The sequence below is a fragment of the Martes martes genome (genome assembly GCF_963455335.1).
Source record: "Martes martes genome assembly, chromosome: 13".
Classification (NCBI taxonomy): domain Eukaryota; kingdom Metazoa; phylum Chordata; class Mammalia; order Carnivora; family Mustelidae; genus Martes; species Martes martes.
Window position 1 is genome coordinate 75,065,707 of NC_137901.1, and position 262,706 is coordinate 75,328,412.

At 47.9% G+C, this 262,706-nt stretch overlaps 5 protein-coding genes across 7 annotated transcripts; 2 read left to right on the plus strand and 3 right to left on the minus strand.

Moving 5' to 3' along the window:
• Nucleotides 1-59,601: 59,601 nt before the first annotated feature.
• Nucleotides 59,602-82,517, plus strand: FOXN4 (forkhead box N4; the record flags this gene model as incomplete). Of its 2 annotated transcripts, XM_080822227.1 has the most annotated exons (9): nucleotides 59,614-59,699; nucleotides 73,541-73,686; nucleotides 75,661-75,785; nucleotides 75,891-76,001; nucleotides 76,327-76,454; nucleotides 77,067-77,163; nucleotides 78,176-78,383; nucleotides 80,802-81,185; nucleotides 82,258-82,517. In XM_080822227.1, the coding sequence occupies 9 exons, from the start codon at nucleotides 59,614-59,616 to the stop codon at nucleotides 82,515-82,517; spliced, it is 1,545 nt and encodes a 514-aa protein (XP_080678353.1). The 2 variants fall into 2 exon arrangements, with proteins under 2 accessions (XP_080678354.1, XP_080678353.1); XM_080822228.1 differs by having other exon boundaries at nucleotides 59,602-59,699; nucleotides 75,661-76,001.
• A 5,574-nt stretch (nucleotides 82,518-88,091) lies between these two features.
• Nucleotides 88,092-187,897, minus strand: ACACB (acetyl-CoA carboxylase beta; the record flags this gene model as incomplete). 2 transcript variants are annotated; one of them, XM_080821058.1, is made up of 52 exons in its annotated part: nucleotides 88,092-90,718; nucleotides 91,602-91,738; nucleotides 91,839-92,009; nucleotides 92,744-92,898; nucleotides 94,247-94,359; nucleotides 95,481-95,658; nucleotides 96,452-96,587; nucleotides 97,126-97,222; nucleotides 99,020-99,116; nucleotides 100,584-100,704; nucleotides 101,479-101,622; nucleotides 102,728-102,838; nucleotides 105,714-105,834; nucleotides 106,877-106,974; nucleotides 107,927-108,196; nucleotides 108,311-108,433; nucleotides 112,738-112,893; nucleotides 113,770-113,973; nucleotides 114,812-114,967; nucleotides 116,617-116,832; nucleotides 117,836-117,877; nucleotides 118,126-118,182; nucleotides 121,736-121,843; nucleotides 121,935-122,034; nucleotides 122,914-123,051; nucleotides 126,840-126,958; nucleotides 130,058-130,147; nucleotides 130,702-130,815; nucleotides 130,958-131,071; nucleotides 134,446-134,570; nucleotides 134,649-134,737; nucleotides 136,490-136,590; nucleotides 138,634-138,822; nucleotides 139,248-139,394; nucleotides 142,191-142,325; nucleotides 143,657-143,807; nucleotides 145,060-145,205; nucleotides 147,517-147,598; nucleotides 148,558-148,661; nucleotides 148,797-148,947; nucleotides 151,523-151,686; nucleotides 153,496-153,657; nucleotides 156,059-156,229; nucleotides 156,507-156,716; nucleotides 159,629-159,739; nucleotides 159,845-159,954; nucleotides 161,509-161,607; nucleotides 162,845-162,926; nucleotides 163,151-163,260; nucleotides 165,349-165,487; nucleotides 168,260-168,392; nucleotides 187,251-187,897. In XM_080821058.1, 52 exons carry the CDS (start codon nucleotides 187,895-187,897, stop codon nucleotides 90,592-90,594), a joined length of 7,371 nt encoding a protein of 2,456 aa, XP_080677184.1. In that variant the 3' UTR covers nucleotides 88,092-90,591. The 2 variants fall into 2 exon arrangements, with proteins under 2 accessions (XP_080677184.1, XP_080677183.1); XM_080821057.1 differs by lacking the exon at nucleotides 187,251-187,897 and adding an exon at nucleotides 176,865-177,109.
• Nucleotides 187,898-214,127: 26,230 nt separating this feature from the next.
• Nucleotides 214,128-224,788, minus strand: UNG (uracil DNA glycosylase). Its single transcript, XM_080821951.1, has 7 exons — nucleotides 224,568-224,788; nucleotides 223,727-223,933; nucleotides 223,086-223,181; nucleotides 220,558-220,655; nucleotides 219,801-219,889; nucleotides 218,231-218,409; nucleotides 214,128-215,160 (listed from the first exon to the last, which is right to left on the minus strand). The coding sequence occupies exons 1-7, from the start codon at nucleotides 224,697-224,699 to the stop codon at nucleotides 215,020-215,022; spliced, it is 942 nt and encodes a 313-aa protein (XP_080678077.1). The 5' UTR covers nucleotides 224,700-224,788; the 3' UTR covers nucleotides 214,128-215,019.
• Nucleotides 224,789-229,241: 4,453 nt separating this feature from the next.
• ALKBH2 (alkB homolog 2, alpha-ketoglutarate dependent dioxygenase) lies at nucleotides 229,242-234,370 on the plus strand. The gene is made up of 3 exons (XM_080821478.1): nucleotides 229,242-230,172; nucleotides 231,624-231,822; nucleotides 233,078-234,370. Exons 1-3 carry the CDS (start codon nucleotides 229,896-229,898, stop codon nucleotides 233,382-233,384), a joined length of 783 nt encoding a protein of 260 aa, XP_080677604.1. The 5' UTR covers nucleotides 229,242-229,895; the 3' UTR covers nucleotides 233,385-234,370.
• USP30 (ubiquitin specific peptidase 30) lies at nucleotides 233,586-259,958 on the minus strand. Its single transcript, XM_080821477.1, has 13 exons — nucleotides 259,776-259,958; nucleotides 256,176-256,285; nucleotides 254,902-255,084; nucleotides 249,938-250,041; nucleotides 246,015-246,113; nucleotides 245,154-245,199; nucleotides 243,891-243,985; nucleotides 240,155-240,214; nucleotides 239,568-239,654; nucleotides 238,939-239,019; nucleotides 238,622-238,841; nucleotides 236,446-236,566; nucleotides 233,586-235,893 (listed from the first exon to the last, which is right to left on the minus strand). The coding sequence occupies exons 1-13, from the start codon at nucleotides 259,856-259,858 to the stop codon at nucleotides 235,629-235,631; spliced, it is 1,554 nt and encodes a 517-aa protein (XP_080677603.1). The 5' UTR covers nucleotides 259,859-259,958; the 3' UTR covers nucleotides 233,586-235,628.
• Between the last annotated feature and the right edge of the window lie 2,748 nt (nucleotides 259,959-262,706).

Sequence of the window (262,706 nt, forward strand, 5' to 3'; positions counted from 1 at the left end):
TTATATTTTTATTACACAATAGGTTATAAAATAATGTACTTTAATAACATAGCTTAAAAAGGTCTGTTCATGATTTAATAAATTTATATATTATGTAAACTTATATGCATAAAACTAAATAATTTTTAAATATAGCTGTATACTGTATAAACTTAAATATGTAAAACTATATGTAGTACTCTATATATCTATATAATGTATAAATTTATATATGTAAAACTACATAGAACTTTTATATATCTATATACTGTATAAACTGACACATGAAACTATATAAAGAAAACTTACTGTATATAAATTTTATATATAAGAAATTCCTATTTCATAATAAATGAAGATATAAATTGATAAAAACATGTATATGTTATACATATTATTTTATAACATTTTGCTTGTATATATACAAAACTTGAGATGAATCTTAGACCTGAATGTAAATGCATCATCTATGAAGCTCCAGGGAGAAAACAGAGGGTAATATATCAGCAACCAGAGGAAGGTAAAGTTTTCTTATAACATGGGAAGAAATAACTATAAGAGAAAAAGAAATTTGACTTCATCAAAAATAAAACTTCTCCCAGAAGACACCATTAAGAGAACAAATAGGCAAGCCATGGACTGGCAGAAAACATTCACAAGATATATCCCTGCGAAGTATTTGTATCCAGAATAAAAGACTCCTACAGCTTAATAACAAAAAATCAAACCCAGTAAAGACTGGGCAGAGGACTTGAATGGACACTTCACGATGGAAGATAGACAAATGGTAACTAAGTGGGAAAACGCTCAATGTCATTAGTCATCAGGCAAATGAGAGTTAGAACTGAAGTGAGAGAACCCCAGAGCAGTTCGAATGAAAAAGACCATCAACAGCAACCATGAGCGAGAATGTGGAACAGATGGAGGGCTCCTACGTTGCTGGTGAGAATACGAAATGATAGAATCACTTCGGGGAAAGGTCTGGCAGTTTCTAATAAAGTTAACCGTGCCTTCGTCCTTTGATTCAGTAGTTCCCTTCCTGACTGTTTACATAAGAGAAATGTAAACATATAGTCACAAAGAGACTCAAACATAAAGGTTTACAGCCACTTGATTCATAATGGCCCCCAAACTGGAAACAATCCAGATTTCCATCAGCTGGAGGAGAATGGATGCGGAATCTGTACAATAGAATGGGTACAGTGCTAAAAGAGAAATGACTGGGACGCACGACACAGATGACTCTCACAGACGTTATGCTGAGTGAAAGAACTCGGGCACAAAAGAGGGCATGCCCTGCAGTTCCATTTATATGAAATTCTAGAAGCAAAACTAATCTGCGATGAAAAATGCAAACAATTGTTGCCTGGTTGGCGAGACTGTCTGACAAAGGACATTTGTGGAGTGATGGAAACATTCTTTGTCTTGATAGGACTGTGAGCTACATGGGTGTGTCTCTTGGTCCAGATATCTTGTTAAGATTTTGTATATTTCCACATATGTAAATGTTATCTTACAAAGGACCACAAAAAATGAGCAAGTGGGAAGGGGATGGAGAGTAGGTGGACATCTAAATGGATACAGAATGGCAGAATGGTGGTAATTGTTGAGGCTGGGTGATGGGTGTCAGGGGGATTTATTGTACTATCCTGTTTACTTTGTATGTATTTCAAGTTTTGCATAATAAGAAGTTTAAAAAACCAGAATGGCCACCAGGTGTCTCTCTACACTAGTCAAATGGAGTTAGAACAAGCACCTGCTCTCTAAAGATGAAAACAATGCATGTAGATCAAAGAATATTTTTAGTGATTCTGAATATCCCCATCTTAAAGTGTGCACGTGTGTGTGTGTGTGTGTGTGTGTGTGTGTGTGTGTGTGTGTATAAGAGGCGGTCTAGCATCGTGATTACCCATAAGGACTCCGGAACTTGAGCCTACCCGGGGCTTAAATCCCGCCTCTGTTGCTTCCTGGTGGTACAACCTTGGGAAAGTCTACCTCTCCAAGGCCCCATCTCTGTTTCATGTCTATAAAATGGAAACATAATTGTACCTACTTCACAGGGTTGTTGGTCTGAACAGACCATGGAAAGCACTTGGAACAGCGCCAGACACAATGTCAGCTCTGTGAGCCCTTGCTTCTAGCCTCATTAGTATTGCTAATACGATTATTAGAAACAAGAAAATAAAGTGAAAAAATGTGCTGGCTAGTAGTCGGCGACCCCCTATTGAATGGGGAGTGGGCTGGAGTCTGAAATCACGTCTGGAGCTGTGCACACAAACATCACCGCAGTCTGATCTCCACAGGTGGTGGGTGCGGAAATTAAAAAGCTTTCTTAATCCCACTCCTAGAGGTAGGTGTGTGCTTGCCAGAGTGGGCCCTGTCATCGGTCCCTAGGGCTTTATGTGACTTGCAGCCCAAAAAGATCTGACGAAACCTCAAAGATGAAGGGATGGGATAGTGATATTAACGTGAACGGACCAAAGCACCCTCTATCCACTTCGGACTGGACTTTTGGTTCCTTTTATCTAGTTCATTTCTAGATATCTTAAAAGGGTAGTGGGGACCCACTTAGACGAGGGAATGAATAGGCATCTGGGCTATGAAGCCACTCCTCGGCTCCGCTGGGTGACACCAGATATGAATGTATGGCTAGGTTGCCAGGCCTTCCAATTATTCAAGAAAAGTCAGAAGTTGAGACTTTTACGTGAAATCCTATTGCACGTACTCAGTCCGGCGGGACACTAGCCAAAAAGCCAGCCAACCACCCTTTGTTCTGGATGGTTTAGGTATTTCACTTACCCAGAGGTCAGAGGGTCAAGGAGATGATCCCACCAGGACCGTTATTTTGGAAGCCTCATATACTCAAGGGTGACCTGACCCTATCACCTTCTACATGACCTAGCACTTGACCTAGTGTGTGTACGGGTGGGTGGGAGGGGCAGCTGCGCATATCAAGATGGCTAAATGCTGTGACAGAGACCAAAATGGCCGCCACACATTCCATGCATTTCCTGACATTTCCCCCTGTACTTAGGGGGACTCACATGACTATTTTTGGCCAACAGCTTGTGAACAGAAGTGACACCTGGGCCAGCTCCTCTGTTGGGTTATCCGGACTCCTTTGAGGCTGCAGTGACAGAAGATTTAGCTTGTTGAATGGACGAGCTCCAAAATCAATGAAGCCTGGATTCCTGGGTCGTCACAGGGAAGAAAGATCTTCTAAAGAATCGTCAAGACTCAGGAGCATCTGGGTGACGCAGTCGGTTGAGCATCTGACTCTTGATTTCAGCTCAGGTCATGATCTCAGGGTCATGAGATCGAGCCCCACATTGGGTTCCATGCTGAGTGTGGAGCCTGCTTGGGATTCTCTCTCTCCCTCTCCCTCCCTACCCCCCACCATGCTTGCTCGATCTCTTTCAAACAAATAAAATCATCAAGACCCACAGTAGGCTTTGTGTAAGCAAGGAATAAATTCCTGTTATGGCAAACTTCTGAGAATTGGGGGCTGTTTGTTACTTCAGTAGACAGCTGCTGATCCTGACTCATACACATGCAGGAAAGGGTTTTTCCACTGGGAGAACAGCACTTTGACTGTAGTCATGGCTCTTGCACGTTCAACTCTGCCACCTGTTCTGGCCACTACTCTAAGGTTTGGAATGTGAGAAGGGGGTGGCATTTTTTTAAGGGGGAGGAGTGAAGCCCTAGAGTTGTAGCTTTTGACATTTTATGTTTTGGAATGCTTTTTTTAAAACAAGGTCATAAGAAACCTCGATATGTAAAATGAAGGAAAGCAAAGCTTTTTCAATTAAAGGAGAAAGTCTTACCAGGTTACCCATGGTCATGTGCGAGAGTGTGTGGGGAACCCCCCCCCCAAACCCGGGGCAGAGGAGAGCTAGCAAACCCCTCTGTATCTTCCAAATCATGTGCCCTAGACTTCGCTGAGTACTTCCTTCACATTTATAGTCATACCTGTGTACCACCAGTATTATTCTTTTACCTCATAATTTTAGTTTTTTCCTGTAAATATAGTTATAGTTTTTATTATAAAAGATGTTTACATGTTCACACATGCAAGTAATGTAAAGCAAACCCAATGTACCCATTATCCAGCTTCAGTAAATACCAACCTATGGTTCTGCACCACCTCTCCTCCCAACAACAATGGATTGGTTTTAAGAAAGTCACAACCCTCACATCACTTCATAATATTTCAGTAGGTATCTCTAAAAGATAAAAATTCTGGGGTGCCTGGGTGGCTCAGTGGGTTAAGCCACTGCCTCCGGCTCAGGTTGTGATCTCAGGGTCCTGGGATCGAGTCCCACCTCTGCTTAGCAGGGAGCCTGCTTCCCCCTCTCCCTCTGCCTGCCTCTCTGCCTACTGTGATCTCTCGTACTCTGTCAAATAAATAAAATATTTTTTTTCAGATTTATTTATTTATTTATTTACTTGACAAGCAGAGATCACAAGTGGGCAGGGAAGCAGGCAGAGAGAGAGAGGAGGAAGCAGGCTCCCCGTTGAGCAGAGAGCCCAATGTGGAGCTCGATCCCAAGACTCTGGGATCATGACCTAAGCCGAAGGCAGAGGCTTTAACCCACTGAGCCACCCAGGTGCCCCGATAAAATCTTTTTTTTAAAGAGATTTATTATTATTATTTTCAAAGATTTTATTTATTTATTTGTCAGAGAGAGTATACACAAACAGGCAGAGTGGCAGGCAGAGGCAGCAAGAGAAGCAGACTCCCTGCCAAGCAAGGAGCCTGATGTGGGACTCGATCCTAGGACCCTGGGATCATGACCTGAGCCAAAGGCAGCAGCTTAACCCACTGAGCCACCCAGGCATCCCAAATAAAATCTTAAAAAAAAAATTCTTTCAAAACATATGTACATAATACTGCTGTCATACATAAAGGACTTCAAACGAAATTTTTTCAAGATTTATTTAGTTTAGAGAGAACACGTGTGCATACAGGTGGGAAGAGCAGAAGGAGAGAGAGACTGTCAAGCGGACTTCCCACTGAGCATGGAGCCTAGCATGGGGCTTGATCCCACAACCCTGAAATCATGACCGGGCCAAAATCAAGAGCTGGTTGTCAACTGACTGAGCCATGCAGGTGCCCCAATAATTTCCTAATTATCATACCCCATGTTCAAGTTTCGTTTCGTTTCTTTTTTCTTTCTTTCTTTCTTTCTTTCTTTCTTTCTTTCTTTCTTTCTTTCTTTCTTTCAATTGTTGGCTTGTTCAAGTCAGTATCCTAACAAGGTCCACATACTGTATTTAGTTTATGTATCTCCCAAGTTTCTTATTCTATAGGGTCTCCTGCCCCTCCTTTATTTTCTTTTTTTAAAATATTTTGTTTATTTATTTGATGGAGAGAGAGAGATCACAAGTAGGCAGAGAGTCAGGCAGAGAGAGAGGGGAAGCAGGCTCCCTGCCGAGCAGAGAGCCCGGTATGGGGCTTGATCCCAGGACCCTGAGACCATGACCTGAGCCAAAGGCAGACGCTTAACCCACTGAGCCACCCAGGTGCACCGTCACCCCGCCCTTGGCCCCTGCTCCTTTATTTTCTTGCAATTAGAAGAAATCGGACAATTTGTCCGCATTCTGGATTTTGTTGATTGCATTCTTCTGAGTTCTTTAAGAGGTTCCTCTTTCTCCTGCATTTCCTGAAAACTGGCAATTTAATCTAGGGGTTTGATTAGAGGCAGAATGGATTTTTTTCAGCCGAAAGACTTTCTAGGCAGTGAACTGTACTTCCAGCAGAAGACACATAAGGTCTGTCTGTCTTTTAAGAAATCAATGTTCCCACACAGGTTATTTTCTTAGGAGTTTGTAAAAAATGGTAATATTCTAGTTCTACTGCTCCTTCTTCATTTATTAGCTGACTGTTCCATAAACCATTTGGATGTCCTGAGGTACAGTTTAAATAGGCAAGGCAGGATAAATGCTTGATTTTTCAGATTTCAGAATAAGGAGTTGGTTCCATTATATGTTCCAAAGGTGATGAGCAGTTCTTAATATCATGTTGAGCTCATGGACTTAAGTATTTTGATGGGTTTCATCCCATGGCAATTATTACCCTTGTTGACGCTCAGTATCTCATTTTTGGCTAGTGGGAACCTATTAAATGTGGACACAAGGATGCTCTTGTGTCCTTTTGGCATGGCCTTAATAGCCTTTGAGAGCTTCCTTGCTTATCTGGATGCCAAGTTCTCTCAAGCTTATCTTGTATATTTTCATGAGCTCTGGTTTCTTTGTGGGAAAGTGGTACGTACCATAATCTGACCTTAGGGGCTCTCATTGCTACTGGGTTGGTCACTGTTTCTGTCTTCTTAGTAGAGAACATGAGAAAGTATTCTTTATGGGATTGTCTTATTTCTTTTCCAGATAATTTATGGATAGTGTTGAGAAATGACAAAATGTCAGTTTTGTATTCTGCTAGTTTATGGGTTGTTTGATTAGATCTAACAACTTTCTGATGGAGTCTTTAGGATTTTCTATATGTAAAATCATGCCACCTGCAAATAGAGCCCATTTTACTTCCTCTTTTCCAATTCTGATGCCTTTTATTTCTTTTTCTTGCCTGATTGCTCTGGCTGGGACTTCCAGTACTGTGCTGAATATGAATGGTGAGAGTGGGCATTTTTTTCTTGCTCCCTGTCTTAAGGGAAGCAAGAAAGTGTCTCTCAATATGCACGATGGGTTCATTCTATCCATTCAAATACATAGCTAAGAAGTTTGTACTTAACCTTATCTTTCTTATATTACTTCCCCTTTCTCCTTTTCAAAATCCCATTTCAACAACACAATAAATTATGAATTGGTCTTTTTCCACAATGAACACATCATAGCTTCAAAGTAATAATACTAACACTATCTGCAATATGATTACTGAAAATAGTTTGAAATTTTTTGAATTATTTGCCTTTGGGGTGTAATTTGCTGGGGTTTTATAGGCAAATCATTGTTTTTTAAGCTCCCTTGAAATAGTTGATCTCTATGTGGCTATATGAGCAACCAGAAACACAGCTGGGTTTATTTTCTTTGTTTTATTTATTTAGGTTTATTTCCTTTGCTTCCTTACTTGAGATTAATTTTTAAATTTTCTTTTATTCTATAATTATGTAAACTTTAAAAAAATTATTTATTTATTTGACAGAGAGAGATCACAAGTAGGCAGAGAGGCAGACAGAGAGAAGGGAAAGCAGACTCCCTGCTGAGCAGAGAGCCTGATGCAGGGCTCAATCCCAGGACCCTGAGACCATGACCTGAGCCAAAGGCAGAGGCTTAACCCACTGAGCCACCCACACGCCCCTATGTAAATTTTTAGACGATTCCCTAGAACAAAATAAAGCATATTCAAAGAACTATCTCCTATCACTGTCCCTTCAGCCCTATTCCCTTCTATCTTCTGAAAATAATCATTTAGAAATTATTAAAATGCCCAAACTCTTTCTTAAATATTAGCAACACATGTAGATTTGTTTCCCTCCATTCTTTTGCATATAGTTGCAAATTCTACTGTCCATTTTTCCAATTTGTCTTTCAGTAGGAAATCTCCTGGTGATCACTTCAAAGTTGTTTATAATGACACTCCTCTTTCCTTTTTAGATTTGCAAAGTACTCCATTGCATGTATGTACTATTCAAATAGTCCCACCGAGGAAGAGCTTAACTAACTTTTCTCAGAAACTAACAGAAAACTATGGCCAAACAAAACAAAACAACAACTCTATAGGACACAGAAAATCTGAACAACACAATTAACTACCATGAGTATAGCACTGCACCAGAACGTTACAGAGTATTATATTTTGTTTCAAAAGCACATAGAATATTTACAAAAGATGACCACGGCCTGGCCCATAAGGCAAATCTCAAAGGATTTGTGTCCTACAAAGCTGAGTCTGACCAAGCATATCTGGGTCAACACTCCAACAGAATGCTCTGAGATGACAGAAATGTTCTATACACAGCTTCATTGTCCAATACAGCAGCCACACGTGGCCCCTCAGCATTTGAGATATGATGAGTGAGGGGCAACGAAGTGGCTCAGTTGGTTCAGGAACTGACTTTGGCTCAGGTTGTGATACCAGGGACTGGGATGGAGCCCCATGGCATTGGGCTCCCTGCTTAGCAGGGAGTCTGCTTCTCCCTCTCCCTCTGCCCCTCTCCTTGTCCAAGCTCTCAATCTCTCTCTCTCTCTCAAATAAAGAAATAAAAATCTTTTAAAAAAGAAAAATGATGATGGGGCCCCTGGGTGGCTCAGTGGGTTAAAGCCTCTGCCTTTGGCTCAGGTCATGATCCCAGGGTCCTGGGATCGAGCCCCACATTGGGCTCTCTGCTCCGCGGGGAGCCTGCTTTCTCCTCTCTCTGCCTGCCTCTCTGCCTACTTGTGATCTCTGTCTGTCAAATAAATAAATAAAATCTTAAAAAGAAAAAAGAAAAATGATGAGTGAGACTGAGGTATTGAAGTTAAATTTCTATTAATTTCAATAGCACATGCCTACAACTACCTTCCCATTTGAAGGATTACAAGGAATGAGAAACACTTCGAGCCATGCTGCAGGATACAATCACCTAAACCCAGGCTGGGAAACTCTACAGGACAAACCATCCAGTTTCAACATGTTTTTCAAGAAAAGCACAAGGGAACTTGTGTATTAAGAGAAATGAAAGAAAGGGGATGAGGGGCTGGGCAAAATGGGGGAGGGGGAGTGGGAGGTTCAGTCAGGCAAATCTGGGGGTCTGGGCAATGGTATCGTAACAGTGCCGTATGGTGACAGCTGCGAGCTACCCTTGGGGTGAGCAGAGAACAATTGTCCCATCACCCTGTTGCACATCCGGAACTGATATAACATTACATATTGATGACATGTCAATAAAAAAAAAATCAAAGAGATGAAAGAGGAAACCCAAAATCACAATAAGATACCACTTCACGCCCACCGGGATGGCTACAATCAAAACGTCAGAAAAGAACAAGGGTCGGTGAGCAAGTGGGGAAACTGGAACCCTCTCCCACTGTTGGCGGGAAGGTAAACGGCACAGGCACTGTGCAAAAACAGTCTGGCAGTTCCTCCAAAGGATATGGGGCAACAGAAACACTCACGCTCCACAGGTAGGAGTGCAAATTGGCATAACTACTTTGGAAAACCATTTAACGTAGCCGGGTAAGTTTGAAGACGTATCTCCTGTCATCAAGCAACTTCATTCCCCTTGTTTATGTGTAGTGTGGGACAAGCCCAAGAGGTGCCCAGCAGCATTTGTAACATTCCCATTTAATAGAATGCATTATTACTGCTGTTGTCCAGTGGCGTCGTCAGATCTGACAGTCAAGAGTTATAATGCACTAGCCGCTGTCTCAAGTGCTTTTCATATATGAATTCCTGTGAAACCTTTCAACAAATTTAGGAGGTAATAGGTACTTGCACTCTCACTTTATAGGTGGGGAAACTGAGGCACACGGTGATCAAATAACTTGCCATGTAACTAACTAGTAGATGTCCACCCAGGTTCATACCTCAACAGCCAGACTCCAGAATCCATGCTGTTTTTAACACACTGCAGAAGGACCCCAGAGAAGACATTAAGAACTAGAAAGAAATACATGCCAAACCTTGGGTAGGGAGATTCAACAAAGATGTTTCACTCAACCATTACGCTGTACACAGCTGTGAAAGCGAATGAATCACCATGATGCTCGTCTGCGTGGGTTAATCTCAAAACAAGCCTTGCTCAAAGAAAACAAGTCCTAGAAGAATACAGAGACAGTTTGATTCTCTTGTAACCCATGTCCCAAACAAGCAAAATCAAGCAATATACTGTTCGAGGATACGGACCTAGGTGGTAAAACTACCAAGAAAACCAAGGACTGTGCTTCATGTATCACACTGGGTAGAGACATCCAGGTGTTTAGTATTGTTTAAGTTATGCATATATTGTATTTACTCTCCTCCATGAATATTTTCTAATGGAAATATAAAACTAGACCAATCTCACTTAGGTATATCCATACGAAGTCCTCAATAAGTGATTAGCAAACCAAGCCTAATAAAATAATAAAGGAAAAGGGATAGGAATAACCGAATGAATGACTCAGTGGGTTAAGCATCCACTTCTTGGGTTTGGTTCAGGTCATGATCTCAGGGTCATGAGACTGAGCCCCTGAGTCAGGCTCTGCATGCGATACAGAGTCTGCTTGGAATTCTCACCCTCTTCCTTCCTGTCTGCCCATCTCTCTCAAATAAATAAAATCTTTTTTAAAAAGGTGACATTCTTCAAAAAATAATAAAGAAATAGTAAAATGTGACCAAGTCAGATTTATTCTGGAAATTCAGTATTAGATAATTTATTAATAAAATCAGTTGTCATAAGAATTCAACATTGGAAAATCTATCAGTGAAAAATAAATACTAGATTAATAAATAATAGATTATAGAGAAATTAGATCTAAAAATAGACACATAATAGAATTGCTATATCAATAGGTCAAGAGTGAAAGATTACACCTATCCATTGATTTTGAAAAGGCACTGGATAAAATTCAGCTTTCATTCTCGATAATTGCATTTATCAAAAGCAATACTTACTACACATTTTTTTTTAAGCTAGCAGCATACTTGATGGTAAATATAGAAGCATACCTATTAAAATAAGGAATAAGACACAGCTGTCCTCTATCATCCTTTTTAACATTGTTCTGGAAGTACTAGCCAGTGCAATTAGACAAAAGAAGGAAAGAAATAGAAATACTGGAGAAAAAGAAATAAAAGTGTTTGCAGGTTGTCTGAGTGCTTATACGGAAAACCCAAGAATATCGACCAAAAATTATATGTAATATATAAATCCAAGCCACATACAAAGCCAATCATCAGAAATCAACAGCTTCAGCACAACCAGATACTTACTAGTTAGAAGATGTAATGGACAAAAGAATGCTACTTAAAATACCACAAGAGAGAGGAAACCTAGAAATGATCTTACCAACAAACATGTCAGGTTTATATAAAAATAATTTTGACACCTTCCAGAGGACAACAAAAGATTTAAACAAATGGAAAACCACACCACATTATGTAAGAAGATTCAACATCACAAAGATCTCAGTTCCACCAAGTTCATCTATAAAATAAATAAATCCCACTGAAATTACTGCCGGGGGGCCTGGCTGGCTCAGTTGGAAGAGCATGTGGCTCTTGATCTCGGGGTCCTCAGTTCAAGCCCCATGTTGGGCATAGAGATTACTTAAAACTGACTGCCATGATTTTTGGAGTACTAAAATTAAGTCTGAAGTTCACCTTGAAAAAGTAAGACCATCCAGAAAATTTCTGAAATATACAAAAAGATTAATGGGAAAATACCAGCCTAAACAGGTATTAAAACAAAGTCACACTAATCTAATTGTGTATGACTGCACATGAATAGATAATCAATTCAATGTAAATGAATAGAAAAGCTACAGCCCATCCCAAACTTAAAGGTGGGTTTATTAAAAGCTTAAGGTAGCATTTCAAATGTGTGGGGAGAAAATAAATTATTCAACTGGCATTATCCAATTGTGAAAACTCAGAGAGCTGCTCGTCTAAGAAGGATGAATTTTACTGTACATAAATTATACCTTTATTTTTTAAAAAGATTTTATTTATTTATTTGACACAGAGAGAGAGATCACAAGTAGGCAGAAAAGCAGGCAGAGAGGAGAGGGGGAAGCAGCTTCTCTGCCAAGCAGAGAGCCCAATGCGGAGTTTGATCCTAGGACCCCAAGATCATGACCTGAGCTGAAGGCAGACGCTTAACCCACTGAGCCACCCAGGCACCCCTAAATTGTACCTTATTAACCTAACTTTCAAAATTAGTGTTAGGACACTAGATAGTGTTATTAAAAAAAAAGTTGGATATCTACCTCATACTTTATGCCAAAATAAATTCCAGATGAATCAAAGATTCAAACATTAAAAAAGAAAACTAAAAAAGAAAAATACTGGAAAAAATATAGGTAAGGCAAGAAATGTTCTTCTGAGTATAATTTTAGAAACCTCAGGAAGCCACAGAGAGAGAGAGAAAAAAAAAGATTCATCAGTTCAACTACATAGAAAAACCTCTGCCTAGAAAAAATGTTGTAAGCCCAAAGGATGAAAAGAATCTCAGAAAAAAAATTTTGCAACTTGCATTCTAGAAAAATGACTAGATTCCTTAATATATAAAGAGCTTCTATAAATCAATAAGTCTAACACCTCCTAAAAACACAAACTTACACATCAAAAATAGACAAAGGATAAACAACTTACATCAAAGAAAAAGAAGATTTGTTTTCAAACACCAGGAAAAAAAAACCCCTGAACTTTAAAGGAAAATTCTATTAAAGTGCATTGAGATATCATGTTTCATTTTTGGCAATCTGATAGGTAGAAGTTTGAGAACATGCGCTTGGTGAGAGTGTAGCAAAGAAGTATTGGCATCAGGGTGGCTCTGTCACTTAAGCATCTGTCTTCAGCTCAGGTCATGATCCTGGGGTCCTGGAATTGAGTCCCGCATCGGGCTCCCTGCTCATAGGGGAGTCTGCTTCTCCCACTCTCTCTGCTGCTCCCCTGGCTTGTGCTCTCTCTTGTTCATGCTCTCCCTCAAATAAATAAATTAAAAAAAAAAAAAGAAGTGTTGGCATCTATTACACATGAGAGGGTCTCTATATTGTAGAGCCTCTATGAAATGTAATTAGAAAATATGTTTTAACATTTTTTCTTTGAGGCAGTAATTTCATTCTAGATGTTTATCCTATAAATAAGCTCTCTAGCCTTATTAGACGAAATCTAAATTTCCACTAATAAGGAACAAGTAAATTAAATTATGATATAGCCAATATAATGGGATACTATAGAGGTACAGAATCTCCTGAAAAGAATGCCACAATGTTTAAGAAATACATATGCACTTATAAATTCATGACATCTCCCTGAAAGATGTCCAAGAGATTAGCAACAGGGACTCCTTCTGGGGAAAGAGGCTTAAGTTACATTGTATACCTGTCTGTGCCTTTTGGATTTTATATGTTGTATCTGTATTATCTATTCAAAAACAAAAGTTATAAATAAGTAAATGTCCGTAATATTCAAGATCTCTGCATTCCATTTTTATAGGACTTTGTACAACTTGCAGTTAATTACATGATTTCTTGATCTAATGCTGACCCTTCCTAGTAGTCTCTCAAGAGTAAACCTTGTTCATTGTGGTATCCCCAGTTTCTAGTTCAGTTCTTGCCATGTAAAAGGCACTCAGGAAATTTGTTGCATGAATTAGAATTTTATGCCAATCCTGTACCTTGCACTGATTTGAAACAACCTAGAGGGTGCCTGGGTGGCTCAGTCGGTTAAGGTCTGCTTTCGGTTCAGGTCATGATCCCAGGGTCCTGGGATCGAGTCCCACGCACATCTATCTCCTTGCTCAGTGGGGAGTCTGCTTCTCCCTCTTCCTCTTCCGTTCCCCTGCTTTGCTCTTTCACTCTTTCTCTCAAAGAAATAAATAAAATCTTTAAAAAAAACCAAACCAATCTAAGAATTCAAAGAGACCACATTGCAGTGACCATTGGTCTGGGAGATATCATAGTTTAAAAAAAAAGGTAATCAACATTGGTTTACCCAAATTTATTCCTCCTGCCAATAAAACATAATATGGATGTGGGTAATAGCCCTTTCTATTTACTGACCATGTGCTATGCACAGTGCACAGTAACTGGGCTGTTTACAAATACCCATCTCATGAAATATCCACCACAACTCATCCCATAGAAGGTATTTTCCTCCCTTGGTAAAAGTCGAAACAGAAGTTAAGTGACAGGTTGTAGAAAGGACTCAGGCTTTGGACCAGTCTAGAGGCTAGCCCCACTGCTGCATGACTTTGACAATGACATTGCCCCCTTTGAAACTCAGCATGGTAGGGCTGACAAGAATTGCCTCCCCACGTGCAGTCTCTTCCAGGGGAATCTGTTCCCTTCCCACTCCAGCTGAAGAGGTGAACTGAACTGGTCACAGGTGGGCCAGGGCATGGCTCTTCCCTGGGAAGGTGAATGGACCTAAATGAGGAGACAGAATCCAGCCAGGGGCATCTAAGAGGCTCCATTCTTTTCACCACGGAGGTGTTGAAAGGTTATGAACACAGTGATGCTGGCCGTGCTAGCCCACACAGATGCAAAGACATGGATCGACAGTCCTAGAAAGGGACAGACACTAATTGTTCCGTAACACACCAGTTCCATTAGATCTGGCCATACTTTCCACCACGAGGACAGGGAAACTTTCATAAATTAATATATCTGTACAATTTTTTAAAAGATACTTATTTGAGAGAGAGAAAGTGCGTGCCCATGTGCCAGTGGAGGGAGGGGCAGAGGGACAGAGAATCTCAAGCAGACGAGCCTGATGTGGGGCTCGATCTCACGACCCTGAGGTCATGACTTGAGCCAAAATCAGGAGTCGAATGCTTAACTGATTGTACAAATACAGGGCACCTGGGTCACTCAATTTTTAAATGTCTGTCCCCCCAAATAAATAAGACATCCTCATCTTTTTAAAACCTCAGTCCCTCTCCCCAAAGGTTTACTGGTGTCCTTCTTGAACATTGGCACATCTGTAACATGTTACTGTTTATGCAGACAGAACCACATACTACACAGAATTTTGCCTCTTGCTTTTTCCTCACTTAATACATCTAGAAAGCTTTGAATATCCACGGGAGCGACCTTATTTTTTCAGTGGCTGCACACTCATTGTTTGCTATCGTCAATTATCCACCAACATTCATGGAGCTTATTTTTTTTATGTTGTCAAGTCCTGTTCTAGAGGCTTCACTTGGGATGCATCAATGAACAGGCCAGAAAAATAGCCTTGTCCTTGAGGAACTGACATTCCTACAGATGGACATTAGGTTATTTTTAGTTTTTGGTGTCACGGACCATTTGTCATGGGCATCTTGCCAGTTGCAACTTGGCCTTTTTTTTTTTTTTTTTTTTGCACAAGAGAACCAGTAGGAAGTTTTTACAGTGGAGGACCTGCTAGATTAAAAGACAATTTGCAGAGCCAGCTTAGCAAACATGCATCAGAAAGATCCCCCCAACTACCCTTTCAACAAAGTGGGTATGAAAATGCAGTTTTTCCCCTCACGTCTGGGGTAATGGGGAGGCCCATAGAGGCAGTTCATTCCTCTCCTATCATGGCTGATAGGTCACAAATGCTCCCCATGTGTTGGCCCTAGGCCCACAGCCTCAATCATTTGATGGTCTCATCTCCTTTAGTCCTCATAAAGCTCACTCTTAGGAGATAAATGCTGGTACCTCGATACCTCGATTTTTCTAAAGGGAAAACTTGTGCTAAACTATCCAGGAGCCGGGAGGTGGGGAGGGCAGTAAATGAGGGAGGAAGGATTCATACCAAGCACTTGACTCTGGGTGCCTGCATCCAGCTCCAAGCTCACCATCTCCAGGGAGGCTCCAGATGCCCCAGGGGAGGAAGAGATGGAAGAAAAGTACTCAGAAGAACATCCCCAAACCATCTTTCTAGACAGAAGCTTGGTCTACTTTGGTTTTGCCTAGATACCATCATCTGTACAAGAAACATTTTCAGTTTGGCAACAAAATTAGAATAAGAAAACATGTCCCATGTTAAGCTGTATTATTGCTCCTACCAGTTTAGTTCCTGGAACACTGGCTGAAGATTGCCTTTTGGTCCTCAACATGGTATCAAATTCATACAGAGGAAAACTACAAAAGCATCAAGTTATTACTATAAAATGGCAAAGGAAACAATAATATACAATACTGGCAAGGCTGAGATGAAATTGAACCAAATGCATGACACGCAGCATTGTAAATTTGCACTAGCCCTTAGAAGGCAACATTGTCCTATGTTAAAATAATGCTTACAAAGAGGGCAACAGAATACAAGTTTCTTGCACACTATGATTACAAAATCTGTATGCTTATGGGAGCTTATGGACCCGGACGGGACTGGGACAGGGATGAGATACAGTCATGGGGGGAAGGTGGCATGTGCAGATAATGGATTCCCATTTCTAATGTCTATCTACTTTCCCCACCGGCTGGTCACACACCGAGCTGGAGAAAAACTCTTGTTTCTTTTTCCCCCCTGTGATGCTAGATAACTGTGTTTGCCCTCCCAGCACCTGTACCTCCTCCTTTGACTTCCCCCGGGGGTACATCCTCTTCCCAACTGGAAGGTCTCAGGTGGGACAGTCCAACAAGATGCTCCCATCTCTAGCCAGGAGGAGATGGAAGACACAGCTCAGACCTCCCGACTGCACTCTCCGGGCACTTAGATCTTGATCCCAAGCACGTAAAGAAGAAAAATGGCCATTGCTGACATCTCAGTTTGGAGGTAACTTCAGTGTCTTCCACTAGGGGTTGGGCAAGCATGGGAGAGGCACCCTGCAGAAGAGTGTCACAGCATCGTGGAAAGGTATTAAAGGCTTATGAAGGGGAAAAAAAATGTACCATTTAACTCACGGGCGGCTAACTCACATGCAAAACAAAACCGCATGGGGGCGCCCTGGCTGGCTCAGTCAGTTAAGTGCGTTGACTCTTGGTTTTGGCTCAGGTCATGATCTCAGGGTCCTGGGACAGACCCATGTTGGGCTCCACACTCAGCGAGGAGTCTGCTTGTGGATTCTCTCTCTCCCTCTGCCCCCTTCCCACTGACACATTCTCCAACAAATAACTTAATCTTAAAAAACCAAAAAACAACAAAAAAAGCAAAGCTGCATACTATGAATTTAGCCATATTTAAAGATGCAAACCAAGTGCACTTGGGGCTGGGGAGGCTGTAAACAGCAGAGATGAACACAGCAGAACAAATCAGCAAAGAGGCTTTACAAAGACCACAGTGACCGTGTGATGTGTGCTGGGGACACACCACCTTCACCGCTTGCATCTCAGATCAAGAAAAAAAGTACTTCCTTTTTGGAATAAGTGAGAATGGTTTCTGTTGCTTGTAACCAACGAAACCAAACACAACATAGTGGATAGAGGTTTTTGGGTTTTTTTGCTTTTGTTTTTGTTTTTTGTTTTTTTAATAATAAAATTTAAACTCAGAAGGAAAAAAGAGGAAGTTTTGACTCAAACTAGAGCTCAAACTGTAAAACCATACATTGAATACAGGGTTCAGTGAATGTCAATGGAGCCAGGCCCTCCCTCAATGAAATAATCAAGGACCCACGGCTTACCCTGATATTCCCCAATAATTATTTGGTGACTTGCAGTATTGGGGTAAAAGTTCACATTCTCGTGGACAGAATTACAAAGTCTTTAGTAGCTGACCAATAAATGCCATTGGAAATCTGCTTTCTCTTTCCAAACTCAAACAGAAAGCAATCTACTCCCCCCCCCACCAAAGACGAAACAAAACAAAAAACAAAAAAACACAATTATTAATGAATCCTGTACACTTCCATTTGAATTTCTGTGTGCACACATGCACTGAGGCGGGATTAACAACAGGGTCTACTTTTATCTTGTCCTAAGTGATCGTATCTAAGCAGTGATGCATTAGGATTGCTAGTTTTTTTCCATAATGCACATTAAGACATATCTGCTCATTTCCGTGCCAGCAATGCCCATCTAGAGACTTCCACTTTGTGAAACTAGTCTGATTTTTCTCAAAGGCTGTAAGTGTTGTTTGCAAATGCTCAGTAAATGATTCAAAAACCGGTCATGGAAATCCCAATAGTGGTTATCTTTAAGTGGGTATGAAGGAAATGGCATGAAAGAGGCACATGAAGGGTTTCTGGAGTACTAGAATGTTCTAGGTCGGTGGGTACCTTCTAATAATTACACAGCACATTTATTTTATGCACTTTTCTGTAGGTGGGTTATATCCCACAATAAGAAGCCTTTTAAAAACATCACAGGTCCTAATTCTGTTGCATCTCCTCCCAAGGAAAAGAATTCCCTGTGAAGAATTCCGTGCTTTCATTTTTCACTTGTTCTCTATAAAATTGTAGTGGGGAAGCCAAACTGCTGAGAGGTCTTGTGTTGTGTGGAAATCCAGTTAAGCTTATAGAGATGGCAGATATACAGGATAAGTCAAAAGAGAACAAATCAGTAGACGGGAATTACGTTCGTGTGTTGGAAAGGCGACTAGATCAGTTCTCTGTGGTCCTTTCCAGAAGTGTTGCTTTTTGTTTCTATTTCTTCTCCAACACAGAACCCTGTGCTAGTCCCATGTCTGGAGCTTAAAAATCAGCAAGGATTTGGGGCAGAGTCTTGCAGTCAAGACCTCCTTCTGTTGACATCTGTAATTCACAGAAGCGAAACGCTTATTGGTTTCTTTCCTCCGAGGATATTCCATTACCGTCGTGCTCGTGGAGAGAAGCTCAATGGTGGAAGTTTTCGGCTCCACTTCACATATTCTCCACGAGGGCCAAGGAGGCTTTTTCTGGGGGACAAGCACAGTTACCCTCTCCCCTATGAAGAGAGATAACCAAAAAGTTGGACTAAAACTTTCACAGAAGCTGAGTCTGTCAGCATCAGCAAAGGGCAGCTGTTCTGTCTCTAGCTCCCTGCTAGTAAAGTTCCAGAGACAAGACCGGGAGAGGGCAGACCCTTGCCAGGGTGGATGACCAACTAGCAACAAGGTAGCCCTGAAACTGAAGTAGACATCAAACCAACTCAAGAAGCCCAGAAACCCCCATCAGTTTTGGTATAAACCAGAGTTAACGCACAAACCCAAGGGTCTCCGTACTTAGACACCGAAGAACCACTCAAATACCAATATCTTTCCCAGTGAAACCCACCGGGAACTTCTTAAGATCACAACAAGATGTCATTTGAAATTCCCTGCCATCTCATATTTGCCCGCACACATCCAGAAGAAGGAGGAAAAAAGAAAATGAAGTTCTGCCAAAGAAAAAGTGCCCGCCACCCATTCCTGGGACCTCTTGCCCGTCTCTAAGAAATATGCTCCAAAGATCTTGCAAAAGCTGACCATTTGGCCGCCAGAACAGGACAGAGGTCCAGGGCGGGGGGAGCCGCTTCACTTTCTCAAATCAAAAGGGGGGGGAAGTAAGTGAGAAAATCTCCCGAGTTCAAACATTCCTTTAAAACCCGCAACTTTAAATACTAACTGTGTTTCATGGCTGCCATCTTGAAAAACATTCGTTTGCCAAAGGCAGCCTTTGATTCCCATTTGGGATGGAAACGCTTGCAGATAATCCATTGAAACAGGTCCGTCACAAAGGCCTTTTTGCAACAATCACGGTGCTTGTGAAGGACAACATTTTTGTGCGCAAAATAAAACATTTTAATGCGCTACAATCCATTACACATATAGTCCTCCATTTCCTTTCAGGAATTATTCATTAGAAAACATTTAACGTCACTGTGGATTTCACACTGGGCAGTCTGGACACAAAGAACAAGAGATGGCCCATTTAGAAGGGGCTGGGGCCTTCTTTTCTAATCTGAGAAACGCCAAGGAGGTGGGGCCCACAGGACACAACAGGCCGACTAAATTGTGCGGTTAACGGTCAAAGGCCCCCCTGCCTACTTTGACACTCATTTAAAGATGACAGGGAACAAAAGAGACTTGTTCTGTGCAACCCTTTCTTGTTACCCCGTCTACATCAGCTCCGCACATGAAACCACCAATACTTTTTTCCACCTGCCATCCCCCTCCCGCCTTCCCCGACTCTCCACTCTGCTCCTTTCCTTGTTCCCCCTTTAACACAAAGAGACAGGTAAAGAATATCGTTAAAAGCAGTCCATTCAGCACGTCAGCTTTCATAATACAATTGCCTGTCAGGTTCCCTAGGAGCTATGAGGCGCTCTAACGTCTGGGTTCAGGCCAGAAATCCGGCCCACAGCTTGGCTGGTTGGTGGGGGAGCTCCCCAACCACCTCCCACCCTCCCATAGTGAAGGGCCATCTCCCAGGCCGACACCGAAAACCATCTTTAATAACGGCAGTTTGAAACCTTTGCTCCATCAGCAAAGGGATCGCATGTCAACTCCTGAGGGGTTGGATGTGTGTTCCTGTAATGTCTCCATTTGCAGATTTCATGAACAGAAGCCTGTTCCTGGAAAAGGCTGGGAAATACTTACCACAGAGCCATTCTCTTCGTTGTTCTCAACAGGGTAAAAGAGTGGAACACCGGGGGATCCTTTGCTAACACCGAGGGGGAGAAAACCGATCTCGCAAGTCTCATGAGAGGGACAGATGTAGCTTCTTGTACAGGGATAGGTACAGACCTCAGCCCCGCTCACATCATTTCTACTCTGCCCATACTGCAGGGTGGACAGCACCTGGTGTGCTTCCACAAAGCAGGGGGTACGTGCCACCTATTAACATGCTCCTTGTTGGTTTCTGTAAGAAACCAGCAGGCTCCAATAGGCATTGGCTTTCCCCGATCATCAAAAATGGCTCATGTCCCTGTATTACTATCCTTTTTCCTATCACAGCAATCCTGATGTTTGAACATCACGCTTGCTTCGGATGATCATGATGTGCTTTGGAAAGAAACTGGGTCCAGTCACAGTCCGACAGCAAGGATGTGATGGATGGTATCAGTGGGGACTCAGGAAGAAAGCAAAATTCATAACAAAGCCAGTTTGCAGAAGCTTCACCAGCAGTGAATGGAATTCTAAAAACAAGAAACTGGTTTTGATGTTCTGTGTCGAAGGAGAGCAAACCATGCCCTGTGGGCCAAGTCCAGACAGCTGCCTATTTTGGTCACAAGCTACGGATGGTTTTTACATTTTTAAAATATTTTAAAAGATTTTTTAATTTATGTGTTTGACAGAGAAAGACACAGCGAGAGAGGGACCACAAGCAGGGGGAGTGGGAGAGGGAGATGCAGGCTTCCTGCCAAGCAGGGGAGCCTGATGGGGGCTCAATCCCAGGACCCTGGGATCCTGACCTGAGCTGAAGGCAGATGCTTAATGACTGCGTCACCCAGATGCCCCAGTTTTTAAATTTTTAAATGGTCAGGGGATGGGGTGATGGGGAATCAAGAATATAATATTTCGTGACATGAGAAACTTACATGAAATTCCAATTTCAGCGTCATTTATTGGAACACAGCCACACTCACTGTTTCTGTATATAGGTCTGTGGCTCCCAAGAGGGATGTATCCTTGCAACAGAGACTGTGGGGCCCACAAAACCTGAAATACTTACTATCTGGACCTTTACAGAACAAGGTTGCGGATCCCTGCACTGTCTCTTGGCTGGCACACGTTTCTCTTTTCCTTAGGAGCCAGACCTCTGAATCAATGGTTAAAGAACAAAGACAAAACAAAACAGAACTGCACGCACCAAGGGAATCAAAGTGGAATTTCAAATAGATCACTTCCCAGTGTTCAATGATTTGTTGATATGTCGCTCAGATTAGGTGGTGTGATACTTCCTAGTTAAGGTTTTCTGGATTCCCAGCAGCTCCACTTTTGTGGTGCCCAACAATCTTGCCAAATGAGGTCATTTGGAACTCGAGTGGAGACGTTCCCTTCCCGAACAGAAACCAGAAATTCACTGCAAACAGCAGGTAGCAGTTTCAAGCATAGAACTTGACAAGTGTCCGCTCCCCAGACAGGCAGACGTATCTAGCTCTCAAAAGAAACCCTTCTGAAGGTGCCGTCCCCAAATTCTGAATGACCATCCTCGGTGGCAGCTAAAATTTAAATCAAATGTCCATTAAGAGAGCATGGTCTGATATTTTGATTCGAGGGGTCTTAGCTGTGGAACTGACAAGGATCGAACTTGAGCGATAAAAGCATTATAATACCGCAGGGTTTTAGGTCTCTGATTTGCTCGACAGTGACAGCTCAACAGTTGAAGTGAGGAACTGTCTTTTCATCTCAGGACAAGAGGACTGTTGGCGCTTTATTATCCAACTGCAGCCTCTTAATCACTACTGAATGAGTATAATTATGAATATCAGCAAACAGAATAATGCTCCTAAATTACCTTAGGGATTAGATGGTCTCCTAATTAAAAATGGAGCAGTTCATGGGTTCTTAATTGCCCCATGGGAGTTGCAGGTGGAGAAAACATCTGCAGTTACAGCACAGACCATATCTTTAAGGCTAACTATGCTAAGAAAATACCAAATGCGAGACCTATATGTCACTCACTAAACTCCCAACTAGAAGTTAAAATACATGTCAGAAAAAAGGATTTTGGAAAATTCATAGCAGAGTTTTTCCTTGGTATATACATTTTTCAATTGAAATGTAATGGACATGAAACATTGTATTAATCTCAGATGTGCAAAGTAGTTCAATGGTTGTATCCAATATGAAAGGATCATGAAAAGTCTAGTTAATATCCATCACCACAGTTACAAAATGTTTTTTTTGTGATGAGAAATTTTAAAGATTTACTCTTAGCAACTTTCAAATATACAATACAGTATTATTAACTATAGTCGCCATGCTATCTATTACAACCTCAGGATTTATTTATTTTACCACTGGAAGTTTGTTCCTTTTGACCCCCCATACCCATTTAGTCCAGCCCCCACCTCTAGCAACCAACAATCTGTTCTCTGTATTTATATGCTTGGTTTTGCCATTGTTTTAAGGGTCTACATATGAGTGACATCATACAATATTTGTCTTTATTTGACTTGTTTCACTTAGCGTAATGCCATCAGTGTTGTCACAAATGGGAAAATCTTCTTACGGTTGAACAACACACACACACACACACACACACACACACTTTCTTTATCCATTCATCCATTGATCAACACCTAGCTGCTTCCATGTTTTGGCTGTTGTTAATAATGCTTCAATACAGCAGTTTTAAGCAGAGGATATTTATTTGAGGATATTTATTTGATACTTTTTGCCTTTCCTGAAGTCCATGGAAGTACCTAGAAATCCTGTTTCCCTGAGTTTACAGACCAAATTGTATAAGAGGCATTTTCTTGCCTTAAGAATCTTCCTGGCATCCTCAGCTAGCTTTCCCTGGAACAAAAGATACTTCGTGGTCTGGGAGCCTTAAAAACATTTAGCAGAAATTGGATATTGACCATGGATTACACTAAAACCTATTTGGATCAAGGAATGCAAAAGTGTGGCTTGGAGTTTTCCCAGGATATCCCCCAGCACCACCACCACCCCCGCCCTGCTCCATCTCAGTCCACGTCCTTTGGGGGACAATGAGGAAATTAACAGACGTCCCACAGCAGACCATTTCTATGTGGCCTTTAAACTAGTCCCCATTCTGACATCTGTGCTTAAATAACACTCTGGTGAAAACAGCTAGGACTTCCAGCAAGTTTAGAAATCACTGCCAGTGGAGACTGTGGTTCTCCAACTTAAATATGGCAGAGGATCACCAGGCGAAGCCTGAGAAAACCCAGAGTGTGGGTGCAGGAACGTGGATGTTTAACAAGTAGCCCAAGCCATCCCAGTGAATAGGTCCAGGAAGCCCAGGACGGTACTTAGAACCCCATTCCTTCCAGCGTGCTCTGTACACCAGCACTATCAATAGCACCTGAAAAGGTTATTATTGCTTCCACAAACTGCAAGTTCAACTGGTCCTCTTTTCCTACGACTGGAATTCATTGGGGATTTTCCAACCCTTCTTCCTCCATGTCCAGTGCCAGCCAGGTCATTTCCCTTTTGTGATACTGGACTTGCCCCCTCCCCCTCTTTTTTCTTCTGGGGAGGTGGGCCAAAAAGGACCCATCTCAAATCTATAAAAGCAAAGGGTAGGTAGATACCAAAACCCGAATGATATTGCCAGTCTTTTGTTTCCACTTTCCAAAGAAATACACCTTTCCTGTCCCAAAATTTTTATAAAAAAATGAAACGTATGTACAAGCTCTTTAGCCACGGGCTGGATAAACTTACTGGAGACTTTCACTCCATAAAGGGTAGAATTCTTATGCACATACCCCAGCAAATTGTACTCTGGGTGTCTTTGGGCTGGGATTTCTAGGGCTTCTTATAGGAAAGGGGGAGAAAGACAGCATTTAACAGGTACCCCCTGGGGACAAATATACATGAAATAAAGATGCATATGTAGTTTTTAAAAAATTTACTTTTCTGGGGAGATACAGGCTTCCAGTTATAGAACGAGTAAGTCGCAGGAATAAAGGGCACAGCATAAGGAACAGAGTCCATGACATCGGGGTAGGAACGCATGGGGACAGAGGGTAGCTGTCACCTGTGGTGATAGCATAATGTGTAATATACACACTTGTCAAACCACTATATCCTACACATGAAACTAATGTAAACTATATGTCAATTACACTCAAGGAAAAAAAGCCTTTTCTGGATTTTGTTGTTGACATAAGTTCATGATGAGCTTAAGTAGGGAAAGGAGAATGAGAAATATACTTATTAAATAAACATCTATTAAATGTTCCCCATGGATATAGCTCTTTAAAATGGTATCTTTTTTCTGTCTGATTATAAAAGAAATACATACTCATTTTAGACATTCTGGAAAAAAGAGAATAAAAATCATCACCATTCAGAAATTACCACTGTTTTCATTTTGGAATATTCCTTTCTAGTCTTCCTTACCCCAGGCTTGTGTGTATGTAAAAATACTGGAATAATGTTTTATACACGGTTTTTTTCTCTTTTAAAAACGACGTGATTGGGGAACCTGGGCAGCTAAGTCGGTTAAGCATCTGACTCTTGATTTTGGCGCAGGTCATGATCTCAGGGTTATGAGATGGATCCCCACGTTGGGCTCCATGCTCGGTATGGAGCAAGCTTGAGATTCTCTCTGCCCCTCCCTGATGCCTTCATTAAAAGTTAAAACAATAAATATCATCTTTTTTCACTTGATCTTAGCCGAAAGGCTGAGAAGCGATAAAATAAATATCATCTTTTTTAAAGACTCAATTAAAAGTGGAATTAGGAACAGAGCCAGACTTCGGTAACAGACACTGACATCTGAAAAGATGAAAATGACCCTTCATTTCCTGTGTCCTACTGAGAATAACTTCTTGTTCTGTTTGGTCGTAAAATTCTGAAGCAAAGAAAGAGGGCAAAGCTCATCTGACGGAATCCTGAATATCTAGAGAACTATATGGGAGGGAAAATGGAGTTTCACCACCTCTGACAGTGATGAAAAACAGCATAATTAGAACCAGCTTCTCTGACCACCATGGGATCCTCTGTGTGAGATGCTTGATTTAAGCAGAGACAAAATGAAATAATTCTATCAAATCAGCTGAAACTCTTGGAAATGTTGGCTGTTGAGTCTGTATTGTTAATTTAAGAAGCCCATAATCAGATTACAATGTTGAGGGGCTTTTTAAAGATTTTTAAAAGATGTTATTTATTTGACAGAGAGAGACACAGTGAGAGAGGGAACACAAGCGGGGAGTGGGAGAGGGAGAAGCAGGCTTCCTGCTGAGTAGGGAGCCCGACGTAGGACTCGATCCCAGGACCTGGATTATGACCTGAGCTGAAGGCAGATGCTTAATGACTGAGCCATCCAGGGGCCCCTAAGATTTTATTTTTAAGTAATCTCTACATCCAACATGGGGCTCCAACTTACAACCCAGAGATCAAGAGTCACATGCTTTACATACAGACTGAGGAATCCAGGCATTCCAGAGTTTTTCTTTCTTTCTCTCTCTCTTTTTTAAGATTTTATTTATTTGAGAGAGAGAAAGCACAAGCAGAGGGAAGAGTCAGAGGGAGAAGGAGAAGCAGGCTCTCTGCTGAGCAGGGAGGGGAGCCCGAGGCAGGACTCTATCCCAGGACCCTGAGATCAAAGGCAGACGCTTAACCAACTGAGCCACCCAGGCACCCCAGAAGAGTTTTTATAGTAGTAATACAAACACATACACACACACACATATCCCATACCAGCCTTGTATAGATGAAGTTTTGCTTTAAAAATAAGCCATACCGAATGGGAGAAGATATTTGCAAATGACACTACAGAAAAAGGGCTGATATCCAAGATCTATAAAGAACTCCTAAAACTCAACACACACAAAACAGATACTCATGTCAAAAAATAGGCAGAAGACATGAACAGACACATCTCCAAAGAAGACATACAAATGGCCAACAGACACATGAGGAAATGTTCATCATCAGTAGCCATCAGGGAAATTCAAATCAAAACCACATTGAGATACCACCTTACACCAGTTAGAATGGCCAAAATCAACAAGACAGTAAAAAACAAGTGTTGGCGAGGATGTGGAGAAAGGGAAACCCTCTTACACTGTTGGTGGGAATGCAAGTTGGTGTAGCCGCTTTGGAAAACAGTGTGGAGATTCCTTAAGAAATTAAAAATAGAGCTACCCTATCACCCTGCAATTGCCCTACCGGGTATTTATTCCAAAGATACAGATGTAGTGAAAAGAAGGGTCATCTGGGGGTGCCTGGGTGGCTCAGTGGGTTAAGCCTCTGCCTTCGGCTCAGGTCATAATCTCAGGGTCCTGGGATCGAGCCCCACGTCAGGCTCTCTGCTCAGCATGGAGCCTGCTTCCCTCCCTCCTCTGCCTGCCTCTCTGCCTACTTGTGATCTCTGTCTGTCAAATAAATAAATAAAATCTTAAAAAAAAAAAGAAGGGTCATCTGTACCCCAATGTTTATAGCAGCAATGGCCACAGTCGCTACACTGTGGAAAGAGCCAAGACACCCTTCAACAGATAAATGGATAAAGAAGATGTGGTCCATATATACAATGGAATATTAGAAATGGAATATCAGAAAGGACGAATACCCAACTTCTGTATCAACATGGACAGGACTGGAGGAGATTATGCTGAGTGAAATAAGTCAAGCAGAGAAAGTCAATTATCATATGGTTTCACTTACTTGTGGAACATAAGGAATAACATGGAGGACATTAGGAGAAGGAAAGGAAAAATGTGAATTGGGGGAAATCGGAGGAAGAGATGAACCACGAGAGACAGTGGACTCTGAGAAACAAACTGAGTATTTTGGAGGGTAGGGAGGTGGGAGGTTGGGAGAGCCTGGTCTTGGGTATTAGGAGGGCACGTATTGCATGGAGCACTGGGTGTGGTGCATAAACAATGAATCTTGGAACACTGAAAAAAATAAAATTAAATTAAGATGTTAAAAAAAATAAGCCGTACCAAAATGAGTTGCAGAATTTTAAATGCAGGGCGCCTGGGTGGCTCATTGGGTTAAAGCCTCTGCCTTCACTCAGGTCATGATCTCGGGGTCCTGGGATCGAGTCCCGCATTGGGCTCTCTGCTCAGCAGGGAGCCTGCTTCCCTTTCTCTCTCTCTGCCTGCCTCTCTGCCTACTTGTGATCTCTGTCTGTCAAATAAATAAATTTTAAAAACTTTAAAAAATTTTAAAAGCAAACATCAGAAATAAGAGCCAACAACTTATTGAGCCCAATTATTCTCTGAATCCAACATATTACTTTAGCTGTCTTCTAGTGACACCGTCTCCTACCCAGACAGGAAAATGAGTCTATCCTAGGTATAAGGAGCTTAGTGAATTAGCACCTAAGATAACCAGGGTGAAAAAGATTACTCTTAATTGTGGCTTTTGTTTAGCAAATCCGCAGATGTGCTAAAATGGCATGTGGCTACCCACACATCTTACCAACAACATTTATCCTGGTTTAAATATTGCACGACAGTTATATAAGATGTAACCATTGAGGGACACTGGAGGAAATGTACATGGGACCTCTCTGTGCTATTTTTGCAACCTTGTGAGTGTAATTATTTTAAAATTAATAATTTTTTATTTATTTAAAAAGTTGCCCATGCATTTAATTAAAAAACTACCCATGCATTTGCCTCTGATGTGTTCTAATCATAAAAATGTATAGTCACCAAAATATATTTGAACTATGGCAAAGTACTTATTATTTGAAGCATGGTGTGTCAAAACAGACAAAGAAAGGCATTATATTATCATAAAGGGGACAATTCAATAGGAAGGTATCACAATTGTAAATATTTATACAACTAATGTGAGAGCACCCAAATATATAAACTAACAAACATAAAGGAACTGGTAATAACAGGAGACTCCAACATTCCATTTACATCAACGGACAGTTCCTTTAAACAGAAAACCAACAAGGAAACAATGGCATGCTGGACCAGATGGACTTCGCAGATATATTCAGAACATTCCATCATAAAACAGCAGAGGAGAGATCAAAAGTGGCAAAGACAAGAAAGGATCAGAGAAAACCTCCAGAAACAATGACAAAACAAGTAATAAAATGGCAAGAAATATATTTTTGAGAGAGAGAGTGAGCAAGCGAGTGCATGACATGGTGACTCAATCCCATGACCCTGAGATCATGACCTGAGCTGAAATCAATAGTCAGATGCTTAACTGACTGAGCCACCCAGACACCCCTCTATCAATAATTACTTTGAATATATATGGACTAAATGCTCCAACCAAAAGACAAAGTGTTGGAATAGATAAAAAACAACAACAAAAACAAAACAGGACTCGTCTATGTGTTGTCTACAAGAGACTCTTTCTAAACCTGGAGACACCTGCAGATTGAAAGAGAGGGAACAGTGAAACATTTATGGATGGATGCAGAAAGAAATCCAGAGTAGCAATACTTATATTGGAGAACCCAGACTTTAAAACAAAGACTTTAAAAAGAATGAAAAGAAACATGGTGGAATCCATTCTGTACAAACATGGAACATGGCTGGAAATCATGAGTTGCTTCCTCATTACCTGGCAGGGGAGCTTCCTGATTTCTGACCAAACGACAAGTTCCTACAATTCAACTAGCTTGGAGGAAAGAGGCAACTGCCCAGATGATTTGCATGAATTGAGCTTTTGAATAAATTAACCCGTGACCTGAAAATGCCAACATGTGGATGATACTCACTTGAGTGGCATGGACCAAGTGCTCAGTCAACATTAGCATTCACGTTGTTTGGTTCATCAAGCCTAACCCCTTCAGAGGTCATTTCTAATGGCTCCATCCCTAATATTTCCAAATCAGCCTCTAAAAAAACTTTTTACTTGGAAATAATTATAGACTCACAAGAAGTTACAAAACTAGTACAGAAAGTTCCCATGTACCCTTCCTCCAGCTTCCCCCCAAGTCAACAATAACTATAGTACCAGGAAACCAACACTAGGACAATCTTCAGACTTCATTCTGACTTCACTAACTTTTATGTGCAGTCATGTCATGTGCTTCTATATAATTTTATCCCATGCATGTCTTTGTGTAACCACAATGACAATCAAGACACAGAATTGCTTCATTTCCTAAAGTCCTTCCAACCAGTTTCTCCAACTCCTGGCAACCTGTGCTCTGTTTTTCAGCTCTGTAATCATGTTATTTCAAGAAGGCTATATAATGGAGTCACGGAGTATATAACCTTTTGAGACAGTCTTTCCTTCACACAGCATAATGCCTTTGAGATTCGTCCAAGATGTTGGAAGTATCAATAGCTGGCTTGTTTTTATCATGAAGTAGTGTTTCCATTCAAATGTTTACCAAAGGAATGTGGGAATTAATTCGCAAGTGAAGGAAGGATAACTCGCCTTCATTTTATATATATAATGTACAACCACATACGGCGGAATCTGTGTGTATACTTTTACATGAATTTTATACTGCCATGACAATGGGAAATGCCACATGACACCTTGCTTGAGGATAGACCTACCGGCTACATTTCTGTGAGACCCACTCCACAGTGAATACTGCTCTCCAATGAACCAAATAATTTCTCCCCGTGAATCATGTTTCCCAGAGTTACGATTCTGAGACATAATGTAGGAATGGCAGGTAAAATCTGGACCTCTGGGAGTTCAAGTACATTTCTGGTCAAGGGCAGTGCCATTTGGAGTTACCGGTTGCCAAGGTGATGGTATTAGGTGCTATAGAAATGGATCATTGGCTGAATGGATCGATGACAGGCTGTGGCTAGAGTTTCCTCACTGTGCATGAGAAGTCTGTGGCTGGCTACTAAATTATTCTAGCTACATACATAAATGCTTCTGTGACCTTTTTGGCTGTCTGGAAAAGGAGAAATTATCCTTCCAACAGATATGTTTTCCAAATGGACAATTAACTAGAGATGATCAAGCAAAAGAAAAAAAAAAGATCAGGAAAAAAACTTGTCCTTCTACATCTTTAAGCTCTTAACGAACTCCTGGAAAAAGCCAGTAGGCTTGATACTCAACTTCTGTCTTCCACCGCCCCAGAAGAATTATTGTCATTGTTTACGTACCTAGGAAAATAGCTCAGTTTAAACTTCTTAGGATGATCGTTCCCTGAGACAATTTGGGGATAGCACATCTAAAAGTAAACACAATGTGCCTGGGATAGTCTCACATGTGAAGGTCATTATTCCCCAGGATTTTATAGGTATCTACCTATTATTTAAGGTTCTACCTGTGCTGCCCAACACATATGTGGCTATTCGAAGTAATTAAAATTAAATGAAATTTAAAATTCAGTTCCCCAGCACAGTAGTCATATATGGCCAGCAGCTACTGCATTGGACGTCGAGAATACAGATCACTTCCATGATCACAGAAAGAGTGATCGAGATCTCTGCTGTTAGGGCAATCTCCAATGATTGGTAACACCCCACCCTTCTGTCCAAAAGGATCGTAACCCCCCCCCAAAAACAATAAAAGTGGGACATCTACCGATCACCTCAACACGATCACCAAATAAATTTAGAATCTTAACCGTGAGCCCAGTTCTCGCTCCATCCGTCCTGGAGACCTGGCTGCTACTGTTGTTTCAACAGCTCCAGATAGAAGAGAAGGTATGGGAGTGAGGCCACCTCCCAGTCACATTACCTTGGATGCCATCCTGCAAGGAGGGAGCCTTATTCCGCTTGAGCCATTCAAAACTTCCTCCCCGTTGGCTTATGATCCTGCAATGCATAGCAGCAGCTATGATGCAATTCTAGCTCACTGGGCGGGCAGTATTAATAATTCATCGTAGGAGGCGGGGACTGGACCCTATGGCCGCCCACCTGTGGCACACGGGGTGGCTTGCAAGCGATAAGAACTGGAAACCGGACCTCCCTAGGGATTACATTACAGCCACTGCTGATCTTGGATTAGTCACCTACATTTCAGAGCAGTCCGTGAACACGGAAGTCAGGACCCTCAGTGAGCTGTGCTGGAGAAATGTGAAGATGCTCTTGACCTCTCCACTGAGACCCAGGTAGGTCTCAATGAATAGAAGTCACCGGAGAGACAGAGACTAGCTCCCACCCCACCCCTTAGTTTCCCAGACTTCTTGACACAGAGTCATTCTTCTATGTTCTCCCAGAGTTGTTCCATGCTTAACTATGCCAGGCATATGGAAGAGCATGTCTCACTTAAAGATGTCCAACCGGGAGCATACAACGGAGATGCACTGTGCTCCTTGCTTTCGTGGCTTCCCTTACCCACTCTTGGGGGTCATCCCGTGGTACAAGTCCACTTCCAGAGGCAGACTGGTGGGGAACTGGGAATGGCACACTGGCCCAGGTGGCTATATATAGAGTATTTACAAGTCATAATAAAACCAGCTAAAAGTCAGTCTGCTTCTGTATGGTCCCGAGACTCCAGCAATTCTAGGCAGTGTCAGGGATAGAACAGTGCATCCACGAAAGCCTCTTTTTGTTCAGCTAAGTCTTAAATGATTACAGCCCCACTATTTCTGCTGTGTTTTCATAATGTATTTGTAAGCCTCAAATTAGCCCATTTTGTGGATTACCCCTTAAAAGGCATTGAATTCTACATAGAACTTGGAGATTTCCAAGTTGTATGGTCATCCTTTGATTTCTGTAGAAGGAAAACTTTAGAAGTTTTTACTAAATGTGAGGAACTCTAATGAACTGTTTTGGGGGAAATTTTCAACTATGGAGCCATCTGGAAGTTACAAGAATGGACCTGAAGATACAAAGACATGGATAACACTGCCACTTCTGGGATGTATTGTGAAAAAGAGTTTTTGTGATTCTCTACCAAATTTATCCTTTTATTTAAGACTTTTCCTGCTTGGGCTTGCCTGGCTGGTTCAGTCAGCAGAATGTGCGACCCTTGATCTTGAGATTGTGGGTTCAAGGCCCAGGCTGGTGTAGAGATTACTCAAAAATAAAATCTTGGCGTGCCTGGGTGGCTCGTGGGTGATCTCAGAATCCTGGGATCGAGCCCCGCATCGGGCTCTCCACTCAGCAGGGAGCCTGCATCCTCCTCTCTCTCTGCCTGCCACTCTGTCTCCTTGTGATCTCTCTGCCAAATAAATAAAATCTTAAAAAAAAAAAATAAACCAGACTTTCCCTGTTTGTATGCCTGTTGCTTTACATCTATTGAACATGCATATGAAAAAAAAAGAGCACTATTGAAGTCGTTGACAAATATGCAGGAGTAAAAGCTTAAAAACACAATGTAAAGTGTATATTCATTATTGTGACAAAGAGGCCAGTAGAACTTTTTCCCCCTTTGGTCCAAAGATCCATTAATTATTAAATACCTATCCATTACTTCTTTTCCTGTTTTGGACTGTAATATTTTAATTTTGAAATGTTTTGCTGGCATGATTTGTATATACAAAGTTCAATGAAACAAGTTGCATTCCATGTAGTTTTCTGACAATTCTGTAATTTGTTTCATTTCATGATTACTAGAGAATAGAATTCTGTTGTGTAGAAGAGGAAGATGCTAGAAGTGACCTCTGCTGGTGCCGGATGGCTTCCACGTATGTAACCATACGGTCGCACATTCTTTTTCATGGCCCCGTCAGTTCCTGTTGTGCTGAGTCACCATAAAATACTAACCTGGGGGCACCCGGGTGGCCAGTCGGTTAAGTGTCTCACTCTTGATTTCAGCTCAGGTCATGATCTCAGGCTCCTGGGATGGCGCCCAGCACCCAGTTCCGTGCTCAGCGGGGTGTCTGCTTGAGATTCTCTTTCTCCCTCTCCCCCAGCTTGCACACACTCTCTAAAATAAATAGATCTTTAAAAAATAAGATAAAATATTGACCTAGAATGCGGAGGTGAGTATTGAGGCTGTTTTAAGTCTTTTGGTATAGGCTGTTATATTACTTATCACACATCTGACTTTGAGACACAAATATTTTTGTGGAAATATTTTGAGGAAAACTGCAGAATACTGACTTCCGAAGTCAAACTGTGAAGTGAAGGTTTACAGGTTACTGGTATTTTGCTCAACATTGCCACACTACCCCACCTCAAGAATGCGCAAGTTTACATTCCCAACAGGGCCCAAAGGTGCAGGTTCTTTCCATCACAACGTGGCTTGCTTTGTATTACCAAAAGTCTTGCTTGTCACCTCTCTGAGGGATAAAAAGGAATGTTTCTTTAATTGTAAGGAAGGTTAAGCCTCTTTTCACGTGCCTAAAATCCATATGAATTTCTTTATCTTTAATCCACCATCTCTCTCCTCTCCCCCTCTACCCCAACTTCTTTTTGGATTATGGATTTTTCTAATTGACTTGTAAGAACTCTTTATACCTTAAGGAATTTGGACCTTTGACATGGTTTGCAAATAACCAACTCCATTTGTTCTTCGCCCTTCGACATTTAGGATTTTTCAAAATTTGTTTTCTATTTGAGTACAGTTAAGCTTGATTCGAAGTCTCTTTCTCAATGGCTTTTAGTCTAGAATTTTGCTCAGCAAGGCCTTTGCTACACTAAACACTCTAGACTTTGATGTGCCAACAATGGCTCCAGGTGAGAACATTAACTTTTTATTATTTTTATTTTTATTTATTTATTTTTTAAAAGATTTTATTTATTTATTTGACAGACAGAGATCACAAGTAGGCAGAGCAGCAGGCAGAGAGAGAGAGGAGAAAGCAGGCTCCCCGCGGAGCAGAGAGCCCGATGTGGGGCTCGATCCCAGGACCCTGGGATCATGACCTGAGCCGAAGGCAGAGGCTTTAACCCACTGAGCCACTCAGGTGCCCCGAACATTAACTTTTTAATAGGAAGCCCTTCTTTCCCCCTAAAAATTTACAGAAGCCATGAGGTGCTAGGAATAAACCACCCTTTTATGGAAAAATATATAAGCCTCCTGTAAACAAAAGCACTATGGCAGGAACACTCCTGCCCCCCAACCCAATGCATATACCTACATCTACACGCATACATGCACACAGTGTTATCCAAAGCATTGCAAGAAATCAAGGAGGAGGTGCCTGGGGATCTCGGTTGGTTCCTGTCATATCTCAGGGTCATAGGATCAAGCCCCATGTCGGGCTCTGCACTGAGTGTGGATGGAGCCTGCTTAAAATTCTCTCTCTCTCCTTCTTTCTCTGCCCCTTCCCCCACTTGCATATTCTCTCTCTCTCTCCCTCTCTCTCAAAATAAATTAATAGGATCTAGGAAGGAAGGAAGGAAAGAAGGAAAGAAAAAAAGGAAATCAGTCAATCGATCAATTAGTCGGTCAGGGAAGCCTATAGGGTAAGAGGCCCAAGAGTTTCAGAATCCAGTAAGTAGGGAGAGAGGTCTGTCTTCACTGCTTCCTTGACTAGTGACTTTGGGAAAGTGTCTTAATTTGGCTAAGACTTAGTTTTTGCATCCATGAAATGGGGAAAAAAAACGGTATTCCCTCCCTCCCCAAAGGGTTGTCTTTGGATTGAATGAAGTAATTAGCCCATGGAGCCCAAGATGGCACATGATATCACATCAGGTACTCCTATTTATAAGCACCTGCTGTACAGGGATACAAGACACAGAAATACCCACTGGAAAGCATAAAATGTAGATGTGGTCAGATGAGACAAGAATACTAGTAACCGGGCCATCTGGGTAGCTCAGTGGGTTAAGCCTCTGCCTTTGGCTCAGGTTCTGGGATCAAGCCCCGCATCGGGCTCTCTGCTCAGCAGGAAGCCTGCTTCCTCCTCTCTCTCTCTCTGCCTGCCTCTCCACCTACTTGAGATCTCTGTCTGACAAATAAATAAATAAAATCTTTAAAAAAAAAAAAAAGAATACTAGTAACCAACATACCAGGCCAAGAAAAAGACATGAGCAAGGGGCTTTCTGTAAATAAGATCCATTTGGAGCCTTTGTACAAGAGGGGATACTGGAGATGGTCTTTGAAGGATGGGGTAAGAAATGCTTTCCAGCACTCCAAAAAAAAAAAAAAAAAAAACAATGGCAGAAAGATCGGCAAATATATAGATTTGGGTGGCACACAGGATACCTAGGAACAAACAGTTGGCTAGGCATATCTGTTGTACTCAGTTTGCTGTGGTCCTCTGTAAGGTTTTTCAAATGTAGAAAGCACATCTCTCTTTTCTCTTCATGTTGCAAACAGCAGGGACTCTATGTGAGGACTAGAGAATCCTTCCCCAACTGTTAGGCAGGCACATGGCTGGCCAGCTAGAAACTGTATTTCCTAACCTCCCTTGCACTTAGGAGTAACTATGTGACTCACCAATGGAACATGAGCAGAAGCGAGGTGTACACATTCTGCATCACTTTCCTAAAGAGGAAATTGTGTGGCCTCCTGCTCCACCTTTCCCCTTCCCACGGCCTGGATTACAGACCTGGTGGTAAGCTTTGAGCATGCAAACAAGGACGGGCCCCGGGAGATGGAAGAACAAGATGGAAGAAGCCTGGGGCCCTGGATGGCCCTGTAGGACGGAAGCACCCAGCCACACTGGGCTACTCACTCACCTCTGGGCTGTTGAGAGAAACAGCTTCTATCGTCTTGAAGGCTCTGTCTGCCCTTTGGAGGTCTCCATTTCAGCAGTACCCTAATTTATAAGCTTAGTGAGTGCTGACAATTCTAGATTCCCAGATCTCAGAATGTTGTCTCTCCTGCTATCAAACCCAGTAAATGAGGTGTTAATGGAGTTTGAAAAAGCTTAAGTTCACCAGCCGAGTGAACAATGAGGGGACTGTATCGGGATCACAATCTTTAGCTCAATCGTTCATTCTTTTACTTGGCATTTCCTAAATCACCGTGTGTATGTCCCTTTGCTTCTAGAATGTATCCTCCAGAAAGAGACTAATCACAAATGTAAGATGCTTTAAGGAGAGGATTTTTTAAAATATTTATTTATTTGACACACAGAGAGAGAGAGAGGTCACAAGTAGGCAGAGAGGCAGGCAGAGAGAGAGGGGGAAGCAGGCTCCCCGCCAAGCAGAGAGCCAGATGTGGGACTAGATCCCAGGACCCTGAGATCATGACCTGAGCTGAAGGCAGAGGCTTTAACCCACTGAGCCACCCAGGCGCCCCTAAGGAGAGGATTAAAGAAGAAAAAGGTGATAGGTGGTCAAGGTTCTATTCAGACCCCCGGTAGATTACATGAAGCCCATTTTACTCAAGTCTACCAACTCAAATACTAAACGCTTCCGGAAGCGTCACACAGACACATCCAGAAATTAATGCTTCACCAGCTATCCGGGCATTCCTTAGCTTAGGCAAGGGGACACCAAAAATTAATTACCACACCTCGTTAGAGTCTTCTTGAGTCAAGTATTAATAACTTCACTTTGCAGAGGGGCAAGCTATAGATCTGAGAAACCAAGTAACTTGCCCAAAGTCACAGAGCTAGTCAGTGGTGTTAGCGGGCAGATATCCAATCCAGTATTCTTTTTTTTTTTTTTTAACTTTTTTTTTTTTTAAGATTTTATTTATTTATTTGACAAGCAGAGATCACAAGTAGGCAGAGAGGCAGGCAGAGAGAGAGAGAGGAGGAAGCAGGCTCCCTGCTGAGCAGAGAGCCCGATGCGGGGCTCGATCCCAGGACCCTGGGATCATGACCCAAGCCGAAGGCAGAGGCTTAACCCACTGAGCCACCCAGGCGCCCCCCAATCCAGTATTCTTAACTGCTGCTCTGGATGCTTGGAAAGTATGGTGGCTCTCATTTAGCAGGTCCTGATATATTCAAAACAAAAGGTTTCTTTTTCTCTCTCTTCTGTTCTATTGTCTTTGGGCTCTTAAAAAGAATTAAATTAGCATTTTACAACCATCTTAGAAAAGATGGGATCAAGTTAGAATCCTCAAAGACCATTGAATCCTGGGGAAAAATTTCAATGAGGTGCAGTGTATCTTCCCGCAGACAGCATATTAGCCGAAAGGAGGAAGACGGTAATTATACGGTGGAGAAATTAGAAAGCACCTCCGCTGGGTGTTAAAAGTGAGCATCATCAATGAGGGCAAATGGACATTAGGAGCCTCCAGGTGGGATTCCTTAAGATGGATGCGGTGTCACCTCTGCAGCATTGTGGCCAAGAATGCACAGCCAGAATTGATTGTGAGGGAACAAGCACAACATAAGGAAAGTTCTAGTAATAAAATGGACAGGGACTGCATTCTTCCAAAAGGTCAATATTTTAAGATTTTATTGATCGATTGATTCATTCATTCATTCATTTAAGAGAGAGTGAGAGAGAGAAAGGGAGTGCTAGCTGGGAGAGCAGCAAAGGGAGAGTGTCTCAAGCAGACTCAGCGCTGAGCACAGAGCCCAAAGTGAGGTTCCATTTCCCAACCCTGAGATCATGACGTGAGCCAAAACCAAGAGTCAGATGCTCAATTGACTGGGCCACCCAGGTCCCCCTAAAATGTCAATAACTTAAAGAAAGAGAAAAGGTTCTAGTTAAAAGAGGCTAAAGGGGGAAAGAAGGAAAAAGGGGGGCACGGGGGAAAAAGTTGAAAAAATAAGGAGGCTGAAGACCTGACAGCTAAATGTAAACCCTGATCCTACAGCGAATCCTGCACTGGAATGGGGGGAAAATGCCAGAAAGAAAGTGATTTAGAGTAAAGGAAGCACAAATGATTAAACAAATGGGATAAGCAGTTAACAATAGGTGAACTGGGCAAAGGGGACAGGGTCTTCTTTCTATTAATTCTTGCACTTTTCTTATTCTTGCAAATAGGACTTAACATTCAAAAAAATATGTAAAACCATTCTTTCTTCTTCTTCCAAGTTTGTTTTACAGGTTTCTGATGCTTACAAGGGTAATTATATTGTATTTCCAAAGAAATAAACTCTTACCTGTTTTAACTATTGTAATGTTCTTTGCCCTTCTCTTTGTTGTTTCAGGGAAAAAAAAAAGAATTTCTCTTTTCTCCTTTCCACCCAATCCCAACATGCAAAACTGTATCTGAGATGTGCTTTTCCAAATATTCTCACTTATATCCTGGCCTTCACAGTAACCAGGCAGCATCAGCACAGAAGTCTCAAGATACTGCATTCTAGACCCAAAGTTCTCTAAGGTCTGGTTACTATTCAGAAGTAGCATATTACCAATAATAAACTTAGTCATACTGTATGGTACACAGAAATACTATATTTAAATTTTTAGTATTTTTTATTCATCATGGATTTTTGTGTTGTGATTTTTAGAAAATAATGCATTAAAATATTATCTTGAATTTTTTTGGTGACCCCTTAAATTCTGCACATGAGGCAAGTGTTTCACTTGCCTCCCCCTAGTCCTAGCCATGTTGTGATTCAAAGCTTATTAAAAAAAAAACAAAAACAAAAACAGATGTGGACAGAAAAAAAATGTATTGCAGAATACTGGTGAGGTTATATAACTGTTTGTTATATAATAACAAATTAATTATAATTGTTATAATCAATTTGTGATTGATCCCTTTTACACTATAAAAAGAGCAATTCTGTACAATATTGTCCAAAAAAGTGAAGGAATTTATACATAAGCTGTAAGAAATGTTTTCATTTGCCACAAAGTTTCCTAATCCAGCCAACCTCCTAAAGACCATGTAGGAATCGTGGACTAAGTTACACAGCATGAAAAAAAAATGTCCATCAAGTGATACATGGATAAACAAAGAGGATCTATACATGCAATGGAATATTACTGAGCTACAAAGAAGAATAAAGCCCTGACACCTGCCAGAACATGGATAAACCTTGGAAACTTTGTGCTCAATGAAATAAACACAAAACATAAAACTTATGTGAAGTGTCTGGAATAGGCAAACCCATAGAAACAAAATAGATTAGCGGTTGCTGGGGACTGAAGGGAGACACAAAAGGGGACTGATTGCTAATGAGTACAGGATTTCTTTTTGAGGTGACAAAAATGTTCTGCAATAGTGGTGATGGCTGCATGACTTTGTATATACATTAAAACTCACTGAATGGTACACTTTAAAAATACCTATTTTGGGGATACCTGAATCATGCCGATGATAGAGTATGCAGTTCTTGATCCTGGGGTCATGAGTTTGAGCCCCAGGTTAGGGGTAGAGAGTACTTAGAAAATAAATAATAAAAGTAAAATAAATATATTTTAATGGTATGTGAATTGTATCTCAATAAAGCTGTTATTTAAAGAAACAAAAGAACAGCAACAAACACGGGAGAGATTCACCACAGAACTAACAAAGATACTAAATATTAGAAGAGAAGGAAATGTGGCTGTTTGCTGCTGAGGCAGCTGGAGGCAGCTGGAGATGGTGGGATGTACAGTAGCCTCAGCTGATGTTTTTAATGGATCTAGTTCTGGCTTTGCTAACTGCTTAACCTTTCTGAGCCATGTTTTCTCATTTGCAAAAACGTGGATAAGGTTTACTTCCCAGGATTGGTATGAGGGTTCATGAGGTCACATGCACACAGGCCTCGACACTCCATAATGCTTCGGGAGGGGGTCAGGGGCCCAGTAAGCTTATTTTTGGAACATGCTCTGCATCCATCCAGGGACAACAGTGCCCATGCTTGTAGACCTTAACAACCACCAATCTACTTTCCTCCACATTGCTAAATAGTCACTGAGTATCCACAGAACAAAGGGGGTCACATGACAGATTATTTTTGTTTTTTAAAAAGTGGGAAATAAGTCTCCAGCTGCTCAAGAGTACCTACCCCAGGAAGATCTGTGGCGAGTCTCTCTACTTCACAGGGCAATTTTGTTGCTGAAAGTCGTAGCACCTCGTTGGACTATCTAGTTGAGACGAAAAGAGATTTCAGAAGGACTCTTAGACATGAGAGGGTGGCAGAAAATCCCTAACAGGTTACGGAAAAGCATTAATAGCAAAGGCCCTTACCCCCAGCTAACCCAGGAGCTCATCATCAGCGTGGGCGGGGAAATCATTGCGTGGGAACTGGAAGAACTGCCCCGGCCATATTGATCCTTTCACATTCCATGGAAGGCCTGCCCCAGCCTTTCTTTTCTGAAAGGTCTAGAAAGTATCCCTGAGGAAGCAAAGCAGGGAGAAACTGCTCCTAAAATGATCCTTCCAGGGTGGTCTGCTTTGCTTACAGCTCTTGGCTCTAAGGAGGGCCCAGATTTTCGCCTGAATGTTTGCTAAGGCCTCTGGGGATGGGAGAGAGCCCTGCCCCAACCAGGCATGCTCTCTCAGGGGATAGGACCCATGCTGGACCTCAGAGCGTCTACCTCCAGTGGCCACAAGTCCTCTGAGAGCCTTTGGAAGGCATTCGAGCTCGTCAAAAAAAAAAAAAAAAAAAAAAAAAAAAAGAAAGAAAGAAAGAAAAAATTATCTGCCCTCTTGGATCGTTTAAATATTTTGAAAGCTGGGGCAGCCAAAAACTCCAAAAAAAAAAAAAAAATCAGTACTGGTGTCAGAAGACACTTCTGGATTTTCTAAAATGGACTTCCTACTTCAGGAAGGTAGGAAACAACTGACTGATGATCTAGCAGGATAACAATGACACACAGAAGCATGGGATACATAAAGGATTATCTGTTTGGTAGTAAATTAGAATGAGCAAATATGAGTCCCTTGAAACAAGGCAAATTTATCCATGGCATAACGCCATGCCTAAAGCAGCATTTAAATGATACTCAAATGAGCAATCTGCCAAATTATATCCAGCATTATAATATTCATTAATTTTGAAAGAAAAACTTCCATTACGGCGACGCGCGTGCTAACAACAGCAACAAAAACCCTCTGACATAAACACAGACAGTCCCCATTCAATTGTTATTTTTGGTTTAACAACCCACGACTATGACTATAAATCTAGGTGAAACAAAAGGACAGAAAGTAGTGTGATTTCCTGGAAATCCCACAATGCAATTTCACTTTGAACTTGCAAGCACATATCCCCCCATGATCTGCATGCAACTGGGTGGTGTTTTGTTCTAGAAGGATGGGCCCCAATTAAAAATAATGAGGCCCGTCTCCAGCCGCCAGACCCAATTAGAGATAATGAGGACTGATAGCTCCTGAAATAGATTCATTTTTCTCTGATAGACGAATTGGGACAGGGGCCTTGGTAGGGGTCATTGGGCCAGGCCTGGCAACAAAGGATGGGTCACTCAGGCTTCAGAAGCCCTTACGAATCCAGTTATTAAATAAGGAAGTAGGAATAACCCCATAAGACGTTCATCCATCAGCCACTTATAGTCTGCTACATTCGGAGATACATTGCTCACCAAACATTGTGTCTTTTAGTATTAAAGGTTTTTTTTTTTTAAAGATTTTATTTATTTATTTGACAGAGACACAGTGAGAGAGGGAACTCCAGCAAGGGGAGTGGGAGAGAGAGAAGCAGGCTTCCCACCAAGCAGGGAGCCCGATGCAGGGCTCGAACCCAGGACCCTGGGATCAGGACCTGAGCCGAAGGCAGATGCCTAACCACTGAGCCACCCAGGAGCCCCAGTATTAAAACTTTCTAAGAATAACTATGTTATTTAAATGATTGTTTTTAAAAGCACCAAGAACTGTGGTTGACTTCATGTATGTCTGCATGTTTGTGCTTATGTGGGACACACACACACACATGCACACACACACAGACAATTTGGAAGATTTCTAGATTTACAGAAACGTAGCAAAAACAATGAGGGTTTCCTCAGATCCTTCACCCAGTTCCCCCTAATGACAACATCTTACATAACCTGGCACACTGGTCACAACAAAGAAGTGAAATTAACATTTCACTCTTTAGCCTGGGAATGGAAGTAGTGAGACCAAGACAGCAAGATGGGATTGGATAGGGGAGGGAGGCAGCCGGAAGTAGTGCTGGGGTTACAAACTGTGGGGGACCTGGGCAACTGGTCAGTGATGGAACTGCTCACCTGGTGGAAGAGGAGAACTCTTGGATAGGTACAAGCATGCAAGCAAGTTGTACCTAAGGACTCAGCGTGACCTCTTTGCAAAGGCCACCGCAAGCTGATAGCACTTCTGTGTCATCTGAGGTCCTGTCTGGACAGGCCCGTGATGCAAGAATGAAGAATAGTTATCAAGGATGCAATGGTCTTGTGAAAGCCTTAAAGGAGGGGGCACCTGGGTGGCTCAGTGGGTTGGGTGTCCGCCTTCGGCTGGGGTCATGATCCCAGAGTCCTGGGATTGAGCTCTAAGTTGGGGTCTCTGCTTGGCAAGGAGCCCGCTTTCCCCATCCCTCTACTTGCTGCTCCCCCTGCTTGTATGCATGTACTCTGTCAAATAAATGAATAAAATCTTTAAAAGAAAAAAAAGAAGAAGAAGAAGAAAGCAAACATGCCTTAAGGGAGGAGATCCAAGGTGCTCTCAGGTTGATGTATTTGGGAAGACTTCAGTGTAAATCCATCATCCACTGCTGGGTCCCCGAGCAAGATTCTAACTGCTAATAAAATGATTTTAATATCAAAGAGATGTACTGAAAAGGTGTATTTTGTCAAAAATATCTTAATCTAGAAGAGAAAAAAAGTTTTAAAAGTGGGTTTGGCAGACTAGATTTCTTTCTAAAACTAGTCACCACAATAGGTCCCATTCCACTTGCTCTTCTAGATCTTTCCATTCCTCTATAAAAGATGGAGTTTAATTCTCTCTCTTGAATTTAGATGGGCCTGTGACTCACTTCTAACTAACAGAGTGTGGCAGAAGGGACACTGTGTGGCTTCTGGGGCTAGGTCAAAGACACAGTTGCCATCGACAGTCTGGCTGCCCCAGGGCTGCCATGTGTGAGGAAGCCTAGCTATGTGGAGAGGCCACATACAGGCCCTCTGAATGGTAGGGTCTTGTCCTTCAGTCCACGCCAGCAAGGAGCCAGACTTCAGAGTAAATGAGTCTTCAGATACTTTGAGCCCAGCTGTCAAGTCACTCCCAACCCCAACCCTCCAGTCTTCCCAGCTGAGGTCCCAGACATCTAGGAGCAAAGACAAGACCAGCTGGGATTCATTACCCATAGAATCAGTGAGAACAAGAAAGGGAGGACGTTTTATGCCACTGAGTTTGGGATGGCTTATTACTCCCCAGGATTAACTAAAACCATGAGAAATATATTCTCTTACTGACCTCTACCTAAATTAACCATTGCTTTCTCAACCCTGATGAACACACGGAGGACACCCACCTCTGATGAATTCTCAAAAACAGCAAGAGGGGTGCCTGGGTGGCTCAGTGGGTTGAGCCTCTGCCTTCAGCTCAGGTCATGATCTCAGAGTCCTGGGAATGAGCCCCGCATTGGGCTCTCTGCTCAGCAGGGAGCCTGCTTCCCCCTCTGTCTCTCTCTGCCTGTCTCTTTGCCTACTTGTGATCCCTATCTCTCTGTCAAATAATTAAAAAAAAAAAAAAAACAGCAAGAGACCTTCTAGAACATTGCTGCCTAAAGGTCTGGGAACCAGCAGTGTCAACACCAACTGGGAGCACTCAGAACTGTACAATCTCAGGCCTCACTGTAGACTTACTGAACCAGAACCTGCCTTTGAATAAGATCTCCAGGTGACCAACATTCATTGTGTGAAGTGTGAGAAACAGGCCTCCCTGTTTCTGTCCCCACAGGTTGAACTGAATGCTTAAGTGTCACCTTTATTTGTTCCCAAACCTATCTGTAACTGGTTAAACATGCTGTTGTAATTAAGTTATTCCTTTCAGCATCAAGCAAACTGATGAAATTCAAGGACACAGATAGTCCTCAAAGAGAATGTGACCCAGGTGTTAATTTCCATTAAATGAGTAAAGGGGAGAAAGTTGTGAAAGATTTAGGATAAAAATCTAGAAGGATTTGACTCTAGACTATATGCTTGTGTCCTCCCCAAGTCTCTGTGTTGGAGCCCTAATCCCCAGGGTGGTGATACCTGGAGGTTAACACTTTTGGGGAGGTAACTGGGTTTAGAGGAGTTCACCAGAGTGCAACATCCATGGTGGGATTGGTACCCTTATAAGAAGAACAAGAAAGAAAGGCTGTGTGAGCACACAGCAAGAAGATGACCTTCTACAAAAGTCTTCGCCAAGAACCAAATCTCTTGGCACCTTGATTAGACTTCCCTAGCTCCAGAACTGTGAAAAATAAGTGTGTTCTGTAAGTCACTCAGTCCACGGTGTTTTGTCATAGCAGCTCGAGCAGACTAGCCCACATCCTGTACTCAGGGTCTTAAAGAGCATTTTCCTGCCATATGATCCAGGAATTCCTCTCCTAAGAGTATACTCAAAAGAACTGAACACAGGGACTCGGGGACTCAGCTACTTATACACCCATGTTCATAATAATATTCCTTACAAGAGCCAAAACGTAGAAATAACCTGAGTGTCTATCAACAGATAAATAAAATGTGGTATGTGTATGTATGTGAACACAGACAATAGAACGAGTGAATATATATTTATATACATGTGCAATGGAACACTATTCAGCCTTAATAAGGAAGGGAAGGGGGCACCTGGGTGGCTCAGTGGGTTAAAGCCTCTGCCTTTGGCTCAGGTCATGATCTCAGGGTCTTGGGATCGAGCCCCGCATCGGGCTCTCTGCTCAGCGGGGAGCCTGCTTCCCTTCCTCTCTCTCTGCCTGCCTCTCTGCCTACTTGTGATCTCTGTCTGTCAAATAAATAAAATCTAAAAAAAAAAAAAAAAGAATATTGTTAAAATGTCCCTATAACCTAAAGGAATCTATAGATTCAATACCATCCTTATCAAAATTCCATGCCATTTTTCATAGATACGAAAAAAAAATCCTAAAATTTGTATGAACGAGGGGCACCTGGCTGTCTCAGTCAGTTAAGTGTTGAATTCCTGATTTTGGCTCAGGTCTTGATCTCAAGGTTCTGGGATCGAGCCCTGCACCAGACCACACACTCAGCAAGACAAGCAGACAAAAGTCTGTTTGTCCCTCTCCCTCTACTCCCCTCCTTGCTTGTGCTCGCTCTTGCTCTCACTCTAAAATAAAGAAAATCTTTTTAAAAAGTTGTATGAACCAAAAAAAAAAAAACCCCAAACAAACAAACAAACAAACAAAAACCCCTGAATAGCCAGGCAATATGGAGAAACAATAAAAAAAAGCCAGAGGTATTCCACTTCCAGATTTCAAACTACATGGCAAAGCTCTAGTAATCGACAGCATGGTAATGGCATAAAAACAGACACAGGTTAATGGAACAGAGAGACCAGAGAGATCAGAAATAAACTCATGTGTATATCAATTTATGAAAAAGAAGCCAATGAATGCACAATAATAGAGCCAAGAATATATAATAAATGATACTCTCTTTAATGAATGGTAGTGGAAAAACTGGACAGCCATATGCAAATGAACTGGACCACTATCTTACACCATACACAAAAATCAACTAAAAATGGATTAAAGACATGAAACCATAACACTCCTAGAAGAAAAGAGGGGATCAGCTCCCTGACATTGGTCTTAGCCTGATTTTTTGAATTTGACCCCAAAAGATGTAAGAAGAAAAACATCTGGGACTATATCAAACTAAAAAGTTTCTGCACAGCAAAGGAAACCATTAAGAGTTAAAAGTCCACCTACAGAATGGGAGAAAATACTTGCAAACTATGTCCAATAAGGGGATCTTCTCTGAAATATCCAAAGAACCCATACAATTCAATAGCAAAAAGAAAGTAAGAAAGAAAGAAAAGAAGAGAAAAAAGAAAGAAAGAAAAAGAAAAAAATGGACATAGGACTTACACAGTCATTTTTCCAAAGAAGACATACAAATGGTCAAGAGGTACATGAAAAGTTGTTCAACATGAGCAAGCATCAGGGAAATGCAAATCAAAACCCCAGTGAGACCATTTCATACCTGTAGGATGTCTATCATCAAGAAGACAAGGAATAGCAAAGGTTGATGAGAATGTGGAGAGAATGGAACCCTTGTACACTGCTGCTGAGAATATAAATTGGTGCAGCCACTGTGGGAAATAGTATGACGTTTCCTCAAGAACGTAGTAGAACTACCATAGGATCCAGCAAGCCCATTCAAGGGTATATATCCAAAGGAAACAAAATCACAATCTTGAAGCGGTTCCTACACTCCCGTGTTCATTGTGTCATTATTCACAATAGCCAAGGTACGGGAACAATCTGAGTGTCTGTCAATGGATGAATGGATAAAGAAGATGTGGGTTGTGTGTGTGTGTGGGGGGGGATGTATATACACACACACACAATGAAATATTATTCAGCCTCAGAAAAGAAGGAAATCCTGCCATCTGCTACAACATGGACGAACCTGGAGGACATCACGCTAAGTGCAGTTATCCAGAGAAGGACAAATAAGGCATGGTATCACTTCTACGTGCTATCTAGAAAAGTCAAACTCAACACAACAGTAGAAAAGTGGTTGCCAGGGTCTGAGGCGCTTGGAATATGGAGAGGTTGGTCAAAACGTACAAACTTTCACTTATAAAATGAGTAAGATCTGAGAATCTAATGTGAAACGTGGTGACTATAGTTGGTAACACTGTTGTATAATTAAAATTTGCTGAGAGGACAACTTAAATGTTCTTACACATATAAAAAAAAATAGGTGAGATGATGGACATGTCAAGATATGTGATGGGAGAAACCTGTGCACAAAATACACATGTGTCAAATCATCATGTTATACATTCAAGTATCTTACAACTTTGTCAGTTATACCTTAAACTAGAAAAAAAAAAACAATCGTTTGTATTCTTTGGCGAATTTTTTTCCTGTTAGTCTGTAACATTAAATAAAAAAGTAAAGTAAAATGTTATTTTATTTATGACAGAGATAGCGAGAGAGGGAACACAAGCAAGGGGAGCGGGGAGAGGAGGAAGCAGGCTCCCCGCTGAGCAGAGAGCCCGATATAGGGCTCGATCCCAGGACCCTGGGATCATGACCTAAGCCAAAGGCTGACACTTAATGACTGAGCCACCCAGGTGCCCCTAACATTTACTTTTCTTGCAGTAAGAACCTATAACATGAAGTCCATGCTCTTAACAGTTAATTACAGGCACTATGTTGTACTGAGATGTAGAACTTCTTTATGTAATTCAACCTTTACATCTGGTGAGTCAAGTCCCCATGTCCCCCTCCTCCCACCCCTGGCAACCACCTGTCTACTATTTCTAAAGGTTGACTGTCTTAGGGATCTCATATGTAAAACCATGCAGTATTCGTTGCTCTGTGATTGGCTTACTCCGCTTAGCATAATGTCTTCAAGGCTGACGAATTTCTATTTACTTCTTGGTTCTTGTAACTACTATGTGTTGTATGCTTAAAATATTTCTTAAAATCCTAATTTGTAACTTAAAAATAAAATCATCCAAAGGTGTACGAATACCTTACACCAAACACCCAACTCTAAACCCCCGTCTCCCACCAGGAGCCCAATCCTTTCCAGAATCTGACGGATAAATAAGGTGACAGTGACTTCACTTCTGAGTTTTAAAACACCAACAAGGAATGAGATAGAGCATTCGAGAATGACTTCACCCTATCCCGGAGAACCAAAGGAGAAATTCTTTTTGCGGGGGGTGGGTAAAGAAAAACAGTTAACGGACTCCCCTCATACTCAGACTACACAAGGATCTCGCCAAGTGTCAGATCTCACAGAACTATCTTCTCACTGAAAGACCCTGCCTAATGCTACTGTGTCTATTTTTGTGATCTCAAAGGTCTTGGGAAAGAGGAGAAGGAGGAAGTCTGCATCTCCCGATTCTGAGAACTAAAGGTGTACTTAAACAGCTAATTTTTACTTGCCTAAGAAAGGAGAGTAGACCTACAGTAGAAGATTTCAGAAACCCTTTCAATGTGCTTACATAATGTAACCTCTAACTGTGTGCACGATCCTTCTACCCTTCATCTTCAGGGCCAAAGGGAACTTGGCTTCCATCAGCTTGTCTGCTCCTTAGGTCCAGCTGCTTGGGGAAGACAACAAGATCGCCAGAATTGGGAGGGATTGCTGACCAGGATGGTCTTCAGCTGATGGGTGCCGTTTGATTTTTAAGAGGCAAAAAACAAAGGAGCTCTAAGAGGTGTTTACTGGGACCACCAACAGGTAGGTATGTTCTTCTCACAAGTTACTTAATTTTGGTCCCCCATTCACTGGCCCTAGGGCAGTAACAAGGGGCAGCTTTGGTAACAGTTACAGGCCTGACTAATGGCAGATCTGCTCTGTCATTCGCTCGAAATATCACCCACACTGATAGCCTGGAAAGGACGTTAAAAAGGAGTACACCCACCAGATGGGTGACAGGAGAAATACAGTGACTGAACTAAACACCTAGATAGAACTTTCTGTGAGGATGGTAATGGTCTTTACATGTGATGGCCAATATGGTAGCCATGAGCCACACGGGACCAACAAGCACTTGAGATGGGGCTAGTAAATGGCAACTTTCATTTAAATTGTTAAATTTTAAAGAGCCCCATATGGCTAGTGATTACCATATTGGACAGTGAAGGTCTAGAAAATTTTCTTTTTCTTTTTTTTTAAAGATTTTATTTATTTGACAGAGAGAGATCACAAGTAGGCAGAGAGGCAGGCAGGGGCAGGGCGGGGAAACAGGCTCCCCGCCGAGCAGAGAGCCCAATGCGGGGCTTGATTCCAGGACCCTGAGACCATGACCTGAGCCAAAGGCAGAGGCTTAACCCACTGAGCCACCCAGGCACCCTAGACAATTTTCTTTTTAAGCTGTTTCCTTTCTTCCCTAGTCTTTCAGTAGACCAGTGGTTCTTGGCCAAGGCAAGTTGCTTCCTGAAGCCCAGGGGACATTAACGTCTGAGGACATTTTTGGTTGTCCTAATAGGGGAAGGCGTGCTATGGGCATGTGGTAGGGAGGCCAGGGATATGGCTAAACATCCTACAATTTACAGGATGGCCCCCCACCCTAAGAATCATCACGGGGTGCCTCAATGACTCAATCAGTGAAACATCTGACTCTTGGTTTCGGCTCAGGTCCTGATCTCAGAGTTGTGGGATCTGCATTCAGTGCAGAGTCTGCTTGTCCCTCTCCCTCTACTCCTCCCCCTGCTCTCTCTCTCTTTCAGAAATAAAATCTTAAAAAAAAAACAAAAAACAAAAAAAACTTCAAGCACAAATGTCCATAGTACCAAGGCTAAGAACCCAACCACGAGCCTTTTTTTATGGAAAGGAAACGCTTTCCTAATTTGCAGCTCTCCTATGCATTTCCTTGATTAAAAAAACAAACAAACAAACTTAAATTGAGGTAAACATAGAACATAAAATTGACCATACTATGTCTGCTCCAGTTCAGTGGTGCTAAGGACATTTGCATCATTGTGCAACAGATCTTTAGAACTTTTTCATCTTTCAAAATGGAAATTCTATGCCCATGAAACAGTAACCCTCCATTCCTACCACTCCCCCCCCACCCCCGGCCCCCGACAAACACCATTCTGTTTTCTGTCACTGTGAATTGGACTATTCCAGGTTAGAAGCGGACTAGAAGAGGGATCTAGCATAGAAGAGGAATCCTACATCATTTATGTTTTTGTGACTGGGCTTATTTAGGAGAATGTCCTCAGGGTTTTTCCTGGATGTAGCCTGTGTCGGAATTTTCTTCCTTCTTTTTTTTTTTTTTAACTTAAAAAATTTTTTTTAAAATTTTTTTTAAATTGAATGGTTTTGGAAGCATTTTACATTTACAGAAAAATTGCAATGATACAGAGACCTCCCATATAACCTCTCCTAGTCCTCCCTCCACCCCCCCGCCATCCTTTCACATTACAATGGTGCATTTGTCAGAGCCATGGTGGTACATTTTTATAAATAGACTCCAGAATTGATTCAGATTTTATCCCCCCCTCCCACTATGTCCTTTTCTTCCTCTGAGATCCAACCCAGGGTACCACACAGCCTTAGTTACCATGTCCTATGCAGTCCCCTTTGGTCTGGGACAGTTTCTCATACTTCTGCTGTTTTTCAGGACCATGACAGTTTTGAAGGGTACTGATCTGGCATTTTGTAGAATGGGCCTCAGTTTGGGATTTTCGAATGTTCTAATGAATAGTCTGAAGTTAGAGGTTTTGTAGGAAGGGGCGAAGTGCCTTCTCATCCTATCACATCCTATCAGGGGGTGCATGGGATCCCCAGGGCATCGCTGCCGACATTAAACTTCATCACTTGGTCAAGGTCATCTATGTGCCAGGCTGCTCCACTGTCAAGTTACTATGTTTCCCTCTCTAAATCCTGTAAGTTGGAGGGCGGGTCACTAAGACCAGCTCAACAGTGAAGAGGAAGGGGGAAGGGGGAATCGTACCTCACCTCCAGGAGATGGAGGTCATCTGCATACAGTAATTGGGATTCTTCTGAAAGGAATATTTGTCTCTCGTACACTTACCTATGTCTTCCATCTTTTATATCGGAATATACTCAGGCATATTTAGCTTACACTGTGGGTTAAAAATCAAAGTTTCTCAGCTTTGGCCAATCCTTCCCTTTTTTCCCCTCCTCCATTTTTCTCTATTTTTTTACTATGTTCAGTTGGCTAACATATAGCACATAATTAGTTTTTGATGTGGTGTGCAGCGATTCATTAGTTGTGTGTAACACCCGGTGCTCATCACACACGTGACCTCCTTAACCCCTTCCCCCCACCCCACCCCCCTTTTTTTTAAAAGAGAAAGAGAAAAGCACTCGCTCCGTGCGCACATGGGACGGGGTGGGGTGGGTGGGTGTGAGGGGGAAGGGTGGAGCCAGGGGAGAGGGAGGGAGGGAGGGATTCTCAAGCAGCTCCACACTGGGCATGGAGGCTGACCCAGGGCTCGATCTCAAGACCCTGAGAGCATGACCTCAGCTGAAATCAAGAGTCCATTGATGAACTATTGAGTGACCCAGGCACCCCAGCCAATCCTTCCTTTTTTAAAGGAGTGTATCACCAACCAGATCCTTGATATCGGATGCCATAAGGGGTCTCAAAGCTGATAAAACAGACTTTCTCCAAGGAATGAGCCTTGCCTCCATGTTCCTACTGTGACAAAGGTCACGTTGGTCATTCTTAACAAGCCGTTCTCCAACCCAGCCCCTATGAGTCAAGACTAAAATAAGGGCCAGTTGCAAATCACCTCTGGAATTATCCTGAGACGCTTACAAGCGTCCCCTCAGATGGGGCTGTAACACCCTCCTGGGAGAGTCATTAATGGGTCCAATAGATAGCACACGGTCATTAGCCCTCAGCTAGCCCATCGGGGCCACAAATCCCTGGGTTCAGGAAAAGCAATAAAACCAATCTGGGGTCCATTTGCCTAAAAGCAAAAACGGTTTCTCTAGACAAAGACAACAACCACTTAGACTCCACTCCCGTTTGCTCCGAGCACTGTTGACAAAACAATGTCTGAATCAAGAATATTTGGAATAAAACATTCATTCGGATAAAGGGGTTTTGTTTTGGAGAAACAAGCCCTAGAAAGCCAAGACGATTGTATTAAATTCTTTGAAGCATTCCAGCTTTTTGGTTTTCTTCTGAGACAACTTGTCCCCCAACCCCACACACACCCTCAACTTGTTCTTTTTTAATAGGAATATTTCTTACTTTTGCATTTAAAAAATCAAAGCTGAGATGTGGGAGGGGATTTCTAGGAGTGCATCTAGAAGTTGCATATGAATCTAAATGGCCATTGCGATGGCCATTTTGATTTTTAAAATTTAGTGAGTTGTTTTCAAATCTGTAGAGTTTAAAAGAGATCGGCATTACTCGCCGAATCAGTTCAGAGTCCCAGGCACATGACTGGGTGGTCGTTTACTGTACCATGGTCTGTACTCACAGTACTTGTACTATGTGTACAAGTACCCTGTTTTCTTAGCATGCATATCATGGGGTTCACAGTCAGGAGCTCTGCCAAAGGCGTTTCAAACTCTGGGGCATTGTACTTAGGGGTCCTTTCCATTTTGGGGACAGATTCATTTCTGAAGTGCAGAGCCCTCCCTGGCCCCCAGTCCACATGCAGGACAACTTTCCTCCCGGAGCAGCAGGTACTGGTTCTGATAACGAGCTTTCTTGGCTGGGCACATCTGCCAAATTCCCACTGCACACCCTACTGTGAAATTGCTCTTTCAACAAATTCTAATGGAATTTAGAAGGGTTGAAGGGAAGCCCGGGGAGACAACACTTGGTAGGTTTCAAAGCACATAGGGCGCGCTGCAGAATCTCACACGGGCTAGGTGATCGAACAGGCATTCTTCGGAACGGAGAGTCCCAAACAAGTCAGGCGCTAGGACCTCCACCGTATTCTCCAAGCTGAAGCTTTGGAGGCCTTTTTGTCCGTTATACCCATGCATGTAATCAGTGATTGTTCCTATTGTAAATCCCAGATTCACCATCTGTACGCTCCAAAGGGCTGGGTGATTGTTACTACCCCATCCCTATGGGATTAATCTGCAATTTCACACTAAATGATTTTTAAGTATAATTTGTTACAATGATACAACATTACCATTTCTAAAACAAACAGCCGGGATTGTTACCTTGCAATAAAAAGCAAAAGAGTGTCTACAAAGTGCTATATTTGAACAAGTTTATGTGCCATTCTGTTTTACAATCACTTCACTTTAGACACAAGTGGGGAGAGATGGGGGTGGGGGGGAAGAAAGAAAGAAACAAACAAACAACAGTCCAGAGCCTTGGGAAGGGGCTTTTAGTAAGCGAGAATGCTGCTTTTTGTTACTGGGGAACAGGATCTAAACATGAAATAGTGGTACTTGGAGTTCCCTGAACTGTCTTTTAAATCCTTTCAGGGTTGTTTGGTGTTTGCAAGAGAGAGCCGTGCAGTGAAAAAACTGGAGCTTGGGTTCTCTGTTGAACAATGAACTATTAAAGGTCTTTTTTTGCCTACAGGAAGATCAACCTCCCCTCAAATCAGTCTGTAATATTAAAAAGAGCTGGCATGAAGCATGCAGAATATTCCTTTTAAAAAGGCATGCTCCCTGCCCATGTCTTAATTATACAAAAGATATTACTCCAAATGTTGTATCTATCCATTTCAAAATATATTACCCCCCTAATGAGTATGTATTTGAAATAAGTTTAACCAAAGTGAGGATTCCACATATTTTCAACTACTTTACTAAGGATGAAGCCTTTCCATCGGATTAAAACAAATATATCAAATTCATTTTTCCTACACTTTTGCGGGGGGGGGTCCTAAATATTCCCTTTGGGTTCAGACGGTTGAGAGGTTAGATACGGTTATTTAACAGAGTTATAAAGCGGTCTGTACATTGCACTGCCCAGTGCGCTCAATTCCATGTCTTTTAATCTAGCCTATAAACAGGGTGTGTGGCCTCTATGGGGCCAGTGTGAAGACCAGCAGTTCCCTGGCATGTAGCTATGTCCTTACCGCTGGGACCCGCCTTGTCCCAAGCCATGCATCCTAAGAAGAGATGCCTAAAATAGGCTGCCCATGAGAAGTCATTTAGTGCGGGAAAGTACAAGGGAGGGGTCTAAAAACAACTTCCCCATCCCCTGATGTGTTCAGATTGAAAAGATCAAGTAAACCAAATCAGAGTGAGTGCCGCATCTCTCCTATGGGTGCAGTAATGGTTAAGGACACAGTATCGTAAGGACTGAGCTGGATGGGCAAAGCACATTGCTGAGGAGAGGAAGCTGCAGAAAAAGGGTAGATTATTTTTATTAGCTACTGATAATCCTACTCAGGTCTTAATGGCAACGTGGGTGCATACGTGCACGCACACGAACATTTTGTTTTTGTCTTCACTCTAAGAAAAGCAAATAACAAAAAAACACATTCAAAGTCAAACGGTAAAGACCCAGACGTTAGGGTTGAGCAGTAAGGAGCGGTCAGGCCTGTGGCAAATTGAAAAGGATAGAGCCATCCCTCTAACTGGGGGCAGCTACGTTCAGTCCCAGCCGATGGCTACCTGCTACCTCATGGGCTTGTTGGCTTCATGTGGCCAACTTTTCTGATTTGTCAAGAAAAGATGAAAGAATTTTTAAATGCTGGGTTCTAATTCAAGTGCTTTTTTGTTTGTTTGTTTTTTAAAGTCCTTGAGCCAAATGAAGCCTGTCTGTGGCTTACACACCACTGGTTCAGGATCTCTGGTAGAAGCCATTAGAAACAGACAAAACATAGCATGTAGGATTGCAGGTTAACTGCACCTGTAACATAGGTCTAGCGGCGAGAGCAATGGGACGGGCACAATGAGGAACTGCCACAGGAGCCACAAAGTGGCCAGATTAAATCAATTCTGGAATTTAGGGACAACACAGCTTTCCCCAAATGGTGATTGTCCAGGGGGATTTCCTCGTGGAATGAAGGTAGGGGCTTAAATTGGGTACGATTATGGATTGGGGCAGAAGGCAAGGACCTCAAATATATCTTCATATCCAACACAGCATGGTCTGGAGGGCCCATAACAGAACTGCTCCCTGGAAGCCAGCATAAGTCTGTGTCTAGCCCTTCAGATCACTAGAGAACAGCTACGTTCAGACTTGGCTCTTCAAAATTTGAGACCTCTCGCCCAGAGCAACTCAACCGATTCCTCACTTTTTTCCAGAAGAATGCAGCTACCGAACAAGAAGTACCTTTAGAAACATAAAGCCAGGACCCCTGGGTGGTTCAGTGGGTTAAAGCCTCTGCCTTCGGCTTAGGTCATGATCTCAGGGTCCTGGGATTGAGCCCCGCATTGGGCTCTCTGCTCAGTGGTGAGCCTGCTCACCCCCCCCAACCCCCTCTGCCTGCCTCTCTGCCTACTTGTGATCTCTGTTAAATAAATAAAATCTTTTTTTTTTTTTTTTTTTAAAGGCAGGAGGAGAAACACGGAGCAAAACTCCTACAACTTGCTTGGTGCACATTTGACAGTCACACTAACAGGCATAATATGTATTGCTTAGTTACTAACAACCTTTCTGAAGAGTAGGATGGGACAGTGGTGGAACTGGGTGTGGGCAGAGGCAGGAGATCACACAGATAGGAAAATGTCATAGTATTCCCTTTCTGGAAACACTGGATGGTTTGGCGTCCTTTTATTAAATAAATGTCGGACAAAATTATAATCAGCAGTTCCTCTGCGAATGCGCTTCCAAAGAGAACCATAATACACATATCAATCAGGCTAACAGGAGCAGAGATCAATGACCAGCATACTTTCATGTTTCATAGGAAAACAACAAATTCTGTGCTCCCATCTTCGAAAATGGTGTTCAGACATGGAACAGTGACTTCACAGTGCTGAAGAACCCACCTCTTAGGAAATCATCAGAAGTGACTTTTTAAGAGTGGCCTCGAGCCTAGGACAGTAAAGACTGGGTATGTTTTCTGTGGAGAACTTTCTGATAAGAAAATGCCACTTGACTAGTTTTTAACAATGGACAGGGCGGGGGAGTGGGGGTGACAACAACACTTTCTAAAGCCTGAAAATCTCCAGATTGTCAACTACGTGCCAGACACAGCTCAGGACACCGTGGTCTCAAGGATCTATTTGTGATATAATCATTCACGAGAAGAAAACAAAACACCTTGAGATCTCTGCTTCATAGATGGTCCTGTGGTTCAGAGAGTGAACCACAGACAGAGTGGAAGAGAAATGGTGATTACTACAAACTGTGTAATCCTGACCATGTTCCCTTTCCCTCCCTACCGTCAGAAACTCAGAACAATAAGCAAAGTGAAAGTCAAAAACTTAGGGATTAAAGAAGAAATGGTCACGGCCCCATAACAGAAAAGATCAGGCTGCTTGAGCAAACAGAAGCTGCATTAAACCTGTTGAGTGAATTAATAGTTTTTAATCCTTCAATATGAACACTATACTTCATATAGTGCATACAAGGAACTGGTCCTCCCAGGTATGAGCGAGTTGGTTTTAAGCAGGTCATTAACCTCATAAACAAATATTTTGCACATAGCTATAGGCACCTTAACTCCGAGCAGATTGGGCAAATGACTGTACTGCTGAGCTATCAAAATTTATCAGAGGCCCAGATGAGAGCATTTTCCACTACATCAACCCAGAGAGTAAGCAGAAAAGCCAGATACCTGTTGCTTGTTCTCATCTGCCGATTTTCTGTAAAAATCAGGTGTCTGGTGAACGGGATGTCTGTTGAGTCTTCCGGAAATCTCCTAGCAGAGAAGCAGATATGTTTGCAAAGTCAGGAGTGATCTAAGACGCTCTGGATGCAGAAGCAAATGATGAGGAGCTAAAACACCTTGGACACTGGTGAATTTCATGTCCTTTCATTTAAAGAAGGGTGTTGGCCTATCACCTACTACAGTGCCCACACTTACGTCATCACAGAATCACGTGGGACACTTGTTGAACAGATTCCCCAGCTCTTCCCTGTTATGGTTTTAATTTCCACCCAGGTGACTCTTATAATTCAACAGGCTTGAGAAATGCCATATATTTATAAAAGGGGAAAATGCATTAATGCAACAAAAGAAGGGTTTCTGCTAAGTTACCCGGGTTTTCTGCATGCACTCAACTGTAGGTGTTGGAGAGGCAATATTTTCACCAACCATTCCTGAAGCTAAGAACTTAAAATGTCAATCTTTAGTAAAATAGCCACCGTTCCCAGCCAAAAGTCCAGGCAGAGCAGCCAAATTCTCCAAGGAAAAGGGAGGTTTTGAGGACTGCCCAGAGGATCCTGAATGTGTATATATATATTTTTTGATCTTTTAATGAAGGGTCCCTGCCTGTCTTTTCCATAGTGCATGAGTTTACAGAACTCTCAGACTGAATGCCTTTTACTTAAAAAGCTTTACTGAATCCGTCAACTTGCAGAAGACTTTCCAAACTGCTCTAAAGATATAAAATTATACCTTAGTGAAAAGGATTATCATCTCAAAAGGAGGTTGTGAGGTCACCTCCATTTACATACAACTCCATTAAGGATTAACAGAAAGAAACTCGAATATTTTGAATTCTTACAACTTAACCTTCAAATTAATTATTGGTCACGAATTATAGGTCACTAAGGGATACTCAAAGCAAAGTCAACGACCTTTAGAAGCAGGCAAAATGCAAAACGTGAATCTATATAGGTCGGAGAGAAATGAAAACTTAAGTGTTTCAGGACTGTGACCTTAACTAACATCTGTAAACTCCACTCTTTCTCCCTAGAGAATGCAAGCTGATCTATTTACTCCTGGCAGAGAAGAAAGGAGTAAGGGCGCCCAGGTGCTAAAAGAAAAACCATTCAGGAGGACGTGGACCAGCGCCAAGGTCACAGCCCACCTGAATGAGAAATGAAATCCAGGTTCATCCAGCCTAGGGAGCCCTGGCTCCTTCCTGGACGCAAGCGCCAGTTAGGAAAGCCTTCCCAACCACGGATCTGGAGACGAGGCTCCCCTGCCCGCTGCGGGATATATATTCATGAAGCACTGGATGCCAGGCCTAGGGCCTGGCTTGGCCAGGGCGGTGCAGACTTGTGCCCACGTGCAAGGGCTGGAGCCATGGCGTCTCGGCACTCTGGGTTCGAATCCCGGGTCTGCCAGGTCCTGGCCGTGCCCGCCCCTGCCCACCAGGGACCGCTCAGAGCTTCGGGTTCGCCGTAGGCACAAAGGGGACCATCCTGACTCCCAAAGGGCTGGCGTTCAGAATAAACGAGGGGACAGAAACCTGTAAGGAACTCAATCAAGGGTGACCGTGACAATGATGATTGTCGTGACTCTGGCAAATTCTAACGCGGGCGCCGGAAACGTAGACTTTCTCAGGGGATCGAGCTAACTCCAGCCCCTAGCAGGGGGTTGCGGGGACCTTTGTCCGCGAGCGTCCCGCCCGCGGTCCGCGCCACCTTTCCCGCGGCGGGCGCCGGGCGGGGCGGGGCGGCCGGCGGCGCGGGCCCGGCGGCGGGGAAGGCGGGAGCGCGGGCGCACCGGCGGGCAGCAGTCCCCAACGGCTCGGCGGGCTCGGCTCGCGGCCCCGAAGCCCGAACGCCGCCGCGCGCGCTCCGGGCCGACTCACTCTCCACGCAGGGAGGGGGGTGGGGGCGCGCGGCGCGCGGAACCCGGCGCCCTCCACCCCCGGCCCCCGCGCTCGGCCCGCCCCCCCCTCCCCCGCGGCCCCGGCAGGTGGAGGCGCCCGGCGCGAGCGCTCCCGGCCCCGCAGCCCCCGCCCGCCAACCCGCGGGCGCAACTTTCTTAAAGGGACAGGTGGCCGGAATCCGCGTCTACCTGGAGCCCGGACTCGGCCTCCTGGCCGGTCCCCGCTTAGGGGGAGAGGGGAGGTCGCGGCAGAGCTCTGCGCCCGCCCACCTCCTTTCCCCCTGGGGAGGTGACGGACTGCAAGTTTTAATGCACCCGGCCTCCTTTTGCAACTTAATTCTTTTGGCCGAAATCACCCTTCCACTGCTCCTCAAAGCTTGCTCGCGAGCACGCAGTTGCTGCCACCGCTGGCAAAGTTTGAAGAGGGGTGTCCCCACCCTTGCGCCCCGCCCCGCCCCATTCCACCCCACCCGGAGCCCCGGGGCGTGCAAGGCTCGCGGCTGCTGGGAAACACCCGCTGCAATCCCCTTGACCCTGCCCTGTAACTGACCCTTGGGGAAAAAAAGAGCCCCCTGCACGGCTACTGCGCATGCTCTGAGCTGGACAGCTCCAGAGAGGGAAATTTAAAAACGGTTCGAGCCGCGACGGCGGCCAAATTGCGGAACGCGAGGGGCGAGCGCGAGGGAGCCCCCCTCCAAAACCCCCGCCCGCCCCAGGAGCGCCTGCAGCGGCGGCCCGGCGAGGATCCGCGCCAGGTACCACCTTGCAGGGTCCGCTTTGCTCCCTCCTCCGGGGCAGTGCCCTGCATTGCATTTCCAGGGTGGAGACCCGGGTGCAGGGGCCGTGGGGACTACCTCTCTCTGCTCCCCTTTTCTCCTTCCCGGGAGTCCCTGAGTGACTTTTGGGCCGGAACTGAGAGTCTTTGGGTGGGTTTCTGCGTTGGTTTCAGGATTGAAGTTTGAGAAACTCAGAGAAGTTTTGTTTCGTTTTGTTTTGTTTTTTTTTAGACTGTGTTTCTGTGTGGCGGGGGGTGGGGTGCGGGTGGGGGTTGGACTGGTTTTCCAACCAGGGCATGTGGCATTTCTGTAGGCATTTCAAGGGCGAGAGCCCAGCGGGGATTATTCCCTTTGCAAGTGGGAATTTGGTTCCCCCAGAGATACATACATGACACATCAAGCTGTCCTTTTAAAAAAAATTTTTTTTTTTTTAATTTTCAAAGTGATTGAAACAGAGCTGCGGTTGAAAGTAGGCTGGGAAGGGAATCTGTTTTTTCTGATTCCTATTTTGCAAGTCCACATTTTCCAAGACTTGACATTTGGATTCTAGAGTCTTCCTCCCCTTCCCCCACGAATTCGAAAGAAACTGCAATTCCATTCCCTTCTCTTCCTTTGCTTCTGGAACCCTGTAGACTTGCCCTGGGAAAGTGACCTGTGATGTCCAGAAATCCTCTAGTACCACTTTTTTTTTTTTTTTTTTGAAGTGTTCTGCTAGTTGTTTGAGTTCCATCCTTCAAAACTGTGGGAAAACCGGGTTTCTACCCTGTCCACATTGTCACTGATGGGAGTTTTTTTTTTTTTCTTCTTCTTCTTCTTCTTCTTGTCTTTTCCCCAAGGAGATGATAGAAAGTGACATCTCATCCATGATGTCAGGAATTATTCGAAACTCAGGGCAAAACCACCACCCCTCTCCGCAGGAGTACAGGTGAGGGTTGCTTCAGCAATAACAGTCGCTATATTTTCAAATTGTGTAAAGTGTTTCTGTGCTAATGTTTATGGTTTCTGCCCAAGAACTATTGTTACATTAAATTCTGTGATTTTGCAAGATAGGGAGAAGATCTCAGTCTTAAAATTGGCCTCTCTGAGGGTGTCTGGGCTTGTGGCCTGGGGAAATGGGACCTCTCAAAGCCCAGTCTTTTGTCCTCCAGGGGAGGTCCCCTCCTGGGTGAGAGACTGGGCATCCTGGTGAATGTTAAGACAATAGATTGCTTCCCCTACAATGGCCCTAAAGGGGCTCCAGGAAATGCCCCCCAAAAGCTTTGGGGGGGGGTTGTGGTGGTGGGAGGAACTGGCTTACATCCTGTTTGGATGCTGGAAAAGTTGTGAGTGGGAACTCCTGAATTCTTAGCTTGGCTGTATGATTTTGAGCAAGTCCCTTGACCTCTCTAGGCCTATTTGCTTGTCAGTTAAATGATGCTCTTGAATTAAGGTCTCTCCTGGGTCTCATGCATTTGAGGAATAAATTTGGTGGAGTCTGAGACCAAAATAAATGATTTCTTGAGACAGGATGAAGCGAGGTGCAGTTGGGTGGGGGAAAGCTCCACAGAGCCTTTGCCTTTTTGTCTTCAAACCTCAGAACTTAAACGGCCCCTAGGGGGTCAACCAGTCCAGTTCCCTGCTTTTACAGCTGGGGAGACTGAGGCCAAGAAGGGAGAAGGGGTTTGTGCAAGGTCACAGAGCAAAGAGAGGGAGAAAAGGGAATGATCTGGAGTCTCCTCCCAGCCACTCTCCCTTGAGCCCAGGAGGCCTGAACTGGTTCCCAGTGCCCCACCCATCAGGGCAGGCACCCTGTTCATGGGTTGAGGGGGCACGGCCCAGATTATGGAGTAGGGACAGGACAGGGCCTGTCCTGGGAAGAGCAGGCTGTCACCTCGGATCAGCCCCGTTTACCCAAGGGCTGTCTGGCCTCCTGGGGGCCACTGCAACTCCCCAGCAGTGCCCTCTGGGGCGGACCGAGGCCCCCAATTAGAGGCAGTTTGCTTCCTCAGGGCTGTGGGCCTGGAGGCTGCCTTCTGAGATCCGAATGAAGACGCAAATGCAAACAGCTATTTGCTGAGAGCTTACCGTGTGCAGGTCCGGGACCCCAGATGGACTCCAGGCATGCAGCACTCTTTGAGCACCTACTATATGCCCAGCTTGGGAGCTGCTCTGATTAGCCTCCACTGTACAAGTGAAGAACCGAGGCTTGGAGCAATGAAATAAAATCTTTAATGGAAAGCAGGAAAGCACACAACCACGGACCTCTAGGCTTCTTTCCAGCCCTGAATGGGTTTAAATCATAGCAGGTGGACCGGGGGCAGCCTGAGGGCAGCTTGGGCTGTGAAATCAGTTATGATCCCAGCTGTTCTGGCTGTGCAGAGCAGTCTGAGTTTCCTTCATCCACAAAATGGGACTAGAAATAGTACCCACTGCATGGAGTTATTAGAAAGATTTAACACAATTTCCAGCTCAGCCACTTGCCAGTGGCATGATACTGGGCAATTTCCCTTCTGAACCTTCATTTGTCTGCACAGCCGGGCTCATAAATGTTACCTCTTACTGGTTTTAAGTGCAATATCTATGAAATTGTCTGGCCCCCAGGAGGCACTCCAGGTCTGGGGGTGGCTCTCCCTCTGTCCTCCCAGCTGGAAGCCGGTGTTGGGAGGTGGGGGAAGCCAGTGCTTCCCTAGTGGCTCCGGCTTGGAAGAGCTCAAAACCATAAAGCCTTATTGTTGCCTAAAGCACCCCGTAAAGGCCCCAGAGCCAGGGAATCGGAATGAGAACAGCGGCTGCTCTGGAGTCATATGCGGGTGCAAGTTCAAAAGCCAGCTTTGGACAAGTTGAGTTTCCTCGCCTTTCAAGTGAGCACGATGAGGGCATGTCCTTCCTGTGGCTGCTGGAAGGACTGAGTCCATTTTATAGGACAAGAGACACAGAAGCAGCAGGTGCTCTTGTTCTTATGACTTAGTTCCATCAACGAGGCTGGGTTTCTGCGAGAGAGCAGGTCTAGGGAGTTCCTTGGACTCTCACCTTCTCCCAGGTACTGCCCAACAGGGGCTCCCACCTGCTCTAAGCTTTGGGGGTCTCAGTCCCCTGTGTCTTGGCCAGCCCAGCTCACAAACTGTCTGGGGGCACTGGGCAAGCTGCTTGTGTCCAGAAAGAGCAGAGAGCAGGCAGTAAGCTTACAGGGCGCGGGGGGGCGGGTGCGGGGGAGCCCTCAGTGCCTACCCAGTTCCCTGACCAGCTGGCAGGGCTGGGGCCAGTAAAGCAAGGAGCAGTCCAGCCTCAGCCCCCCACCCAGAGTAGCCCGGGCATCCTGCCTTTCCTGTTTGCGTGGATCCAGGACTTTCTTGTGTTCCACAGCAAGCATGCCTGGAAGGCAGGGTAGTAATAAAAAGAATTGCAGCTGGTGGTCTCTTAAGCCTTCACTACCTGTTCCACAACCATCCCCATGAGTGTAGCCCGCCTGTGCCCGGTTTGCAGATGAGGAAACCAAGGCTCCGCCTGTTGAACTGGCTTTACACGATGACACAGTTATGGGTAAAGTGGCGGTCGAACCAGAGGCTGTCTCATCCAGAGGGTATCATCAACCCCATCTCCACCCCCATGTCACACTGGTGAAGAACGCAAGGGCTGGAACAGAATAAATTGCTCTGCCATTTTGCCGCTGTGTGACCCCGGACAAGTCACTATCCCTCTCTGTACCTCACTCTCTTTATCTGTGAAATGGAGCAATGAGAGAATCTGGGTCACAAGTCATTGTGAGAATTCAGCAGTGACTTTTCTGCCGAAAAGGTGTTCGGCCAGACCTGGAATAGAGTGCTTTCTCATGGAGGAGAGCTTCGATGATCACAGAGTGCCTCCCTGGCCCCTTCCAATCACTCCCATTTTTCTCCCTGAATAATAGCCAAGGAGAAGTTTATGGGCTTCTCATTGCCTCTCTCGCGTCTCCAGGGAATGGCTCCAAGGACCACTCAGGATGCTGGTCCAGCCTGTTTCCAGCCCCCCTGCAGCCCTCCACACACCCTCCATCCCCAAGGGCCGCCTTTGGCCGTTAGCTTTCAATGACTGTGTGTGGGGATGGAGGGGGTAGGGCTGGGGGACAGCAGCTGGAGGCTGCCCTGCCCCACCCTGCACCCCCTGGGAGAGCTGTCAGTGGCTGGGCTTAGACAGCAAATTGGCAGCAGGCTCCCCGCCTGTGACGCTGGGGCCTGGGGCCAGGGCAAGGGCCAGCCCTGACTCCACAGACGACAGCAACGGCTTACGTTGGATGTGAGTTAGCCTGTTTCCCTTTGGCTCGGGGCTGGGAGGGAAGTCCGCTCATCGAGGTTCTGCAGAATAACGACTTCCTAAGCACCTACTGTGTGCCAGAAACCCATGAAACTCCTTAGGAAGCTCACCATCCTGTTTGGTCTTCATATAACAACCATGAAATTAGGTGCTGGCATGATCCCAATTCACAGACAAGGAGACTGAGTCCAGAGGCATACATTCAGGAAGGGGCAGAACAGCAGGTTTCCACCCCCTGCCCCAACTTCAAGAACTTATCCTAGAGGTCAGGTCCAGCCACCTCCTTTTACAGATTGGGCAACTGAGGCCCAGAGAAAGAAGGTAGACTGCTGGCTCCGTGGACCCTCACCTTCTCCCAGAGCCATATCCCCTCTCTAAGATATGCACAAAACCCTTCCTCTCTTTAGACAGTGGTTTTCTCATCTCTGAACCACAGTGCTGGACACAGAATGGATACTCAATGAATATTCATTGGGAGATGGCTGGCTGGCTCAGTAGCACGTAAGAACACATCCACGGAAAGGCAGGGAGGTTTATGCTCAAACGATGACAGGACCCTGCCGTGTGGACCAGGGTGGGCAGATGCCACCTGCTTTTCCTTGAGCTCCCTGCTGAGCTGCGTGTGTGTGTGTGGGGGGGATGGTTTCCCCCCATCAGTGTGGCTCTGCCCATTGGTTGTGACCTCCTTGCAGGAGGGAGGGTGAGGGCTACATCTGTCAGGGGCAGTGACAGTCCCCACATCTGTACACCCCTTCTCTTTCTGGGTGACCAGAAGCTCCTCGGGCTACCTTGCAGGCAAGGAAAAGAGAGGTAGCCTTCCTGGGGGTCCAGCCTTCCTTTGGGGTCTTGGGTTCCACCCCAAGAAACATGGGCACACACATGCACAAACCCACTGGCCACCCTCCCACCAAGTCCCAGCCAAGTTCTAGAAAGGAAAGATTCTCTTTTCCAGGCTCCTAATCAAATCATTTCATACTAAGCTTACTCTTGGGCCTGCTGGGAATTCCCGAGCTTGCTAAACTGCATTTGGTTTTCTTTTTCCTGTAAACGGTTACAAAAGATATTTCAAAAGCTACGTTAGCTAAATAAACACCACCATGAAATGCTTAGTCCCTTTTGTGTAAAGGTTGGATTGGAAACAGGAACAGTTTGTGGTAATGTAACAATTTCCTACTAACCACATCTCCAGGAGGCAGGTAAAACCTCCGTGTTGTAATCAGAGCGGAAGTGATGTCCCAGGGCTGAATGTGCCTCTGTCCTCTGCTCTGCTGGGATGGTGACCTGTTTCTCCAAAGCCAGTATTTGCTGTGGGAACCCCTCCTAGGGACCATGCAAAGCCAGAGGAGAGGAAAGAAGGAACGTTGTCTGAGCACCTGCCATGTGCTGGGCTCTCTTCTACCTTCTCTGATCGTATCCTCACAGATGCCCTCCATGATGGAAATTATTAGGAGAATGATTCCATTTTATAGATGGGAAAATCAAGGTGCAGAGGGGCAAAGTGATTCGCCCAAGGTCACATAGCTTTGTTGAGATGGGATTTGGGTCGTAAAAGGTTGTTTCCTTCCATGGCACAATTACTGTATTAATAGTAAGGAACCCCAATATAGGAAACGGAGTTCACTGCGGGCTTTGCACTGGAGGTCTGTAAGCAAAAATCTCCGCAGAATCAGTAATCCTTCCCCCAGTACAGGTGGCTCACTGCAGGCACAACCAAGTCCCTTAGCAGGGGCTCCATGGAGTTTTACTTTTATAGCAACAGGAGGCAGTGGCCTCAGGGGTCCAGCTCACCTTGGGGGAGGGGGCCAAATATTTGTCAAAGAATGAAAACTGGGCTGATCACTCTGGGACTGTAATCAGGTATGAGACAAAGTCATCCCTGACCTCCAGGAGTTTAGTGTCTGGAAGGCGGAGCTTGGCAATGCCTGAGTAAAATTAATGGGTGATCTCAGGGGTCTATGCTATGTAGACATTAAAGGCTCTAATCATTCCAGGGAATGGAAAGACTGGGAGATGCTGGACAGGTCTGGGAGGCTTCCTGGGGTGGGGGTATGGCTAAGCCAGGCAGGAAATGGCTAGAGACTGGGCAATGCAAGTCACGTTCTAGTTGAGCTGGGCGGCTGGGCTGGGGTATCCTTCCACCTTCTCTTATTTTAGTGAAGAGGTAATAAATGCCCATAGGGTGCCAGGCCCTGTGCTGAACAAAACACAGGGCCTCCTAGTCCTTGCCCTCTTAGCGTGGAAAGACTGGAAACATACATAAATGAATACTTGAAAAATGCTTAATGTTCTGCAGACACATACAGGAAGGACCACCAGGGGTGTGAGTGGCCAGGGGAACCTCTCAGAGGAGGGAAGATTTGGGCTGTGCCGAGTAGCATGAGGAGGAGCTGGCTGCGAATGACTGCATGGAATAGCCTTCCAGGCAGAGGGAACAGCATATGCAAAGAGCACTTAGAATGTTTGAGGAAGTCAAGGATAGACAGGTTTGCTAGAACCGAGGAGATGAGGGCAGGAGGGGAGGGAAGGGTGGGAGGTGGCCAGGCCAGACCACGGTGAGGACCTGGACCCTTACTCTCCTAACAGGTTTTAAAGACAGGGCCACGTTCTCATGTCTCTTTCGAAAGGCCACTCTGACTGCTAGGTATTAAATCCATCCATTCCACAAATAGTTGTCTAGCCCTTGAGCCAAATGGTGTTCCATACCCTTCCTGTGATTTGCCCTGAACCAAGCGGCAGGCCCTGTTCCCCCCTCTCTTCCACACATGAGGAAGTGGAATCTCACAGGCATTGAGTTACCTGCACAAGGACCTCTGTTAGGAGTAGGGCCAGGCCTGGAATCCAGGTGTCCCCGGGCTCACCCCTGCAGTGCCCTGCCCTCTTGGCTCGGCTCCCAACCCTCCAGCGACACGGCTGATTAATTAAGGACGTTGTTAATTAACGTCATCAGGTTGGTCCCCTGGTCCATATAGAATGACAGCCATGGACTCCAGTGGTGCCTCACTTTGCCCAGGGTCGCCGCAGCGGCACCCAACAGATCCTTCTAAAAATGAGGATACTGACTCACTCTTCCTGCCCACAGCTTGATTTATTTCAGCTAAACTGGCAGAGAGACCAAGCAAAGAGGCTCCAGGGCTGGTGGTTTAAGCCCCAGCTCTTTTGTTTCCATGTTGTGTGGCTGAGGGCTAACCCTTCCTCTCTCTGAGCCTCAGCGATCCCATCTGAGAAATGGGTTTGCTAAGGAGCCATCCGGCAGACTTTTGGGAGTTGAGGGAGGTGCAGACCAAAGAGGGCTGGCAGGGAGGTAGGCACGCTAGGGGACCGACCCTCCATCCTGGGTCACTTAGAAAGTTATCTCCGTGGACAGAGGCCCTTCTGTGTCTTTGTCACCCAACACGGCGAGTCGGAGTTCAGGGAATATTTCAGGAGTTCAGGGACACTCTGCTAGTGGTCCTACCTGTGGAGCCCACTCTGCTGGATGCTCGCTTTTTAGAAGATGGTTCTAATCATGCAAACACTGCCACGCAATGCACGCAGGTGGGCTGGGAACACACCCCACCCCCCCGCAACAAATACTCTGTGAGAATGGGCACAGGTGTTAGCACTCCATGGTACAGATGAGCAAACTGAGCCCCAAAGAGGTAGACTCCTGCAGACCAGTCTCAGAGCTACTAAATAGCTGGGTGGGATTCGAATCTAGGCCTGGCTGACCCCAGAGCCAACACTTGTCATCCCTACTTTGAAATGCCCCAGAAAAGGCAACAGGGGTGGGGAGGTGGGCAAGCCGGACTCCAGGTCCCTAGCTGGGATAGGCTCGGAGTATGGCATTGCAGAAGGCTTGGGACTTCGGATGAGCAAACTCACAAGGTCACACAGATGAGACATGTAGAATGATCAGCACATAGTAGGCTCTTGGAAAATGTCGGCCAGATAAGTACGCTGCTGATAGACTATTCCCCAGGCTACCACCTGGCTCCTAACCAGGGTCTAACCACAGCCTCCCGCATCCCCCACTCCTTCTGCAGTCCACCCCGAGTGGCCCTGCAGGCTGTGCGTCCATCCCAGTGGCAGCCCCACCGAGATGGAAGGGGCTCAGACCCGTGGTGTTCCAGATGGGGAAACTGAGGCCCAGGGAAACGTGCTGGAGTGGGTACCTGAGGCCATTGGCCAGAGGCTGCAGAGGCAAATTCTCCTGGCTCGGCCTCACCTCTCCTATCTATGAACAGGGGTGACAGCACACCCCCCTCGGGGTGTGTGTGTGTGGGGGGGTTCTAATAAGGAAAGGATGGATACGTCCCTGTGTGTGGTGGGGAGCTGTTACTGAATTTGGGGGACCTTGGGGAGCCAGATAAGTCTTTTTATTTTCATTTTGCCCCAAAAGCTCTCTACTCGTAAATGAGGAGGGACCCCCTGTTGATGACAAATGTCCCAGTTGGTTTGAGAAGGGAAGCCCTGTCCGGGATCACCTTTGGGACCCCTGAACTAATAGTTAAACCTGATTTTTCAGCAGAAAACTTGATGTTTCATCTGGTCTGATGCTAATGAACTAGGGTCACATTCTTGCCCATCACTTTTGGGTAGATGTCTTTACTATTCCTGTTTTATACACTGAGGCCCAGAGCAGGTGACCATCACACAGCCAGGAATGTTCAGACCCTGGTCCAACCACCTTGGGGTTCATGCCTTCCCCTAACCATTGTCTACTCTGACGCTGTTGCATAACAGATGGGGAAACTGAGGCCGAGAGAGGAAGAGGCACTTCCCCAACATGATAGAACTTTGGAAATGTGAGCAGAGACTTTACGTGCCCGCTGCTCCCATGAGCTGTAGGATCTTGGCATCAAATGAAACTTGGAGGATGCCTGGGCTCATCTTTCATCCAGTAGGGGCCTGACCGGTCATCCCTCAACTCCTGCTTGAATACCCCCCATGAAAGAGAGCTCACTACTTTGTGAGCTGCCTTAGTACATTTTTACAGAGCTCTCCCTATAACTTCCTCCCCGGTGGGAGGTAAAGTGGGGGTGTCTTTTATAATGAAACATACTAAAACAAAAATTCCATGAAATCAGCTCCTGAAATTTCCAAACCTTAATCAAATTTCCAATTTTAAGGCAATGTGGAAACATCACAGATTTTTCCATCATGACTGAAAAGAATGTTCCAGACCACCACTGTCTTGTAAGAACTTTCTGTGGTGATGGAAATGTTCCAATTCCATGCTGTCCAATACAGCAGACACTGGCCATGTGTGGCCATTGAACCCTTGAAATGTGGCTGGTATGATGAAGAAATGAAATCTGTACTCTAATTTTAGTGAATTTAAATAGTCACGTGTGGCTTCCTATGGATAGCACAGTGCTAGAATTTTCTAGAATCCACAGAAAATATTTCTTTAACTGTTCCTTATGGGGCAGGGAGAGAGGACAATGGGGCTGTAACCAGCCCAGTCCCCAGCTGGGGGACCATAGACAGGCCTGTTTCTCCCTGGCCTCAGTGTCCCCATCTGGTAAATGGGAAGGCGGTAACAGTAACCACAGCTGCCTGATTGTGCTGGGCACACAGCAGGGACTTGCCCACCCCAAGCCATTTCCATAGGTTTTTATAAAATTAAATAAAATTAAGCTGGGCCTTTCACCCCTGCCTGGCCCTGGGGGGCAGGGGGGCAGTGGGAGTGGGGACATCTAGAAGGCTGGGTCTGTTTGTTCATTTGTCCTATCTGTGAGGACTTATCGAACACTTGCTGTGTGCCTGGCTCTGTACTGGGCTCTGGGGGCACAGCTACTCCCTCAGGGGGTATAAGGTTCCCTGCTTCAGCATCAGGTTCTTCTAGGGGCTCCTGCCCCCAGCTGTGGACTCAGCCCTGGTCCTAGCCCTGGTCCTGGCCTCCTCCCTGCCAGAACTGGGGATGCCTGAGAGCTGGGGGCGGGGTACAGCCCCTGTCCTCTTTGGAACTACCTCCTGACCCAGGGACTGAAAAGACAGACCTAGAGAGAGTGAGCAGGAGGGGTCTTGGGAGCCCCCCAGGATGGTAGGGCTGGATTTTGCCTTTTCCTTTGAATTGCAAATGTCCTGTCTTCTCCCAGCAGAGGGGAAACCCACTCAGGAGACTGGTAGAAGGTCACACATACACATCCCCCAGGGAGGAATCCCAGACCCTCGCTGATGGAGCATGTCCCACAAAAACCATGTCCCCTACACACCACCACCCCAGCTCTGGGGGCAGGTACAAGCAATCGGTGCTGTCATTACCCCTTGACCCATCTTACAGGTGGGACAGCTGAGGCTGGGGATTACACACCTTTCTGAGGGCCTATGGCTGGGAAGCCAGAGCGGTTCTCGAACCAAGAAGTCTTTCTCAGGTGACACCAGCTGATGACACTGTGGTTTATGCCATTTACAAGGAAGTGCTAGGAGAGAGCAGGAATGGGGCTCACGGGGGCATCTTTAATGAGGGAACTCTAGGCCTTGGTGAGGAACAGGTGGCAGGTGCTTCACGCAGCTCCAGCACTGTGGACAGAGGGCTAACGCGCCTCTGCAGGGAGTGGAGGAGACAGATGGGTAAGGACCTGGGCCGGGCAATGGGGACAGGACCCATTTAGGGCCTGGCGCACTGCCTCCTGGTTCCTGGGGCCCATGGGGAAGAGGCCTGAATATGGGGGATGAGGGAGTGAGCCAGACTTCAGGGCCAGCGGACCCCTACCACAGAGCTTCGGGGTGTCCACATCCATGGCAGGAGACTGGCGGGGGCGGGGGATGCCAGTGTTAGGCACGGGCAGGAGGGAGGCCCAGCAGGGGGCGTGGGGCCTGGCCACCAGTACCAAAGGGAGAATGGGGACCAGGCCTGGGTTCAAGGTGGAATACATACTGGCCCAAGGAGATAGAGACAGTTATACTCCCATTTTCCAGATGAGAAAATGGAGACTCAGGGACCAGAAGTGGCTTGTCTGAGGTCTCACAGCTAGGGGTCACCAGGACTTGAACCCAGATTTGTCTAGTCAAAGCTTACACTGTGCCCAAGGTCCTGTCACACCACCCTGGAGCTGTCCTTCGCCCGGAGCTTTGTCGGGAGGTGCCAAATGTGGCTTCCCAGCCTCACAGCTCAGGGGCAGGACCCCAGGCTCTGGGCTGGGTCTTGAACTCTGCATTCGAATCAGGTCCTGGGCAATGGTGGTATCCACAGCCCCACCTGTGAGCCCCAAGTTCATGGGGCAGGGGAGCATCACCCCCAGGGGCCCTCTGATTCTCTGCCTGTCCTACCACGGGAACAGCCTCACACTGGAGCAGACAGGCCCGGGTTCGAGTCCTGGGTGGCCTCAGTTTCCCCATCTGTACAGTGGGGCTGCCTGCTCCCCATCCCTGTTGGAGGCTGTTGCAAGGATTCAGGGAGGCAGGGCCTGGCTCTGTGGGTGTTAAAAGTTCTGGACATGATAGCCACTGTCGCACCATTCTTTGGGTTGGTGGCCTGGGGGTCAGCTTATTTCAACAAGCCAAGAAGGCATTTAAGCCCTCAGTGATCCGACAGCGGGGGTAGGGGGCAGAGAGACAGCAGTGCAAACTCACTGGCCCTGGCAAGGTGCAGGGAGCAGCCAGGATGCGGAGGGGTCCCTGAGCTCGGGGTCGGGGTGACCAAGACTTCCTGGATGACAAGTCACTCTTGGGCTGGAATGACCCCACACAGACAACCCGGAGCCCTAGCCCTGGTCTTTTTCTGGACTATGAATCAGAAGCAATATGTTTCCCTTCTAACCTCGGTTTCCCCATGGGTCAAATGTGCGGTGAGATTAGATGATGTCTGAAGGCGCTTTCGCAGTAAGAGGCCAGAAGACAGTGTGCAGTGAGCCTCCAGGGATGGGCACCGTTTTGAAGGGCGGGGGGGAAGGAAGCAAAAGAGGGGCACTCCTTGCAGGGGGAATTGCTAAGGCATGACGGTGGGACCGTGCTCGGGTGTCCCAGGGTGGGGAGGGCGGGTGGAACAGACACCGGGTGGCCGCAGTAGGCTGCTTGTGCTCCTCACGGGTTTGTGTGTGGCGGGGGGGGGGTGATGCTGAAGGATTGGGGAGCCGGGGTCGGGGCACACAAACAGCAGGACCAAAAAAACCATAAAAGCACAGTCAGAATAGCACCATTTACTCCGCGCCCCTCCTCCCCAAGAGCTCAGCGGCATCATTAACCTTCTGCGATCCTCCCTTCATGGGGAAACAGGCTCTAGGCGTTTAAGTGACTGCTTGGGGGTCTCAGTTTCTCTGTCTGCAGAACGGGGAGAGAGCATACAGGCAGTGCTCAATACACAGGAGCTGCTGGTGGCTGCAGCAATAGAGGCAGGTCCATGAGACCACAGAGCCCAAAGCTTCCACAGACTTCCAGTTCTCTGGGGACCCGGCTAATAGTAACGTTAATACTGGTATGAATGAATCTTGATGGCAGCTGAGTCAGACACCATTCCAAGGGCTTTCCGTGTGATCACTGCTGAATCCCCCTGACACCCTAGGAGAAAGGAGGTGTTATTAGCCCTATTTTACAGATGAAAAACTGAGGCTCACAGAGATCAAGTCAGTGGCCCTGGTACACAGGTAAGTGGAGACTAGGATTGGAAGCTAGAGCCCAAGCTCTTAACCACTCTGAGGACGATCTGTCAGTCACCGGCCGGCAGAGAACCTGCTTGCACCCAGAAAGCCATTTTGTTTACAAGGCCCCCCCCCACACCACCCAGGGGGCTTTGGTGGGGCTCTGGCTTCAGAAACCTGCCAGCAGCAGCTCACCTCCATTCCTTCCTGCTGCCCCAGAACCAGACAGAGCAGCAGGGGCAATGGGGAGCTATAGCAGGTAAGGGAGCAGGAGCAGGGCTCGCACCACCAGACTCTGGGAGGTCGGCCAGTCCTGGGGTGGGTGGGGACCGGCCAGACACCCCCATGCATGCGGTGGGCGGCACACCAGGCCCTGCCCCTCAGTCTCACCCCATGGTCTCCACGGGCTTAAGGGGACAGATGGCATCGCCTTAGGCCTGGGCTGTGGCTGTCCCTAGCCAGATGAGTTACGAGCAGGCTGCAGGAGTGGCAGCCGGGGGTGGGGTGGGGGGCCACAACGACAATGGCACAGAGACCCTAGGACAATGGGGGCCACGTGCCATGGGGGCAACAGTCGTTTGTCACACAATGGGCCGCCGGGGGACAGCAGCCAGGCCAACTGCTGCTGCTGACACGGCCGGCCGGGTTTTCAAATGATTTCCAGGCCCTGTTTTCCTACAAGGCAGCCAATGGCTGGGGCAGCCTGACGGTCACCTGATGCCAGCCTGGTGGGCTGAGGGCCCAGGCCCCGCACCAAGGAGCAGTTGTGGCCATGGCAACGCTAATTGTGGCCCTAAAACAGAAGGAGAGAGAGCAAGCGCGGGCGAGGTGGGAAGGAGAGGGGAGAGAAAAGGCGAGGGACAGTGGGACAGCGGGGAGAGAGCCCTCCAGCTGGAGGGTGGCCCGGGGGGCTGAGACGGATGCCCCATGGTGGGTCCCCTGCCCCACACGGGACAAGGCTGGAGGCTGTGCTGCTCTCTCTCTCCTCCCTTTCTAGGAAGCCCTGAGACTTATTCTTAAACCGTGGTTCTCAGAATGTGGACTGGGGGCCTCTGGGCCACACATCAGAAGGGCCCTGGCCTGGTGGCCTGGTGGGTCTGGCATGGGCTCTGGGCCAGTTTGCAGCCACCTTATCCCATGGACAAGACACTACCGTGGGAGCCCAGGGCCCTTGGAGCCGTGCGGCAAGCATGACTTTAGGGGTGCTGGGGAGTCCTGTTTACGCACACTGGGGGGACCTGCCCACCATTCCCAGTGGGTAGACTTTCTCTTTCTGTGGAGAGTCTGTAGAGGGGTGGTGGACGTGGGTCCACCACAGGGGGTCTCCAGGGGCTGCTGGGGGCATGGTGAAGAGCTTGGGCTTCAGGCCTGGCTGCCTGGGTCCCGGCCCCACCACTTTCTGGTACGTGTAGCTTTGGGCAAGCGACTCAGCGTTCTGAGCCTGTTTCCCCAAATGTAAGAGGGGCCTGTGGGCGTATCTGACCTCTCCGGGTTGCTGCAGGGATTGAATAGGATTGAAAAGGACTGTGCCTGTTGAACACCGAGCTCCTCACCTCAGTTTCCCCATCTGTAAAATGGGAATACTACCACTACCATTTGCCTCATGGGGTGAGGAGTATTCAATGACTTACCACCCGTGAAGGATTTGTTATGGTGTCTGGCATGTAATAAGTGTTCAACAAACATTAGTGTTTATTATTTGGGGGCTAGGTAGGGGCTAAGGTAAGATACGGTAAACACAGGCATGATTTGAGGATGTGGGATCTGGCTGCCAAAGTGGGGATCTGGGAACCACGCCTAGCCCAGGGGATGGACACATGAGGGTGGCTCAGGGAGGTGAGGGGCCAGAGATGATTCCAGAGGTCGAGGGGCTCCTATCCCGCCAGGAGCCGACCTGAGCTCCCCGCCCCGCCCGAGCTCCTGCCCCTCCCTGTAGGCTCCTGGCTACCTGCAGTGATGATGACCTTCCCGGGGACCTGCAGTCCCTGTCATGGCTCACAGCGGTGGACGTGCCTCGGCTGCAGCAGATGGCGAGTGGCCGCATGGACCTGGGTGGCCCCAGTGCTCCGTCCCCACACCCAGGTAGGCGCAAGGGTGGGGTGGGGGGTGGGGAGAGGCGTGGCACAGGGGTGGGGGGGGAGGGGCACCGCCCAGCACTGCCCCGCAGCAGCTGGGTGACTGTGGCCAGGTCTCTCACTCTCTGCGCCTCTTACTGCATTTGCAAAACATGCCTGATGACACCTTCTTCGGAGGGATGGGGGCATTCGTGTGCTCGCCAGCGTGTGCCAGGCTGTGTGTGAGCTCAGGGTTCAGTGACGAATAAAGACAGCCCCTTCTCTGCCCCTTCCCCACTTGTGAACAGCTGAAGCAGTTGGCAAACTACAGCCCGCAGGCCAAAGGCAGCCTGCAACCTGCACCCCTTTTTTTGTATTGCCCTTGTGTTCAGAATAGTTTTGCATTCTTCAAGGGTTGTAAAAAACCCAAAGACAGAAACCATACAGCTGGCAAAGCCTCAAATATTTGCTATCTGGCCCCTTACTGAAGAAGCCTACGGAACCCCGATCTTCAGAGAGAGGATACTTTGGAAGGTGCCGACGATCCTGGCACACAGTAGATGCTCAATAAATGGCAGCTAGCTGCTGTCATAGCAAGTGGACAAAATAGCGACACAGGAAGTGTTGAAAACAATCATCAAGGTACATTAAAAGTGCCAATTGTTGACAAATTAGGGTCTAGGAATATTTATTTCATTGAACAAATTGTTCTTGGCCAAAACGTCTGTAGCAGGGGTCTGCAAACTCTTTCTGTAAAGGGCCATGTAGTCAATATTTAGACTCCGGAGGCTGTAGGGTCCCTGTAGTACAAGCCCAGCCCCAGACAATGTAAATGAACGGGCATAGCTGTGTACTATTAAAACTTTATTTACAAAAACATGGCACAGGCTGGATCTGGCTTTGCTGGATCAAACCCTGATCTAGAACCTCCAGATCCGTGACCTTGGGCAAGTACTTTCCCCTCTGACCTATTTTCTTATCTGCAACAAAAGGATAGCAGAGCTGCCCTCCTGGAGTGTTGAAAAGATTCAATGCCAAAAGTGCCTTGGACACACAGTAGGTGTTGTATGGCACGCAAGAGATGGGAAGCGTGAAAGAAGGAAGCCTGTCCCTTCTCCCCTGGGTGGCTGCACCCCTCCCACGCTCCTGTCTCTATGAGTCATACAAGATGTGGTCCTAGTTCTCAGGGAGCTGAGGGTCTGGTCCAAGAGAGGCTAGGGCAGACAGACCAAAGGCACCACGGATGAGCCCAGGTGGTGGCCAGGACTCAGAAGAGAGCTGAGGAACCCCAAAGACTTCCTGGAAGAGGTGGCCCCAGGGCAGGATCATCTTGCAGGTCAGCTTGGTTTAATCTAGAAGGTAGCCCTAAAGCAGAATGGTGGTGAGGATCTGTGATAGATGAGCGATGTCTTTCCTGGGCCCGGGACTGGGTGGCTGGCATGCAGGCGTGAGGACATCCTCTAGTTCTGAGCTCATCCTCGGCTCAGGGGCAGGGCTTGGCAGAGGGTAGAGGAGGCACAAAGGCATTCAGAGCGAAGCCTAGTGGCCCTGGGAACCAAGACATGATTCTGAGGAGGAGAGCTGAACAATGAGTTGATGTTTGGGCTTCATGATGGACGAGAACCGAGATACTAATGACATCATCGTTATTATTAGTTACTGACTCCTATTTACCAAGATGTGGTTGTGTAGCCAGCAACATGATAAGCACTGTATAGACATGACCTCCCTTAAACCCCCACAACAACTTCATACGTAGGTGATCTCGGGAGCTCCCCTGTTCAGATGGGGAAACTGAGGCAGGCCCCAGGTCACACAGTTGGTAGGAACCCATGGCTCAGCACTGCACTTTGAGTGGTGATTTGCCAAGCACCTGCCATGCACCTGGTCCCAAGGGTGGGGGTGGGGGCTCCGTCCTCTGGCAGTGTCCAGGGATGGAGCCGCTCTCCCCGCAGACCCCATCCCTCTGGCCCAGCGGCCTCTCCGTGCTTACCTTTTGCAGGTGCCTTGGCCAGGGCGGCTGACCTGCACGTGGGAGCTACCGCAGGTGCCCTGCTCCACGGCCCAGCTGGCGTGGCCCCCCCAGGCATGCTCAGCCTGGGCCCCATAGCCAATCACGGAGCCACCGTAAGCATCACCATGGGGGTCAGAGAGTTTGAGCGGGGGTCCTCCAGGGCAGGGCTGACCCATCCTCACCCTAACCCCCTCTGTCTCCTCTTGTGGCCCCTGCAGGTGAACCAGATCTCTGTGGGAGGCCAGCCCTCATCCGGCCTGCAGGACGTGCCACAGCTGTACTCATCCACCCCCCAGACACAGTTACCGCTCCCCGCAGGCCCGCAGCAGGTACCAGGGGCTGGGGGGAGGGTCCTAGACTCAGAGACACACCTCCCTACATTGGGCAGGCCGGGAACCTTTCTGAGCCTCAGTTTACTCCCCTGCAACACGGGGATAGCTTTCGCCATGCCCATGGAGTCATTCACTGGATTCCCGAAAACCCCTGCAGGGAGCAGAGAGAGACAGGATTGTTTCCTGGGGCTGGCGACTTCACATCTTGCTAAATAGCATCTCCTAAAAAGCGAGCCTAGGGTGGGGTAGGGTTCCTGTGAGTGGCTTATGTCCTCTTTTACCTTCTCTCTCTGCCACGCTTCCCTGCTCTGGCTGTGGGAAGTGCCCTCCTGTGGGCCTGTATGGCTCCCCATTTGGAGCACGGTCTCCGTACCCCCAGCCCCGCATGGCTGTCCATTCATCTCAGGAACTGCACCCCAAACACTACCCCAAGCCCATCTACTCATACAGGTGAGGTCCGGGATGGGCCGGGGAGTGGGGGGACTCAGGGAGGAGAGGGGCGAGGGCTGCCTTTAGGACAGCTCAGACTTGCAAGGGGGGGAGCTTTTGGCGAGTGGGGAGCCCCCAGAAGGGACGTGCTCTAGGAAGGATCGGCGTGTGTGCACTCAGCCCCCAGGGTGGAGAACCCATTCCAGACCCGGAGCCCGATGCTCCATTCTGTCATTCCCAAACCATGTGGCCTCGGGGAAGCGGCTTGGCCTCTCTGAGACTTAATCCCCTCTGATGTAAAAAGCCATCGAAATAATATCATGTACCCTGCGAGATTGGGGGGTGGGTGGTGAGCAGCCTAGTTAAGGCCCACAGACATTCACTATGGGGAAGGAATAAAGAGAGGAAAAGAGTTTTCTCAGACTGGTACCACTGTCTGAGCTCAGGGTCAAGGAGAAGGGCAAGGGGTGGGCAAGACCTAGGGCCATGGAAAGGTACCAGAGCTAACACCATTCGAGTATGGAAGGGCTGGTACTGGTGAGATCAAGCAGGGCAGACTTCCTGGCAGAGGGGACCTTGGGCTGTCAGCCTAAGACCCCTTTACTCCTGGCCTGCCCCACCCTTCACTTCCAGCTGTCTGATCGCCATGGCCTTGAAGAACAGCAAGACAGGCAGCCTGCCCGTGAGTGAGATCTACAGCTTCATGAAGGAGCACTTCCCCTACTTCAAGGTGAGGGGCCCCAGTGGGGTGTAGGGGTGTTAAGAGGCCAGCTGCTCTGGCCTCTCCCTCACACTGCCAGAACCTAGGACTGGCCCCAGGCCAAAATGGGTCACTCTTTTAGGTCCCCAGTGACGCCCATAGACACCTGTGCATTCACACAGGCATGGCCAAAGAAGCCCAGAAGGAAGAGGGGGCATTGGAGCCGGACTCTGCCCAGAGACAGAGTTCACCGGGCATCCCAGAGTGGGGGAGGGCAGAGGATGGGGGGGTCAGCTTAGTGACTCCACACAGACTCCCTGAAACACCCTGATGCAGAACACAGATGTGGCAAGAGCTGTTGCTTCTCTGAGCCTCGGTTTGCTCATCTGTAAGATGGGGAGAATGACAGCCAACTGGCCAGGGGAGGGAGGACTCCATGGGTAAAGGGCTGTGGCAGCTCCTGGCATGTTACTGGCCATCATGAACATTATTTTTGTTGGCATCAAAGGGAAATAAGGAGCAGGAGGCTGCAGGGTCCCTGACTTGGACAGTGTCCTTCGCAGAAATATCACAGACAGTGGTGTCTGCGAGTACGGGGGGCAGGGGCTAGAATGTGAGCTGCACCGTAGTATCTGATTACCTAACAATTAAGTATGAGCATTGAAACACGATATACTTGGTCAGTTATCCACATGAATATACTTGGTCAGTTGTCCACATGATAGCATCCTCTCTCCCGCTTGCTTCCTAAGGAGGAGAGAAGGAGGGGACAATTTGGCATCCCTGGGCTTGTTCTCACATAGTAACTGTTGGCTGGAGCTGATATGTGGCTGCCCCTTTAAAAGGGTGTGGCCCTACTGGTGAGCCCCAGTCCCCACCAGTCTCTCTTGTCTTCCCAACTCAAGGCCAGGCGTCAGACTCACTTCACCCTACCACTGCCATGCCTTGCCCCTCAAGACCTGTGTCTGAGATGCCCCCGGAGAGGAAGAGCTTACGGGGAGGTCTCTGAGGGCATCTCCTGTGTGTCCATCTGTCCCCACAGACGGCTCCTGACGGCTGGAAAAACTCGGTGAGACACAACCTGTCCCTGAACAAGTGCTTCGAGAAGGTAGAGAACAAGATGAGTGGCTCCTCGCGCAAGGGCTGCCTGTGGGCCCTTAACCTGGCCCGCATCGACAAGATGGAGGAGGAGATGTACAAGTGGAAGAGGAAGGACCTTGCCGCCATCCACCGGAGCATGGCCAACCCTGGTGAGGCCTAGACACCCCCACTGCCACCTGCAACACATGTCCCTGCCCACAGGTCCTGGCCTCGCTGGTGGGGACACAGGCGCCTGGTGGACTTTCCTCCTTTCCTCCCAGGAAACATGCCTCCCCTGGGGCAAGTCCACAGAGGGGTCTGGTCAGAGGCCTGTGGAAAGCTGTTCAGTCTCCTATCACAGCCCCTAGTTTCTCACAGAGAAATGCCAAACTAAGCAACCATGGGAGGACATCGCTTTCTTACCATGCCTACTGCCTTGGCACCAAGTTTCAAAACAATAAAGTAATACAATAATAACACCCAGTGTGGGCTAAGATGTGGAGAAACAGGCACCTTCATAATAGGATGGGTGAGACTTTCAGTTAAACTTTTCCAACGCAAAATACTATATAAAAACCCTGCAAACTGTTCCCTACTTTTTTGGTCCAGTTATTTTACTTCTGGTAATGTATGCTGAGGATATAAAAAATTCCAACAAAAGGTTTACAGACAAAGTTATTTTAAAGATTTGAAAGAGAGAGAGCACATGCGAGAGAGAGGGAGAACATGAGCAGGGGGAAGGGGCAGAGGGAGAAGCAGACTCTCTGCGGAGCAAGGAACCTGACAAGGGGCTTGATCCCAGGACCCTGGGATCATGACCTGAGCCGAAGGCAAACGCTTAACCCCCTGAGCCACCCAGGAGGCCCACAAAATTATTTCTACTAGTAAAAAATTGAAAGCAATTTAGGCAATTAGTTAAATAGATATAATGTCATACCATGCAAGGATGAGATGCAAGAATACTTTGAGGGGTGCCTGGGTGGCTCAGTGGGTTAAAGCCTCTGCCTTCGGCTCAGGTTGTAATCCCAGAGTCCTGGGATTGAGCCCTCCATTGGGCTCTCTGCTCAGCAGGGAGCCTGCTTCCTCCTCTCTCCCTGCCTGCCTCTCTGCCTACTTGTGATCTCTGTCTTTCAAATAAATAAATAAAATCTTAAAAAAAAAAAAAAGAATATTTTTGGAATAGAAAAAAATGCCCCCAATACAAAAAGTGAAAAAAGACAATATAACACAGCCTAATCATATTTTAAAATATATAGTAAATACATATATATTTAAATGTGTGTGTGTGTGGCCACTCATTTATATGTGTGTGGATTTATGTGTATGGACACACACATACACATGCAGAGAGACTAGAAGAAATACGCCAGACTCTTGACTGTGAATGAAGAGACCACTGGTAATTTCTTTATTCTTCACATGTTCCTGTATTTTCTTCAACCCTGTCCATGAAGTACTTTTACATTAGCAAAAAATATTGCATCTGCTTTTTTTTGTTAATTAAGAGATGTGACGAGGAGGGACATAGAAGTGACATCCATCGGAAAATGTCCAATGGAAGGTTAATCCCACCCAGCCTCAGGAATATTTGGTCTGACTCTGTGGGGATCATCATGCTTGAGGTCTGGGTATGAAGGAGGATGGGGGTATAGCTCAGAGATGAATAATTCGAAAAAGTGAGGAAAGGGGGCCATGGTGTGATCCCATAGGCCCTCAGTGGGGTAAGGAACCTGACATGGGGGTTCGATCCCAGGACCCTGGGATCATGACCTGAGCCAAAGGCAGACACTTAACCAACTGAGCCACCCCGGCGCCCATAAGTGTCCTCTTTTCTAAAATGTGTGCCATCTTAGATAGGTCCCGGAACCCTAGTGGTCCAGTCTCAAACTGGTGTAATATTCAAGGAGACTCAAGCCACCAACCAGACATAATTTCAGAGTAATCATCTCTCTTGTTTATAACCAAGAGCATTAAGGAGGATCCGATTTTCAACACACAGTAACACCTAATGTCTCTTTAGTAGCAGGGAGCACTAGGACCCCTTGTGCGTCCATACATTTTTTTTTTTTTTAACATTTTATTTATTTATTTGACAGACAGAGATCACAAGTAGGCAGAGAGGCAGAGGGAGAGAGGGGGAAGCGGGCTCCCCGCTGAGCAGAGAGCCTGATGCGGGGCTTGATCCCAGGACCCTGAGATCACGACCTGAGCCGAAGGCAGAGGCCTTAACCCACTGAGCCACCCAGGCGCCCCCATACATTTTGTCCCGATGTCATGGGACCTGTCCTCTCTGCCTTGCCTCCTCTTGCAGAGCTGTTAGCTTCAAGGACAACCTTGAGCTAAAGCACTGTCCCAAAGAGAGGGCCTACCGTTATCATGTGAGGCTCCCTCATTCCTCAAAGACCCTATGCAATCTGTGATTTCATGACATTTCCCCAACAGCACTGTGCAGAGTGCATGGTGCCCTCTCATAGACGAAGATACCGAGGTTCAGAGAATCCAAGGGAATTGCTAGGGTTACAGGCATGCTAACACGGGGGCCTGGGAACTGCAGGCCGGCTGCTGAGGGACCTCTCCCTTGCCTGCAGAGGAGCTGGACAAACTGATCTCGGACCGACCAGAAAGCTGCAGACGGCCTGGCAACCCCGAGACCACCGTGCTAACTCACGCCGCCACGGTGGCCATGGCCCACGGCTGCCTGGCTGTCTCCCAGCTCCCACCCCAGCCCCTGGTGACCCTGTCCTTGCAGTCAGTCCCCCTGCACCACCAGGTCCAGCCCCAGGCACATCTGGCCCCAGATTCTCCCGCCCCAGCACAGACCCCGCCCCTGCACGCCCTGCCAAACCTGAGCCCCAGCCCCCTGCCCCATCCTGCCCTGGGAAGGGCCCCCGTGGACTTCATCAACATCAGCACCGACATGAGCACCGAGGTGGATGCCCTGGACCCCAGCATCATGGACTTCGCTCTGCAGGGTGAGGCTACAGGAACGGGGGTGGGGCGGGACAGAAGGGGATGGTGGGGGTGGGAGGAGCTGGAGGGCCAGAAAGATGGGGGCAGGCAAGCGAGAGGAGGTCCATCCGCATTTACCCCTCAGCTCATTCCTTGGACAAGTACTTCCCAAGCACCTCATGCTGGTGAATTACAGCAAGCATTTCATGAGTGCTTACTGCCCTAGCCATCACCCCAATCCCACCATGCAATGGTCCTGGCAAGCCACAGCCATTTCCTGTCCCCATTCTGCTGCTAAGGAGATGAGACAGAGAAGTGAGGTCTCTGGCCTGAGGGTCACCCAGCTAGTAAGGGGCAGAGCGGTACCTCCACCCAGGTCTGTCCGACCCCCAGCTTTTACTCAGTAACTGCTTCAGTGTGTGTGTGCCAGCCATAGGCCAGGTCACGCTCTGACCCACTGCCTGCCCCTCGGTCGTGCTTGTCATATAGGAGCTGATCGAATGACTGCACGGACAAGGGAAGTGTCTTATGATTTGTCTGTTCATGACACGGGCGCTCCTACTGTGCGCCAGCCAAGGGCCGAGGACTCCTCCCTGCCCCTGACCTCTGGGAGCTCTGTGTCTAGAGAGGAAATGGACTGGTTAGCAGGTTCATGAGTTAGCTAGTGAGGGTGTTACTTACAGCTGTGAAAGGGTATATTCTGCCCTCCCTGCCTGTCCCCCTGGATTATTATGTAGGGAAATTGTTGTTTTGTCCCCAGGCTGGGCCATGGTGGGAACCCTGAAGGAGAGTCCGTGTTTCTACACATCCCTGTTGAAACCTTGGGAGGATAACAGAGGGTGGGGGGGTGGGGGTGGAGTCTCTGATTGTATCCACTCATCCCCAGGAGCCTAAGGCTCAGAAGCAACACTCTCTGGGATGCCCAGTGGGAAGGGGGAGGGCTGGGGCTGGAACTTGGCTTCTCCATGCCCCCCTCCCCTGAAATCCCTGACTTTGAACCCTACACGCGCTCTTTGCCTCTTCCTTAAGACAGGACTCAAACTCGGGTCCGTCTGTCCTGAAGCCAGCTCACCCAAATGCCTTTGTCTTTGAAAGGAAACCTCTGGGAGGAGATGAAGGATGGGGGCTTCAGCCTGGACACCCTGGGGGCCTTCGGAGACTCTCCCCTTGGCTGTGAGCTGGGGGCTTCGGGCCTGACCCCCATCTCTGGCAGCAGCGACCAGTCCTTCCCAGACTTGCAGGTGACGGGTCTCTATGCCTCGTACTCGACCCCAGACAGCGTCTCCGCGTCAGCCACCACCTCCTCCTCCCAGTACCTGGGCCCCCCGGGGAACAAGCCCATAGCCCTGCTTTGAGGTGATGGCCTCACCTGCCCCTACCCCAGCCCCTGGCAGAGAGCTCCCGGAGCCCAGTGTACCAGGAAGTGAGGCCTCTTCCACCTGTTGGCGCCCTGGCCCTCTCACTCCCCCACAGGAGGCCTTCTGGGCAACCGCCCCCATCCCCCCAGGTCAGAAGGACAGAGGAGAATGGACAGGCACGCCAGCTTCCCCACCCCCCCCCACCACAATGACCCCACCCCCTCCCCCAACGCTCCTCCCAGAGAGTGACATCTGAGAACGAGATTTCTGGAGCCTTCACCCGCACCAGGCTCCTGAGAGGACCTGCATCCCCCCTTTGAGATGGGACGCATTGATGCGCCATGGGAACTCTCCAGCGGGGAGGCCCTTGAAGTCATTCCTCTGGGGCTAAACATCCACTTGAGCCTCCAGAGATCAGGAGCAGAACCGGCAGAACCGTCAGCTCCCCTCGGCCTGGCCCGGGCTGAACTCCGGGAGGGGCATGCGCCCCCCCCACCCTCCAGCCCTGCTCCTCCTGCAGGCCATTGCACATGACAGACCCTGCGCCATGCTGGGCCCTGGGCCCCCGTGTACCTTTATTTATATTTATTGGAGCTCCTCCGCAGCATCGATTGGAACCCGGCCCTGGAATGAGAGTCCCTGGTCCCTGCCTGCCTCCCGGTAACGCTTTCTCCTAAATTTCTCCAGGGGATCATGGCTCCAACGGGCTCTTAGAGCCTTGGGCTGCTTTTTTAGAACAAAAAGCTCTTGGGATACTATGGGACATTGTCTTTTTCTAAATCAGAGACTAGAGATGTTTCTGACTGCTTGGTCATGATCCAGATTTCTTCCCACATGCGCCCAAGAGGACAGGAGTGTACCTCACTCCAGGCTTGGGGGCTTCCGAAGGGAAGACCGGGATGGGAATGGGAAGGATGGCGGGGGCCATTTGTGCTGGGATTTAAGACACTGATGGAAAAAAAAAGCAAAGGGGACCATGTAAAGCTTGCCCTGCGTGGTGAGAGGGCTGACGAAGCTGCCCGGCGGTGTGTTTATTGGCACCTGCTTGCCTCTTCATTGCCCTATGGCCGTTCTTATGTGGTTTTCTTTCTTTTTTTCTCTCATTACCAATTACTGATTTCACAAGTGGTGGATTCTGCAGACGGTGGGTGGGAGGAGGGACAGGAGAGTGGGTCCGGGAAAAGAGAAGGTAAAAGAGAAGGACCCTCCCGCCCCATCGATGCCGAGAAGTGCAGTGGTGGCTCGGACCACTGTCCCCTCTTGACCAGCTGGATGTCCGGCTCCTGTGTCTGGGCATCCCCAAACCCAAGGGCCAGAATCTTCTTCAGACAGCTGCCTGGAGGGCTCAAGGCCGGGGCTTGTCTTAAAGGACCATCCTGAAGTACTTGCTACCTGGTTCTGGAACTTTCTGCCAAGCAGCCATCACCTTTAGACACAGCCTGGTGCTGGCCATCTGAGCAGAACCACTCAGTGGCTTTGTGGGATGTGACCCCTGACAAGTTAAGATGTTTGAGTTGTTGCCAATGAAGACCCTGTGTTCAGGTGACACCAAGACTCTCAGAGAGTAGTGTTGAATAACTGTCTTTTGTCAGTAAAGGCTGTCAGTAAAGTAAACGGCAGCTCTGTGGCTCAGAGGGAGGCATGGGTGGAGGTGAAGGACAAAAACGCTGTTTGTCACTCTCCGCTCACAGCTGAGGTCCCATTTACAGACGGGGAAACTGAGGCCCAGAGAGGCAACACCACAGCAACACTGAATCCAGGGATCTGATGCCAGGTTCCCCTTGGAGATTGTCATTATCGGGAAAATCAGCATGGCCATCATTCACCAGCCCTCAGTGCCAGGCTCTTAACAGGCATCCCTCAGGCAGGGACGCAAACCCCATTTATTGCTCAGAAAAAAGAGGCTCGGACCAACCAAGGAGGTAGGACTGAGGCCCAGAGTGCCAAACTCCAGAGTCAGAGCTCCATGGCGCCGCCTCTGGTGCGTTCCTGGGGTCACAGGAGGTAATAAGGTGGGAGCAAATACACGCTTTTCAGCACCACACCCTCCTGGAAATTAGCTCCTTCAACCCTCCTTATGACCCTACCAGGCACCTGGCTTCGTTACTGCATCCATTTTGCAGATGAAGAAACTGAGGCTTGGGGGAATAAAGGAATGTCTTGCCACCCAAGATAACAGCAGAAGGATGCATTCATTAGGAGTCAACTCTTAAGCCCTTCTGGGGAGTGGCTTGCACACTCCCTGGGGAGACGGGTCCATGCACGTGTGACAATGAGCAGGAAAGGAAGATTAGAAGGATGACGGGGAAGGGCAGACCAGGTCCACCTCTGGGGAAAACAGGGAGGTGACAGGGAGAGACTCCCTCCACGACTTGGCTCCAAGGTGGCCCTGTGACCCAAGCCTGGCCAATGAGCACAATACTCCTCCTACCCCCACCGCCCTCAGTGGAGGGCGAGGCCTCAGCAGCCAGGTCACCCCAAGGAGATGGCTGAGAAGCCTTTACTTGAGTCTGTCCCCTACTCCTTACTGCGGGCAAGCAGGGCCACGTATGTACAGAATCAAGGCAGAAACACCAACGTCCTAAGGTCACAAGCTCTAAGCCACAGCCCTAATCCCAACCCGAGCCCCACCTGTGCGGGGGCTGAGCTGACCCTGTGAGAAAGCACGAAGGTGAGACCCAAGGAATGAGGCTTCACGGACCAACTTCTCTGCAGATGGTCAACTCCGGAGAAAAATGCTCGGCATTCACCACCCTCTGAACCCCAGCTGTGTGCTGCACTGAGCTAAGGCCCAGGAAGCTGCTCCTGACGAGTACAGACAGCTCAGCCACCCACAGAGGCAGGAGACTCACCCATTTCCCAGATAAGAAAATGGAGACTCAACTCGTGATCATGCAGCTTTTCTTCTCCCTCGGGGAGAAATCGCCCACGTTCTAACCACAGAGAAATGCAGCTGGTGAACGCGGACGGGGGCTTACTCTGCGACATGTGCTGTGACATGGCTTAGTTCATTTATCCTGGTGGGGGGGTAGTAGGTGCCATCCCCCGTGGGAGGCGGAATAGTGGCTTCCGGATGATGGCCACATCCTAACCCTGTGACTTGGTTCTGTTACAGCAAGGGCGAGGAAGGGAGCAGGTGGCATTAAGGTTGTGTTTCAGCTGCCCTGAACTAGGGAGGGGGTCCTGGATACCCAGGTAAGCCCTGTTGTAACCTCGGGATCCTGAGAAGTCAAAGATGGGGCAGGAGGCTCAGTGTCAGCGCTGAAGAGGACACCTCGCCGGCTCTGACAACGGAAAGGGGCCCCTCCACACGGGAAAACACAAACAAACAGACTTTCCCTCTGAGCCTTCCAAAGGACCACAGGCTTTGCAACACCCTGACTCTGGCCCAGCGAGACCCATCTCAGACTTGTGATCTCTGGAACTGCGAGGGAAGAAGTGTGTGTTGTTTTTCAGCCACTAACCAGCCGTCTCAGGAAACAAACACCCCATTTTACGGAAGAGGAAACCGAGGCCTAGAGAGGCGGAGCCCGCTTACTTGGGAGGAGTCAGGGCTGGAGGTGGGACTCCCAGCAGCCCCTCTGCTTCCCCGCCGGCCCCTTATCCATCCCCTGCTTGCTGGTCTGAAGTGGAGTTGGAACTGAGGGTTTGACCGCAGGTCTGCAGACCTTCTGGCCCTTTGCACGGCATTGCCCTGCCTCGAGGAGTGTTTGCTCCTGAAAGGCAGCTGCGGGAGGTTCGGGGAAGGGGACAGAAGGAGTGGACCGAAGGCAGAGGAGAGGACGTGATGAAGCAGGTGTTCCCTCCTCTGGACGAAGCTGGTTGTCTGACAGAGTCCCTCCTCTGGGTATGAATGCGGGGCCTCCCATTCCCGGGGTCTCAGCACCTCCACCTCCAGCTGGGGGGTAGCAGGACGAAGCCCAAACTGGCAGAAGGAAGGCCCGAAGGCGCAGGAGACGCTGGGTGGGAAGCAGGACACTCAGGAATCGAAAATTTAACGGCACACTCGGGCAAGGCTGCCTGTTCCCGCCACCCTGTCGAAGGGATGCAAGCAAAAAGGTGCAATGACTTTTGAGTTCAAATTGCTTCTAGGCTTGACCTATAAGGATGGCGACTGTAAAAATGAACAAAAAAGCTGGTACGTGTTGGGGGAGGATATGTAGAAAACTGAATCCTCGTGCCCTGTTGGTGGGAAGGTAGGATGGTGTAGCCCCTATGGAAAACAGTACCACAGCTTCTCCAAGTGATGGAGAGATTTGTCATCCCGTGCACAATTCCACGTCTGGGCATCTACCCCCAGAGGAGTGAAAGGAGGGACTCGGAGATGTCTTTGCACACCCATGCTCACAGCCAGCATTATTCCCAAAAGCCAGAAGGTGGAAGAAACCCAAGTGACTATCGATGGATGGACAGATGGACGGATGGATGAACAGAATGTGGGCGCTATGGTCTGAAGTCTGTGTCCGGCCATGCCCCCCATTCATTAGTTGGAATCCTAAAGCCAGCAGTGATAGCGTCAGGAGGTGGGGCCTCTGGGAGGTCCTTAGGTCAGGAGGGTGGAACCTTCACATAGGCGACTAATGCTCTTAGAAGAGGCCCCAAGAGAGCTCCCTGCCCTTTCTGAACACGGTGAAATGTTTGTGACCCAGAAGAGGTCCCTCGCCTGGCCATGGTGTCACCTTGATCTTGGATTTATAGCCTCCAGAACTGTAAGCTATGAAATTCTGTTATTTATAAGCCCCCAAGTCTGTGGTATTTTGTTACAGAAACCTGAACGGACTAAGACAGGAGTGCATACGTTCCACGGAATGTTATCCAGCCCAAAAAAGGACGGATGTTCGGACACCCGCAGTAACAGGGAAGAACCTTGTGGAACTTGTGCTGAGCGAAAGAAGCCAGCCACAGAGAGACAAATACTGCGTGATTCCACTCACAGGAGGTACCTAGGGTTGGCAAATGCACGGACGGAGGCAGAAAGTAGCTGGCGGTGGCCGGGGTGGGGGGAAGGGGGCAATGGGAGTGTGTAAGGGGTAAGGAGTTCCTGTTTGAGATGAGAATGTTGTGGAGACGGGAGGGCCATGCTGGTTGCTCAACCGTGTAGATGTACAAAACGTCGCTCAACTGTACACTTTGGAATGGCTAAAATGGTGAATTTTGTTATGTATTCCTTACCCCAATAAAAAAAATGAAAAATGAGACATCCTAGACTCTTGGCCTGTGTTTCCTGGACACGAAGCTGCTTAGAGCTACACGTGGGTCGGAATATCACAAGATACAGATCATCACTGGGAGTGGCCTTTCCCATCATCTCTGGGGGTGACCACATCTCTGCCGATAAGACTGCTCTCCAAAATCCCTCTTCCGCTCAGTAGCCGGAGGGACTTGGGGATCCCTAGGTATACATTTCGTTTTCAAATCCACATTTCATATGTATATTCGTATTCTTTTGCATGATACATATGTATCACGTAAAAGGAGAAGCACAGAAGCTGAGGGACCAGCTCCCAACTGGAGGTGGTCAGGGAGAACTGACTGGAGGAAGCACCATAGGGTTGTTTTTTTTTTAAAGATTTTATTTATTTATTTGACAGAGCGAGAGATCGCAAGTAGGCAGAGAGGCAGGCAGAGAGAGAGGGGGAAGCAGGCTCCCCACTGAGCAGAGAGCCCGGTATGGGGCTCCATCCCAGGACCCTGAGATCACAACCTGAGCTGAAGGCAGATGTTTAACCAACGGAGCCACCCAGGCGACCCTCAGGACGTGATTTAAAGAAAAAACACATTTTGAGAGATACGCTAATGCCTGCAGTTCACTCTGAAATGGGTCCAAATAAGAAAATGGATTGACAGATTGAGAGAGGGTCGGATAGACAGAAAGATAAATAGTAAGCAAAGACAAGCACAAGAGAATGTCAAAGATAGCTGTGAGTATCAGATGATTGGGGTCTGCGGCAGAGAATTCAACTTTTTGGTGTTCAGAGATTTTTCATAGTAAAGTGGCAGGGGGAAGAATGACTCTGGGTTAAAAGGCCAGCTGAATTTTGGAGCTGGGGAATTAGGTGGGGAAGGCAAACCAAGGGGCAGAAGTTAGGGTGCCAAGTTTGGCAGCGCTGCACATTCATGATGCAGACAAGCTCTACACGCAAGGACGTGGGGCTCATTCAGGTGCTTGGTCGGGGCGTAGGGGCTCCAGAATCTGCTGACCCCGGGAGGGAGAGACTTCAGTGAAGAGAGAGGGTGGCTGGCCTCCAGCCCAGACCTGGCCGGGGAGGTGTCAGGTTCTTGATGGGGATCCGAGGGATGATGTTGGTTGGATTAACCACGGGGAGAGGAGTGGGGCAGGTCTGGATGGTGTCCTCACGTTTCAGGATACAACCTCTGCAGAGGTTCCGGATTTCTGGGAAAGCAAGAAGCCTAGCAAGTTTGGGTCTGGCTCAGCAGATAGCAGAGAGCGACGGGCGCCCCTTCTTGAAGTCAAGCTGAAAAGACCAAGTCCACCTGTGGCCTTTGGGATACAACCTCCTATCAGAGCTTTGTCTTCCTCGGATGGGGGCTTCCTTAAGATGTCAGCTGAGGCAGGACGGTGGTGAGCTGCAGTGGAATCACCCAGGGAGGTGGCCTGCCTGTTCCGGTCCCGAGAATAATCAAGGCCAAAGTGCTTCCTTTAAGAAATACTTTATTCCACACATATCCTGGTGGGTTCCCCCACCCACCCCTCCCAGGTAGCAGCTAGTCATCAACTTCTCTTTCCTTCCAAAGCCAAGAGAGCCTCTTGCACCTGGAAATGTTTCTTCAGGTCCCAAGGCAGCACAGAGATCTGCTCCCTCCCCCGGTTGGCCTCCGGATGGGGCAGCAGCTCATTCATCTTTCTCCCACTCCTCACCGCTGCCAAGACAATCTCCTTTTCCAGGGCTGTCATTGGCTGATGGCCCAACTGTATTTTTTTCAACTCAGGCATCCTCAAGCATCCTGGCTTGTGGGGGCTTCCCTGAGCAACCTCACCAGCCTCTGAACGGGTCCTCAGAGAAACTGCCCATCCTGGCAGTAGGGGAGTGGCTGACTGCTCCCATCCCTGTCACCGGGGGAACCCAGGGACGGGGCCCGGAGGACAGCAGGTCTGACGTGGGGCAGCCTGTGGAGCCCAGAACTGGAGGGCATGTCACAGAGATCTCCCTGGGCAAATCAGTGTGGCCCCAGGGGCCACAGCTCTGCCCCTTGGGGCCAGATCCTTCCACCAACATCGAGGCACCAGGTGAGAGAGTGACAGCAGAGTGCCTCTCTGGAGGGGTAGTGGTGATCATAGCAGTGACACTCATGAGCCTTCTGCCTCTGTCCTCCCCACCTGTCCACGAGGATGTGTGCAGGGGGAAGGTAGGGGCCGGCGGGGGGCTAGGAGCCACAGGGAAGCTGGATGATTCTGCCCATTTACTGTCCCTCCCTCAAAAACAAAATCTCTGAGCCTGGCCTACCAATGAGACATTCCTGGCAACTCGCTATGGGCCACTTGGGGAATAATAAACCATTTCATCTCTTAGAAAACCATTCAAACCCTTTTCCAGGTGACTCGACAGCATCTAAACAAGCATCATTACAAAAATAGGGGGTTTTTTTCTTCTTGTCTCTGCTCTTCTTTCCTTGGCCTAGTTATTCTGCTGAAATATAGAAGACGCTTCCATCAAGAATTGGTCTCAGAGTAAAAAAAATAAAAGATTCCATGATCTGATACAAGAACTCCTGGATCCCGCACGCCAGGCACCAGGAAGCAGAAGGAAACCGGGGCGTTTGGGTTCAGGCTGATTTGGTGACGCAGCAAAACGTGTTATCTCAAGAGACACAGACCAAACTTCCCCAAAGCAGAGAGGAAGCTGTTTCTGTTTGGAAGGGGACATTCCTGAGCCTTTTACTGAGACAGGAGTGAGCGGGAGGCCAGCAGCCCTGCAGAAATGGCCTGGATTTTTTTTTTTTTTTTTTTTTTTTTTAAGCAAAACCCCAAGGTCCTGATGAGGCCTGCAGTAGGCAGGTCAGCATGGTTTCTCTTGCCCGTGGTCCTGCAAGAGAGCGTGGTGGGCTGGGGTCAGGTGGAGGCCGGACTGTCCATGGTGGACAGGAGGTGAATGACTTGGGCCCGCTCGGCTGGGCTGACGTGCTGGCTCATGTACACGATACAGTCCGCGGCCACTTCTGGATTGTCCTGTACCAGGCTGCGGGGGCAGGGGAGAGAAGGGCTGGGTTCATTCCTCCCACTTAGGTCACTGGGGCCCTAGGGCAGTCCCCAGAATCCCTGTGCAGGGCCGTGTCAACCCAGAGCTCCCAAATCTCTTCGTGCTGTGGTCACCATGGGGGTGACAGTCCCGTGTAGTGGGAGGGATGAGAACACCTCGGAGGACAGTGGAGCCCATGAGTCACTAGCTGTGGGACTTCCCCAGAATCTCAGTGTTGTTCCCCAAATGGGGTCCCACGGGATCACCTGCCCACCTCACAGGGGACCCTGCTGGAATGGGGTGAGCAAATCCCTGGGGAAGACTGATACCAAATGAGAGGCAGCAGCCTAGCACCCAGCAGTTAAGAATGTGGGTTCTCACAAATGCACTCTAGTTGGGACACCTGGGGGACCTCAGTTGGCGAAGCATCTGCCCTCGGCTCCAGCCATGATCCTGGGGTCCTGGGATCAAGTCTCGTATCAGGCTCCTTGCACAGCAGGGGGTCGGCTTCTCCCTGTGCCCCTCCCCCTGCTCATGCTCTCTCTCAAATAAACAAAATCTTAAAAATAGGAAATACAGAGCACTGTGAAGTATGTAAGCCTGATGATTCACAAACCTGTGCCCCTGAGGCAAATAATACATTATAAATATTAAAAAAAAAAAAAAGGAAATGCACACACACACACACACACACACACACACATAGCACAATGGCTGTGACCTTGGACAAGTTACCCTATAGACTCCAGCAAGGAATGCAGCCCTGAGCCCAAGGCCTGGGGACCATGCAGTTATTCTGGAGTTGGGCAGCTGGAAGGAAATTGTGGCCCACACACTTGCCGATAAGTCCAAGGGATGGGGAGGGGGCAACGTGGCCACTCACCCTCTGATGGTCTTGAGGACGGAGTCACGCTTCAGGCACTTGATGTTCTCGCGGATGGTGGAGTGCAGACCATCCTCTGCCTGCCAGTGCTGTTCCAGCCACCGCACCACCATCTGGTTGTTGTCCCACATGTAGGCCTGGGGCAGGGGGAGAGGCTGGCTCAGAGACAGACCCCACCACCCAGCAGGCTAGCCTCTGCCCCTTACCTCCCATCTCCACCCCAGGCCCCAGGCCCACCTTGACGGCCCCCTCGGTCTCCACGAACCAGCGCCGCAGCATGGACTGGATGTGCACGTGGCTCAGCTCAGGGCTGGCCTGCAGGATCTCCTGCCTGATCTGGTTCTCCAGCAGGAGGCGGCGCAGGCGCCAATACAGAAAGGTGCGCGAGGTCTTCCATTCCAAGATGTCCTGTGGACAAGCCCCAGCCAGGCCTGAGCCCTCTGGGAGGGGATGCAGGGCGCCATCTGGGGCTAGGGTCCCCATGAGGCATGGGCTCTCTGATCATTCCCATTTTGCAGACCAGGCAACTGAGGCTTTCAGGGGAAGCAGAGGCCCCTGCCCTGGGGAGGTGGCAGAGGCCCCTGCCCCGGGGAGGTGGCAGAGGCGAGAAGCCACCAGCAGCTGACACTGGTTCAGAAGAGGCAAGCAGAGCTTGGGCTGGGAGGGGAGCACCCCACACAGGGTGGTAGGCTGACTAGGATATCCTCTTGGGGGCGGCGCGATGGGGTGGGGCTCGGGATCGGCAGTGCTGGGGGAGCACAGGGCAGGACCAACCCGTCCCAAATGCAGCCTGGCAGTTACACACACACACACAAACACACACACACACACACACACACACACACACACACACGTCAGACTGGTGGTTCCCAAACCTTGCTGCCTGTTAGAACTTCCTGGGGATTTGAAAGCACACTGATGCCCGGCTCCCACCCTGCTTCCCCCCACCCTTCCCCAGACACTGATTGAATTGGTCTGGAGAGCAACCAGGGCCCTGGGATTTTTTTTTTTCTTTTTCTTTTTTTATAGCTCCCCAGGAGATTCTAAAGTGTGGCGCTCCCGCCCAGATCGCCTCCTGTTTGGAAACCAGGCCACCTCGGTCTGGACCCCTCACACCCTGCCCCACAGCCACGGGCCCTTACAGCGAGGGCACCCTTCTCCAGCATGCAGATGGGCTTGTCGTGGAGGCTGGCGAACTGCACCGCCACCTGGTGATAGACGGGCAGCAGCAGTTGCTCCCGGGCCTTTAGCTGGCCCTCCAGGTCCTTGCGGTCCTTGTCCGAGAGCCCCGGCGTTCCTGTGGGCAAGGGCACAAACCAGGTTTTGTGGCACAGGCCTGCACTGGAATTCCGATCGTACCCCCAAATCGAGCAGCTCTTGCCGTCTCAGACAGGCACTCACAATGGCAATACGGCCTTGAGAACGCAACTGTGAAGATGCCCCCTTTTATCAGAAAGAACCATGCGCTTTGCATATTGCAAAAGATAAGAAGGGAAGATTATAAACAACTCTTGCCAATTTCACACCTTAGAAGAAATAGACAACTTCTTTGAGATAAATAAATTAGGGAAGCTCTGCCAAGAGGAAACCAGATAACCTGAATAGTCCTGTGTATAACAAAGAGGCATTTGTAGCTAGAAACCTTCCACCAAAGATTTAAAGAAATAATACCAATTCAAACTCGGGATATAGGAGAAAACACTTCACAACTCATTCTAAGAGATCAGCATTATCCTAACACCAAACCAAAGAAATAACACACACACACACACACACACACACACACACACACGGATAAACCTTCTACAGAGCACAGTTACAAAGATATCACCATCCAGTTATGTATGGACTTTTTTTTTTAAGAGAATGAGTGAGTGAATGAGCAGGGAAGGAAGGAAGGGCAGAGGCAGAGGGACAGAGAATCTCAAGCAGGCTCCACAGTCAGTGGAGCCCGATGTGGGAGTCGTTCTCACAACCTTGGTATCAGAACCTGAGTCAGGGGCGCCTGGGTGGCTTAGTGGGTTAAGCCTCTGCCTTGGGCTCAGGTCATGATCTCGGGGTCCTGGGATCGAGCCCTGCATCAGGCTCTCTGCTCAGCAAGAAGCCTGCTTCCTCCTCTCTCTCTCTGCCTGCCTCTCTGCCTTCTTGTGATCTCTGTCTGTGAAATAAATAAATAAAATCTTAAAAAAAAAAAAAAAAAGAACCTGAGCCGAAATCAAGAGTCAGATGATGAACTGACTGAGCCACCCAGGTGCCCCCAATATGGACTTCTAAACAAAATTACCCCTAAGGTTACAGGAGAAACAAAGCTATCACTCAAACAAAACTAGTAAAATATTTTGTCTGGTGGAAAATTCTAAAAGGACATTTGATGTGAAAATGCTCATCTTCTTCGCTGGCCCCAAATACTTCCATTTTTTATATTTTGGGTGTGTTGAGAAATAAATACACTAAGGCATTACACGTATTTTTTTAACGTTAGAGGGGCTGATTTTGCTACGCTGAACACTGAAAACATCTCACCATTTTTGTAGCTGTGTTTTGGCACGTTTCACTTTGTTTTTACCGTACTAGGAGGCCCCAGCAGCGGAGCGGGCGGGGCCCCTCTTGCCCTCTGAGAGATGAGGCACTTGTAACCCTCTCACCTAGCTGTTCCACGAGCTTCTTGTAAGCTGGGTCGATCCTTCTCATGGTCTTTATCAGATCTTTCTTTCTGTACTTAATCTCCACCGTTCCCTCCGGCTCCAGAATATTCGCCCTGAGAAAAGAAGAGGGAGGGGTGGAAGTGTAGGCGATGTTCCCCAACAAGCAACAGCCAGGAGACATGGGGTAGAGGCAGGAGAGCCAGGAGATCTGGGTGTGACCTCTTAGCTCTTTCACAGACTCACTCTGTGACTTGTGCAAGTCAGAGGGGACTCTCCGGTCATCTGCTCCTACAGCCATAAAATGAGGGGCTGAGCCTACATTTTAAAATCAAGTTTTCTGAGCTCTGGAAGGCCCTTTCAGCTCTGCGAGCATATGACTTTCTCCAGAACGGCCTAGCCCGCCTGCTCTTCAGCCTCTCCTAATGTCTGTTCTCTGCAGGCCACAGTACTGTTTCTGATCTCCTTAGAGTTCACGGAGTCACAATGCATGGTCCAGTGGGAGCTGGCCTCCCATTTCAAGCCTCTCACTCACACTTCAGACTGCCCCCTCCCCCATCCTTTGATAGCTTGGAAGCCCTGAGGAATACTCCATGGAGCTCTGAGCTTCCCGGTGGCCACAGTGAGAAGTTCACGATCACGCCACTGGAGTCTGCTTGTGTCCTGAGTCCTCCTGGAGGCCTGAGCCTCAACAGTGCCCCATGAGGGTCTGGGTGCACTGAAGGCAGGACAGGTTTGGCTCATTTGCACATCACGATGTCTGCCATAATGCCTGGCACATAGCAGGTACTCAATAAGTCTTCACAATAACGCTTCACCAACTGACCCACCCAGGCGCCCCTCTACTGAGAAAATCTACTTGTGCACCGGATGCTAGTTTCAGTTTGCTAAAGCTGGAGGCTCTCCATCCTTCAGAAAGTCAGAATGCTAGGCACCTGGGTGGCTCAGTTGGTTAAGCATCTGCCTTCGGCTCAGCTCATGATCCCAGGGTCCTGGGATGGAGCCCTACAATAGGCTCCCTGCTCAGCAGGGAGTCTGCTCTCCCTCTCCTTTTGCCACTCCCCCCTACTCATGCTCTCTCTCTCTCTCTCAAATAAATAAATAAATAAACCTAAAAAAAAAAAAAATCTCAATGCCCTGGTAATCCCTGGCCAGCGGCTCAAAGGTGACAACAGCGTCTGAGGACTGGGGCTGAGAATAAGCAAAGGCTCAGCCAGATTGAGGGAGACACACCCACCTGCTCTCCTTGTCTGCGTACAATTCTATGCACAGGGGGTTGATGGAGGAGTCCATGACCACCCAGGAGCCTCCCCGGAGCTCTGCGTAGGGTGGGATATAGGACAGGATGGGCTGTTTATACTGCCTGAGGCTGTCCACGATGTAGGCTCCGAACTTCAGCATCTGGTCGTACATGTCTGCAAAGCAAAGCAGTCACCTGGTGAGGAGGCCTCCAGCCCCAGCACCTGTCCACATGCCAAGCCCATAGCCCTCATCATCCTGGGGATCCCAAGAAAGTGTGGTCATCCAAGATGCTTGGTGGCACCACGGAAAGAGCTCTGGACTGGGAGTCAGGGGTGGGCCCAAGTACAGAGGGCACCCGGACCATACATGTGACCTTGGACACGTCACTCTCCCTGCCTGGGCCTCAGTGTCCCCATCTGTAAAAAGGAGGCATAGGGCCATCCCAAAGATTCCTTCCAGCTCTGACTCTGGGATGCCCTCACCAATGCCTGGCCCCCGGCCCAGCAATAACACAGGTCCTTGCCTCCTGCCCACACCACACACAGCGTGGCCCTTATTTTCCACCAAGTACCAGGCACCTTACGTGGTTACAGTGCAACAGTACAATCAGCCATCATCACACTGAGAGCTGACACCATATGCCAGTGATCAGCTCATCAAATAGCCCCCTGGGACCTCTCAGGTTGGTCTTAGTCTCTTCACAGGAGGAAAGTTGCCAGGGCTGCCCTCCTGGCCCTGCCCCTCATAGTGTGACCTCTGGAAAGTCACATGGGGAACCCTCATGTCCTCATCTGTAAAATGGGAAGATGTGACCTGAACCGCTCCTGTCCTCAGGACCGTGGGGACCTCAGCTAAGAGGAGGACAGAGCCATACAGAGGAGAACCATAGCACTACATTGAGGGGGCCTCCCTCTCCTGGGTTCTGACCCCGCCGGTTTGGGACACCCAGAGGAGAGACAGCTGTACCTTTCATGCCACCAGAGAACCCCCTCCAGTTGGCAAAGATTATCAGGGGCAACTTCTCTCGGTTAAAATCCTTGATGGCCTGGGCTGTCTTGTAGGCCGAGTCTGGGAGCCACACCTGGCCCACCTGCTGGATTATCTGAAACACGGAGTGGCCTGGATCAGACTCCTCTCTGTGAGAGTGGCAAGGGGACATGGGGACAGCCATCTGAGCCCCACCCTAGAAGGCAGGCAATCTGGTCTGTGTTGGCACCTGCCTCAGAACCAAGGCTCACAGGGAGGGCCCAAAGCTAGTCTGTGAGGGGCTCTGCTTGCCTCCATGGGCTACAGGTTCCTTTCGGCTCATTTCAGGCTCAAAGGGTGGCTAGTCCCGACTACACTGAGTCCTAGGACCCGCCCTCTGCCTTCTGAGCTCTTCCCAGCATGTGCCACGGCCCACCCTAGAAACAGTGACAAGGATGGAGGCAGAAGGCAGGGAGGATTCCCAGGGACCTGTCACCCTCTAAAGAAGAAGAAACACCGTGTGGGACATTTATGCATCCCCCAGAAACCGTGCGGGAGAAATGGGACCCCAGGGCCAAGGACTCACCCCAGGCTCCGGCATGTGACCACCCAGGACCCACTCTTTGTTGGCTAAGCCAGCTGGAACAGCAGTCCCAAGTTCCCAGACCCCTCACCTTGGCCTCCGAATCCAGGTTGGCAGGGTCTGCAGGTATCACCACCTCCACGGTACGCGTCTCCACGGCAATCACTCCAACAGGGATACCCCCCAGCCTGCGAGGCCCGGTGTGGGTCAGCCAGGCTGGGTCAGCCAGGCCACACCCCCCGTGCACTCAGGGTACATGGGTCCTCTCGGCCCTGGGGGACATCCTATGGGCACGTGGTGCTCATGATGGGGAGGGGGGCAGGCAGAAGACAGCATTGTTTTCACTTGAGCCGGGCATTCTCTTGGAAGCATTTGTTTGGACGTTTCCAAAGCAGTTAGAGCCTCCTCACAAGCTGGTGGGCTGGAAAGGGGCTGTCGGCGCCCCTCTTGCAGGCACCAGTCATGGTGGTGACAGGGATGGCCAGGCCACTGCAGGGACGGGAGCAGCGCTGTCCACTAGAACTTTCTGCGATGCTGGGGCGTTCTCGGTCTTGTGCCATCCAGGACAGCAGCTGAGACGAGCTACTTCCTGAGCACTTGGGGCATGGCGAGTGCAACAGAGGAACGGGGTCTCCTTCAACTCATCTAGGTTTATACGGTCACATGCGGCCAGCAGCTACCATGTGGGACAGGGTGGGTCTAGGCACAGAGGCCCATTTGGAAAGGGTTGAGGGATGCCGAGCCTGCAAGAGCTTCTGCTCAGGGGGGATTCTGTGACATCAGTAACCATCACTGCAAGCTCCCGGCCCGCCCTGTGCCAGGTGCGACCCTGGGTTACTCTGGTTTATGCTCTCAAGGACCATAGGGAGGGGAAGTCTTTCAAAAAAGGAAGGTTCTCCAGGCGGAAGGGGGAACAGATCTCATTTCCGGTTTAAAAAAAATGTTTTTAAAATAAAACACTCATGGAAAAGTGACCAGCTGTAATGCTTGGCTTCATGGTTGGTATTTTAACACGTATTTATTGCCCTGGAGAGAAACAACAGCAACAACAAAGACAGTACTGGTGGCCCCTACCACTTATGGAGCATTTGTGATTTATTTATTTTTATTAAGTAGGTTCCACGCCTGGCATGGAGCCCATCGTGGGCCTTGAACTTGCGACCTGAGATCGAGACCTGAGTGGAGATCAAGAGCTGGCTGCTTCACTGACTGAGCCTCTCAGGCACCCGCATTTATGATGCTGTTAAGTGCTTAACATTCGTGTCACAACAGTCCTCCCCTGTGGTTTAGTAGGATTATTAACCCCACCCTGCAGAGGAGGATGCGGAGGCCCAGAAAGGGTGAGTGACACAGCCGGGCTTGACCTCAGGTCAGACTCAGAGTTGGAACCGTAGCAATGACATCGTGCCAGGAATCTGAATGGTAAGTTATAAGGACACTGCTTTGGGTTCCACGTAGGAAGGATCTTGCAGGGAGTGGGATGTATCTGAAAAGAGGAGGACTACACCGCTGAGGAGTGAGCTGCTCAGCTCTGGGAGCATTCAAGCATTTAAGCCATCCACCAGCTGTGTGTAGACAAGGGGGTTTCTGACCATGGCCCTCCTGAAAGGGAATTCCTAGTTTGGAGTGTGTGCGCAGTTTTCTGGCAGGAGCACCCAGAGCTGTCTTCTAATTCCCCGAGGGGCCCATGGCCCCCGTGGTTATGAAGCCCTGCCCCAGGGGCAGACACTAGGGGTCAGGGTGCTGGCCCCCAGCAACAAGCTGGCTGAGAGGTCTGCTAAGGCCCCAGAAAAATCCAGACTTTATGAAGAAGTTCATCATCCAGAAAACAACCCCCCAGGTTGGTTTTTCTTTCAGAAAATCCCGAGGCCAAAGCAAAATGCTCTTGGGGGTCACCTGGAGGAAAGGACCCCTGGTCTAGTGCCTGGGGTTCCTGATGCCTGGGGAGGCTAGCTGAGTGCAGCCTGCCCCATCCTCAAGGTTACCTTGCTCGTCCTGTTACCACGGTCTGGGCCCAAGGCGCCATGATTTCCTTGAAACTGCCATGGTCGAAGAATCCACTCTGCCAGGATCCCTTCAGAGCTGCGGACAGGAGGACAGAAGCCCAGGCCAAGGGGTGGGGTTGATGAGGGTCCTTAGGGTCAGCCTGGTGGGCCAGATAACCTGGCCTTGACGGCCCAAACACCTGCTTCTCCAGAAAACCATACAGATCCCAACCCCGTTAAAAACAAAACAAAACAACAACAACAAAAATCCCCCCAAAAACAGGGCTGCAGAAAATACTCCAAGTCAGGAATTCAGCAGCTCCTGTCAATGCCAAACACACGGAGATCCTAATCCCAAGGATCAGTCCAAGATGCAAAGAGAGTTGACGGGACACCTTCAAAAGCTGGGATTTGGGAAAGGGACCATGTGCCCCAAAAACCTCATATTTGACATACCAGCTGCAGCCTCACAACATTTAACTGGGGGCGGGGGGGGGGGCACACGCATCATCAACTTTTAAAAGAAAGAGAAAATGAGACAAAGAGAGAGATGGAGAGAGACAGAGAAGAGAAGAGGAGGGGAGGAGGGAGGATACGATGACGTCTGCTGCCACCATCCCTGGACAGGGAGCAGCGCCGTGTCCATCACCGGGTTCAGAGCCAGGTGACAGGAGGGCCACAAGCTGCCAGGGAGGAAAGCTGGGGGCCCAAACCCCAAGCAGCCTGGCCCCAGAGTCTGCTTGGGGGCTGGCCTGACCAGACGGAGAAAACGGTCAGAAACAAGTTGGATATTTTATAATTAAGTTCAAGCCACATCCCTTGGTGCTCACAGGCGAGAAAACCCAAGAGAAACCCGAGAGGGGCACGCAAGCCAAGGGGCACCCTGCGCTTCCGTGCCCCATGCCGCTCCTCTGGGAGGTGGGGGTGCCCTCCTGCACCACACAGCTGGACAGCCATGCCGAGTTCTAAAGGTGGCAGCATCTGAAATTCTAGACTGGGGATTAGAGGGATGGGGGTAGCTCAGCTTTCCTGCTCTGTTCTGGCTGCTCAGAATGTAACCATACACCTCCCAGAGACAAACCGGCCCCTCTCAGAGGGAGGGAGGGACAGAGAAGATGTGTGTGTGCACACATCTCTATGTGTATGAGTGTGCAGAAGAGGCTGGGTAGTCCGTCCTGGGTGAACCCCTGGAGGGCTACCTTTGTAAGGTGGAGCCAAACAGAGAGACGGAAAGAAAGAGGGAGAGAGGGGGGTAGTCATCTCTGGGACACTCTGATGTCTGCATTTTCCACCTCTGTAACCATGGGGCAGTTTCGAGAGGGAGACCATGACCTGTGTCATGCTTCCCTCCATGGACCAGCCCCAGAAACCAGAGGCTGCCTCCACTCCTTCTTGGTTAACAGCTCAGGAGAAGCATAGAGGAGAAAATCCCCATCCCTCCATGCCCTCCACATTTGATCTCGGGCGTACCCCTCTGGGATCCGTGCTTCTGAGTGTTCCTTTGTCCCACTTGCAGAAAAGAAACCCAAGAGCCAGGCCCCAGGCAAAGAGCTTTAGAACTTACTCGGGTGAGGCTTTCCTGCAAGCAGCCACCGGGGGTCATATGGAGCCTTGGTCGGGTAGTACCCAACTTCTCGGTCAATGGGGTCTGTGGGTGTGATGATGGGGACTGGGCTGTGATTATCCTAGAAAAGGAAACCAACTCAGTCTCCTTGTGCTCGCCAGTAATGCCTGCGATCTGCTTCTCCCCTCTAACCATGATCACGTTTGGTTACGCAGGACAGCCCAGTCCGGAGCAGCCAGTCATCACTAGTTTGAGTAGCATTTGGTGCCGGGCTCTCCACATCCCTGTGCTGAATCATCGGGGTAATACCCCAGGGTAGGTATTCCTGTGATTCCCATTTCACAGATGAGGAAACAGGTTCGGAAAGATTAAGAGACTGGCTCAAGGTCTCACAGCTAGGGACGAGGAAGCCAGGAATCAAATCCAGCCTGGCTGCAAAGCTCCAGGATTCTTTATTGGTCAGAGTTACCCCTTTCCAAAGCCACCCTTACAAAGGTATTAAAAAAAAAAAAAAAAAAAGGAAGGGTGCCTGGGTGGCTCAGAGGATTAAGCCTCTGCCTTCAGCTCAGGTCATGGTCCCAGGGTCCTGGGATCGAGACCCACATCAGGCTCTGTGCTCAACGGGAGCCTGCTTCTTCCTCTCCCTCTGCCTGCCATTTCCTCTGTTTGTGTTCTCTCTCTCTGTCAAATAAATAAATAAAGTCTTTAAAAAAAGAAAAAAAAAAGAGCAAAGAACAGCCAGTACAGAGCTGGGTGTCAGAGAGGGAAGGAGGGAGGAGTAACGAAAAATGAACCCCAGCCACATGGCAGATCTCCCGGTTCCCCAAACTCCCACACTACCCAGCTGGGGGAGCTGATTCCAGAGTCTCCAGACACTGCAGAGGGTGTACTGCACCTTTGGCATATAGGACAGCCACTCCAGGATGGTGTACACGCCCTCGAAGTCGTCCGGCACAGTGGTGTGGGAGACGCCGTTGTAATGCATGATCTGCACGCCGCCCAGCTGGTTGTTGGAGGTGTAAACCTCTCGGCCCAGGACCTGCTTCGACAGGGCACACTTAGCAAGCCCGGCCCCTACCCCACCCCCTCCGGGCTCAGGCCTCTTCCATCTGTTTGGAAGTCATCTCCCTCCATGATCCTCAACCTGCACGTGGCAATGACCTGGGAGCTCTCAAAAATCCTGCCATCCGGGCTGCACCCAGAACCACTGCAGCAGAATCTTTGGGGTTGGGAGGCAGCATCGGTATTTTCCTTCAGCTTCTAGGTAATTCCAACATGCAACCCAATTTCAGAACAAGCGAGCCCACCGATGACTTGGGTCTTCTCAGAAAACTAAACCCTACCCCGTGTTTCTGATTCGGCAGGTCGACACCGAGGCCTGAGAACTTGCTTTCCTAACAGGCTCCTGGGGGAAGCTGCCGCTGCGGTAGGTCTGGGAACCAGACTTTGAGAACTTCAGTGGGATTCTATCAGACATTACGTTATGAAGACTTTACAGCCACTTGGGGTATGTTTTAATATAGTGAGAACAGCAGAATACCAAACTCCACATTCACCAGGAGTCAGGCAGACAGAAGACGAGAAGGAAATACACTAAAATTTTAATAGGAGCAAAATTACTTTGGGGGGGGGTGTCTCTTTCCAGTTTTCTGTAATATGTAATGCCACGTTAATAATTTTAAAATATTTAAATGGCAGTACACAAGAGAGTTCTACCACAAGAGCCTAGTATTTCTTTCTTTCTTTCTTTTTTTTTTTTTTTTTTTTTGGCTCATGGCGCCCTGGTGGCTCAGTGGGTTAAGTGTCTGCCTTTGGCTCAGATCATGATCTCAGGGTCCTAGGATCAAGTCCCACATTGGGCTCTCTGCTCAACAGGGAGTCTGCTTCTCTCTCTCTCTGTCCTTTGCACTGCTAGTGATCCCTCTATCTCAAACAAATAAAATCTTTAAAAAAATAAAGTGAAACAAATTTTTTTGGCTCAGGAGAGACCAAGACAAGTGCAAACTGGAAAAAGAGCTATACATCAATAGGAAAGACACTGGTTTCATGCTGAGAAAAGGCCTCCATCAGGAGACAGTGGGAAGGTTACAGTGAGTCCCCATCCCCCACAGCCGCCACCCCCGTCCCTGCCCCCATCCACTCACCTTGTTTAGCGCACTGGCTCCCGTCAGGATGATGTGAGAGTTTTCCACCTGGATGACTCGCTGGCCCAGCCTTACCAAGTAGGCCCCGATCCCCACAGCTCGGCAGGTCACCTGTGGAGACGGAGATGGGGCCCCTCTGAATTCCCAAGGCAGGCGTGCCCCCACTCCCCACAGCGGGGGTCGGGGTAGGACAGGCCAGGAACCCACTGGGCACACATGGACGCTACGGCCTGGCCACCGGTGACCTGACTGGTGACCAAACAGCACAGCACAAGCCAGTTCTTCAGGCTCACCTGACCCTGGCTTCCGGAAAGAATGTAGTTAACAAAGAAGAGTGTGGTGAGGCCAGACAGCAGACATGGAATGTTCTGGTTCTTGCTTCATCCAAGGCCTAGCTCTTACACGTAGCTCTTCTGAGCCAATGTAGCCTCTCACACAACCAAAGGACGCCCAGGAGCCAGGGCGAAACTGGTGAAATTGGAGTGAGGTCTATACCAAGGTAAGGGCGCTGCGCCAACGTCAATGTCTTGGTCTTGGTAATGTACTGTGGTTACGTAGGATACTGTTACGGGGGAGGCTGAGTGAGGGGGACAGGGGACCTCTCTGTACTGCACTGTAACTTCTACTGAGTTGTAAACTATTTAAAAATTTTATATATATATGTATATATATGTATCATTACATAAAATATACAATTATGATACATATATGGTATATATAATTATATATATTATATAAGATACATATAATTATATATTATATATTGTGATACATATATATCATATATAATAGTCGTAAACTATTTCAAAATTATATATACATATCATATATAATTATATGATATACAGATAAAACATCTATTTTAGAATATAGAAAAATATACATATCTTTATAGATTTGGGAATATATAATATATAATTTATTTATATATATGTCCAAAGGTATATATTTTTTATTTTGAAATACATATAATGGTATCTAGAAAACAAGCCTAAGGAAGACACCCATGGCCAGCATTTTCCACCTTGGAAATTGAAGATCCAACACAGAATGTAAAGATAAGGTCTTGAATGACAGTGTACCATGAAAGAGTAGTACTATTACTAGGAACAGCAAATATTTCTGGAAAGGCTAAGGGAGGGAAAGGGGAGATATTCATTTTGTGCCAATCAAAATCAGGATAAAAATTCTCCTAAATACTCAGTACCTTTTTTTTAAAATTTAAATTCTAGTTAGTTAACCTACAGTGAAATACTGGTTTCAGGAGTAGAATTCAGGGATTCGTCACTTACCTACAACACCCACTGCTCATCACAAGTGCCCTCCTTAATGCCCATCCCCCAGCCGGCCCATCCCCCACCCACCTCCTTCCCTAACCCTCAGTTTGTTCTCTATCATTAAGAGTCTCTTATGGTTTGTTTCCCTCTCCCCCCTTTTTCCCCTTTCCATGTGTTCATCTGTTTTCTTTCTTAAATTACACATGACTGAGATCATATGGTAATTGTCTTTCTCTGACTTATTTCACTTAGCATAATACACTCTAGCTCCACCCATGCATTTGCAAATGGCAAGATTTCCTTCTTTTGGACAGCTGAGCAATAATCCACTGTATAAATATACTACCTCTTCTTTATCCACTCATCAGTCAATGGACACTGGGGCTCTTTCCATAGTTTGGCTATTGTGGACATTGCTGCTATAAACATTGGGATGCATGTGCCCCTTCAAACCTGTATTTCTGTCTCCTTTGGGTAAATACCTAGTAGTGTGACTGCTGAGTCATAGGGTAGCTCTATTTTTAACTTTCTGAGAAGCCTCCAAACTGTTCTCCAGAGTGGCTGTGCTAGCTTGCATTCCCACAAACAGCATAAGAGGGTTCCCCTTTCTCCACATCTTCACCAACACCTGCTGTTTCTTGTGTTGTTAATTTTAGCCATTCTGAGAGGTGTGAGGTGGTATTTCATCATGGTTTTGATTTGTATTTCCCTGATGGTGAGCAATGTTGAACATCTTTTCACGTGTCTGCTGGCCATCTGGATGTCTTCTTTGGAAAGGTGTCTATTCATGCCTCTTGCCCATTTCTTAACTGGATTATTTGTTTTTTGGGTGTTGAATTTGATAAGATTGGATCATGATTCAAACACATCAACTATAAAAAGATACATTTTCCGATAATTGTTAAAACTGACTGTGAACCAGGTTTCAAGGATATTAAAGACTTGCCATGGATGTTGATGGGTGTAATAATAGCACTGTGATTCTGTAAAAAAGCGGTGTATCTGGGGATCTTTATCTAGCAAAGATCCACCCTGGGCCATCCAGAGATGGTAAGACAGGACAGGGGGCTTGCTTTAAAATACCCACAAACATGGGATGCCTGGGTGGTGCAGTCGTGAGGCATCTGCCTTCGGCTCAGGTCATGATCCCAGGATCCTGGGATTGAGCCCCTCATCAGGCTCCCCACTCAGTGGGAAGCCTGCTTCTCCTTCTCCCACTCCCCCTGCTTGTGTTCCCCCTCTCACCATGTCTCTGTCAAATAAATAATTAAAATATTTTAAAAAATAAAATATGCACAAACAGGGGCACTTGGGTAGTGCTGTCAGTTAGGCATCCAACTCTCGGTTTCCACTCAGGTTGTGATGTCAGGGTCATGAGATCGAGCCTCATGTCAGGGTTGGCATTCAGCACAGAGTCAGTTTGAGTTTCTCTCTCCTTCTCCCTCTGCCCCGTACCCCCCTGCTCTCTCTCTCTCTCTCCCCCTTCTCTAAAATAAATAAGTGAATATTAAAAAATATATATATATATATATTTTTTTATATATCTCCCCAGACAGGAGAGCTGAGGGACCAAGGATGCAGGAATGACTACGTGCTGCTAATCACCGGAGCTGTGTGATGAGCACACAAGGCTCTTTTCTTCTGAGACCGCTTTAAAGATTCCATGAGACAAAGTGGAAAAGAAAAAGGAAATAAAATAGGAGACTCACCAAGCTGATGGTGACAATCTCTTCATAAGCCAGGGAAGACTCCCCTGCAATCATGCCAGAGCCCCTGAGATTCTCTATGCCCACGCCACTGTCCTTCCCGATGATATCCGTGATGACATACCTTCATGAACAAAACATGGGTTCAAGATCGAGCTCTAGCCCAGGAAAGCTCAAGGCTGATGTATTTTCCCAGAACCCAGGGCAGGGGGGATGAGCAAGGTGAGGGAACAGAAGGTGGTAAAGCAGCCAGAGGTGAAATGAAAGCAGGGGTCTAAGACCCTCATAATTGGCCCAGAAGTTTCTAGAAGGGCAAGTGCAGCATCTATAATTATCACCCTTCCCACCAAAGATGTGTGCCTATTTGGAGGCTGTCCTAATAAAAGGTCACCCCCACCCTACATACCTCCACAAACAATCTAGAATAAAGTTTGGTCTACAGAGTGATGAGGAAAGGCGCTTAGTTCACAATCAATCAGTCAAGATTCTATGGCCGTAGAAGTGTGAAACACTGTACGGCCTAACCCCTGTTACAGATTCACAAGACACTGCTGCAGTCAAAGCTTCTGACAAGGTCTGCAGTAAAGATGCTTGCTAGATCCCATTTAAACCCAGGGTTTCTCCACATACTTGGTTTTTCACCATCCCCCACAATGTAACACCAACTAACGTTCCAGAAAACCTAGCCTGGGAAATTCTGACTTTGTCAACTTCATTGGGGAAAAAAACAAAAACAAAAAACCCACAACATTCCCTAGAAAAGACAGCTGGTAACCTTGGACCTCCTCACGGAGCAGACCCCTTCCCTGCCTCCACCTTCCCAGCTTTCCAAATCCCTGCTGCATCAGCTGTGCTAATTTGGTCATAGATGTGACCTCGCAGCTCTAGGGACATCATGGGAATCTAAGCTAATTCTTTCCTGTGTGAGGTACTGTATTTGTGAAAGCCACAACTCACTCTGGATGGCAATGATGGGCTCACCCTGAAGAAAGCCCCACATGTCTTAGTCCCCAAGTGTCCAGAAGTCCCGGGGATCCCACTGTATAAACACCACCAACCTGTTTGAGAACACCACCCACAAGCCCGGAGGCAAAGAGAGGGACTACCCGTCAGTAGCTGAAATCGATCACAGGCAAAAGGAAGGAGCTACCTGATAACTTACTGACCTGGATTCTCCGTCTTCCTCTATGTGTTTACAATGGACAGAGTTCAGGGAGCTGATTGTGGTGTAGTCTTGGGGGGTCAGGTACAAGTACTTAAATCCCTTAAAGAAATATACACCAGTGAGGCTGTGACTCTAGTTCCCTGCACTAGACAGCCACTGTTTGTTTTTTTTAAATGTTAACATTGTAGGGGCGGATGTTAATAATGAGTTAACCATGTGTTAACAGCACCGCTGGCATGTCTGATGTTAATTCCACAGCAATAACAGCTATAGACTGAAGGTCTGATCAGTGCCAAGCACTTTCCACTCACCCTTATACACGACCTCTCATTTCTCCTGCTCTGAATCAGCTCCTTTTCCTCCGAATCACCTCTTCATCCCTGCTCCCCCAAGGGGTCTGTTCTGACTTTTTCCCCCTTATTGCTAGCTCCCTCCACGAAATTTTATCATATAGTTTATGTACCACATGTATATGCATTGTGTATACACACGCATGTACACGTGTGTGTACATATGTATATATGCTTTTTACATGAAAAGAATAATTTTTGCCCCCCTTTGGCAGAGGCAATGCCACAGCCTGGAGGACATCTGCTCTGGCTGCAGAAAAGACCTGTCCCCTGCATTTCCGCATCACAAAATGTGATCTTTTCGCTCATTCGTCATGAGTTTTATTGTGGCTAGTGTCTCTCCATTTCCCGGATGATTTCTGAGAATCCCCTGTGGCCAGAAACCAAGTCTTACTCACCTTTGCCTCCTTACTGTATGCCACATTCAGAGGACACTCAGGCTACATTAGATCTGTGTTTATAAACTTCTCGTTGTTATTATTCCCCTCAGGCGCCTTTCCAGACACTTTTTTCCCAATCACCACTCCCGTCTGAGAAATTTTTAGACCGATCTACCGTATGTCTTTTCTGTGCTGTGCATGTGTATCTGTGCTTTATGTGCAAAGTGCACCAAGATTCTTCCCGCCCCGCTCCCCCACCCCCATGGGCACTATCACCCCCACTGCGGGGCATCACATCACCATGCTGGTTTGGGGACGTACTTTGTTGGGGTCTCCTGGGTCCACCCAAGCCACCTGGAATATGTGCTTGATCTCCTCTGCAAGGCCGATACCAGCCCCACTGTTGGCTGCGAGGTAGATTTTGGGGATGCCCTCTGCTCGGGCCATCTCCGATGCCCGCAGGTACAGGAAGTCTTCCCCCATGCCAAAGGACCCAATGCGGAACGTGATGTCATTGCTGATGACAATCACGTCCCGCCCTTCCGGATACTCTGGAGTCTTGAACCTCATTTTGAAGGCCACCATGCCCACCTGCCAAGGAGATGAATGCACAAGGAAACATGGTTTGTTTCTTCGGGAGTGGGGGGCGGGGTGTTTTTTGAAAGGGTGAGTCCACCCAGGGGTCACACTCCGCAGAGTTTCTACCTCATTTCCCCCAGGAAGGCGGTTCATCTCCACTAGTTGGCCCTGGGGGTCCAGCACGAGTTCAGTGTATGTCAGGATGTCCTTGGGGTACTTGTCTGGGGTACCCCACAGTTTAAAGAGAGCCTGGGGATAGGGAAAGAAAGAGAAAACCCAAAGTCCTCATTAGGGAGGCACATTTTTTAGTTCTTCCTCTCTTTAAATTATGAACTATGGATGGAGGCTCCTGGGAGTGGCTGTCGGTTAGGCCTCTGCCTTGGGCTCAGGTCATGATCTCAGTGTCCTGGGATAGAGCCCCGCATCGAGCTCCCTGCTCAATGGGGAGTCTGCTTCTCCCTCTGCCTGCTGCTCCCTCTGCTTATGCTCTCTCTCTTTTGCTCATTCTCTATCAAATAAATCTTTTTAAAAAATTATGAACTATTGAAAGCACACAGAAAAACATGCAGAATAAGCAACACCCAAGCCCCTATCTGGTGGTTTTCTCAAATCATAATTTATCCGTGGCTGCTTATGAATTTTTTTTTTAAAGGAATAAGAGAAATGCAGTTGAAGTCCCTGGTGTACCCCCTCCCCAAGCCCAGATAATCAGTGTCTTGAATTTAGTGTCCACTGGTCCTGTGTGTGTTTTTATGCCTTTTATTATACAGGCATAAATTTTAAACACACGGGGGCACCTGGGTGGCTCAGCTGGAAGGGTGTGCAACTCTTGATCTTAGGGTTGTGCGTTTGAACCCCACGTGGGATGTAGAGACATGACAAACTTAATTTTTTTTACAAGATTTTGTTTATTTATTTGACAGACAGAGAGATCACAAGTAGGCAGAGAGGCAGGCAGCGAGAGAGGAGGAAGCAGGCTCCCTGCTGAGCAGAGAGCCTGATGCGGGGCTCGATCCTAGGACCCTGAGATCATGACCTGAGCCCAAGGCAGAGGTCCAACCCACTGAGCCACGCAGGCATCCCTTAAACTTAATTTTTTTTAAGATTTTATTTTTAAGCAATCTCTACACCCCATGTGGATATCCACACACCCCAAGACCGAGAGTCGAATGTTCTTCCAACTGAGCAGGCCAGGCACCCCCCGACAGGGCTTACGCTTTAAATAAACTGTCTTGTGATGGGCACACCCTTCCGTACCTTGCCCTTTTGGCTCTCCCATGTGTTTGACAGATTTACCCACACTGAGAAATTTAGCTCTACCCATTTTCTCTGCTGTTCAGTTTCCATGGCGCGAGGAGATCACAACTTACCTATTCATAACCCTTTTTAAGGAACATTTAGGCTGCTTCCAATCCTACAGTATTAACAATAGGGCTGTAATAAGCATTCTTTTTTTTTTTTTTAAAGATTTTATTTTAGAGAGAGAGAGAGCTAGCACGAGTGGAGGGAGGGGGAGAGGGACAAGCAGATTCCCCGCTTAGTGTGGAGCCTGACGTGGGGCTCAATCCAGGACCCTGATATCATGACCTGAGCTGCAGTCAGACATTTGACAGAGCCCCCCAGGCACCCCTGTAATGAGATCCTGATGGTCTCTTCTTATAAACATGGATGAGCGTCTCATCGGGGGAGTACCTAGGAGTGGGATTGCTGGGTCACAGGGTTTGTGAAGCTTCAAGTTCACTCAATATTATCAAACTGCTCTCTCAGTTTTTCAAAATGCTTTACAGTCCCAGGAAGCAAGGATAAGAACTCCTTCTCTCCATATGCTTGCCAATGCTTAGTTTTGTCAAATATTTTCAGGTTTATCCCTCTGCTGGGTATGGGTATTGGGGAACTAAGCCGTACTTCACTGATTATTAGGAAGGTGAGAGCCTTTGAATATGTGTACTGACCATGTTAGTTTCTTTTTTGCCCATTTCCTCCCGTTTATAACTCCTGCTCATATTTTCTGTAACTTTGTTTTTCTCTAATTGACTAGTGCTCTTTAGACAATCTAGTTGTAATCCGTTGCTGGTGATAGGCATTGGGACATATTCTCCCCGTCTGGGGCTCATCTTTTGTTTTTTGCATAAAGAACTTCAAAATTTTAATATAGTCAAGTTTATGGGTCTTTTCCAGTACAGTGGAAGCTTTTAACTGACTCTAAGTGACTTTAAGCCTCTTGAAACTTACTTCTGTATACTAGATAAGGTAGAAATCAAGATTTGCTTTTTCCAATTAGGTGAGCTCTCCCTTACCTGTGGGGGAAATGCTCCAGGACACCCAGTGGAGGCCTGAAACCTCCAACAGGACTGAACCCTCTACGTACTATGGTTTGTTCTATATGTACGTACCCAGGATAAAGCTTAATTTATAAATTAGGCACAGTAAAATAATACTAATAAAAGAACAATTATAACAATACACTATAATAAAAGTTATGTGAACATGTCTTTCTCTCCCTCAAAATGTCTTACTGCACTAAACCCACCCTTCGTCTTGTGATGATGGGAGATGATCAAATGCCTACGTGATGATGGGGAGCCTGGGTGGCTCAGTGGGTTAAAGCCTCTGCCTTCGGCTTGGGTCATAATCCCAGGGTCCTGGGATCGAGCCCTACATCGCGCTCTCTGCTCAGCGGGGAGCCTGCTTCCCTTCCTCTCTCTCTGCCTGCCTCTCTGCCTACTTGTGATTAAGGTAACAATAACCTGATAAAATGAGTGAAGAAGCATTCCCTTTGTATTTTTCCTACTCTCTAAACAATCTGTACACAAAGGGAATTATCTGTTCTTTAAACACTAGATAGAAATTGTAAGGCCATCTGCACCCAATTTTAGTGGACAGGTTTTTTTGAACTATTATTCAGTTTCATTAATGCTAATAATCTATTTATATTTTCTATTTCTTCCTGAGTCAGTTTTGTTAAGATATATTTTTCTTGGAAATTTTCTTTTGTCTAAGTTTTCAAATAGTATTTTCCATAGTATTATGTTTCTTTATGTAAAAGAAAAGGGATGGATTTGCTCCTGATTTGTCTTCTCCTTATCCTACAGCCCTTGAGGTCAAAGGTAAAAGGATAAATGACATTCTTAATCATACAAATTTCTATTTAATTAAGTACCTACTTAATTATAAATAGTTTACATATATTCCTCACAATTAACTTTGCATAGGAGGTACTATTATTACCATCCCTTTACAGAGGAGGAAATTAGCCCAGAGAGGTGAAGGAGGTTGCCCAAGGATACACAGAAAGCAAAGGACAGTTCCAGAATTCAAACCCATGCCTGAGTGACCGCAAACAGCGGCTTTTCCTACCATGCTGCTTCTCCTATGCCTGAAGTGAACTGAGGTTTTCCTGCCTGCAGGGGAAGGTCCATGGTCACAGATTCATGAACATCATTTACAAGGCAATGGAAGGGATGTAAACAGATATCCATGTCACCAGTGCCAGCCTGTTCAGTGTCCCTGAAAGGCCCTACTACATAAAAAAATAAAGGCATAGTAACAATACTTCAAGGAAACACCAAAATGTTACTGTAGTCATCAAAGGTAAATAGATTATGTAAGGGTGGAATTTTATTTACTGATTCTTATTTTCCACTGAATACTTTAATATTCAGGAAAACCCAAGACACTATTTCTTTAAAAGTGGACTAAAAATTCCTCAAAGCAGTGAATGACTCCACCCTCTTCCTCACAGGCTACCTACCCTTAGAATGGAGCCAGGCATGTGGCAGGAACTTAAGTGAGTGTTAAAAAACGCAGAGGGGGGCGCCTGAGTAGCTCAGTGGGTTAAGCCTCTGCTTTCAGGTCGGGTCATGGTCCTGGGGTCCTGGGATCGAGCCCCACATCAGGTTCTCTGCTCGGCAGGGAGCCTGCTTCCCTCTATCTCTCTCTGCCTGCTGCTCTGCCTACTTGTGATCTCTCTGTCTGTCAAATAAATAAATAAAATCTTTAAAAAAAAAAAAAAACAACCCAGAGGAAAGGGCACCTGGGTGGCTTTGTTGGTTAAGTGCCTGACTCTTTCTTGATTTTGGCTCAGGTCATGATCTCAGGGTTGTGAGATTCAGCCCCACATCTGGCTCTGGGCTCAGCACAAAGTCTGCTTGAGAGTCTGTCTCTGCCCCTCTCCCTTGCTCACATGCTCTTTCTCTCTCTCTGAAATAAATAAATTAATCTTAAAAGAAAAAAAAAAAGACCAGAAAGAAATACATCAAAATATTAAGCAATGTGTCTTTAGGACATGGAAAGATGAGCCACCTTTTCCTTTTTTCCATGCTCCTTTAGTTTCCAAAGTTTCTGTGTTGTATTACTTTTAATCATTGGGAAGAAAATGGGTTCATTTTAGGAAAAATATTAGGAAGGCAATCCCAATATTGATTTCTTTTTCTCCAAGTAGACCTCATTCTTCCAACCTGGGGTCTTCAGAAGAGTAACTAAGGATAGGGGCTGGGGGGCTAGTGGACTCCCTAAGGGCACCCGGGGTGGTACAGCAAAGCTGTAGGACTTGCCTGCCTGAACATCTCTGGGAAGTCGTAGACGTAGGTGGTGCCCAGGGACTGGGCCTGGAATCGCTTGGCCTGAAGCAGATCCTTGGTGACATAGGGAGTGTTGATCAGCATCCCGTGCTGGGGTCCCTGTTTGTCACCAAAGGAGTGAAACATGATCTGGAAAGGAAGACAGAAAAACAGAGTAAAGGAGGGAACTTTCAGAGAAGCATATTCTTGTCCCTTTTAATCCTACTCTCCTCAATGAAAATGTGGTGGAAGGAAGCAAATCATGTCACATCACATGACAAAGTAAGTACCTCACAGAGCTAATCTTTTCTCTGCCACTGTGGACAACCAGAACAAGAATGGACAGCGGCAGGTGTGGGAGCATAGCTCCAAAAACGTGACTATCATAGTACTTTACACACACACACACACAACCAAACATGAGTGCACAAATACTGGTGAGATCTGAATAAAGTCCCCATTTGATTAATAGTACTGTACCAATGTCAATTTCCTATTTTAACAAGGTCCTGTGGTTATGTTGTTATCATTGGGGGAAGTTAGGTGAAGGGTACACGGGAATTCTCTGGAGCATCTTTTTTCCCTCTGTACTGTTTTTCTAACTTCCTGAGTCTTTAATAATTTAAAGAGTTATATATTAAAAAATGGAAGTCAACAGGATATTTGATTCAGTTGACAAACATGTGTTCTTAAACTTGGTTGGGGAAAAGACACCCATTTCCCTAAGTGAACCGACCTAGGAGCTGCATTATAATCAACCATGGTATTCCACATCTTTTCCCAAATATGGTCCTAAAACAGATTAAACTTGAGATCGATTCTCCTTTCCAGAGGAATGAACAACTGGGATTCAGAAGCTAACATTTATTGTAAACTCAGAGGAGCTAAACCCAATCCATCATGGCTGGCATGACAGCCACCAAGTAGCATTTTAGCCTGTGTCTTGCTCTCGGGAGCAGATTTGCTCTGCCTCTGCTCTTACTTGGATTATCTGTGGCACCCCCTGCCCCAGCCTCCCAGCCTTACATTTCCAGATCTGGAGTCAGTGACTTCTTTGTAGAGGCTGATGTCCAGGTAGTAGCCCGACTCATTGGTGATGAACAGGCGGATGGGAACAGCATTGCCAGTGGTGGTCTGGCGGATGTTGATCTTGACCTCAGCCTGCAGCACACGGAGTTTCCACAGCCGACTGCCATAGCGCATAACCATGGAACGCACGGACTCCTCGATCTGCCCCAAATGACAGCAATTCCGATCTCAGGGCCCATTCTGTGCACACTGGTAATAAATAGTTCTAGTACTGATAATAAGGGAACGATGACATACGCTGAACGCAAAATACCAGGACACAGCATGTATCCAACAACTATTAACCAATAATAACCAGAGTCGCCATGCTAAGCATGTCAGGAGCATCATCTCCTTTCATCCTCATAACTACACGGAGAGGCCAGCACTTTTATACTCTAGTCATAGATGGAGGCTGGTAAGTGAGAGAGCTACTGTGCCTATGTTACATCATGTTTACCTCCACCAAGAAGCACAAATGTTTGCATTTTCTCTTCTGGGAACTATGTGGGTTGGTGGAGTTGGGGCATCAGCACGGGCCCTGTGCACCCCACGGATGCCAAACTGATGACCCAAGACTTCTTTCACCCCAGAATCACCATCATCAACTCTGCCTGCTCATAAAGAACCAGCCATAGGAGAATGGTTCTCTTCCCCCTTCCCTCCCACATGCACTCCCCAAAAGAGCCAGGAACCAAGGATGACGTTTTGTTTTGCAAGACACTTTGGGCATACATGTCATCCTAAAAGGGAAGCATGCTGTCCATGGAGGGTGACCATCAGAACAGGGATGATCCTAAGGGTGGTGGCAAAAATATGGCCCTGGAATTAAATGACAGAAGGTTGTCCACCCACAGCAATGGAGGCTCAAACACACACATGCGTGTCCCAGAACTTAGAGGTCTTGAGAGCAAGGAGACAAGACCCCAAAGCAGCAAGGCATGCCAAGTGCCATAGGCCCCTGTAAGAGCTGAACACAGAGCTTCCCCAGAGGTGCGACCTTGGAGGGGTCCATGATGACGGTGGGCACGAAGTTCAGGAAGATATGGTTGCAGTCGGTGCGCACGCTGGTGTTGTTGAACGCCACCTCCAGCTCATCCATGGCCTCCAGGAGCAGACGCTCACCCTCATTCTGCAGGTACTCAAAGGAGGCTTCCTGCCAAAGTTGGGGGGGGGGACAGAGGGTAAAAGAAGAGGCCCACAGCTAGAAACAGAGCCTCAGAGAGAACAGAGAGAGGAAAGCATTCCCCCTCCTTCAGAAAGTGTGGCAGAAGAGAAGGGTAGAGCCCTACCTCCAAGGCTATTTATAGTCTATTATAGTTATGCCTCCAAGATATTTACCAAGTTTTGCATTTTCTGTATTGGGATGCTCTGACCACTGGGCCTTCCTGATACTGGAGGGACTGCCCCTCCCAGGCTGGCTGATTCCTAGAGATGGTAAACGACTCACCCCTGAGTGTGGTTTTCACAGGCAAACCAGCCAATCCGGAGCACACACCTCCTCTCTGGGCTTCTCAGGTCCCAGGTCACTATCCACCTGCCCTACTCACCCCAGGCTCAGGTACCAGACACCTCGAGACAGTCCCTCAGCTCCAGAACCCACTGAAATTATTCAGACTAGCCAATCCCAAGCCTGCCTATCCTGCCTCACTGGTTGTTCTTTCCTGCAGAAACCACAACAAAGACTCTTACCCCCATTTTCCTCTCCTCCCCTGCCTCCCCACCATCCCACGTGGCTCCCCTTGGGATGATATGCTCCCTCCTCTTGGAATCTGAGAGTGACAATCTTTTTGGTGGCAACTGTCTTCTGATCTGTTAGTAAGTACAGGCCTTATTGTACCTGAAAATAATAAAACCCATTAAAATATCTCATTGACTGAGGTCACCAAAAACTGACATTAGCTTCACATCCATCAGTAGAGGATTTGGGAAAAAAAATCACACACACGGTACCTCCATGCAAGGACAGAGCATGAAGTCAATCATCTCCATTACCACGAGAGATGAGAGCTACAAGGATCTGACCAGTAGGGGCACCTGGGCGTCTCACTGGGTTAAGCATCTGCCTTCAGTTCAGGTCATGATCCCAGAGTCCTAGGATCCAGCCTGGAAGTCAGGATCCCTGCTCAACAGGGTGTCTGCTTCTCCTTCTGCCCCTCCCCCTACTCATGCTTGCATTCACACATTCTTGCTCTGAAATAAATAAAATCTTAAAAAAAAAATAAACAGAATTCACTGTGGGGCACCTGGGTGGTTCGGTTGGTTAAGCATCTGCCTTCAGCTCGGGTCATGATCCTGGGGTCCTGGGATCAAGTCCCACATCGGGCTCTCTGCTCAGCAGGGAGTCTCCTTGTCCCTCTCCCTCTGCTCCTCCCCTCTGTTCATGCTCTTTCTCTCTCTCTCAAATAAATAAAGAAAATCTTTTTTTTTTTAAAAAGTAGTTCTCAATACTGCTTGAAAAGTCCACAATATAATCATAGGTAATGTGTCTGAATGCAAGAAACAATGAAAAGTGGTTATGGCACTCAATAAGCAGATACAAGAAACTCCTTTAATACACTGGTATCTCTCTTCTCAACTCCCTTCTCATGCAGATGGATCCATGGGACAAAAGAAGCACGTCTACGTGCTGCCAGTCGGGACACGCACAGAAACCACTTTGCTGTCAGCTTCCCCCGTACTGGCCAGACAAGGGTCACAAGCACACTCCACAGTCCCCAGTACAGAGCGGGGACACAGTGAAGGGCAGGCCAGCAGACAAGTGAGCAGCTCAGAGGGAGAAAGAAGTGCTCGGTGCCGTCTTACCTTTGTAATGAGGTCCGAGTGCCTGATGATTGCACGGATGAAGAACCTGTAGTCAGTCACTTCTGCCCCTTCTTTCACTTTGGCGGCGCCCAGGTACAGGTGCATCTTGTGGTTGGCGCAGGGCACCGCGGTCAGATCGAAGCTGCGCATCCGACTGAGCTCCAGCTGGTAGGCCAGGGCGGGCTCCAGGTGACGGTAAATGCGATCTTCTGCAAACTGCAGGGCGAGCCGGGGCGAGGAGACAGACAGACAGACACACAGACACACACCGAATGGGACCCTGGGCTGTGTCCCTGCTGGGTCCATGCCCTGTCTTGCAGACCGCCGGTGCTTGCGGCTTTCGCACAAGGGCGGGCCGCCTTCATCACGTCACCTGTGAGCAACCCCAGGGCTCGGAGATTTGGGGTTTGGGAAGGTCCAGAGGAGAGCCACGAGCCCTGAGGGTCCTGCACACGCTGGCCCGAGCCTCTCGGCTCCCGGGTGAGCCTACCTAGTCCCCAGCACCTGCCAGGACAACCAGCCTCTGCTCATCACAACACAGAGTACCTCTCAAGAAGTCACTAATTGCCAGTTTCTCTGTGGAGACGGGTCCCCCAAAGGAAGCGACAGACAGTGCTGGAGACTGAATTGGAGAGAAAATGAAGACCCTCACCGAAGGACGGGTCTGAATTAGAACTGAAAGGCTTTGGATAAATTCAACTACAAGCTACTGAAGAGGATGGAGTCTAGAGTCTGCGTTGGGAAGAAGCCCACCTGTTCTAAAGCAGGGACCAGCAAAGCTTTTCTTAAAGGGCCAGAGAGGGAACGTGTGAGGCTGGTGGACCACATGGTCAGTCACAGCCATGCCATCTCTGCCACCGGCGCAAGAAAGCCACAGCAGACCATAGCAGATCAAGCAGGTGTGGCTGCATCCCAAGCAAACTTTGTTTATAAAAATAGGGACCCAGCCTGTAAGAACATAAGAAAATGAGGTTGGGGGAGCCATCTGAGGACAAAAGTGATCCAGATGAGGGAGACACTGGAGTGAAGGCCAAAAGGATGGGAATCCTGGGGTCCTATTGATCTCCACAGGGAAACACAATCCCAGAGGAAGGCTGGTGGCTACACGTCAGTTACATGTTCTAGAATACAGGGGTACCTTAAGGACTGGGGACTATACTCTTCCTGAAGAGCAAAGACGCCAGGGAAGTGAAAACAGTACCATTGCTCTATGTCATACCTCGTCTCTTGCTCTAAACGTGAAAAACTTGGGAAATTCTTTCTGCAAAAGAAATCCATACAAAAAACAATGAAATCAACTCAGATTCATTTAAATACTGATATATTTGTTTTGTAATTTTTTTTTAACCATAACCCATCTGCTTCTAGAATGAATCATTTGGAAAGCCTTCTCTTTTTCAGCAATTGCTCTCTTCCACCCCCATTGACAGAGTAATCAACAAATCAACAGTACTGAGTCTTGAGGAATGTTATCATACATTATAGGGTTGTACTGAGAATCGCACTGACCTCTTGGGCAATCAGGAATGTGATTCTTCGGAGTCCATAATCCACAAGGATGTTTTTCTGCATTAAAAACCAAACACACAATGGAATAGTATCTAGCTACAAAAAGACATGAAGTATGGATACAAGTTTCGACATGGCTGAATCTTGAAAACACAATGCTGACTCAAAGACACCAGTCACAAAAGACCTCATGTCACAGGATTCCATTTACATGAAAGATCCAGAATGGGCAGATCCAACAAAGACAGAAAGTAGATTCGTGGCTGCCTAGGGCAGTGGGGAGGGAGGTGGACTGAGGGAAAATGGGGAGTGATTGCTAATGGGTTTTCTTTTTGGAGGTGGTATTGGTGAAAATGTACTAAAATATACTTATGATGATGATTACATGACTGTATGAATATGCCAAAAAGCACTGAATTGTGTACTTTTAATGGCTGACTCGGTTAGTGGAGCATGCAATTCTTGTTCGTTGTGAGTTTAAGCCCCACACTGGGTGTGGAGGTGACTTAAAAATAAAATCTTTAAAAGAAAAAGATGAGGGATGTGTGGGTGGCTTAGCTGGTTAAGCAACTGCCTTTGGCTCAGGTCATGATTCTGGAGTCTCGGATGGAGTCCCACATCATGCTCCCTGCCCAGTGGGGAGTTTGCTTCTCCCTCTGCCCCTCCCTCTCTCATTCTCTCTCTCTCTCTCTCTCTCTCTCTCTCTCATTCTCTCTCTTTCAAATAAATAAAAGCTTTAAAATTTTTTTTTAAAAAGATGAGTAAAAAAGCCCAAAAAAGTGCACACTGTATGATTGCATTTATACAAAATTCGAGAACAGTTGAGACTAATCCATGTTGTTAAAACTTAGGCTAGTGGTCAGTTGTTTCTGGCAAGGAAGAGAGGAGAACATTCACTTTTTGATCTGCATGCTGGTTACACTTGGGAATTCACTGTGAAAATTCATCAGGCTGTACATTTACAATTTGTACACATTTTCCATATGTTAAACTTTAATAGGAAAGTACTCAAGAAGGGCAAAAAATTATTTGTAGGTAATCCCTCAACAAAATAAATATTTTTAAAAGATTTTATTTATTTATTTGACAGAGAGAGACAGTGAAAGAGGGAACACAAGCAGGGGGAGTAGGAGATGGAGAAGCAGGCTTCCCACTGAGCAGAGAGCCCGATGCAGGGTTCGATCCCAGGACCCTGGGATCATGACCTGAGCAGAAGGCAGATGCTTAACAACCCTGACCAGGTATCCCCAAAATAAATATTATCATATATAGTATTATGGGGAAAGAAAAGCCCAAAAGACAAGGAAATACGGTTCTTGCTTAACTTGTCCACACAGTAAGGAAAATTATTAGGGGAAATGAGTAGTCTTAGCCCATTTCAGAAAGATGTTAAGTAAACAAACAAAAAAATACTTAATGGAATGTGGGTTGCAAAGAGAACAGGATAACCACAAAACAAAGAGGGTTTGAATGAGGGAAAACCAGCCTAGTTATGGGGAGCCTCAATCATTTGTTCTCAACTAAGGACGTGTATCAATGTGTGAGTGTGTGTGGGAACATATATGAATGTGTGTATGGGAGAATATGTATGTAGGTGTACGCTTAATGTAAAAAAATTTAAATACAAGAGCAATATAGAACATTAAAAGTCCTTCCCCTAGCAGGTGTATATCTTCCAGCTCTCCTCTCTTCAGTATATTATATGTATATTACATACTTTTGTACAGAAGCACATATGTTCAATCTTTCTAGTTCTTGGATACCTTCCTGGGCTGGAATTTAGAGGGCTACTTCTTCATCCATGCTTGGGGAATCCTCATGGCCCATACTTTCCGCAGGTGAGTCTGGCATCCCTCCCACTGCTCTCTTCAGGTAAGAAACACCAACTTTCTTGAGCATCATTTGATTTGGTTTATAGGGTAGGATGAGCCCCAACAACCCAAATGTCATCTTATCTATACTGTGGAATGCCAAGTGTCAACCCAGTAAGGACACTAGCTATGTCAAGAAGAAACCCGCGGAAGGGAAATATGCCAGTATCTTCATCCTGGGACTGGATGGTAGGGGTGTGGGTTTTGTTTTCAGATTTGCCTGTGCCTTAAACATTTCCTACAGTGAACATCATTACCTTGTGGATTAATCAAGTCATGTCTAAGTAAATCACGACAATACTGTTCCTAAGCTTTCAAGGTGTTACCTATGACTCAGCATCATTCACCATCTCCTGCCCAGGAATTACGAGGCCAGGTCCTCTGAGGGATGCCAAGTCGGAGGAGGTAAGAGATGTCCCTCCCATCTGGATAATATGGAGAGTACAACCAATGCACAGGTAAATAGACTAACAACAACTGAAAATGTCCAACTGTTCTTGAAGTTGAGACCGACTCAGGAGAACTAACATTCAGACCTGGTAGATCTGATTAATTTAAGAGTTAGAAATCTCAGCATCCCATTTTACAGATGGGAAAACTAAGGATCAGAGAGGTAGAATAACCTGCCTGAGGTCACACAGCACCTTCCCACTGTTTGCAATACCTAGGCTTGCCAAGCTGTTCCACATCTGTTTGCAGCTGAGGTCCTTGAGCATATGTAAGAGCCGACTCTCCTCTGGGGGTGAAAATATATGCTGGCAGTGGCCACATGTTTATGTAAGAACAGGTTCTTTGCACATAGGGCAGTCAGTATAAGTGACTCTTAAAGATTTTGAATTTTCTGGGTTATTTCAACAAAAACATTCCCCCCCAACTATGTATTGAATATGTCCTCGAAGTGGTATATATCCTACCTCATTTCATCATTCATTGCCCTCTTTCCTGGCTAAGTGGTATACAGCTGACCCTTGAACAACGTGGGGGTCAGGGATGCCGATCCCCTGCACAGTTAAAAATCCATGTACAACTTTGGACTCCCCAAGAACTTAACTATGAATATCTTACCGTTGACTAGAAACCTTACCAATAACATAAACAGTCAACACTTTTTGCATGTTATACGTATTATATACTATAGTCTTACAACAAAATAAGCTGATAAAAAGAAATAGTATTAAGAAAATTACAAGGAAGAGAAAATACATTTGGAGCACTGTACTGTATTTGTCGGAAAAAAATCTGGGTATGGGTACACCTGCCTAGTTCAATCCATGTTGTTCAAGGTTCAAGTATATATACTTTTTTTTTTTTTTAAGAGATAGAGTAGGGCGGGGAGGGGGCTTTGGCAGAGGGAGAGGGAGAAAGAGAATCTTAAGCAGGCTCCACACCCAGCCTCGAGCCCAATGTGGAGCTTGATCTCACAACCCTGAGATCATGACCTGAGTTGGACGCAGAACTGACTGAGCCACCCAGGCACCCCTATGCACTGTCTTTTAATCATCACAACCCTCGAGGAGAGAGAAATGCTGCCCACATGTTATTGGAGAAGAAGCTAAGGCTCTACTGAGTTCACGCACTTCCGCCCAAGGCTATAGGCTCCGAGGAGTAGTGGGGCTAGGCTGGGAAGTCAGGTCTGTGACCCTGAAGCACCCAGCAGGACTCAGGCGCATGGGACCCCTCGCCACAACAGCCCCTCCTTCCTCCTCAGTGACGCAGAAGCAGAGGCATGCCCAGCACACCTTGGACTGTACAAACGTCCGGAAAATCGGCACCAGCTCCTCATCTTCCAGGTGGTCCGCGTGCTGGATGGCCACGTTCAGGATGTGGATTGGCTCTTCTCTGAGGTTCTGGGAGAGCAAAACAAAGGCAGGTGGTAGAAGGACTTGGGGACCCCGGCCTGCCCCCTCCTCAGCATGGGCTCCCTGCTCGGACGCTGACCTTGCTGTCTTCCTCACAGTACAGGGAAGTGCAGGCCTTGCTGAAGAGGGGGGCTTCCTGGGGCACGTTGGCAAAGCAGGAGATGACTTCGTCAAAATTCCTGGAGGTGCAGGGTAGAGAGGTAGGGCTGAGGGACTGCTGCCCCATGACGTCGAAGGTCAGGATTTTGCTCCGGGCAGACGAGAGACTTGGGTCCTCGCTCCTTCCCACCCACTGCTCTCTGAGCCCATCCAGCTCTGTGCAGAGCTCATGGGGGTCCTGACCAGGTCCAAGGCACCATCGCTGGGGTCTTTCCCCAAAAGGGAAGAAGGAACCTATGTGACCTGAGATTGTGAATAAAAGGAAGTCTTGTGCTCTGGAACCTCGGTGGGTCCCCCCTGTGCTTCTGTGCCCCTGCCTCCCATCAGGTGGGCTCCCCTGTCCCCTTGTCCCCCATCAGGCCAGGACACCCTTGCTGTTCACCTCCCCGAATCAACTAAGACTGCTATGGAGTTACACAACAAGATAATCCAAACGCAATGCACAACACGGAGGAACAGGCTGGGGGAAAGGGCAGAAATAGTAGGACTGACTGCTGACATTTATTGAGCATGTCACTTAGACCTTAACCACACTTTATTATGATTATTTTTTTAAGTAGGCTCCACACCCAATGTGGGGCTTGAACTCATGACCCTGAGGTCAAGAGTCACATGCTCTTCTCACTGAGCCAGCCAGGCACCCCTCCCCTTTAACTATACTTTAAATACAATATTTAATATACACTATCTCATTTAATTTTCCTGATGATCCTGTAAAGTAGATGTTTCTCTTATCCCCATTATAAAGATGGGAAAACTAAGGCACAGAAAGGTGAAGTAATTTGCTCAGAGTCTCACAGCGTGGAAGCGCACAGCCAGGTAGGCTACACAAATGAACAGGTGGGGGCCAGGGGAAGCCCCTGCTTGGGGTGTTTGAGAGACTAGGACACTCTGGGTACCTTACGAAGTCCTCAAATCTCCTGAAGGCGACCATGGCCCCCATCCGCTGGCACAGTGGGGCGAAGCCGCTGTCCATGAAGAGCTCGGTGCTGTGCCTCAGCAGGTCGGGGTTGGTGACGCTGATGGGCACGGCCATCCTACAGGGGGACCGGAAGAGGGGAATGAAGCAGCTGCTTGAAGATCTGGCCCCGAGAGCTGCTCCTGTCCGGAAGCTTCGGAGAGCCAGACTAGCCCAAGAGCCCGCCCACAGCAGGACGGAAGATTGTGGGTGGAAGGGATGGGGTCTGGGTCTGAGGAGTCTTGTCTGGTTGCTCAGGACCTGGTACAGACTAAGAGCTCCACAAGCGAATGATGAATGGATGAACGACATGCATGCATGCACACAAGTCCAGCCCCAACGTGGTCCCAGGGCAAGCCCAGATCGTGGACTCAGCCACAGAGAAGGAACACGCTTAGTGCCCACCTCCTCCAGACAGCCCAGCACTGGGCGGCTGGCTGAAGGGGCAGGCTTGATTCTAAAGACACATGCCAGTGCCTCCACCTCTGTCAAACCTGCTCCTGGGACAGGGTCAGAAACCAAACCTGGCCCCTCAGCCAGCAGCCCATTAGAGCTTAGCTGGTCTCTGCCCCCAGGACTGGCTGCTCACCAGCAGCAAAGGGAAACGGGTCCCCTGGAACTGTGACAGTCGGGCCCTGGAATCAAGCGAAAGAGGGGCTGTTGATCAGATGGGGTTCAGAAGACAGTCAAAGAGCAAGGCCAGCACTGCTCTCCTGAAAAGGAGACCTGCTTACAAGGTTGCCCCTTGGCTGGTGTCTGGGAGCTTGCGAAGGGTCCCCGCCACTCTCTAAATGATAAGAGGCTCACCGTGCCCAAATCGTCTATGCTGAGCACCTGCTTTCCTTCTGGAGTCTGGGATTTGGGAGCATGCTGGGCTGAGGGTGCGTAGACGACCAGCTCTCCGTGAAAACCTGGGCACAGAGTCTCTAACCAGCTGCTGGACAACACTGCACACAGGTCATCACAACTCATTGCTGGGGGATGAAGGGCATCCTCCGTGACTCCCCTGGGAAGGACTCTTGGAAGCTTGCACCAGGTATCCTCCAGACTTCCTCCCCCATCCCCATCCCCCGCACCCACGACCCTTTCTCTCTTGCTGACTGTCCCTCACTTTGCTTCATGTCCTTTCACTGGGACAAGTCCCAGCTGGACACATCCTGAGCCCTGAAGTCTTCTTAGTGAATCCTCAAATACTGGGTGCTCTTGGAGACCCATGACCCAGGTGGAGGGAGGCCTCTGTGACTTCCTGCTGGGTACCCCTGAACTCACCATCGAGGCCCAGCCCTGCTCCCGGACAGCTAAATGCAGAGTAGTAAACTGGCAGGTAGCATGGGCTGAGTTCAGCCCACAGATTGACTTGGGTCCCAGCAGCATTTTTAACATATTCTGACACATTAATTACCTATTTACAATGAAGTTGAAGAATTTCATTTATTTTTTAAAGTCTAGATGTCCTGCTTCTCTCATGGGGGAAAAACAAGGGAAGATTTGGCCTGGCTGACCATTTGCCTGGAGCTAGAACAGCATCCCCCCCAGGTAGGGCCATACTCCCAGGTCCTGCCTCCCAGCCAGATTCCCAGCACCTTGGGTCTGACCCGAGGTCCTGGCTGCCCCGTGCACGCAGCTCTCCTGGCCTCTGGTCCAACCTCCCTGGACTGGTCCCCTGAGCCAATTCACAGGGGGTCCGGTGCTACAGCCAGGCCCTGCTGGGAGGTGGGACTTCACTCGTCATGGCCCTTCCTGGAGGCCCTGAAGAGTGGCATTTGGTAGCGACAGCAGGCAGAGTCTGCTCTGGAGACAAAGGCCCGGAGCAAGCTTCTGGTGCTTCCAGCCAACAGCCACAGCAAGGACCTGAGATGGTCAGGGAATCCCTCCAGGGTCCTCAGTGTCTGTGTGGGTCAAAATAGGACCCTGGACCCATATTGGTCACAACCAATAACCCAAATATGTGTGTAAGTTCCTCCTAAGAAACAAGGGCTGACTGACCCACAGGCTTCTGGAGAACCGCCTTCCTATCCTAACAGGGTTGAACTGCTAAGACAACAGAATCAAGGAAAGAACAGAATGCCTCCTCACCGGCAGACAGTTTCAAAAGCCCTTGTACCACACCTCCCACAGTCCCCTAAGTGATTCCAAGGCCACAAACACTTCGTCTCCTTTTCTCTCAACCAGACAAAATAGCATGATCTTTTTTTCTTTTTTTTAAATAAGAAGGGTGGGGCGCCTGGGTGGCCCAGTCCTTAAGCATCTGCCTTTGGCTCAGGTCATGATCCCGGGGTTCTGGGATAGAGCCCTGTACCAGGCTCCCTGCTCAGCGGGAAGCCTGCTTCTCCCTCTCCCACTCCCCCTGCTTATATTCCCTCTCTCGCTGTCTGTCTCTGTCAAATAAATAAATAAAAATCTTTAAAAAATTAAACAAAAGGGGCACCTGGGTGGCTCAGTGGGTTAAAGCCTCTGCCTTCAGCTCAGGTCATGATCCCAGGGTCCTGGGATTGAGCCCCACATCGGGCTCTCTGCTAGGCAGGGAGCCTGCTTTCCTTCCTCTCTCTCTGCCTCTCTCTGCCTACTTGTGATCTCTCTGTCAAATAAATAAATAAAATCTTTAAAAAATAAAAATAAGAGTAAAAATAAATGACATAAAAATAAATAAACAGTGTATATAAAAGGAGGTCTTCTGGGGGAAGCACTTCATTTCTTCATCCGTAACAGAGCAACACCCTTCTTCTTAAAAGCAATGGAAAGAAAAACATGCTTTGAAACCCCAAGAGATCCAAATATTCCCCGCTTCAAGAAATCACGAATCCTGCTGCCCATAGAGACAAGATCTGATTAAGTCAACACCCAGATCATGACAAGACCATCCTAGCCACAATCCAGGCCTGTGGGGACCCCCAGGAGAGCCAGAGCCAGAGAAGCGAGGAAGAGGGAAGGGGGAGGCTCCCAATCCCAGGGAGAGGTGTTTGCTTTAGCTGAAGGTAACCCGCTCTACCTGACCAGGATGGTACTTCAGGTCCTGAAATAAGACGGATTAAAAAAAGGGAAGGTGAGAGAACAGCACAGGCACACCAGGGCGACCCCAACTGAGAACACTGCAGGGATCCAGACGGGCCAACACACTTGCCCCAGCCGGTGGCTCCAGAGGACCCGCAGGGGCTATGGAGGGCACTCCGACGGGAGAGGCACGTGGCTCAGATCCCTACCCCACATGAATGAGCACTGGGCCCATGCCAAGGGAAGGCCCAGGGCTCCTTGTGTGTCAAATGGAGACAACAACACATTTTTGGTCAACAGATGGTGAGGACTGAATTATATAGAGTATGGAAGCACTTAGTATGGTGCCCGACCAACAACATGCCATCGAGCAGTAACAGCACAGTGACCATCATCACAGGGGTCCCGGATGCTCACCAACTTTCTACATGCCAGACACTGCCCTAAATGCCACGTGCATCGTATCTCATGGTTTAGGAAAGCACTGTCCAATGGAACGTTCGATGGTGACAGAATATTCTAGAACTGCAACATCCAATATGGCAGCCACAAACCACACGTGGCTGCTGAGCTCTTTCAGTGCGGCTTGTATGACTGAGGAGCCAAATTTTTAACTGAATTTCACTATTTTAATTTAAAGAGACCACACATACGGGTAGTGGCTACTCTACTGGGCAGGGTGGGTAGATGCGGTAGACACCAGATTATCTCATCTTAGAGATGAGAGAATGGAGAAGTAGGCAGGTCCCACGGTGGAGAAGCAGTATCCCTGATTGTCTTCCCCAGACATAATCGCTGGGTCCCTCCAGAGCCAGGACTACGGGGCTTAGGGAGAAAAGGAACACACACCACCCCTGGGTGCACACCACTCCATACCTGTTTGGGTGGGAGGAGGGCAACATGAACTGGAACTCCACCACGCAGGTGCCATCTGGGAGCTCCCGGTGCTGCAAACTGTTTAACTCATAGGCAATGTAGCCCCGTCGCACATAAACCTAATAAGGCAGAAGCACAGAAGACATTCTCGCAGAGGGCACTGCAGGGTGCCCGCAAAACCCACCGAAGCTCAGGCGGGAGGGATCCAGAAATCATCTATAAATGATCCCCAAGCAGAAGCAAAGAACAAATTTGCTCACATTTTACATTACTTTTCTTCGCCAAGGGCTAGACAGTAAATGTTTTAGGTTTTGCAGGATATCTGTCTCTATCCCAGCTATTCAGTTTTGTTGCTGCAGCCTGGAAGCAGCCGGGGACAATATGTATGTGAAGGGGCCACCTGGGTTCCAATAAAACTTTATTTACAAAAACAAGAGCTACGGTCTGCCGATTCCTTCTCTAGAATGGAATATTCTAGAGAAGGTGCCACTCGAGAGAAATGTAACATAGTCACATGTGCAATTTTAATTTTCAATCTTCTAGTAGCCACTTCACAAAAAGGCAACAGGTGAATATCAGTTTAATAGTATACTTGATTTCATCCCCAATAACCAAATGTCATATCATCTTGACATAGACTCAGTACAAAAAAGTGTTGATACAGTAGCAATTCTTTCTCCATACAAAGTCTTTGGAATCTGGTGGGCACTGTATACTGAGAGCATAGTTCAACTCAGACTCACTGCATTTCAAGCCCTCACTAGCCACAATGTGGCCAGTGGCCGCCATATCAGACAGCACAGTTCCAGAGGTTAGACGGGAGTTTTTTAATTGAATAAGGAATATAAGAATTGTGTAGCAAGAGTTAACATAGCAGACCTAACTACTATCCTTTAAAACACCCTTGGCTGGCCTCTGGGAACTTGGATTTGGGAGGGTTCCCATTATACTCCGATAAGAATGGTTCATGGCAGCTTAGTTGTACAAAGAATGATTTTTATGTTGAACATGCACTTTCTTTCTAGGAATTTAATATTTTGTTACATATTAGGACCAGCCCCCAGGAAAACCCCTAGGGCACTGAGTCTCTGAGCCTCATTTCAAATATGTTGTCATGGGGTGCGTGTGTGGCTCAGTTGGTTAAGTGCCTTAGGCTCAGGTCATGATCCTAGGGTCCTCGGATTGAGCCCGCATTGGGCTCCCTGCTCAGTGGTGAGTCTGCTAGCCCTCCTTCTCCCTCTGTCCCTTCCCTTCCTCGTGCTCTCGCTCTCTCTAAAATAAATAAATAAGATCTTAAAAAAAGGAAAAATCACATGTTGTCATAATTCATTCCTTGAAGAATCTAAAGTGCCTACAGGACCACTTTCAACTTGTACTTGGTTTCCTCTGGATGTCACCCCACGCACTTTGTCCCTCTGCTGATTGTGCTCTGTGTCTTTTCACTGTAACAAATCAGCCACGAGCATGGCCATCTGCTGAGGCCTGTGAGTCTTCCTAGTGACTCATCGGATCTGGGGCTGGTCTCAGGGACACCCACACATTTAGAGCACAAACGAAACTCTACACATCTCAGTAGACCAAGTAAAACTGTAATGTTCACAATGCTCAACTTGAGTCATGGAGAAAAGGTTGGATTGTGTTCCATCAACCTGCCAAACAAAGGGACAGGATGCTCAAAGAGATCTGGAAAATTCTCCAACAGAAAAAAAAAGGGGAGGGGATTTAGTGCTCAAACAAAGCAAAGAAGGTGGGCTGCTGCCTTCCATCTGACATAGAGTTGCCCCTCAAATAGGACAGGTGCTTGGACACATCAGATGCTTACTCATCTATCTTCAAATAACCCTGTGAGGTAGGTATTACTGCCTCTACTGCGGCATGAGAAGCTAAACGTCCAGAGAAGGCAGGCAACTGGGCAGAGGTCACACAGCTCATACCCTTGCACAGCTTGCTCCCACCGACTGGAACCTCTTTGCTCTTTCTCTCCACCAGTTCTGACTCGCTCTGAATGCCTGCTTTCATATCACTTTCTCATCCAAGTTGGAGCTGACCCTCCCTGTCAGGTTCTATCCTGCTGTCTGCTTCTCAGCATGACAGCTGCATTCCCACTGCAACCCTATCGTGTGGTAAAGAAGGAAGCATTTAGCACGAGTCTCTCCCCAAACCAGAGAGAAGCTGCCTTAGGGCACACTGGCTGTTCCCTGGTTTATCCTCAGCGCCCAGCACACAGTGGGTCTCGATATAGTTGAACATTGGAAAGAGGGGGGAAAGGCACAAATGAGCGCTCCTGGGTCTCACTCCTAGAAACACAGAGACCTGAAAAGAATTCTTTGTTTTTTGTTTTGTTTTTGTTTTTGTTTTTAATTCGACAGAGAGAGAGATCACAAATAGGCAGAGAGGCAGGCAGGGGGGCGGGGGGAAGCAGGCTCCTGCCAAGCAGAGACCCCGATGCGGGGCTCGATCCCAGGACCCCGGGACCCCTGGAGGCAGAGGGTTTAACCCACTGAGCCACCCAGGCGCCCCTGAAAAGGATTCTTTGAGCTGAAACCAGGCAGGAAGGAAAGACTGCAAGCCAAGGAGACTCTGGGGCTGTGACATGTTCACAAGCCCCAAACGGTCCCCACGGAGACCCAGTACCAGGATGGGTGACCCACAGGGTCTACAAAGGTGGCAGAAGAGGGAGTGGGGGCCATAGGGGACAGAGACTCCAAGATCAGAGGGTTGTGCTGCTGGTCGCTCCCTTCTCTGCCCCATCACAGCGGGGGGTCACCTGAAATTGTCACCTAGGTTCCTCCCAGCTTTTGTGGTTCCCAGCAGATGAGTCTTCCAAAGGTATGTAATACAGGGAGCCAGGGAGTCAGCACAAGGGGCCTGGGCTCTTGGTGGCTAGTATTTAGAAGTGCCCTGCCGGGGCACTGTGCCAGGATGGCACAGGAGGTAACAGAGATTATCAGCAAGGACTCCGGACTGGGACCTCGTGTGAGTCCCGGGCTTGCCACTCCCCAGCTGTGAGACCTTGAGTGAGTCGCTCCACTACTCTGAGCTTCAGTTCCCTTCCCTGGAAGATGGGTGTAGCAACAGTCCCTACATTGTGGAGAGAAGGACAGGATCCCACACTTGAGGTACGTGGCCCAGGGTCAGGCGCATGGCCAGCAGGCAGTGGGTGCAAGAACTGGTATTTTGGGGACGGATGCTGTTCCTGGGGCCTCCCTCCTACTTACCTCCAAGGATGCCATGCAGACGACTTTATTAGCATGGTAGAAGAAAGTGGGCAGGACATCAAATATGGTCGTCTCGGAGAGTATTAGTTTCTAGGGGATGGGAAGGGAAGGAAGGGAAATGTGAGCAAGTTTCAACCACGGGTCAGATAAATGGAGGGATGGGGCAGGGAGGAGACATCCATAGTGGTTCTATCAACAAAATGCTGCCAGCGTGCAGCATCGATCAACGGTTCTGGGAGAACAGCACCTAAGGTTCCCCGTCCAGAGGTGGAGGGGGTGGCTGGAGGCTTGCCAATGATCCAAAGGTGTGGGGTGGGGGAGTCCAAAAGATGAAGCCATGACTCAGCCATGCAAGTGTGCATGGTTTCCAGTAAGCTCCACAACACCTGAGTTTTTAAAATGACCCCTCCTGGGGGAGCCTTGCTGCCCGATACCTGTCCATCCTGTGCAACTGGACCTCTCCCAGAGGCTCCCTGAGGCCCCCTCAGGCAGCCCCAGCCACACAGGGCTAAAGCATTAGTGTTTCCAACTGTGTGCTGAACCCAGGTGCGGGCGCACTGATGGCACGGGGAGCGCATCTCCCAGATACCCAACCCGGGCCACAGTGTGTGCTCTGGAAGGGGGACTGAGGGCGGCGGCCTCACCTTGAGGTTTTCTGGGCAGAACTGGTGGCCATACATGTCGATGGCAGACAGGAAAATGGACTCCACCTGGTTGTGCCTCAGCTCGTAGGACGGGAGGTGGGAGGCGATCAGGACCTGCAGTGGGTGGGGACAGAGAAGCCAACCTTACAGGGGAGAAGCCAAGAGCTGGGCCCCAAGATGGGTCTCAGAACGGCAGCAGAGGGGCTGTGCACTGTGAGGGACAGGAGGGGGGAGGGACGGCAGCCCACGACCCTACCTGTCTGGCTCTGAGGGCCACTTTGCAATGCTCGCTCTTGCTCAGCTGAGTGAGCTCGTTGAGGATGGAGGTCAGCTCTTCCGACAGGGAAGGGTCTGGACCACAGAGCTCATCCTTTGGGGGACAAAGACAGAATCCAAATGGCTTTCCTCCACCAGAATGAAACAAGCCAGCACTCGTCCTCAGCTGTGGGGGGGGGGTGCAGGTACCCCAACAAGCCAGATGGCTCCTCAGCTCTCTGGGCATCCCTGGCACAGCCTGATAATCACGCCCATGCCCTAAACACCCACTTGGATGAAAAATACAATTAAGTCTTTACCTATATCACAATTAATAACCAGCTATTATCAGGCAAGCAACTCCACACTTGACATTCATTTCCCCAAGCCCTCCCACCCTTCTGAGGAGTTACGATATGATTCCCATTTTTCAGATGAGGAAACTGAAGCTCAGAAGCGGTGTGCCCTGCCCCCAGGCCACAGAGCATGGGCAAAGCCGAGCCATATCCAAACCCCGGTCTATTCTGTCCTCAAGGCTTCTAACTCTTTCCTGCCTGACTTAAGGGTTTGACAGTTTCAGAGAACAGTGAGGAGGGGGACTAGAGTTGGGTACGAACAAGAGTAAGGTTCACATGGGATGCTCTAGTGAGGGTGGTAAGCCACCCTCTGGGAATCCCCAGAGGGAGCATTCTGGAGACGTCAAGGGCAGCTTCTTACAGGAAGGAGGATTTGGAGTTGCAGAAGAAGTAGAGGGACTGTGGTTCCCATGAGCATCCCTCCTCCCACTTTGGGACAAGGGACCTTTTGGCTAGAGACCAGAGGGCTGTGAGCACCTGGTCTGTGCATCTCCTCCTTATGCCCTAAATGTAAGGAGGGCTTGGGAAGGGCTCAGAGCAGGTGCTCCCCAACACCCGCTAAAGACATAACAATGACTTGCTGGGAATGTGAACACTCCAGCAACACGCCCCCACCCCTGCCCCAGCCCAGACTATTCTCCAAGAAGTCACCAGATGGGGGGAACATGGGTCCTTTCTTCTACACCTGCCTCCGCATTTCCCTAATTAGAGTGAGCCTGTTCTGTTTTCATGATCAGAACATTTGTAATGCATTAATATTTCACACTTGTACACAAACACACAAGCCTGTTTGTGCTGAAGAAATCACATAGTTATTCTAAACTTTCTCTCCCTTCCCCACTGCGATTTGCTTTAGAAACTAAGTCCCCTCAAAGACTCAAACAATTTCATTTCCAAGTAAATATTCAATTAACAAGTATTTCCGGAAAGTCTCCTAGGCACCAAATACCATCAAATGCAAAGAACTCATCATTTTCAACAAATGGAACCAAGAGAGCCAAAAGAATAATGGATCTCGCCACACATCCCCCAAACCACACCTGGTACATCTTCAGCCCCCTTCACTGAGAAGCCCCAAGCAAGTGTCCTAGTTCTCCGGTCTGGGGCCCCCTCCACCAGGTTGTCCTCTGGTGTACATAATTTTTAGCCCCTTCCTGCCCAGAAGAGAGTCAGTGTGTACACAAAGAGTAACGAATAGCAGGATAATCCACAGCTCTCATCCCTGGCCTTTGAATGGCGAGCAGATGCCAACAGAAAACAGGCATATCTTCCTTTACAAACACTCAGCTGAAAAAACCTCTATCCAGGGGAGGTATTTTGCAAAGCATTATATACAATTTTAGCAGTGGCCTTCCCTGCAGAGTGGACCTCTCTTTAGGCATAAGTCCCCAATCATGGCTGCATGTTGCAATCCCTTGGAAAGCCCTCCCCCCAAATTTAATTTTGAATAATTTCAAAAACTACGTAAGAATTAAGGATCAGTTGGGGCGCCTGGGGGCTCAGTCGGTTGAGCATCCAACTCTTGATTTCTTCTCAGACCATGATCTCAGGGTCCCGGAATCGAGCCCTTGGTTGGGCTCCACACCTAGCGGGGAATCTGCTTGAGGATTCTCCCCCACTCTCTCTTCCTCTGCCCCTCCCCCCCACATTCTCTCTAAAATAAAAAAATCCTTTAAACAAAATTAAGGATCAATACATTGAAAATCCCTATACTGATGATCCAGATTTACCAACTGCTAAACTTTTACTACTATCATCACATCTGCTTTTTCTCTGGTAAGCATGCACACGCGCACACACACATACGCACGCATGTGCGCACATATATGTTTTCTTTCTTTGAAAGTCAGTTACAGACACCATGATCCTTCCCACTAAGATTTTACCTCAAGAAAAAAGATCTCCTAGCTAACTAAAGAGCCATTAAAACACCCAAGAAATGGCATATTAAACTGATAATATATAACATACAGCTTACATTTGAGTTTCCCATTGGGAAAGCTTTCTAAAAATATTAATGCCTGGCCCACATCCCCAGAAAGCCTGATTTAACTAACCAGGGTAGGGCCTGGGCATCTGTGTCTTTTAAAAGCTCCCCTACACCTACCCCGGGAGATTCTCGTGTACAGCTAGGATTAAGAGATCCTCATGTTACCCTAGATTTCAAAATGATTCTTTACAAAAATATCAGTATTTATGAATCCATCTTGTTAGGGTGTTAACCATCCTATAGGCCCACACCCAAATCTGGCCCACTGCCTATCTTTGTAAATAAAGTTTTATTGGCACACAGCCACACTCATTCACTTATAGATTGTCTATGACTATATGTCTATGTCTATAGATTGTCTATGACTTCTTTCACGCTACGACAGCAGAGCTGAGTTGTTGCAATGCAGGCTGTGTGGTTCTCAAGATTAAAATATTTACTATCTTTACAAAAAACAAAACAAAACAAAAACCTTCCAGCCCCTTCTTGCTATAAGCCAAGTCCACACCTCTCTCTTAATCTCTCTTACTATCTATGGAGTCTACATTTTCCAAGGGGGCCGTCAGGAACCATATCAAGGAAAAACATCTTTACCTATAACGGATGCTAATTATCATCTAGTAGGAAGAGAAATAAGAACAAATAAACTCTACGTTTCTCCAAGAAGGGAGAATAAAAATCTTCCCACAAGACTCAGAATCCAATTATTGCCTAGTAACTCACTACTCTGGGGCCAGGCCGTAGGTTCAAATCCCAGCTCTGCATTTAGAAGTTGGGTGCCCTTGGGAAAGTGACTACTTCAACTCCGTGCTCTGCCAAAGCGAGTGAGAACAGGATGTGCATTGCTTGCTGTGAGAATTAAATTAGTATTTGTAAAGCATGTTAGGAGTGCTTGGTGCCTGGTAGGTGCTTTGTGTGAATCATGATCTCCCGCAGTGACTCAAAAATCCCACCCCCTGCCTGGTTTTATAAACAAAGCTTCATTGGGACACAGCCACATCCATGTGCTTACATTGTACAAGGTCAGGACTGAGCCAGTATGAACCAGCAAAAGCTAGAATATTTATGCTCCGGCCCTTTCCAAAACGTCTGTGGACCCCAAGCCACTCCCACAGTGAGTACAGGGTGCCCTTTCTTGCTTACGATCAACATGATCACCAGCTGGTTCTTCTTGGCCACCTGCGCGTGGGAAAAGATGCAGTCCAGCACCTCGGACATGTCCGGCTTCAGCTGCTCTCTGAGGTTGATCACACACTTGTCGTAGTGAGCTAGAGGGAGACAAAGGGGTAAGGCTCAGGGCCCTCCCGCACTGTGGGCTTGTCACCAGTGCTGGTGGCGACTCTTGCCTTGTTGGAAATGGTGCTCCACCCGTAAATATCTCCGCAGGAGGTCCAACACCACTGCCTTCATGTAGCCGCGGGTCCCGCTGCGGTACCTGGGGAGGAAGGAGAGGCTGCTTGAACCATCAGTTCCACTTCCTGGGGTGCCTGCGTCTATAGCGGGGCTTTTAGGACTTCCGGAAGGAGAAAAACAGTAATCCAGTATCTGGAGGCTATATCTCCTAATCCTCAAGGCTGGGAGCGATGTGTGAGCCGGTTCATTTGGACGCACTCTGTAGGCCAAGGACAGCAGTGACTTGCCCAAGGTCATACATCCAGCCGGAGTCCAAGCCTGAGCATTTGGATGGCTCCTGCCCATCCCCAGAGAGAAAGGACAGGAGGCTGAAAACGGTCAGCCTTGCATACACAGCTGATACCAAAAATGATCAATTAACCATCCTAGGTATAAAGTGAGCTTGAAAGATAATTAAACGAAACTTGAAAGATGTTTATCGATAGATCCCTATGTAAATTTCGCTTCCCTTTTAGAAAACAAATTTTAACCTGGATGTTTGCTAAAACACTCTAAATCATTTCTGCATGTAGGAAACTGAGTTTCCAAAGTGATATGACATTGAGTTTTAAGGGCATTAAGACCAGTTTAACCCCAGAGTCACTGACAACAGAAGGAAGAACCTAAAACATGTACTTATTCAAATGTGATCTAAAAAAAATACATAGAATGGAGCTTTGAGGGGTGCCTGGGTGGCTCAGTCTGTTAAGCATCTGACTCTTGGTTTCAGCTCAAGGTCATGATCTCAGGGTCGTGCGATCAAGCCCTGCATCAATGACCGAGCCCTGCATCAGGCTCCATGCTCAGCGGGGAATCTGCTTGAGATTCTCTCTCTCCCTCTCCATCTGTCCCTCCCCCCACTCAGGTGCATGCATGTACTCACACTCTCTAAAATAAATAAACCTTAAAAAAAAAAAAAACAGAGCTGTGTTATTTATGTTTAACAGAAAAATCTGCTAGGGGATTGTTCATTTTCTTCTAGGTGTTTCTCTGAAGCTAAAGTGTGGGTTTAAGGTTAGCGGCCAAAGGGTTCTGGCGAGGGTCTCCCCTCCTAGCCCTTGCCTGTGAAACTCACTCTTCGTGGGAAGTCCACACTAAGATTCTCTTCCTTGGCTGAATCCTACATAGGCAGTCTGAGTCCCCATGAGCCAAGGCGCTTCCTGAAAAGAAGGGCAGTCTCCCAGGGCCCTACTTCTCTGTGCCTCCGTTTCCAGCATATGGTGACCATGCATGCATTTCATCTCCTCCGGTTTCAAACTGTTTCAATTCTGTCTTTATAAGCACAGCTTTCCTACGAGGTAGAGTTTTCACACAATAGGGTGGTTCTTCTTGTCATCAGAATAGATCTCCCTGCTCAAGGGCTACTCAAAATACAAATTCCTCATCAACCCTCTTCTGCAGTGATTTCAAAACCACAGGATAATCTGTAGAGTCCTTGATGGCCTATAAAATCACCGCATCCCATGGTCCTATAGGCAAAGCTACCATAAGGACTCGCTGTGTATCGGCACTTTAGAAGCGTTAATCTACTCATAACTCAGAGTGACTAATTGTGGGTGAAGGGTTTTTATTCCCATTTTACAGACTGGCAAACTGAGACCACAGGAGAAGAGGGCCTTGCTTGGGGTTTCTGGGGTTAGGAATACCTATGCCGGGATTGTAATCAGGGTCTCTGGACCCCGTGCTCTGTCTCTTGGTTGGAGCCTGCCCTGAAGAGAACCCCAGAGTGCTGTATTAGGGTAATGCACAGACAATGAATGTGAAAACCGCCCCACACAGAGGACTGAGGACTCACCTCTGGACCAACTGCACGATGCTCTGGGTGTTCATGAAGAAGACCTCCCGTTCAGCCTTCCGCTGCAGGGTGGCTGCGTGGCAGTCTAGGATGGTGGCTATCTGGATGGGAACACAGGACAGGCCTGGCCACTCATAACCACACTATCTGGTCACCATGTAGGAGTCACCAGGACGACCCACCCAAGACTCATTCAAAATCTGAAAATTTCAGCTCCAAAGCCCTCTCTGGCCACCTGGAAATAGCTGTTCATCCCGTTCAACAGTGTTTGACGAACCTGAGCTTAGAATGACGACAGTCCCATAAAGACCCATGCGTTCTTCTTCTCCACAAATACAAACGAAACGGACTGGGGGAAGGAAGGGAGTTTGCAACCCCAGGGAAAATGAAGTGGGTGGGGGGGGGTGGAGGTCTTGTTTTTATAACTGAATTTAGTGTTATGAAGCATACTGTTTTTGGCAACACAAAGTATTTTTAATGAAAAACCTGTGCCAACAACAAACTCCTAAAAGGTCCAAATAGGTACTTTTCTTAACCGGGGTTCTTCAGAGTTTTGTCGAGATATAATTCACATACCACAGTATTCCCCTTGTTCATTCATTCATTTTTAAAGTAGGCTCTACGCCCATTGTGGGGCTCAAATTTATGACCCCAAGATCAAGAGTTATAAGATCTGGGGCACCTGGGTGGCTCAGTCGTTAAGTGTCTGCCTTCAGCTCAGGTCATGATCCCAGGGTCCTGGGAGCGAGCCCTGCATCAGGCTCCCTGCTCGGCAGGAAGCCTGCTTCTCCCTCTCCCACTCCCCCCACTTGTGTTCCCTCTCTCGCGGTCTCTCTCTCTCTTCAAGTAAGTAAATAAAATCTTTAAAAAAAAAAAAAAAGAGCTATAAGATTTACTGACTGAGCCACCCAGGCACCCCCGCCTTTACAGTATACAACAAATTGAGTGTTTTTCAGTATAGTTGTGCAACCATTTACCACTATCCAATTTGAGAGCATTTTCATCACCCCAGAAAGAAACCTGATAACCAGTCAGAGCTACTCCCGAGCCCTTTCCCCCAGCCCCTGGCAACCACTAATCCACTTCCTGTCTCCATGGATTTGCCTCTTCTGGACACTTCGTGTACACGGAACCATGCAACACGTGGTCTTTTATGACTGGCTTCTTCCACTTAGCATGTTTTCAGGGTACATCTATGTTGCAGTATAAATCTGCATTAGATTCCTTTTTTTTTTTTTTAAGATTTTATTTATTTATTTGGTGCAGAGAGAGACAGACAGACAGACAGACAGAGATCACAAGTAGTCAGAGAGACAGGGGGAAGCAGGCTCCTCGCTGAGCAGAGAGCCAGATGCGGGGCTGGATCCCAGGACCCTGAGATCATGACCTGAGCCGAAGGCAGAGGCTTAATCCACTGAGCCACTCAGGCGCCCCTGCATTAGATTCCTTTTTATGATGGAACAACATTCCAAGCTCTAGAGCGGTTGACCTCCAGGAATGACCTGATCTATGCTGACCAGCAGATCTATGCTGACCCGCAGCTCCGCAAATCACAACCACGTGGATGGGGGCACCATGATGGTATGCGGCCCTTCCAACCAGACAGAGGGCAGAAGAAAACTGACAGAGGAGATTCTTCCAAATGCAAATTACCTTGAAAATGCTTGATAAAGCAACACTCCCTCCTCTGCACAAAAAAGCACAAAATCAGGCCTCATAGAATTCTTAGAGATACGTCATACTACTCTGGAATGCTTTCCATTATTTAAAATTATTCTACATACATAGGGCCCCAAGATGATCACCTTACAAACACCGGAGGAAGAAAATCAAAGCTACAGACTAGCAAGAGAAACCAAACTCCCTCTGCTTCAGCCAGAGTGCGTTGGGAGAAATGTTCCCGTATTTGTACCAACTGCTAACTCCTATTCTGAACCCGAGTTTTACGGAGTAAGGCCCCATAACTGTGTTCATCTCAACGACTCTGGGGAAAGTGCTGGGGTTCGGTAGCAAAGGGCTCAAAAGGAAATGCTTCCCGGGAGCCATCTTCGGGGCTCGAGCAGAGGCCACGGCGGCCGGAAATGGAGCTCCCAAGGTGGCGCCTGCGGGCCCCCCAGTGAGGCCGGCGGTGGGAGGACACGCACCTGCTGGCTGGGGAACTGGCACAGCACCGAGGTGATGTTGCTGGCGTACTGAGCCATCACCCTGCGGACAGACTTCTCCACAGGGGCGGGGATGCGGCCAGACACGCTGGTCATGATTTCCTGCAGTTCCAAGAGCGGCAGTGACGGGTGCCGGAGGGTCATCATGAGCTTCTGCACCCACTCCTTCAGCTGAAGCAGGGACCAGAGCATTAGCTGGAGGCCCTGTGGGGGGCACGGGCACCGCCACGCTCCACAGGGCACCCGACACACTCAACCCGTCCAGACCCAGTACACAAGGAGCCAAACATCTACACCTGGTGGCCTCTGGAACAGTCCTGAGTGGAAGGTCCCCCTGACTCCACGGGGAATGCCCAGTTTCCCCCACACTCCCTTCCCTCTATGCATCCAGACAGCTGGCATAGTGTGGGAACAGAACAGGAGGCCACGTGAAGAGCTAACATTTGTGGACACTTTCCACTCTAAAACGTTTATTTGTATGTTCTCTACCTTACTTCACTAAAGACCTCAGATCTCATGGCAGAAACCCTCCTGGCTCTTCACACAGACCAGCACACGTGTGTAGAATACACACCTGTCCCTTGCGCGTGACTTACCTTTGTGCTAAAAATAGGCTCCGGCAGACAGTAGCCACTCATGACGTTGGTCAGGTTTTCCAGGACATTGTGGAAAACCTGGTGCAGTTTCTCTCCCATGATGGGTAGAGTTTGCTGGGAAGGGAGCTTTCCTGTGAATGGCTTGGCCTGAGGAGACACAAGAAGAACCAGAGGTCAAGGACACCTGCCTCTTGAGAGAGACGAGAGAAACAGAGGAGCGAGGCAGATTTACCAGTACAGTGCACAATCTAATTAGGATGATGCCTGAGGGAAAAAAGAACAAAACCCCCCATAAGAACATATATTAGAAAGTCAAAATTGCTAAAATCCCACCTCATGTGGGTTTCCCAAATCTCCTCCATTGCGAATGCCATAGTCTATTGTTATACACGCCTAGTGATTTTGAGGAAGTAAGATCCTTTTGTTTTGCTCTCCTTTCTAATCAAAATTATCTCCCTTGTTTTCCTTATTTATTTTCAGTCTTTACTGATTCCCAAAGATAAACAACTAGCAGGATGGAAATTTATGAAATTCTCATGCAAAGGTCCCAGCTTTTCATAGATCATAAACATTTGCCCTTACAGAACAACAACAACAACAAAAAGCCCACCCTCAAGGGGCAACCTTGACCCCAGGAGCCTGTTTATTTATTTATATATTCTACAAATGTCCACCAAACACCTGCTATGTGCAGGCCTGGGGCCCACGAGCTTTAGGATGAGCTAATCTGCTGGCCCAGAACCCTCAGCTCCCTGACCCCTCCCCTGTCCCAACTCTGTGGGCTCGTCCCGTCCTTCGAGATGAACTAGAAGGTCTCCTCCTCCACAATCTGGTGCTGGCTTCTCCAGCTGGGCACCCACAGCGGGAGGCCAAGGACAGCCCCTCTTACTGCACTTACGGCACCAAAGGACAATCTTGTAGGCAAACATGAACCCCCAGGGACTGGTGGCTGGGCCCTGCCTCTTGAACCTGGCATGGGAAATGACTGCTGAAAGGAATCGCATGCAGGCACACATACCTTTCTGGTGATCTGAAAAGGCTCAGTCTATTTCTGACTTTGGGAACCCACTACAGAGAATAATGAAAAAAATGAGAAGGAAGCTTATAGAATATTCTGGAAAAAAAGAGGCGATCTGGTTCCTTTCTAAATGCTCCCCACCCTGGGCACAAGTACTTAGTATTACAGAAAAAAACAAAACAAAACAAAACAAAAACACAATATAGGCACAAATGAGTAGCTACCTCTTCATGCCTTGCTTAGGAGGGTGTAAACATTCATTTATTCAGCAGCAAGACCTGCTTTCTTCTGAGGACCCTGTATGCTCCACGCACTGTGCTAGGCACCAAGAATACAGCGATGAACAAGAAAGTAGTCCTTGACCTCAGAACTCCCAGTTTCATGGGAAAGCTTAACAATTAATTATAAGAGTCTAAATTGGAGATTGCCCTGGAGCTTGACTTCAGGGCCCTACATATCACTGATACTCTGGTACCCCCCCACCACTGGTTCCAAGGACAGGCTACTGCCCCCACAGCGCCCGAACCCCTGTAACTACGTGCCTGCTCCGTTTTAGGCACTGAGCATCCAGCAGGGGCGAGAAAGACAAAACACACTGGTCTCTTCCTGCTTCCCATTTAGCGAATGCCCAAAGTTATACCAAAGGGACAATCAGTGAGACACCCCGTCTGTCTCATCACGAATGACAGTACCAGAGAGAGAAGGGTAGCAGGGCAGGAGGCTGGGACTGCAAGGTCAGGTGTGTGTGTGTGCCCCATTTTTTATGGGGTGGTCACAAAAGGGGCCTAAGGGGACAAGGCAGCTCTACATTATACGCTAACCTGAATGGGTTCCTGGATTTGGGTTCCTGGATTTGGGCAAAAACGACAGGAATCATACAGTCATGTTCACTGCAGCATGATTCCCAACAGCATTCCCAAAGACAGAAGCAACCCACGTGTCCATCGATGGATGACCGGATAAACGAAATACGCGTTATACAAACCATGCAATGTTAATCAGCCTTAAAAGGGAATGAGGTATGGACACCTGCTACATCATGGATGAGCCTAGAGGACATTGTTCTAAGTGAAATAAGCCAGCCACAGAAAGACAAGTATTGTATGATTTCATGAATACGAGGTTCCTCGTGTAGGTATAATTCATAGAGACAGTAAGAGCAACTGCCAGGGGCTGGGGGTGGGAGGAACGGGAAGTTAGTGGTTAATGGGTGTACGAGTTTGAGTCTGAAAAGCAGAGAAGGTTCTAGGGGCACCTGGGTGGCTCAATGGGTTAAGCCTCTGCCTTCGGCTCAGGTCGTGATCTCAGGGTCCTGAGATCGAGCCCCACATTGGGCTCTCTGCTCTGCGGGGAGCCTGCTTCCCCCACTGTCTCTGCCTGCCTCCCTGCCTACTTGCGATCTCTCTCTCTGTCAAATAAATAAATAAAATCTTAAAAAAAATACATTTAAAAGCAGAAAAGGTTCTAGAAACGGGTGGCGGTATTGGTTGCACAAGAGTGTGAATGCACTTAATAGCACCGAACTGCACTTCCAAACGGTTCAAATGCTGAATTTCGCATTGTTTCTCTTACCATTTAAACATGACCACTAAGGAGATCTGCATAACGTATGGACATCAGTGAGTAATAACGTATCAATATTGCTTCATTCATTATAACAGTATTATCTACTCCTTGTAATTATATGCTAATAACTCCATATTACAGTACGCAACCTGAGTTTTACTCTGGGTGGGCTGGTGAGCTGCAGGTGTGAGGGGCGTGAACAAAGGGTGGGCCAGCTTCTGTACCCATCACACTGGCTTCTGAGGGTTCACAGAGGCAGGACAAGAGCCGGGAGCATTCAGCCAGCTCCGCTCCCAGAACTGGCAGAACAGTGAGCACTCCTGAGCCAGCCGGGGCGGCTGCGCTGGGGTGCAGCATACCGGGTGCACTTTGGAAGGGTCGTCGAGCTCCAGCCTGGCCACCACACAGCCTGCTTCCAGCGTGGCCCCTGGGCGCTCGATGTATTTGATCCGGCCACTCTCCTGCACGTTCAGGGTCATGATCATCTTCATTACCTGATATGCAGGAAGGAGAAATAAGATGAGCCCACCGGGACTGGCTTGTGTGTGTGACAGCACCAGAGTCACCAGAACTAGGACTCTGGAGCAGCCAGTGCTTGGTCATTTAAACAGAATGACTCCCTGGGCAGAGTTCAAGTGTAAAGGAGGGAGGGAATTTGCATTTGCCAGAAGCCTGCTGTGTGCCAGGCTCAGGGCTGTTCATGAATGATCTCCACCTGCAAAGCCAGCGAGGGAGGCAGGTTATTTATTGTACCCATTGTACAGACATGGAAACTGACCTGTATTTGTAATGTAAAGCCTCTCTCTTAGAAATACTGTTAAATCATATGTGGGGGTGCTTAAGAAACACATTCCTAAAACATGGTACATTTTGTGACCAGCTCTTTTTTAAAAGGCAGTGAGAAAACCCTCTGGGGAACCTCTGATGAATTAAGAATGTGCTCCCTCTAGGGTTGCCAGCCCCTTTAACTGGCCTCTCCAGGAGTCCACGTGCGTGGACATGATGCATTTTGTTACCGTGGTGTGGGCTGCAGACACTCAGCATTGTGCTCCTTTTGCTCAGCAGGTCACAGCTTTGGCACCTATGATAGGCCTGGGCTGGAACCCCAGCACCCACCCTTCACTCTGTGATCTCCAGCAGATGCCTTCCCCTCTCTGAACCTCACTTTCCCCAACTGTCAAATGGGGAAGAATGACCGTCTCACCTCATAGTGCTCTTATAAGGCCCGCTCAGGAGGAACCTGGTGCATGGCAGGAGGCCGGCTAGCATGAGCTCCTCCTTCCGCCCTATTTTCACTGTCATTGTCATTTTCATTGTTATTGACCTTGGCAGCATAGAATGGAGGTCAGGTGTGAACCCTAGCTCTGGGGGACCTTGTGTTCCTTAGCCTGCCTGGGCCCCATTTCTTTGTGTGTGAAATGGGGATCCTATCTGTGCCCATCTGCTGTGATTGCTGGGAAGATGACAGAAGGAAATTAAACAGGTAAAATGCCTAGACTAGCACCTGCCACGTGGCAAGCACTGTGTTAAGTGTTGCCTTACAGCTTTTTAAATCACCGCCATGGTTATTATTAACCCGTCCTTCCTCACTCCCACGGAGGTATGCACTTTTGAGGTTTTCCCTTTGATTACTGCAGATAATTGGAGCTGAACCCCACGCCCCGACTCTCTGAGGAATCGGCAGATGGTGGCCCGGGGGAGAGGTGAGGCCAGCTGGCCCGGGGTGCAGGGGTGCAGGCACAATGCAGGATGGTCCCCCCTTGGGGAGCGGGGTGAAGGGGAGGCCTGGCTGCAGCCCCAACCCAAGGGCCGACCCTGTACTCACCTCCATGTCGGCATAGCTGCTCCCGGCCTCAACATGGCCCCCATCTTCCACTGTGTACTGTATTAGCTTCCCAGCCGAAGGGGCCCTCAGGACTGTGGGATCGTTCTCCTTCTCAAACACGCAAGTCTTGTTGCCGATGGTAATACGGTAACTGGGAGACAGAAGGGATGGGCGGGTAGCTGGGACCATCAACCCAGTGTGCCCATGTCTGGCTTTTGACAGCGTTTTCCCCTTCCTGACGGCAGCCCAGAGTGTCCCTCTCCCCCCACCATGTGTGGTCTGCGGGATTCCACTCACCCTGATGCTAGCATCTGACGTTACCACAAAGATACTGGGAATGAGTGGGATGTGCAAAGGGTATGACCCTTTTCTGACTGAAAACCAGTTCCTTTTCCTGATACAGTTCTAAGAGGCACAGAGAAAGCCACTGATATTTTCCAAGAAATACTTACTGACTTTAAGGCTTCACCTTATAACTGAACTGGCCAGAGTACGTCCCAGGAGGCGGGGGGTGGGGGGAGAAGTCTATGATAATCTTGAATATTCTTGGCAGACAGAACATGGTTAAAAAGAGGTAATATAACAGTGCTCTGGTTGGCATGAATCCAGTCTGCCTTCTTTCAAAACTTCGAGGATTGGGAAGGGAGACAATTCTCTAAGTGGAGCTATTCCAGGCATGGGGCCTGTGGTGCAAACCGCACCCCCCCCCCCACCATCCCCCACCCCTGGCCTGATTCTCCTGGGCAGGGGCGGCAGAGGAAGTCTTGGCTGCCCACTCAGCCCAGATGGTCTACACTTCACTGTACGAGCTCAAGTGTGGTCAAGTGCACCGCAACGGGAGGGGCTCTGGGGGAGAGCTCATGATGCCTCCGTGCTAAGTACCTCCTGCACTTATGCATCCTGCATTTTGCTTATCCAGGTGAACAGTGATCAAACTCCTGCCCCTTCTGCTTGCTCAATGTGTCATGTTCACCAGCAGGCTCCATGGGTCATGACCATGGTCTTATCCCAAAACCTTGTCCTGTGCCCAGTACATCCAGCCCTAACTGGAAGGCTGCCTCTCCTCCAAGCCTGAGCTCAGATGACTGTGGGCACTGCAGCTCAGACAAGGAGCGGCTGACACGCTGTCATACACCTTGCAGGCCCTGGAGCTGGGAGTCACAGCCCATTTGGCTCTGGACCCTCCCACATTACTAGAAGCAGGCCTCTTGGGAACCTCCCTAGTACATCTGCCAGCTTTGAGGTTGTCCAGCCAAGAGACTGTCCTCTCCATGGGCCCCAGAATCTACTGGGGAAGGTATTTTTTCTAAGACCCTTGGGCTGCACAGAGCTGGCTTTATATCTTTGAGCCCCGTGGGAAAGGGTGGCTCTGCGTCGTGCCCCTCGCCCCGCCCCCCACATACCTGTCAAACTCTTCTTTCATGTAGGTGGTATAGCTGTTACCATTATAGGACAGCAGTAGCCCCCCATCGCTTAGCCGGTGGGCATCGATCTCGATGTGACAGTCATTCATGATGAGGATGAACATGTTCAGAGATTGCCGGGCCACCTGTGGGGACAGGCTCAGTGTCCCTGCCTGAATCCAGGAGGCCTGCTTGTCCCTGGGCCCCAGGGTACTATCTGCCCCTCCCCCCCCCCCACCAGGAGCAGGGGCTATGGTCCATGGTGGAGTGCACCCTTGGGGAGCAGCCGATGGGGCCACAGTCAGCGCGCCGCACCTGTCCCAGAGCAGGGCTAGTGGCCACCATCTGTGGGTGCAGCCCAGCCTGGTCGTCTCCTGCCAATCACATGCCCTTCTCATTCCTGTCTCTACGCATCAGCCCCAAGAGCAGCAGGGAAGATGCAGGGGTTGGGGTGGGGTCTCACCATGGATGAGGCAGCCCTGGAGACTCCACCAGTGACCAGGACTCTGCCCCCCCAGGCCAGCTCTGCCCAGGGGCACACAAGACCTTTGGGACCCTCAAGAGAGGCACAGGTGGCCAGGCCCTGGCCTCAGCACTGCACTTCGATCTGACATACTAGCCCTGGGTTCATTCTGGGTGCTCTCTCTCATAAAACAGATAGCCCTAAAGAGCCCTCGACCTCTAAGATACATATGTTGAGACGAAAGGTCCCAAGAAACAGAGGAATGTTTATTGCAACATTATTCATGGTAATGGTAAGACTGAGACACAAACTAGCTATCCCCCAACCTTGCAATGGAATGCTCTGGACCCCCACTGTCAAATAGAGCTAGGCTGGCTATTTACATGTAAATTAATTTAACTTAAATAATATATAGGATTCAGTTCCTCAGCGCTCAGTAGCCCCCACCGTGGCCACACTGGAGAGCACAGATACAGCACATTTCCGTTCCTACGGAAAGTTCCATTGGACCATTGGCTCTAGACACCAAACTGATATTAAGAAAACTGTTTAATAACACGGGAAAACTTCAGGCCATGATAATAGCAAAGCAGTAAAACAGTATTTGCACCATGATCTCAAATTTGCAAAGTCTGTGTAGAATGAACAAAAAGAGATGTGCTGAAACGTTCATGGGGGTTCCCTCAATGTTTTATGCTTTTTTTGAAAATTTTAAATGTTATACAGTAAGCCTGTGTCACATTTAAAATCCCGCTGGGGGAAAGGGGCCCCCTAAATAGTCAGGAAGCATGGACAGGTAAAGAGGAGTGGTTTCAGAGCAGGCCCCCATGGAGAACACACTTGTTTGGCTACGTCGACCCTGAAAATCCCCAAAGCTGGAAGGGTAACACGTGCTCAGTCATCTTAAAAATAAAGTAACAGAACAAAAAAATTCTGCCTCAAAGGCAGACTCGAGTACTATGTTATCTTTTCCCTCCCGAGGAGGAGGCCTTAGCTTCCTGGGGACACTTGGCCCCCACGGGTCACCCTGACCTGGACCCAGGGCCTGATCCTGTGCCGACACATCTCAGACATGCTGATATTCTCTCTGAAATGACCTCAGATGCCCCAGGAAGGGTAACGGGATACTTCTGACAGAGCACAGCAGCTCCAAGTAAACCACCCAGGAAGCCCAAGGTGGGCCAGGGAGAGATCCGAAAGCCATACGTTGACCTTTGGTGCAGACACACAGGACAGAGCTGGCCTCACGGCCCCTGGAAATGGAGCCACACACTATGCTGGCTCAGCAAAGGTCCTGCTCATGCTTGGTACCGAACTGGATACTGTGCCCCCAAATTCATGTCCTTTCGGGCACCTGGGCATGTGACTTTATTTGGAAATAGTGTCTTCGCACACAGAGTTAGTTAGATGAGGTCATCCTGGAGGACGGCGGGCTCTAAATCCTGTATGAGTGGTGTTCTTCAGAGCAGAGACACACAGAGGAAGACAATGTACACACACATACACACACAGAGACACACAGACAGACAGACAGACACACACACACACACACACACAGAAAAGGTGGCCATATGAAGCCAGAGGCATAGCTTGGAGTGACGGTCTCCCAGCCAGGGAACACCATGGTTGGCCCCACAACCACCAGAAGCTAGGAAAGCAGGAAACAGATTCTTTCCTGGACTCTTCAAGGGGCCCAGCTGACACCTTAATTTTAGACTCTGGCCTCCAGACTTGGAGAGAACATACTTCTGTTGCCTGAAGCCACCGGCTCATGGTTCCGTTACCTCAGCCCCAGAACCTGAATACACAGTCCCCCGTACACCGTGTGTATTGCACAAGGCTGCACACGCCCAAGCCCTAAGTGCTTAGGTTTCAAGGGCACGGGACTGCCTGGGGAGTCCCAGCACCCAAGCAGGAGCAAGTCCACTCCAGAAAGAAAAACTCCCACCAGGCTCCAAAGTGCTGGAGACATCCGAGAAACCCAGGGCCTTCACCTTGAGGATGTACTTTACACCTCCATAAATTAATTCCACATCCACGATGTTCAGCAGAGAAGCGGCAGGAAGGACCTGGCCCCTGAAAGAAAAAAGACTTGCAGTCGGTTGTGGGAATGAACAAGAACACTAGGGCCACCCTCTGGATTTAAACTAATCACCCAGCTCTCTGCCTCGTCTAAACACCAACACATCTGGCTGTATTTAGAAAGCTAAATCCCATGGAAAGGCAAGGAATGTAACACTGCTCAGAACTAAGGGAACAGCACTTGCTGAAGGGTGAGAAATTTCAAAAGGGCTTTCCAGGAAGCAAAATCCTTAATGCTTGTTCTGGGAAAAAATTCCCAATGTGGGAAGGAAGGCGACACAGGCATCGCGACTCTATTACTCTGCACAAGCATGACAAGCCGCTCTAACATCTCTTGTCTTTCTAAAGTTGTTCCGGTAGCTTTATTTGCCTATCACAGTGTCTCTAGGGGTGATTTCCGCCTCTACCCCAGGACATTTGGCCATGTCTGGAGACATATTTGATTGTGGTGACTCCGGGTGGAGAGATGGGGGACTCCTGCTAACTTCCCGCAGTGCACAGGAGAGTCCCCACGATAAAACAGTCAGTCAAAAATGTCAAGGGTGCTGGGGCTGAGAAACACTGGCCCATCCTCATGGTGAGCCCCTGGCTGCTTCCATGCCGGTCCACTTCACCAGCCACGCCCGACTCAGGTGAGGGTCCGGAAGGAACATTTGCAAGGTGACCCATCACCTGCTTTGCTTCTCAATTCACCTCCTCTCTGAACTCAAGTGCTATGAAGTACCTTACACAAGTCAGCATGACTAAGACTATAGCCGTCTGCCTGGGGCTGGCCCCCTTGAGAACCCCCCCACCCAGCGGCCTCCTCCCCTGCAGCCTTGGTTCACAGGAGAGGAATTTCAGAGGCAAGCACAGAGGCGGGATTCCCTAATTGCCTGCTGTCTGATTCTCTGCCTTACTTGCCACTGACACACATCCCGTGGAGGAGGGGGTGAATTACCCCTGCACCCTACCTTTCCAGCGAGTGTAAGAAATCCGTCATGCAAGTTCTGAACATCGAGTCGGCCACGTTCAAGGCCCCGCACACCACCCCGAGCATGATATCTGGTTTCTCAGCCTAGAAGAGACTCCGCCCTTCAGTGTCGGTGGTGACCAAGCCCACGGGGAGCCGGGAAGTGGGGCGGGGGGAGGGGGGGCTCCGTGACCCCGAGGGGAGAACCGGGAAGCTGGGGAGAACCGGGCAGCTCCCCACCTGCACTTTCTCAGCAATGAGGTGATCCAACCAGCCAGTGTCAATGTCGTTGTTCTGGTAGCGCTCAGTCTCCAGCAGGTTAATGAGATACTCCACGGTGGTCCTGAAGTCGCCCCGGATGGACAGTTCCTTCAAAGCCACCACCATGTTCCTTGAGGGGAAAGGCACATGGATTATTTTCCAAATTAACATACGTGTCGGCAGAGCTCCTGCTTGATTCTCGGAGAGCCCAGAAGAGCACAGCTGAGAGAGGGGCCTGACTCCAGCAGCTCAGGTGTCTATCTCGGCTCCAGCATTTACTGGTCAGGCAATCTTGGGCAAGTGACTTAATCGCTCTGGGCCTCAGTTTCCTCATCTGGAAAATGGGGAAATAACCCTGACTTCACACAGGTGCTGGGAGGATTAAAATGAGACAATCCATATAAAGCACATGGTCACCGATAAATAAGGTCAGCCGTTATGAACATGATGAGTGGCTGTGATTATAATTCTTATTAACCATAGCCGGTTGCTCTGCCTCCCTGCAGCGGGACCTCTTCAAATCTCTATGTCCTAGAGCAGGTGCTACCCCCCACCCCCTGGGCAGTCCACACAGCTGCTCTGCGGGGTATGCACAAGGTGCGTCTAACGGAAGGCCAACACTGTTACCCCACCCAGGGTGTGGCAGTCACCTGTCTGCATGTGCTCGCTTGGTCACCAACTCCCATTTCCCAGAGGGGTGGCCTCTCCCCAAAGAGGGCTCCAGCCCGAAGGGCCTGAAGCCCCCACTCCCTAGGAAATCACAGGGAGACTGTACCAGAGAAAGAAGGGGCATAGAACAATTCTCCTCCTGAGAGAGGTGAGCTTTTATACCTGTCATGGCATTCCCATGTGCATTCAGCAGGCGTGGCAAAGGGGTAAGAACAACCCCAATTTGGGGCCAGGGAAAGAAAGATGCACTGAGGTCAAATGAGCTCATCAGTAGTCAGTGGAAAGTCAGGTGCGGGCCCGGAGTCTGCAGGTAAGCATCAAGCCGTCAGGCTCAAGAGTGACCAACTTCTTCCAATTTGCTCAGGACGTGCCCAGTTTCAGCAGTGAGAAATCCCAAATCCTGGGAAGCCCTCAGTCCTGGGGAAGAGGACACAGCTGGTCCCCCTATTAGACCGTATTAGCGGTCCCTTGGTGGCTCAGCTGGTTCAGCGGCCAACAAGATTTCTGCTCAGGTCATGATCTCAGGGTCGTGAGAGCCCCTGCGTTAGGCTCTGTGCTCAGTGGGGAGTCTGCTTAAGGTTCTCTCTCTTCCTCTCCCCCTGCTTCTCCCCATTAGTGCTCTCTCTCTCTCTCAAAGAAACAACAACAGAATTTTTCCCTCTGAATTCTTAAGTCCATAGGCCTATGACCAGCATAGGACAAGCTACAGGCTGTTTCCATCAGAGATCAGAAAGGGATGGACTGACTGGCCTCCTCCTCCCCTTTCAATTTTTCACTCAGCCTGATTAAAACTGATTACATAAAGCTAGCAAAGAAAGCCCACTCATAAAAATCACCAAACTCAATTTAAAAATCACGACTAAGTGCCCTGGGCTAGATAGATTTCAATGCCTTTTTATTATGTTTTAAGTTTTTTTTTAAATTAAAATTTTTCCTTTTTTTTTTTTTTTTTTTTTTTACAGAGAAAAGGAGAGAGAGAGAGTGAGTGAGGGGGCCAGGGGAGGCAAAATCCTAAACAGGCTCCATGCTCAGCAAGGAACCCTACATGGGGCTTGATCTCACGACCCTGAGATCATGAACTGAGCCAAAATCAAGTCAGACACTTAACCAACTGAGCCGGCCAGGTGCCCCTAAAGATTTTATTTTAGAGTCAGCTCTACACCCAACGTGGGGTTTGAACTTACAATGCCGAGATCAAGAGCTGTGTGCTCTACCCACTGAGCCAGCCAGGAGCCCCAATTATAATGCTTTTTAAACAAAACGTCCACAAAGTCTTTGGGGATTTTTTGCTCTAAACACGAGAATGGTTTTTTTGTTTGTTTGTTTGTTTTTAAGATTTTATTTATTTATTTGTCAGAGAGAGTGAGCACAGGCAGACAGAGAGGCAGGCAGAGGCAGAGGGAGAAGCAGGCTCCCTGCTGAGCAAGGAGCCCGATGCGGGACTCGATCCCAGGACCCTGGGATCATGACCTGAGCCGAAGGCAGCCGCTTAACCAAGTGAGCCACCCAGGCGTCCCAAAACACGAGAATGTTTAAACGCAAGAATGTTTAATTACGAAGTGAGCTGGGTTTTGCGTTTTCGGGCTCAGGGCAAGGCAGGAGAAATAGGAGATGTGGGTGTTTTGGGATTCGGGAACCCCTTTGTCAATGTGGGTTTCTCCAGGACCTACTTATAAGGTTTAAATTTAAAGAAGTACCCCCCACACCCCTTTTTCTTAAAAAGCTCTAGTACTTGGCACCTTTTAAATTTTGGAATCCCCTTGGAATCCCCTTTTGGAATCTCTCCCAAGTGCGACCCGTAATGACCTCAAGACCAAATGACCTTGGTGAGCTCGCGAGCAGATTTGACCTCACGGATCTCAGATACATGAAGAGGGGAGACTTCGCCCTTGGACTTCAGCGAAGGGCACTGAAGATAGGGGTCTGCTCTGTGATTCACTCCTTTACCTCCTAAAGTATTGCTGTTTCTGAAGCCCCAGGCTTTTAGCTTCTGCAAGGAAGGAGGGAAAAGAGGAGGGGTGCAGGGAGATACTAACGAAATGGCCTCTTCCCGGTTCTCTCCCCAGGAGAAGCAGTGCCCGAACTGGGAGTCAGCAAATTCGTGTAAGCCGCCAGCAGCCGCCACGCTGAAATAACCCCAGACGTTCTTGTTGCTCCGGAAATTCAGTTCCTGAACCGTTCCAGAGCTTGGCTTAAACCCCTGGAGTGAGGAAAGCAAAAGCAAAATGGGGGGGGGGATCATCACTCCAGATATATTTGCATCAGAATTAAATCCTAGACAAACCCAGAACTTCCACCACAACCTACAGCTTAGTGTGATCAATAGAACGTTGATCTCTCCCACTAGCGGTGTGGGTGTACCCATGTCAAGATGTTCATGCATAAATATAATTTTTACTTTAAAAAAATCTCTGATTCTCTCTCGCTGTCTCTGTCTCTCTCTAATAAATAAATAAAATCTTAAAAAAGTGGGGGGCATCTGGGTGGCTCATTCGGTTAAGCTGCTGCCTTTGGCCCAGTCATGATCCCAGGGTCTAGGGATTGAGCCCCACACGGTCTCCTTGCTCAGCAGGGAGCCTGCTTCACCTTCTCCTCCCCACTCATGCTCTCTCTTATCTCTTTCTCTCTCAAAGAATTAAATAAAATCTTAAAAAAAAAAAACTATGAAAATAATCATGTTGGGATGGGGGAGGAGGTACAGGCACAATAGGGGGAACACTGTTCACTGATGGAACTGAGTGAAAGTTCATTCTGGTTTTATAAACTTGACATTGTCAGTCATGGAAAGTTTAAATGAAAGAGAAGAGGGGTTGGATTTTGAATTCCGGGATTATGAAAATGCCAGCAGGTAAAGAAATGTGATGCGAACACACATCTAATTTGCTTATGGGATGTGCGGGTGGTGAGGAAGGCCCATCCCCCTGAGTATAATTTTGGTAAGGGTGGGTGGACGTGGACCCTCTCGCTGGAATTAGGGCTCTTGACCTGTGTAATGGAGGCATCCGTTTTGAGAGACAGAGAATTGCAGGTGCTATCTCCATCCTCCCAGGCACCGTAAACAAGCCATCATCCCCCTAAAAAATTCCCATTTCACTTGTCCCCCAGCAGAGTCCGTTGTTTGCAGCCAAAGATGTCAAGCTGTTACAGCTACCATAGCTTACAATTCTTTAATTAAAAGGTGGGCAGGGGAGACAAACCTCTCTCTTTTTTTTTTTTTTTTGAGATTTTATTTATTTATTTATTTGACAGAAATCACAAGTAGGGAAAGAGGCAGGCAGAAGGGGGTGGGGGAAGAAGACTCCCTGCTGAGCAGAGAGCCTGATGCGGGGCTCGATCCCAAGACTCTGGGATCATGACCTGAGCCGAAGGCAGAGGCTTAACCCATTGAGCCACCCAGGCGCCCCATGAGACAAACCTCTCTTATCCCAAGTTTCTTGAATGTAATCATTAAACAATGAGGTTGTGGTAGTCTATGCAGCTGATGTGTCAGTCAACCACAAGCAAGCACGTCAAGTGTGACAGATGCCGCTGGCTGGTTTTTGAAGGCACAGAGAAGAACAAGTCACAAAGGAACTCCTTACAAGGGACCAGACTCCATCTACGGTGCAGCAAAGAGGACAGGGGTGGGGGGCAGAAAACCAAGGACCTGGGTTTGAAAGCTGGCTGCTTGTCCCAAAGATGGACGTGGCCCGTAGGGTCCAGCCCTGGGGCTCCATCACAGCCTCAGCAGATCCCAGGCACAAGGCAAGACCCCAGACTCTGGAGCTATAGTGCAGGGAAAACGATGCCTCGCAGTGGCACTGTCCTGTACGTGAGCAACGAGATGCCCGACGGGACCTGCCCCTGTGCCGGGCACACCTTTCCCATCAAGAAGCCACTGCCTTCCCACGCTACAGGTCCCTTGTCTGTCCTCCGGGAAGCCTGGGCATCTCATCCAAAGCTAACGTTCAGGGTCGGCCCCACCCTGGGAGCCTGGAGGCGGCAGGCACAGAGGGACTCCCAAACTTGCCTCATCAGGGTTCTCACTGGTGATTCTGGCCGCGATGACATGGCCTCGGGCGAGTGGAGGGTTGGCAGGAGTGTCAAACGAAATGGGCGTCACACCCCACGGCGACTCTCCATACAGAAGCCGGATATCCTTCAGCCGGTGCAACGGCACCCCCATGGCAATCTGAAACAAAGAAATGCACCCCACAGATGGTCAGTACCCACTAGCACCCAGGCCTCCAAACACTGAATGCACAGCTAGACGCCACGGAGGAAGAGGTGCAGGAAGTATCTCCGGTAGCCCAAGCACCTGCCGGGCAGCAGACCCTGGGCCACATGGTGGCAGAAGAAGCAAGAGAAAGACAGAAGGGGCGCCGGGGTGGCTCAGCCAGTTAAGCGTCTGCCCTCAGCTCAGGTCATGATCTTAGCATCCCTGGATCAAGCCCCAGGTCAGGCTCCTTGCTCAGCGGGGAGCCTGCTTCTCCCTCTGCCTCTGCCTGCCACCTCTTCTGCTTGGGCTCTGTCTGTCAAATAAATTAAATCATTAAAAAAAGAAAAGAAAAAGACAGAAGGCTTGACTCTGCCCCCAGGGAGCAAACAGTGTCACTGGGAAAAGCAGCAACTTTCTATAAAACCACATCATGCAACAAGAAAATGCTGGCATCAGATGAAAATGACAAATCCCGAGTGCCGTGGAAGGTGAGGAGGCTGTCCCGCTGCAGAGTTAACTGTTTTAAAAGGACTCAGAAAGCTGGCCCTGAGGAATGAGGACAAGACACAATTACGGTCCTGACACAGCCTGAGGGTGTGAAAGGTGAAAATGTGAAATGTCGTGAAAATGTCTCAGGGACTCTCATCAGGAGGAAGTAGTCAGACAAATACATACCGAGGGCCGTTCTGCCTGAGCTCTCCACAAATGCCACCATTGAGAACAAAATGTACCCCTGAGGTGGGGTTCCAGAACAGAGACTCAAAGTTGTGACCGTGAAATGGAATGTGAGGTCTTGGAACAGATCCTGAGCATTTTCACAACAAACAAGAAACAGTGGTAAAGGGATATTATTGGGACAATGGGGAAATTTTTTTAAAAAAGATTTTTATTTATTTATTTGACAGAGAAAGAGATCACAAGTAGGCAGAGAGACGGGCACACAGAGAGAGAGGGAAGCAGGCTCCCCACTGAGCAGAGAGCCCGATGTGGGACTCGATCCCAGGACCCTGAGATCATGACCTGAGCTGAAGGCAGAGGCTTAACCCACTGAGCCACCCAGGCATCCCACAATGGGGAAATTTTAAGGCGATATTTGATATTATAGAATACTCAGTTTTAGGGTGCTTGGGTGGCTCAGTCAGTTAAGCATCTGCCTTGGGCTCAGGTCATGATCCCATGGACTCAGGATCGAGCCCCGCTTTGGGCTCCCTGCTCAGCAGGAAACCTGCTTCTCCCTCTCCCTCTGCCACTCTCCCCTGCTCCTGTGCGTGCACACTCTCTTTCTTTCTCAAGTAAATAAATAAAATCTTAAAAAAAAAAGAAAAGAAATGTCAAAAAATTTTTTTTTAATTTTATACTTTTAATTTTAGGTAGATGTGCAGTGGCATTAGTGGTTTATTTTCCAAGTGTCATCATTTTATTGTGGTATTGTGCCAGAATGATCTTGTTCTCTCTTTCTTTCTTTCTTTTTTTAAGAATGATGTTTCTCTTAGGAGGTCCTTTTACTCAAGTATTTACAGGCAAAACACATGAAGGTTCAAGTCAAAACATCTCTCAAAAAGGTAAGCCAGAAAAAAAAGAAAAGATCACACAGACACACAAATGGAAAGAACACAAATGTGCTAGCGGTTAACAACCAGTAGGTCGAGGCACAGGGGACGGGGGGTAATTACTATCCTTGTCACATTCCTTCTAAAATTTCCCAAACTAAAAAAAAAAAAGAAAGAAAGAAAGAAAGACAAAATAGAAAAGAATAAAGACGATGATGGAGGGAGGAAAGAAAGCAAGGAGACATACATTTATACATTTTAAGCACTGGAGTTCCTATTCATGCAGGAGTTCCCAACTCAGCACGGACCATACTGTCCCTCAAGGGGGTAAATCTGCTCTTGGGAATGAAACGATTCTACTCTTGTAGGTATCAGTCCCAGATATGTCTTCGGCAAAAGCATATACAGTATATCTGTGATATTAAAATTTTATAAGGGGAGAAATTAGCAGGGGGAAAGTGTCTAAACAGGCTCCTTATGGGGGCAGGAATGAAAAAAGGTTGAGAAATACTTCTCTGGGTCTGTGAATGGAGAACAGGGGGGTCCATGAAAGCCTAGAACTGTATAAAATATTTTTTTCCCTCAGGAAAAAACTCAACAGGTTTTTGCCCATGTCTCAAAGGGCCACACAGCCAGACAAAGGCGACGAACCACTCCACGGAAGGTTCTCGGGCTGTGTGGCTCTCGAGGCCACTCACACGATAACACACTCACTTCCCCGGGGACAGCCCGCTGAGAGGGGAGCAGGACAGGCTACTAAGGGCAGGACAGGGGATGCCAGCCCCACTGGAAGAAATCCCGGGGCGCTGAGCCCAGGTCCTTGCCTGCAGCTGGGCAGCCGGCAGGTTGACGTCCGCGATCATCTCTGTGCAGGGGTGCTCCACTTGCAGGCGGGGATTCAGCTCCAAGAAGTGGAAACTGCCGTCTTGGCTGTAGAGATACTCTACCGTCCCCGCGCTCACGTAGCCCACAGTCTTGGCCAGGCGGACGGCACACTGCAAAGAAGACACAGAGCCTGAACGGCTGCCAGTGGTTTTCTTGGATCATCTTCACGGGGAGCTTACTAGGTCCCCCACCAAATGCTGAGGATCTGCTGGGCATCCTTTGGGACCTCGGAGATCGCACTCCCTAGCAGGGCCCCTGGGTGTCCTCATGGACACCCACCGCACATTAGCAAGATGGACTGTAGGGCACTCTTGCTGGCTGGGCAGAGATGGTCTCTCCCTGCGGCTACCCCCACCCCTTCTCCGACCCGAGCTCTGCAGAGCCCACCTGCTCCATGAACTCGAACACAGCCGGTATGGCGATGGTGGCCGGCGCCTCCTCAATGATCTTCTGATGCCGCCGCTGGATGGAGCAGTCACGCCCAAACAGGGACACAGCGTTCCCATACTGGTCAGCAAGGATCTGGACCTCCAGATGTCGGGCGTGCTCAGCCAGCTTCATGAGGAAGATGGGGGAGCCGGGGATCTCAGTCTGCACCTGGGGGGACAGCAGAGTGGTTCACTTTACCCTGGGGGACCAGGGCCGGAGTGGGAAGCCCTCTGAAGATATGTCCACGATTCTGCTGATTGTTTAGCTTTGTTTCGCTTCTCTCGCAGACATGCCATTCTCCTCGTTTGAAGTCCAACACTGTCAAAATACACCATGTGGCAGGTGGAATTTCCCCACAATCCCATCTCCTAGAGATAATGTGCCGTTAGGATTTGGGAGCATGCTGGGTAAGAGTTCAATGTTGTTAAGAGTTAATTGGTTAAGTTAATGTGCCGGTAGGAGCTAGGTACATACTGGTTTCTACTGCACATTCAGGAACACACACAACACAGAGAATGTTTTGTGAATAAAAATGGGACCAAAACATGCCACCCAGCATGTCTCTTTTCCTCCTTCTTAAACAGTACTCTCTTGGCCAGCTGTCCATGGTGGAATCCACATTCAGACTCACATCTTCCTTTGGATGGCTAAAAGGCAATTGTCCAGAAATTCTTGATGATATAAAAAAAAAAGTGCTCAAATGGGATGATTTCTAAGAATTTCTTTTAAAAAAGTAAGCTGTAGGGGTGCCTGGGTGGCTCAGTCATTAAGCGTCTGCCTTCGGCTCAGGTCAGGACCCCAGGGTCCTGGGATGGAGCCCCACATTGGGCTCCCTGCTCAGTGGGAATCCTGCTTCTCCCTCTTCCACTCCCCCTGCCTGAGTTCTTGCTCTCACTCTGTCTCTCTGTCAAATAAATAAATGAATAAATATAAAAATAAAAAGCAGGCTGCAGTAATATATGGGATGGCCCCGCTTATATAAAAAATAATAAAATAGAGCTGTTATGAATGTCTACATAAAAGTAGACACAGAGGTGCTTGGTTGGCTCAGTTGGCACAGCATGCAACTCTTGATCTCGGGGTTGTAAGTTCAAGCCCCACATGGGGTGTAGGGACTACTCTAAAGAATATTAAAAATCTGGGGTGCCTGGGTGGCTCAGTGGGTTAAGCCTCTGTCTACGGCCCAGGTCATGATCTCAGGGTCCTGGGATCAAGCCCTGCATCAGACTCTGTGCTCAGCAGGGGGTCTGTTTCCCCCCTCTCTCTCTGCCTGCCTCTCTGCCCACTTATGATCTCTCTCTCTCTCTCTGTGTCAAATAAAGAAATAAAAACTTAAAAATTTTTTTTAATCTTTTAAAAACTTCTTTAAAAAACTGCTTACATCTGGGAAGGGGGAGGAGTTCAGAGGTGGTGGTGAAAAGAGAATGTTTCTTTTTTATGTTTAACCTATCCCTAAAGTGTTTGAACGTTCGCGTAAGAACATTTTCATACTGCACTCACGTGATCAAAAGAAACACGCTCGGGGGGCAGGGGCAGTGAGTATATGGGCCTCCTGTATTTTCCACTCTCTTTTGCTGTGAATTGAAAATGGCCCTAAAAAGTAATATCTGTTTTAAAGAAAGGAGGGGGGAAAAAAGATTTAAAACCTACATGACTGTTATGCTGAAAAGAAATAAAAAATTAAAAAAAAAAAACAAACCAAAAACCTACATGACCCCTAAATGTAATAGAGGATCCAGGACTGGATCCTGACACAGAAATAAGAGATTAGTGGGGGAAACCGGTGAGATCTGAGTCAAGTCTGGAGTTAACTTAATAGAAATGTATCCCTGTTAATCTGTTAGTTGTGACAAACATGGCAGAGCTAACAAAGATGTGAACAATGGGAAACCAAGGGGAGATGGAGACTGCATGCTACTTCTGCAACTTTCAAGTAAAGAGAACGTCCTCTCCTCGCAAAGTACCCCAGAAACCTATCCAGCCAAGGGGAGACACGTAATAGAGAAACCACAACTTTATAGAACACTCATATACTGCCCACAGCTGTTTAACTGGCAAACCTTTTTAGAAAGCAATTTATTGACATGTTTTTGTAAGTGCACATGCATGTTATTTAACTAAGTCCTTGATACATAGTTTTCACCCAAGAAAACAATTCAGGAGGAAAAAGAAAAAGCATTATTTATGTTCCATGTTATTGCATAATGCATTATAATATACAATATACAATATAATACATATTGTATAATATGTATTATAGATATTATATATTATTATGAAACATACTGAATTATAGTAGCCTTACTCATAACAACAGAAATGGAAACAAGCATAACATTTCACAAAAAATGTGATCTTCCTTGATAAGGAAGACTACAGACACACAGGGATATTACATAATCATCAAAATAATTGTAAAGACTGGAACAACATGGAACACCTGTCTGTGATCTCCAGTTTAGAATTTTCTTGAAACATAGAACAAAACACCATGGAAAACGAATGCAGCTCTTTAAAACACACATGCGAACAAGGTCTAGAAGAAAGCCTAGAAATTCTAAAATAGTTGCATTAAGAACGGGAAGATCGTTAGCCTACCTTTTTTTTTTTTTTTAAACATTGCCAATGGGCAACTAAAACAGGTATAAAGTCTTAAAAGTGAAAAGCCAACTACAAGTCAGTAAATACATGGTTCATTCCTAGAACAAAAGTCAATCACCTAGAGATGTGAAAAATACCAAGACTACTAAAATTGACAAAATGTCCCCTCTTCCAACAGACATAAATATAGTCACAAACAGATAGATACTCTAGCCTGTATCTCTGAAATCATTTAAAGTCACATGCATTCACAGGATAGAACATCCAAGGAAATGGGTATGGATCAACCCAAACCAGGGACTTGTGGGTGAAAACATACACATTTGCTTTGGCCCACAGCCCAGCAATATTCCAGTTCCCGAAAGTGTCCTACTTGTTTCCGACACAGTAATGCTAATGAAAATCATCTGGTGGCCAACAACTAAACACACACAGTTCCCCAAAGATATATGGAAAAGCGCTCAGAAAGAAGAGCTCACTTGTCTGAAAAGGACTGGGAAGTCCTCGGCACTCTCTGCCTTCCGGATTCCTTTCCCTCCGCCGCCTTCGGATGCTTTGATCATCAAGGGAAAACCAATTTTTTCTGCCACCTGGGGGTGAAGGACAAACAAACCTCTTTAGAAGGTGGGCAGTTTCCAAGCTACTGGGACGATGAGAAGGTTCCAGCATCTTGGCCCCCCAAGCCTTGTATTTACCTCTAAGCCCTCATCTATATCTTTCACACAACCCTTGTTGTAAACATCTTCTGGGACGGTGATTCTTTTCCCCTGTTGCAGATCACCTTCTGCCCATTCCACCATCAGACCTAGAGAACCACAAAAAAACAAAAACAAAAACAAAAAAAAACAAAAAAGCTGAATCCTCCCAAGGATGGCAGAGATACACAACACAGAAACCACAGGGCCTTCCCTCACCAAAGCCTCTCTAGACCTGGGCGCTGGACCAACCATATACAGACATGGTCTTTTAATTTTCCCACAATGGCTTTTAATTTTCTTTAGGGCTGACTCAACCTTGAATGGGAAATCAAACTTAAGATATTCAGACTGAACCTACCACAAACAACCACATCAACCTGAACTCAAAAAAATTCCAATTCCACCCACTGATGTCATTTATATGTAAATCACCGTTTTCTAAAACCCTGGAAGATTTAAAACAAATAAACTTTCCATTCTGAATTTAAAATTTCATCTTTGGATGAAAAAAATAAAATTGGATAAGAAATGCCCGAGACTTTTTCCCATTTTCAATTTATCCTAGAAATTCCACTTTTCAGAATTTATCCTAAGGAAATGATTAAAAAATACATAGAAATATAGCTAATAGGCTATCAAGACTCCATTCCTTTTAGTATTTTTTGAAAGATCTTATTTATTTATGTGAGAAAGAGAGAGACAGCAAGCATGGGAGGGTGGGGGGCAGAAGGAGAGGGAGAAGCAGACTCCCCTCTGAGCATAGAGCCCAAGGAGGGGCTCAATCCCAGGACCCTGAGATCATGACCCATGCTGAAGTCAGACACTTAATTGACTAAGCCACCCAGGTGCCGCTACTTCTAGTATTTTTTTAAAATTAGAGTAAAACAGCCTGGAAACGACCTAAACATCTAACCATACAGGACTGTTACATAAATTACAATATCTCTATTTGATAAAATCCTATGCAGACATTTAAAATGTTCTAAAGTGTATTTATTGACATAGAAGGGTTAGTGAGAAAAAATAAGTCACAAACAATAGTAAATATAAGATCTCTGGATTCTTAAAGGATGCGCCTAGGAAAAAAAGGCTGAAAAGGTAAGCACCTAGAATATAACAAATATTCATCACCAGGCCATAGGATTATGGGTGATTTCTATTTCATTTTCTTTTTTTTGGAATTCTATCTTTTCTAAGCTATCTACAATGAAACTGTACTACCACTTTAATAATTTTAAAATTTAAAATAATAATAATAATTTAAAATTTTTTTTAATTTTTTAATTTTTTTATAAACATATAATGTATTTTTATCCCCAGGGGTACAGGTCTGTGAATCGCCAGGTTTACACACTTCACAGCACTCACCATAGCACATACCCTCCCCACAGTCCATAACCCCACCCCCCTCTCCCTCCCCCCTCCCCCCAGCAACCCTCAGTTTGTTTTGGGGGGGATCTCTTCCACCCAGTCTGAGCAGAGGGGGTGACAAGTGTATGCATTTTTTGTTCTTTCATTAAAAAATTTTAAAATTAAGTGACTCTTAATCTCATAATTTTAAAATTTTTTAATGAAAGAACAAAAAATGCATACACCTGTCACCCCCTCTGCTCAGACTGGGTGGAAGAGATCCCCCCCAAAGTGAAGCTCAGGCCACTCACCGCTTCCGCTCCAGGGCAGTGTTGGGATCTGCAGTGTCTGGGCCACAATGGTGGAGGCGATCTTATCTCCCAAGGCCCACATGGCCTCACTCGGAGGGCCTGAGGGATTAGGGACAAAAGGGCAAGGCAGAATAGAGTTAGTCACAAGCCACTTGCAGCCAAGTGACAGCCAAACGCGCAAAGAAAAGTACTCAGGTCCTAGCTCTCGAGCAAGTGAACATCAAGTTGGGGGAGGGAAAAATCTCGTATCTGCTTCTTCATCAGATGTGGAAGGAGTCTGCTGTTTTTATGTGGGTTGTAAACCTCGTCGGAGTTATAACCGAAGCTACATGGCACCCACAGAATTTACTTCTTAGGAAAAAGGTAACAAGCTAGACCAAAGGGCAAGGTAACACCTCAAAAAACTAGACCCTGGGTTAGCAAACTTCTCCTATTATGAGCCAGATAGGACCTATTTTCAGCTCTGTGGGTCTGCTTGTCTCTGTCACAAATACCCAGCTTTGCCAGTGTTGGGCCAAAGCAACCACAGGCAGGACAGAAATGAAAAAGCCAGGCTGTGTTTCAGTAAAACTTCATTTACAAAAGCAGGCAGCGGGCTGGACTTGGCCTGTGGGCCTGGATCACCAAGCTCCAGAGGAGCTAAGGGGTAACAAGGGCCCCATGTAACAGCCAATCAAAGACTACAGACAGAGAAAACATTAGCAAGCACAAGTTACTGGGCAGACCGTCAGGATAGCAGGTGTTGATTCGTACTGAGTTGTTTCAAATACGGTGTGTGTTGGAGGCCCAGCGTGAAGGAGTGGCAAGAGGGATTTATTGTGGAGGGTAAATGATTCCCCTAAACCATGCAAAGATGTCAGCATGACAGCACACACAAAGTTTATAAATGCAAATCCTAAAACAGACCCCCATCGGCAATAAGCATCATTTTCCCTCATAAGTCATAGAGACTTGGTCCCTAAATTTGGAATGCTAGGGCATTCCAAAAGCCCTGAGACTAACCCAATAAAGGCGTGGGCTTATCAGAAATATGACCTCCAAACCCGTCAGAAATCTGAACATGGCTGGTATCTCAGTACTGGCAGGGGCACGAGCAGAGGGTCCTGCTTGTCCCAGCGTCATTCTCCTGTGGGACCCATGGCAATGGTTCCTATGTCCCTGGGTTGGCCAACCTTCCCTCCCACCCTGGACCGGCTTGCTCCTGACCATGAAAGGGTGAGGTGGGAATATCAAACTGATTCCCACCTTGCAGGGCTACACTGGAAAGAGGACCCAACCCGGCATAATGTTCCGTCAATGCCCCGGTTCCCCTCTATTGGACAGAGACACACTCTACCTAAGAAAGCAATCTCGTGCTTGCACAGGAGCTCCGGCAGTTTGGGGCTTTCGGAAGCATGGCCCCAGCCAGCCCACACCGCCTGTAAACACAGAGAGGCATGAATGAAGATCTTCCTTTGAGGAGCCCCCCCACTCCCCGTCACACATGGAAGGCTTTTCGTGGCGTCACAACAGCCCTGGATTTCAGAGTCTTGGAGGACCTGGAGCCTCTATCCCTCCCGAAAGGCAGGAGTGAGCTTCTCCAGAGCTCAGGGCATCACCCAACCTCCCACTGTAGGCAGACGGGGGCACACATCCAACTTACCTGCACGGGGATCCTCTTGGCAATGTCCACAACCAACTCCACATTGGCATAATTGTTGTTGTTGGGCCCTCCTGGGACAGGGACATACTGATCTGCCATCTTGATATACTCTGGAATTAGATGAGAAAAGGAGAGAAAAATCGAGAGACTGAAGTTTACTGCATGACAACCTACGGCCATTGGAAGGATAATGGAAAAGATTCTGTGGCCACAAGGGACAAGTGTGGATGATCATTTGAAGACAACTGAACATGACTTCCACTATGGGACACTATGGGACACTATGGGACACTATGGGATACTATGGGACAAGGCCTGGAAGGGAACAAAGAAAGAAGGAAGGAAGCTATCAGAATGGCTGGGATGAGAGGTGGGGTGTTCGATTAATTCCTATTTTCAGTTTCTCTTAATACTGTTTTGCTATTAAACAATACAGTGTTTTTAATCACAGTGAAAAACATACAACATAAAATTTACCACCTAACTCATTTTTTAAGCGTACAGTTCAATAGCATTTAGTACATTCACACTGTTGTGAAACAGATTTCCAGAACTTTTTTCTTTTGCAAATCTGAAATTCAACCCATGAAACAATACCTGCCCTTTTCCCCCTCCTGCAGCCCCTGGCCATCACCATCTTTCTGTCTCTATGAAGTTCACGACTCTAGGACCTCATCTATGGGGAATCCTAGAATACTTGTCTTTTTATGACTGGTTTCTTGCACTTAGCATAGTGAGGTCCTTCCATGCTGTACCATGTGATAGGACTTCCTTCCTTTATAAGGCTGAATACAACACAATGTTTTGATTTTAAAATACTCGTGCCCTTTACGCCAGAAATTCTACTTCTCGGAAGAAATATGTGCTAAAAAAATCCTACTCATCGATGAAGCCCAAGAGTGATAAGAGGATGTCCACTGGACAGTGTTTTAAAGTGTGACACACTAGACTTGTGCCCAAGGCAAGGCTTAGTCACTCTGTACTATGGAATTCTCTGGGATCCTGAGAAGGAACAGGGTAGAACTCTATGTGCAGATCCTGAAAGAGAACCAAGAGTGGCATTTCCTCCTAGGCTGCCTGCCTCCGATGTTTATGGAGCACAAAAGTGTCAGCCACAGGCGACAGAGTGAGAAGTCAGATGAGCTCCCTCTCGTCCCTGAGTTTTTCTCTACTGTCAGAGAAGAGAAACAAGAAAATAGACAGAGTAACACCAGGCTGGGGTCAATGCCAGGGCCCTCTGGGAAAGCCACACAGGAGGACATGACCCAAAGGTTGGGGCAGGGAGGGGTGGAAGCCTGCTGTGCCAGGAGCTTTGGGGAAAAGCATTGTCAGCAGAAGATCCAGCATGTTCCAAGGTTCTGGGACAGGAAAGAGCTCCACTGGCCCAGGAACCGAAGAGGCCAGCGTGGCTGGAACCCAGGGCTGAAGAGCAGAGGCACTGGATGGGGCCAAGAGGCCGGGAGGGCACCTTAACTGGCCTGAGTGAGGACCTGGAATTTGAGTCTGAGCATGATGAGAGCCCCTACAGGGTAAGGAAGCCCGGGGTTCCAATCCTGCCTTTCACCACATACTGGCTATATGACATTGGGTGAATGATTTCTGTCCTTATGCCTCATCTATAAAATAGGATTGACAATGAAATCTGTCCCCTGAGTTAAAAGGAGGCTGCCTCTGGCAAGGCAGAGCCCAGGGCCTAGGCTCTGGGAGGGACTGGGGGACAGCATGGCAGCCTCTTAAGCATTTAGAGCTGCTAACAGGACCTGAGCTGTGTTTTTAAAGAAACCACTTTGACTACTTTGTGGATAAAGGTCTGTAAAGGGATGTGATGGTTCAGGGGAAAAAACCAAATTGTCCAACAGTTATTTACAGAATGATCTGTGCTAACAGACAGAGAAAACAAGTGAACAGAAGAATGCATGATTGAAGTACAATACAGACATCTGTGCAGAAAAACACCTGGAGGAAGAGGGGCCAATCTGCTGTAACATGGACATTTTTCCAAGATGGAATCTCCACTTTGTATAGTAGCCATTTGCATTTTTTAATTAAATAAGGAAGAAAAGGCAAATAAATGTGGGCTCAGGAGAGGTACCCTGGGACTCTGGGGCCCAGGGTGGACTTGCCTGGGTATAATGGAAGAGGTGAGGGCAGGTAAGAATAGGGGGTGGCAGGAGGGAAAGGAGCCAAGGCCCTGGTACCTGCATTGGCCTTCAGGTCCTCTGGGGTCACCATGACTACAAACCGGATGGCCCGCTCGTTCCGGAACATCTCATAGGCCCACCTGCGGATGGAGCGCATGCACTTCACGGCGGCGATGCCATTGTTGGCGATGAGCACCTGCACAGGGGAAATGAGGAAGGAGCCAGAGCTGCACATCTACCTGTGCTGGGAGCTGCATGCTACCCTGGGCTCCATGTCACAGCTCCAGAGCTAGTCTACAGCACACAGCCTGGCAGAGAGGTGCTCAAAATCTGCTAGCTGCACGAACACAGAAGATCAGATGGGTGGGTGGGTGGGTGGATGGGTGGATGGTCAGGCAGAGAATCGAATGGATGGTTGGAGGGGTGGGTGGGTGGATGGAAGGATAGATGGGTGAGTGGACAGATGGACGGGTGGGTCAGTGGATGGATGGATGAATGGTCAGGCAGAGGACTGGATGGATGGATGGATGGATGGATGGATGGATGGACGAATGGACAGGTGGACAGATGGGTGGCTGGGTGGATAGATGGATGGATGGACGGACAGACAGATGGATGAGTGGGTGGGTGGATGGATAGATGGATGGGCAGATGGGTGGGTGGGTGGATGGATGGACAGACAGTTGGGTGGGTCGATGGATGGATGGATGGATGGATGGACAGAAGGATGGATGAATGGATGGGTGGGTGGATAGATAGAAGGATGGTTGGGACGGCTGGAATATAGAGCAATGGATGGGGGAATGGATGGGTGGGTGGACAGATGGATGGATGGATAGGATGGACAGGATGGGATGAATGAAAGATTTTGATTCCTTGGTTGGCACCATCAAATGTTGGCACTTAACATTTTTGAAGGCCTAGTATGTACCAAGCTACAGTACAATATATCTCACCATATATTTCACTTTACCCTCACATCAGCCCTTGAAAGTGGTTGTATTCTTATATTTATTTGGGGTTAAAGATATTAAAACTCAAGGAGTTCAGGCACTTGCCCAAGGTCACACAGCTAGTAAGTGGCAGAGATGTGATTTCTGAGCCCCACACAGTCGGGCCTGTGTTCTGAACTGCCCCAATCCCGTGGCTACCTCTGCATTCTGGAGATTAAAGGCCCTGGACTTGGTGGAGAGGAAAGGCAGTGATGCTGCCTGCCCTCAGCAACTGAGAGCAACAGAAAAGGTCCTGGTTTCAATTCTTAATGAGCCATGACCTTCCTGTGTGGCTTTAGGAGGACTCCTTCCCTCTCTGAGCTTCATCTCCATGTAAGGAGCTCAGACTGATCAACTTCCTGGCTCGGTCTATAAGAAATAAAACCAAGCTCTAATGTTCCTGTTTAAAAAAAAAAAAAAGGCATATGGCTTCAAAGCTCTGACTTCCACAGCAAGAATGTAATTTTAAGGCCCTTCCTATTTCTGACTGATTTTCGTAACAGCCCTGAGGGACAATTCTCATTAGACAGTGGGAATGTGATTGCAGAAGGGGAAACTGAGCCCGTGTGTCATATCCTGTGAGTGGCCACAGCAGACGCAGCCCAGAGCTCTGGGCTCAGATTCAGTGTTCTCTCCTTCCAGAAATACCTCCCCGAGAGCAATGATGGAACAGCAGGGCTTTGGTTTTCTTAATCTTATTACCAAAGCAAAGCTTGGTCAAGAAGGAAGGGCTCTGGGTGACCCCAGGACAGCCAGCTTCCCTGGGACCCATTTTTTCGAGCACATTCTGGGAGCCCCCAGGGGAGAAGGCCACTACAGGCTGGCTTGCTGTTCTAATCCCACAGCTCCAGCGTTCCCACAAGGAGTCTAGGAGAAAGGGCAAGCCACGGTCAACTCCAATGTCACAAAGCACACCTGCTCTGGGCTGCGGCCTTCTGCGGCCACCCAGCCTCTCGGCTCCCCAGGACCAGAAGCCGGCCACCGGTCAGGCTGGCTGCAACAGTCCCCTGGTGAGTGTGGCAAAAAGTGCAGCTTCTGGATCCCCATCCAGGAGATTCTAACTCCGAGGGTCTGGGGTTGGGTGGAGGAGTCACTATTCCCAGCTGGCAACCAGGCAGCAGCCAGGTTTGGGAGCCAGGACTCTGGGTTTATGGACGTGGGCTCTGGACTCTTGACAACCGGATCTGCGACTGACCAGCTGTAAGACTGGGCAAGCCAGCTCCCTTCCCTGAGCCTCAGTTTCCTCTTCTGTAAAATCATATCAACCAGCAGGACGGTGGGGATGGTGAAATGAGATATGATACATAAAGCACTTCACAGGATGCCGGGCCAAGTAGGCCCTCAAAAAATCGTAGCTGCTGCTGTTATAATCACTACCACCACACGTTCAAGTAAAGTGGAAAAGAACAAGGTCTTCTTATCAAACAGACCTGGGTTCAAATCCCGACTCCAGCACTAACTAGCTACATGACTTTGGACAACCAATGTCCAATCTCTCATCTTGGCTCCTGTACAAATACGCTGGGAATAATCAGTCTGTGGACCAGAGTCTTAATGCCACAGAACAGGAAACAAAGTGAAAAGCCTTTATAAATGGCAAATATTGGCTGTTTCCCTTCATCACTATTATTTTAACATATGGGCCTTCTCTCCTGGAAGGAGTTCCACACCTCAGAGGGGCAGATCTGGGTTTTATGGCTGCCCCCGATAACCTAGAAAGCAGTCCCTTGCACGAAGGCACCTCGGGGTCTCTGCAGACCTCAATCTCCTCTCCCGTGAAATGGGGGTCATGCACCTGTTGCTTCCGGCTGTCGGGAGGGTGAAAGGTGATGAATTCCAGCACGCAGCACTTGGCAAGTCCAGAGGGGTGGCTTGGCCCTTTCTCTGCAGTGTGACCACGAGCCTGAAGCAGGTGCTCTCCCCTCCAGCTGCGAAGAGGGGCCCCACCCCCCCGACTGCCAGGACCCCATCTGTACCTTCTCAATGACCCGGTTCCCCCCAAAGCGCGTGACAAACTCAGCCGGGGAGGCCACAGTAAAGTCTCTGTGCAGGTCCAGTTTCTTCAGTTCTCGGCCCCTCTTTACCAGGTGGAGTCCAGACATGCTAGGTCTGCAGAGGGAAGAGGACAGACCCGATGAGCCAGGAAGCCTGGGCCACTCGGGGAGAGAGTCAGGAGCCCAGCACCTACAAACAACATCAACAGAGAAGGGGGAGCCCATCAGATGCCCCCACTGCTTTGTATTTCTCACCGGGGACCTTGAAGCATTTCACAAGGAGACTCAAGAGGCCGGCACAGGAATGAAGCAGGAACGATCCCCTGACCTGCCCCCCAAGCTGTACGTTGAGCTCTTTAATCCTAAAATAATTTTTACTTTCTTTGTTCCCAACTTGGAAGCTCAAATAATACAAGAAAAAAAAAACCTTACAGGGAGGGGAGGTTTATGATCAGGAGAAAGTCTACACAGTCCAATACTTGAGACTTATTAAACAGTACTGATTGCCTTCATGCATTTTTCTGTACGTGCATCTCAAAATTTTTGTAACTGAAATCCAAATAATGTGTGACAACCAGGGCACCTGGGTGGCTCAGTTGGTTAAATGTCTGACTCTTGATTTCAGCTCACGTCAGGATCTCAGGGTCATGAGATCGAGCCCCGGGTCAGGGGAGTGGTGGTCCATGCTCAGTGGGGAGTCTGCTTGAGATTTTCTCCCTCTCCCACTGCCCCTCCCCCTGCTCACACACTCAAAGAAAGAAAGAGAGAAAAAAAGAGAAAAAGAAAGAAAATTCTTTTTAAAAAATTGTATGACAACCAAATGGTGGCTCCTTGCCCCATTCCCTCCAGAACCACACACCAGAGGAAATCACTTACTTTCGTGGCATCAATACCTCTCCACAGTTCTGAGCAATGTCACCATTGTGTGTACCATCTAGTGTGACATCATTTAAAACACGAAATACGGCTCTTTGATCTTGAGAGTCAAGGAAGGAGTTCTCATACTCGGCCATTCCATCTTCTTCCCGTCCCCCAATCTCTCAGTGCAGGCATACTGCAGTCTGGCAGATTTCATATGTGGGATTTCATGAGTCTGGGATTATTCATGGATGAGGGCTGGGGTAGACCAGATCTTCCTTTCTTCTTTTTTCCTGGAGACAGTGGTTTTTTGTTTGTTTGTTTGTTTGTTTGGGGTTTTTTTTGGTGTTTTGTTGTTGTTGTTGTTGTTTTGTGTAGCTCTCCTTGTACCTGTTGCTAATGCCATCCATCCTTCTCATATCCTCCCAGTACATGACATAATTGATTAGCTCCATCATTCTTCACTGGCGACATCCTTCTTGGAGGCCTCTACTCTCTACAGTCATCCAGGGTGGTTCTTCTCCAGACCCCTACACAACTGTCATTCTGAGACTTCCTTTTGCTGACATCCTTAGGATTCCTTTTGTCTTTCCTCAGGGTTTGATCCCTAATTTGGGGGATCAAATGGCTCCCTCTTTCTTGGTGAACTCCCTTGTTTTGGAAGGACATATCCTCCAGTAGTTCTATTTGGTTGAAAAGATGGTACAATGGGACAGCCCCTAATGATGGTACCCTCAACATGCATATCCTGCTTTTGGCTGCCCTGGGCTACCTCATCACTATCACCTTGGAGATTCCCTTTGATTCTATGTTGGATCTCTGTTTCCCATCTCCCATGTATTGTTCTTCTTTGGTTTCTTATCTTGTTTCAGTGGAAGGCATCCTTCAGTAGCTTTCTAAGAAAAGATGTTTGAGAGTGAGGGATAGGGGTAGTACATGATTCGTAGTCTTGCAAGTTCTCAAACTGTTTTTCTTATGATCTCATGTTTGACCCTATCATTTGGCTATGTATGGAATTCTATAATGGAAAACCTTTTCCTTCAGAGTTTTAGAAGCCTTGTGCCATTGTGTCATGGCTTCCAAGGATGCTAGAACCAGAGCTGTTCTGATATCTTGATTCTTCACAGGTGACCTGTTTTTCCATATCCAGAAGCTTATAGGATCTTGTCTCTGACTTCCATAGTCTAGAGTTTCTCAGGGATGCGCTCAGGTATGTGCCTCCTTCCATCCAGCAGGGCTGTGAATCTTTAGACTCCTTCAATGTGGAAACTCATATCCTGGGATTTGTCTTCCAAGTATTTCAAATGATTTCCCTGCCTCATTTTCCTCTATACTTTCCAGAAGCCTTATTATTTGGATGTTGAAATTCTTTTTTTTAAGATTTTATTTATTTATTTGACAGAGTGAGAGAGAGATCACAAGTAGGCAGAGCAGAAGACAGAGAGAGAGGGGGAAGCAGGCTCTCTGCTGAGCAGAGAGCCCGATGTGGGGCTCGATCCCAGAACCCTGAGATCATGACCTGAGCTGAAGGCAGAGGCATAACCCACTGAGCCACCCAGGCACCCCTGGATGTTGAAATTCTTAAACTGGTCTGCAAGTTTCTGTCTTTTTCCCCCTCTCCGATTTCCTATCCCTTGTCTTTCGCTTTCTGTGCTAATTCCTTCAGCCTTCTCTCCTAACCTGGTGCTGTGTTTTTTAATACCCAAGAGCTTGTTACTGGGTCGCAAAGTCTCCTTGTTGTGAATCCTGTTCCTAACTGTACAACCCCCTCCCTGGCTTGAATGAGGGTATTAATGGCTGCTTTTTCAAGTTCTCTTCTCCTGGCATGGTTTCTGTTTCTTCCAAGTCTCCTGTGTTCCTCTGTTTGTTTGGGATCTCCTCTCCATACTAGAAACAGTACTTAGACCTCAGTCACTTCCTCGTGACCAAGAGCAGAAACTAAAGGGCTGACAGAAGGTACTGAGATGGGGCCAGTGGATGCTGAGCTCGATGCTCAAGATCGGGGCGGGGGGGGGTCTACTATATACCAGGGAACCCCAAGTACACTAGAGTCTTCTTCCTTCAGTGGTCCAATTCTCAAATGGCCAGGAGCTGGGGAAGGGGTGGTGGGGGAATGGGTGGTGGGAGAAGTGGTGGGACAGGTCTGAGGGTGGAGGACAGGGAAGATTTCAGAATTCAGCACCTACACACACCCTGATCCTCATGTTTGGGATACAGACCTCATATGCCTCCGCTATGCCCATCAGTGCCCAGTCCCAAGATCCTCTGTTTTTCCCTCTCCAGGGAATAAACCACCCGTTTTCTGTTGGGGTGCAAGTGGGCAGGCAAGAAGATCTGGGCATCTTTTACCCAGTTCTTCTCATTTTGGTACCCCCCTCCCCCCAGGTGCAGAGGTACCTGATTCTGCCAGCCCCCACGCCTTTCAGAGTACAGATCCAGACGGTTCTCAGCTGTCCCCACTGCTGCTTTAGGACTCAGCCCTCTTGGTTCTACTAAGCCAGTTACTGCTTGTCCATTTGCTTCTGGCCTCTAAAATGCTGTTGCTAATCTTCCCCACTGTTCTGCCAGGCTTGATGGGTTTCCATCTCTCTTTTTAAAAAAAAAAACATCTCTTTGCTGTCATTTGGTGGGACGTTGACAGGAAGAGGATCAGGCATGCACATTCAGTCCACTTTCTCTTTTTTCTTTTCCTTTCAAGATTTATTTATTTGAAAGAGAGAAAGCACAGAGTGGGGCAGTAGGAGAGAGAGTCTTAAGCAGACTCCATGCCGAGCATAGAGCCCAATGCACGCTTGATCCCATGACACTGAGATCACGACCCCAGCCAAAACCAAGAGTTGGATACCCAACCGACTGTGCCACCCTGGCAGGTGCCCCTCAGTCCACCTACTTAAGGTAGCGATAAGGCACTAAGCTGAGAACTATCTATCAAGAATTACGATCAAGAATTAGCAAGAATTAGCAGTTAACCACCCACACGTGTCCAGTGGCTATTGCGAGGGCAAGGATGGATATGCCTCCATCTATCATCTGAGCAAAACCCAGGAATATTGGAAGCAAATACAGAGTCAGAAAATAAAAATTCCATTTTATAGATGGGCAAATGGAGGCCCAGACAGGCAAAGGGGTCATGGAGCACATCAGCAGGCCTGGGGCTGTTTCTACCACACATGCTGGATGTGGGCATTTCCTGCTATGCCAAGTGTTCGTGTCTAGTACAAGTTCTGTATGGGAAAGCCTCCGACAAACCTGCCGTCTGCCCCCACTCCCCAGGGTGAGCTGCCAAAGGATCTGCCCATCACAAAGGAAAACACAGAGCTCTGGGCCAGGGGAACAAAAAGAGAAATGAACAATGTGTTTCCAGGCCACAAGAGGGTATGTTTTCAATGAAAGCTTTCTCCACTCAACTGGGTTTAGCCACAGGGCCTGAATGAATGAACAGACAGATGAACAAATGATCTCCGGACTGAGATAAACTCACTACCTACCACAAACGGTGAGCACATTTTCTCCTAAGACCTCCTAGGACGGAACCACTGAAACAAGATCTTAGAAAAGTACTTTGGAAAGTCAGTATCATCTTGCAAATGAGAACAGTGCTTTTATCATAATTACATCCCTCAACCCGCAAGTAGCTCAGTTTATTCTTAGTGACTTTATTTCTTTACAGAAACAGGCAGATGCGGCCAGAAGCCCCTAACCTGCAGTCTCCTGATCTCAGAAAACAGACGCCAAAATGTTAATGTCAGTTATCTCAGGTGGTGGAGTTAATGGGTGGTTTCTGTTCTCTTCTCCATCTATATTTGTTAAGTTTCTTGCAATGATACATTATTCTTTTAAAGATTATATTTATTTGAGAGAGAGAGAGAACACAAGTGGGTATTGTGGGGGCAGAGGGAGAGGGAGAAGCAGACTCCCTTCTGAGAAGGGAGCCCCATGGGGGGCTGGATCCCAGGACCCTGAGATCATGACCTGAGCTGAAGGCAGACGCTTAAACATCTGAGCCACTGAGGTGCCCTAATGATATATTATTTTCAATAAGAAGAAAGCTATGAATTTTTTAATAGGGAGGCCAAAGCCCTGGCCATTTTGGCATCCATTGGGCAAGGTGCTCAGCATCTCCAGCTGTACGATGAGGATAGTAACACATACCTCACTATGTTGTATAGGTTAAATAACACATAGAAAGTAAAAGATGGCTTCTGGCACCAGTGAACTCTATTATCATTTCAGTGCAGTGAAACTGAGAGGATCGGGGGCTGCTGATCTCCCAAGCTCACCAGGAAATGCATCAGCCTCTCCTCTGGCCAGGGTCTGCTCACCAACCATCCACTCTCCCCCACTCTGTTTACAGCCTTCCCCAACTGGCTGGCTTGATCTTTTGGCTTCAGATGGTCTCAGACATCCCACTTCCAACACAAACATTAAAACTCTAGCAACCTGGCCTAAAGCACAGCAAAGAAAAGGTCAACGAGGAGAAAACCACTATTTCGTAGCCTGGAAAAACCATTCTCAGCCGCCATTTTGATTCCAAAAATTGGTGAGAGAACCCCTTCTTCAGGCGGGTCACAAGCCCATCATAACTAACTAGGTGGGTGAACACACAGTGTGTGCCCTGTTTCAGACCCAGTCTCCAGGCTACTGGCTATTTTTATTTGTTTTTGACAAAGCTAGAAGCCAATCAGCATTAACTCTGGAGGGCTGACCTTTGGCCAGCATTTGTTCCAAGGTGGGCAGAAGCCAAACTATTCCAGGAAGACTTGGGAAATGGCTTCATGTGCAATCCACTACATAGCAGAGCTGTCAGCCCAGCGCTGAGCACAGTCAGCTGCTCAGGCACAAGCCCAGGCAGAAACACCAGGAGGGAAGAAATGAACATTCTTGAGTGTCACTGTGAATCAGGCACAGGGGGCTTCACGCTGAATCCCTGCATCCCTGCGCATGGAAGGCCACCATTCCCTGCTCACGAGGAAGAAACTGAGGGTCAGAGAGGCCCAATGACCTCAAGTCACACAGCTGGCAGATGGCAACGCTGAGCTTCCAATCTGACTCTGACCGCCCACCCCCCCATCCCCCACCCCACCCTACCCCGAGTCTAAGTTTGAGGCAGAAAGATCATTGAGATAAATGGGAGTAACTTTATTGTCTAGACATCAAAAAACAAGCACCTACATCGGGGAGGCAATCTGTGGGGCTGCAGGGCTCTTAGCTGAGGCCAGTTTTATTCCCCAGGAGACATATGGCCCGTGTCTGCAGACATTTTTGGGGTTCCCAACTAAGCAGGGGGTGGGAGGTTGAGGGGGATGCTACTGGCATCTAGAAGGAAGAGGCCAGGAATGCTGTTCAATATTCTAGAATGCTCCGGACAGCCCCCACCACAAAGAAGCACAGGGCCCCAAATGTCAACAGAAACCATGATAGGATACAGCCATCCCCCCATGCTCTGAACGCAGACTCTACTTCTGAAGACCTACACAGTCTTGGGGAAGCTGCCTCAGTTCCCTTACAGGATGGCAATATTGACAACATTAATAGCGTCTGCCTCAGAAAGTGTGTGTCCAGGGTTCAGCACGGGGCATTCTGTGCAGTAAAGAGCTTTAGCTGAGGTGCCTCTCTGCGGGGGTGCCATGATCAAGAGCCCAGTATGGAGCCATCAGGCTGTGGCCTTGACATTAACCAGCCCTTCCATCCTGGCCCTCCCTTCTCATTTATAAAACAGGGATGGCAGCAGCTGAGGCCTGATGGACGTAAAGTCCTCACTATTATCACTAAGCAAGTAAGGAAGAAAGGACACTGCATAGCTTAGTCAAGGCTGCTGACTTTGAACTCATCTTTGGGCTCCCAGAACTCATCTTTGGGAACCAATGGAACAAATGGGAGATTTCTTAGGCTACCTGCCCCCTCAGCGCTTCCCGGGACAGCCACCTTGGCTAGACTAGGAGTCGTTAAGCTTGGGTCCAAAGCCCAAATTCAGGCTGCCACCTGCTTTTGGACCTCCCACAGGCTAATCATAGCTTTTATATTTTTAAATGGTTGAAAGAATCTTACTGTGTGACATGTGAAAATTATGTGAATTTCGAACTTTTATAAATTAAGTGTGATTGGAATACCATTGCACCCATTCAATGATGTATTCTCTGTGGCTGCTGGGGCGGTAAATGGCAGAGCTGAGTAGATGTGACAGAGACCATATGGTCTCAAAGCCAGAAATATTTACCATTTGGCCCTGGACGAAAATAGTTTGCCAACTCTGAGTTAAGCAGTGCTTTTCAGCCTTGACTCTACCCTCCAGCACAAGAGGAGATTTTTAAAATGCTGGTGGCCAGGCCCCATCTGGACTAATTCATCAGCAACCCTAGGATGGAGGGATTGTTGGAGGCAGAGGGAGCACACCCAGGTATCTACTTTTTCAAATGCCTGCCCCCATCCCTGGGAATTCATATGTGCAGGTGGGGGTGAGAACCACCCATAGATCACCAACCAACATTTCAACATGGCAGCTGGCCTTGGTTCTGAGCAGAATTTCCAGGGCAGTGAAACCACTTGTAATGAGACAATTTCAATTCCTGAAGGTTTATGCTTTCAGATTAAGGTGGTTTGTGAAAAGTCTTCTTTGGGATTCAAGATTTATATGTTAAACTTTTGTGTAAATAGCCTTACAGATTGGGGGGGGGCGGTGAGGAATGTGTCTTTTGTGGACCACATGCCCCACTTTGGGTACACTATAGGGTTTGAAGGGTTTTGCCAGGGAAGTTAGGTCAGGGCTTGGAAAGTGCAAGAAACAGGACTGCCATGCTCCACCAAAAACTTAGTGCACAAGAAAGACCATGATCCATACCCGAACCCTGCCCCTCTGAAGGTCCTTTGCTCAGACACACCCTGAGCAATCCAAGAAGGGTCCCTCTGATGGCCCCATTATTCTCCTTTGCAGAAGGACCAGGGAACTAGAAGGTCAGTCTCCCTCCTGGAGGGCTGGCTAAATATCTGAGGCATATCTCTTGCCCTCTCTGGACCTCCCATCTTTGGATCTAAATAACCATACTTCTGTCTCCAAGGGACCTCAGTTCCCTGAGGAAGTATCCAGCAACTGTTAATAAAGATCATGGGATCAGCCGTGGTGAGTTGGGGGAGGTGGCTAGGGGTGAATTTTGTTCCTCTTTTCAGCTTATCTAGAATTTTTTGACTTCTCAACAACAAACATAACATTACTTTAATAATTTTTTTAAATGCCATAAAATGAAGACAAGAAATCAAGCAGGTGGGGCCAGGAAGTGCTAGGGCACAGAAATGCCTACACATTGTTCATTAAATAACCTTAAATGCGATGCCTGCTCAGGTGGCCCTTGACCTGCCCTAGGATTCATAATCACTTCAAAAAAGGCTTGCGTTCCACAACCGTCAAGGCTTTATCAAGGATAAGGGGAGGAAGAGGAGGAAAGCGTGGCCCCTGCCAGCCTATCCACCTGTGTGTTCCTGAGGGCCCCTCCAATCAACGTCACCAGACAAATCCGGCCAATCCTGCCTCCCCTCCAACCACCAAGGTCAGCTCGCGTTTGCAAGGCGAGCTCCACCTACCCAGTGGCAGAACTGAAGCCTGCATTTCTTTGATGGGGGCGGGGAAGAGAAGGTAGTACTAAGGGGACACAGAGCTTGTCTTTACTGGGGGCGCGGGGCCACGCTGCATAAGTTGGCAAAAGATAACGGTCATTAAAATTGCAGACTTACTTACTTTACTTTGCGATCAGGGAAACAGACCTTGCACTTGGCAGGGCTCATATTGACATGCCCGCCGGTCAACCCCACCTGGCTCCTGCCGGGATGCAGAGCTTGCCCCCTTAACCTCCTGAGCGGACCCTGGTCCCGGAGCCCAGCAGGGCAGCCAGGTCGAGACAGGGAAGCGGAGGTGCGGTCCGAGAGCAGCTGGCGCCGGGTGGTGCTGCAGCCTGTGGGTGTCCAACCAAGAGCGGCGTTTCCTCCATCCCGAAAACAGTCCTGCGCCCAAGTGTCCGGGGACAGACGCGCCCATCCAGGCCCCGCCCCCCAAACGGACACCTCCTCCCAGAAGGGTCCCCGCCCCCTCACCTGGCCCCGCCTCCTGTCCCTGACAGAACCAGGCCCCGCCCCCCCGGACCGGCCAATCACGGAGCGGCCGCTGACCTTGGGCACCAGGCGCAGGTGGCCAGAGACTTAGAAAAGCCTTCTTGGCTACTTTCCTCCCCCGCTCCCCTGACGGGGGAAGAAGGGTTCCAGGATGGTACCGCCCCCCTACACACGCAACTGGGGAAAAACCCGCAGGCCTTTAATGTGCTTGAATACACCCAAATAGAGAAGTGGTGGAAAATGGGGTTTATTTAAAATATGAGCCAGATGTCAGCAGAGTGCCTGGTAAAAGTCCCCCGAAGGTATGTTAACTTCTGGCTTCCAAGTTCCTGTTTTTGCTTATTCTTTCACCACTACTCCCGGGGACATGTTTGCTCCAGGCCCTCCTGGCCCCAGAGCGAGCTCCTAACACGCACTCCGGACCACCTGGGTCACCTGGTAAAAGCAGCTCTTTGGAGACAGGAAAGATGCCAGCTGCCCTGTGACTGACCCTGAACAGGTTTCTTTCTGACTTCCAGTTACCGAATGAAGAAGTCACGGGAATAAAAAGGCACAGCACAGGGAATCCAGTCACCGCTGCCATGGTGGTGATGACTGGTGACAGCTGGTAGCTACACTCGCCACGAGCGCCCCATAAGGTACAAACGTGCCCAGTCACTATGTCATACACCCGAAACGAATGTAACATTGTGTGTCAACCACATTCAAAATAAGAACATCCTTAAAGAATAAGCATCTTTCTGGTTAAGACTCACACACACTGGAGGCTCTTTTTGTGCCTTTGTCTTCTTTCAGAGAGGTCCTTTTGTGTTTACTTCCCTAATGCAGATAAGTAAATGTGACCCAGGGATGTATGCTTCACCAAGGGTGACAGAACTGAGCCTTGAACCCAGGCAAACCATTCTAGGTCGAATGAATGAATGCTTCCGCAAGGAGTTCTAACAAATAAAAGGGATTGAAAACACTGCCTAGAAAATATTGCATAATAATAAATACAGCCTATGTTCACAGCCAACAAAAACCAAAAAATAATGGAAATGTTTGCAAATGAATCCCCATGGAAAGGCACAGCTGGGGCCACACCTCCAGGAGTCCCACTCTGTGGCCACAATGTGAATTACCCCTAGGAATCAGATAAGCAGCCCAGCGTGAGGGCACCGGTTAGCTGTGCTCTAACCATATAGTAACTTTTTCAACAGATAAAACAGGTGAACACAATTCTCAGTTCTTCAGAGTTTCTCGCAGGTTCTTCATGGCCTTGTCTTCACTCCCTCCCCAAAAAACCAATTCGCCATAGGCTGATTTACTTTTTAAAGTTCCAAACCCCCCCAAATTCATCTTCTAAATGACCCAAATTTAAATATAATCACCTCAAAATAGGGAAAAGAGTTAAAATCAGAAAATGAAAATATTTCAAAACACCTCTATCCCACCCCAAGGATCAAATGGGAGAGAACACTCACCGGCGTACTCGCATCGCTCTGGATTTTTATTCTCTATGGACAAAACCCCAATGCCTGTTGAACACTGTGGTTATGCTAATTTCTCCACTAATACAGCCTTGGAGACATCCTGCCATGCCTCACTTCTCAAGAAAGGCATTTTACTTCGATATCTGCGCTTTGCATGTCATCAGAGCGGTCATGACTTGGATTTTTCTCTGCTTTCATTATAAGATATAGAAGATGGGAAGGAAAGAGTAATGTGCACGTCTACACACATCGCCTTTACATAAACATCCCCTTTAAACAACCGTCACTGTGATTTCAATGACACATTCCCAGCTTGGCTGGAGAGGCAGTTTCATGCTATAAGGCCTTCTGATCAGACTCCTCAGAGGCTAAATTTAACTAGTTGGTATTGCAGAGGGAAAACCCAGGCCAGCGGCAAAACACACACGCCAAGAGAGTGCACTTGCTAGTGGTTAGCCGCACAGTGTAAAAAGGCCTGAGCCGTGAGGGGCCTCAAGCCCGTCCCTACACTCTGCGTGACCTTGAGCAAACCTCTTCTCTCCACTTCTCTATGACACCACCCACCTATAGAGTGCATTCGTTCAAAGAAAAATAAAGCAATCCCTCTTGATACGTGATGGGAGAATTGTTACATGAAGCATAGAGCAGAAGTGACAGATTTTTCTAAAGCGGGATACAGATACTTGAGACAGAAAGGGATGTTCGGGCGCTCTGCACCCTGCATGAATGCCAGCCTCTTCCGAACCTCAATATCTAGTCCACAAATGAAACAATGCAAAAACAGGGGATCCTCCCCCTTTCCCTTAAACTCCCAGAAAACACCTTAGGAGCTAAAGAGTTTTGGAAATGGGGCTTCTGCCAGCCCTTCCCGAAGTCAATAAAGGAAAGAATAAATTAAAACACCATCAAAAGATTCATGGGATTTCATCGAGGGACAGATAAAAATATTTATAGGCCATTAAAAATTTTCTGACCTGCTTGCTACTTGGAGCAGGGGACAGGTGTAGAGGGTGATGACGAGCAGGAAGCACTTGGGGGTGCCCACGGCAAGCTGCCCCAGGATGCAACTTGAGACAGAAGGGTGAAGCGAGGTCCCAGGGGTCAGCGTGCTCACCTGCTGTTCCTTCACTATGCCTCCTCGGGATCTGAGGTCTGCCTTGCAAAAGATCTCTTAAACTCTACACTTGCAGCACGGAAGCAAGCAGTTGCAGGGAGGGGGGTGGGGGGCAGGGAAGGTCCCATGTATTTCATCCATTTGTCAGGGACACTTCACCTGCCTCCTTCCTCTTCCTCCTCTGTGGACACAGGTTGCTATACCTTAAAGCTATATGCCGGGCGGGGCTTGGGAAGCTCCATGGCCACAGGGGAGAGCTCTGGAAGGTGCCCATTCCAGTGACAGCACATGAGGCAGCCCCTGGGCCATCCGCCCCTGCCACTTCCTCTCCTGTGATCTCAGCACGCTTGTGAGGTGGACCCCAGCATTATCCCGTCTCGACAGAGAAGGAAACTGCAGCTGAGAGAGGTCGTGGGGCTGGTCTGTGATGGGACCATGGGTCCCGGGTAGGACACCTGTGCTTTGCATGGAATGACGGAGATAGCGCTGAGGCACGGCTTGAAGTGCGGGGCTCCCAGCCACTCAAGTAAGCCTGACAGCAGCCCTGTGAGGTAGGGACCTCACTGTGACCTTGTTCTGGAGGATGGTGAGGCCCAGAAAGGGAAAAGCTCAGCCCAGGCCACCTGACAGCCAACTGGAGGAGTCCGCTTGCCAGCCCGCAGCTGGCCACTCTCTCCACCTACAGTGGGAAGTGCTCTGGGCTTGTGGCCTCTGAGGCTCCTCCGAGGGCCTTCCTTGGGGCAGGAGGCCAGTCCCACCGTCTGTGCATCCATAGGGCTGTCACAGAGCCTGGCACCCAGCAGGGCTACGGTAAATGCTTCCAAGCCAATGAAGGGATGGGACCAACATTAGCTTCTCCACTTGACTGTTTCATCTCTAACCTTGTCCTTAGGCTTACCTGGTACCCACACCAGCCAAAGAGAAAATGGTTCTAAATGAACAAACTTGATCCCAGCCCCTCATGCACCCTTCCGCACATGAAGAAACGAAAGCAAAGCCTGCTAGAGCCACCAAGGACTTCAGAGCATCCCAGTCCAGCCCCCTGCCAGGGTAGGTGACATCCCCAAGGTCACACAGCTTAATGGCTGCCTTGTCTCCTGACTCTTCTCACTAATGCTAAGAACAGGTTAGGATGAGGGTGGAGACACCTTTCCTGGAGCCCAGGCTAGGAGTCAACAGTTGGAGTTTGCAGACCAGTTTCTGATCTGCACCTGCTGAGGGTCTGGGTCCCATTGGCCCTCAGGAGCTATGATCATCCTGCTGGGATGATCCCTGATAGAGCCCTGATAGACCCCTGATAGACCCCTGAACCTCTCTGGGTGTCAGCTTCTTATCTAGGAAGTGAGACGACTGGCTCACACCCCTCCAAGATTTTTTATAATGTTTTATTAGTAAACATTATTAATACTTGTTATAACAATATTTACAGCAGGAAGTTAGAAAATGCAGAAGAAACTCTGAATGACTTATAACTGTACCATATAAAGACAATGATTGCTAACTCTTTTGACACATTCCTTATAGACTTTCCAGCCACACACACACAAACACATTTATGAAGCACAAGCATTTTCTGTCCCTACTAATTGACAGGAACATTGTAAGCACATTACATTACCCATAATCCCTTATCTGAAATGCAAAACTCCCAGGACCAGAACACTTTGGAGTTTGAGAACTTTTGGTGGGGGGGGGGGGATGGTAAAGCTTTATGTTTTACCTTTTCATGTTACTCTTTCTGCAGCAGAAGGCATGAATATTCACACAAAACAGGATAAACAAAGACTCCAAAGAACTACACATCTATTGAAGCTGGATTTTTCTTCTAAATGAGTTCATGGCCAACTGATGAACTTCTGGGTCATAACTTCAAATTTCAGGACTGCAGTTGAGCAGTTCTAAACCTGTCCCATTCCATTCAGTTCATACATGCACCTCACGGGGTAGAACTATTAGAGTAACAAACTAGTAGGAGATAGCTCTGAACCAATATCTTATCCCAGACCCATTGTGCCCCTTGTTGACCCACACCAATCACATTGCCCCTTGTTGACCAAAGTGGGATTACCCTGTAACCTTCATTTCGCAATATGTGAGCAACTATTCTGTCACATGTAATGGTCTCACCAGATTTATCTCCAAGTCTAAGGAAGAGCTGATCCCAACCCCTGGCCTGAGACAAACCCAAAAGGGAGGAGATGAGAAGCCTACTTGGACAGACAACACAAAGTCTTTGGGTCCATACTCACAGCCTGCCCTCACCAGCTGGGAAGATGGAAGGGAATAGGGAGATTGTATAACCATATAAAATGCTGAGGAAAAATTAGGGTTTAACCACAAAACTAGTCTACAAAATCACAAGATTGAATCAGAAAGAGTTTGATGAAAACAAAAATGCTACTTCTGCCAAAAAGCAACAATAAAATGCCTATCCATCCATCCATCCACCCATCCACCCACCCATCCATCCATCCATCCATTCACCCACCCACCCAGCCAGCCATCCATCCACCCACCCACCCACCCATCCATCCACCCACCCATCCATCCATCCATCCATTCACCCATCCATCCATCCATCCATCCATCCATCCATCTATCCACCCATCCATCCATCTGTTCATAAGCCATCCATCCATCCATCCACCCATCCATCCATCCATCCATCCACCCATCCATCCATTCATCCATCCATCCACTCATTCATTCATCCATCTATTCATTTGTGCATTCATCCATATCCATTCATCTATCCTTCCATGCACCCATTCGTTTGTGCATCCATCCATCCATTCATCCATCTGTTCCTTCCTTCCTTCCTTCCTTCATCCATCCATTGATGCATCCATTTGTTCATTCATTCATTCATCCATCCATTCATTTGTTCATACATCCATCCATCTGTTCATTCATTCATTCATTCCTAGATCATTCATAAAGTGTTTTGCATCCCCCAGGAATGCAGAATTCTGTCTTTGGCAAGCCTGGGTCGCTCACTGCTTCATGCATTTATTTATGCAGCATCTACCATGAACCCACACTATATTAGGAGGTGGGGAAAAGCAGAAACCCATATGGCCCCCATTTTCACAGAGTTTGCCAGCCAGTGTAGGAGATAGGTAACAACCAAGTCAACACATAAGGAAATTTAAGACACAATCTCCAGGAGTGATTAAGTATTGTGAAAACACACCAGAGCAATTAATCAGGAAACAGGGCCATATGGGGAATACTTTAAAGATGGCATAGGGGGGACCTGAGTGGCTCAGTCAGTTGAGTGTCTGCCTTTGGCTTAGGTCATGATCTCAGGGTCCTGGGATCAAGCCCCGTGTCGGGCTCCCAGCTTAGTCAGGAGTCTGCTTCTCCCTCTCCCTCTAGCCCTCCCCCTGCTCATGTGCCCACTCTTTCATTCTCTCTCTCAAATAAATAAAATCTTTAAAAAATAATAGAAATTAAAAAAAAATAAAGATGGCAAAGGACATGGAAGGCCCTTCAGAGGAGGTGACTTTGAAGGGCAGGTAGGATGGGCTACAGAATGTGTGGACCCCAGTGCAAAATGAAAATGTGGAGGCCCTTGTTTGAAAGTTATTAAGAATTTCAAGAGGGTGACAGCAGAGCTGACCTCACAGGTCACACACCTGGATGCAGGCCCTAGGGGGAGGTTTAAGGGCATGAAGGAGAAAGTGAGCATCTCAGTTCAGAGGGAACAGCAGAAACAAAGGCCCAGAATGGGGATGCAAGTGTGAGTATTCTGGAAACGTGAGGGCACAGGGGGAAGACAAAGGCCCTGTTGAAGATCATTCAAAAAGAGCTCCCTCCAAGCCACAGAAGTAAACGGGCACTTTTTCTATCCAGCTGCCTGGCTGGTGGCCTGGCAGGAAGCAGCATGGACCACAAGGTGACCTTGAGGTGACACGGAGACCAAGTAGCTCTGCAGAACCTGCCTACAGCAGGAGAATCCACAGATATACCTCTGCCACTGCTTTGCTGTGGCTTCCATGTGAGTGCAGACCCCTGGAATAACCGCCCCCCACCCCTGCCAGGTCTCAGCTTTGTCTGTGACATGGGAAGGGCTGCAAGAACTAGTTGAAACCCCCACTTCCAGCCGCCATATTGCAGAAACTGAGCCTCCAAAAGTTAGGGGATGTGCCCAAGAGTGCAGGTGATTTAGCAGCTGATCAGAAAAAAATAATAATACAGGGAGCTTTCGGGATTCTAACAGGGGTGCTTTATCACCACATTGGTCTTCTATGTCGGGCTTCATTCCCTCAATCCTCCAGATGATTGCAAGTAACCTGCCCACATCTGAAAGTGGCCTGGGCTTTTGACCTGTGGGCCTCAGGGAAGAGGCATTTCCATCCTGTATAAGAGGAAAAGCCCAGCAGTGGCTCTCCACAAAGCAACACTCTGGAGGGTTTGGGGGGGATTGGGAGGTCCCCCTGAACATTTCTTCAGAGTTGACCCAAGACACTACCAATGGATGTGAGCAAAAGGGTCAAGGTGGGGGCTGCCAAACACCAGGCTACTGAGGGTTCCAAAGATGCAAAAATATCAGAGGAAAAACTCTACAAGAGGATGATGGAACCCTCACCTTCGTTCTGATATCACTGCTTCCAACAGGCAGGAACACACAGGTTATGACATCAGCTTTTTCATCCAACCAACCACCAGAGACAGCAGCACCAGGACAAGGGTCTAAGCCTTGATTCCCTGAAGATAACGCCCCATGGGATTCTCATCCCAGGTCATTAGGAACAACAAACCCATGCTGGTCTCCTTTGTCAGAGGCCCCTCATTTGGGGACCCTGCTGGAGTTTGCAACATTCCTCACAGAGATGCCAGTATCTTGGGAGGCACCAGCAGAACTACCTGAGTTGTCCTGGGTGCCAAAATCCTCAATTCCAGACTCTGAAAAGCGCATCGACTGGGGGCAAAATAACCGTAGGTGAGATTTGTGTCACACTTCAGGGGTCTGCTCCAGCCTCCTCATGCTGGAGATGAGGAAGTAGAGGTTCAGAGAGGGTAAGGGTCCCACCCAAGGTTACACAGCGCAGTGTCTTCTTTGTGCCCTCCTATAGCCCTTTGCATCTCCCACCACCCCACAGTTTATAAAAAACCAAGACTCTCTGCCCCCCCTTTCCCCCAGTCCTGGGATAAGGCATGATAAATGATTTACCTATAGTGCTAAGTTTCTACACAATGAAGATACAAAGGCAGAAAACTCATTTAATATTTTGGCTTTCTGTCATGCAAAGATAGGACCTTACTTAGTTAAGGATCTTTTGCCTTCATAAATTCACCAGCTCAGAAAAGCTGTGGTTTAAGCACAAACCAGAGAAGACCCCTAAAAATGGTGGTGGAAGACAGTGAGCTATGCTGATGTAATAGCCAGCAGACCCATGACGCTACTTAAATTTCAAGTAATTAAAATTAAATTTTTAAGTTCACTTCTTCCGGCACACTAGCCACAGGTCAATCTCCATAGTCACAGGTGACTAAAGGCTACCATACTGGACAGCACAGTTCTAGAACATTCCATCATGGCAGAAAGTTCTGTTGGCCTGCTCAAGTCTAATTTGAAAGTTGCCTCTTCCGAGAGCTCTCCACTGACCTGACCACCTCATTCTAAAATAGATCCCCTCAGGGGCCCCTTCTCCTGAAACCTGTCTTCCTCCTGGCATTGGACACACTGAGAGATCATCAGTTAACCTGTTTATTTGTACTTTTCCCACCTCCCTGCTGGGATGCTCTTTGAAAGTAGCAATGTATCCATCTTGCTTCCCGCTGGGGCTGTTGTGATAAATGTATCTCGCCCACCTGCCCTACTTAGATACCACTTAGCAACCCGGGGTCGGACATCCACTTCTAACATAATCTCGGATGTTTGTCAATTTGGGGGAATTCATTTCACTTACTTTTCCCTAATCCCTATTGAAATTGCCATGTTGAAAGTTAAGAACCAGTTCAGAGGAACGCGAATATTGGCGATCGCTGGAGGGACCACACCGAGGCACAGTGGAACCCCATCTGCAGTCTGGAAAACCTGGCCTCGAAGCTTGGCTCTGCTGCCTCCCAGCTGTGTGATCTTGGGAAAGGCACTTCACCTTTGAGCCCCAGTTTTATCATCTGTAAAATGGGGACCCACCACCACCAGCCTTGTACTGTTGTTCTAAGGGATCAGTGGATAATTGATATAAATGGGAAAGTGATGGGTGAAGTGGGTGCTGGGGGTAGGGGAGAAAGAACAAGACAAGGAAGGGAGCTATAGGGGAATCTACCGCTTATTAAGTACCTACTGTGTACCCAGCCCTGTGCATACTTCACAAACATTATCCCATTGAATCCTGTGAGCATTTTCCAGATGAGAAGCTGAGGCAGGGACAGGGGAATGCCACGCCCAAGGTCACACAGTAGGGGGTGGGGGGCGGCAGAGCCAAGGTTGAACTTTATACCAGACCTGAAGCTTTCCCTTCCTTGAACCCTTCCAGAACCTCAAACTAGTTTCCCCCTGGAGATCATCAGGATGGGGAATACTTGACTTTTCTCTTTTCTCTACGTTCTACTTCCAGTCACCAGGGCTCAACTTGAGCTCCCTGGGAACATGGGTGCCTGAATGGAAGAAGCCACCTCCTCGTCCAGCTTTTCACATTTGGGAGAGAGAGTACAAGAGGTGCTGAAAGGAATAGCCAGTGAGACTGTACCCCTAGTGGAGGGAACAGACCAGGAGGAGGGAAGAAACCCTGGAAGGTGGGCAGAGAGCTCTCCGACCTGCGGAATGATGGTTGGCGGCTCTTTTCCCTGCTTGTCTGTTCCCTGCGTTTCCCACCTGGAACTACTGTATTCTGTTTGTAACTGGGGAAGGGAGGTGGCAAAGCTTGAACACCACCACAAAAACAAACAAACAAAGCCAAGAACTGCACACCTAGGACACACTCCCACCAGCAGGGACCTACGGGCACTGGTTTCCAGCAAACATACCTGCGTTTCTGCTCTGAAGGCACCCCTAGGGGGAGGCATGGATTTCAGTTGTTAGTTACCCATTGAAAGAACCAACGAACAAATACATGACTGTCTCGTCAGGAGGCAGGGAAACTGGCCCTCCCTCCAGGCCCCCACTGTCCCCTGTGGTTCTTATCAGCCCTAGCTCATTCAGTTTAAATTCTAACGAATCACACACAAGGCCGTCTTCCCGACCAGGCCAAATCCTTCTAAAAGGACAGTTTCCCGGCATAGGGCCCTGTAGATGCAGTAGATGCTCAATAAATAATTTTGAAAGGAAGGAAGGAAAAAGGCAAGACTTACGTTTCCCGCATTTCCCGTAACCACCCTCAACACGTGGGCATGAGCGGACAGCTTGACTGAGCGGAAAAGGGGGCAGCCTTCACCCTAACTCTGTGCTCCCCCCTCTTGAGGACCCAGGGCACATTACCTCATAGCGGGGATGGGGTTCTCGGACTCGCCTACAGTCGGAGCGGCCTCCAGGGACACGGTCCCCAGGCTGGCCCGGCTGCCCTTCCGGGAAGACTCTCGGAACAAGCCAGCAGCAGGGTCCTCATCGGAGGAGTTGTCATCAAAGGAGCCCAGGATGAAGTTGGTCATCAGCTGCCTCTTGATGTGCTCTTGCTTCTCGTCTTCTTTGGAGAAGGGTTTGGCTCGCTGGCCCTGGGGCTTGGCTGGAGATGGCAGGCCACTGGTATCCAGGGTCTTTAGGCTTTCGGTCCCCGTCCCATTGGCTTGGAGAGCTGCCGGGATGTTATCCGAGGTACGGGGGTTTCCTGGGGGATTCTGGTGTGGGGGTGGCCTGGAAGTTCTCTGCCGACAGGCATCTTTGGGACCTCTGTGGGAGGCTGGCTTGGCCTGGTTAGGAGTCTCTGGCAGAGGGCTGCAGTCACTGTTTTTCTGGGGTGGCTCCCCTGAGCTGTCTGAGCCTGGAAAGGGGTCCTGGCTTGAGATACAGCTCCCTTCTGATTTACTCTTGGTGACTTGCATAGAGTCTGTCATTTTCCCCCAGATTTTTAACCAGGAAAAGGTCAAGCAGGAGAAAATCAAACAAGATAGAAAAAGAAGCAATATCATTCAGAAAACCTGCAAGGAAAAAGGAAAAGACATTTCAGAGTCTACGCAATTGAGTTATTTCCATCTTCAAGGGGCTTGTGGGGCGAGAAGCAGCTGGGGTTCTGTGTATTCAGCTGAGAGGGTCAGAGGCCAAAGGCAGTGGGCAAAACGGCTCTGCCCACAATGTGCTCTGTGGTCCTGGGCACATTCCTGAACGCCTCGGGATGTCAGCCTCTCATCTCTAATTTAGGTACATGAACACATGCTCACCATGAATCAGAAACATGCATGGAAGAGAGAAACAGATCACACCTCTTAAAGGGCTCTTGTTATAGACTCATAACACCCAAAAAGTAGAAACAGTCCAAATGCCCATTAACTGAAAAATGGAGAAACAAAAATGGAGAAACAAAAGGAGAAACAAAACAAAAATAGAGGGAAAAAAGGAGAAACAAAAGGTGATTATTAAGTTGTTAAAAAAAAAAAAGAAAGAAAGAAAGAAAAAAATGGAGGGGTGTCTGGGTGGCTCAGTTGGTTAAGCAGCTGCCTTCGGCTCAGGTCATGATCCCGGGGTGGTGGGATGGAGCCCCATGTCGGGCTCCCTGATCAGTGGGGAATCTGCTACTCCTTCTCCCTCTGTTTCTCCCCCTGCTCCTGTGCATGCTCTCTCTTTCCCTCTCAAATCAATTTTTTTTTTTAAGCGAGAGCTTAATAATAGACAGAAATTCATTTTGCCGAAGACATGAATCCAGATACTCTGATTTCTTACCCATGCCTCTTCCTGGCACACTAACTCTGCCTACTAATGAGTAGATCATTGTTATTTGATGTAAATACTGTTTTTCTTAAAAGATTTTATTTATTTGAGAGAGAGAACATGAGTAGGAAAGAGAGCAGAGGGAAACGCAGACTGCCTGCTGAGTGGGGAGTCCGATGCGGGACTCGATCCCCAGATTCAGGGATCATGACCTGAGCCAAAGGCAGACACTTAGCTGACTGAGCCACCCAGGAGCCCCAGAAGTAAATATTGTTGAGAAGCAAACAAAAACACTAACTGAACATGTTGAAATTTCAGAACAAATTTTGCCACAGGGATACAGAAATATTAAAAAATAAATAAAAGGCTAGACTGCAAAGCTCAAGCATATCAATTTAGTATCTAACAGGTTTTTACTTGGGGTGCCTGGGTGGCTCAGTGGGTTAAGCCTCTGCCTTTGGCTCAGGTCATGATCTCAGGGTCCTGGGATCGAGCCCCAAATTGGGCTCTCTGCTCGGCGGGGAGCCTGCTTCCTCCCCCGCCCCACCCCACCCACCTGCCTCTCTACCTACTTGTGATCTCTCTCTCTCTCTCTGCCAAATAAATAAATAAATAAATAAAATCTTTTTTAAAAAATAAATAAATAAATGGTTTTTTCTTTTTAAATTTCAACATCATATTCTTTTTTTTTAAAGATTTTATTTATTTATTTAGCAGAGAGAGAGAGAGACAGAGATCACAAGTAGGCAGAGAGGCAGGCACAGAGAGTGGGGAAGCAGGCTCCCTGCTGAGCAGAGAGCCCCACATCGGGCTCATCGATCCCAGGACTCTGAGATCATGACCTGGGCTGAAGGCAGAAGCTTAACCCACTGAGCCACCCAGGCGTCCCTCAACATCATATTCATAAGGGAAGTGGAAAAGTTCTCAAGTTTTCCTAGAACCACGTGATCTGAATAATTCCTGCAGACTTTGCACAACAGAATTTCCTATGTTGTCAAGGGTATTTTCCAGTTATACTTAGGACAAGGAGGGTTTTTTTTTCTTTTAAGGCCATCAAGTTTCTTTTTAAAGAAAAGTCAGTCAAGGGTGGTTCAGCATCCATCAATGTTCATTGAACATTCATTGAACAAAGAGGAAAACCACATGATCACTTCAATTAACACCAAAAAAAAGCATTTGGCAAAATACAACACCCTTTCATGATAAAAAACAGAAGAATAGGAAAAGAAAGGAACTTCAGTGTAATAATGCATAATTATGAAAAACCTACAGCTGATACATACTCAGGGGTGAAAAACTGGAAGCTTACCCCCTAAGATCAGGAACAAGACAAGGACGCTCACTTTCACCACTGCTATTCAACATTGTACCGAAGGTCCTAACCAAAGCAATTAGACAAGAAAAAGAAATAAAAGCCATCCAAATTGGAAACGAAGAGATAAAATCATCTCTAATCACAGACGGCATGATCCGATACAGGCTTCCCTGCTATCCAAAAGTAGAGAAGTTCTTATGAAACCTTTCTTTAAGTTGAAATGGCATAAAGCAAAGAAGCAATTACCATTAATTTATATAGACACATTTTTTAGCATTCCTAGACCCATGAAATAACTTCTCTTAGGCTTTTCTGGGTAGCTTAGGACACATCTTGCTAATGGATACACAAAATAAATCAAGACAAAGTTCAGATGTTCACAGACATAGTTCAAAGCTATGGTGGCTTTGATTCTGAGGGGCTGAGCATAGTTCTTGCCAAAGGAGCCTGGCAGTGCCACTGCCACTGCTCAGGGTATGAGCTGCCTCTCTAACAGCTCTCTGCAAAACAAACGCTGAATGCTATGTTCACTTTTCACCTTTTCTCCTAAAAGCAAAACTCCTCCTTGGGTTTCTTCCAGTTAGGTACTAGTGTAGATCTAATATAGGTCTTTTGCAGAAGGAAAGTGGTATAACATGAACTTTCAAAAAGCAAGAGATACCTGTGTACAGAAAATCCTAAAGAACCCACACATACAAAAAACCCTAATAGGAGTAATAAACAAGTTAAGCAAAATTGTAGGATACAAGATCAATTAGTTGTACTTCTGTGCACCAACAATGAACAATCTGAAAAGGAAATTAAGAAAGCGATTCCAGGGGCGCCTGGGTGGCTCAGTGGGTTAAAGCCTCTGCTTTCGGCTCAGGTCATGATCCCAGGATCCTGGGATTGAGCCCCACATCGGGCTCTCTGCTCAGCAGGGAGCCTGCTTCCCTCTCTCTCTGCCTGCCTCTCTGCCTACTTGTGATCTCTCTCTGTCAAATAAATAAATAAAAATCTTAAAAAAAAAAAAAAAAGAAAGAAAGAAAGCAATTCCAGGGGTAAGAAAGCGATTCCAGGGGCGCCTGGGTGGCTCAGTGGGTTAAAGCCTCTGCTTTCGGCTCAGGTCATGATCCCAGGATCCTGGGATTGAGCCCCACATCGGGCTCTCTGCTCAGCAGGGAGCCTGCTTCCCTCTCTCTCTGCCTGCCTCTCTGCCTACTTGTGATCTCTCTCTGTCAAATAAATAAATAAAAATCTTAAAAAAAAAAAAAAGAAAGAAAGAAAGCAATTCCAGGGGTACCTGGGTGGCTCAGTAGGTTAAGCGTCTGCCTTCAGCTCAGGTCATGATCTCAAGGTCCTTGGATTGAGCCCCCCCATTGTGCTCCCTGCTTAGCGGGGAGCCTGCTTCTCCATCTCCCTCTCCCTCTGCCACTCCCCCTGTTGGTGCGCTCATGTTCTCTCTCTCTCTCTCTCTCAAATAAAATCTTAAAAAAAAAAAGAAAAAAGAAAACAATTCCATTTACAATAGCATCCAAATAAACAAAATATTTAGGATTAAATTTAACCAAGGAGGTGAAAGACCTGTGCAATGCTGGGGCACAAAACATTGCTGAAAGAAATTAAGGAAGACCTAAATAAATGAAAGCCATCCCAAGCTGGTGAGTTGGAAGACTTTCTGTTGGTAAGGGGGCCCTATGCCCTGAAGCAATATACAGATACGGAACTGCAAGGGAACCCAAATAGCCAAAACGATCTTTAAAAAGAACAAAGTTGGAGAACTCACACTTCCCAATTTCAAAACTTACTGTGAAACTACAGTCAAAATAGTCAAAATAGTGTGGTACTGGCATAAAGACAGACATCTAGACCAATGGAACAGAATGAAGAGTCCCAAAACAAACCCATATATCTATGGCCAATAGATTTTCTATGAAAATATCAAGACCATTGTGGGCGGGGAAGGGCATCTGGACAGTCAGAAGAGCGTGCAACTCTCCATCTCGGGGTTGTGAGTTCAAGCCTCTTGTTGGGTATGGAGATTACTAAAGAAAATAAACAAATTAAAAAAAAAATTCAAAGGGGAAAGAATAGTCTCTCCAACATATGGTTCTGGGATAACTGATTTCCACAAGCGAAAGAATGAGGTTGAACTCCTAACTCAGACCATACCCAAAAATTAACTCAAAATGAGTGAACAACTAGAGAACCTGAGTGGTTCAGGTGGTTAAGCGTCTGAATCTTGATATGGGCTCAGGACATGATCTCAGGGGCATGAGACTGAGCCCACCACCCACATGCCCTCATCCCTCATCAGGCCTGTGCTTAGCATAGAGTCTGTTTGGGATTCTCTCTCCCTCTCCCTCTTCCCCTCCTGCTCATGCTCTCTCTCTCTAAAATAAATAAATCCATTTTTAAAAGATGAGTCGACGACCTAAATATAAGAACTAAAACCTACAAAAAGTTTAAACGAAAACATAGGAGTAAATTGTTGTGACAATGCAGTTGGCAGTGGATTCTCAGATGTGACACCAGAAGCATAAGCAGAAAGAAAAAATAGATAAAGAGGGCCTCACTCAAATTAAACACTTGTGTGCATCAAAGGGCACTCTCAAGAAAGTGAAAAGACAGATTACAGAATGGAAAAAAAATCTGTGAAACACATACTTGGTAACGATTTAATATCCAGAATATATACATAAGACTTACAACTCAACAACAAAAAGACACCCTGAAATTAAAACGTGGAAAGGACTTGAACAGACATTTCTCCAAAGATATACAAATGGCCACTAGTTCATGGAAAGATGTATCCTCGTCATAACATAAATGCAAATCAGAACTGCGCTGTACCACTTCACACCCACAAAGATGGCTTGTGGGAGGGGAGAGGAGAGAGGGGGGAAAGAGAAAGCAGGGGAGGAAAAAAGAAAGGGAGGGAGAGAGAGGAAAGGAAGGAAAAGACAGGGGGTGGGAGGGAGGGAATAAGGGAGGGAAAGAGGGGAGGTGAGGAGAGGGAGGGAGGGCAGAGAGAGAAAGAGGGGAAGGGAGGGAAGAAACCAGCAAGTGGCCTGCGAGGACAGGGAGAAACCGGACCCCTACACGCAGCTGGTGGGAACGTAAAACGATGCAGCTGCTGTGGAAAATGGTCGGTGGTTCCTCAAGATGTGGGACATAAAACTGCTCTATGACCCAATACTTTCACTCCCAGAGGCACTGCCCCAAACAACTGAAACCAGGGGGGAAACAAGTACAGATGGACGGAAGCGCGTGCCCAGCAGCACCCAACTGTCGGATGCCCTCGCCTGGCGCTCTCCCCAAGGTGCCCCAGCCACAGCACCATGGGCTTCAGGGGCTGGAGCATTCCTGGTGCGGGGGCCATGCTGTGCCTCGTAGGGTGCTCAGTAGCACCCCTGGCCTCTACCCAGCAAAGGTACCAGGAGCACCCTTCCCCTCTGTTGTGACAACCAAAAATGTCTCCAGACCTTGCCAAACATCTCTGGGGACAAAATTGCCCTTGGGTGACCACTACTGGTCTGAACCCCCCAGATCTACTCCCTCCCTCCCCTCCCTCCCTCCCTCCCTCCCTCCTGTTTCCAAATGGTAAAATCCTCCTGGGAGACATGTGAAGTCTTTCCAGGAAACTCATCCCTGGCAAAGAGCAAGTTTGCAAAAAGTTTTAAAAAGTGAGAAAGGTCAGCATCCTGAAACTGCTGGCTCACACGTTCCCCCTGAGGAAGATTTGGAAACTAATCATTGGCAGATGGCATTGCCAAAAATGTCCCAAAGGCCTCTGGCCCCCTTGGCAGCCCAGCAGGTTAGAGGGCTGCATCCTTCCAAGGTGGGAGGGCGTGATGGGGTAGAGGAATCCACGCCCACGGCCCTCCACTGTGGCAACAAAGACAACACAGCGGAGAAACACAGCATTCGCTGGTCTCCCCAGGCCCATCTGGAGACCCCCAGAGACATGGACCAATTGTCATTCGTTTCAGGATCCTTGGGTCCAGCTTGGTGTGGGGTACGTGGGAGGTACCCCAAAAGCGTGTACTGAAGGAATGATAAATCCGGGTGCACACACACTGAGCTCCACCTGATAGGTGAAGGTAAGCTGGCATTTTGCATAAATTTGAAATGCTAGCATCTCCTTGCCCTAGAAAAAAGAGAAAAGCACTTGAGTCACCACCTGGAAGACAGAAGAGCTACATCGAGGCAAAACCAGGCTGCAGCGGTTTGGGATCTGGGAACCCCGAGAAGGTGTTCTTTACTTTGATCCTCATTGGGAAACTGACCAAACTAGGCAATGGTTGCATCACAAGAACTCCTTGGGCATTTGCTCAGGAAATCCCCGCTGGCTAGGAGAATGGCTGCAGGGCATTGCAGATGGCAGGCAGGCCATGTGATGAGTGACACAGGGAGAAGGATGAGGCGAGGGCAGGTGGGCAGGCTTGTGGGGGCAGGTACAGGCCAGGTCAGTACATTGGAACCAGCAATTCTCTCCAGTTCAGGCCCCCTCTCCCACCCAGCAAATCCTTTAAGATCTGTAGTTATTCTGAAAGGGGCCATGGATCTAATACCCCACACCGACCTTGCAGAGGTTACCTGCAGAGAAAAACCCACGTATCTTTTTTTTTTTTGCAGAGTAATGACATGGGACCCAAAGGCCACCATACTAGCACTTTCCCCCAGTGAGTACACAGAAACAAAAGGGAGAACTGGTTGAGAAAGCTTCCAAACTCTGGGTCTGTTTTCCCACCTGTAAAAATGGGGATACTCACCCTTGCCCCATTTACCTGCATTTATTTGCTCCTGGGATAACCTAGAAACATAGCATTTACACATATGTACAGATCGCGAGTGTAGAAAGCCTGCCAGCCTCCAATCTTCAAAATGGCTCTGATGGATATTAGAGCTGTTGTCATTATTTTAACTTCCATTTCACAGCTCAGTAAACTGTGGCTCAGAGAAGCTAGGCACCTTGACGCTATTCAGATCCAGCCCTGACACCCATACCTTTGCACTGTCCCCCTCTCACCAAAAGTGGATATGAATAAATTCCATAAAAGGGACAGTGTTACAACGAGCACATGGATATGATCATAAAACCAGACACCTGGCTGTGTCCCTGGAAGACGGAGCAGCAGAGCGACATGTCAACTAACAATGCCAGACATGCACAGTGGTCCAGGAGGAGCACTGTGCAGGCAGCTGGATCCCATGAGCAGTAAAGGCTAGAGAAGTCTGCCCAGCGAAGCTCTCCAGACCATGCCATGCCAAGCTGTTGCCCTTCGCTGAAATAATCCACCTGACCTGAAAAACGAGCTCAGCCAAAGCTATTTTTGTTTCTTGCCAACCAAACCCAAGTGGTAGCTGCCACGTGTCAGAGCAATCGTGGCTTCAGTCATCATGAATGTAGGAAACCACTCGGTACCAACAAGTACAGCACGGAGACCAAATGAAGACTGGAGGGGACTGGGGGGTGGGGGGAGACTTGGAGTTGGGGGTCATGATTTGCTTTCCAGCTGCTCCCCACCCCCACAACACATACCCAGACCTGGCCAGGTCTGCGAGGTTCCCAGGCAGGGCAGAATGTCAGCGTTCAGCCAGCGGTCCCATGTCACAGTCGGATTTTTCCTCCCACCAAGACGAACTCACAGTTGTGTGCTAATACTTACCATCGCTGTGGCCACGTCCACCAGCTCCAAGGTCGTGTGGGTCTGAGAGGCGCCTACAGGGTGACTAGGGGCACAGGGTGTCATCTTTCAGGAGGAGGCTGGTGTCATGCATCAGGCCATGTGGGGAGGAGTCTGGACAGGCCAGTGCACCAACTGGGGTGAATTTTCACCCAAGTCAGCCACTTTCTTATTCATCACCCGCAAATATAAGCTACTTGCAAAGGTCCTTGCTCAGCCTTCCCCTGATCTCAGATCCCCTGATCTCAGCTCAGCAACTTAAGGGCCAGCCCCTCAGGCCACCTCCTTCTAGCTTGCCACATTCCTGTACTTAGGCCTACTTCACTGTTTATATAATCACCCTCTTGCCCAAATCTGTCTCTAGAGTGTGCTCCCCTAATGCTCCCCTAATTATAAGTGCCTTCTGTTTCTATGTGTTTACCCATCAGACACTTTGCTGGGGTTTGGCCAAGTGAGGCATGATGGAAAGAGAAGCAGAGTGTCAGGGCAAAGGGTGGGTGGGTAGCCAAGAGCCCTCCGGCTGCCAAGGGGATGGCCCAAGGTCCTTTTGCTAATTCAGAAATAACGAAGTTGCTAGGAGCTAGCCACATGAGCATTCCAAGCTGACTAGTGGATACAGTAACCTGCACTCCGGCCTCTAGGAACCAGGGGCACAGGTCACCGAGTTTCCCAAAAAATCTACCTGCTCCAACCTGCACTCTAGGAGGGGACACTTGGGGATCAGTGAGGCCAGTGTCCTTATTTAAAAAAAATTTTTTTTTTACAGATTTTATTTATTTATGACAAAGAAAGCAAGAGAGGGAACACAAGCAGGAGGAGTGGGAGAGGGAGAAGCAGACGCCCCGATGAGCAAGGAGCCCAATGTGGGGCTCCATCCCAGGACGCTGAGATCAATGACCTGAGCCAAAGGCAGACGCTTAATGACTGAGCCACCCAGGTGTCCCACATCCTTATTCTTAAATGAGCAGAGGCCAGAGGTCCCACATGAAATGAGGGACATAGCCATGACCAGCGCCAAGGTCCTGGCTCCAGGCCGGTACTCTTTCTACACCAAGGCACCATTCGTGGCAAAAATCTACTGTCCTTGAGCATCTCTCATCTGGTGCCCTGGGAGGTGACCCAGGTTCACATCTTGGCTCTGCCCCCTACCAGTGGGGTAAGCCTTGGGCAATACCCTCCGGGAGCTTCAGGTTGCCACCCGCCACATAGCGGAAGGACATCCCTAACCAGGAGTCCAAGGTGATCACCTGTGCGGGACACAGGATACAGCGCCTGGAGCAGTTCAGGGTAGGCTGAGTCACCACTGTGACAGCCCCACCACCCCACAGACTGTCATCTCAGACACATTGTGTTCCCGCTGTGTGCCTGAGGTTCCTTGTCTAGAAAAAAGAAGCAGAAGGACAAAGTCCCACCCACCTCAGAGGATTAGGAGAAGGAGGAGCCAAGACCCGCATAGTCACTGAACACGGCCTTCCCCTTCTTGGGGTGGCAAAATGCAAAGGACGAGGCAGGTGACCGACAGCGTGGTTTCTGCCCAGCGTCCGCCTGCACAAATGTACACCTCGGACCCACGTTTGGGTGACAGGTGCCCGTGCGCCACTGGTCGGGTGTCTTGGCCACTCCCTGAGGACCTGAGGATCAGGCCCAAGCGGGACAGGCAGAACCCCAGGGGACAGCCCTAGGACTCATCAGCCTCTCCAGCCCCCAGCCTCAAGCTGTCAGGGAGGGCATGGCAGGGCAGGTGACTTCCTGAAGGATGGAAATCTCTGGGGCATCCACAGCCTGGGCTAGGCCGGATTAACTTCTTGTCCAGTCCTTCATCCAATGGGGACATTCCCGGGGACGCTGCGTGATTCTGTTGCTGCTGCTCTTGTTTTTCGAGGTGGGGTGGTTTTTAATGCTGACATGGGGGTTAAAGAAAGGAAGGCAGTGCTAGAGAACACCATGGGGGATCAAAAGTGATGCCTAGTAAGTCACTGGGAGTGTTTTTCTGTCACTAGCAGCTGGTGAGTGTGCAACCTATCACAGCCCTTGTGCTATGAGCTTTATACGCATCCTCCCATCAGCTTTTCCTTGCACGCTCTTCCTCCCCTCTGGAAGCTCAGTCCCTCCCCAAGTTCAGACTTTTAGGACCCAGATGGCCTCAATCAGGAAGCCCATGCTCCTAACCCTCATGTGCTCTTGCTCTCTGGGCAGGATTTCCCTCCATAAGCCCTGAGATGGCTCCCAAGTTAGCAGATCTGGAAAGTGACTGTCAGTACTGCTAGGTTTCTCAGAGCTGTGACCTGGTTCCTAAATCCCTGGGTCCACTTGCTGAGGGGCTAAAATGCAACCAAGAAATAAATAGCACAACCACTTCTGTGGGTTTTGGTGTTTGTCTCCTAAGAAGGTCTTTGGGGGAGACAGGAGAGTCTGCTCAGACCAAGAACAAGTATTTTGAACCAAGATCTAGCCACTAGACTTCCAGAATCAGGAAGAGGCCAGTCCTTCCAAGGGTGGAGATAGGCATGAGGGAGAACTAAGAACGACATCTGCTCTGGGCCTCTGAGGGATGAATAGGAGTTTGCCAGGTTACTAAGGAGGGGAAGACGTCGCAAGCAGAGGTTGCCCTTGGTACCATGCTAGATGGTGAATTAATAACACCACTGGGCAAAGATGGGGCACTGCCAAACGTACTTAACCGGGAGCAGCAATTAGCAAAGTGTTCTACTGTGAAAGATACTTGTTGTTCTTTTTAATATATATATTTTTTGCATCTGAAGATGACACATGACGGTGCAGATGAGAGGGCAGGAAGGGACTGATTCAAGAATCTCGCCTTCCCTTGAGATTGAGTTGACGGCACTGGGCATGTGAGATGTCATGGTTCCTCACCTGAGAAGGAAAGTGCCAGGGAGAGCAAGAGAATTTCACCCCTCACCTCACACACACACCACACTGTCCCTAATTCCCTAACCACAGATGCTAAAGCTCCTCGTGCTGATGACACAGTGACGCCTTCCGTCGCAGTGACTCTCCTGTGTGCAGGTCCTCCTTTACTCCTCAAGAAAGTGCTGCCGGGGAAATAGTGTTCTCATCCCACTCCACAGACTGCGCATGAAAACCCAATGCCCAGAAAAGGGGAGTGACTTGCCCAAAGTCACACAGCCTGGAAGTACACAGAATTCAGCCCTGCTCTGCTTGACTCCAAAGCCTCCATTTGTAAGAGGGGGCGGGGGGCAGGCTGTTGATTCGACTGATTAATGGGCTACCTTCTTCGGCAGGTGGAATCCGAAGTCTGGAAATGAGAACCAGGGAGGCTCGATAGTTCTCAAACTAGTCACTTGTCAGAACATCTGGGGCTCCGGAGAAGTCCAAGGTCCATGAGAACAGGTCTAGATCATCTACATGTCTGTGCTTTGGTACCAAATCCCAAACTGTCTGATGTGAGTCGAGCAGGTGTGTAGCATCAGCAGACGACTTCTGGGAGGAAAACCCATTTATGAAAAGCTGGTGAATTTCAGTTTTCCTGGGCTCACTGCAGGTGCTCAATGAGCGCCTGGTGAGCCAAGCCCAAATTTGATGGGGTTGATCTGCTGGCCCAGGCAAACCTAGCCCAAACGGTTTCAGCCAGGTGCCTGCCTTGAGGAGAAACGTAGAAAGGCAGGTCCCCACCTGAGCCATCCTCGTAGAAACTGCCGAAGTTGATGGTTGGATGTGCAGGAAAGTGGAGGAAGAGAGCTGGTGGGCTGTGGTACAGGAGGCATGAAAACCTAGAAGCAGGAGGGGCCAAGAACTTTGTCGCTTTCCGGGAACCAAACAGCCTGCCTGGTGCTGAGAAAGGGGTGTGGGGGGGGCAGCGGACAGGGACAAATGACCCTGCAAGGTCACAGGAGGTGGAAGGGATTTACAGCTACTTCCCGGAGTGATGGTGAGCCACAGTGCGAGAGTCAACAGACTCTGCACTCTGACTGCCCGGAAAATCAGCTCCACCACCCTCAGTGTGACCGAAGGCAGAGCAGTTAACCCCGAGCTCAGTAGTTCCATCTGTAAAATGGGGAGAGTAACAGGATCAACCTCAGCACCCCGAAGGGCAAGTCACTGAACTCACGTACATAGACTGCTTAGCTTGGCATAAATGAAGCATGCCATCAGGAGTTTCTGCAATTACTGTAGTTCTTTTTCTCCTTAACATTCCTACTTGGGGTTGTGCTGAGAAGCCCCTGCCTTAGAGACCAAGGGACTTTGTCGAGCAAGTCTTCTCCCTGATGTTGAGCTGAGATGTTGGGGGTTATCCCTTCCACCAACGGCCCCTGGCTCTGCTGGCTGAGGGCCTCCCCCAAGACTAGTCCCGGGGCAGGGCCAGTGCACCATCCGACCTGAAAAGCGGTGATGTGACTCCCAACCTGAGTCAACCTGTCCTTCTGGGGACAGTTGCTTTCCTTCGAGGCTGTGCCAGCATTTCCCACCAGCTTTGGCAATCTGGTCACAAATGTTAGGAGGAATCAACAGAGTCCCATGGGTGATTTGTCTCTCTGAAAAGGAGCAACCTCTCCTCTGTCCTGTCCCTTCCAGAATGAAAAGCAAAAATGGCTCTAGACACAGAATCAGGGTTGGAGCCTTGACACCGCCAGCAGCCAGGAAACTCTGCAGTGACAGTTCTGGATTTGAATGTCTAGACCTCAGCTCTTCAGTTGTGAGTGAGGCCAACCTCACAAGGGCTCTGGTAAAGACTAAGTAAAGAGCTGGAAGAGCTGGTAAATTGTGTGGACAGAGGGCACATTTGCACCTGCTCAAGGGCACAGCTGCAGAAATCCCTTGGGGGCAGGGAGAGGGTCTAAAGCATGGCCTGCCCTTGGAAACCCTCGCTGGAATCCCAATTTAACAGCAGGCCAGCCCTGCTGGTAGGTCACGTTTTCTGCCAGAAACCAATCTAGGTCATTCCCGGGGTTTGAAATTAAGACGCAGTGTATTGGTTGGAGTATGGAATCCAGAGTGCCTAGCTCCAAGTTCTGTTTCTGCTCTTTATTTCCTGTGTGACCTTCAGCAAATTTCCTCACCTCTCTGTGCCTTGGTTTTCTCACGTATTCAGTGGGGATGGTAAGACTGCCTTCCTCAGAGAGTTTTTGGTGAGGTTTACACAAACTGATATAAAGAACACAAACGGAGAGTGTTCTAATATTTATCGCGCTCTCCATGACGCACCAGGCATGGTGCCAAGTGCTTTACTTAAGATCAAGGTCAAGCCCCTGTTATCACTTACTTGAACCACGTACAAGCCTCTTGACCCAGCTCCCTGACCCCAGTCCACGATGCACAGGAGGAACCTCTAAAACATTCCTTGTCCCAGACTATGATTTCTAAGTATGTTTCCCACTGAAAGGAACCAGGACTGCTTGGGGGAAATGGCTCACTCCAGGCCTGGGGCAGAAATGTAGAGTGAGCTGCAATTTCTTGCTCTGCCTGAAAGCAAGGACCCTGAGGGGGTTTGCCCTGCCAAAGTCGAGATACCTGGGACCATTAAAAGGTGATCACTGCAGTGGATTGAAATACATCAGAGCAGTTTCAAAAACCATGTGCTCATAGTGTTTCTCAAAACAAAAACAACCTCACTGATACCTTGGGAGCTCACAATGGCACCATCATGACTCTGATAACGGACTTGGGGGATTTAAAAAAAAAAAAAAAAAAAGGACGCAGCAGAGCATTTATCCTACCTTTCCTGTAGGAAAATGCTCTGTATTTCAGATGGTGGATGAGAGTCTTATGTTATAGAATGATAGCTAATAAGTGAACGAGGATGGAGGGAAGCAGGAAACCACATTTGCAACTAGTAAGGAAATAACATGGTCCTAGGTAGGGCTTTGACGGTCCATGGCTTGTGAACTATTCAGTCAAGGCCTGCTGGGGACTTTATAAGGCTGGCATTGGTTCCCACGTGCACCGAGGAGTTCACATCACTGAAAGCAGGATAACCTGACATTACGCTCTTTTCGATGCCACGCAGTAGACGGCATGTGGTGACATGGCAGCATGTCGAAGTACTCTTGCCAAGGATTTGGACCTGAACTGATTCACAAGCCTCAAGACCCGAGCACTGATTTACAGGGACAGAGAAACTCATTAAATGACACTTGAGAGATGTGTCATCAGCCACATCCGATGTGGAAAATTCCACGGGACAAATGACCGACTTTCTTCTATTAGTAACTGGCATTTAATAAAGGCAGCAGGTGGTTATTACAGATGAAGAGAGACTTAATAGGACCTTTGTGGGTCCTGATGGGAACAGAATGAGTGTTCAACATCTTTGAGAAAGATGGCGCGGAGCATGAACTGGGTACTGGGTACTGGGATAAGGAAATGCTGTTAATGGTGTTGGAAACAATCATGGCAATGCCTTTTTTAAAAGGCCATCTCTTTTAGAGATAGGCACTAATGTATTTATCTGGCTCTGAGAGTTGCTTGAAAACAATCTCCCCTTCCCCTGACTGGGTGACCCCGGAACTCTAGTTAAGGACAGGATGCAATTTAGTACTCAGGGAGAAAGGTACTGATGTCTGCAATTGACATGAAATGTGATGGGTGTATGGGGTGCTCCCGTAGGATTCTTTTAACTTCCTTGCAGGTTTGAAATTTTTCACAGTAAAATGAGGGAAACACAGGGAAAAGGGTGTATGTGTGGGTGGACGAAACTGGATGTGCAGAGAGTTGATTGTTACTGAAGAAGGTGGTAAATGCAGAGAGGGTACATTGTGCTAATTCTCTCTACCACTGAATGTGGTTGTTTTTGTTTTTGTTTTTGTTTTTTAATTTGGGGCTCCTGGGTGGTGCAGTTGGTTGAGACTCTTGGTTTTGGCTCAGGATGTGACCTTATGATCTTGGGGATGGGGGATCAAGCCCCGCGTCAAGCCCCGGGTCGGGCTCTGAGCCCAGTATGGTCTGTTGGAGAATCTCACTCCCTCTCCCTGTCCCTCCCACTTGTGCGCGCTCTCTCTCTCTAAAATAAATAAATCTATCTTAAAAAAAAAGTTAACCTGCTGTACCATATTGGTACTAACTATTAAAATTTATTAGTACTTACTATGTGCCAGGCTCTGTACTAAGCATTTTTATAAGCATCACCTCATTCCACTCTGTGAGATCAGTATCATGAGAAGCCCCGCACCTTTTTTTTAAATGAAGAGCAATCTTAGAGTTCAAGAGATAAACTTGCCCCGAGTCTACGCACTCTGATGGTGGGCAGCTGAACTGAATTTCACATTCTCAGTGGCTCTACATTGTATTCTTTTGTGATCCACATGGCCCTGGAGATCTGGCCCCCCTAACCACTCTCTGGCCACTGGACCCCTTTGGGCCCATGTTCTGAAATGTTCTTTCCCACCACTGCACCCTGGCATGGTTATCTCTTGCTCCTTTTTCTGCTTTTGCTTCTGTGTTCCCACCCAGACCTGCCGGACACCCATGGGTCTTATTCTCGATGACATGTCCCTTTCCTTCACGTCACTTGCCACAGGCTGAACTGACACTACGTTGTCACAGATACACTCAGTCATCCCCCCCACCCCCTTGAACGTAAACTTCTTGGGAGAAGACTGGCTCTGTCCCACCCCCGGCCCCACAGTGCAGTGCCCAGCACACGGAAGGGTCAGTAAATACTCATGGGATACCTCGGTGCCTCCACCTGACCCAGGTCCACCTCTGTGTCCAGCCCATCCATCCCACCTCCCTGGCAGGTCCTCCCGCCCCAGTGAGTCTCGAGGGTGTGAACGTCAAGATCAGGCAGTGGGCTACTACCTGGACGTGAATCCCCACCCCTACCCTCTCCCTGTGACACAGGGGGCTGCCAGAGCTGCTGCACGGAATGCCAGGCTCCCACTCTGTGCCCTCGTGACTCCCTGTCCTCTCCCTCCCGGGGCTCCTCACAGACCACTGTTATGGGTGAGGTCACTTACATGCACACCTGTCTTCCCCACTAGAAAGTCAACTCTGTGAGGGTAAGGTAGGGCTTTAAACCCAGGTCTGTTCAAATTTTTCAACATTCCTGATATGGGCTCCCGGACCCCTTCCATAGCCACAAGCGTTCCCCCAAAATGGCTCTTGCGTACACGGAGGGTAGACACAGTGGAAGGCATACAGCAACCCTTCAACAAAGCAAGGAAATTGCTAAACAATAATAAAGGCTAATGTTTGTTAAGTACTTCCTGTATATCAGGTCTTAAACTCTGTGCTTCGACCTTATTATCCCTTTGCGTGTCCACAGAAACCCCGGGAAGTATGTGTTCCCATTCTGCAGATGACGAGCTGAGGCAAAGGAGGGATCTGTTGCCCAAAGTCACATCGTGAAGCAGCAGAGCTGGCCGTGACAGTCCAGCTGCAGGGTCGGTGTGTTTCCTTCATGCTTCCGATGCCCACCACCACTCGCCCCATGCCCATGTTAGTGCAACAGCTTGCTGGCAGATCTGGATGAATTGGAACAGGGAGGCTGGTCTCTGGCTCTGGCTCCATACGTACACACACATACACACACGCACACACACATGCACACATGTGTGCATACACACACACATACACACAAACACACATGCTGCCTTGGAGCCCTGTACTCAAGCTCAACTCTTGTGACATTTATCCATGGCAGGATCCTGCCTCCCAGGATTCCGAAGGAAAATTGAGGAAGGCACAAAATGAGACTATTTCATGCTTCTCAGGAGGTGCCGATGGGACTGCCAGCCCTGAAAGATGGTCCCCACCTCTGCCCAGTCCCAAAGTCACATTTTAGAGAGACCCACCACAGGTCAGTATATTCAAGGCTCTGAGAAGTCCTGCCAGAAAGGATCTGAGCTCCCAATGGGCAGCCCAATGTTTCCCAAACTGGAACCAGAGCCCCTTCTCCATCTTACATAGGCTATTCCTCCAGAGGAGTCCCATTTGGTTGGGAATGTGGAAATGAGAGACCACAGCCTTCCTCATAACAGAGGAAGATCTGCTAAGAGGGGCGTTTCCAACAACTAACTATTCTAGTTACTACTGGAGTCTGAGACCCATTTACTTCCAAATAGAAGGAAGAGTGTGTGCAGGGTTGTCCTTTCTTATCACTCTCACCTGTGATTGATTTGATTTGATTTGAAAAGATGCATTAGCGGGCCCAACAGGGGGTGGCACCAATCCTGGGCTAATTGAAAAGTGAGGCTGTGTTCTGGGTTCCCAGCACAGGTAAGGGTGCTAAGGTATGCTGTGCCGGGTGGCCCAGAGAGGTCCAGGCCCCACTTCTGTGTGGGGCTGACCTGAGTGGAGACTCTCCCACGTGTCATGAGATTGACCTGAGCCAGTCACGTGAATTCTCCAAACCTTGGCTTCCTGGTTGGGAGAATGGAGTAAATAACACTTCGTCCTAAGGTTGTCCTTGTGCGTAATTCAACACCTGCTGCGTGCCAACCACTTAGTAATCAGTACCTCAGGTTCCCTGTTGCGCAGCCCAGACTGTCTAGCACAACCTAAACAAACCCGTCCTGTCTTCCTGGAGAATCTTCTTACTTTATGGTAGTAAGTTGACTCTTATTATAACAAAGACCTATTATAATAGAACGTGAAATGTGCATGAAGTTTTCAGGGAAAATGCATGATTTCTGACCATCCTTCCAGGCTTGCATGGATGGAAGGGTCCAGATGCACACTCCTTTGAAGATCCTTGAGTCAAAATTCAGAGGAAACCTGAGAATAAGGTGTCGCCAAGTTTCTACAGGGATAAGGCTTTGAGGAAGTCTCCACTTGAAAAGCTTAAAATGTCTATTGCCCCCCAAAGATCAAGTATCTCATGTAATACTCTGATTTATGTCTCATATCTAACGGTGATAAAACAGAGCTTACATAGCCCCTGAGTAGAAGAAAAAAAAAACTCCTTTGCATAAAATCAACTACTAGGACCCCATCAAAATGAAAACCTTTTGTACAGCAACAGAAACTATCAAAAAAACAAAAAGCAACCTTACTGAATGGGAGAAGATGTTTGCAAATGCTGTATCTGGTAAGGGGTTAATATCCAAAATATATAAAGAACTTCTACAACTCAACAACAACAACAAAAATAAAAAGTCTGATTTAAAAAATGGGCAGAGGATCTGAACATTTTTCCAAGTAAGACACACGGATGACCAAGAGACACACGAAAAGGTGCTCAACATTGCTCATCATCAGGGAAATACAAATGAAAACCACCATGAGATACCACCTCATACCTGTCAGGATGGCTAAAACCACAAAGACAAGAAATAACAGGTGTCAGGGAGGATGCGGAGAAAGGGGAACCCTCGTGCCCTGTTGGCGGGAACACAAACTGGTGCAGCCATTGTGGAGACAGGATGGAGGTGCCTCAAAAAATTAAAAACCGGGGCACCTGGGTGGCTCAGTGGGTTAAAGCCTCTGCCTTCGGCTCAGGTCATGATCTCAGGGTCCTGGGATTGAGTCCCGCATTGGGCTCTCTGCTCAGCAGGGAGCCTGCTTCCCCCTCTCTCTCTGCCTGCCTCTCTGCCTATTTGTCATCTTTGTCTATCAAATAAATAAATAAATAAATCTTTAAAAAAAAAATAAAAACCGAATTACCATATGACCCAGTAATCACACTACTAAGTATTTACCCAAAGAAAACAAAAATACTGGGGTGCCTGGGTGGCTCAGTCATTATGTGTCTGCCTTTGGCTCAGGTCATGGTCCCAGGGTCCTGGGGTCAAGCCCCACATCAGGCTCCCTGCTCAGTGGGGAGCCTGCTTCTCCCTCTGCCTGCTGCTCCCCCTGCTCGTTCTCTCTCTCAGATAAATAAATAAGATCTTTAAAAGAAAGATAAGAAAGGAAACAAAAACATTAATTTGAAAAGATACATGCATAGATGTATTATCTACAATAGCCGAATTAAGGAAGCAGCCTAACAGACCATCAACAGACAAAATGGGTAACGAAGATGTGGTGTAGATAGATATAGATACATATTTATATATTTATAAATAAATAAATATCTACAGATAGATACAATGAAATACCACTCAGCCATAAAAAAGGAAAGAAATGGTGCCATTTGCAACAGAACGGATGGAGCCGGGGGTATCACGTTTGCTGAAATAAGACTGAGAAAGACAGACACCATATGAGCTCACTCATAAGTGGAATCTTCAAAAATGAATAAACAAAAAATTGAATGGGATCAATAAATACAGAAAACAAGCTGATGGTTTCCAGATGGGAGGGTGGTGGGGGGATGGGCAAAATGGGGGAAGGGGAAGGCCCTGTCATGGAATGGAGAATAAAAGACACAGCATTGGGAAGAGAGTCAATGATAGCGCAAGAGCTATGGGACAGACGGTGGCTACACTTGTGAGCACAGCGTAACATACAGAGAAGCTGAACCACTAGGCATACACCCGAAACTACTGTATCATTGCACATTAACTGTAGTCAAATTTAAAAAAAAAAATGTTTTAGGGCACCTGAGTGGCTGAGTCAGTGAAGCGTCTGCCTTTGGCTCAGGTCATGATCCCAGGGTCCTGGGATCAAGCCCAGCGTCAGGCTCCCTGCTGAGTGGGGAGTCTGCTTCTCCCTCTGCCCTTCATTCCTGTTGCTCTCTCTCTCTCCCAAATAAAATCTCTACAACAAAATGTTTTAAAAATCTCCTTAGCATAAACATAAGATGCCTTCCTAGAGCTGCTCAAATAAACTCATCAGGTGAGGGTATTTGTACCTCCAATCACATGACTGAGGATCGGCGGAGTCTTTCCATTTAAAACCTGGAGAAGTCAGTGAGGAAATCACATCTTCTAGATATTTCCCAAGACACTGTTAGAAGGGGAAAAAAAACAGTTTATAAAAAATTGTCTCTACTTTGCAATTTTTAAATGTAAAAACTGGCTTCCCAGGAGTTCTGCCTCAGTCCTCAGTCCTGGGCTACTGTGAATGGTGGGTCTCCCAACTTCCACGGAAGCCCACCGATGGTAAAATAATAATAATAAAAAATAATAATTATGATTATCGGGAGAGACAGTTGTGTACCAGGTGAAGGCACAGAATAGGTCTTTGAGAAACCAGATCTGGGAAGGTTTAGGGGTTTTTTTGGTTTTATTTTGGTTATTTTTTCTTTAGAAATAAGAGTTGGGGGTGGGAGGGGGGTAGGCAGCAGGAGAGGGAGAATCCCAATCGGGCTCCACACCCAGCACAGGGCCTGACGCGGGGTTTGAGCTCACACCCCTGAATTCAGGACTAGAGCTGAAACCAAGAGTTGGATGCTTCATTGACTGAGCCACCCAGGAGCCCCCAAGGTCTGGGAAGTCCTATACCCAACTGGGCACACCAGGAGGCAGAGGGGCAGGTGGAAGGAGAGCACAAGGAGACCCGTTTTACTCCATGCTGCTTGCCTTTTACTTCCTAGTGCACTTTAGAAACATGAAACATCTTTCTAGTGATACAGGACCGTTACAAATGCTTTACTCTTGGTCTGCTTTTATTTTTTTTTAAAGATTTATTTATTTAGTTATTTGTGACAGAGAAAGAAAGAGAGAGTGTGAGCAAGGAGGGAGGGGCGAGAAGGAGAGAGAGAATCTCAAGCAGACTGACTCCCCACTGAGTGCACAGCCCAACGCGGGCTTGATCTTGCGACCCTGAGATCATGACCTGAGCTGAAACCAAGAGTCAGACGCTCAACCGACTGAGCCACCCTGGTGCCCCTAGAGTCTGCTTTAAAAAAAAAAAAAAAAGAGTAACGGTCTGAGAGATTAGACAGCTAGAAAAAACAGAACAGTTTTCCTTAAGATGCCTTGGGGGCACCTGGGTGGCTTGGTCAGTTAAGCGTCTGCCTTCGGCTTAGGTCACGATCCCTGGGTCCTAAGATACAGTCCCACATCGGGCTCTTAGCTCAGCAGGGAGCCTGCTTGTCTCTCTCCCTCTGCCTCTCCCCCTGCTTGTGCGCTCTCTCTCTCATAAATAAAATCTTTAAAGAAAAAAAAAAAAAAAAGACGGCTTAGAGGGAAGGAAAAAAAAAATCACACAACTGCCTGTTCCGTAATCCTAAAACCTAACCCTCCCATTTTGGTTTGTGGAACTGATGAAGAGAGTCTGCACGGAGATTCCTAGCAACATAACCATTTATAGAAGGATAGAATGGCCGTTCATCTAGGTTCCATTTCCAGCCCTCTGATCAGCTCCCCGAAAACTGAACAGGAGTTCTCATTCCCCTGGAAAGCCTGCCTGCCCTCTTCTGGGGGAGGACAGCCCAGTCCCCAGGGACACCAGCTTTCCAGCCAGGGACCCCAGGGAGGGGGAAGCTCACTTACCACCTGTCCCTCCACTTTTCCTCTTCCAGGTCTCCTCAACTGTGCCTTCAGAGTTGCATATTCCAGGCTCCTTGTTTGCAAAGGGCCCGACTCTAAGCTGGCTAGCTGCTCACGGCTGGGAGTATGAGCGTCACTTTTAGATTAACTGGTCCCTGCCGTTTAAAAATATCTCTGAAGCACTTAACCTTCAGGCGCTGGCGCCATCCCAGCCCAGGCTGCGTAGAACAGGATCCACTCCCCTCCCCTGCACCGTGTGGCCTCACCACTGCAGGATGGGACCTGCTTGTCACCTTTCAATCCCAGACCTTTGCTATCTTTCACAGTTGTTTGATATCTAAGCCATGGGGCATCTAAAGCCCATGTCATCAGCCAAGTCATTCCGGTCTTTCTCGGATAGGCAGAAAATTGATTGCACGCAGGTTGCTGGGTGTTTGAGAAACAGCTTCTGGGCCAAGCCTGCAGGGAGAAGCTCCCAGGGGGTTGATGTAACTGTTACCCAAGGGTCACCTGGCTTCTCTGCCCGGGAAAAGATGGCATAAAACCTTCTGAATGAAAATGCCACCAAATAAAGTGTGCCTTAGAGAGGGAAACAAAACAAAACACCAATCCCAAATAGTTCCACTTCCATCCTGAGTGGCTGGTTCTCTCTGGGGCCCAGCAGGGAAGGTGGGAACCCAGGCTGCAGGGCCTGTGTTCTGTGCCAGGGGGAGGGCTGGAGGAATGTAGGACAAAGGTCACCTCCAGGTCCAACCAAGGGCAGGGAGAGCAGAAGCCACACAAAAGGGCGCTGTGCTCTGACAAAAGGGAGAACGGCAGCTTAGGGGCCACGATCTCAGGAAACCCAGGATGTGCCTCACTGAGGAGCAGGTAGAAAAACCCACCAAGAGCCTGAACCTATGCAAAGCGGTTTAAATGGTGGCGCGGACAGGTGCAGCCAGGGTGACTTCCTGTACGGGCCTGTCCTCCAGAAAGGAAAAGTCAGCACACTGGACTCGGGATCTTCTCCACTGGACTTGTAAGCAGGAAGTGCACTTTGTGCCCGCTCTTGAGGCCCTGACCCCATCGGCTGTAACCTGGGACAGCACCACACGTGCTTTAGAGGAGGAGAGGGTGAAATCATCCAGAGTATGAGAGCGGAGCTCATGGTGCTTGGCCCATACACCTTCCACCCTCCCTGGTCAGCAGCCCCAAGGCTGGGGCTTTGGGGACTCATCCAAACGCCGTCAGTCACTCAGGAGTAGCTCGCATAGTCCTCTCAATGAGGCACATTTTTCAACTACAGACGTGTCCCATTTCTCCTGGGAGAGCCATCCATGACTTAGGGAAATTCTGTATCAACTCCATTCAGAAGTCCCCCGAGAGCACCGCTAACAGTGATTGGGACAGAGTGTTAAGTAGTGGCAAAGCGACAGGGCTTTGAAATCAGGCTCACGTGGGTTCGAGTCCTGACTCCTCTACCTGCGGCTCTGGGCAAATGGCAGAGCCTGCTGCCTTATCCAGCTATTTTACCACGTGGCTGGGAGAAAGAAAATAAAATCACATACGCCGAGCTTCTACATGGTGGCTTGCTTTTAAAGGTGCTTTGTAATGGCTTCCTAATGAAACTCCTTACTTTCAAAAAGCCTACAAACGCTCCCCACACCCCCTACACACACACACATACCTCATTCTGATAGCTCAACTATCCCTCAACACTCTCTCTCTCTTTACTGTCATAGGTATTTCCTAGAAGCTGAATGGTGGGCTGGAAACCAGTGAGTACGTTCATGAACTTTTCCCACCAAACACAAGAACATTCATAGAGAAACAGATTTCTTCAAATAGATCTTAGATTCAGAAAGTCCTAAGTATCATTATTGCCAAAAAGAAAAAAATTAAGCGACCACACCGCATAAGGAAAACGGGGCATCCAGAAAGAGGCTGCTGGTCCTGTATATACTGGACGCTTCGTAAAAATACTGATGTCTCCTATTCTCCCTGAGGACCAGTTAAATTACAATTTCTGGGAGTGAGCCTGGCATTGATATTTTTTAGATTCCCCCATGAGACAGGGAAACTGAAGGGACCCCATGAAAGAAAAAGCTGATTTTCTTTCCCTATGTCTTTTCCTACTTTTAGTCTTGCTAGGACCTGCACCCCTGCCCTACCCATGCCTAAATATGTGTCCTCCTTGCAAGGGACAGGGAGTTAATGGTTACCTTTGGAGTCTTCCAGGACAAAACAATGTATCTCAGAAAGGACCAGACGAAGTCATCATGTACATACTGCAGACCACTGGCACTAGAAGGCCTGACCCCCAGACCCGCTGGCTCCAGGGAATAAGAGCCTTAGGATGGACCCTGTCCTTGTTCTCACCAGTTCCTACGTGCCTGGGAGGACACGTGCTGAGACCACAGTCAGTCGGTAAAAACCCCAGGCTCCAGGCAAAAACGAGACTCATGCTCCTTTTCCTTTCCAAGTTTTCCAGACACTCTGGATCTGTTGTCTTCCATAAACTCTGCTCTCACTTCCTGCTGGCTTGTGTTTGATTTCTACCTTGCATGAAAGCCAAGGACTCCCGTGGTAGACCTCTGGGTCCTCCGACCTGGCCTGCCTGCCTCACCCAGGTGAGCATCTATGGTACCGTAATGTCTAAGGCATACTAAGGGCTTGTTGAAAGCCTTTGGATCCTCCCTCCCCACCACAAATGCCACTAGCTGAGAGGAATGGGATTCAGGAAATAGCAAAGAATGCAACTTATTGATCTCCTGGTCTTCCCCCCTCACCAACATTTGCATTTCCAAACATACTTTAAAAATTTTTAAAGATTCCAACCAAGATCATCAACACCGTGACTGACCTGAGGTTGTGAAAACCAGGTTCAAAGTGTGTTAGGACTCCCACGTGGGAGGAGAGACCACCCAAGTTCCAGACTTTTCTCAGCTTGGCTCACCACCAGGCAACAAGCCAGGCCCCTCTGAAGTAGCCCAGAGAACCCTACCTCTTTTTCCTTGTATGTGTCTTGAAGGATCGACAAGGATGAAAAGCCACTGCCACATTTATGCCTCATAAAGTTTGCTTCTCCAGTCCCAAACTCTAAGACTTTTTATTCTAGGTGCAAACCAAAGCAGAGTGAATTTTAGGAAGGACAGAATGCATTATGTATTCATGGGAGCATATTAACAACAGGCTAAAGTCTAAAAAAAAAAACCCTCCCATTCTCTGACTTTGCCCTGCTGGACTGAGTTCACAGATAGTGACGTCCACACTATTATTTTATAACTTGGGGTTTGCAGGACTTTTTGGAGTAACTGACTTCCTTGTTTTCTGAAAGCCCTCAGTAGATGCTCTTCTCCTTGTCTGAGAAGAGGAACAGAATCATTCTGAGCAGAATTCTCACATGATCCCACAACGGGCCACGCAGAACTGCCCAGTGGTGGCACACAGTATTTGTGCCCCATGGGCAGTCATTGCAGACATCTGGGTGGGAGCTCCTAGAACAGGGCTCTGCCACCTGTGGCCCATGCTGCCTGTTTTCCTATGGCTCTCAAACTAAGAGCGGTTTTTACGTTTGTTAAATGCTGGGGTAGAAATCAAGATTTCATGACGTACAAATCATATTCATTCCAATTTCAGTGTCCCTAGTTTTATTGGAAGACAGCTGCACTTGCTTACCTACATTCTGCACATGCTGTTGTCTCTACAACGGGGAGTGGAGTGGTTCTCGTGGGCAGGATAACTGCAGAGTCTAAATTACTATATAGAACCCTTTATACAGAAAAAGTATGTTGACCCCCAACCTAAAAAGCCAAGATTGCCTTTTAATCATTTTTGCAAATACGATGCTGTGATCATAACACATCTGAAAATGTTTAGGAAGAACCCACAACTATGTAGCTAAAAATTCGTTAAAATGAGCCTTCTTAAAAACAAGTTATTAAACCTGCATTTCTTTTGGGGGGGGTGTGGTGTCCTAAACCACTTAACACACAGCTGTGTTCAGTTTAAAGCATCACTGGATGTTTTATTATATTAAAAAAGAAAAAGCACATGAGTTCACTCTTTGATTCATGGTGATGCAGAGCTCTTGGCTTCTTCTGTTCACAGCCCCACCTTGGGAGAGAACCCTTTATGAAAGCCAAGCTGAGGGCGCCTGGGTGGCTCAGTGGGTTAAAGCCTCTCCCTTCGGCTCAGGTCATGATCCCAGGGTCCTGGGATCGAGCCCTGCATTGGGCTCTCTGCTCAGCAGGGAGCCTGCTTCCTCCTCTCTGCCTGCCTCTCTGCCTACTTGTGATCTCTGTCTGTCAAATAAATAAATAAAATCTTAAAAAAAAAAAAAAAAAGAAAAGAAAACAATCCAAGCTGATAGGATTCCTTCCTTTCTCTTAGATCAGGAAGTCCGCTGTACTGTAAGGGAGGCCCCCAAAGTTACCAGAGGGCAAACTGAGAACGCAACCTTGCCATCCTTGCCCTTCATCTTCCTTCTGTGAGAGCCTGCTTGCTTATGGCACCATGTGCTATCACACCCTCCCTCTCATGTCAAAACGAAGGCCTGGACAGAAAGCAATGCTCTCCTGCAGTGGTTTCCAAATCTGCCCCCCCGCCCCGCTCCCCCAAAAGAAATGAGGTGGTCTTTTCTCATTAGATGCATTTTTTTTCCTCAGCCACTGAAATACCCCGCACGTGTTAACCAGGCCTTTCCCTGTACTTCTGGCTTATCACACACCAGGGGAGTCCAAGCTTTGATCGTGATAGTCCACCCCCCTCAGGGCGTCTTCCCAGTGCCCTGCCCTCACACTTCCAGGGCAGAGTCTGGAAATACCAGCAGAGTGGGGGTGGGGTAGCTCCCCTTGCACTGTCCCGGGTCTTGGCAGGACACGCAGCCATGATCACCGGAGAAACGCTTCTCACCAGCCCCAAACGGCCCCTTCAGGGCCTCCGCGACCCCTGGTTGGGGGCGGGAGGGGGGGGGCAGGTGGCATCCCCCAGGTCGCCGTCCTGCTCGTGCCCCTCCCGGGAATCTGCCCAGGGCTTACCCGGCCTCTGGAGGGGTGGGCGGCTCCATCCGAGGGGCGGGGCAGGAGGGAGGAAGGAGGAAGGGCTGTGTAGGGGCGGCCCTTCCTGCCCACAATGGTTGCCATGGCGACCAACTACCCGGGCCCAAGGGCGGCCCAAGGACGTCCGCAGAGGCCCGTGGGTGCAGAGGGAACTAGCATGAAGGGCACTAGGCACCGAGCGAAACTTCAACAATCTTTTATTCCCAAACTCAGTCGAGGTTAAACTCTTTCCCCGACTCATAACAACAGCATCCCCAACAGGATCTAGGATGGAGGTGCAGACCTAACGAAGATTGTCTCCCCAACAGGAAATTACAATATATATATACATCTGCATATTTCTAAAACAGCAAAATCCACCAGTGTTGCAGGGAAAAAAAAAATCCCCACGTGATTTCAGTCCATAGAAAACAGGCTTTGGCAGTCTGTGCTGCCTTAAAAACCTAGGAGAAAAGCATTTCCTTGCTTAAAAAAAAAAAAAGTCAAAATTCCCTTCTTCAATTTCCACTGCTCACTCCTAGAAACACCCAGAGGATTAACTATGAAAATAAGTCCCAGCTCATTTCCCTCTGCTTGTCTTGAAGACTCACACAGCATTCTTCAATTTCTAGGCACTTTGCAAACTGTCCTGCTTCCTTCAAGGAGGGGGGGCCTGAGGGCTCAGGAAAGGATGGAGGAACAGATGTACTTGGCCAAGAACTGGAATGCCAGGCAGGGCATGGGGCGGGGGGGGGGGGGGGGGCGCTTTCTAGATAAACACACCCGACTCCTTTAACCTAAAGTCTAACCTGCCAGGTAAAAACAAGTAGCAGCCGACTGTACCAGAGGTGCTTCTGTCCCCTGTCCCCTTCTATCATAAGGTAACAGAAGTTGTCTCTGTATTTGACCCCCCACCCTCTCCCAAACACCGTGACAGCAGGTTTTAGGCCAAAGCCATGTTGCAAAGACAGCCATATAGTCCCAGCCAGGGTAGAGAGCCCAGGAGGCTTCTGTCTGGGTCATGCTGTCACTCCTGGCAAATACTTTGATAGCTTCCAGAAAACGGCCCAGAGACAGCCCTCCAGGTCAGAGTCACAGGTCCTTCCAGTTGATGGGCTCCTTGCCAGACTTCTGCAGCAGCTCATTGGTTTTAGAGAAATGTCTACATCCAAAGAACCCTCTGTACACCGACAATGGGGAGGGGTGGGCTGTCTGCAGCACGTGGTGGCGTTTCTGAAAGAGAAGGAGAGAAGGAATCTCCAGCAGCACGTTTGGCTACGAAGGCACCATCTATGCAATGGCCACGGGCCCAGATCTTAGGACCCCGCAATCCCACTGCTAAGAATGCAGTTGCTCAAGGGCCCCATGATGCGTCTACCTATAAGAAGATGCAGGTGTAAAGGCGTCCATGGCAGCACGGCCTGTTACCAGGTAAAAGCTCATCTAAGTCCAGTGTTATATAACTGGCTAAAAGGACTTTTCAGAACTTCTTACAATGGAACACTACAAGGCTACTAGAAAAATAAGGCTGAGCTACACATGTTGATAAGGGACGACCTAAATATATCAAGTGGAAGAAAAAAAGGTAAATTGCCTAAGTTTTTCTGGAAAAAGACCCCAAACACTATTTATAGTAGTTCCTTGAGGAAAAATAGCGGAAGGCATTTACTTTCCATTTTGCACTTTTCTGTGTAACCTGTATGGTCTACAAAACCAGCATACATGATTTTTTAAATATCAGCCATCCTTTCCGAGCAGGAAAGACTGAGCCAAGATTGTTTTCTTCTTTTTTGTATTTAAATACAAATTAATTTAAATTTAATTTAAATTGTATTTAAATACAATTAGTTGTGAGGTGGTTGTTTTCACTACATCCCTGCCTTTGAACAGCTCAGTCTCAGAGGGGCCACATCTAAAGGCAGGCAGCCCAGTGTGGTGCAGTGGAGTGTGGAGTGTGGTGCAGTGTGGAGCCAGTTGGCCTGGGTTCCATTTCCGACTCTGCCACATCGTGTGGCCGCAGAGAAGCCAAGGAATCCAGGCTGCAAGTCCTTCCGCTGCTGTGAAGGGGGTCTAATGGCACCTAGCTCGTGGACATCCTGTGCACCAACCAGCAATGCCCGTGGGTATCGTATGAGTGTGAGAGGTGAGGCGGGTTGAGTGCTTACTAGCACGCTGCCTGCCATGCGGTTCAGGCCCCTGAAAATCTGAGCCGTGCTGGACTTTGAAGGATGAGCGAGTCAGCCTCTGGAGGGGAGGCAGGCAGGGAAGTGGGAGGCAGGAAGAGATCGAGGCGCTCCAGTCAGCCTGGAGCGAAGAGGGGAAAACAGAGCTGTTGCCCGAGAGGAAGCTCCAGACCCCAGCCCGCCAGCCCAAGGCAGGGCCTTGGCGGGGGGGGGGGGGGGGGGGGGCACGCCCAACACTCCAACAGGATCAGGGAAGGGGAGTCTTGAGAGCAGGGGAAGGCTACAAATGAATGCCCTGACAGGGTATGGGGTGAGGAGGGGGAGAAGGGTGGGGAGAAGAGGGAATGGGGAAAAAAAGAAGAGAAGAGGGAGGAAGGAGTCACAGATGCTATCTGATTTCTGGCTGGACAAGCATGTGGCGGTCCTTTCTATCCTGGGGGAGTCTGCAGGAGCCGGTGGGGCAAGGCTGGATGAGCCAAGGAGAACCTACCTGGGAGAGCGTGGAAGCTGGCATGCTGAGGGGTCACGGGTAAGGAGGCAGCTGAACACACAGGCCTAGTGCTCGGAAAGCTACCCGGCTGGACACGCACCTGCTTCTGATCGTCAGGCTACTCTTACAACAGCTTTCTGTCAAAGCCAACCATTTTCAGTAATAAAAGCTACACACATGCAGAGGAAGAGCTACGCAGACCATGCGCAGATGGGCGAGTACTCCCGGGGACCCCTTCCTGACCTCGACACTGATCGTAGTGGCTAGTTCATTCGCGTCAGATCTTACTCCTACTATTCGCTTCCTCAAAACACCTGAAAACATCTTGTTCATTCCCACAGAAACTTTACAGACAACCGCACTCACACCCTCCACTGCCATTCCCATCAAGGCTTGAGAAGGTGACATCAGAAACTCCACGCCAGCGGCCATCTGCGCGGGGGAGTTCCCTAAGCAGAGGGGACTCAGTGGGGAAACTCCTCACTGCGTACCTTACTCTCCTGTTTTATTTTTTTTTAATTACGTGAACCTACTACCTTAAAAAAATAAAATAAAATAAAAACCTAAGATGAAAACCAATTCCATTTAAGAGAAAATGGAGAAGTGGACAGGCTAGGGACAGGGTGGCCAGCACAGAATCCGAATACACCCACCAGGCCCCTAGGTGAGCAAGGTGAGCAGAGGCTCTGACCTCGGCCCTGCCGCCCACTGCAACTTTATCACTTTAATACTTTATGAAGCATTAATCGAGATTCTGCAGGGAAAGTGCTGGGTGTGATGCCAGATGCAGGGAGGGGGACTCAGTCCAAGTGACATGCCAGCTACTTCCTGCTGTCACACAAGCTACTGTCAGGTCACCTCACTGAACCCCTTTACCTCACTCACTGCAGCATTTACTTGCTGACTTCTCCCTGACTCTCGCTTCTGAGTCCTGTGTCTCCCAGGAGCCCCAGCCAAGGCTCGCCTTTCATATCTGCCTCCCCCGCCCCCGCCTCTCCTCCTCCACCATGCTGTCCTCCATCCAACCCTCAGCTCTGGTCTGTCACAGTCTAGAGAGAAGTGACAGTGGCTCACTCCAGTAAGGGAACAGCGTCAACAGTGAGCAGCAGGACTGGTATGTTCTCAGGAGGTAAGGGGACAGGATTTGCTGGCGGAATGGGTTTAAAGGGATGAGGGGAAAGAGTCAAGGATGGCTTCTGGTTTTTCATCTCAGCACCAGGAATGTTGGTACTTCTGTAAGCAAACAGAGAAGAAGCAGAGGAGCACATTGGGGGGGGGGGGGCAGGACAAAGGATGGTTTGGGGATGTGGGGTCCTTGCCTTCTTCATCACTTACTGCACCACATTTAGTGAGTAGAGCCTGTTATCAATCTATGTACATGGGAAGCGTATGCCTGCAGTACTAACTCTAGTACATCTGAAGTTGGCCCTTTGCTTTCCTCACACACAACTCATCATTCCAAAATCTGTCTGAATTTTGCTTAATTTTCAATGGGAAACATGACCCTCACTATAAGCCTTTAGGAAAAATGAACTTCACCTTGTGACATGGGTTTTCCAGGACCACATAGCAGGGATTCCTAGGATTTTCTAAACTGGTTTAAACTGTTTAAAAAACAAAACCACCATACCCTGTCAATGGCACTGCCTTTCTTCTGAGCGTAAGAGCCCCAGAGCAAAAAGACCAGGCCATTGGAGTTCTGATTTAGCCAGGATACGACCGCATCAGTGAACTGCTCCCAACCTCTCTCCTTATGAGAATTAGCCTGATGTGCCCGGACGGTGAGGACAGCGTTGAGTAAGAGAACACCTACGGACACACACCAAAGAAACAGGTTAAGAGACAAATAAGCCAAGAAAACAGAGCATTTTACTTTAACCTCTGCAATTTCATCATCTTCTGAGTTTGTAACAGTGATTGTGCCTTATATCTGTCATCAGAGTTGTTTTAAAAATACATCCCAAGGCACATCTGGGCAGCCTAGCTACTTAGTGTCCAACTCTTGATTTCGGCTCAGGTCATGATTTTGGAATTGAGAGACTGAGCCCCCATGTTGGGCTCTGTGCTCAGTGGGAGGTCTGCTTGAGATCCTCTCTGCCTCCGCCCCTCTCCCCGTTCACTCGCTCTCTCTCAATCTTTTTTCAAAGATTTTATTTATTTATTTGACAGAGAGAGCGAGGGAAGAAACATAAGCAGGGGGAGTGGGAGAGGGAGAAGCAGGCTGAGCACGGAGCCTGATGCAGGGCTCGATTCCAGGACTCTGGGATCATGACCTGAGCCGAAGGCAGACGCTTAACGACTAGGAACCCAGATACCCCTCAAAGTAAAATTTAAAAACAGGTATGTAGGGGCGGCTGGGTGGCTCAGTGGGTTGAAGCCTCTGCCTTTGACTCAGGTCATGATCCCAGGGTCCTAGGATCGAGCCCTGCGTCAGGCTCTCTGCTCAGCAGGGAGCCTGCTTCCTTCTTTCTCTCTCTCTGCCTGCCTCTCTGCCTACTTGTGATCTCTGTCTGTCAAATAAATAAATCTTAAAAAAAAATAAAAAATAAAAACAGGTATGTATATCCCATGTAACATTAAGTAACCCTAGAAGATAATGAATGGAAGCTGAAATATTTCACTGAAACAAAAATCCAACTGTAAGAAACCAGACGGTAAACATTCTTTACATATCCTGGTTACAGTTCATTTGTAGGAAGGAAGGGGTGCGGGGGGAAGGAGGGAGGGAGGGAGGAAAGAAAGGGAGAAAAACACACCTGTAAATAGGTACTAAACACAAAAAAAACATAGTCTTAGTATTGAAATGAGAAAGGTGAGGTCATCTCCTAAGTAGTCAAAGTTAGCAGTTAAATTTAAAATATTAGTAACAAGGGGGCACCTGGCTGGCTCAGTCAGAGCAGCATGTGACTCCTGACCTCAGCCTTGTGAGTTCAAGCCCCATGTTGGGCGTAAAGATTAAAAATAAATCAACTTAAATAAATAATATCGAGAAACAAATTTCCCTTTTGAATTATGATTAAAACATGAAAGAAAACATTGGCTAGAAAATAAAAAGGGGGATACATTTTTATTTCTGTACACGCAGCCATTTTATGTGAGTGCTCTAGTTCTTCCTGTTCCTTGATAAACATAAGCCAGCAGGACAGAAGGAAAAGTGTGCTGAAATCTGTCCAAAGCACATCCCGGAGTGGTTGGCTCACCTTGCTTGGCCCACCCGGATAAATCTCCGTGACCAGGATGAACGAAACCCTCTATGTCTGTAGACAGCTCTTTATAAATGTTCTCCAAACTGAAAGCAAACCAGAAGATAAAGAACAGGATCTTGAGTGCAAGTCTGAAAATTCAGTAGCTTCCAACAGACCTGTGGATCACAGCAAGCACCACCAGCCCTTGGAGGGGAGGGCAGCATGAACCTGGAGGATTTATGAGGAAGCACCACCATTCCTTGCCAAAGATCTTTACTTTGGTCTAGGCTCAGATTTAAGAAGAGCGTGCTTCAGAAGTTTTAAAAATATCAGCCTAGGAGTTAATGACCTCTCAACTAATGCTTATGGCTTGGTAAGTTTCTGCATTGGTTATAGTCACAAAGGGCATCTGTAAAATTCCCCGAAGCCGTGTAACCACGGGTGATTCTGCCCCCCAGGGGACCTTGGGCAAGGTCTATAGACATTCCTCATTGCCATTTTACTAGTGCTCTCTGGTTTTGGAGGGGGGGCAGTGGGGGGGGTGTCAGTGTTGTGAGCATCTAGTGGGTGAGCCCAGGCGTGCTACTCAGCATCCTAAAGCGAGCACACAGAAGAAACTTCTCCTGCACAAAAACACAACCCCCAATGTCAACACTAACAAGACAAAAACCCTGCTCCAAAGGCCACTGTAAGTCTCCCCCGCAGGTGTACCTAGAGCCTGCAAAGTACACATCTGAAAGTAATCACACTTGGACCCAAGTCATAATCATACCTGGGTGGCGGTGGAACGGGTCTTTGAACACTAAAGCAGAGCCCATGGGCTTGGTTGGGTCCATGATACGGATCCTGTCCCAGGATGACAACCTTCACCTGTGAATACCAGGTGGCAAGAAATTCAATAGTATCGCACGAGCAGGTTAAACAAACACCTGGCTGATAACCTGTACAAAGGACCACAATGATGAGAAAGGCAGCTGCCTCTCCCTGACCCAAACTAAGAATCCCCAGAGGGGAGTGAGTCATCATCACTGGGCCCCATTACTTTCCACTGTCAAATTATCCTTCACTCCATCACCTGCTACACCTACTCCTTCTTTGATGCAGATGGGTGAAAACAAGTCCACCTCCTTCATTTTTCAGATTACAGAAATATGCCCTTGGCCCAAGTACAACCATCCAGAAACACGTGAAGTGGCTCGTTGTCTCCCACTCATCCCTAACCCCTCCTGATTCAACCCTGTAAAGTTACCTATATACCTGGGGTCATGGTACTCATCACCCTACATGTTTATGCTTCTCACATCATGCATTTTAGGCATCCTTCGATGTGCCTCTAGAGCAGTCACTGGTAGGCAGGTGGCTTGTTTCCTAGTTTTTTTCATCACAAAAAAGTGCCGCAAACATCCTAGTATGTATGATCTTTATGTCCTTTTGTTTTTATTTCTATGGAACAGATTCAGAAGAGGAGGTGCTGGTCCAAGGACAAGTGTATTTTAAATTCTCACAGACACGTACCAAACTGCTTTTCTGTGAGTTGAAGCTACCAAATTCCCTACCAGCCACACATGAAGATGCCTCTTCCCCATATCCTCTGAGGGATGAAGACAATGAGGTCAAAGGGCCATGGAGAAGGTGGCAACATGCAATGAAAAGCAATGAGATCAAGGTCAGGGGCAATGTTAAGATACAGCTAGCCCTTTGATCTGCTGCCTGCCTACCTCTTCTTCATTCTCCTGCTTCTGCCCATGGTGCTCCTTCTCAGAATCCTCCCGTAGCCAACATACATTACATCCTTCAAATCCCAACCTTCAGACACCAGGAACCTTTTGTGGACTTCCCTCTTGCAAGCATTGGTGCTCACTCTGAATGCAGCACATTCTTCCTTATGAAGCAGTCGGTCCCAGCAGGAAAGCTTTTGGGTTCTGGTCCTGAATAAGGGATGACCTTGAAGGAGCCACTTAACCTTTCCGACCTTCCATATACTTCTCTGCAAAGAGGATCTGCTAGGCTGTCGGATCCTCAGAACTTTCATACTCTCTTACTCCTCCTTGGAGTCATTGGCATTCATTGGCATTCAAAACAGGACCCACAGATCAAACAAGGCACAAACTAGGACTGAATTTAAAAGGACTTAAGTTTGGGAACACCTGGGTGGTTCAGTTGATAAGCGTCTGCCTTCAGCTCGGGTCATGATCCCACAATCCTGGGATCGAGCCCCGAATCTGGCTCCCTGCTCAGCGGGAAGCCTGCTCCTCCTTCTCCCACCCCCCTGCTTATGTTCCCTCTCTCGCTGGGGCTCTCTGTCAAATAAATAAAAATAAATAAAAAGTAAATAAATAAAATAAATAAATAATCTTTTAAAAGGAAAACAAAAAAAGGACTTAAAAAGGACTTTATAAAACCAAGAGCTATATTCAAAGTTCTTGCTCGGAAGTAAAAAATGGTCAAGTCTGCAAAGTTTTAGGTATGGCAGCTTTATCCACAGGGGTCATTCACCTACTTTACTTCCATTTGGTTTAACAGACACGGTATGAAATCACAGGATTCCTGCCTTCAGCTTACAAAACGGGAGAGAGAAAGGGATAAGATGAGAATGGTAGTGGCTTCAAGCAACAGGCTTCTTCAAGGGAGTTGCCATCAATGGATCTAGTTGGGTTTTCAACAGACAGAAAACTGTCACACTCCCCAACTCTTTAAGTAGGAGAGTTGGGGGTGAAGAGGAGGCTGGAAGGTGTAACACGGCTATTTTCATGTTCAGCTTCCATCGTTCATACAGTGACTGAAAGGACAGACCAGCTGGACAGCAGCCTGTACACAGAATGAACCAGAGCAAAGAAATGCTAACAGAATAGTAAGACTGATGGGCCAGAAGTCAAGAGCTTGAAAGCATCAACTATAAAAGACAGCGTGGGTCACACAGAAAGAACACTGAGCTGCAAGTCAAGGTGGGGGGGGGGGCTGTGCTAACCAGTTGCAAAAGACCTCAATGCTTCATGCCTATCTCCTCAACACGACCCTGAAACCAACTATATGCCAACCTGAGGTTTCAGGATTAAATACAAAAAACCTAGAGCATACAGACACAGGTCTACGTACAGATTTTTTTTTTTTTTTTTTTGGCTGCATGGCCACACATACTCAAAGTTAGAAAGCTAACAGGCTAAAACATTTCGGTATTTTATTTATTACCCCAGCAGGGACAGGCACTTGCGGGGTGGGGGGGGTGTAGGTAATTAACAAATACATACTATTTGACTCCCATGCCTCTTTTACTTACACTCACCAACTACAGGTACTTACATGTCTTATGTCACACATCTGGGTCCACGTGAAGACTTGGTGTGGGGGTGGATAAACAGTGTAATGTTTTCTTTCTTCCGCGACAAATCCCATTAGCTGACGGTAAAGACAAATCAGATTCCCAATCAGACTCACCACCAAGTCTAAGAATTCAGTAAGGAGGCTTCCAGTGGAGGCTAACTGAAGAAACATTACTTAACTCTTGCCACGTTGTACAGGCATATTCTTTTGAGAAACAAAAACTAGACTTGCAGGTCGCCAAAGAGATCCCTCTGCTTTGGCGCCCTTTCCCTTTGTTTGGACCAGGTCTACGTAGACTGGCCTCGCTGCTCTCACTTCCTATTGGTGTCAGCCCCTCCCTCTTTTTGTAAAGGCTGCACCGGGTTTCACAGTCTGGTTTGCGGTTTTACCGTGCAGCTCTTTCCTGGAGAGCAGATCCGCTGAACGGTTTACAAGAAGCCATGCCATCTTACAGCCTTTTTAAAAAACTTCAATAAAGCCTAAGAAGGCAAAACACCGTGGCTGTTATTTTATTATTTTACCGGGAAAAGGACGTTAAAGGAGGGAATACGGGAGCCTACAAACGTGGAGTCTGCAGGCTATCCTAGCAAGACCCAAGGGCCCGCAGCCTCCAGGTTTACCTTGATGAAATACGGTTTCCCGAACTCCGCGCTGAGCGGCTTCTTCCAACTCTCACCGAAACCCACTGGCACGTTGCGCGCGGCGAGTCTGAGCAGGGCGGCGGCCTTGTTCCTCTGGATACGGATCAACTGCTCGGGGCTCAGCGGCGAGGAGGGCGGCGTGCCGGGGTCCTCCTGCCCGGCCCGGGCCTTCTTGGGGGGACTGGCCTGCAAGTGGTTCCCGCAGAAGCGGGTCACGAGCTGCAGCGGGCCACGCCCAGGCGCCCGCAGATGCCGCCCCCAACCCCACGGCCCATGGCGGAGCAAGCCCATTCGCAGGGCTCCAGCCCCCACGGGGCAAGTCGCAGCAAAACCGAACTCTGGGAGTCGGGTCCGAGAAGGCAGGCTGCTGCCCCCAGTTTGGAGTCTGGTATTAAGATGCGGCGGGGAGAGGGGGTTTGGTGAGCTAGGTCCGCGACGTCTCCCGCGGCGTTGGCGAAAAGGGAGGCCCTGACCGCGGCGCCCCGCCCCCCGCGTCCCCACGTGGTCTTTTCGCGGCAAAAACCTCCCGGGGTGAGTCCCGCCTCTCTCCCCTCTTGATTGGACGGCGGGCCGACCAGGGAGGCTCCCTCGCCTCTAATTGGCGCCGCGGGCCCCGAGGTCCATCCCCATTGGCTGGTCCCTCAGAATGGCCGCCGACAGGGGACAGCACGGGCTGTTTTCAACACGTGCAGTCTGCTTTGAACACAGGGATCCAGCTTATCGAGTCGGTGGCGCGTCCCTGCAACCCCTCGGCCAAGTGGGGCCTGTCGCCCTCCTCCCCGTCTCTTGCCCCAGGTGCGCGGTCCCCGTCGCGCCTCACCGCCGCATCCCCGCTCTCCTCAGCCACCGCCGCCACGCCGGTCCCCGGGTCGGCCGGCTCGGGACTGCGGGCACGTCGCTTCCCGGCGGGGGTCGGAGAGAAAAAGGAGTAGAGGGTCTTCTGGCCGATCATCCTGGAGCCGAGGAGAGCGGCCGCACGCCGCTCGGGGAACCAGCCGTCTGAGCCAGCTGCGGCGATCCGAAATTGGCGCCAAACGGCTCGCGCATGCTCCGGCCGAGGCGGGGGGGCGGGGGGCGGTGAGGGGCCTAGTACGCATGTGCCAGAGGGGGTTGCGGCGCAAATCCCCTGGGACCAAGTGGGGCTTGAAAGCCTCAGGTGGTAGGCGGGGTCCTTGGGTGCGCCCGCTCCGGAGTTTACTTTCATTCATAGTACTCAGCCATCACATCCCTGCGATGGGGCTCGTCCCTCCGCCTCTGCCGCGGGGAAAAGGAGAAAAAAAAAGCACCTGCCCCGAGGGGTAGTCGGGGGAGTGAAATTAGCATTAAAACAGTCATTTACTTTGCTCTCCGGAACAGGTCCTCATCCTGTTTTCACAAAACTTGTTTTACTGACAGCAAGCTAGAGCCAAGTTCGGTCGTGCGTTTTGCCTAACCTGTAAGGTCTGGGGGAGACTTTAACTGAGATCTTGAAGATTAAACTCCAAACTCCGCATCCTCTTCAAGGCACCACCGCCCCCCCCCACACATACCCGCCGTCCTTCTTGTTCCGCTTTCCCTCCCCACATCCAACCGACAATGGGTCCTCTTGGTTCTATCTGCAAAATAAACCCCAGATTCCACGGCCGCTCTTCATCACCTAGCTACACTCCCTGGCTGCTCTCCTCTTTATTCTGAGAGTGATCTTTTTGAAATGGAAATTACGTCCCGGTAATCCCGGCATAACAATCCTCCCTACGGTTTCCAAATTTTAGAATAAACCCGTTTCTTACCCGGCTGGCAGAGCTGTTTCCCTCTAACCGAAGCCCCTACTACTGTGAGGCGTCTGCCATAGCCAGCCTGTCCCTTGTGTGGCCTGTACTCTCTTGCACGGGCTGTCCCCCTACCTGGTAAGCTTTGGGTCTCAACTCGGGTCCCTTCCTCTTGATAAGGGGACAAAGCAAGCTGAGGACAGAGCAGAAGCGGACACCCTGCCCCTCCCCTCCCTGGTTGGGACCTGTGTGACATTCTTCCAGGAATCTCCCATCTTATGTTAAATACCTTCCTAGAGAGGGAAAAACAACCTTAACCTGACAATGGCAAAGGCCTCAAAGCCCCGGGTATCTTGTAGGTTTTCTTTAGTATATGAAAGTTCTACTGAAACCTTTTTCAGAAACCTCCCCCAATCCCATTGTATATAACCTGCCACCCCCGCCCCCCAGCCCTGGGGCAGCAGCTCTTAATGCTCACGGGACCCCGTGCTTTAATAAACCATCACTTTGCACCAAAGATGTCTCAAGAATTCTTTCTTGGTCCTCGGCTCTGCACTCCACCCCACTGAACCTCACCTATATTCTAAACCTTCATCACTCTGGAAGGCCTTTCCCTCTGCCCCCACGTTCTAGCTGGTCACTCGATACCTTCTGCACTATCTAAAATTATCTTACGCATTCTTTGCTTGTTTATTTGCCTCCATCTCCAAAATTTAACCCTGCTGGGGGAAGGTGATGTGGGAAACAAAGGCAGAAAATTAAATGTCCTTATAACAGGCAGCCCACTGACAAATACTTGAGGCAGGCAGAGTGTACTGTCCTTCCCGGAAGTTCCTAACGGTCTTAATGATGAGGGAGCAGGAGGCTGGCTGAGGACAAAGCAAAAGCTGGCACCTTGCACCCCCTCTCCACCCACTCCCCTTGGTAATATGTGTGACATTCCTCAGGCACCCCTGACTGCCCTGAAAGAAAAACAAATAGTTAACTTGCAGAGATCACAATCCTGCAAGACAGGAGTCTCCCTTGGTTTACCAATGTCCTAGAGATTTACAGCAAAGAAATTCTCTTAACAATAGCACAATTTCCAGAGGCAAATAACTCAGCTCCTCAAGCCCTAAATAAAGTTAAATTTCTTCTAAACCCAAATCTCACTAACAAGGACACTTGATAGGAGAAATGTGAAACTTTATTTCTAGATCTCCAAGATAGTGTCCAGAATCATTCCCAAGCATATGGCCCACTGATATACATCTAAAGGGTCTCACAAGAAGATTTTTACTACTAGTAATAAATAACCTTTCTCCCAACAATAGCTAGCCCCTCAAGGTCCTGGAGACCTTGCTTCCAAAATTCCTTAGAGACTAACATCATCCCCTTTGTCCTCACCTATACAACTCCTGTGTATATAATCAGCCAGTCCTCAGGATAGCAGGGCAGCAGCTCTTCCTGCCCACGGGTCCTATCCCCGTGCTTTAATAAACCACCATTTTGCACCAAAGATGTCTCAAGAATTCTTCCTTGGTCATCGGCTCCGGACCTCAGCCCACTGAACCTCACCTAGGTTCTAGAACTTCATCATTAATGCCCTGCTAGAGGGAAAAGCAACCTTAGTTTGACAATGGCCAGGCCCCTGGTGACTCCTGTGAGTCTTCTTTAGTATATGAAAATGCTTTTGGAACTTCCCTTATCTTTACTTCCCCCACCCTGCAAAGTGTATAATCAGGTGCTCCTCACAGTCCCGGGGCCCTGGGGAGCAGAAGGCAGCAGTAGCTAATTTCGCCTGTGGGTCCAGTCCTCGTGCCTTAACAAAATTATTATTTTGCACCCAACATGTCTCAAGAATTCTTTCTTGGCTCTTGGCTTGGGACCCCAACTAACCTCACCTATAGTCCAAAAAGCAACATCACAGGGACTTTATCCTTATTACTGTCGTGTTCCAGCACCTAGGGCAAGGAGCCTGGTGTGTCAGGGGAGAAGCTCATAACTCAAAATCAGGGCGCCTGGGTGGCTCAGTAGGTTAAGCCTCTGCCTCCAGCTCAGGTCATGATCTCAGGGTCCTGGGATCGAGTCCCACATCGGGCTCTCTGCTCAGTAGGGAGCCTGCTTCCTCCTCTCTCTCTCTCTCTCTCTCTCTCTCTGCCTGCCTCTCTGCCTACTTGTGATCTCTCTCTGTCAAATAAATAAATAAAATCTTAAAAAAAAGAGAAACAAATAAACTTACATATATTCCTATTTAGAAAACAAGCAAACAAACAAAAAACCCCTCAAAATCATGTACCCTCCCAGCCACTTTGAAATACATCTGAGTTTGGGTACAAAGTGAAACACAACACTTAACATGTGCCCCTGCAATCCCACTCCTAGGTGTTCACCCAAGTGCAATTAAAATCTGCATTCAGAAAAGCTCATACTGGAATGGATACAGTGACTTCATTTGTAATTGCCCTGAGCTAGAAACAACTCAAAGGTTCCTCAGCTGGGGTGGGGTGATGAGGTAGACAAATCATGGGGTATCCATACCACACAATGCTACTGAGCCTTAAAAGAAACAACCGAGGGGCGCCTGGGTGGCTCAGTGGGTTAAAGCCTCTGCTTTAGGCTCTGGTCATGATCTCGGGGTCCTGGGATGGAGCTCCGCAACGGGCTCTCTGCTCAGGAGGGAGCCTGCTCCCCCCCCCCCCCCGTCTGTCTCTCTGCCTATTTGTGATCTCTGTCTGTCAAACAAATAAATAAATAATCTTAAAAAAAAAAAACAAACGAAACAAACAAGGGTACATCTTAAAAGCATTAAGCTGAATGAATGGCCAGACACCAAAGGCTATCTATTTATGATTTCATTCATAAGAAATTCTAGAAAAGAGGCACCTGGGTGACTCAATAGGTTAAGTGTCTGCCTTCCGCTCAGGTCATGACCTTGGGGTCCTGGGATCCAGCCCCACATCCGGCTTCCTATCAGGCGGGAGCCTGCTTCTCCCTCTCCCTCTGTCTGCTGCTCCCCCTGCTTGTGCTGTCTCTCTCTCTCTCTCAAATAAATAAAATCTTTTTAAAAAAAATTCTGGAAAAGACTGAAGTATAAGGACTGGGAACTGCTGGTTGCCAGGGGTGGGGCGGGGTGGGGGAGGCTGTGGCATCGGACAAAGGCGAGTTTCTAACCAAGAGTCTTGGGAGAATTTTGTGGGGTGACACAACCGTTCTGGATCTTGATTGTACTGGTGGTCACACAACTCTGTACTTTGGCCAAAATCTGTGGAACTGTGCACTAAGAAGATTCAAAACAAAGGTTCCAAATCCCACGGAGCTTTCATTGCACTGGGGGAGACAGAGAATCATCAAAAATGAGGAGTGATGACAGAACCTGACATTTATTTGGAACGCAGAAGCATTCCTCATCATCTATCCTCACAGGGCTCTCCCGGCAGAGGTTTCATAGCCCTCACTGTGCAGGCGAAGCTACAAGAGACCTCCAGGAACCACACAGCCAGAGTGGTGAAGACGAATGCGGAAACCATGGGGTCGTGCTCCCACCAGGCGGCCCACCTCCCTGTCCGGACGCCCACCGAATCCGGACGACAGCGAACAACAGCCCCTAAACCCCCAGGATCCTCCTCGGCCAGGGACGGAGCAGGGGGGCAGAAAATCCGCAGGGCCTGCAGCGCGTCCAGGAGGCCAACAGGTGGCGCCAGGAAGCAGCACGTCACACTGCTTGCCTAAGTGCCTACATTTCCCAGCGGGCCCCGGAAATCCACCCGGAAGTGACTTTACGGCCCCGGTGTTGTCTTTTTCCCGCCGGCCCTGCCTCTGGTTTTTGCTGGGTCCAGGGGCGGTGCTGCTGCTGTCTGGGGTGTCAGGGCCCCCCACCCCGCTCCGAACGTCGTCACAGTTCTTATTTTCTATCGGAGTTTGGTGTGCGTATGACCACGTGTAACTGTTTTGCGTTCAGATTCTGAGTCCTGGCCATTTGAAGATCACTATACTTACCTAAGGGGATAGTGGCGTGGGAGGCCGGTCAGTAGTGAGGGAAAAGGAGACCGGGAATCTCCTCTGGGTGACTTTGGGCAAACCCCCTCCCCTTCTCCAGGCGTGCCAGGGTGGGCTTTCTTGAAAAGGTCAGGTGCTTGGGGATGGAATGCAGGCATTTGGGGTTTTGCAAGCCTGCGGTCTGATTGTGATGCATAGCCAGGTGTGGGGGGACCCAGGACATCCTGAGGGTCCCTTCAGACTTCAACATCCCCTGCTTCCTTTCTGGACATGGTGTTAAAAGTGGGAACTTGAAAACACCAAGGAGAATTCTGTAGGACCATTTGGCCAACAAGCCAAACTTTTAAGCATCTGGGCCAGAGTCTGGCCCATCTCTCTCTGCCCTGCCGCTGGCTCCCAGATCTTTATTTTGTGGAAACAGAATGGACAGATTCCTGGTGAAGGGGGCATTAGGGGGCCTTTTGGGAAAGAGGGAGAGAGAGGAGAGCAGAGAAGGCCCAGCAGGGCTAAGAGGAGACAAGGAGAGCAGCAGGAAAAGGTCCAGGACAGAAACCCCGGGGAATGCAGGCCATTTGGCCGGCCCCAGCTGGCGGCACATCCGAGCCGAGGGCCTGAGTTGTGATTACACAGTCCTGTTTGGCAAAACCGAAGCAGACAAGATTTTCCAGGAGCTGGAACAAGAAGTGGAGTATTTTACAGGTAAGCCGAGGACTTGCAGGGTGTCTGTGTTGAAGACTTGTTTTGATAAAACTAATGCTTTGTGTTTGGAGAAATCCGAACTCAGGAGCCATTAATTGCTGGTGACATCATTAACTGATTCAGCACATACTCTCTGGGCATCTCTGCTCCAGGCACCATGTTGAGCACTTGGCATACAAACTGGAGAAAAGATTGCCTGCCTACCAGGAGCTGACAGACTTGAGAGTGATTTGCCACCTGGCTGTCATTAGAATCAGCTGGGAAAGTTAAAAAAAAAAAAAAAAGATGCTGGGTTCTATGCTAGACCAGCTGAATCAGAGTAGCTGGGGGGGGGGGGGGGGGAAGGGTGTACAGCCTGGGCATCAGTGTTTTTAGAAAGCCTCCAGGTGACTGTAAAGTGCAGCTGGTCTAATAGGAGAGACAGCAAATAACCAGGTAATTCCCCCACAGGGGGGTTCTTGGCATCACCACCAACACCCCCACCTCCGCCCCCAGTCGAGGCTGGGGTCTGGGAAGGGGAGACCTTGTTGCTTCTGAGAACTGGGATCGCCTGACCCCTCCCCACCAGTCTAGTAGCTGTTCCCAGGTGCTGCTGATGCTTTTGGTCCAGGAACACACATGGAGAACTCCTGCAAGGTGGCAGAGCACGTGGAGGCAGAGAAAAAGGCCATGGAGGGGCACCTGGGTGGCTCAGTGGGTTAAGCCTCTGCCTTCGTCTCAGGTCATGGTCTCAGGGTCCTGGAATCCAGAGCTTACTTCCCTCTCTCTCTGCTTGCCTCTCTGTCTCCTTGTGATCTCTGTCAAATAAATAAATAAAATCTTTTGAAAAAGCCCACAGAAGACCCCTCCCAGCCTGCAGCCTTCACTGTGTTAGCTTCATCTCTTGGGGACCCCACACCCTTAGTCCCCATGGTTGGCAGAATCACCCTAGCGTGTAGCCTGATTTCAGCTTGCTTGCATTTCAGCACCCCCCCCCCTTTATTTTTTTAAGATTTTATTTATTTATTTGACAGAGATCACTAGTAGGCAGAGAGGCAGGCAGAGAGAGAAGAGAAAGCAGGCTCTCCATGGAGCAGACAGCCCGATGCGGGGCTCGATCCCAGGACCCTGGGATTATGACCTGAGCTGAAGGCAGGGGCTTTAACCCACTGAGCCACCCAGGCGCCCCGCATTTCAGCCTCTTATTAGTAAGTCTCTCCTGGAGTTAAGACAATTAAGGCATGTTGTTTAAAAAAAAAAAAAAATTGGACGAGGGCATGTTTCTCTAAGTGTAGGACAAGATCACTGTCTTCCATGAACATTTTGGGCAAGCCACAGTGATTTTTGTCTTCGGTCAGAAAGTGAAATATTACTCCTTTTTCAGTTCCCACTTGATCCCGAATCTTCAGGGAGCAAGCGTGTGGGCTCCTCACCTGCCTGCTCTTCTGAGCTGCTGTGTTTTATCTGCGCAGGTGCGCTGGCCAGGGTCCAGGTGTTTGGGAAGTGGCACAGCGTGCCCAGGAAGCAAGCCACCTATGGCAACGCGGGGCTGACCTACACGTTCTCGGGCCTCACTCTGTCTCCAAAGCCCTGGATCCCAGTTCTAGAGCACGTCCGGGATCGAGTTTCTGTGGTGACAGGAGAGACCTTCAACTTTGTGCTTGTCAACAGGTGACATTCTGTTTTTTTTTTTTCCTTTTCCTTTTTAGGGTGCTGGACTGAATTGTATAAATCTGCTTCTTCCGAGGGCAGGAGTTTAAGATTCCATCTTTTTTTTTTTTTTTTTTTAGTTTAAATTCAGGTAGCCCACACAGAGTACAAACTTAGTTTCAGAGGTAGAGGTCAGTGATTAGTCAGTTGCGTAGAACACCCAGTGCTCATCAGATCACGTGCCCTCCTTCATGCCTGACCCCCGGGCCCCCTCCCCTCCAGCAGCCCTCAGTTTGTTCCCTAGAGTTAAGAGCCACCATATTTCATTCATTTGTACAACAGATACCTTAGTGCAGCAAGGATGTGGCCAGGACAGCATCTACTGTTAGGTCCTTACGGAGCCCAGGCCTCAGTGGGAAGTTGAGAGGTGATTCTCTTGTGAACAAACTGCTGAACAAGATCATTTCATATGCTATTAAGTGTCTTGAAGAAAATTATAAACAGGCTGATTTATGGGTTGAGGGCAGGGTTTTGCACCAGCAACACTCTGACGTTTTGGGCCAGATAATTCTGTTGCCGGGGCCGTCCTATGCTTTGTGGGATGTGAGCAGCTTCCCCGGCTTCCACCTGCTAGATGCCAGCAGCCTCCCCTCCCCGTCACAGCTACCAGAATGTCTCCAGACACTGCTGAGCTTCCACTGGGGGAGAGAACCGCCCTGCTTTCCAACGCTGAGTTCCGGGGAAGGTGGTTAGCGGAGGGCTCCCCGAGGTGCTGATGTTGGAGCTTGAGACCACATGGAGAGAGGGAACAAGCCACACAGATCCTGCGGAAGAGCAGAGGGGGCTTGGAGCGTGTATGGAGCGGAAAGCCCACCAAGACTGCTGGAGCAGCAAATGAGGGGAGGGAGAGAGGACTATCATGAGCTCAGAGATGGGCAGGGGCCCAACTGGCAAGGAGTCAGGGTTTTTTTATTCTAACTGTGGGGAGAAATCATTTAAAGGTTTACATACATGAACCAGGAAAACCCCAAGATGAGTTTTCGGCTGCTTTTGGTGAGTTAAATTTTAAAGTACATGATCGAACACGAGCAGATTGAGTGGAAATGCTTCAGGCTTGGCTCCTCTTCGGACCCAGAGGAGGCCCTCTAGCCCCTGCAGAACCACAGCGGGGGCCGCTCGCGGCACCTGTCACACTGTAGGAAAATGAGGATTCTGCCCTGTTGGCACGTTCTAGGAGAGAGCTGTTTTGTAAACTGGGCCTGTGTTCTCACTGCAGGTACAAGGATGGCTGTGACCACATCGGGGAGCACAGAGATGATGAACGAGAACTGGCTCCCGGGAGCCCCATAGCCTCTGTCTCCTTCGGGGCCTGCAGAGACTTCTTCTTCCGGCATAAGGATTCTCGGGGGAAAAAGCCCACCCGGAAGGTAGAGGTGGTCCGGCTGCAGCTGGCCCACGGGAGTTTGCTCATGATGAACCACCCAACAAACACTCACTGGTACCACAGTCTCCCCATACGAAAGAAGATTCTAGCTCCACGGGTCAATCTGACATTTCGCAAAATTCTGCCCGCTAAAAAGTAAAAACTTTGTCGGTGGTTTGTACCTCTCTTTTCTCCTTCCCTCTCTACTCCAAGAGGGAGCTGGCATCTCTTTTCCAAGCAGGGAACACAGGAAAGGCTTCATCCAAGCATGGGGTTTATTACATAACAACGAAGAATTCAGAGAGAGGATAGTTGTAGCAAATTGGTCATTTATGAAAGAATACCAGTTGATTTTTTTTTTCCTAACAAAAAGATTCTTTTATTACTATAATACACAGCAGATACAAAAGGTACCTTTAGCAAATACAGAAATCAGCAGTTATGGCATAAACTACTAGTGTAACTTAGGTTTTTGCCAAGAGAAGCTGCTCTGTAAATAACTTAAAGCTAGAAAGGTGATGTTGTGGCTGCTACTTAATGCCTAATAATTTACAAAACGAGGACGTCAGCTTTACGTCCGGCTCAGAGACCTTACACGGACACCCCGGCCTCTGACCCACCATCTGCTTCCAGCTGAACGTTCCGTGCCCGGCATCTCTTTAGCGGCAGGTTTCAAAGAGGAAGCGGAGGCAGGAAAGCAGTTAACCGAGAGCTACAGCTTCACGGTTCGATGTAAGGTCACATCACTGGGTATTTGTTCCCCGGATTTGGGCAAAACAGCTCTGCTCATGGCAACATCCCAGCCAGGGCCTGCGACGGAATCAGGAAGGACGCTTCATGTGGCTCCTCTCTCCCGGGTGTCCATGGCCCGTAGAACCTTCCACAGTACCTTCAGTCAGTCTTAAGTTGTGAGTGCTTGGGGCGTGTGCTGGGCCCGGCGGGACGGTGATGCCCCAGGCCCCTGGCACCCTTAGTGGACACCCAGGCCTGGGCTGGCAGCACTTGCCAGCCCGCACCCCCACTGGAGGAAGGCCAGGTCTCGGCCTCGCCTCGGGGGACCTCTTAGAAAGCTTGGATTCCAAATCTTAACTCTGAAGAGTCCATTTGGATTTTGTTTTGTTTTGTTTTTAAATAAAAAGCCTAGCTAAAACATAGCTACTACCGTGTCCTCACTCTCCCTGTGGCGCTGGGCTGTATCCAGGAGCCTTCTCCAAAGAGGGACTGGAATGCTCAGTAGAGTCTTTGTGTTGGGCTGCGGGGAGCCAGTAAATGTATAGAGTATGGACCTATAACAAAACGACAATACTAGATGATCAGCTGCAAGGATACGTTTTTTACAAATTGATAACTTTCTTCTCTTCTGTAGAAAGGGCTAGGGTTTGGATGCTCGCTGAGCGTTAAGCCTTCCCTCTGCTAAACAAGGAAGCCCGACTGCAGCCCTGTGGTCCGTGCCCTTCCGACCCCAGCTCCCGAACCCAGGCAAGGACTGTCCTCTCACATGGCCCCCAGTGGCACCTGCAAACCTCAGGAACGCTGCAGGGGCAACAGAATTCAGGATAACTGTCCATCTGGCCAGTGCGGGGAGGCTTCGTGTAAAAACAGGCTTTGTCCAGAGTGGTTGGTGCAGACACTGCTCTGTGCCCACTGTTCGCAGTCTGATGACGGAGCGTCATCACGTCCCCCGGCCAGTGTGCTGACAGCAGAAGCGAGCAGCAAGCAGCTCAGAGCTGACGGGCCAGATTTGGCAGGTGCACTTTGATGACATAGAAAGAATCCAAAGATTAGAAAAGACCCACAAAAAGAGAAGGCGGGTGTTCTTCAGGCGTCTTTTAGCTGTCCTGTTGCTCTTCGTGGGAAACTTGGAAGGAGCAGAGCTTTTCAAAAGTTGTTCCGAGGACTCTCAGACAATGTGTATTTTCCAGAATGGATGTGCTACAAAAGCAATCGAAAGGGAAAGGCACTTTTTCTTCTAAATTGTTGCCTTTAAGAATTTCACCTTTTATGGGCCTGCTTATTAAAAATAAAAGATCTATGCTGAAACCGACTGGAGGATTAGACAAAGTTACCTCCCCTCTGAGAACACCTAACATAGCCGAATATAAAAAAGGTGGCTTCTAGAACCGGGTTTCATTTAATTACCTGTATCAGATGAGTAAAAAGACGTTGTAGACAGAGTGAATGCTCTCGGAGCACAGCGAGGACACCACCCAGTGCACACTCGCAGAGCTGTTCAGGGGCCGGATTTGGTTTGAACTGGGGCCAGCGGCTCCTTTTTGGAGCCTGCTCTGAGAACACCCAGAAGGCGGAGGGCTCTGGCAGGGGCCTTCTGCGCACACACACACAGTCAGATCTTGCCTGGTTCCTGGCTGGCGTGGACAATGCCATCGGCTCTGAGGCAGGGCAGTCATTCTTCTGCCCTGTACTCCCGGCCCTGGTGCTGCATCTTGGAAAGAACGCGCTCGTAGAACAGCAGGTAGGCGCTGGAGGACAGGACCTCCTGCAGGCTGGCCTTGCGGACTGTGTCGTCAGAGATCCACAGCCACTGGTTGCTGGTTGAAAGAGGGTTCTTGGCTGATGGCGGGGACCGTCGGTAAGTCACAAAGTGTCCCGAGTGCATGTCTCCGTGGTGGACCACAACTGCCATAAGCCGGAAGAGGTATGTGGAGGAGCTGAATGGGGGGAACACAGGCAAGCCGTTTACAGACACACCAAAAAAGGGTCAGGGGCAAAACCGAAAAGTGAAAAAATCCTAGATGTTCAGTGACGGGGGACTGATTCAAGGGTATCTTTGTACAAGTGAATACTACACAACCCTTAAAATGCAGACGGGCTTCCTGGCGTAGGGAAGACACCCGTCCTGTGAGTGGACATCCATTAATGTGGCAGGTGTACACAGAAGAAGGCCTTAAAGGTTTGACTGCTGATGTCTAGGGGGTGTCCCAAGAAATCTGAAATGCCCTCCTTTGTACTTTATACATGCATTCCCACATGTATACACAGAACATACATATTTAAACTCTACGTACTTCAAGAATTCTTATTTTTAAAATGCTTTCCATTTGGGACAAAAATAAACAGGAATGTGTAATAGTGAGATTACACCTTAAGATGAAAGAACAAATGTCTATGTTGTCATCCGTTTCTGTGCAAAGCTAATTCTGGAAACCGAGAGAACCAGCAGCTATGAGAAATGAAGACTGTGCCTCCCCAGAGCAGCTCACCTGTAGTCAGGAACCACCGGGAGCGGGAAGGGCATCTGGGCTGGCAGGGGAGGCAATAAAGATGGGGAGCAGGCGCCATTCATAAAAATTTGTGGTTTGGGGCCCCCAGGCTGATTCAGAACTGCAAGAGAAAAAGGCTCCAGGTGATTACAGCAGCAGTAGCTGTGGGAGAACACACCACAGCCTCTACTACCTTGAGTTTAACTCCCCGACAATGCTGCAAAGAAAAAAACAAGCAGTTCATTTTGTGGTAGGTTGATTCCTACCTTTTTGTGTTTTGCTTTTTTAGATTTATTTGAGAGAGAGAGCAAAGTGAGCAGGGGAAAGGGGAGGGGAGAACTATAGTCCCCACTGAGCGAGAAGCCCGACTTGATCCCAAGACCCTTGAGATCATGACCTGAGCCAGAGCCAGATGCTTAATGGCCTGCCTGAGCCACCCAGGCACCCCTATCTTTTTGTCATTGACATTCTTAATCCAGGGTAGGAAAAGTGGGACTAGCTTCTGGTCTGCTGCTTACTTTCACAGCTTTGTGAATCTTGAAGCTCCCTGTCCGTTTGCTAAAGATCCGCCAGAGTTAGGCTGTAGCTGATTTACTGGCATTTCAACCTAAACCAAGGTTTCTCAACCTTGACACTGCTGACACGTTGGCTGAATAACTCTTGCTTGTGGGGCTATTCTGCACATCAGAGGATGTTTCCCAGCATCCCTGGCCTCTACCCACCAGATGCCAGTAACACCCGTTTCTCGGTTGTGACAACCAAAAATGCCACTGGCCACTGCCCCATGTCTCCTGGGCGACAGAACTCCCTGGTTAGAACCACTACCTAAACATTCTCTATTCTTTAATTTCCAGCTTCTAAAGAATACCAACATATAACCATGATGATAAATGTTGATGGGTGTAGATAAAATAGTGAAGGAGATATTGACCTCTCTTTTCCTGTGTCACGCGTGAGGGCCTGTAAGTACCCAGCAGGCCCCATTGGCCGAACAGTAGCCACAGCCAGCATGCTGCGGCAATGAGCAGACCTGGAGCCCCAGCTGGGAGAGGAGGGATGCAGGGTGAGCCGGGCCTGGATTTAAAACGGCAGCCAGGGGCACCTAGGTGGTTCAGTTGTTAAGTGTCTGCCTTTAGCTCAGGTCATGATCCCAGGGGCCTAGGATCGAGTCCCGCATTGGGCTCCCTACTTGTTGGGAAGCATGCTTCTCCCTTTCCCAACTCCCCCTGCTTGTGTTCCCTCTCTCGCCGTCTCTCTCTCTTTCAAATAAATAAAATATTTATTTTTCAAATAAATAAATAAAATATTTTAAAAAATAAAATAAAATAGCAGCCAAAGACTGAGCCCTCTTCCCACTGCAGCAACTCTGATGTTCATCTACCGATCTGCTGAAAAAAGGTAAAATACAGTCTTCCTGTGAATGGCGTCCTGCCAGGCCGCACAACTGTGGAGGCAAGAAATAATAAACGCAGCAGGGGGCTATTGAGTCAGGAGCATCTGGGGCGTGGGGAAGCCAGGCCTCTGGCTGGACTGGAAGCAGGTGTGGGTGGGGAGTCTGGGAAAAGATAGCTTTCAAAAACTGCCCAATGCTACCTTCTGGTGCCCGTTCTCCCAGTGGACTGATGTTTGTCCTTAAACCAGTCCTTCCAGCTCCCAGGGCCTCGATTTTCCCCTTAGCAAGACTGAGGGCAATTAAGAGCGACGTGCTCCCCGGAGGCCGAGTCTCCCGGGGGGCCCGACTCAGCGATTTTGTCTCCAGTGAGGAGGGAACTGGAGGGAGATCAGTAAGGAGCTCAGTAATGAAGGTGTGATCCTTAGCCAGAGCTTTTCTTCCCCACCTTTGCATAAAGGACATGACCCTACCAGGCCAGTTGGGCTTGCTGGAATGCTAGGGGCAAATTATCATTCAGTCAAAAGGTCAGAAAACCATCTTAAGCTTTTCTTCCCGTATTTTGTCAACTATGATACCGTTTTTAAAACCGTACATCTCTTTACTATGTAAGTTTAACCTCTTTTAAGGACTCTTCCCTCCTGTACCCCCAGTCCTGCTGTTCTCAGGAATTCAAGCAACTGCTGGACTAGCTCCCCTCGTGGCATAAGGGCCTCAGAAGGTAGTGACACCGGATTCCTCTTCCCTGTGCCGGAAGTTCTGAGCGGTGGCTCCTTGGGCACACACCTGGGGCAGGGGCGACTGGCCCGTCCTGCAGGTCCTGGGCGGGCCCCATGGCCTCGCTGGGCTTGGGGCTCGGCTGTCCGGGTTTGTGCCCAAGGAGGTGATACTTGTAGATGTCCATCATCAGGAACTCATTGAACTGCACGTGCTCTTGCCGCTTCAGGGGCGTGCCATGGCTGGACCAGCTCAGCCGCTGCAGGTGGATGCACAGACACTGGGGGAGCTGCAGGGGGACAGAAAGCGGAGGGGGCCGCGTGTTGGGGGTGGGACACGGGGGGTCCCTGAGGGCAGAGCCGACAAGGTATGCAGGGGGGGCTCACCTTGCCTAGCTTCAGCTGTTTAACAAAGGTGGTCCTCTGGTGCTCCACCTTCTCCCCATTCGACGTCCCTTTGGCTTCAATCTGAAATAAGAGAAAGATGGCTCTGCAGAATTCCTTGGGTCTGTATTTAGTTGGCACCTGACTTTGACCTGTGAAAGGAGCTTGGCTGCCCAGTTAATTGTGAGATGCTCTCACTGTTTTACTGTTAAGTAAGAGTGACAGTGGGGACAAGAGAAAGGACGGCATGACAAAGAACTCTGCTGCGGCGCATCATCTATTTTGTTCTGCGTCTTCAGAAATTCTGGTCCCCATGGTTCCTCTTCTTCAAAGGATGACATACGGACACTCAGGGGAGTCAAGCCCGTGAGAGTTGGCAGGTGAGTGTTCCCATCTCAGAGCACCACACTCACAGTTTCTCTTTAAACATTCTGCAGATGAAGTAAACTCATCTGGGAAAGAGCTCTGGTCCACAGGCTACCGATTTCCCAGCCAAGTTACGTAGCTGAGGCCGCAAAGCCCCCCTGGCTCTAGTTGGAAGAGCTCAGGCCAGTGGAAAGCAGCGGCATGAGAGGTACTGCATCAGGACACACGGGCCAGCTGGGGGGTGACACTGGGCGTTAGAGGCATACCTGCGTACAGTTGTCACATACAACGTCCCGCACCGATTCAGAGGAGATAAAGTGGTGAAGGCAGTGGTCCAGGGTCAGTGGATGGCCCTTAGCACCAGAAAACAAAATTCACGATTACCGTTCAATTACAAGGAAACTATTAACAGAAGGCAATGCAATCCCAGAGCTTCATTTTTGCTTAAATGGGCAATAAAGCTTGACAGACGCAACTGGATGTTCCCTGAGCATATGTGGAGCCCTCAAAGCTTCCTAGACTTGCTATCATGGGTGGATTCAAGGCTATGAGGATGTATATAACAGTGCAGAAACTTATAGACTCCCACAGCATTTTAGAGATCTTTGAATTTGAGATTAATACGTGTGTGTGTGTTGAAAAAAAGCCGAAATTCCTGAAACTGGAGAAAAACCATTCACTCTCTTCTCCCCCCAGATTGGGCCATGGTACCACACACGACAACCAATACAGGTTCAGTCAACCATGTGCCTGAGTAACACACAGGACATAAGCTACACAAAGTGCCTCAAAGCCCGCTCAGATTTCAGTGTCTCCAAAACGGACCCCAAATAAACCATCGCTCAGTACATACCCATGTGGCAGCTGGGATACTCAGTGAAAGGCTGTCGAAGGTATCAAATCGAACAGGACTCTGAAACAAACATTGCAGAAAATCCAGAAAGGACGTATGTTCAAACCAGAGCTTTAGAGATGGGAAAACACATGCCTATGAAACAGTTTAGTATTTCGATGCCCAACGCTGACATAATGAAACACGGTGTACTTACCTAGAAGCATATTCTATTACAAACAACCCTGTCAATGTAAGTCATACAGTAACACCGAAGGCCAGTTTATAAGATCACAGTAAGAGAACATCCCTGACCAGTAATGTAGGATTTTATCCTCAGGAAATAACCATGGACAAAACTGTAAGGATATTCATCCCAGCATTATTTATAGCAGCAAAATGTGAATAGTTGAAATTTCTAGGGAACGATGAAATGAATTACATCATATCCACAGAAGAGCACGCTCTGTTCCAAATAGCACAGTAGGAGTGTGTGAGTGTACAGAAAGACACACCTATTATGTTATTAACTGCAAAAAAAAAAAAAAAAAAAAAACCCAGATGATAAAACAGGATAAAAATTGCTGCTTTTGGTGATGGCAAAGTAGCTTAGCTAGACTAGCTGTCCTTGAGATAATGCATAGAAATTCTGGACCAAAACAAAACACAAGCATTCGGATGATTGGAGAGCTACTGCCAAGTCCTGGGAAAACAGGAACTTTACAGTGAGATTTGTACTGTGTGACTTTTTGCTTGAGGAACTCCCCAGCCTATGCTATTCAGTATCAGGTGGCAGAAAGCTGCATTCTCACAGGATGGAGGTCTCAGAAGACAGAGCCCAAGCTGGTACAGAGGCTAGGGGGAAATCCCTGAAAGACGGCAGCCACAGAGAGGATGAGGCCCCAAATCAATGTACATACCCTGCCCAGTTCCAAGGCACGGACACGCAAGTGTGCACACCCACAGAGGGAAACCCCAGGAGCCTAGCCAAAAAGCTAAAGCGAGAAGCTGAAAAAACTGCCCTGAGATTTTGCTGCCCGACATGGGGAAAATAGTTTGGCTTTGAGCTCAGCCCAGTCAACTGCACATCGGAACAGAATTCATTATTTTTCAGAGAAACATAACAGAATCCAAGTCTCTACTACAATGTTAAATATGCAAAAAAAATTACTAGACATACAGTACAAAAAGGAAAATATGACCCGTGGTGAAGGATCCCATGGGGTGACCTGGATACTAAAATTAACACGAGGGCCTTAAAAGAGAATTGTGACAAGTAAGCTCAAAGACACAAAAGAAGAGAGTTATTTAGTCCTGGTGGAGGACAAATGGAGAGTCTTAGCAGATAAATGGAAATTATAAAGAACCAAATGGATATTATACAACTAAGAAAAATAACTGAAATGAATAGTTCCCTTAGGGGCGCCTGGGTGGCTCAGTGGGTTAAGCCTCCACCTTCGGCTCAGGTCATGATCTCAGGGTCCTGGGATCGAGCCCCGCATCGGGCTCCCTGCTCAGTGGAGAGTTTGCTCCTCCCTCTCTCTCTGCCCTTCTTGTGCTTACTCTCATGTTCCCTCTCTCATAAATCAGTAAAATCTTGAAAGAAAGGAAGGAAGGAAGAAATGTTCGCTGGACAAGCAAAGTGAAGACAGAGCAGAGGCTATGAACTTGAAGATAAGTCCAAGGACTTATCTAATTTGAAGGATGTGGAGGAAAGAGGTTGAAGAGAAATGAACCAAGCCTCAGTGAGTTGTGGAACAATACCAAGCGGACCAATGAGGAGAGAATGGGGTATACATAACGTTTTGGGAAAAAATAATGGCCCCCAAAATGTGCAAATTTGGTGAAAAACATAAAGGTACAGATTTATGAAATTCAGCAAATTCCAAGCAAATACAAAGAAAATGATACCTAGGCGCAGGGCGGACAAACTGCTGAAGCTCAAAAGTAGTGAGAAAATCTTACAAGCTGGCAGAGAGAGAAAAACGAGACGTCACATACAGGAGGACAGTGTGAATGATGCTGGGTGTGCATCCAAAAAGCTGGAGGCCAGAAGGCAAGAGAACAGCGCCTTTAAAGTGACGAGCTGGAAGACAGGCAAGGCAGGCGTGCGGGGCGCCGCGGCCGAAGTCAGCACTGACTTGCCGTTTCACCATGCAAGGAGACGAAGGGGAAGATCTAGGTGGAGGGTAGTGCAGGCCAAAGTTGGATCAAAAGTAAGACAACAGAAAGAGATATCCTATAAAAACCCTAGTTAGGGGCGCCTAACTCTTGATTTCGTCTCAGGTCATGACCTCAGGGTTGTGAGATCGAGCCCTGCCTCAGGCTCCACGCTCAGCAGATTCTGCTTGAGCGACTGTCTGTGCCTCTCCATCTGCCCCCCGGCCCCGCTCTCTCTCAAATAAATAAATAAATAAAATTTAAAAAAAAAAGGGAAGAAAGAAACACTACTTAGATGGAAACTAACCAGACAAAATAGACTCCAGGACAAAGATAAAATATTTACCAGAGAGAAAAAGGGACATTTTATCAAGACAGTGAGAGTCAACTCATCATTAGTAAATGTCTATGTACCTAACAGCAAAGTCTCATATGAAATTCTGCAAAAATAAAACTAAAAAAAGAAAAAGAAATGGGTAATTCTAGCAGATTTAAGGAAAATTTAATTTAAAGAAGAAACAATACTGATCTTAACCAAAGTCTTCCAAGGAAATGGGGGAAGGAACCCTTCCCCACTCATGTTTGAGGGTAGTATAATCCCCGTAACAAAACCTGACAAGACATTACGAGAAAACTGTAAGGACCTATAGTCCTCATAAACACAGACACGAAGTACATCACGGTAAAGTGTTCATTCCAGAAACACAAAGCTAGTTTAACCTTAGAAAAATCAATCACTGCAATTCACCATGTTAATGGGATGAAAGAAAATCATGATGCTGAGTGAAAGAAGCTAGTCAAGAACCATGTATTGTATGATTGCATGCATACGAAATATCCAGAATACGCAACTACAGAGACCAAAAGTGGGTTAGTAGTCGCCTGAGGCTAGAAGAGTGGGGGAAATGGAGAGGAACTGCTAATGGCTACAGGGGGTTCTTTTGCCGGGAGGTGGGGAGACTGAAAATATCCTAAAATTGATTGAGATGATAGTTACACAATTCTCTATTTTTGTATTTATGTTGGAAACTTTCCGAATAAAAAGTTATTTTAAAATGTCAAAATTTTAAAAAGTTATTTTAAAATTTTAAAAAGTTATTTTAAAATGTCAACCTGAGTGGCTCAGTTGGTTGGGCCGCTGCCTTTGGCTCAGGTCAGGATCCCAGAGTCCCAGGATCGAGTCCTGCATCAGGCTTCCGGCTCCGCAGGGAGTCTGCTTCTCCCTCTGATCTTCCCCCTCATGCTCTCTCTTACTCTCTCTCTCTCTCAAATAAATAAATAAAATCTTTTAAAAAACAAAACAAAACAAAACAAAAAACCCCAAACCCCACCAAACAACAGAATCTGTTGTGTCTACTGTCAGTGTAGACCCAACCTCAAGACTCAGGTCTGCTGCTCTCAATGCAGAAGATGCCACAGAGGGTCAAAGGATATGTGGGCACTGAGTAAAGGGAGGCGGTCTATCCATGAGGTAAGCAGAGCCAGGCAACCACAAACGCCATCTGCCAACATCAGTCCACACTCTACAGATGCTTCCTGAGTCTCGACTTGAAAGGGAACCTCACCAGAAAATAGCAAGCACTGGTACTGTATTTACCTGGTGTTCACAGTGTTTGCAGACCATGTTGCTCGTCAGCCTTCCGTGGAAAGGATGCTGAGATTTCCAGTGATTGGACGTGGGGTGAGGTGAGCCTGGAACACAGAACATGTCTTGCTGTGTGCCACCTTGGCACCAACCTCAAAACTCGCCCTCCTTTTTAGTATTTGGTAGCAACTCCCTCTTTGAAATAAATGTTCCTGAAAAGTAAACTGAAATAGCTTTCCTTATGGACGTCCATCAAAAAGACAACCCATTCCATTCACAGGAGAATTTATGCAAGTCCTTTGATGTGGTTTCTGTATAATGGGTACAGCCCCATTTAAAAAAGGGATTTGTACTATATGTTAGCTAACTTGAATTTAAATAAAGCCTTGAAAGGGAACAAAATTAAATAAAAAAAGGAACTGGTGTTGAATAATGTATTTTCACAAACATTCACTTAAGATGTTTAGATGTCCAAGGAAGGACACCACGAGAGAATATTCCAGAAAGTGAGATAAACTTCCGAAAATCATCAGAGTAAGCAAGTTCTGAAAAAACTGGAATTTTTTTTTTTTTTTTTGATAAGATGGGAGTTGGAGTAATCAACAGTATGGTAGGCTAGTCAGAAACACACGCCCTACAGTCAGGCGGCCCTGGGCTCTGTCCTGGCTTTGCTTCTCATTAGTTTTATGACCCAGGAAGTCACTTCATCTCTGTGAACCTTGGTTCCCTGGAAATGCGGACAATTATTAACCCATTATCCCCATGATCAACTTCACAGCACTGTTGTGAGGCTTAAATGAGACACTATAGGGCACGGCACACAGTTTGGGCCTGAAAAGACAGTCACTGTTATTATTAGTGATGCATAACGGAATTCACATGTCTTTTTTTTTTCCCTCTTAATTAGGTCTTAAAAAAACCAATCTCCTCCTAACGAGGACTGTGATCACCTGCTGAGGACATGGCAGTTTCAGCTTAAGGAGCTCCTCATGAGATCAGTTCAAGAAGGTAGAAAGGAAACCCTTGTTGGAAGTAGAAATAAGTCCATTGCTTTTTTTTCCAGGTGGGAAACAGAGCAAGGTATGAGGGAACAATTCAAGATGGCCCAAGGGAACAAGGTAGAGCTGTCTGTAAAACCCAAGCTCCTCTGCAAGTACACACAGTTCCAGCTGGACTGGATGTCCCCAGAAAAAAGTTGTAGTTTTAAACAAGCAAATCACTGTCACATCTCAAAAGTACCCATCTTACATGTTCTAGTTCAAGGGGAATGATTACCTCTCGTGCGGCAGGTTATTTGTTTAGGAGTTATTTCTGGCTGCTGCTATAGAGGAAAAAAGAAAAAAAACAGACTGAAAATCCAGCCGTGATCCCTTTTACCCGCCCTCACCCTGCTCCTAAAGCTTACGAGTTTCCCTGCTGGTTGCACCACTTAAACCCAGTTTTTAACTAGAGATCCTAATAGAAGCCCTAATGAGTCTCTCTGGCTGGTAACCGTACCCAATCTTTCATTAAATGGAAAACACATTTCCTGTTTCTGGAACATTCCTCCCTACTTCTTTATTAGTTAACTTTTATCAACTCTCTAATATTTATCATGTTCCAGGGAAATGAGGATTCATTTAGCATTCTTTTTTTTTTTTCTGCATGCGACTCTTTTTTTTTTTTTTAAATATTTTATTTATTTAACAGAGAGAAATCACGACTAGGCAGAGAGGCAGGCAGAGACAGAGGAGGAAGCAGGCTCCCTGCGGAGCAGAGAGCCTGATGCAGGGCTCGATCCCAGGACCCTGAGATCATGACCTGAGCCGAAGGCAGAGGCTTTAACCCACTGAGCCACCCAGGTGCCCCTTCATTTAACATTCTTGTGGCTCCTTGTTCCCTACATTAAATTCTTCTCCAAGCCAAGATAAATTGCAGTAATGAAATCATTTTAAAGAGCCCTGACACCCCTAACCAAAGTCACCAACTGCAAAGGTTGCAGCTGAAGACAATCCCCCAGTCCCACACCCACTCTTGGTTTTTACTGAGACTTACTTCTGAGTTTAGAGTCGTACAAGGGCTATACTCGCGTTCCCTATCCATCCCCGTGAAACAGGAACAAGCCACACACATGTCTTGGAACTACTACGGGCTTACCTCCAGGGAATGCACATCAAACAAATGGGTGACCCGGGGCTGCCGGTCCCGCTCGTCTTCCAGGGACGAGGTAATGACATGGAATAACTCGTGGGCGTCCTGTCAAAGGACAAAGCAGCTTCAGAGACGCCTGACAGGGCCCTGGGTGCACCGCCAGGCAGAATCCTACAGCTAAGAGGGCAGAATTGCTTTCCACCTTCTCAAGCTTCAGCCTATTAAATGGAACTTTATATCCCAGACATTTTCACCCCAAAGGCCCTCAACTAAGGGGCCCAAGGGGAGAGAGGAGGAGAGCGAGCTGGGGTTGGGGGGCTGCCTTCACACCAGCTGTCTCTGAGCCTGTTTCAGCTGTGTCAACATGGCCCTGACCTCCACTCCACTGGACTGCTTTACTGTGGTAAAGCACGCATGCGACATCCAAGCTGCCCTCTGAGCCTGTTTTTAGGCACCCAGCCCTGTGGGGTGAAGCACACTCACACTGTTGTGTGACCATTGGCGTAACTCATCTAGCTTTCCCAACCGAAACTCTGTCCCCATATAATTCTGACCCCACCCCCTCCCTGGTGGCCACCTCTGTGTCCAGCAGTTTGGCTCCTTGTGGGAACTTGCACAAGGAACCATAGTGTTTGTCCTTCCATGACTGACTGGCTCCACTGAGCTCGAAGTCTGTGAGGCTCACCCACGGTGTAGACCATGTCAGCATCATCTTCCTTCGTGAAGTTGAGTAATATTTCTTTGCGTGTGTATATAAATACCTAAGCACGTACAGGCATATATATTATATTGCCTGTGTGCGTACGCACACACACACACACACACACGCACACCCCACATCTTGTGTATCCATTCCTGCGCTGATGGACACAGGGCTGCTTCAACCTTCGGCGGCTGTGGATAGTACAGCTATGCACATGGGTGCATGAGTATCCGCTGGAGTCCCAGCTTCCAGTTTTTTGGGGCACACACCTGGACGTGGAATTGTTCATCACACGGCAGGGGGCTGCTCTCCCCAAAAGCCAAAACCATCCCTGGCTCTCCTCCCCGGAATTCTGGAGGCACTGAGAGCTGCGCTCCCCCTGCGGTCACCAGGGTGATCTTTTAAGGGGGAGATGCCTTTACTCTTCAGCTTTCAATGGTGAGCCAGCACACACGTTCCCATCTCAGGGTCTGCTCTTCCCGTCCCATCTTCACACAGTTGCCTCCTTCTTATCCTTCAAATTTCTGCTGAAAAGGCATGTCCTGAAGGAGACCCTCCTGCAAGGACCCTCCCTTACACAAGCCCCCCCCTTCCACCTTCTGCCGGTGCAGCTGGGGGGGGGGTCCTTTACCTCCAACACACACCCCAAATTTCAGAGGACTCTGTCTCCCCTGCCTCAACCCCAGTCTGAGCCAGGCCATCAGCAGCCCGGATGCCTGCAACGGCCTCCCAACTTTCCTGTCTGCTCCCTCTGCCCCACTATGGTCCTCCTGGTAGCACATCCTGTTCAAACACAGACCAGGGCATAGCAGTCCCTGTTCCAGGCTGCCAGTGGCTCCCCACCACACACAGAACAGAAGCCCAACTCCGGCCCAGGGCACCCGGGGGCCCGCACAATCTGCCCCTTGCTGCCTCCCCACGACTGCCCTCCTGCCCCTGGCCGCAGCCACGCTGGCCCCCTTGTCCTTCCCCAAATGTGGTATCCTCTCACCCTTTGAGGTCCTGTCTGGAACACTCTGTGCCCAGCTCCTCACAGGCCTCCCTCATTTTCAGACTTCAGGTCTCAGCAAAAACCTCACGTCTCCGGAAGAGCCCTCCCTACCTAAGGGAGTCACTGCACTGCTTTTCTCCCCGCTCCCCCCCACCAGCTCCAGGCCCCCCAACTAGCACTGGCACATCAGCACACTTTTCTTCTTGTTAGTGGATCTTGAAATGACCTCTTTACCATCCACGGTCCTCTGCTAGAATATGAACTCCCTGTGAGCAGGAGCCTGGCAAGTCCCATTTGCCCCCACGACCCCAAGCCCTCGACAGGCCCCACCTGCGGCAGGCATTCCACAAACATTGGCGGCATGTATCCAGGAATCCCCTCCTAGGATTCAGGAACAGCAGTTAGCAAGAGAGTGATGGGAGGTTCAAAGATAAATGAGGCAAGGCCCTAGAGGGACTCACAACCCAGGGGTAGATGGGGCAGCCTGGCTAGGGATCTAGCAGTGGCGCTAAGCCTGCAGGTGGACTGACTCTTCCAGGGAGGCTCTCAGACAAGGCATCTGAAGCAGGAGCAGGGGTTCGCCAAGGAGAAGAATCCCAAGATAAGCTGGAGTCAGACCCAAACCCTATTCTATCCCTGTTGGCCTCAGAACTACTTGGCCTTAAGACAAGGAATGTCTTGAAGCAGAGGGTAGCTTCGCTGTGCACTTCTGCACCAGAGTGGCCTGAATCCTGCCTCTGCCACTTCAACAGCTGTGTCACTCTGGGATTCTCTGAACCTCAGTGTTCTCCTCTGCAAGATGGGGACAGTAACAGTGAGTCCTTACAGGCGTACCGTGGGGATGAACGCAGAGAAGTCACACGAGTCCAGCACCTGGCCCGATATGTCCCCCACAGCTCTAGCTCCGAAAAGTGGGTGGGAGTGCAAGTCTGTCTGCCGCTGACTGACGAGATCAGTAATGATGAAGATGCGAACAGGCCCCAGGCCAGGCGGGAGGAGGCCATGGCCAGCTACGCCTGCCTCTTTCCCAGGCACACCACAGCACTGAGTGGCTCAGTGATGACTGCAGGCTGAAGCCACTGGAAACACTTCCCAAGAGGAACAGGGACATCGGCGGATCCTTGACAGAAGACCAGGACTTAGACAAGGGACCTGATGTCCTTCGGACTAAATCTCAGTCACTCACTCAGTTTAGGGAGAGGAAAACGAGGCTAAATCATGTCAGCTACCAGAGGAGGATTTAGTAAGCATTTTCTAAATCGAAAAACATTTCAATAGACAAGAGATTCATCGAGACGCACTGTAAGAGAGTTGAAACCATCAACACTGTGTTTAAAAAGGAACACCTGCTTGGCTTCAGCCTAGGATGGAAATAGAGGTAGTCTTTAAAAATAAGGGGAGCTGGAAAGCTCTCCCACCTCACTTTCCAGCCTTTTTCAAATGCTTTTCACTCCCAGCCTACCCTTTTGGGGGCTTAATGGCCTTCTCCCATTTCTCAGGTCCGGTGTCTGGACAGCGGAGGCAGGAGCACCCAACACAGAGCTGGCCAAAGCCGGCCTGGAATGTGGCCAGGGAGGACGTTAGACAACCTGTCCCTACAACTTCACCGTCTCAGCTTCGGCCAGACTCACTGTCCAGACTAGCGATCTGAGGAGGAGGACGGTGGCCAGGACCAAAAAAGGCAGTGAATCTGTAGTTGTGGGAAAACGAGTCTGAGGGGCTAGAGTAAGGCCCTGGGGTTGCTCATGACACATGCTCAAGGTCGGGGGCCACTTCAATTAATCTAGCCTCTAAAAACGGATTTATTTTTTTTTAAATGAGGATGTGGTTCAAAAAAGGGTCTCACCTGAATCTCTCTGCTCCTACGGTAAAGCCACCTGCTTGCTGCTCTCCAAAGGACCCAGGTAATCAAGTGCAAAGTCACTCAAGGACCAAACAGAGGCTCACTCTTTGCAACTGTTCAAACCCTATCCTGCTAACCTTCTACCCACTGGGAAAACAAAAACAGAACCAAAAACAGCTGTCTTTTTCCTGTGACCACAAGAACAAGAACAGGAACAAAGTTCGTGATCTGGTCCCAGAAGACTAAACTGCCACAGAAATGTACACTCATGCCAGGCAAGGTCAACACTGGCATTTATTCCTCATGCCACAGCATCGAGGCTAGTTTTCAGCCCTCATTGCCAGTGCAGGCCCCAGCGCGTGAGTGGACAGGACTTTGAATGGGGTGTTCACCTGTTCTTCAAAGGAAGAGATCTGCCATCTGTACATTCTTAAGACATCCAACAAGCAGCTTGCATCTAAGACCTCATCGTCGGTGACTTCTTGGCAGGACAGAGCTGGAAACCAGAAAGGCAATTGTTAGATTCACTGGCAAAACAACAAATCAGGAAACCTACCCCGCACAACATATCAAAGCTAATTAAGCATCTCACTGTAAAATTCACCTTGGAATTATAATTCTTTCATTATTCCTCTCTGTAGCCTTACCCAAGGCTTAGAGGGCTGTTAGGCACTGTGTGTTTCCTGAGTGAATGTGATTTTTCATGAGCCTGTAGCATTTAAATGAAGAAACTGGCTTCAGCTTTTTGAATTACTGCCTTGATATAAATTGTTACAAGATTTCTACTGAATGAAATGGTTTTAACTCACAACTCTGAGGGCGGGAGGGCCCTTAAACATTTCATCTAGTCCAAGCCACACTCAGTGCTTGACTCACCTCTATCAGACTCTCTCTGAGGCCACAGGGCCTTCGCTTGTGTCCGTCCGCCCTGGAGTTTCACGGTAAAGCAGCAAGCCGTATGTGGCAGCCTGAAGGGGGCTGCTGTGGGGTTTACTTTTCTTTCTTTTATGTAGGCTCCATGGCCAGTGTAGAGCCCAACACGGGGCTTGAACTCATGACCGTGAGATCAAGACCTGAGCTGAGATCAAGAACCAGACACTCAACCGACTGAGCCAATCAGGTGCCCCTGAGTTTACTTTTCAGTCATAAGTAGAATCAAGCCTAATGAACAAAAACACGAGTGTGATGGGCTTATGAGTTTACATTATAGTTACAGCTAGATCAAGGGTTGGAAAACGTTGTCAAGGGTCAGACAAGAGACATTTTTGGCTTTGCGGGCTCTGCAGCAGCTACTCAACTCTGCTATCATAGCACCCCGGCAGCCATAAAGAGCAAGTAAATGGGCACGGATGTTTCAATAAAACTTGATTGACGAAAGCACACAGTGGTGCAGACATGGTCCACACACCATAGTCTGCTGATTTCCTGATCTTGCTGGCCCCCTACCACAGTGTATTCCACTGGACCACGACTGCTAGAGTATGGAAGATAAAAACACTGGGGCCTGCCACCTCAGGGCAGCTTCCCAAATGCAATCAACTCCGGGAAAACGAAGCTAGCCTATTTCTTCTCTTTGATCTGCAGTTAGTGAACTTGATACATTCCTTTGAGTACTTCAGGCTCTGACTCGCGAGGTTCTGAGCAACCTCCATCCGGATCTGAACGTGGTGGTGCCTCTGGGTGGTAACGTGGGGAGAAGCAGCAGCCCAGTAGCCAGTGCTAAGTCCTGAGGCCTGTCTTACCAGGGCAGATCTAGCCTGGTGCCAGACCTTTACCCTCCAGAACAAAGGGAGCCTTTGCAGAAGGCAACTGTACTCCCCTTTCTCCTCCTACACTCCTCAGGCAGCCTGTCAGTTGGCTTTTTTCCTCCAAAGGAAAATTTTACTGTCCCCTTTAGCCTTATTTTGCCTAAAATGCTGTGGGGCAATTTGGCAATATCTACGACTTTTCATAGCCTACAATTCATTTCCTAGTAATCTCTCTCAGGATCTATGCTAGGGAAACAAAGCTTGTGTGCACTATGGGCGCAAATAAGAACATTCACTGTAGCCCGTTTATGACAACAAGGCCCCGGAGGCAAACAAATAGCTAAATAACAGTATCTTGCCATTATGGATACTGTGCAACTGTGAAAGTGAACTAGGTTTGCAAATTGCACGTCTGATAAGGGACTGATATCCAGAACATATTAAGAGTGCCTGAGACATAACAATAAAAACACAGACAACCCAATTCAAAAATGGAGAAGGGACTGGAGTAGACATTTACAAAACAAAAACAAACGCAAAAAACACAACTATACAAATGGCCAGAAACACAGGAAAACTCCTGCTCAACAGAAACACAGGAAAACTCCTGCTCAACAATACTTCTCAGTAGGGAAATGCAGATCAAAACCACAACGAGATGATCACCTCACACCCAAGACTGCTACTGTCAAAAAGACAGACAATAACAAGTGTTGGCGAGGATGTGGAGAGTTAGAGCGCTGCGTGCACTGTCGGGGGAAGGCAAAATGGTGCATCTGCCCTGGAAAACAGCATGACGAGTCCTCAAAAGAATTAAACAGAATTACCACCTGATCCAGTAATTCCGCTTCTAGGTCTAGACCCCAAAAGAATTAGGAGCAGGGACATGAGTAGAGATCTGTGCACCCATGCTCACAGCAGCATTATTCACAACAGCCAGTGGGGGAAACCACCCAAATGTCCCTTGACTTATGAATGGACAAACAAAATGCCACATGTACACACAATGGGGTATTATTCCTCTGAAGCCTTAAACAGGAATAGAATTCTGCCCCACACTACAGCGTGGATGAACCTCACGGACATGATGCTGAGTGAAGTAAGCCAGAAGCACGAGGACAAACACTGTAGGATTCCACCTCTGGGAGATACAGAATCAAACTCAGAAGACAGAAAGTAGGACTGTGGTTTCCAGGATCTGGGGATCGAGGAGAATGGGAAGTTACTGCTTAATAGACACAGTTTCAGGACGGGATGATGGAAAAGTTCTGGTGAAGAACTTCAGTTACCCAACAATGTGAAGGTACTCAAAATGCTACCCAAAGGTGCACTTAAAAATGGTTAAGATGGCACATTCTTTATGTTATGGATATTTTACCACAATTTTTAAAAAGTGCGCAGTGGGAATGAGCAGGCAACCCACAGAAGATATAAGCCCGATAAACTCACAAAGAGAAAAAAATGAATGAGGTAGGGCTACGTGTGCTAAAACGGACACTCTTCCACCATGGATATTACTACGCTATTTGGTTATGAAAAAACATAAACAAAACAATATGTAATTTCTATGGGTGCTTAGAAACATATTTAAGTGCACAGAAAATGGTCTGGAAGGATACATTTGTATTTTTCTTTGGAAAGAAATGAGGGGAACGGGAGCAGGGCAGTGATAAAGGGGAACTGTCACTTTATGCGTGATGCTTTAAATTTTTACCAGCAGAGTGTATTCAAGTGTTACTTGTGAAATTAAAAATTGTCTCTAAAACCCAAAATAAACGACCCTGAAAAGCAGAGACAGGGAAGGGAGCCTAGATTCTAGGTGTAGCATGGCTCCGGTTCCCAGCCCTGGGTCATGCATGTGAAGAGGGGAGACTGGCGGTCATGCCGGGACAGGTATTCAACCTGTGTTGTACCGCCCACATTTCAGCTTTCCGCTGTGGGATGGTACTTGCTTACAACAGGGGAGCAGAAGAAATTACTTTCAAATTGCCCGTGATACAGAAGAGCAGAACTCACTTTCTGTGTCAAGCTGAGATCACCTGGGAACACATCTCCGTGAAGCGACAGTGAACCGAGTGTTTTCTAAATCCAGTTTTTTTCCTGACTGTGAGAGGGATATATGCTTACTGTTGAGAGCTTTAGAAATACGGTTGTTATAAGAGATTCTTAATCTCACAAAACAAACTGAGGGTTGCTGGGGGAAGGGGGGTAGGGAGAGGGTGGTTGAGTTACAGACACTGGGGAGCGTATATGCTATGGTGAGTGCTGTGAAGTGTGTACGCCTGATGGTTCACAGACCTGTACCCCTGGAGCTAATAATATATTATATGTTAATAAAAATTAAAAAAAAAATTTTAACAGAATAATAATAATTTATAAAAAAAAAAGAAATATAGTTGTTTTGTTTTAAGGTTTCCAAACTGTCAGCTGCACAAGACCAAAATTGCCAAGGTGAACGTTTTGGTGTTTTCCTGTCCAGCCTCTATCTGTGGAAATCTTTGCTTTGCTGAAGTCAAATTACAACTTATTTCGAACACCACTCTTTTAAACTTAATTAACATTATAGCCTATGCCTCTCCCATATTAAAAACATCAACAACAAAAAACACATGGCAAATATGATTCACAATGGCTACATAATATTCCAGTGACTACTTAATCATTCTTCTGCTGGACACCCCCACGCTCTCCTCCCCCGCCTTCCTTTGTAACCAGGTGTTGGGAAATCTTTGCACACACCCCAGCATTTCCCAAATTGTGTTCTGTGGAATGTCCTCGGGATGTGAAGAGATGTTATGGGAGAAAAAATTAGTTATACAGGCAAAAAGCTGGTTTAAAAATGAAGGTGGATGGGTGACCTCTTCAAACCCGTGCCAAGCCTGTATAACAGTGACTCCCTTGGCTCAGGGCCCCTGGCCAGCCACTCTGGATCTCGTGGGCTCTTACAACTCCTTTTCAGGCTAGTGTCAATCAAGGTCAATGGAATTCCCAGGTCAGATGGTACTGGACATTTTGCAAGCTAGCACCGTGTCATTCCAAGCTGCTCTCCGTAAAGCTAGCCCTGTGTCACCCCGCCACCAGCACGTGTGAACATGTTGTCCAACAGCTGGGCAGGACTGTGGAGTTTGCAGTCTTTGCATTGTGCTGACAGGCAGCACAATGATAACCTCACCGTTAAGGTTATTTCTATGTCTTTGATGATGGCCAAGTTGCATATCTGAGTGCCTGTTAGATACTCTTCCCATCTACCTAAATACAGTCTGTACTATTTCTTCTGCGAACTACCTTCTCGTTTAGGCTAAGACACTTCTTTTTTCTAAACTTTAATAAGCCAGAGTACTTCTTACAACCAAAACGCTTAAGTGGCAGTGGATTTGTTCTCTTCCCTAAAAAGCTGTTAATACACTGACAATTTTTAAAAACAAACGGTTACGTCTTTAAATTTTTTTTTTAAATAGCTGTTTGTATTTACTGCACCCACAGTGTTTTTTGGTTTTCTTTTTCCATGATGATCTGTGTTTCACACAGAAGCTATTAACCCTTTGCCTGCCCTCAGGGCTGCTGCTTTCAAAAGGCACACAATCCCCTTGAAGTTCCCAGCTAGATACCTTTGAGGAGATGCAGCAGCGTTAAGGATAAATACTGGTGGGGGGGGGCCTCCTTCTGATCCCGGGTGTACTGGGTGGTAAACTCTTCCAGCCACTTGATGAAAGCGGGGCAGGCAGACAGGCCTTGCAGCAGGGAGTTCATGAAGCAGGTGTTCCCTAGGTTGACAAGGCCAGGCACCAGCCCTGAAAAATGTGGGGGGAAGAAGAGAAAAGCACATCACATTGGACCAACTCTTTCTCTCCCACTTGGGAGCCAGGGTTTTTGCGTTGGAACCTGACAACGAAAATCCCAACCTCAGAAAGTCCTTATCCATAGACATCGGGGGGCCAGGCATTCTGTTTGTACCAAGGCCTGGTCCTAGCGCTGCTCCTTCAGAAGACTGTAAGCGACAGAAGGACAGGTCCCCTGTCATGGGTTACTTCTGACTGCCACCACAGTGTCTGGCACGGCTTGTACAAAACACTTCGTACCATCTCTCTCTCATTCTCTCTCTCCTTTGATAAGAAAGCAACATCAGAACAGAAGAAAACAATTGTTCTCTTGTTGCTCCCCAGGACAATGATTTTGTTCTTATAATCAGTGCGAAAGATACCACCAGAGAAATTCTGATCAGTCTTTCTGCGAAGAGATCAACAAAATCTGACATACTTCCCTTTTCTGCTGAAACTTTTTCAAAAAACTTTTTATTACGAATGTTCTCACACATGCATAAAATGAGAGGATATATAATCAACTCCAATCATAACCACCCCCCCCGATTTAACAATGATCAACATTTTGCTATATCGATCCCTTTTTTTGTTTGCTTGTTGTAGCTGAATTTTAAGCAATATAAGGAGAGTAGCATTTACAAAAGGGGGCACATTTTAAAATAAGGAAATAGAATTTTGTATTAAAGATGGTAGCTGGGAACTCTTACTAGCTGACTAGCAGCTAGTCAGCAAAACCACAAACGTGTCACACAATCGGTCAGCTTGTACTACTGAACAACACAGGCACCAGAGGAAGAACAGTTAGACAATTAAGCCACGTGAACTTTTTCATTACAGAGCATGTCTCAAACTCAAGATTTTAGAAGGGGAGGAACAGAAATCTTTGCACTATAGGGTCTAAAATAATGAGTCATTCAAAATGATTTCTGCTTAAAAGGAAGCAATGTCCCAAAACTGGAGATACAAGAGAACAAAAAATGCCCTCCTCTTTTTGTACTGTTTTGGGACCGTAAGGGCTTTGGTCAAGTCTACAGACTATGATGCGATAACCTCATTCTTACCTTTTCTGCGCTTCTTTCTTTCTGTAATAGGACCCCAAATCACATAGATGCCCGCAGCAAGGGCAGCAGCAATCCCACCTATAACACCCCAGTTCTTCATGACTTTATATCTAGAAAGGAAAATAAGTTTACTGTCTTCCCTCATCACAAATGCAGCATGTGTAAATACAGATATAGGTACAAAGAAATAACATTTCATCAAAATAACCGACTGGCCCACCAAACACCTAATGTTCAAGCTGAACATTCTCATACAGTACAGGGTTATGTCTTGAAACTCAGCATGTTCAGACACTAGGATTTAAAGCCTAAGGCAGGTCACAGAAGCCCCGTCTCACTCAGAGGGGGAACTCAGGTTTTCCCCTTACTCTGCCTCCCATGCTGGCACCACATTGGCTATGTCAGGGCCTTTGCACGGCTGCTCCCTTTGCCTGGAATGCTCTCCCCGCTCCCCAGATCACTGCATGGCTCTCTCTCTCACCTCCCCTGCACTTCTAACCAACAGTGAGAACCTGCACTGCTGGTCCCTTCTACCCAGTTCCGTATTTTCTTTTTATCACCTTCACTTATTAACTAGTTATTGTCTGTGTCCCTCACTGGAGAGCAAAGTCCCTGTGGGCAGGGATCTTTGTCTGTTTTATATATCCCAAGTCTCTAGATCATGCCTGGCACCTAAGAGGTTCCTAATAGTATTTACTGGATGATTACACACTGGAGAAAACATATAGAAATGAATCTATCTTTTAGAAATAAACAGGGAGGGAAGGCTGGGTGGCTCAGATGGTTAAGCGTCTGCCTTCAGCTCAGGTCATGATCCCAGGGTCCTGGGATCAAGTCCTGCATCGGGCTCCCTGCTCAGCGGGGAGCCTGCTTCTCCCTCTGCCTCTGCCTCTCTCTCTGTCTCTCATAAATTAAAAAAAAAAAAAAAACTTAAAGAAAAAAAGATTATTAAACAGGAAGGAGGCATACAATAGTATAAATGATCTTCTAAATCTTTACTAAATTAAAAATGTCTTAACTTGAGGCTTAAGCACCGAAGTTATTCTCTTACTACAAAGACACTTAAGCAATTTAAAAAACACTGTTTAATACAAAGTTATGTATTTCCAGCAAATAAGAAAAACATGTGGGTGAAGATCTATATATGCAATATATACCTGAACAGATGTGTTTGATATGTATATGTGTGTGATATATTCTTATTCCAATGTCTGCAGCAGATGAATACTGTTTGGAGCTCAGCTCAGTCAACATTAACTCAATGAAGAGTCACTAGTGATACCAGTAACTCCGTCTACAACAAGAAACATCTTCCTAATATCATAACTAATATGACACATAACTGATAACTGAATTCCAAACAAATCTCTGTTCTCTGGGACAAAGAGAATGCACACAGAACTTGGTTAAGAAAGGGGAGTTGCCAGTGCCGGGGTGACTCAGTCGTTAAGCGTCTGCCTTCAGCTCAGGTCATGATCCCAGGGTCCTGGGATCGAGCCCCGCATCAGGCTCCCTGCTCAGTGGGGAGCCTACTTCTCCCTCTTCCACTCCCCCTGCTTGTGTTCCCTCTCTCACTGTCTCTCTCAAATACATAAATAAAATCTTTAAAAAAAAGAAGAAGAAAGGGGAGTTGCCTTAATCTGGTTCAATTAAGGCTCCGCTCTTCCTTAGAGCATCATTTTCCCCTCTCAGGCTCAGCTCTGTCACCTGTACAGTGGGGACGACCAAGAGACCTGCTTCATGGAGTTCTGACAATCAAACAAGTGCTAGGGCATATGAGGCAAAGATAAGGGCTTAACAAACATTAGCTACTACAATTATTAAGTATTAACCATATCAATTGCATTCGGGAAAGTTATTCTTGAATTTCTTAGTGCTTTATTGTGCTGACTTCCACACAACAGGTGTATTAACAGAAGTGCCTGGAAAAGTTAGAAGAACCATTACTGAAATGCTAAAGCACTTTACAACTGCTTTAAATTCCCTAAGCAAACACTAATATTTAAGGGTGCATACTCTATGCCAGGCACTGTGACAATCTTATCTCATCCTAAAAACAATCCCACAGAGGTAGGTTCTATTATCATCTTCATTTTCTTTTCTTTTCTTTCTTTTTCTTTTTTTTTTTTTTAGATTTTTATTTACTTTAGAGAGAGCAAGAGCAGGGGAAAGGGCAGAAGGAGATGGAGAAGCAAATTCCCCTGCTGAGCAAAGAGCCCGATGCTGGGCTCCATCCCAGGACCCTGAGATCATGACCTGGGCTGAAGCCAGATGCTTAACCGAATGAGCCACCCACGTGCCCCTATCATCTTAATTTTCACGTTAGAGATGCAGCCAACTTGATCAAAGTGAGTGAGGCAGCGTTGAACTGAACTCATGCCAAGTCTGTGCTTAAAACCACAAACCTCTTGAGGGAAACTGAAGGACAGAGAGTCAGAAGGGATGGGAGAGAGGACTTGCCCAGGTCCTCAGCGAGGTATGCACAAAAAACCCTGTGAAATTTGATGACTCTGGAAACCCCCATCCCCCTGCAAAATGACAACACAGGAGAGCAGTGGGGTCTAGGAGTAAAAAGATCTGTCTTTTCCCCCAGCTCTACTGTGAGGTCAGCTGCAGGCCACAGGCAAAACCGTCTCAAGGCCTGTTTCCCATCTACAGAATGGGAGCACTGGACAGGACAGCCATTGAGGGCTCCCAGCCCTGGCATAATAAGCTCTTTAAACTGCTCCAGTTCCAGAGGAAAGAAGCTAGGCTGAGCAACAGGTCTCAGTCATGGGTCAGTAATGGGGATGCAGTGTTCAGCTCTCAAGACTGGAGCTCATGGGAGGATGAAGAAAAGAAGGGAAAGAGGGACCCTGACATGACTGGGGGCCCATACTATTGGGGTTCCTAGCAGGAATGGGAGACCTTAACAGGGCTGGAAGCCTTTACAGGTTAAGGAGTCCTGATCTGTTCTGGGACCCTTGCAAGCCAGAGATTCACAAATCAGACTGAAGACCCACATTGAATAAGGGATCCCTGGCTTGACTGGGGGGTGGGGGATGACAGGAATAGGGGTACTGACAAAATGGGGGAAGGGCTAGCAGACCTGGGTGGCTTTGCAGGGCTGTGAGAACCACGGCAGGATTGGGGAGCTTGGCAAGACTGGGTAACGCTGGCGGCCCAGGGCACGACAAGACTGGGGAGCCCAAAAGGACTGGGGGTACCCTGAAAGGATTAAGGGGTCCGGGAAGGCCTGCGCGGCGGCACTGAGAGGTCTAAGGGCCACTGGCAGAATTCGAGGCTTTGACAAGCCTGAGGGTGTCTGGAAGTTCTGGGGACAAGGACAGGATTGGAAGAGGATATGGCAGGTGGGGGCAGGGCACTGAGAATTTGGGGCGCTAGCAGCACTGGGGAGGGCTGACAGAATTGGCGTTGCCGAAGAAATGGAGGACCTGGAGGCCCATCCGCCGTCCCGCTTTGGGGCCTGGGCCTCCAACCGAGCCCGACGCAGAAGCCTCCGGAATGCTTGCTCCTGCTAGCGCCGTGAAAGGCCGCCGCAGGCCCAGGCTGGGGACCCTGGCCCCGGCCTCTCCGGCCGCCCCGCCCCCCAAGGCTCACCTGACGGCCGCCCCGGTCCGCAGGAAGCGCTGGATGGCCCGGTCCGCCGCGGTCATCGCCGCCTGAGCCCGGGTGCTCAGCATCGCGGCCGCGCGGGAGACCCGCCACCGCCCCCGCCACTACCACCGCGCTGGACGGAGGGTTCGGAAGCTTCCCGAGGCAGCGGAACCTGCAGCCGTAGTCCCAGCTCCTCTGGGGAAGGTAGGACGAAGGACAGGCTCCCCCGAGAACCGGAAGCAGCTGCCGCCGGAGAACAAGAGTCGAAGGACCACATCCTTGTTTTCCCTTCTCCCGCTTAGCAACCTGCGTCAGCGTCGGTTACCAAGGAAAGCCCTGTGGCTCCGGCCCGCTGGGTGTTCGACTTGTGCTTTGGCTCCGTGCATTTTAAATGTCTCACTTCCAGCTCCTGGGACCATTTTAATTTTTTTAGTTATAAAGAGGGCAGGCCCGCCCGAAACCGGGATCAGGCCTTGGCCACCCTTAGTTATTATTGTCCTCGGGAGCGTAAATAGGTCGCGGAGGAAAGGCCTTTAATGAGTACGCAGGCCCGTCTCTGACCGTATGACCAGAGAACGCGAGGCCTTTGGTGATAGCCACCGAGCTTGCCGTTTACTTACATGAATTGCTAAGTACGTCACATGCATTCGTCCCATTCAACCTTCACACCAGCCCTAATGTAACCCGTACTTTACAGGAGGTAGGAAGTAGCTGATAAGTGGTGGAAACAAGATTGGAAGCCAAGTCTGTCTCCAGAATAGCGCTGTCCCGTAGAAATATAACGGAGGCCACATTTTACATTTTCTAATAGCCACGTTAAAAAAAAAAGATGAAATTAATATTAATAATACCTTTTACTTGACCCGCTATGTCCAAAATATTGTGATTTCTTTATAAAAGTTTTTATTAAAACTTTTAAAAAAAGAGATCATTTACATTCTTTTTTTTTGTACAAAGTACATCTCGATTTGAACCAGGTGTTTTTCATGCATTCAGTAGCCGCACGTGGGCAGTGGCTACCACTTTGGTGAACACAGCTTCTAGAATCTTAGAGCCAGAGAGATTTGTACTCCCTTTTAATCACTCTTCCCAACTCTGGAGCAAGTGATTGCACCTGCTTTAGGAAAGAAATCAATGCTTTAGCTCAGTTCGTTCTCAAAATTTTAGGCCTCAGGACCCTTTGGTATGCTTAAAAATTACTGAGAGCTTTTGTTTAGGTGGGTTATAACTAAGCATACTTAGGCGGTTAGAAATTGAAATCAAGAAATAATTTTGAGGCGCCTGGGTGGCTCAGTGGGTTAAGCCTCTGCCTTCTGCTCAGGTCATGATGCCAGGGTCCTGGGATAGAGTCCTGCATCTGGCTCTCTGCTCAGCAGGGAGTCTGCTTCCCCCCACTCTCTCTCTGCCTGCCTCTCAGCCTACTTGTGATCTCTCTCTGTGTGTCAAATAAATAAAGAAATCTTTTAAAAAAGAGAAATAATTTTGTTTTTTTTTTTTAAACTGAAGTACCATTTATGCAATAAGATTCACCTATTAGTTCTGTGAATTTTAGCAAATGCATAGTCATGTAAGGACAACCACAAACAAGATATAGAACCTTCACCCCTCACCCGGAATAAAATTACTGCCTATCCCTTTGTAGTCCACTCCTCCACCCACCTCCAGTCCTTGGCAACTACTGATCAAGGCTGGGAAAAGTTTTAAAATCCAAGAATACCAAAGCATACATTCCATTAGACGTTGAAGCTATGACCTCATCACCTGTTGCGTACCTCTGGAAGCTCCAAGGTACACTCATGAGTGAGTGACAGTGGGAAAGGAAAATAAAAAAAGTCTTAGTGTTATTATGAAAATAGTTTTGACCTCAATAACCCCCTGTAAAGGTCCTCCAAATGGGGTCCTGCTACTGTATTTTGAGAACAGCCATGGTAGCCTGCCTAGTGAATATTCTGCCATCCCAACCTACAAGTGTGCTCTAGAGTCTATGTACCAGACTCTTTTAAATAATTGGCACTTACGGAGTATAGTTAGTCCATTCACAAAATTTTGACCATTTTATATGCCTTACTTCAATTTAATGCTTGCAATGACCCTTCAGTAATAACAGTACAGACTATCTCCCAACTTATGATGACCTGACTTAAGATATTTTGACGTTACAATAGTGTGAAAACTACATGCATTCAGTTGAAACCTTACTTCAAATTTTGAATTTTGATCTTTTCCTGGGCTGGCAATATGCAGTTCAAGGCTGTCTCATGATGCTGGGTAACGGCAGCCAGCCACAGCTCCCAGTCAGCCTGGCAACCAGGGGGGTAAACAACCAATACACTTACAACTGCTTTGCACCCGTACAACCATCCTGCTTCTCACTTTCAGTAGTCAATAAATTACAAGAGATCGTCAACATTTCATTCTAAAATAGGCTTTTTGTTAGATGATTTTGCCCAACTGTAGGCCAACGTAAGTATTCTGAGTCCATTTAAGGAGGGCCAAGCTAGGCTGTAATGTTCAATAGGGTAGGTGTATTAAATGCATTTTTGACTTAGTATATTTTCAATCTATGTTGGGTTTATGGGAATGTAGCCCCATACAAGTCAAGGAAGATCTGTACTCCACATTCCATGAGGTTAACAATGTCTGCAGCCTGGTCATTATCGCTCCTCTAACCAGTAGGGGTGTGGCTGTCATTGACTAATAGAAGTTCTTAAAAATAAGGATGTATTACCAATTTATGATGATGCCTGCTGCCAGGAACAAGGCAGTGTCTGCTCTAACATCCATTGGGCGGATCAAGGTCAGAGATCCATCTCATTTCAATAGTCTCTCTCTGTCAAAAAAATAAAATCTTAAAAAAAATAAAAATAAAAGGGGCGCCTGAGTGGCTCAGGGGTTGACCTCTGCCTTAGGCTCAAGTCATGATCTCAGGGTCCT

Coding starts and splice junctions, on each gene's coding strand:
- UNG (XM_080821951.1), bottom strand. CDS start 224,699: ATGATCGGCCAGAAGACCCTCTACTCCTTTTTCTCTCCGACCCCCGCC. Junction 223,182..223,726: donor GGAAACCGTATTTCATCAAG/GTAAACCTGGAG, acceptor CTTTACCGTCAG/CTAATGGGATTTGTCGCGGA. Junction 218,410..219,800: donor ATCCGGGTGGGCCAAGCAAG/GTGAGCCAACCA, acceptor GTGTGTCCGTAG/GTGTTCTCTTACTCAACGCT.
- ALKBH2 (XM_080821478.1), top strand. CDS start 229,896: ATGGACAGATTCCTGGTGAAGGGGGCATTAGGGGGCCTTTTGGGAAAG. Junction 230,173..231,623: donor AGAAGTGGAGTATTTTACAG/GTAAGCCGAGGA, acceptor TTATCTGCGCAG/GTGCGCTGGCCAGGGTCCAG. Junction 231,823..233,077: donor AACTTTGTGCTTGTCAACAG/GTGACATTCTGT, acceptor TTCTCACTGCAG/GTACAAGGATGGCTGTGACC.
- USP30 (XM_080821477.1), bottom strand. CDS start 259,858: ATGCTGAGCACCCGGGCTCAGGCGGCGATGACCGCGGCGGACCGGGCC. Junction 240,215..243,890: donor GCAAACACTGTGAACACCAG/GTAAATACAGTA, acceptor TGTTTGTTTCAG/AGTCCTGTTCGATTTGATAC. Junction 236,567..238,621: donor GCCAGTCGCCCCTGCCCCAG/GTGTGTGCCCAA, acceptor TTTCTCTTGCAG/TTCTGAATCAGCCTGGGGGC.